Source organism: Labrus bergylta, chromosome 4 (genome assembly GCF_963930695.1).
Source record: "Labrus bergylta chromosome 4, fLabBer1.1, whole genome shotgun sequence".
NCBI classification, from domain to species: Eukaryota; Metazoa; Chordata; class Actinopteri; order Labriformes; family Labridae; genus Labrus; species Labrus bergylta.
The window spans coordinates 17,459,778-17,746,909 of record NC_089198.1 but is presented as its reverse complement, the minus strand read 5'-3'; the positions used below and the strand labels follow the sequence as shown (position 1 = coordinate 17,746,909).

Below are 287,132 nucleotides of genomic sequence, written 5' to 3'. Positions count from 1 at the left end.
GCCAGTGTGTGCATGCTATCTTCATGGGATATTGTTTTTAATGGCTATTGTGTGTTGTTGTTGTTTTTTTTTCAAAGGAACACTAGAAGATATTTATCAATGTAAAGTTTGAGATGTAAGGTGTATTGATACTTTATAATCATTTTGTATCATTATGAGATGACACAACGTCTCTCTAGAAGTTTCTGATACAAAAGATGAAACATAGAAGAATAAAACATGGCCATTCGCAGAAGACAGCTAAGATGAGGGCGAGTCTACAAAGAGACCTGTGTCACATCTAGTGTGTCAATGCAACACGGCCCTACGTTAAGGCAACTGCGTGAAGAAGAGAGGATGACACAGGTCTGTTGAAAAGAAGAAGAGAAGGACAAAAAGAGGAAGTAGAAGGAAGTGCGTCTATGGCGTGTACTCACGAGGGAGGGGCAAAGCTCCTCCAGCTCCTCCCCGCTGCAGCTAGAAGCCTGCAGATATGGGGGGCTCAGATGGCGGGGGTCTCCCACCCAATCACGCAGGGGTGAAAGCTTTACAGTAAAGCCCTAAAATAGACACAGGCTTTTCTGTACCACAGTCACACACAAGCAGCAGTCACATCCACCCCAAACCCCACCAACCTCCCACCCAAACCCACTGGTACTGCACAGCAAGGTGAAGAAAAGAGTGGAGGAGAAGGATTGACCTCCTCCTCCATCTTTCCCCAACTCTATTCCAACCCTAGATCCATCCCCTCGAATTTGAAATGTTGAATTTAACATTTCTTTTTCATTAACTTTATTGAGATGTATCCCTCCCTTTACTTATTTATGCAACTTGGATTAAGTAAATGTTGGCTTAACAGAAAAAACCAACCCAATCAAAAACTGCAGCTCTGCCTCACTAGTGCAAGTAACAGTACAAGTAAAAACAAAAATCTAAACTGAGGTTTACTTCATAATCATTGGAAGTGTCTAAGGTTACATAGATAAAAAGGCAGGAGGAAATGCTAACCTTGTCGTTTGGTGTAACCAACACTCGACAATGGAGATGAATGAGATGTGTGATGTCATGAGGATGAAGTGATCAATAAAGTGAAGTGACTCAATGAAGTAAATAGTTTTACTAAATAGTAATACCTGTCTCTCGACCAAGCTTTTTGTCCAATAACAGTACAGAGGAAATGAAGCCCTATTTTGACAGTTTTTTTTTTATTGTTTTTATTGCTAATGCTTCAAATTTGGATTCTAAATGTTTGTTTTAAAACAATAAAAAGATCCTTATAGCTCAGTGACCATGTGCCAACAAATAACTGTTATGTGTTATCATAACAGCACACGATACATCCATCATGTTGACATAAAAATGTCCTCATGCCGATTTTTCACAGGACTCCATGACATTAAAGCAAATGAGAAGTATTTCTCATACTTGATGCTAGCCACAAATGCCTGTTTGGTAATAAAGCCAATAGGAACATAAATATGCCGCACATACAGACTAACGTACTAGTCACACCGGCTTGTAAGTAATTGAGACGAACCTCTGAGGAGCTGCATCTACCTATGGACTTGCTGCTTTATTTAGTTTATCGTAAACGCCTCAATAGACACAAGACACCCGTGCAATTCCTCCAGAGGAGCTTGACCTACATTCAGAAAAGACAAGCATGCTTTAGATTAACTGCTGGAGGAGAGCACCTCCCCTCCAGTGAAGGGAAACCCACAGTTCCCAGAAGGGAGGCCATGAGAGGCAATGGTTCCACAAAGTTACTCTACAAATCTGGAAGTAATTATCCAGACGTCCATTCAAATTTTGGTGTTGCGTCACTAAGGCTGTGAATATGCATGGTTTACTCCCCCTCATCCTGATGTTGTTGATGGATGAGAACAAATGACAAAATGAAGCACATTGATGACAATCTTCTGTAGCAGTGACAAGGTTAGCATTTCTTTAGTGCAGACAACAGAAATCCCTCAGTAGTATGTGTCACTACTTTACCTTTACTGTGTGGATTAAACCAGACAACAGGCTAAGGGGAGGGAGGGGTGTGTCAAGACTGAACAATAAACAAAACCTTAAAACCACCAGCAGGAAACACACACTGCCATAAGCAATGGTATTATCATTACAAATGAATAACCAATATGAACTATGTAGTATTTCAAAAAAAATCACCATGGTTTTTAATCATACCAGTGTAAAGAAATGGGGTGCTACCTGACGTGTCCGCCTGAGTGCCAGTGGCCCCGGTTGACCTTTGGGGGCCGTGCTCTCTCCTCTATACACACAGAGCAAAGAAGGGGGCCCAGACCACACTGTTTAAGTGACAACTGGGATGTTAAACCATTTACAAAGTCCTCAGGAGAGGCCTCAAAATGAAAGCATTAAAAAGGAAACAAAGGGGGCGAGAATGAGAAATAAAATAGAGGGCATGGAGGAAAAAGGGATTCAGAGAGGAGGAAAGCACAACCTTAACTCTGAGGACCATGTTGCTTTTCTTCTTTGTAAAGCTGCATGCATGTACAGCACAGTTATAGTGTAAACACCACCAGTGGCATATTTGACCTCATGAAAGAGCACAAATGCTATGTCTCATTGGGTTAAGGTGCAATAAAGTCTTAGACTGCTCATATAAATTCATTTTTCCTGAATGGTAGGTTGGCTGGAAAACCACTGTGAAGAGACTGCATATGTGAGTACATGGCTTTTATTACAGAAAGTCGATGCTCATAAAAAAAAAAAAAAAGAGAGCAAGTAGCAGTAGAAGTTGTGACTGGCATACTCTCAGGCATTTAACACCTTCAAATGCCAGATACTGAAATCTTTAATTTGCAATTATTTGTAGTAGAAATAACAGCAAAAAACAACTCAGAACATTTTATTGTTCAAGTCCTGGTTGTACAGCATATTAGGTGAGGCAGTTTTCACCACAGTCATCAAGGTCAGTTTGATCCTGAGAGTCTCCAATTGTGCTTTCTGACAAACCCCCTATGTTTTCTGTTCATTTCTATACATGAAACAGCCACTAAATATCTTCTAACAGATACTATAAGTTAGCGTTAGCATGCTTTGAAAATTAAATATTTTTTAAAATTTGAAGCTATCCCACACATGTATAAGGAAAGGAAGGGGGATAAAGGGGGAGTGAAGTGAAACTCTGGGGATATTCTTAAATGGTGACAAAGAATGAATAAAGATTAAAAAAAATGTGTCTTATGAAGACAAACTGAATAATTATTTAAAAAACATTTTTAAATCAAACCCATCAGTGATTTACACTGCTCAGACAGACAGACAGACAGACAGACAGACAGACATGACAGTCTGCGACAGACAATGACAGAAAGACAAAGGGAGGGGGGGAGGAGCCATCTTTACCTGCCAGCCCAGCCGACACCATGTGCACCTGGGTGGAGTCCGGCTCCAGCACCCCATTGAGTTTCTCCTTGGCTGTCGAATAGGCCGCAAAGTAGATCGCCCTGTGGCCAAAACACCATGAAGCAAAAAAAGAGCACGGTTGGTTAGAAATTCATGGCACCAATTCAGTTGACTAATGATTAACTACAACAGCACAAACCAGAAGAGAAGCATTAAGAGCTTTGTAGTTTATTAAGGTAGAACATGTGTTCCACTGTTTAAACAGAAGATACTTCAAACTAAAAGTTGTGATGAACACAAGAATATCTCTGAAAAATGATTCTTAACTTGAACTTTAGGTTTGTGAACTATACACAAAAGACAGAAAAGTCATAATATTAAATTTTTTACACATGTATAAGTACTAATTTAACTGTAATATCTAATAAAAATGTACAGTTCTTTGTCCACACATTAGAGCTAAGCAAAGCTAATATGCAGACTAAAAGCAGGCGACTGACATGTTGTCTGTGCCTCTGTGTACCTGGTCACTTATAAATGCATGCATGCGACAGTGTCTGTGTCTTCATGTGTGTCTTAATCTCATAGAAAGCTTTAGTAGCAGCTTTATCTCCCATGAATTTATTTAATTTCCTCACTAACTAAACTCACAGGATTTAGTCAACATTTCAGCTGAATGGAATTAAACCCCTGACCTTCACTCCCTGCACTCAGTCCACGCCCTGAGATCATGCACACATTACACAATCGTTCTGCAGATGGGGATGAATTATGTGTGTGTGTGGGTCTGAAAGTGTATGTTTATGATATGTTATGAATGATGCTGGTGCAAGTGCTATTCTGTATGCACATGTAATGTATGTGTGTTGCTAATCGGAAGCTTGCCAAGCGGACCGAGCTCTCATTAGCATTTTTTGGCTTCCCAGTTGCTGTTTCCTAATTATAATTGTCACCTAGCAACCCAGACTTTACCTGGTGAATTGAGTAAAAAAAAAAAAAAAAAAAGCTGTGATTTCACTGAGCTTGACCAAATGGCGCCAAACCGTGTCGCGTTAGTTACATTTTTGAGGAGGTGCACGTCCTACATAGCTAGGCTTCGGCATAACTACAGGGCTACGTGAACCTCCTGCCTATGCTATGGTGTAGAGTAGACGCAGAAGTATAAAACAGGCTTTAAGCTACACCTGTATAACCTGAACCTTATGCACTCTTCTTTTGTTTTTGAACGGCTGTTAGAAAACAGTTTTCAGCAATCGTACTGCCACTGTCTGGCGGCAGTAGTGCATTACAACCAGGGGCAAGTAACAATGATGGAAAAAATGTTCTTTAAAGATAAAAGCTGCTGCATGAAAACCTGTATTTTTTTATAAGTTAATGACAATTAGAGTATTTAAAAACCATGACATATCCCAGTTATATACAGCCACATAGATCATCAGGTTCACCTCTTATGTCATCATATCTTCTTATAGCACAGTCTGCTATAGCTTTTGTGACCAGGAAACAAGCTACCGTACAAGCAGCTGTACAACTAGCCCACAGGATACACTCAAGGGCATATTTGCCCTACTCTGAACAGACTGAGATAGCACAGACAGCGAAGGACCCAGGGGACAATCATGAATTAATATTGGTTAAAAAAAAAAAGACAAATATAGCAAGAGAGAGGGGGACAGATGATAAGAGTGTGGAATGGATGAGTCAGATAGAGGGACAGAGACCACAACGAACCAACAGGAAGAGGATGACGGTAGTCATGTGATGCACATGTAACTAGGGAGATCTAGACAGCGCAGGGAGGGAGGTTAGACACGATCTCAACTGTCTCTATAAAGGAACTCCATTGTGTTAATACATAAAAACATAAACAGTCACATGACACTGTGTCACATCTGGCCAGGGCCAGCTGTTGTTGCTGTTTCATGCGTCCTTTAATTGACTCAGCTTAGGCTGTTGTGCAATCCCACCCAGCCAAGCAAAGAAAGAGGCAAACCTCTCATTTCCTCTTGGATTTAAAACACAGGTTTCAATTGCATTTCTGTGAGATTTTAACTCCATTCATGTCTGTGTAAGCGGCCTGCTATTATTGCTGCCAACATAAGCTCTGAATGAGCCGGAAGCATGGGGGGAAAAAAGCTTAGAAGATCTAGCAGAAGCAAAAAAAAAAACGTATGCTCAGATTTGATGTGACGCAGAAATTCCTTTTTTCTCAGATAACAAGTCAAGCTAACCCTGATAACAGTGGTTCATTCTAAAGTCTTACAAGGTATCAAAGATTGTGCTGACATACTCCATTCTGCTTGTTATGTGATATGCAGGAATAGGGTCATGTTTTTCCTCCTCCTCTTGGCTTCATTAAATACACTGCGTAGTATAACTCCATGAATCGTAAAGGTTTCAATGATATGAAACACACCCGGAGTACTGAAGGCAATACTATGTTAGAAATACTAAACATACCTGGAAGGTGCCACACCCACAAGGTTGGGTCCAAGTCCTCTGAAGAGTGAACGAGGTCCCTCTCTCTCAAGTATCAACCTGCAAATTGACATAAAAGAAATTCATGTTATTTTCCTTCATGCTACAAGTGTACAGTCAATTTTGTATCAATGGCTTATCGTTATATCACGGTTGAACACGATATCACAAATGACAAAACAACGGGAAGATTCTGCAAAAAGCTGTCCTGGCTGAGTGTGGGTATTTTAGAAAGTTAATGAAAACAATGCAACACTTTTAATTCAAAATACTTTTGTACACACCATTAAGTATAAAATTGCATATCATGTAGTATTATTACAAAAAAGGGGAACATCTATGTTACTAGACACCAAAGTAAAATAACCAAAAAAACACAAATCATAAAAAAGGGTCAAACCCCAAAAGACCACATTTTATTGGACCAACATCTTTCTAACGCTAAATGAATATCCTCTGTGCGCTCCCTTCACTGATGGACTAGAAGAAAAATTACATTTTGGGCGACCTGCCCTGACCTGATACTCAATACGGTGTGACATTATAAACAGGGTCACTGTAGGAATGCTTAGACCTAAAATACTCTTTATGGCAGGTGTCCTCGCTCCGGTGGTGTTTATGGTGGTGAAGTAATGCTGGCTCATGCGTCTATTTTCCGCTGTCATCGGGGCTGAAAGATTGTTCACGTGGCTCCAACCTCACCCAGTAACCTCCTTAAGTATGTGCATGGTCTAAAGTTAAACTTTAGATAATGTACAGCATGATTTCACTAAATCTCCGATGCAAACTATCTTCAATCAAAACAAGAAACTGAACCTTTGGGTCCGATAATAAACTGCTTCTTAAGTCTGTCCCCCGATTAAAAACAGACATGGCCCAGATATTTCTTTTAGCAGACGTGTAGCTGTAATTTGCTCAGCTTGTGCTTGTGTGGGTTGTGAAGTTTATAGCCTTGCAGTGAGATTTAAACTTCAGTACACAAAGATGATTTACTTTATACCAATTTTTTTCATGAATAGGGAGTTGCTGCCTAAACACACATTACAACACTCTCCACACAAACCTCAAATCATGACTAAACACATACTCTGCTCAAAACTAGGTCACTGCAAGTTGACCTACTTTTGACTGTGAGTTTTTTCCCCTCTCGAAACATACAGCTGTTCCCTCTTCTGCACTGCTCCAGTATGTATCACGTAACAGTGGTGTGCAGTATCTGCTAAAGCTTTGTGTCTCAAGGAGAACAAAAAGCTGGTTTTAATATCTGCACAAGACCAGTATTGAGCTCAAAACAATGCACTGATTAACTGCAATCCAAAGAGGGCTTTGCTACGATGTTATTGAACTAAAACCCAAAGACAGTACTGTTAATAAGCCTAGTTAAGGCAGGCCAAGACAACATTCCAAGTTATTGCTGCAGCAAGGGAGAACAAATAAAAAAACGTAGCCAAACAAATGTAAGAAAACCCATGATGGCTAACCAGCGCACAGACAGGTCAGGCAATCATTTAACTGTGCCAATGTAGAATCCTCATTACCCTTTCCCTGGCAAATCTGCTATCATGTTTAAAAGTATTCATTTGTCTTGTAATGCATTACTGAAGAAGAACTTTGTGGGAAATTCCAAATTTGCAACACAATCGATGCATTTTGCAGATGAAAATTCTTCCAAAGCAGCTCGTGCCTTATTATGTTCAACACTGTGCAAGTGATGCCAGAGAACAGAAGCAAAGTACAGCAGCCTACACTTACTTTGGGAAACATTGGGAAATGCCATTTGATAATTTAAATTTTTTTCAACATAGGTCTAAATAAACACTTTCACTTCTCATTTCTCTGATAAATGTCCACTGTCTATAGAGAAGAGGAAAGATGAATCACATTGCAAAAAATAAACACTTCATGTTGAATGTCTTACATTGTTTTTACACCTTTAGATAGCAATTGTCTTAAAACTATCAGAGTTTTAAGTTTGTAGTGAGGCTTCAATGATCTTTTTTGGTCCAACAATGACACTAGAAATAACAACAACAAATACTGTATTGAATAGATTTCAGACTGGAGTTTGTATTTGTTACAATGCTTGGGAATAGATTCTGCTGGTTTCTAAACAACCACACAACACAGCTACACCATGTTGCATAGAGAAAATACACCAACAATCCAAACAAATTAAAAACCTGTTCCTGACGGTTGTTTAGTGCAAACAATTTCCCAGCTTGCAGCGTTTAGTGGACTTGCTTCACATATCTTTAGCACATACACCAAACAGGTTGGGAAATAGGATAAAAATCCAATGTAGAGGCTATGAAGTAGGCTAACTCTTTCTACAGGGAGCTTTATTTTGTCATGTTTTGAGACAAATATCCATTTTGTATTATGCTTTTGTCATTTTTATTCTCACAAGAGAACTAAAAGGGTGACATTGATCAAGATAAGTATCCTCTAAAAGTGACTTAGGTGGATGTTGTGACACCAAACAGATTCAGTGTCACAGCTTTGACAGTAGAGCTGGGTATTGTCCACAACCTCCCAATACAATTAGATTTAAATTATTTGGGTCGCGATTCGATATTGAGTCGATACATCATAACAAAACATAACAGTACTGTAATGGCATGGACAAAAACTATATGTAAAGTGCACAATTGTGCCTGACCTGAATTCACAGCACCCACAGTGCCCCCTTCAGCAGCTCATGGTGACTGCATATGGAGACAGAGCTAGCTCCCACAAAAAACGACTCCTGCATTGTGTTTTGTCTGCCGTCGTCAGGCAAAAAAGTAGCACTGTTAACATCATACTGCTAGCAGCCTACTGCCAATTATTTTGTGCATTCTACGCACGCGCAAGAGGCAATAACTGCCTCTGACAAGCCACTAGCTGCATCACCACCACTGTTCACACCATGCTGACCATCTCTGACGTCCCTGACCCCAACGTTTACCTAGCTTTAAACTATTTCCAATTTGTTAGCCTCTATCTATGACCTTAAGTATAACATTGGTCATATCAAGAACACCTTAAGGCTGACACATGAGCCAACCCTACCCTAACCAGTTTTAGTTACACACAAACTTTTCGGAAAAGAGTAACTACCAGTTTGGAGATCATAGCATTATCACTCATACTTCATTTAAAGCAGCGCATCCTTACTTGAGACAGTGCAGAGGTCCTGGTTGAGCGACACGGGCCACACTGGCCCCGTTGACGGTGCTGAGCTGGACTTCGGAGATGTACAGACTGATGGAGGAGGACTGCAGTCTGGTCTTCACAACCTCAAGAGGACAAGTCAAAATAGCGCCCACCGTGCCACCACATCTAGAAGGAAATGATCAAAAAAGAAAAAAAATATTCATCATTGGAACAACTCTACCACAGTGTAAACTACAATGCTACTTGACTCCAAAAATAAACTACACATTGGGAGATTACCTGTAAAACAAATCAAGCACAGTTTGGCTGTAGAGACGGGTTGCTACAAAAAGAAATGGCTCCCAGAGGAGGACAGATTCTGTTATGATTACTATTCTTGTTATATCATTATTGATAATTATTATTGTTACGGGTGAACAAAAATATATAATTACTATTAATTATTACTATTATTGTATTGCTCGTTATTATAGGCTGTGGTAATATTATCACACTCATGCCAATAAGTCTGACTGAATTTAAATTTAAGTGGGTCTTTATTTCACTCATTTCTGTGAGTTTTCTTTAAAACACCAATATATAACACTGAGTTCTTGTATTCTGTGCACGCACACGTGTGAGCATGCAACGTGTGAGCTGTCAGTTAACTGTTTATGGTGTCAAGGTGCAGTTCAGTAGAACATGACCGTGACCGTGAACTACAATTTATGAAATCCATCACAAAATAACCACAGAAACGGATAATGATTACACCTTAGACCTCAACTCAGACAAATCCTCCATCATCATGTTAACAAAATAAAAACAAGCCATTAAATCAAACTTTCTAAACTATTAAAAAGACAACGTATTGATCGCCGTATTATCCCTCTCAGTGATGTTTCGTAAGCTCAAGGCAACAGGGCGTGATCCAAGAACAACGCTATGTCCATGTGCCACACGTGCACCTTTTCTGATCCTCTCTGCCTCCGCCCAATGCATCATACAGTAAGACTTGTGTACACAAAGCTTCACAATCAAGCCACCACAAAGCTGGAAAGTGCTTTGTTGTAATTAACCATGTGAATGCACGAAAGTTTTTGGTCAAGTTAATACTAGGTGTGAACCCTATAGTGGTCTATGTTGACATCAAGCCATTCTACCAATAATTCCTCTTGCGACAGCCTCTTTTGACTTGCACCGGCTATATTTACCTTTCAAAAGGCCGACTCACATTCATGCAGCAGTGACCCTTGGCCTACTTTTAGTCCTATGCCGTCTGCTGTACGTATCTAACGCTCTCTGTCAGAGGAAGCATGTGTACAGTGCAGAGAGAGGCCTGCAGCTCAGGGTTTATGGGTAGCACAAATCAGATTTTTCTTACTCAAGAAAGCAAATTGACTCCCTGATCACAGTGATAACAGGAGAGCTGTGGTGTGATGCCACTGTCATATTTAAAGGTCAATTGTTTGTTGCAGAGATTAAAGCAGACTTAAAAACACAGGTCAATGGAATAAAAACAAGACAGACCACACATTGTGGGAAAAACCTGCATTGATTTACACCTCGGCTTACATCTTCTTTGATGAATAAGTTGCTGAGCCGGTCTACATTGTTGTGAATGAGAATCGCTGAACACCTTTTGTATGGGTAACGACTTAAACTGAAAGCAGTCTCACTTTAAGTCCCTTACTTTCTGGCCTCGTTGTATAAGTTTGAATTGTTAAGTGACAAATCGACACCTGTACCTTGCCAGAATTTTTAAACCCTACAATAACCTCCCACCTACTAGGCTGTCAATGTGTGACAACCCATCACCCTGGAAATTAAAAAGGCATGAGGAGCTGGGATTTCAACAGTTATTATTATTATTAGTCAATAAATACAAAAAGGTGTTCATGAAATTAAACTCATATAAACACATATATAATCCACGTGATTCCATCTCACCCAGGTATGCTAATCGTTTTGGCCGTTGCAGGACTTTATCAAGTTACGAGAGACAGCAGCAAAGGGCCCGGATGTGAAGTAAACGTGCCTTCGAAGTAAAACTCGTTTATGTCAAAGTGAATTAAGCAAAAGTTAATGTCTGAGTTATTAAAGAAATACAAATACGTTTTCACTCACACTTACACCCTTGAAGCTACACCTAAGCGGGAAAAACTCGATTTGAGTCGCATCTACGTAAATACTGTACAGTTGATATTTACATTTTGAAAGGTAGAGCGGAAGTTCAGACAGCTGAGTGGGGTTCTGGCACGTGCACGCGCTGCATATAAATCTAACATTGGTAGCAAGAAAGAAGAAATGGACGACGGGAATGTTAAAACAGTCACTTCATAAGCACAAATCTGACTTACCCCCCCGCCAACAAATGAACCAGTGTGTCCCTTTGGCTCATTATTTAGCATGCTCTGCCAAACAGCGCACCTCTGGGCTGCGGCAGAGGATCAAACACGGGCTCGGTTCCCGTCCTTTTCCCCCCCCGTTGCTTTCTGTCCCGTGAGGATGTGCACGTCGATGGTTAAAAAACAGTTGGATGATCAACCAGCGGTGAGGCGAGTCTCCGGTGATTCACGCTGCAGTGGGCCAACAATCCCCCCCCCACGACTTCCCTCCTCAGTCGCGTTCAGGTTGCTCAGGTTTTCTAAAAGAAAAGCTACTTGTTTTCGACTACACCACCGCAAAACTTTCACAAAGGTAACAACTGTGAGGGAGTATATGTCAGCTCGAGTGAAGGTTATTGTGGGCACATCCAACGGGTTCTCTCGATTCATTCCTGTCTTCTCATCGCTGCAGTCAGAGCGAAGGAGGCAGAGCTCATAGTATTTACTGTACAATCATAGGCTGGAAAGACACGCTGCTATTGGTCGGCCTGGCGCATGACGTCACGTAATCTCCGCCCTGATCATGCACTGTTCACATGCTCATCACTTAATGAATCAGTTGCGTTATGTCGCCTGTATAGGATTTGGCAAACCTTTCTCTCGTGTCTCTGTGGATGATATTAACATTAATGGTATGACAGAGTTTGGTTTGAATTGACTGCTGCTTGTTTTTGTGTTGAATCGATCACGTCAACATTTTAACACATTTTAAAATAAACAGCTGTGGAAAAATAAAATGAATGAACAACGGCGACCTTTTAAGTCAGTCTATTAGTTTATTTCTGTTTAAAAAACACTGAGCGTAATATTGTATCCAGGATCTTCAGCACTGTGTAATTACAATATTGCATAGGCTTCATCAGTTTTGCATCGAAATGACAAGGTAGGCCTGTGGTTGTCCCATGATGATAGGATTTATGTTTTTTGTTTAGATGTTTGATACAGAAAGTATAAGCCTACAAGACCCATGGCAAAAATAGTCATCCAATGCATTGTATGGCAATATAGAGAATATAAAAAACATTGTCTTTTTCACAGTTTGTTCAATGTTATAACTTATACAGTAAGTGCAAGCTACTTATCTATCTATCTATCATCTATCTATGTATCTATCTATCTATCTATCTATCTATCTATCATCTATCTATCTATCTATCTATCTATCTATCATTAGAACCATTGATTAATTCAATCATTGATTTCAATCCAGACTGATTCACAATGGCATCCAACTGTACACGGCAGGGAACACAGTTTTCTCATATGAAAACCTGATAGTTTCTCCCGGAAGATGCATTAGGATCACCAGACTAAACACTCTAAATAGTCAGTTGTTGATTTAATAACAGAGCTGATCAAATCTGCTCAGTGTTGTAATTGGGATCACATTATGTCACGTACAAGTCATGTGCATCGTTTTACTGTTCACATTTGTAAAGTCAAAACCAATAGTGTCATGTCCTGAATTAGAAAGATTGTTTTGGTCTCATGACTTTGAATTGAGGCTGATAGAGTTATACCAGGTCAGATGAAAGGCAATGGTGTACCTCTAATTATCAACAAAAATAGATGATATAAATGTGGATGCATTAATGAAGGATTTCAAATGAATTGTGCTTAAAGATCTTCTTATATTTAAAGTGAGCAGTTTTCTGTTCAAAGTAAACATCAATAAGTAGGCTATTTAATATTTACAAGCTAGTCCTCCTCTCAAGTTTTTTACATTTCCTGTACGAAAAGAGAACAAAAAGAATTAATGAACTGAGATCACTTTTTCAGAAAAAATCGATTAGTTTCTTTCAATTGTCACATTTCAGTAACTTTGCTTTATATCATCAGTTCAGTTCATAAAATGCTCTAATACATTTGGATCTTCAAATCAGTATGTTCATGACCAGGTAAAAGTCCAAAACATCTAAAAATAAATACTCTGACAGTACTTTGACTCTTACAGGGTTATCTTCAGGGCTCAAAATACAGTCCACAATGAAATTCTATTAATGTATTTTGGATTGTAAGTTAAAAGCATTATCACAATGGAGCGTTTTTTAGTTGCGTATTTCCAAGAGATTTAAGATGATTTCATTCTGAAATGTTCCCAAGACTAAATATCAACTAAATACTGCTGAAATGTAGACAAAGCATACAGAACATTAGGGTTAAGTACTCGTGAATAGTTGAATATAATTGTAATATTCATACAACAAAAATTGTTCACTGGAAAATGAAAGAAACTGAATTACAGTATTTCCTTCCACTGGAGCTCATGAGGACGCTAACTGATAGCTCAAAGGATCACGGGACAGAACTGTAGCAATCAAGTTACACTCTTATTGAAAGCCAAACGTTTTGGATAACTTATGCAATCTGTCTGTCTTCACATATCTGTCTTCCTTTTTCTCTATAAGTCAGTGACTTTCTCACACTCTCAAGTTCTTTCTACTACAGAATAACTACTGAATACAATGCACTATATTCAAGTCATTATTAAGTGGGACAATCAGACTTTTTTAGCTGCCCATGCAAAACGTCTAATTTTTACCTGACAAGAACTTTCTACCAATAAGAATTTACTTTTTATTTATGTCTTATTCTACTTTACTTGTCTTCAGTGATTTAATTTCAAATTTGCGACACACACTGAACATTAAATTTTCAATGTTAAGAATGAGAATAATATGTTATATTATGTGCATTTGTGCACATAATATTTGCAGTCAGTACAGGTCAGGCAGGTTTCCAACAAAGCTGAGTGAGGTCATTTTCATGTATCATGAAAAGTTGCTTAGGCTATAAATGCTGTAATATGTCGTTTTTCTTTTTACATACTACATGCTTGTACTAAAACAAATATATTTATATTGCATTTGAGACATGCAGACGCCTGGTGCAGCATACAGAAGTCACACATGACGCACTCATGAAGTGAAACAATGCCACTACTATTGTGACAACCACATTGTCACAACTTTAGGAATGTCTGCTTCGTCATTCACACAACTTCAGGCCTCGTATATCAGCCTCATTCACTCCTTTCTCCTTTCGAGCAAGAATGGATCATGAATCCAGTGACCATTACTAAAACAACAGGCAAAGTAAAACAATTATTTCAAGCAACCAAGAAAACTTTTTCTACATGGTCAATGAAGTGTCACATATCGTATTTTGTCGTGTTGTATCATATTGTCCCATATCGTTATTTGTATCGTACCATATTGTATTGTATCATAAATGCTGTATTGTATTGTAATACAATACAACGTTAAGTAATGAAAGAGTAACGTAACGTAACGTAACGTAACGTAACGTAACGTAACGTAACGTAACGTAACGTAACGTAAAGTAACGTAACATAGCGTAGTTTTGCGTAACGTAGCGTAGTGTAGCGTATCATGTTTTGTCGTGTCATTCCGTCTCATATCCTATTGTATGCTAGTGTATATCATTTGGTATCTTATTGTTTTGTATCCTATCCTATCCCACCATACCATACATTATCATATCATATTGTATGTTGTAATCCTCTTATATTTTATATAGGCTACCTTCATATTTTAGTCTACCGTTATTCATTTAAATTGTATTGTACAGATGCTACTGCTAAATATTTCAGAAACGCTTTATCATTTAAATGTTATTGCTTTTCTTTTCCTAATAGTGGCTAGATGCTCAAACATCCAAAACGTGTGATGGGTAAATGAACAACTGGCACATTTGTGTATCTGTCAGTGTTAAAGTCCACTAACACATCTCATGATATCCCACATGCGGAAAGGTAGTGACTCATGATTTCTTTTGGACTTTGACCAAAGTGTTGGGATAGCTTACAAAAAACTTGCTTTGAGTTATGTGTGTGCGTATGTGTGAAGATCCCTGTTCTCACTAATATACTCAGATTACACTGACTATGACGGGACCTTCTCTTTTTTTAAATCCAAAGGGGGCCAAAGGTTATAAGAAGAGGTTGAGGGAGAGGGAGAGAGAGAGTCTAGCTGTTGTTTAACTAATGATTAAAAAAATGACCTGTGGAGGTTAATATTTTACATCAGACTATAGACACATTTCAGAATTCACAACGAGGTACATCTTACAAAATCTACAAATTATCATATCTTGTATTTAAGATGCAAGATTAAATTTAACTGTTACTTGTTATAGAACTATTCACTTAGGCCCCCAAAGACCGAAAGATCTATGACCAAGGGCTGACCAAAACTAGATCAGTGGGAGCACTGTATTCCTTGGTTGAAGTGTGCGGTTGTGTTTGCTTTCAGGCTTTGACTTTGCTTTTTGGTGGGTGATCACTAAAAATAATTTATTTTTACCAAAGACTATGAGGTTCATCAAAATCAAATTCAATGAACTCTACAAACAACTCTGCAACTGTTATTGGCTGTAAGTCAATAGGAATTAAGCTTTTTAAAACATATTTTTGGAGGATTGTTACATTTTCTGATCATCACTTTTGTTAAAAAGTGAAAGTAAATAACAACAAAATTAACTATGTATGGTCAAGGGAAGTTTCATGATGCAGCATACTAGTGAATCAGTTAAAAAATACCTTGATAAATTAACATGGCAGTTTTGTAGCCTAAACCTGACTTTTAAAAATGGTATCACTGGTCTGAGAATTGACTTTAGTACCTTGTGTACCTAGTGAATGTGTATGAATGGGATTAGTTATAATAATACTGATGGACAGATGTACACTTAGCCTACATGGCAAACTCTGGCACCAGTGTGTGAATTGGTAGGTGTGACCCAAAAATAATACTTCATCTCAGAAAAGATCATAGTGTTGTGTGTGATCAACCAAAATCCATTAATTTTATGTACAAATGCATTTATATCAAACTTAATGCAGCAAACAGGGTGTCATGCATTACCAACTGATTTCACTGATTTTAACCACTGTTGTAGCTTAGGCCTACTGTTGTTGCTCAAAATGCCATACAAAAAGAACAGCAGATTGCAGTAATAGCAGAATACCTTTTCCATAAAATATCTAAACATCTATCGTTTCATCGTTTGAACAACCCTACCAACTCAATTCTGCAACACCCTGAGAGGGTAAACTATATGCTGCCACCTAGCGCTTTTATCTTGACATAACTTACTTATTATGTTTTTAGATAAAGAACAACGAGTGTCAAAATAAACCAACATTGACGTACAGGAGAGAGGCTGAAAAAAAATCAGGCCAAATATCTCGTAAACAGGCATTACTTCACGTTTTATTGCTGTTGTTTGTGCTTTGTGATGCGTTCACGAATACTCGTAAACTGACGTTCTAACGCTTCGAGACGGTCTTACTGTACTTATGTCCCCTATGATATATTATAGCGTTAGGAGTTGGAACAGTAATGCTATAATAAAATTTCTGTTTTTTCTTGAGGGCTGATTCGTTAGCGTTATTTTATGCTCCCCAGCTTAATGTTGTTAAACATTAAAATCGCTTTACAAATCAAATAATAACATTGATTACTTTTATAATTGGTTTGACTGGACTTCCATCTTAACAAAAAAATCTGAAAACACAGACTCACCAGTAGTCCTTACATGCGTACTGATCGAATTACACTCCTTGATAACTGGTTTAATTTTTCTTGTTTTTTAAGTTTCCCTTGATATTATTTTACTAACGACATTGAAGGCAGCATTGAGTCACATGACCAGTGCACAGCTGAGGGATGCTGAAGTAGGCTTGCCTGCTGCTTGCTTGGCTTGTTAGCCACCTTAGCTGCGCTGGTAATCCTGGCAGACACAGCCGTTTTCTTCTCATCCTTTCAAGCAGAATTAACCGAGGGAGATACACTACACACAATGGAGAGGACGCCGCGCATGTGGTTGTCGTTTGTATTCCCTGTTGTCGCCAGCTTTTGGTTGGATGTCAATGTTATAGTTTATAGCTAGAGCTGTCCGGTTAGCTCATCGAGCCCGCGTCTGGTTAGCGCAGGGCCAAAGCCAAGGCCAAGCGAGACAAGGGAGGCCGTCGTCAGGTGAGTAAATTCATGCTATCGGCTGTCTTTCACCTTGTTCACCAGCTTTTTATTCACCTACATCACATATCGACTCGTTAGTGGACCACTGTTCACCCACTTCACCGTGGTTATAGATCACTGCTGGCTTCGTTAGTGGTGTTGTTATAACGACACAGTGTCAATAATGTGTAGATATGCCAACAAAGGCTGTCAGATCTCAGCTGCTCATCTTCGAAACACCGTAATGGAAACAGTAGTAGACGATGTGACTTCAGATTAGACATACACACCTACACATGACAGTACGATGAATTATTATTATTCTAGTGTGCATGATTAAACATTGTTAAACTCCCCGATTACAAAAACAATAATAACATAGGCTCCCCGTGGTCTGGCTCTAAACGCACCAAGATGTTTCAATACTTGTGAATTCTTATAATGTTTTATATATGTTGATATAAGTGTCAAATGGGGAAAGTCTGAAGGGCATTCTGTGTCCCCCCCCCCCCCCCCCCCCAACACTGTAAATTCAAGCCCTATTAAAGTCATTTAATCAATTAATTCTATTGAAGAAAATACTTTAAAACATTAAATTAAATCCTAAATTGCTTCATTATTACCCCAAGGTTAAGTCCTACATGTCTTGTGCCTGTGATAAACATTTATCTGCGGCAAAACATATTTGGCATTCTTAGCAGCTGTGACATCTCAATTTTTAACTAATAGCTGGAGGGGTTGAGCTTCACAACATGCCTTTGTACTGATTGACCCATTTGGTTGATTTGAAATTTTCCCTGCTTTTTTTCTGAAGGTTTTTGATGTTGTTTATTTCCAAAAGACTAACTGTCCACCCCCTTTTTGAGACTTACAGTTTGATCTCACTTGGTTCTCCCCGTTAGGATATCACCTTCTCCTGTATTAACATGGTGTCACTGAGGAGCGCAAAGAATTTTTTATTGTCACTTCAATTAATCATCGACATCTGTTCGTGTTCTTGTTATAATCCGCTTTGCTTTGTTCTGTAGGTGGGCAGAGGAGGGAAGAAGAAAAGTGGAACATCAGATTTTGTTACAGACCCTTCTTTGAAGACGCCTCCACCATCATCTTAAGTCACTGTCACCCTCCGCTGAGACATGTCTTCATCAGGATGCTGCCACCTACCCGGCTCCCTTTGTGATTACTCGGGGAACGCTGAATCCGATGCCTCCAAGGATTTGGAGGAGTCTGATTCTAACACACAAGCCCAATATGTTGCCAAGGTGACGGCGAAAGACGGCCGCCCACTCTCCACCGTCGTCAAAGCGGTGAGCCTGCAGAGGTAAGAGGGGGAGGAACTCGCATTGGACTCGTGAATATACCCTAATTGCGTTGTTCTTCGGTTGATCATTATGTCTATTCTTTGCTCCACAGCGATGTGGGCATGTGTCGGATTTGTCATGAGGGAGCTGGAGGGGAGACTCTGCTCTCACCCTGTGACTGCACCGGCACGCTGGGAAAAGTGCACAAGAGCTGCTTGGAGAAGTGGCTGTCCTCCTCCAACACTAGCTACTGTGAACTCTGTCACACAGAATTCACTATTGAACGACGACCACAACCACTCACACAGGTTAGAGGGTTTTGTAATCTTGAGAAAAATGCTTTAACTGATTTGCTAACATTGATAAGGTATGGTCATTCATATTACTTATTCTAGATGGTCACAACTTTCTGAGTCTGTTTCAGTTGGCAGAATCATGTTGTTATAGCCTTTACAAAATAAAATACACCAGTTAGACAAATACAAAATGAACAAGGTTATTAGTATACAGCAAAATCTCTATAAACAGGTTCTCCATATGAGTACAGAATCTTTATGTGAGGGACGAGATTTTAAGTGTGTTCCTGTGTACATTTGTAGTTTGAAGTATCATCCACTTGTCTTTCATCTATGGTTGTACGCAGTGAAACATTGTGGAAGCAAAAGAAGTGAAGCACATCGACTGTAATGCAATCTTGGATCCAGTCAGAGAGCATCTGGCAATAGATTAGCTTGTGTTATTCTCCACAAACAGACATCTGCATAAACTGTAGGTGCAGCTATCAATCAGGTGGTCTCTACACTAACAGATCTTTTCTCTCCTCAAGTTGCTTGAAAGACTGTAAATAATGATCAGTCTAGTAGTTGAACGCACATAAAAAAGCACAAATTCCTCGTCGCTCTCATGGGCTCAAGTGTTGACAAATGATAGCAGAATGATTCTGCGGTTGGTGTAAACCTAATGTTCTGTTGGATCAACAACCTCTTCCGTGTCTCAGTGGCTGAAGGACCCGGGCCCTCGCAGTGAGAAGCGCACCTTGCTCTGTGACATGGCCTGCTTCCTGCTCATCACCCCACTGGCCGCCATCTCTGGCTGGCTGTGTCTGAGGGGCGCCCAGGACCACCTGCAGCTGAAGAGCAGACTGGAGGCTGTGGGCCTCATTGCGCTCACCATCGCCCTCTTCACCATCTACATCCTCTGGACACTGGTGATTACTGCATTGCTTTAGATATTGGCCTGTAACGGCTGAGAGAACTGTATACAAAACTCCTGTTTATTGTACATAAGGTGCTGGCACAGATTGAAGGTTTTCTTTTCTCACACCCACACATTGGTTTGAATATCTCAGTGTCCCATAGAGAGCTTAAAACAAATGTAAACTGACACAGATGCAATAGATAGACAACCATATACATTGATTAATTATCTTCCGTTTATATCTACAACCAGAGTTACTATTTGGTTATAATATGACCTCGAGTAGCCTCTGATTAAAGTCAAAGAAAACAAAGGTAGGGGAACGTGCTACATGATAATCTCATGTATAGAGCAGTTATTTGTTTGAAATGTATGCTGACAGCTCATGCATGCATACACATAACTCAATAAGCTGGCTTTACTCTTAAATAAGAGACTAAGCCTCTTTTCTCCAACTTGATGATATTGTTTTAAAATTGGATTTATTGTAAGGCTGACACCTTGTACAGAAACTTAATAATTTAATCTCCAGCCAAGGAAACCTTCAAAAAGACAAATTGTGAAAGTTTAGCCCGTTGGCTTATAGCTCGTGAGCAGCCGTGCTGTAACTCGTGTCCTGTAGTCAGACTACTCTGTCTCAAATGTCTTGCTGTCAGTTGTATTATCCTCTGGTCTCACCTCCCGTCCTATCTCCCCCCCACTCTTCTTTCATCCTAATCTCAGGTGTCATTTCGGTATCACTGTCAGTTGTACTCGGAGTGGAGGAGGACCAATCAGAAAGTGCGCCTGCTCATGCCCGACATGAAAGGAGCGCACACCACCCAACGATCTGTGCCGACCAAGTCGACCAAGAAAATGACTGACGAGACCATCGTATGAGTGCGGAGCAGTGCCGAGAGGAATATTTAAAATAACGCCCACTGAAGCACTCTCTAAAAAAAAAACAAAATTAATCATATTAATGAACTTTTGCACTTCATATGGACCATTCTGAGAGGAGAGAGCTGCTCTCTTCTCCTGTTTTCTTTTATCGAAGCACTTGATGTAAAATATGATGGTATTTGCCGACCACAAAGAGTGGTTTTGGGAGGAACTCATTCCGGAGTCACAGCTGATGTTGAAACACAGAGTTGTCGGCAGACAGCGAGTGCTGGGATGTGAGAGCGACTGAACACATGGATAATGGACTAACCAGCCCAACCGTGTGTCTGTGACACAGACTTAAGAAGAAATACTAAGACACAAGCTAATGTAGCAGGATATAACTGATTCAGCATGCTACTACAGTATAATAGGAAACATATTCACTACCTATAATTCCCCCATGCCCCTTCACAATGTATTTAGCCGTTTTTGAACAAAGGGCAGCCATGAGCCTGGCAGAGGATTATAATCTTAAAAACATGATAGACAAAGTCTATCTGTGAATATTCTTTATTGACAAGCAGAGAGGGCAACAGTTGCTCGTACCAACCATCTTGTCTTTAATCTGAAACCTTTAAAGTTCCCGGGTGAGGCTTTATCATTGCAGTCCTTATGGTGGAAATAAAATAATTTCCCTGTTTGGACATTAGCTAAGGCGTCACGTATTTATCACACTTGTAACGGGGTCAGTGAAGACTGAAGTATACTGAATAACACCAGCTGCAGCCGTTTAAACAGCAGAACAGCAATGTTGGTAGAATTGGAGGTATGGAAAGTGTTAACAATTGGATGATGTCTCTACTATTGCATTAAAAGTGCATTACAGCCCTGCTCCACTTGTAAATGCACCATTCATTGATGAGCTGCCTAGTATTGACCAGTAGTTTTAACGTGCGTGACAACGAGACACGACTTCTAACAGAAGACATCCGGCGGTTGAAATAGCGAGATTACAGATTGTTGTCCAATAGAAAAACACTGAGCGGTATCAGAGCAGGCTGGTACTCTGTTAAGGTGCGAAAGACAAATGTGTTCTGAGATGTCAATCAATGTATGCAGCGTATGCTAAACAAAGTATTTTGTGTCATTGTAGTCTTCCTGATGCATCCCCTGAAAAGTTGGGTTATTGTGCAATAAAACACGAGGGACTCCTGGACTAATTCAATGTGAATCGTGATGTGTCCGGTGGTTTGAGGTCATTCTGCTTCTAATGAGCCTCATGTGGTCTTGGGGAATAACACTTTATCTAATAATCAAGGACTTTGGGAATCATGCCCTGACAATACTTTTTGTTATTGTTTAAATACTTTGATATTGAATAGGCATTATCAGGAGGACAGTTAAAAGTCTGTATAAATAACAGTTCAACTGAAGGGGACAGTTTCACTATTTGTACTTTACTTCAGTATTTCCGTTTGAATCTGTTGAATCTGTTGTTTCTTTCTCATCAATAGTCACTATTTCATTTTCAGATTACTCACATAGAATATTTAAATGTGCAAGTTTTCCAATCCTCTGAGGCCCTTTACGAACGAGCAGCCGTCACCAGCTCCATCCAGGACCAGTTTGCCCTTTAAGCTTCTGTGATGTTTTCATGACGTGAACGATTCTTCATATAAATAGATACAGCTATCCAATTTTCACACTGAAAGATTCTGTGATGTGTCAAAATAGTCTGTGGCTCAACATTCTTCCCAACTCAACTAAATAATGTTGATTGACCTGGAGAACAAACAATAGCCCAGAGTACGACGTCATGCTGTCATTGTCCACACCAATGAGGTAATTTAAGCCCATTTCTGAACTGTATAGATGCGTATAGACCCAGGGAGTCCGTACCATATCGACCTGGAACAACAATAAACTACAGCTTCTGCATTGAACAAGCAAGTTGGTGAGTTTAGTGTGCAGACACAGAGGGCATTTCATTTTTTTATTGTGGTTTTTATTACTAGAAAAAAAGGACACAGCAACATAATACTGTAAAATTTAATTTCATGGCATTAATATAATGTATGTGAGCAGACGAGCTATCAAAATCAAAACAACAAAAAAAAAGAATATTTTTTTTTACACAAAATGAATTAAGCATCAGCAGCGTCACAACCACTTTTGAGATGATGACTGAAGGAGGAGGAGGAGAGCCCAAAAACAGGACGGCTGGTACTACGAGAAAAGGCGGAATACAAAGCCAGGCCTCCAACACGTGGCAATAACTGTCTACTATGGACATGTCTATGCTTACAAAGCTACTCTGCTACTCTTTCATGGGTAACTGCAGTGCCATCAGTCCTGTTTTTGCACTGTTGTACCTGGGTCAAGATTATCATTTGAAATCTATTCAAACTTTGTGGAATTGATCGACAACAGTATTGACCCCACTTCTCCAAAAAGTGCAGGTTCAGAAAAAAAATCTGCACCTCAGGCAGACAGAAGCATAGCAACACTGGATTTCAATTAATAATCGACCCAGGTGGAGGAGGGATGGTTGCTGAGGGTTACAGGTTCTGACAGCACTGCAGTTTGCTCCCCCTCTGGCCGTCTGTGGTGGGGGGCACGCTGATGTCCACCACGTTGTTTCCCGGGGACTCGTCGTGTGCAGACCGCTCAGCGATCTGTTTCTGTGAGACGATGCGGTAGATTTCTGTTTTTGAAAAGAAGAGTTGTTTTAGAGGAAATCCAAAATAGCTATAACATTAAAAGGCTGGGTTTGTTACAGGCTGCAGCAGCTGTCTTAATTGTATAGAAATGTTAGAGGAACAATCCAAGTGCAACTGAAAACACGGATAGATATCAAACAGGTAAGTACTTCAGTTACACTTTTCCACAAGACAAATAAACTTCCCACACTAAGAGGAAGTTACACAAGAGAAGTTCAGTTTAGTCACCAGAAATAACTGATTTTTAGTTTATGCTGTGGTTTTGATGTTGGATATAATATCTATCTGTTAATACCAATAGTTTCATAAAAGTCTAAAGGTCAGTGTTTTAAGATTTCATATCGGTCAAAGGTTAAATACGAGAACATGTTTTAAGGCTTAAACAGCAAAATATAATACAAAAACTTCTCATTCTAATTACACACATGGTGGTGGTTTTCTTACATTATAATACAATGAGTTTTATTTCTCTTTATTTAAGTTTATAGTTTACACAACATGGCTCTGTCGTAAGTTCTATTTTGAAACCATACCTGTGAGGATATTCTTAAAGGCTTCTTCAACGTTTGTTGAGTCCAAGGCTGAAGTTTCTATGAATGACAGACTGTTCTTCTCTGAGGATGAAGAAACCAAAAATACAATTAACAGAAAAAGAAGCAAAATATTCATTATAAACACACAGCAAAATCATCTTTATGTCAGCAGTTACAGTAAGAGAATAAAGAAGGAATTTTACTTTTTGAAAAAATCTGGTTAAAGTGGAGTTATTGCATAGAATGTCATATGAATTAAATATATTTAAAAACATTGATAAAAATAAATGTATTTATAGTCATGAGAGTCTGTACCTGCGAAGGCCCGGGCCTCGTCTGTGGGCACGGCCCTGAGGTGGCGCAGGTCGCTCTTGTTTCCCACCAGCATGATGACGATGTTGTTGTCGGCGTGGTCCCTCAGCTCCTTCAGCCAGCGCTCCACATTCTCATAAGTCAAGTGTTTGGCTATGTCATACACTAAGAGCGCCCCCACCGCTCCTCTGTAGTATCTGTGACACAGAGAGAAAAGGTAGGTTAATGCAAGATCCCTTCAAAGTCTGTTTCTTTTTTAGTTTTAAGAATACTTCATGCCTAATGTCTTTCCGGGGATCTCTTAAACACAGAGTATTCAGTAGTTTGTGAAATCTGTTCTCCATTTCACCTTGTTTAATATAATGTTACCTTATTTACAAAAAAGGCACAAGTTTCATCTTACCTGCAGACACAAAGCTGTGAAAAAAAATCAGATTTAAGAGAGGTCGAAGGAAGGGTTAAGTTTCTAAACTTCACATTTAAAGTCATGTTTGACATTTAGCAGATACACAAATCTTTTTACTCATTGATGAAAAGTCTTGCTTAGTAGTACTAAGGCTATTCATAAATCAAAAGCTGCATCAACATCTAACACCTAATCTGATAGTACATATCTAACAATCTGCCTCATTCAAACTGGCGTAAAGGATAAGACTGCAGCGCTGACAGTGTTTCCCCACACTGAGGTTTGAACTCTGGACTCACGCTGAGGTGATGGCTCTGTAGCGCTCCTGTCCGGCTGTATCCCAGATCTGAGCCTTTATCGTCTTGCCGTCCACCTGGATGCTGCGCGTGGCGAACTCCACCCCGATGGTGCTCTTGCTCTCTAGGTTGAACTCATTCCGTGTGAATCGAGAGAGCAGGTTGCTCTTCCCTACGCCTGAGTCCCCGATTAACACAACTGTGGAGGGAAAGAGAGGGAGACGAAAAGATGAGGTGAGTTTGTTCATAAGGGTGATGGGAGAGGAACGGGATGAACTGTATGTATCAATAGATTCCAGATATGCTTATGTTGCAGTTCACCTAAACACTGAATTCAACTAAACTAATGAGACTTCATATGGGAGACAAAAAACTACTTCTCTGTAAGTAGGAATGTAAAACAACAAAACACAAGTCTGAAAATGATAACTTTTTTATAATCTCATTTTAAATAATATGTCAGGTTTAAACTAAACGAAGAGGATTTGTTTTTGTCTTTGTAACGAAACAAAAGATTATTTTTTCTGATCCATCAAAACAGTTTCTCCGCACCATCTATCAAAAAGATAAAAGAATGGATTCACAACAGATCAATAAATAATGGGTGAAAGCACACTGTGTTGAATAGTATAATAATGCTTGTGTTTTGTATAGAACAATATGCTGCTTGAATTGTCAACTGCTATTGACCATACCTTCTCACTGACTCAATTAATTATGATTTTAGTAGTTTTCTGGATGAACTTTGTTTTGGTTGTCACTGCAGAGGGAAAAAAAAACAGCAACTCAAAAAGCCATCCCCCTAAGTCCATGAATAGGATCTGTTATTTAATTTATTCCGTCGAATATGCCTGAAGGATAAACCACTAAATAAAGAAATGCTATAGTCTGTAATGGCTCTCTGCCAGGCTTTTGAAGAACCATTTTCAGTATGTGCAATTGAATAAATCAAAAACTTGACCTTTCAACACAAGTTTAGCTCGACAAAAACACACTGAAAATGGTTCAATTCAGTCACAAAAGATTAAATCTTCTATCTGATGTCAGTTTAGCGTCATTTTAAACTTTGAGTCTACCCCTGTGATAACAAAAAGAAGTACAGTAGTTTTACACCAACACTGCCTGTGTTGGAGCTTTATATTGAGACTTTCTATTGAGACATCTGGAAGAATAATTAACTTCACTGTTGGGTTTGAAAACGCTGTTAAGCATTGATTAATAACAAGCTTTGTTTCAGATGAGACATCAGAGGAAGATGATTGATTAGGCTCCTCATTGACCGGTCAAGTTAGTGTCAGGAGGAGCAGGCTGCTGTTCTCAGCACAGCAGCAGAGGTGGAGGCCTTTTGTTTTACCCCTCCCTCCGCGAAAGGAAATAGACCCGAACTCTGTCCCCTGTCGACATCGCCCCGGTCCGGGCTGCAGGAAGCTGATAACAGGCTTCATCAAAACCTGAATCGACAGTTTTAGACCGCCTTGCCCTTCCTGTTTCTGCCGGGTACACAGACGATGGCTCGTCCAGAGAGGGAGACAGTTAGGGAGGGAGGGTGAGAGAGGGAGCCCTCGCCTCCGGCAGATGCCCCATTCATCCCACAGAGGATACTTTGTTACATCTAAATGGCCCTTTGGCTTCTGCAGGCCCAGGATGTTAATTTGCCACAGGGGCTGATATCAGGATCAAAGGGAGCCATTCTGGATCCAAATGAAGATAAACAAGTCTACCTAAGTCTGGTTTCCATCTTAACTGAGCAGGCCCATTGATTGTGCCTTTATAAAGATATTACACAAAGTTATAAGTATGACCAATATTATAGCAACAGGCAAAGAAAGAACCCTGATGTGAGGAAGAAGATGATTGATGAGGAGAGGAAGAGGCTAACAGGCCTTTAACCTCATGAGGTGGGATGAGCAGAAAACATCAGATGTCAATCAATAGATAAACAAACTAACAATCCAGCTCTATGAGTTGACGAAAGTTGCACACAAAGGCTGAGCGCGGACAGGGTGTTGCATCCTTCACCTATAAATATATCTGTACAGGCGTTGTAATGTTACAATGACAGCATTATGTTGTAATAACATTAACCGATTATCATCCGGGCAGTTTCCAACAAAACATTAGTCAGAAAATTGAGACATTTGCCCTGAGAATATGACACAATAACAGATTAGGAGCTATTATTAAAGCATATATTCGTCGGTGAGTAAAGGAGGGGGATGCAGTCATCTTTTTCCTTTTTTTTTTTTTTTTTTTTTACCTTTGAACAAGAAATCGTATTCATCGTCTCGGTTCCCCATTCTGGACGAGGCCGCTCCAGCGCTTGTCTCCGGAAGAGGATGTGTGAAAAGTATGAGAATGAATTCGTTATAAGGCAGAAAAAGAATAAAGGTTCAGGTTTGAGCTGAGACTCTGCGCCAGTTTAGGCTGTCAAGGCGAGCTGCTGCTGGCCGCAGAAGAGCAGAGCTTCAAACTCTGCAGAGGGAGGGGAGGAGTCCCTGCGCTGCACATAGCTGCCACACGGGGGCGCTCTTTACTGACATGCCTGTAGACGGCGTCCCCCTGTCAGGCACACATTCAAGTCATTTAAATCTGATCTGATGATTGAAGTTCGTTTTAATGTAAAATTGCTCGCAAATGTGTAATAAAAGTTTACATAAGATATAGAGGTGTTTAGTTTTATTTAAATTAACTCAATGGATTCTCGACCTACTGAACCACATATTAGTAGACTTTTTTTTTTTTTAAGTAGAAAATTAAATGATGGATCTAATTTTCTCAGGACAGACTGACTTTAAGATTCACAAAGTGCTTAAGAATCCAACCCTAAAAATATGTTATAGCCTAGTATATTAAGTCGATGACAAACCACTTACATAATGCAAATTATTCACAATAATATAAAGTCTCGTCACCTGTGTAAAGAGGCAGGGAAGTCCATAGATGACAGCACTAGTATTATAAAATCTGTCTCTTTTTTTGGGGGGGGGGGGGAGGGGGGGCGTGTTCTCGCTTTAAGTCGTGCTGACAGCTGACCCCGCCCCCCAGCCTTCACGCTCTGCTCCTATTGGTCGAGCGGAGGCTGAACTGCGCCAGCAGGAATACACGTGCTGCTCCGCGTATTTCAAGATCAAGATGGCAGCCTCCGTGTGTCGGTGCTACGAGGTAAGTCAATCATTCATGTCCTTCGTTACACATATGAAGTCTACAGCACACAATTAAGAGAGGAGAGTATGGATGTGCGAATGAATTATTGGTTTTTTTCTTGTCCGGTTTTTTTTTTTTTTTGTTGCAGGGCTCGTTTTGTTTTGTACAGCTGAGATGTCCGCTGTTAAGAGGCCTTGTGTCATCAGACGGGCTGCAGGGATCTCTCTGTGTTCTTGTTTGCTTGAGGTCGAATTAGATAAGGTTTTTTGTTACAGCTGTTTGAGGCTCACAACTTGAAGATGTTGGTTGTTAAAGTGAATCGCTACAATGGGCATGTCGGTACTGAGCATGATGCAACGGGTTCAACATCGATGAGATCATCTTTTTATTGTCTGTAAAAAAAAAAGAGTTACTACGCCTTATTCTGTGACCTGCCTTGATTTATAACCCGACTGGAGCTCTCACTTGGATCATTTCAGTGCATATGATCTTGTTATAGTTCATCACTTATTGTGACAGCTGTTAACTAAACATGGCGAGCAGTCTTTGGCACACTGTGGGGACTCTGATCTTGATAGTAAGGCCTTTAGATTCACTTCACTGGGATCCCTCAGATTCTAATTAGAAAAAAAAGGACAAGGGTATTATCAAATGTTGTCAGATTTGGGGTTTACCTAGTGCTACTGATCTAACACTTGTTATGAGTTGACGCTTTACAAATAAAAATGGATTGGTCTATGTGCCTGTCATTTATCGTGATTCATTATGTGCAACTTTTTAGGAGACTGTTGTTGTTTGTTTTTTTTGCAAATCAAAGTAACTGTATGATCTTGGCTCTGTGTGGATCTAAGTTCGTGGGGGGAAAAAAATCATCCCCCATCCAGAGCATATGTAGTAACATAAGTGAACCCTGTGGTGAGTCTGATCTTAGATCCTTCTTAAATAAAGCATGATTTTTTTAGCCAAAACAAGTCTACAGGGTTCTTTAATAATGGCTTAACAGATTGTACTGTTTTACATCCTTGGTCATTTCTCTGTGGGAAATCAACCATTTGTCCCTCATTCTACGTCCACTGCAGTGTTGGCAGAGTTTGTGTTTGTTACTGACAGTGACAATTTCTCCACTGCAGCTGGTGGGCAGACGCGCCTTGGCCCTTTGCTCTCGGCCTCTGGTGTCTTCAGTTTGGAGAGGAGATGCCTACAGGATACATGGCAGCCCAGCTGCAGCCGTGCAGGTACACACTGACAGCTTGCACTCAGCTTTTAATGGCACACACTCATTGTAGATTACTTCAAGGAATTTGTTTTCATATTTTAGTGCTTTGTTGTATTATCTTATTTTCTTCCAAATAGTGCATGGGCTCGATGTCGAAGACAGATTAAATAAGGACTCAACTGAAGAAATGAATGAAACGTCTTTCTGTGGTGAACTCTAACTGATCCTTCGTTATGCTGGTCAAATTAGGTGCGATATTCTTCAGGACGCAAAGGTTTCCTGGGAGAGTTTGTGGACAGCCTGCGCCAGGAGTTCAGTAAGAATCAGGAGATGAAAGAGAACATTAAGAAGTTCAGAGAAGAGGCCAAGAGACTCGAGGAGTCTGATGCTCTCCAACAAGCCCGCAAGAAATATGTACGAGCAAATACTTTGTTTGTTGCCACAGGGATTTTATATAAGACAACATCTCTTCGATTCATATGTTTTGTTGTTGTTGTGAAAGTGCTGTTTATCTGTATATAGTTTTCTAGTGACATCCCTGAATGCATTTATTTGAATGTCCTTCATTAGAAAACCATAGAGGCTGAGACAGTGAAGACCTCAGAGGTGTTTAAGAAGACATTTGGCTCCCTGTCAGACACCGTCAAGGAGGTAATGTATCAGCACTTCCCCTCGTTTAACAGTAAAAGTAAAGCGTAGTCTCTATGGTGTTTAAATTAACCAAATTAAGACATACTCTGTATTTCTCTTTCTGTGCGGTTGTGGTTCTGTCCATAGGGTCTGGAGGAGGTGAGTCGTACTGACATCGGAAAGAAGATAAAGGAAGGCGTGGAGGAGGCAGCAAGGACAGCCATGCACTCTGCTGAGTCTGTGTCTAAAGGAGGAGAGAAACTGGGCAAAACTGGTGCATTCAGGGCCATCTCACAGGTCAGAAGAAAACATATTACCTGGAACGTATTCAACTGTCTTCATTTAATTTGTTGATGCTTTACAAATCAAATGACCTTACTGTCCCTTTTATTGTGAGTGTCTTCTATGTATAGGTCCTTTTTTACTATGAATGTCTTGTATTTCCAATGCATATTGTCCCTTGCTTTGTATCACATGACCTGTCAGGTGACCTCAGGGGTTATATATGTGGAGGTGTGTCACCTGACTTGTTCATGTCTGATGAAGGGCTCGGGGCCTGAAAACGTCATATGTGGTCATCATTTCCATTAAATGTTAATTGGAGCCTCATCTTGCGCTGACTTGGTCCTCCTTCTGACTTCATTATGAGCGAACAGCAATGGAGCTATTTCCAGGGAAATGCAACTAACTGTGAAACCACTGCATCTCTTACTTGCAGTTATGTACGCCTCTTCAGCATAGTCAACGATTGTCATACTAAAACATACGGAACTGTTAACGGGTGGTTGTGCCCCAGTAATAATACAGCTGTGTGTCCTTGCTGTAGAGTGTGGAGACCATGAAGAAGGAGATAGATGATGGGGATGCCGGCCCTTACAGAGCTCCCTCTCAGCTGAGAAAAAGAAGTGACTACTCTTCAAAAGGAGCCCAAAGTGACTCCAGAGTATTCGAGGCCAACGAGTGAGTAACTTTTGGAGCTGTTACCTTTTTTAAAAAGTCATCATATTATAGTTGTGCGTTTTCCATATTAATGTCTCTAACATCTGTTGTTATAACCCCTCTCTAAATGATGTCAATTGACTTTTGTGCTACAGAGAGGATATGGGTGTCGTTCTCCATAAGGATTCCAAGTGGTCCCAGCAGTGGAAGGACTTCAAGGACAATAACATGGTCTTTAACAGTAAGAGAATCCTATAAACTGTGGAATTATATGATCTAATTAATAGATCACCTACTGTACAGAATGCATACTTGTAATTTACTTTACAGGCACCAGGGGGCACCAGATTATTTGCAGTTGTTTGTTTATTATTAAGCGAAAACAAATCAGTCCAGTGTCTATTTTTAGTGAGGCACATGTGCTCTTAGTAATTCATAGTCATTTCCTGAATTATGATGCAAAACACTCATAATTGAGTTAATCTTTCCTGACTACAGTTGTCCCGTATTGTTTCCTGCAGGGTTCTTTGAGATGAAGATGAAGTATGATGAAAGCGACAATGCCCTCATCAAGGCGTCCAGAGCTATGACTGACAGAGTCACCGACTTCCTGGGTAATATGACATCATATGTGGAATCCATTTAGCCTCATTATCTGATTGGTCCCTCATTCTGAAAGGATGATTTTTAAGAGCTTAGAATAATAAGAGAAAATAATCAACACAGTAAACAGGACTGTGTTGGTAACCAAGAAAGTAGTGATTATAACACAACATGAATTAACCTCAAACTTGTCATTATTTCACTCTTGCGTCACGTTTTGGCTATAGTCTGTTTAATTGATAAATGGAGTTAATGGAAAATTATAGATGCAAATAAAAAAAAAACATGCGTGCCATTTAGGCCTTGACTGATCTCTTTGTAATCGCTACTCTTGTGTCCTTGCTTTGCAGGTGGTCTTTTTTCCAAGACAGAAATGTCTGAGGTGCTTACAGAGATCGTGAAGGCAGACCCCAACTTTGACAAAGACTCCTTTCTCAAACAGTGTGAAAAAGACATCATCCCTAACATCCTGGAGGTAAAAACACTCCTTAACCAGTTTCTTCGACTCTCTCTCCTCACCTCTAAATGCTTGATTCATCACTCTGCTCAATACCTGAGGGTGTTTCACTGAGGAGGCTAAGAAATGACTTATTGATAAATAAGTATTTATTATTTATTTATTTATTTTTAAATCCAATCTAGTTCAGAGTCAGTAACTGAACTTTAGACTACTCCTGTTTGGGGCGCAGATAGCGAATTGGTTAGTGGCCCCATGTACAGAGGCTGTGGTCCTCCACGCAGGCCTCCCAGGTTCGAATCTTACATGCAGCGCCTTTCCCGCATGTCATTTCCCACTCACTCTCTCTCCTTGATTTCTGACTCCATCCACTGTCCTACCTCTACAATAAAGGCGCAAAAAAGCCCAAAAATAAACGTTAATAAAAGAACTACTCCTGTTAGGATCACTAAATTCTGGCTCCCCCTGCCACACTTTGATACAAGTTCATAGTAAATTAGTGCTGGCTGGATACATCTGACATTGCCTTGTGTCTTTTTTGGTTATAAATCCAGATCTGATAACGTAGTTTTACTACAATTTAAAGCATGTTATGCAAAAAGATGCCACTTTGTCTTACTTGGTTACATTGGTTTAGTGAATGAAGATTTGTCTTGATGAAGGCTTTCTGGTAAAATGGTTTCTGTTCACAAAACTGTCTGTGACATGTTTAACAGAAGCCAAAGGCCTCCTTTGTAATCCTAAGTCACTTGTTGATCACTCCTTCGTTGTAGGCATTTATCTATAACAACTGTCCCTGTCCTCTCTGCAGGCTATGATCCGTGGAGAGCTGGATGTTTTAAAGGACTGGTGCTATGAAGCTGTAAGTTCAAGCTGCTGCAAATAACTTTGATACATAATCAGTTAAATATATATTGAGCAAAGTAGAACGATTGTTTATTATCATCTTCCTGTATGCTTAAAGGAGAAATATGTAATTCGGTCATGTAGTGTGTAAAATTAGTACTGCAGTCCAAATTCAAAACATTTGAGAGAGCTGTCTCCCGCCTGCCCCTCTCCTCCCCAGAAACAATCTGCACGTGGGTTTCAATGTCATGGACACTGATGCTTCAGTGTTTAGCCAGCTCTGCATCGGTCTTGAAACCTTTCTGCAATCTAACCCTGTCTCCATTTTTCAAAAGCATGTCCAGAAATTCTCTTAGTTTTACCACGTTTCTGGTCGTGGAGCTTATTGGAAACATGCAGAGGTTTTTTAGGTCAGGTAGAATCAGTTACATCTGAGCCAGTTCTCTTGCAGCTTCCATCACTGTAACACCTGTTGGTTTGCCGTGATAACTAGTCTCATATCTGGCAAACAGAGAGGCTGTCCAAAACGGCCGTGTGGGGGTGCCTTAAAACCGCCTACCTTCTCTGGTCAAAACAAATACAGACCATTCAGGACAAGAAATGAAACTTAGGAGGAAATCTTGCTGCTTCATTGTTGACAGAGACGCCAACATTTCAACAGAGCATGTTCCCTTAATTTCTGATGATATAGTAAAGTCATTTCAGGTTTTAATTCAGTAGATATCTTTAATATTGCTCCTTTCAACAATTTGTTATATAATTTCTGATGATCACATGAACATGGTTTAGCATTTTTTCTTGTCTTTTTTTATGCATTACCAAACAATATGGCTACATTTTCTGTCAACTTACATTTTTATTCAGTATTTGTGAAGCATAATTTTCATGTCATTTGTGTGTTCATTGTCCTCAGACCTACAGTCAGCTGGCTCACCCCATCCAGCAAGCCAGAGCGCTCGGGCTCCTCTTCCAGTCCAAAATCCTTGACATTGATAACATCGATGTGAGTGAAATTACACTGCAACACCAGCGATCACATGCAAAATGTTACATACTACTGTGTTAGGAAATTCAGAACGTAAAATCTGCAGTTCGTCTCTTTTACACTTCCCTTTCTCTTTAAATGTTTTCCCCTTCTTAACCAACATTAATTTAATTTTGATGCACGGAAGCATTCTTAATTAATTGTTTACTCGCCATTTGAGGATCTGGTTGCTGCAGAAAGTGACATCAACCTTCTTTAATTGCCTTCTTCTAATTGATTTTATTTGTCTGTTTTCTCTTCCTGTGTTGAAGCTCGCAATGGGTAAGATGATGGACCAGGGCCCTGTGCTCATCATCACCTTCCAGGCTCAGGTTGTCATGGTGATCCGCAGCCCAAAAGGAGACATAGTGGAGGGAGATCCGGTCAGTAAAGTCGTAATCACTGCACCAGCATAGTGAATGTGATTTAATCAGAGTTATTTTTCAAGAAAGTCAACAACTCAAATGGTTTAAATTAGATCAGCAGCCGTGCCCCTTGTCATCTTTATTTCTTTGAATGCTACAGGTTTGATGTATCAACATTCAGATCCTCATTATAAGCTATAGCAACAACCTTGTATAAAGACTTCCATTTTTAGTTAACCTTCTCCGTACTCTCTCCCTGGGATGACCCCTCTTCTCTTCTCTTCCTACATCAGGGTAAGGTGATGAGGATGATGTATGTTTGGGCGTTGTGTCGTGACCAGGAGGAGCTGAACCCCAACGCAGCCTGGAGACTTTTGGACATCTCGGCCTCCAGCACGGAGCAGGTTCTCTAGGTGAAGGAGGAGGGATGCATGTGGAATGGACAGGGCTCACAAACTGTGAAGAAGAGCAGAATGTAGGAGGCTGTGCCTGGATCACCTTCACGTACGGACTTACACATGTACACATTAACATCTGAGGGCAGAGTGCACACATGCTATGTGTTATCCCAGAGACTGTATTCACACACTAAGACCTATGTGCACACGTGTGTGTAGGTCTGCATATATACATAAACACGAGGTGAACTACAACTATATGATATACTGATAGAAAACTGTTCATCTGCCTATATGAGTGTGTCGTCTCTTGCATTGGTTAGCTCAGTGTTTCCTGAACATTTACATTATTTTGGAATGGATGGAGCCTGGAGTGTCCAAAGAGGAGCCTGTACCATTTCCCTACCTGTTTCTGAGAATTGTACAATCCATCCATGCAAAACCTGTGGCACGATGCAAGAAAGTGAAAGGGAAACAATGGACTTGGAGGTGTGACTTTCCCTGTCAGTCTACTTGGGACATATGAAGCTTGAAATTGGGGTACCTTGTATCACTGTCATATAATGTAAACACAACATTTTCATGGAGTTAGGAACTATCAACACAGCTGAGTGGGACAGCATGAGCGATTCTTTAAATCAAGCGAAACAGGTCCAATGCTTCAAGATAAAGTGTCTGTTTATCAATATATCACACATAGATTATTATATTTGTCACAAGAATTGGACTCAGCCCATCAAACAATTTAATAACATCATCTGTGGCTCTGAAGGAAACTTTCTTAAAGCTCCTTTGAGGAGTTTAAGGCTGGTTATGAATGGACTGAAATTAAGACCAAATTGAGGATTTGTTTTTTGTACTGGGATTTTTTTTTTGTAATGCTTGTCATCAGGTCGGTGTCAGACAAAGTGAGTCCACAGCAAGTTTTGTTGGGAGTGAAATAATTGCACATGTACAGAGCATACTGTACATAAGAGATTAGCCACAAAGGATGCTAAAATCAATGCAAACTGACAGTTCCTCACAGGAGCTTTAATGATGGTATTGACTTTTTTTGGGGGGTGGGGGGGGGGACAACAACGACTGGATTTTGACATTTCTCAACCAGAGTAATGTTGAGTCAGTCCCTCCAAACACATGAATATTTCTGCCTCTCTCACTCTGTGTCGTTATCTTTGGATTGTAGAAGCCTTCACTTAGAGATAGAGGTAGAATGCACACAGGCAAGCAGGTAGATGGTGACGTAGGTCGCAAAGCCAGTTATACAATATTTTAATTTGGTCTGGTTGAAATGATTGGACATGTTACTTTCTTGTAATAGCCACAAACATTCAATTTCACTTCTTTTTTGGAGCATTTCATTAATTTGTTTCTGTCTGAAGTTGAAGAGTATATAAAAAAAAATGCTAACTAAATATGACCTTGATACTACGTTGAAAGTGACCCATTAGACTTGAGACTCAGGACAACAGTCAGCTGTGGTGGTAGCTGCTTGGTTTCTGCTGGCTTCTGGAAACTGAGATTCATTTTAAATAATGTAATATAGGGTGTAACAATCTGTGTGATCAGTATCCATGCTGTCATATATAATGTAGCTGAGATCTGCAAATGCCCCACAGCATGAGAAATTACAAAAAAAAAACCTGGAGAGGACATACCCGTGTTTGTTGGTGCAGTACATTTTCAAAGGCTTACTGAAGAGTCATTGAGCTTCCAGTTACTGTACAGAAAAAATATAATGTATCTTCATTTTTTGTAAATATGTCAAGTACTGCTAACATACTGCTTATTTATAAGCTTGGACGGGACCATGTTCAAATATGTCATCGTAGCAGCTTTTTAAAATTATTTGTCTGCCAGATCATGTTGTACTCAAATGTTTGTTTACTTTCTTGTATGTTGCTTTACAAGGACTAAATGCAGAGGATGGAAACTTGAATAATTGAGTAAATAACTGTCAACGTTGTGTTGAGTTTTATTGACATTTGTACAATAAGACTATGCGAATACTCTGACGTCACGTAAGATTGAACACATGATTGTTTTGTAACTGTCTTTCAGTGTTGTACTCTCCATACTGGTGCAGGGAAGTTGAGTCACAGGAAAATCCAAACCACTCAAACCTGGATTCAGAATTTATACACACATGTTCTAGAAAATAATAAATCTGAAATGTCTGTGGTGAGAAAAAAGTGGAAATTACAGATGGGGGTGTGCTGTCCTGAAATATTTTTGTATCATAACATGTAATTGGAGTTTGTCTGTCACTGACCAGAGTTCATGACTACCCCTTATAGTCTCACCCTGGCCATGTGTTCAGGGATGATGAAAACTAATAATACTGTATTTTCAGAAATGGTATTCTCCTGTGCTTCAATATTTTCCTACTGAAAGTTTATTGTCCATCATGAACATTTAGAATAGCCTTCATTTCCATCTGTTAGATTTAATCTTTCCTCCAACCCCGCTCAGACAAGTAACTTCATATTTCCTCTACTGCTGCTATGACTCATACGGTCTCCACTATGGTTGTTCAATACATCTCTTTAAAATCGCATGCACTAATGATGCCTACAGCCTTAAGCACGACTAAAACATTTTGTATTTATGCCTTTGCCCGTACAGTAAATTGAGGAATTGAGTAAAGAACTAGTCATTGAGCTCTAAGAATAATATTTGAACAGATCTTATCTATCTGTGAATGTGCTGGGTTGTTTGATTCAATATAAAGATATTTTAATACAGCCATTCAGACCAGAGGTTATATGGGAAACAGACCCGGCTTCTTAACTTGTTGGTATTTCTAAAAATAAACTCTGAAAACTGGATCAGAGAACATTTGCTTCAAAGTTTGCCTGATAAATGATCCAATTGTTGGCACATTTTTTCCAAATGTTATGATCAATTTCCCACAATACTTTCTTGAGTATCCCATCGAGATTTAAACATCACTTCATCCTTCAACTTTTCCTTCATAATTTTAACTGTGTTGACTAAAGAGCGTTGTATTCATGCGTTCTCCTTTTTTTTTCAACCAGCAATCTATATCTATGGGCGGAATAAAGAGAGCAGTTTTATGAGTTGTATCACCCAGACTTCCTTGGAGTCAGCAGCTTTGTGTGTGCACAGAGTGTGTTTCTGCTCACAAGGGGAAATTAAACTGCACGTTGTATGTTTATGTGTGTCTGTGTGTGTGTGTGTGTGTGTGTCCTTTGTTTTCTCATTTCAAAGCTGACATGCTTTGATAGATGTCCATGGATCTTGCCATTGACACTGGTTGATAAACCTATGGATTTGGTGGTATAGGGATGATAGATCAGGCTTTAAATAAAACATGCCTGTAGATTCACACACAGGGCCAATAAATAGAGGACCTCATCCCGCAGCTGTCTGTTGTGATGAATGACTGGGGACGTCCTTTAACTAACAAACCTTCACTCCTCTGAAGTCCAGATGCTTATCTAAACTGCGTCTGAAGCCAGCTCAGAGGCTGTGTGAACAAACATAAGCTCTTAAAACATAGAAAAAAGCTCCTACTTCCCAATTAATAATTGTATTCCTAGGTTTCTGCATATTTCATTCCTGCAGCACAAGTTGACTGACATACATTTATTTTACCAGGTATTTTAAAAGCATCCTTTTGCAAAAGGTCCATGTTTTGCCCCTTGAGCAATGAGAGCTCTTATTGTACTTGAATAAAAGGGGTCCAATGCATCAACCCAACAGACTGGAAGCAGAAAAAAGCCTCAGAGGCAGTGCAGTTCTTTCCTTTATGTATTTCTCCAGTTATTACAGTATGTTCTTGGGGACACACTACACAAGCTGTGCTCTAACCTACATGATAATAAAAAGGCTTTTATTGTATGCATTAACATCAGAACATTACGTAAGCAGACATTATGCTGTGTTTTAATGTCATTTAAATCATATTTTCCTTATTTATGTTAACTTTGTTGTGGGTTTTGTCTCTTGAGAAAGACAGTACTTTAAGAATGCAGTTTGTGTGAATTCAGAGTACATATCATTCTGACGTTGTCCGGCAAACACTAAAAGCCTGCAGAAATTCTCAGTAACTGGACATTCGGTTGTTCCACATGTAAACCCCTGCAAAAAAATGTGTTACTTTCAGACTTCAGTTTTTGTTTTTTAACACTGAGCTGGACAAACTTTTGGACAAATTAAAGTTAGATGTTTCACTCTGTTTACAGTCTTTACACTAAGCTAGGCTGTGCTAACTAAGTTTAGCTAAATTAAGCTAAATTAAGCTATGATATTCCAGGCATTGTGACAAACTTTTGGACTAAGTAAGGTTAGATCTTTCTCTCTAATTCCCGCCTTTATTCTAAACTAAGCTCGGCTATGTTCAGTCGTAATAACTAAACTAAGTTAAAGGAAGTTGTGGTATTATAAACTCTTGTGAACACACTTTTGGATTTACAGCTTGGTGTTTCACTCTGAGGTGTTTTACACTTAGCGTTAGCGTTTTCATTGAGTAAATAAGATCAGAACTCATTTGCCTGCAGACGCCTGTACTTCATTTCTGTTTGAAAAGACTGAAGGAATAGTCGATTACACCCGGCGAGAGGCAATATTGTTGTCCCAGTTGAGGGGCGGTCCATAAAGCTAGCCGGATGCTGGCTGAAGCTTTGTTCTAACTCTCTGTAATAAATTGAATTAAATATTTAACAAAATCTCAAATTATCCCTTCTGACATAAATATCATCTGTTCATTAACAACAACAGGACAATTATGAACAAAAGGTTGTTATATAGGCTATGTGTTCTGCCACTTGTTTCATCTCGTCTCCTGTTGAAACTCTTTCTTGGGCCATTCCTCAGACATATGTAACTAAATGTATTTATGCTACCACTTTGACATCATAATCAAGGTATTCTTCTCTTGATAAGATTTGACCAATCCTTTTGAAGGAGGTGGGATATGTCTAGTCTTGTATGCCTAAAGGAAAGGTCTCAAACACAGGCTCAAGTACCACACAACCAGAATTTATATGACTCAACCTACCTGTCTGACAGGGTCCAGATACCCTGTAGCCATGACCTACTCTTGCTTCCCTGGGCCACAGCTTGACCCCCCCCCCCCCGAACCATTTGTAACCATACAGAAAACAACGGAAATGTTGACTTTCATAACCTTGCAGGTTGGAAAGCTTTACCAATTATAAGCGTATAGTGGGCGGACTGCAGGAGCTCTTCTGGCTGTGATTTGATAATGAGCCCCTGTAGACCACTGTTACAATGCTGACTATTAATTAAACCCACTGAGAGATCCCAGGGCGGTCCCAGGTAGGGGAGATGTGAATGTGTATGGACAGCAATCATTCCCAGTGTTTATACACCTTTTAATTGTTTCAATTAATTTACTTCTAACAGTGAGTGTTTGAGCCTTAGCTGCAGGCGCAAATCAGGTCGCTCCACTTGATTTGTTCCACATCTTGATCACGTAATTCAGCAAAACTTACATTGAAGGCTCAATTAAGATGAAACAGTATAATCAAGCTGTTTGTCCCCGAGCATTTATAATCTGGAGTTTCTTTTTCAACTTTATTAATTCATAAACTCAACAGATTTAGTTTAGACCCGCTTATTCTAAACAAGTTCCAAACATTAGTTTGTTATGTATTATGTCAATCATGCTGATTTTCACTAGAGTAAAGTAAAAATAATGCCATGGGCCTTTTGACTTAAAAAAAATAATTGTTCAGATGTAGTATATACTATCTATCAATGTGGGGCAACAATTGTAAAATGTTGTCTAAGTTTCAGAACATTGTTTATTTATATTTAATATTTAATATCAAATAAATCATGTCAGTAGATTACATTGGTCGTTCAAGGATACTTTCTAAGAAATTATGGACTCTAAGAAATGATGGACCCTAAAAAAATAATTACTGATCAGTTTCTATTGTCCCAAAGGGATAAGAGTACTACAGTGTACTTTACACCCCTTATAATGTGGTTATTCTTCATTGCATAACACTGCTACTGAATGCCTCAATGTCATTGATCACAATACAATCTATAACACAACAGTAACCTCTCCACATTTTCCACATCACTTATGGGAAAAAAGTATGTTTCTATAAGAGGAATAAAGTCAAATCCTAGCAGAAATGTATAAAACTGTTAATGATGGCCTTGATATTTGTACAACACATGACACCCTAAAAAAGAGGGTGACAGAGTACAAGGAGGGTCTGGACAGAGGACAGTTTGATTATGTGCTGGTGTGAAGACGAGATCAGGAGATGAAAATGATGGATGGATGAATGGTTCTTTGTAGGGACTTAGATTGATGATGGTTGTTGTATGTTCTGTTAAAAGATTCCTTTTCCGAAGTATTCATCTTCATGAAAGTTTTTTTTTTATCTTCACACCTGTCAACCATTAACAAATATGTTTCTTTATACGAAAGTTGATGAAAATGTGCATAGAAAAACTGTTAGAAAATGAGAGAGTTATATGCTTTAGTAAACATCAATAAAAGTGATATAAACTCATGAGCACTATGTGTGCCATACTGGCTGCCCCACGCAGTCCTCTTACATAATGCAGAAGCCACATGCAGCTCTTTGGGCTTCACTCATCCAAAGGAAAAGATTATGTGTTCAGTCCATACAGGGACAGTCAGAAGTGGAGATAGACGGGGGTAGGGGGTGGAGATCGGGGAGGTGGGGCAGATCCGTCCACTGAGCGGACTTAAAGTCCTGACAAAGCGGAGGAGGTGCTGCAGGATGTGACAGAGTTCAGACCTGCAGCTCTGCGTGCAGCTGAGCAAGCCCAGAGCTGTCCGAGGTGCTGAACAGCTGCTGCTGCTGGATCATCGTCATCTTCATCATCCCGGCATGTATCTGATTACACGTCCTCACCTGTGACTTCAGCTGGAAAGTGAGTTCTCTAATCTGACCATCCACATGTTTGTTTATCCCTGCAGTGTTTGTTGTATTCGAACTTTAGTGTGTAGAAGTCTGTGTGTGGAACCGTGGAGGTCATTCTGTGTGTGGTTTCTTTATCAGTCACACGTTTACAGGTTGCATTGTGCTGGCTATAACTTTGTGCTTTAGTATAACTTAATGTCACATTGGAATCGTGTAAATTGCCTTTATTTGAAAAGTGCAATGTTTTATAAGACAGAAATAAATAAAATGTATCACTTGTTTAAAAAGGGCTTAGCCAGTTCATTTTTTCTTCATCACATTTAGAGAGACATGATTGAAGTTAAATCATATTTCAGGTTTTAAGCTTTCTTTGATAATCAGCTGACATTTTCATTTCGAGAGAAGATGTTCTTAAAGATGTTCAACATGTTCTCAAGTCTTCACATTATAAAGGCGGACTCACACAGAGATCACACATACTGTAGCTGTTGCTGCATTGTACTTCAGAATCAGAATCTGCTTCATTGGCCAGGTGTGTGTTAACACACTGTATAGGGTATTTGACTTTGGCTGAACTTTTCTCTTCATGTACCAACATTGCACTAATGCAAACATGTCTAAGTGAGACGTTAGGTCATTCATGTGCGTCTTATGTCCTGCGTTAGAAGGGGACTGAAAAAGAGATTGAAAAACATTAAATTGTATCATCTTTGTTTTAAAAGCAGTTTATAAATATTTGAAATGTGCTTTAAATGTAAGGACTATTTTTTTTCTTATTATTTGTTCTTTGAGTTTAGAAATGAAATCGCTTTTTGTTAGATGAGTGAAATATTGAGGGAGATTTGTTCTGGTTCTGGACCTGCAGAGATAAAAGAAATATGGAGGAACCAAACAGTTTTGTCTCTTACGGTTATTGATCAAACATTTTTAAATATTATTTAACATAAGATTTCAATGACATAGAGCTCCTTGCTTCATATGTACTGTTACTGTTATAGTTAGATATTTAGGAATTTCAGTGTTGACTCTCTACGATATGATTTCCTCACTTTTTTATTCAGAGAAGTCCTTGACATTTTCAAAGCTACTGTCATAATCCACAGGTATAAACGGGAGGTATTACAGGCATTACAGCCACGAGGAACGCCATATGTCGCTGCATGTGCTCTGTCCTGAGAACTCACCTGCATGGCTGCTTGAGGCTTTTGTAAATCTCTTTTTTAACTTATTATACTGTTTGTTTTTGAAAGAACTGTGTGTCTGTGACATTTGTCAACATTTTCCTCCAGTCTGAGTTGAAAGACAGTTAATTGTTTTCACTGTAAATGTAAATCAGATGTGTTCAGGCACCACAGTGTGATTTATCTGCTGCTTAGGAACCAAAGCAGATCTTTCAGTGAGGATCGATGAGCTGTGAAATTGATGATGCTTGTTTTTTTTTTTTCTTAAAACAGTGTTTGTTTTGGGATTTCCATTCCTGTCTTTTTTTTGCATTAGTATAACCTTGGATAAGTATACCTTATCTTCAAACCCCCATCTCCAATTGACTTAAATATCTACTGAGTGTGCTTGCTGTTTAAAAACAAACAAACAAGTTTGTCGTGTTAAAAATGTTCTTGCTGCACTTCCTGTCTTGTGGAGAAAGTGAGTCAGTGGGGAAAAAATGGAGGATGGAGTTTAATTTATACAACCCTCTCTTACCACTGAATATTCTGCAAATGTTGCATAAAGTAAACTGTCAAGTAAAGTTGCAGTGCCTAGCAAAATTTTGGTTCGTGATGCAGAATTCCCAGTATATGTTGACTGGGCAGAAAGGATTAAAGATGAAAAAAGGAAGTCAGATAACATTAAAATCAAGTCTTGTATCGTTTTCTTTCAAGTTTTCAGGCAGCTGATTAAAGAAATCAATCCTTAAAAAAAGTCTACTGTGCAAATAAATATGATACAAATAGTTGTGTGAGTAATTAAATAACATAAAACAACCCATCTGCTGTTTTCTCTCATTCATTTGCAGCCTCGTTGAAGTGGTTTGCACTCTGACTGATGTGTGCTGCCTGTTCTGTTGTGTAAACTTCATGTCTTCTTTAAGACTCTTCATTTACTATCGACTGTTTTCATTTAGTTTACTTCTACCTGAACCAGCGAGGCCATTTGATAATTGAATCTGTTGCAGGCAGTTTCTTTCATTACTTCTTCAAGTCCCCCATTAAATGGTCGCTCGGCCCTTCAGCCCCATCATCTCGAGAGCAGGGGGACTATCAGCTCGTGTTTGCGAGGGGTCTGCACGGTTTGTGAGGAGGGAGACGAAGCCTCCTGGAATAGATTCTGCTGACGGGGGAGTGAACCTACAGTGCAGCAGGAAATGTCTCTCTTCTCCTCAGCCCATTAAAGAGGCTATGGAGAGTGTTTCTGTGCAAGAGTGCAGCAACTCTCCAAGGGGCTTCACCACATTCTTTTTCCTCTGCCCTCATCAGTGTCTGATTTATTTATCCTGTATGAGGATGTACCTGAGTTCAAGAGAGGGCTAGTGCTTGTGCTAAGTCTCTGTCATTTTTTTTTTTTAACCTATTTTTAATTTAAATTATGGACTTTTTTTTTTTTGTACATTTGTGTGTTTTTTATGTTACCGTCTTGGAGAATACAGATGTGAATTAGCGTTCTTACACTTTGTAATTTTGAACTGATGCTCATGTTGTGTACCCATCAAAGAAATGAATAAATAAAATCTTACAGATTGGGTTAAAGGATTGTATCTGCTATGTATTAACAGTTGGGATGGGATATTTAATTTTTCCATATTGAATGCCTGGGGTTCAGTTGTTCTGCATGGTTTGGGGTCCGTGAAAACACCTCCCTCGTGGAAGTAAGAATCTATAATCCTTGACAGGTTCTAAGGCTACTGTCAAGCTCTGAACCCCCTGAATCAATCAGACTTTTCCTTCAATTCAGCACCTTTCAATGCTGGAAACTAACTCATGTTTTAACCTATCTTTGCTCTTTCCTCCTAGGTACATTGATGAGTGAATTACCCAATAAAGATGTTCCTGGTGACTCAGGATGGAGATGAAGGTTCAAAAATAGAAGCTACAACTCACTGCCGTATGGTCAAACGGGTTGACTGCAAACACATTCTCTGAAGAACCACAGCAGGGATCATTTATAGCCTCTGATTGATCTATGGACTATCTTCAGTCGCTCATTTGAGATTTATTCTTCACTTTGTAATCACAAGAAATGCCCCTCTAGGGCAGCTATTGGATGACACTTAGAGTATTGAAGGATGCGTTGAGGATGGTGAAGACGATTGGAAGTTGAAGTCTTGACCTCAAGCTTGTATTGACAGCGCGTGCTTCTGTGTGGCAGAAGCCAAAACCCCAGCCGCTTAAATCTAATAACTGAGCGTGCCTCGGCTTGCTGCTTGTTCACCAGAGGGCTTATTAATTCTCACCACTGATTTGTCCTGTGTTATGTCTCCTGGAACAGTTTTTTTTCCCCTGCGGCTGGTAGGAAAATTGTGGGTTGAGTGTAATTAGTTGACATCTGCCAGCTGTCACTATGTGACCTCTCTCTGAGTTAAGAAATCATACTCAATAACAAAGAGCCATGCAAAATATCTTCTGATTGCTTAATACAATTTACCCCAGAAAACATTTACGCTTCAAAATATCCTTTTATTCCAACATGAGCGACACAAACTACTGGGTGGTGGACTATGAGCTCTCCTCTCCTGCTCCACCCGGGTTCCCCCGGGGTCCGACGGTGCTGCAGCCCATGACAGGGCACCCCGAGCAGGGAACGGCCCTTTGCTTCGTCGGCCTCCTTGTGCTGCTGCTGCTCTTTCTCGTTGTTCGCTGCGTCCGGATCTTGTTGGATCCCTACAGCAGCATGCCGGCATCGTCGTGGACGGACCACAAGGAGGGTCTGGACAGAGGACAGTTTGATTATGCGCTGGTGTGAAGACGAGATCAGGAGATGAAAATGATGGGTGAATGAATGGTTCTTTGTAGGGACTTGATGATGGTTTTTGTATGTTCTGTTCAAAGATTCCTTTTCCGAAGTTTGAGATAATCAAAAATGAAAGAAACTGCTGTTTTTTTTTTTTACAGTATGTTCGGTTGAGGTAATAGAAATAAAGGACAAAAAAAAAAAGTCAATCGCATTTTAAACATTAATTCATATTTATCTCAGACTTCCACTGCAGCTTTTAGAGTGACAAACACCACAGGGAGACGACGATCTGTATCACAGCATAACTTACATCATGTTATTAATATTAATCCCACAATGTTTTTACAAAACCCAGGGCTGAATCATAAAAACAGAACAGAAGTTCTGCTGCTGTAGAGGTCCTGACTGAATAAAAGAGAAATGAAACGAGTTATGTTTAGGCATTGAAATCATTAAGACAGATCTGATGTGTACATTTATTAAATATTTTGATATAGCACTGTCAACTCTAAGTGTTGATTTAGGGTTTAAACGTCCATGCAGCATTTAGTTGGAGCCTTCTTTTTAAAAAAATCAGCTCAACCAAAATGTGGACGATGTCATTTTTTTTTAAAAAGTGAACCATGCTGGATATTTTAAGGCTTTTAAATAACCTCTAAGATGATCCTCAGGTAACGACGATTTCTAACTTACCAAAGCTTCACTTTAAATGAATAGTTTTTAAATCTCTGACATTGAGCATGAGCAGCACTATTGGTATCTATTTTCTTTTTAATATTTTCTAGTTTCAAAGCTGTAGTTGATAAAACATACTGGTTATTACAGTATATTTTATTCTGGGGTTGTTCTATTCAAAGTCGCCATCCCTTTAAGAGGCTTATGAGGCTCAGTGCGGGGTCACAGCCCCGGCTGAATATGTGTCATATAAAGTTATGATTATGAAATGCATGTACACTAAATTCCTCCGCCTAATCCTTCTTGCCTTTAGGCCCCTTTCAGTGCACCAGCCAAAACTGTTCAACAGTGCCTATAGGAATACGAGAAGAAGCTATACTATCTGTTTCATACTAATGATCTTACTGCTCCTCTTGCCACTTGTTTTGTAACTTTGTTTCTGACCTTGATATACAGTGAAGTCTTTTAAAATGTGTTAATGAAAGGCTCTTTATATATAAAGTTTAGTATTGATATTTTACTGGTTAGTTCAAAAGTTGATTTGTTTCCTTGATGACGACCAGAAGACTGTATATAAATATCAAACTATTGTATATAGTCGAACTTCCTGGATGTAGACACTCGCTTCAAATTAGATATTTTCCTAATGTTTCTTTGAAGTGGGATCGTTTATGTTTTTTTTTTAACAAATAAAGCTTTTGTCTTGTCTTTATTTTAGAAAGAGTCATTCATTTACAACACTACGGAGCCCCTGAAGTCCCTGAAAGTAAAAAAAAAAGTACTATCTTGTGCCCGCAAGATAATTATATCGTGCGTTCAAGATATTATGTTGTGCGTACAACAAGTTAGATGACATCTTGTGTGCACTATAATGAAAATATAATCCAATTATATTGTGCGCAAAACACAATATCTTGTGCGAAAAATATAATTATCTTGATTATTATTATTATTATTATTGATTATGTTTTTCTTCTCCAACTTTTGGGGACTTCAGGGTTCTCGTATCAATACACACACATGCACACACAAACACACCAAAATTTACAAACACAAAACCTTTTCTTGCACAAAGGCTGTCCTCACTGCTTCCCTCAGATCAATATAAATAAGATTTAGAGCAAATGAAATCAATCGAACAATCAATTGGAGGCTCGTAAAGAGACACAGTCAGTTGATTTACAAGGATCCAGAGTCAGATCACCCCACCCTGATGAATTATATCCCAACGCTAAGTGTCTTAGACCCTCAGCATTCTGCCGGTGTGGATGACAGACATACATATGTGAGAGCAAACTTCACTTTAATGTCTAAAACAAGAGTCTAGGCTAGTTCAATGGATTTAGTTTTGAATGACAAGTACCAAAAACAGTGGCAGTCATTCCTAATAATTTAAAAAAAAGATTTCCCTTTAACTCCCCTTATTCTCCCTGGTAGCTCAAAGTTCCTCTTGCGAGCCACATGACCTGCTGACAAGCTGTGACCTCCTCTGGATGTTTTGAGAACTACAAGTGAGAGTCCAATGATTTCTATGAGATTAAACTGTGATTGAGCCAGAAATGTTCACGTGTTTTTAAGTTAAACCTGGCTGGTGAGAGGATTGTGGGTAAAATGTTCGGACTTGTTTCAAACTTTCAGTCAGAATTTTAGTATTTTCACCTGTACATCATTCATTTATCAAAAGACATTACACTGGGAGTATGGTAAATTACAGAGACAGTTCGTACAGCAACTTATAGTTGTTCTTCTCTTCCCACAGATTCTGCAGAGTTATGTATTTTAGTACTTAAAATGAAACAGACACCTTTTCAAACATGGTAACGGCATGGCTCTGGGAGGGGGAATGTCCCTCTGTCAGTATCCCCTGACATTTTGGCCAACAGAAGCTTAGAGGTTTAACTCATTCAGGTAAATCTCTAAATTTATTATCTATGATTTGGTAGAAGATTCGGTAGACGTCCATAATCCAGAGAATGAATCCTGTTTGGGATCCCCTGACTGTTCTTGTAGCATGATCATGATATAAGATAATAATTAATGGGGATCATAACATTTGGTTGAGACATTTTTGTTGCTGTCATGTTTGTAATGCTCACCAAGGGAAGTGTCCACATTACACATGTCCTTGCTTCTTTAAATGGCTACCTTTGAGTTTTAGAATTGACTTTTAAGGTTTTTATTGCTTGTTTTGAAAGCCTTAAATGACCAGGCCCTACCCACCCTATGAGCTGTATTGTACCTGAGATCCTCTTCCAGGGCTTCATAGCAGTTCCTAAACTCAACTGGTCACAAAAGGTGACCGAGCCTTTGCAGTTTGGGCCCCACAGCTGTTGGACTCCCTGCATGGAGATGTCAAGCAGTAAACTTAGTGCCCTCTTATGAAATCATTTCTTTAAACTCACTTTTTTTAGTTGGCTTTTTCTTAACCACTGGCATTGTTTTGCGCTTATTTACCAGTTTTTTTGTTATATTTATGGTGAATTTATGTTTGGGTTTTGTTCACCATAGAGAAATAAGAGCACAGAACATACATCCTAACCCGACGGGGGTGAGATCTAGTCTAAACAGGCTTCTTTCCCTGGCTCTGCCTGCTCTGTCCTCCTTCTAACATTCTCTCTGCAGACTCTCTTGACTGTTTCCCCTTCTCTCTTTTCATGGTTCGGAGATTGTATCTTGTTTTTAATTTCAAATACATGTTTATTTGCCTGAGTTTTTGTTTAATTATTCGTCGATTTGTGTTTTACCATTTTTGCTCGTTTTAATTGTAAAGCACAATTGAATTAAAACAACTTAACTAGCTGCTGTTTGACAACTGTGAATGCTAGCACAAATAAACACTTCCTAGCTGATTTAATAAAGGCTAGGAAGTGGTTTTGAAATCCTTTAAAACACAACATTAGCTTGGAAGTAAATTCCAGCCAGAGTCACATTAGCTATATACATCGTTTCTATTGTATTGTGTAACACTATCAAACAGTAACAATACCTTTAAGCCACCTTTAACATGAAGCTCCTGTGAGGAACTTTCTGACCCCCTAGGTCAGAGCAGTAAGTCGTGCCTCTTTTTGATCTAGTCCTGTACATTTGTAAGGTTTTTATGATCATAAAAGTCTTCTCCTGCTCTCTTTTAAAAGTCAATCATTTCACTCGCTGTGAACATTTTCTGTAAATGTAAATAAAGGCTGTTTCGGCTACACTCTGTTCATCTCCTCGTCTGACTCCTCTGTGGAAGGAGTTGTTTCAAGCTTAAACAATTACTATATTACTATATTACGTTTTCTGAGGGGATACAGTTCACAGTCAGACTTTGGTAACTCGGACCAACCCTCCACAGAATTCAGTTTATCAGGCTCCAACAGATGGTTAGTAACAGAGAAACGACCCCCACCTCATTAGTCAGGCAATCAACAGGACAGATTCTGCTTCGGTGGGCTCTGACAATTTACCTCCTTGATGAAACAACAAAGGCACTCAGTTCCCATCATCCATTTCAGGATCATAATTGGTATGTTATATTGTAAAGAGAAATATTGTATATATTGTATATATGTATATATTGTCACATGCAGAAGCAATATATATATCTGTCATGGTCATACTGGCTAGGCAAACAGGTGCAAACTGTATGCAAATATCTTCCTGAATGTGCATCAACTAATATTCTGTAATATAACGTGTCTCCTGGGAGTGCACATCTCAGAGGACCTGAGCTGGAGCCTGAACACAGCACACCTGATGAAGAAGGCACAGCAACCCTGAAGACCCTGAGGCGCAACAGACTTCCTCGCGATCTGCTGAAGAACTCTTACTGCTGCACAATCGAGAGCATCCTGACGTACGGCTGTCCTGTCTGGTACTCGAGCTGCACTGCAGCAGAAGAGAAGGATCTTCAGCGGATCGCCAAAACAGCTCAGTGGATTGTTGGCTCCCCTCTCCCACCCCTCAGAGACACCCACTCGCGCCGTCTCCACAAGCGAGCCTCAAACATCTGGAACGACACATCTCACCCTGTACACTGCATGTTCACCACCCTTCCCTTAGGCAGACTCAGGACCATTCGCACACGGACAAACAGACTAAAAAACAGCTTCTATCCCAGAGCTGTGGACAAACTCCTCAACCCATAAACCCCCCCCCCCAACAACACGGGAATACAATGTGCAATAATTACCTAACCACTGATAACTGTTCAATATTACTTGTGCAATAACTTTGTAATTCACTGCTTTATAATTGTCTATTTATTTACTCAGTCACTGCACTTTAACTGTCTATTTATTTATTTATTTATTTATTCATTCATTGCACTAAAACTGTTTATTTACTCATCCAGTCACTGCACAATAATAACTGTATATACTCTTTCACTGCACTATAACGTCACTTATTTGCACTCTATCTCTCTATATACATTTGTTTAATTAATCAGTCACTGCAAAATAATAACTGTATATATTCTTTCAGTCACCACAACTGTCTATTTATTTATCATTATTATCATTCATTCACTGAACAGCAATTGCTCTGGCCACGTTTTGCATATTTCTCTTTCATATCACCACAAATATATTTTTGTTGTTGTTGTTTTTGTAAACACTGCTGTTTAGGATTGCTGCTAACGAAGTTTTGTTGTGTCCTGGTATACAATGATAATAAAGACTCTATCTATTCTGGTAATATGACTCCATCTCTAAACCCCCCCCCCCCCTTTCCCCTTATAACCACAGAAACACCTACACTTTTACTCACACACAAACACACAACCGAAGGACATTTACATGACTATAATGCACGTGTACTTTAGTCAAATACAGCTCTTGACTGATGTGTCAATAAACAAAGTTAAACTGAATAACAATGGGGATGCTTACGTATCTCCATGACAATAACATGAGCTACAAGTGTTGTTTCAAGCAGAGGACTGTGTGAGAAGGCCTGGAGTCTGTGTTTACAAAATGGCATTGGTTTGGAAAAAAAAAAAGAAGTGTGTCTGTGTGTTAAGGGTGTGTGTGTGTGTGTGTGTGTGTGTGTGTGTGTGTGTTTGTCATTACCACAGTTTGTATAACAGCAGTCAAACACAGAGCTCTCTGCCACAGCACATGACATAGTTCAGGGTAAAGTGTGTAGGCTCCACAGCCACTCCAAGCACACTCCATTAGAGGTGTGTTTACCTTCAAACTAGGGAGTCCTGGAAGCGTCCGGGATTGTCGCTGTGGGTGTCAGCTGCTGCTTTCCTGGAGAACAGTAAACTAGGATAAGTGAGTTTAACCTACAATGGAGCACAAGGAAATGTAATAAAATATACTCTGTATTTCCTATCAGAGATCTGTCATGAAATGTTTCTTACTAAAGTTAAAAAAAAACTTGTGGTAGCATAGGCTTTAAGGAAATGTAATGAGATACAACGCATAATGCATTATAACAAATTCAGCCAGGGTTTTGTCAAGCACGCACTAGAGTAATACAAACTTAACTTCATGTGAACTGAAGTTTGTATACTATACATTGGGGCTCAAAAGCTGATGTTGTCATGACTCGTAGATTAGTCTAATGTTTAATGGCTAGAATTAGAAAAACAGCAGAAGTACATAAATAGTCATAAAGTCACTAACCGTGTCCAAAAACAAATGACAAAGCAATATTTAAAGTAGTTTGCCACCTTATCTAGCATGAGCCAAGACCTGCTCCAACAAACATAAAACAAGCTAATGGTTCACTTTTTGTGAGGTTAAATAAAAAAAAAAACCTTTAAAAAAACCTTTTATTTGTTCAAATGGTTAGATAATATCACTTTAATGTCAACAGAGACATAGCATGTTAAAAAGGTCACAGTTTTAATCTGCATCAGAAAATCTAACCTGAGGATATGTTGAACAAATGTAGGCCATGGCTCTGCTGTTGTCCGGTGATAACACTTAATTTTCACGACTGAATGTTGGAAGATGTTTCACTGTTTGACTTTGAGCTTTTAAAAGCTTAGGCTACCCAACATGTTTAAGGTATGTTACAGGGGTAATATAACACCATTTCAGCCAAAAACATTACAGATGCTTGTGATTTTAGGTAATGACTGTATAATAGGATAAGCTATAATAGGCTTGTACCAGCTTTGTTACCCTGGCTTTGTGACCATCGCTTCAACAGCAGGAGACGCCCCAGGTGTTTCAATATCAAGTTACATCCTGTACCGGAAACCTTCAGAATAAGAGCACGCCAGAATGATCTGTATCGCCAATGATGGAAGTTTGGATGAAGAATTGTGTGAAAAGATGATTTGAATATTTTTTTATTTTTTTTGGGAAGAAATGTTTCGTCCTCAAGAGTAGTGGGGGCACCGTTCACAACACGAGTTTCAATTTGTAATAGGTAGGCGTTTCTAATCCGTATCATGTCTAACTTTACACCTGAGCCGTGATGACGGTCCACCTCCTGCCTGCTGAAGCCTAGTTGAAGGGATAAAGCGGTGCCGATAACCAGGGAAAGCTCAAACAAAACAGAGTTTTCAGTGGATTTTATCTTCTGTATCCAGGACTGACCGATTCACCTACAACACAGAGCAGCCTCGAGGTGAGTTTTTGTTCTGCAGACTAGTTCTTATTATACAATGTCGTTTATTTCACGTTGAAATACCCTTCTTACTTACGATCGGGTTTTCATCGGGAAAACCTTGTTGAGATTAAAAATGTCATTTTCAAGTGTCCTAGACAAAAAAAGTCATCAGCACATAAAGTTTCTGACAACAGACAAATAGTCATAGCCTACATAAGATAGGTTACATAATTAGAATACATTATAGCAAATAGGATTTGTCTAGATCACCTACAAATACGATATCAGGCAGAATATCTAGAGCCAGATGGGACTGTCCCCAGTCATTTCACATACCCTTACAAGCATCCCATGAGACCAGCTCATTAAGTTTCAGGTGTTTTTGTAAAGCAAAGGGAGCAGCAAACTTTTTCCAAGTTCAGTTCTAAACTTTGGAGCAGAGGGTAAGAAAAGTCGAGGCTTGTGAGTTCCTGTACACATATAAGTCTCCTTTTGGACTCAAACAAAAGGTAGCGTTTTTACTAGCAGCTGAATGTGAGGAGTAAAAGAGAGAGATTCATTAGGTCGAAAACAGACTTGATCTGTGTACCCTGAGAAGTGGAGATTGAAGGCTGTTTCAGTGGCTTCGCTGTTTTCTAATGGTTAGAGAGCTAGATAAGAGTATTCTGAAAAAGTCTCATCAGCATATAAATAAACATGTGCAATAGAAACATTTTGATTAATATTAATGATATAAAGAATGAATAGGAGTGGCCCCAGGTGTGCCAGGGGTCAGTCCTGGGGCCACTCCTATTTATTCAGGTAAACACTTGTATGGTTATCTATGTTTGTGGTGTTTTTGGTTTCGCTTATGTTTTTATTTTATTATGGCATTTATTATTATAAATATTTTGAGGTGAGTTTTCAACAGTTCAGAAGATTCTTGTGTGGATTTTACATAGGGTTAATGATGGACTGAGTTATATTCTACTATTATTTTATTTTATTTTATTTTATATTATTATTTTATTGCATTCTAACCTGAGGTAGGGATACACACACACACACACACACACACACACACACACACACACACACACACACACACGCAAACACACACAAAGGGTTACCGACTGCTGTCTTGTATCAAATCAAATCAAGTCCCAGTACAAATATCTCCACAACCTTAGTTTACCTGAATGACATCACATTTACATGAAGACCAGGGTTTTAACATTTTCACAGTGTTCCCCACCTTTTTTCTTCAACTCCACCTGTTCATCAATAACAGAATGGACCTGCTGCCTGATGTCTGGAGACAGGATTTCTGGCTTCCTTCAGGTGTGACCTGGATGGACATGGACCAGCTGGCAGATGCTGACCGGCCGCGACCCCTGGACCTCCTCATAGCTCTGCCACTTGCACTGGGTTTTGTCGCACTACGTTACCTGTTTGACAGGTAAAAATACAACTGCCCTCTTTGTTCTTTATAGATAGGGGGGGGGGGCATGTTTGGGATGTTGTCAGCTTGATGGTAAGAGCCATAGTTATCACTGCAGTAGTTTAGCTCAACAATATAAAAATGATTTGGTCTGACCTGAATTAAAATCTAGATTTTTCTTTAAAGAAACATGATCATCTGAAAAATAAATGCATGGATGACTTTTTCTTAGTCGGCAGGAGAAAGTAATGACCAGATTTTGCTTAATGGTCTCCGTTAAGCAAAGCAGAACTGCTTATTTAGTCAGCTGTGTTTTATAAGAGATCTGATTCAAAGCTGTGGACCTTTTTACTAACATTGTTAGACAGGGCACCCAAAACGGGGGAGATATTTTAAAAGTACTGGAGGCAGAGTAATAATGAGCATGTCAGGTTTGGAGTAATGAAGCTGTAGAACATCTTTGAAGAATCCAATTTTTAATTCTGCTAGATAGGCCATGGTATTTGAAAGTGTAGTGATGCCACTTTTTAACTGTACAGTACATACAGTTGAGGGTCCTCAGTGTAACAGTGAAAGTCTATGCTGTGCCTATATTGGATTTGCCACAGGGGTAGCATGAAAACAGTGAATAAGAGGGGAACCAAAATGGACCTCTGGGGGACCCCAAAAGAAAGAGGAGCACAAGAGGATGAAGCATCGCCCGCATTACAAAAAAAAAAAAACCTCATTGATAGATATGAGATGAACCAGTCACCTCACCACGGATGCCAACAATCATTGAAAATCGTGACCCGAGCTGTCTCTTTGCTGTGTTAGGAGCTGAACCCAGATTTAAATTGAGATCTGATTGTCATTCATAAAACATATCAAGATTTTAGATAAAAATGGCAGCTTGGAGATGGGTCTAAGATTACTTTAAAAAGGGGGATCAAGACAGGGTTTCTTCAAATGGTTGTGAGCTTTGGCATGTTTAAAAACGTAGCAGCTTATAATAGTTAAAATATCTTGACCAACCGACTGCAACACAGCTTTTAAAAACCAAATAGGAATGAAATCTGAAAGGCAGGTGGATGATTTGGAAATTGTGGCAGTGTGTTCTAGGGTTGCCGGAGAGATTTCACTGAGTGGTATTACTAATAAGCATAAACAAAAAAAACTGTCTTTGCCACCTACTGTAATGCATGCATTGTATTTTCAGTGTAACCCTCAGTTATATCTCTTCTACTGTATCGTTTGTTGTTTACAGTGAATGTGACTATACGATCAGAGGTCTGCTGTCCCACAGTGGGTGTATCATTATTTATTTTAGCTTTCTTTTTGTTTGCCTTCCCCCCAGGTATTTGGCCCCACCCATGGGCAGATGTTTGGGGGTAAAGAAAAGATTACAAGTTACTCCAGCCCCCTCCCCAAAGCTGGAGTCGTTTTACACCCAGAGGAGCAGACAGCCTACACAGGTTAGTCTGAAAAGTCTTCAGTCATTGCAACTCAGCTACATTTAAAGAACATTGTTATTTATTTCACATGAAGTTACCTGAGCACACTGAGGGTCTGAGTTCTGTGATGGTCACACATTCTTGTCCATTAAATACCTACAGCCCGGGGGGAAATACACCACCCTATGTACCTCTCATTATCCTGTTTATGCTTTTGGAAAAACAAGAAATGGTCCCAGAAAATTATGCACAGTTGCCTTCTTCTTCAGGTTAGAGCAAAATGATAAGGATAAATATGGAAAAAGCTAGAGTACATCATGTGACCCTTTAATTAATCCCATTGGGTCTATTTATCGTAATCTGTTTTGGAATACCCACAAACACCAGTAGATCCAAAGAAAACCTTACTATTACACTTTCAACCCTTTCAATTTTGCTACTGCATAGTTGCATAGTACCTGTCAGTTTTAATTTTATTTGCCTCTATCTTAAACTCTAATATAATAGATTATTACAGAAACACCTCCTGCTCCTCATCCTTCTCCATCTCTCTAACTTGAGCCTTCCGGGGTTTATTTTTTTCAGAGTGAAATTGTAAGTTTGATGTCACTGTGTGGTAAAACTCAAAGGCAGATCGAGACCTGGTTCAGACTTCGTAGGAACCAAGACAGACCATGTCAAACTAAGAAGTTTGGTGAGGCTGCGTAAGTGTTCTCTCCTTCAATTACCCTCCACAGTTCAGGTTTTAGATGGCTTCACTCAAGAGCACTTCCTTCACCACCCACTGAAAATGTCCATACTCAGCAGGAGAAGTATACTGACACCTTTCCTATTTATGCTTATTAATCTGTAGGCTTGTTTTTTATTGGTCTTTGTTTAAATTAGTTTTTTGTTTTTTTACAGTTGGAGGTTCTTTTTCTACCTCACAGCCTTCACTGCTGGTCTCGTCTGTTTGATTGATGTGAGTACTTTGAAAAGTTTGACAGCAAAAGCATTGTCACGAAACATAGCTTTTGTTTCTTATAACAATACTTCTCTGTGAATTAAGAGTGTATTGAAATAATTCAGTAGTTCATGTTTTTTTTTTGTTGAAATACAGGTTCAGATTTATTCTTAAAACTTTGTTATATTTCTCCACAGACGCCATGGTTCTGGGACCGCAGGGAATGTTGGAGGGGATACCCAGTTCAGGTGAAAACATGAATTCTTGTTGTAGCCTATACTGCTGTGTCAGCTTTTAAGGGTAGTCTTAGTCAGTTACAAACACAGGAACAGAACTGGCAGAGGGTTGTTTTAGGAAGCTAGATTAATGAGACTCAACAGACACATAGCAGACTCTCTTTAAATTAGGCTAGATCCACATGTCAACTTTCTATGCACTCCTTACCTGGGAGAGACAGCTATGTTCAGAGTTCATTAAATTCATTTTCATTATTTCTTTCCAAACTTTTTCTGAGTTGAAGGAATACATTTTTGAAAAGTTTTATCCAAATGTCACATTAGCAGTGCCTCAGAACAAGGCCATGCTGTTAAAATGACACAATGCATTCAGTAGCAGAAAATCAATTTTTGAGACTTGGGCTGAAGTGGAAAAGTCCAGTCCTTCTTTTTCTTTTCCTAAACAGTTTATTGACATTAATGGTCAGAAAGAAAAGTGTGAAGGAGAAGTCATTTAGACTTTGGGAAAAAAAACAACTGTGGCACTCAGAGAATATGTCTACACATCAGACTGACATAAGTCTGTGTTGGTTAGACCTCAATATTCCGTAGAGAAACTGCAAAAAGTGCACTTTTTTTCACCTAGTGCCCTTTTAGCTTGTTGTTCATGAAAACATAGAGAGCATGTTTTAATAAAGCATGTAAACTGTATAGTTGGAGAAGGTTTTATGAATTACCAAAACTGAAACAAAAAGTTTTTCACCACATTAGAATAGATTGTTGCTCATCATCCCCGCTCTCAGTTTATATTGATTCACATGGATCATTTGAAATGTTGATGCAGCAAACTTTTGAATGTTGTTTCACTAATGGGAGCCTTCTTATGCTAAAAAAAAGAAGTTTTGCCAGCAGCCTATAGAACTAGATTTGGTCTTGAAGTATAACCACTGATGCAATGAACCAATAATAAGTCTGCTCCTGCATGAAGAGCCAAGTATTTGTACTGCAGGCTGATGTACTAATGAGAGCAGGTGTGCAGACTAGGAGCTGAGAGTGAGCTGATTAACAGCTCTGCTCATCTTACACAGATGGGAAAAAATGGGAACAAGGAGGGTGGACCACACCCAGGACAGTGCACACACACACACACACACACACACACACACACACACACACACATACACACACACAGATACAGACAGGGACCTACAAGGCAACACTTTGAATCCTAAAAGGAGAATAGCCGCGTCTGTAACATAATCTTGCAGAAATCTGGGTGTGAAGGAAACAGATTCTATTTTTTTGGAAGGGAAATTTTTCAACAACAACAAAAACAGGAATTTATCTATTTCCTCTTTACACACTCATGCCAAAGAGAACAATGAATCTTAGCTTTGTTTCAACCTGATATCGAGTTGAGTCAATAGTTGATGGTTAGTAGTGCAGAACGGAACAATCTGGTTTGTGTAAATGTCCTCCTGGCATTTCCATAGTTTTCTTTTAAACTATGGAAATGGTTTCTTTATCTTTTCAGTCATATTCAACTTAGTCTGCTGCTACTTTTAGGGAAAATATTTTTTATTTTAAAGCAAAGAATTAGCTTGTGGGCTTGCAAGTAAGGTTTTTTTTTTTTAAATAAGAAAACCGTTTACCAGTTATTTAGAAACAATCCAACAGGAAACAACTTTTCTACAACTTTGGATAAAGGTTTTTATATCTCTTATTATGCCAGAGCTACTCTCAGAGGTTGGATTATTGTAAAGTGTAAAAAAAAATATGTTTCTTTAGTTGAAGTGATGTCATAGCAGCAGATAGTTGCCAGTACATCGACAGTACACTGATAGTAACACTGATGTCAGAATCATTTTGAAACGTTTACAAGGATGCTGGTCTATGTGTGAAGTATCAGAGAATTATAAACATGTGCAGGGTTTTTCCTAATGTTTCCTTGTGTTTCATTCACAGCCCATGGAGACAACTCATTACTGGTACTACATGTTAGAGCTGGGCTTTTATGGCTCTTTACTCCTCCGGATCTCTGTGGACATCAAGAGGAAGGCGAGGACCTGAGTATTCATTTCTAATTTCTCCTCTTAGTTTGTAACCAACATTGTAATTTAGAGGACATAAGTCTTCTGTTTGCTTCAGCCTGCTCATATTTTGCGTTGATGTTTCCCATTGCTGCTCTCGTGAGAAACTCAACTGCACACAAAGTTGATAAGTGCAGGAATATCACGTCTTCTATTGACATACGGAGGTCTTTCTGTTTTACTGGCTTGATTTGCAAATGTTTTATCTTCCAGGATTTTAAAGAACAGGTGATTCATCATCTGGCCACCATCTTCCTGCTCAGCTTCTCCTACTGTGTCAACTACATTCGTATTGGGACCTTGGTCATGCTGCTCCATGACTCCTCTGACATCCTGCTGGAGGTAACATTAGATCTTACTTACTCTGTGCTAATGAGGTCAATTCAAATTATTTTCAAAAAAGATTTGTAGGCAGACTCCTGCAGCTGTTATGTGACCATGGTGGGATCCAAAAGAACAACTTGCACATTGAGAGTCGCATGTCATCTATTCAGCCTCCGGAGCCTTAGCCACATGGGACATTACAAATGTAATTAATTCCTTCGGGGCATTTAACCATAGTTTCGCCTCTCAGTTGCCATTTTCTGCCTCTGAGTATCTGTAACACGGTAAGAAAGACGTCTAAACTTGAGTCAGTGGTGCATGCTGGGCTGTTCTTAGAACTATCTGCTCTGAGATCTCTGCATGAGCCTGCAGGACGTTTCTTTCAGCATGCAGATCCTGTTACTGAGTCTTAACAGCTAGAGGCCACTTTGGTTGAAGTGTACACACACAACAAAAGTGTGTATGTGAGAAACCAATTAAAAAGCCAAATATGCTGTTCTATTGCAGTCAGTGAGATGTCTATCAGGGGAAAAAAAAGCAAAGACAAGAACAAAGACGTACAAATCATGCCAACTGCTGGGAAGCTGACCCTCATCCTGAACAAAGCTGACATTGGGTCAAGACAGGTCAAATCACCCTTTATTTACAGCAAGCTAAAGAAGCAACAGGAGCTGACCCAAAGTGTTTACGCTCAATGCAGGCAGTTTAAAATCAGCCTCAGTAAATGTACAGAGGAGAAATGCAATAAAATCAGTTCTAGATAATGCAATGAAATTGTGATAATAGTTTTTAAAACTATCATTATAAAATAAGGAACAAAGAAATATAACCCGAAGAAGAGAACAATTAATAGAACCAACAACAGAGTGAAGAGAAAGAGGAAATCACTGGAATAAAACCGATTTAATTCAAATCAAGGGAATAGGTTAGTCTTTGTGGTTATTATGAGATAATAGGTTTGATATGGTTATCAGCTAATAAAATAAAATAAGTGTAAGGCTTTAGCTGGTGACAGAACAAGGATGGCCAACATGGTTCAATTCAATTTCTTCATCCTAGGCAGAAGGAACTCCCTTGCCATACAGCAATTGGTGTTGTATTCACAGATTGAGGTTGTTAAGTGAGCAGATTCTGTCAGATTGTGCAGCCTAGCATTGATACTAGAGGTTGTAGTTCTTTGGGAAAAACCTTATCTAACCTTAAAGACAGACATTATAGAATGACAATACAGGAGGCCCTAAAATTTAGCTTTAGGGGAAATCTTGTGAAAGCAGATGAGGACAAGCAGTTTCCAATGTTATCTGAAAAGAAAAGGTTCTTTCTCTATAGTAGGAGAAAGCAGGGCCCTGGACCAACCTTGTATTCCAGATTTTCAAAATAATTAAAAGGTCGTTGAAAGCACAAATGGTCCTGCAAATCTTCCTGTTTACTATCATCCTAACCTCCTGCCTTGGCTCATTCACTTTTAAAATATTGTGTCATAAAGCTTTGAATGTGGTTTGTATTTGTTTGATCCATTAATTCACTCTCATGTTTGCAGTCGGCCAAGATGTTTAACTACGGCTCTGGCTGGAGAAGAACGTGTGACACACTGTTTATTGTGTTCGCTGTTGTCTTCCTTGTGACTCGACTGGTAGTTTTCCCCAGCAAGTAAGGTCTACTCTTAAGATGTTTTCTGTGCTTGCTGATTCAATATTAGACTTTACTACAGTCATTCGTAAATAGTAATTCTTTTGTCTGAAACACTTTTTTAACAAGTTATTTGATCATTTACAGAATCATCCATACCACCCTGGTGCTGTCCATGGAGGTGTTTGAACCTTTTGTTGGCTACTATTTTTTCAATGTCCTGCTGATGGTGCTGCAGGCTCTTCACATCTTCTGGGCTGGTTTGATCTTACGCATGGTCTACAAGTTCCTGAAAGGCAAGGTAAGAATCACTGATGAAGCTAAAATCACAGGGTATCTCTGACTGTCAAATCATAAATACATTCTGATGTAGTAGCTTTCATACGGGAATATATACTGTACATTAAGTCAATTCCTTTGATTATATTAGACCACTTTCTTTGTGTTTAACCCATAATCTGCTTCTGTCTCCAGCTGGAAAAAGATGAGCGCAGCGATGAAGAGAGTGAGGACGTTGAGGATGAAGAGGACAGTAAAGGAGAAGAAGTAAATAAGGATCAAGGAGGCGATTACTGTTGGGAGAAAAGTAAAGACACCCTGAACTCAAAACTGTCTGTGCTGACCAACAGTTGTGTCCTAAATAACTTAACCAACCACAGGGCGTCTATAGCTGACAGAATGCGGAAAGCTCAATAAAGTCTACAGTATTCTGATAACAGGAAGTTGAACTATCTCACTGTTTCAGTGATGCCTTACACATTGCATGGATGATATCTTTTACGCTCTCTACAGTTCCTGAATCAGATCATATTTCATTTTTACTGAGAGCAAAGCTAAGCGAGTAAAGCTGCGAGAGTCTACTCATTAGTCCTTGTAAAATGCTCACACAGGAGAGGAGAAATGTAATCCATTGATCTCTGGGTTATGGGTCCAGCATGCTTCCAATGCACAACTCTTCTAGTCACCCCTGAAGGGACTTGAACCCACAACCTCTGGCTTGCGGGGCCAGTGAAACTGGGGCTGGTGAATATAAACTGAGGCCTTAGTATAAAATTAGCAACACTGACATTTTAGATAGATAGATAGATTGACTCTTTATTATCATTGTATACAAGGACACAACGTTTATGGGTTGAGGAGTTTGTCCACAGCTCTGGGATAGAAGCTGTTTTTCAGTCTGTTTGTCCGTGTGCGAATGGTCCTGAGTCTGCCTGAGGGAACATGCAGTGTACAGGGTGAGATGTGTCGTTCCGGATGTTTGAGGCTCGCTTGTGGAGACGGCGCGAGTGGGTGTCTCTGAGGGATGGGAGAAGGGAGCCAACAATCCACTGAGCTGTTTTGACGATCCGCTGAAGATCCTTCTTTTCTGCTTTGATATTTTTAAGGTCACAATTTTATGGAGGTGGACAGTAGTCTGTGTATGAAGTGAAATTATGGAATCTTAAAAGCATCTAGTGCCTTGTTTGAAAAACAATATAAAAACAAATATATATGTGTAGATACAATTGTTGGATAGGTGATTAGGTGATGACAGGTAATTTCCTATTGTAAAATAATGCAGTTATGTTAAATAAGTTATTTTATATACGACGGAGGATTAGGGCCACGTTTTTTTTTTTTTTTTAATTTCGAGATTAAACTCCTAAATTTTGGAGAATAAAGCCGTAAATTTACGAGAATAAAGTTGTAAATTTACTAGATTAAACTCCTAAATTTACAAGTTTAAAGTCATAAATTAAGGAGTTAGAGACCAGCCTGCGCAAAATGATGAAAGTGGAACTCTTGAAAGTATTTTCCTCTGCAAACAACTTCCTCCAAGTCAGATGTGTGGTCTTGCAAGACCTGGTTTATTCTTATTACGACTTTATTCTCGTAAATTTACGACTTTAATCTCGAATTTTATTTATTTTTATTTTTATTTTTTTTAACGTGGCCCTAATCCTCCGTCGTAATTTTAAATATAGGGAAAATCCTCTTTTTACTTTTCTCTGTCTGTTTTTTGTGAAAATTTGAGTCATTACTTTGGATTCTGTATAATTATCCTAGTGTTTAAATAACTACTCTTTTAAATGATATGTTCATATTCATTCCTGCCAAACGTTTTTGTAAGCAGCCAGTTTACTGGTCTGTGAAATGCCATCTTTTGCTTCAGAACTATAATGATTTAAGTTTGACTTTTTAGCTGTTTTGACATGAAGAGCAGGTTTTTCACAACAGATAGCCTACACACGTGGTAGCAGATGAAAGACAAGTTATGGGCAAAGGTGGTTGTTAGAAATACAAAGTAATTCAATTGTTTGTAACATCCATTTAATATTTAAATGTTAGAAATAAATGCAAAACATTACTCTTTCTGTCTCTTGTAACTATTTTTCATTTTGACATTGTAATTTAGTGACACTGTACTCATGCACTCACCTCTCTTTGAACAATACTTTACCGTATCTTTGTGTTGGCTTTTTATAATATGTAGCAGAGAAGGTTTTGAATATGTTTAATCAATCTTTAATTTAATAAAATAAACATAGGTTATAATCGTGGTCGTCATGGTGATATTTTGCTGAATTACACTGCCATCTGGGGGCGTGAAAAAGTGTGACACTGGCACCCTGTTGGCCTACCTGTAAAACAGATAGAACATTCTAGTTTAATGTTACAGTGGTAACTATGAATAAACAAGGTGGGTCAGTTTGGTGCAGTGTTTACCTGTTTAAATACCTAATAACATGAAGGATGTGGGGGCCGAAGCTTCTCGATCAAGCACGTGATCGGTTTTGTACACTACGTCACCCACTTCCCTCACTTCTCCGCAATCAATTCAGACGGAGCAATTAGGGAGAGGCCCTCTTTTCTTTAAATCAAAGGTGAGTGTTAGCCTACCCTACTTTGTTTTTATCAATCATTTTAGTTTGTCTTTTTTTTGCGCTACTTCACAATTTGCGTTTTTGTAAAACTTTTCAACAATTGTACAAGTGTCAAAAAATATAGGCTAGTTATCGGAAACTATTAAGTTGAAGCGTCGTCTTTCTCATCTTTAATGTTGACCCCCGAGTGTTATTGTTTCCCACACTTTGTTAGTCATTGAATGGTTCATAATAACTTTTGGTTAAGTGCATTGAAGGAATCAGCGGAGTCAGCTTTTGTGCAACTGTATTCGACATTAAACATGCACTGTTTATAATCGTTGCCTCTTTAAATGAGGTTTTAATCGTTTTTACTTTACAACAATACCACCCCTCCCCCAAGCGGTTGAAATTGGTATTACACGTGTGCTAAATCGGTATCTGTTAATGACAGAAGGGAGCGCTCCTTCACTGGTGATTTACATTATCATAAAACAATGGGAAACCCGCTGTACTGTACTATAATGTATTGTTATTTATATGTGTCTTTGCATGGTTGTCTTGGCGCTAGTTTAGTCAGTGTATGTAGGCCTAGTGTGTTTTTCATTCATTTTTTTCATCTTAAATGAAAACTGTGTAGTCCTTTATGGTTCGTTCACTCTTGAACAAAACATTCAGAAACATAATCTTTGTTTTCATGATCTTTCTATGGGTTAAAGTAAGCGCCTCAATTAATGCTGAAATATTTACATACACAAAAGCCCCTTACTGGTGAAAGCAGACTTTTTAAAGTTGTCACCAAATAAAAATGTAATATAGAATATGAGTGTTTTGTGTATTTTTTCAACAGGTCCTATGAAGCAGCATCATAGAGCCCTCTCATGAGACTGTGAAAAGACTGTTTGCTGCAAACCCTGGTTTACATACTAGCCTGCGTGTGTGTCCCCAGTATGGCTGCACTATCCCCAGCAGCAGGACATGGGCATCAAGGATAAGACTGTGACGTCACCGTCATACGGAAGTACATCGTGCAATTAGAAAAACATGACGAACGGCGTCTACTCAACCTTAACAGTTTGATTCAGGGACGCGAAAGAGCACTCAGCTGGGCCTCAACACTGTTGTAGGGAAAACGTAGCTTGTTTGGATATCACTGCACTACTTGATCAATAAATCAGCTAAGCTACTGAAAAGCTTTGTGAGTCAGAAAACAGTGATGCTACCACAACGCTACTGCAAAAATGTAACTACAGTAAACTACTAATGCTGCTATTGGCAAAGAGTCATTGAAGGTTTGACGCACGCAGCCGTGGGGGAAAATTAGGATTCTTATCGCTTAAGGTCTGGTTCCCCAAAAAATAGATTGCAGCTGCTAATAGCTCCAAAATTTCCGCCTAGTTTGCTCCTGTTACCTGCTCGGTCTAACAGTCTGCCTCTGAAAGCATGTATGCATGGTTGGACTTAGTACTTCCTAGACTACATGCACAAGTAATATAAAGTACTTTTACTGTGTACTTTTTGAGAAATCCATTGTCAAAGTCCATAATAAATCACTATAGAGAGTCTTTTTTATGACTTTGATGTCTTGTAAAAAAAATAATTCTTCCATAAGTAGAAAATGATTCTGATATGGTTGGACTTAGTACTTCCTAGACTACATGCACAAGTAATATAAAGTACTTTTACTGTGTACTTTTTGAGAAATCCATTGACAAAGTCCCTTATAAAGCTGCTGACAGCCCTGGACTGATTTAACCTCTGGTTTTATTCATAATAGTGATATCAAAGTAATATTTACAGATCATTTATTTTGCGGTAATACGGACATTTAATTGTTTTCCTGATCGCTGGAAAGTTGTCTTTTAAATACTGCGGTGCAGTTACCACCTACTCTCAACAGACGGTCACCTTTTCACTCTTCACTGTACGTTGGTTTTAGTGCTGGTGTGCACAAAAGCGACTCAATCTTTTCCTGAATCACTCCCTCAGGGTAGCAGAGAAGCAGTGGTTGAAGAAGATTTCAGAACTTTACACAAATGATTGGAATAAATAAACCTAAAACTCTGCAATGCTTGTAAGAGTAATGGCATCCAAACAATACAAAAAGAATAAGCACTTTTGACCCATTTGGCAGGCCGAGTATTGTCTATGTGTGGGAAACACTGAGATAGCAAAGAGAAAAAAGACTGAAAAATACTAGAATTAAAAACACACCCATTAGTGACTGCATTTGTTTTTATTTCCAACCAATCGTGACGACAGCTCCCAAGATTTTTTTGACACAGAGCTGACACGAAGATCAACAACCAAGGCTCAACAATAAGGCTCGGAACATAAATAAATACAGCTTCATATACTCCTTTAAATAATACAGTCAGCATGGTAACAGGTTCTGAAGGCGTTTGGCATATTGTCCACAGCTAAAGGTAACGTGCTGAGAAATGACAGAAGGCAGAAATGTGTGAGTTCCTTAAATGAATCATAAGTTCTTAAGTCCGTGGTGATCACCAAGACTTCAATACAACTTATCTGTAACACTAAGTGATGACTTATTCACTTCATAACTTTGAACATTACTTATCTATGTCATGTCAAAAGACTTATTTGTTCTAAGTGTCATTACTTGATGTATCTTATCTACGTACGTTTACATACAGGTTACAGCAACTTATCTTAATTTAAATGTTTCCTACTAGTGTTAGTACAGATGTGATGAGGGCATTATGACTCAACACTTTTTAATATATTTTTCTAATATTATTGTAAATATTCAGATCTTATGTTTTAAGCCATGTCCATGCCAGAGTGAACTATGAAACACTGTTTGTGTTAAATTTATAATTATAGCTTTTTCAAAGTAATTGTATGCAGACTGTAAGTTTGTCTTGTGCAGCGTTTTATTTGTTTCACTGTTCTCTGAATATTTTGTCAATGTTCCTGTTAGCTTTGACTCATTTTGTTGTAATGATGTGTACCTGTCAGTTGAATAAAAAATAAACAAGGCCTCTTATCAGTAATATTAACTCTGCACTGTTATTTTGTGTACAAAAGTCATACCTATGAAATACTACAAGCACCCTTACTACTGCCTAGCACTGTGAAGCACTTACCTTAGAGTTGGTTTATTGCATTGAACATTACCCTTTAAAGCATCATGAAGCGTTACATTAGACTGGACAAGCATGTGTATGCTGCTTATGCCAACACCTTGCTGAGAACAGCACATTGGGACACCTTCCCACAGCCTGCAGAGGTGGCTCTTGTGCTTGAAGAGGACAGGGACCAGCACCATCTTGACTAACCCTGTCATCAGTATGTCTCTGTCTCTTGAGTCAGGTTTCCTCCATGTGTCTTATTTATCTATGAGTTTGACCAGACTCTGGCGGAGGTCATTGAGGTCAAAGATCTTGATGTCCAGAATTTCAATGGCCCTCTGGATTTCAGAGTCCATGCGATCCCGGTCTTCCAAAGAGTTATTCAGGTTCTGCTCTGAGTTCTGGATTCGGCGCTCCAACTCTGAGTTACGCATCTCCATCTCCTGTAGAGAAGAGGAGGACAGGAAAATTAGAAACACTTAATCTGATACTTCTATTTCTTCAAAAAGGTTCCATAATTTTGATGTTGTTGAATAATCTATCTTTAACCCGTAATCTGCGAATGGCCTCATCTCTATCGTGCTCCATCTCGTGGTACTCTGCTTTCTTGTTCTGCAAAATATGGATTTCCTGAAAGAGAATGAAAGTTTCACTTGAGTTTGAGTGGATCCATTTTTTATCATGAAGGGTCACATTAAACCATAGACTATTGCAGCTTTCCCTACTTTAACACCAGCTAATTGAAAACTGGTACAACAAGTACCTACCTCATCTTTGGCCTTCAGCAGGGACTCCAACTCCTCCAGGGACTGAGTCAGCTCATCCTTCAGAAGGTCACTAGGGCCGTGGCCTCCATGGGCCTCTAATTCAGCCACCTTACAACACACAAACACACACACACACACACACACACACACACACACACTGAATTAAAACATTTTCCACTGGTGGGGTCTCTGACATCCCCACAGAATTCAGTACCTTTACAAATGACACTATGAGTCATGAGTACCTATCACATAATTAACAGATAACCCCCATGTCCTTTTTTGAACTGGGGTGCCCATAAAGTATCTTCAGCATCAGGGGCAGCTGTGGCTTAGTTGGTAAAGTCGGTCGTCTGTTAGCCGGAAGGTTGGGGGTTTGATCCTCTGCTCCTGCAGCAACATGTCCGATGTGACAAGACACTTAACCCCCGATTTGCTCCCGCTGCTTCGAGTAAACATGTGTACACAATCAAATCATTTGGACTATGGATTAAAGTTGCTTTAAAAAGCTACAATAACACGGGGCGCTGGTGGCGCAGTGGTTAGTGTGCGTATGTATGGAGGCTGTAGCCTTCTAAGCAGGCGGACCAGGTTCGCATCCCGCCTGTGGCTCCTTTCCTGCATGTCATTCCCCACTCTATCCACTGTACTATCTCTCCATTAAAGGCACAAAAAGCCCAAAAATAAATCTTAAACAAACAAAAAAAAAAGCTACAATAATGCAACACATATGTAAGCTTTCGGATAACTTGTCCAAAAAGTCTTCAGCTAAACACAGCTTATTTTAATTTTTATCTGCATGTTTTTCTTTCTTAACTGCAACTGCAAATGAAAACATTGTATAACATCATCTTCAGAGTGATGAACAAGCACATAAGCAGGTCATGTCGTCACTCTCAGGTAAACAGGACTGAGGTGCTCTCTGCGTTGTCATGTCTGCCCCATGAATCAGAAAAAAAGGACACCTTTAAAAATGCTCCTGGGTCAGTCTGTGACAGGCTGGTTTATTTCAAACCATGTATGGTTGAGACTTTGAGGAACAGTAGAACAGAAGAAGCAGAAAAAATAGGCAGAAACTAGTGGATGCCAGCTCCCTCTGGTGATTTTTCATTTCTTTCTAACTGGGGCAATGAAAGTAGGATATAGCTGTCCTACAAACCCCTCTCCCTCTCACTCCACCCGAGAGACGTGAACCATTTTCAACCACCTGGTCCCCTTCCTCAGATAGAGGGGACACACTCAGTCCAAAGGAAATAGAGACTTTTATACATTTTTTGTGATGTGGACCAAAACTGTGAAATGTGCTTCTTAATACCAGATGAGTAGTGGAGAGTTAAAAAGCAGAGATCAATGCTGTAAGGCCGGGCTATAATGGAATGGGATCAAGGTGTTAAAGCGTAGAATCAGGGAGGTTTGTAATTGTCGGCCCGAGGCGAGGTGGCTCCCGGAGGAATCAGCCAACAGCAAATGCCTTTTATTGATGAGTGACAAGAGAGGGTGAGGACCAGAGGCCTCTGCAGCCTCTGGAACCTGAGAGCTTACTCAAGTGTAAAACCCTCCTGAGGCTCTGCATATTTACACCAAACTGTGACATTGGCATGAACAAGGTGAAGGGGCTCAATTATGTTCCATATTTTTATAACTACTAAAGACTATGCTGCTGAGCTAATCGTCACTAATGAAATTTTCATGTATACAATAACGAAAAAGTATCCTATCTCCTTTTGTTCTAGTTATCATGTTCCTAAATCCAAGAAAAGCCTCTTCCTGGATCTTATGAAGGAAAGAAATTAAAGACTGATCTTTTTATCAAGATCGACTGCTATATCTTTATTTTATCTTTTTATATAAATAAAGTTATTATTTTTATTTCCTTTTTAAGTACTTTTTTTTTTAAATTGAAGGACATTAAGCATCTGAAAACAACAAGCCAATCAAAGCGTGTGTTTGTTAACTCCATTAAAAAGCATCAACTCTCATTGCTGGTTAGTTCAAAATGTTTCATAGGTTTCTTTGTTACGCTAGCAGAAAGCAGAAATCACATTTTGCTGGAGACTGAGGCAAAGTGTTGGATGCTAAACACCGTCATATAATTTGGTAGTTTCCAGTGTGAAGACCTCTTTTGGTAAAGTTTCATGAGGCCTTCACTGACCTAGTCTGCTACTGACCACATTATTCTAACGTAGATTTTCCGGCAAAGCCTGCTGATGAATGCATGGGTGGCATTTTTATTATAGCTTGTAAAAAAAGCACTTACTAGATTCCTGATTGATACAGTTATTTTATTTTTATTGGAGGAATACATTCCTTTTCTGTGTGTCCTCATGAGGATGTGTTGCTAAACTCAAAAACAGGTGTGTCAAACACGTAAGCCCTTCTGAGTCAGATTTTATAAAGGTATCAATAAATGACCCTGTTAAGCTTCTCTTCTAAGCAAACTTCATTCAGTTTTGTTATACTTTCTCTCTATTCTATACTTCCATGGCTCCAAAATGTTAAAATCTGAGGACGGCTGAGGAGTTGAAACTGTTGTTGTCTTAATATGTGCTTTTTATACAAACTGCTGAGCAAAAAAAAAGCAGCATGACTTTCAACAGAGAAAGACTGTCCTGTAACCAGCAGGGTTTCGTCACCTTGATTGAGATAAAAAAAAAAAAAAAAAACAATCTGCTCGTCATAGCTTGACAGCTCAAGAATTGATAATAAGTTGTGACCTTAATCATCCGCCTCTCCTCTGCAGGGTACAACAAACAATCAGAATGTGGCTGCACAAGAAGACCAACACACGTTTAGAGAACTACTCGTTAATGTTTGACTCAATGATGCATTAAGGTCTTTTAGATCTCTACAATCTTATGTTGATTGTTGTACAGTGTCCTTGTGTGTCCTGAAAGGCGCTTATAAATAAAATGTATTATTATTACTATTATTATTAGGTTGATGTAACTTTGTATTTACCTAGTGTGTCACATCTGTCAAAAAATCAACTGTATCACTAGAAACAAAGTAAAGACGACTCTGTAACACATAAATACATAGATTTGACGTCTTCCCAAATAAGCTTGTCATGTAACAGATAATTCATCCATCTTCACTGATAATCCAGTGCAGTAGGAGTTTGAGGCAGGTTACATGCTGGATGCAAAATTATGAATCCTACCATAGTGAAGACTCATGAATATTACCCACTATTTCTCCTCTGATTGGCAAGAGATCATTACTTTGATTGCTGGGGTTGGTAAGGTTCAGCCAGTAATATTAGTTAATCAAAGAAATTCACTGTAAGCCAATCAGAGGCAGAGAATTAAAAAAAAAAAAACAAAAAAAAAAACTTTGCTTCCTGGACAGGTCACCTGTTTCTGACTAGTTTTAGACAGACTAGTAGGAAATGTGGAGTTCAAAGTTCAGGTCTTCTCATATCACTTCATACCAGTCAAAATGGAACATATCAGTAAAATAAACTGGTATAGATTTGGATTTGTAAAAACCTAAATTTGGCTTACCTTAAATTTGCAGACATGTTAAAATGTTTACTTTGTTACATTGAAGATAATAAAAGTTTTATATTTAACCTGTGGATGCACGTAGTGTTACTATATAATGATAATTTCATGTTTGATGTGATATATGATAATAACTTGTTTTCTTAATTATTTTGTTAATTCTTTCATATGGAAGGTTTTTTCCAGGAAAAGCTTTTTATGTAGGACAATGAAAATAATCCTGGAGAGAAAATAAATCTCCTTGATGGAATCCCCGTTCTTTTCTGTTCAACTAAAAAATATCTTGAAATAATGTTTGATTAAGAATATTACCTAATATCTATGATAACCAGGCACTTATTAGATACGCTTTTAGATAGCCAACACAAAATAAATCTCTACAAAATGATTCAAATGGTATTTAATCATTGAAAATGTCAACTTCATTCTGCTGTTCTGACAAAAAGAAGCTCTAAACTACCGTTTTCATTTTAATGACACTTCAGACATATTGTCTATTTATTTATTTTTCAAAGTAAAGCAGAATTTTTTTTTATGAAATTAGGTCCTTTACATGTTAAGTGTAAGCACCATGAAATAAAACCCCTTCATGTCCTTTGTACCTGAGTGTCAGGCTAAACCCATCTGAGTCTCATCTGAGTCTCACCTGGTCTCGGAGTCTCTCCGTCTCCTCCTGATAGGCTGTCAGCTGTTTCTTCCACTGCTCCACATTAGCGTTAGCCTCATGCAGAGCTGCCACCAGTTTGGAGTTACTGTCCTGCAGAGTGAAGAGCTCTGCCTCGAGGTTCATCTCACAAATAGATCTGAAAGACACAAACACAACTTAACCAAGGAAGGACACTTTATTTATGTTATGTGTAGTAAGCACAGAATGATTATTAAGTATAATCAGGTAAGAAAGTTGAGGCCAACATAAATGACAATCTCAGAAAAAGAAGTAAACTAAAACATTTGTTTTAACCATAACTTGACAAACTACATGAACTGATGAATATTTGATAAGTTAGAAAGCTCCAGAACAGTTATTACATTAACATTCAGCAGTGATGTGTTTCAAGCATAGATTCAACTGCTAACTTATAATGCAAGTGTTTTCTGTTGAATTAACACACTTTACAGTATATTTTATGTTTTGTACAAAAACATGGTATTGCCTAATGACAAATACAAATATTTTATTAATGTTTAAATCAGAAGAATTTGAAGACAAAGCAGAGAGAATGAAGACATCAGTCATGATCTGTGCTAAATTAGATACAGCAAAGGCGCAGGTGGCCTGTGGTTAGTTCGAGTGCCCCACGTACAGAGGCTAGAGTCCTCAAAGCAGGCAGCCCGATTCAAATTCAGACCTGTGACTCCTTTGCCGCATGTCATTCATCACTCTCTCTCTCCCTGATTTCTGACTCTATCCACTGTCCTGTCTCTGTAATAAAGCCCAGAAATAAATCTTAAAAAAAACTAACAAAAGTTTGACAGTCTGAATATTACAAAGTAAAAGTGGTGGTTCCTATCGAGCTACAAGTAATAGCATACTGATGTAAATGCTTCCCTTAAAGGTCACATATTATCCTCCTTTTAAACCAGTTTAAATTAGTCTCAGAGGTTCCCAAAACATGTCTGAAGTTTCTTGTTAAAAATCCACTCTGATCCTTTATTAAAGCATGCATATAAACCCCTCTATTTCAGAACAGACTGTTCAACCATGCCCCTCTCTAGAAGGGACTCAAAGAGCAGAGCTAACACCTGGCTGTGGGAGTGTCACCCACCTGGGGGAGGGGTTACTGCCCTATGTGATGTCATGAAGGGAAAATCTCCAAACGGCCTGTTTGAGCACACATTTTCTGAAAAGTGGAGCAGGCAAAAGAAGGACAGGATGGACTTTTCTCATGGGGGGGGTTTATAGACAGGCCATATTAGTGTTTGAAAAACATGGTAAAGCTTTGGTTTTTGCATAATATTTGACCTTTAAATTTGGCCTTTGATATCACAGTCTTTTTTTCTTTCTGCTGCCTTGACCATTTGCAATATTTAACATGTGTGTAACATTGTGATGAACTGTACCAGAGTTAGCTCAACGCTAATTTTCATCAGCAACTGAGTTCATGCCTTGTAAAACCACATCTTACTCCACAGATGACGAAACATGTTTGGCCTGGTTAACAGCAACAGTGAGACACTAAAGCATGGTGTAGGGCTACAGCAAGGACTTCAGCCTGCTGCACAACACATGCTGCCCAGAGTGAAGATCATCTCAGAGGTTCATTACAAAGCAAAGGTAAACTTATTAACACGCCAAGAGAGCAAACAACAAGACCAAGCTGTTCCAACAAATATCCTACACACCTGGAGGGCTTGTATCTGATCATCAAACAACTTGTTGAGAAAATGTTAGTACATGTTCAAACTATTATTTACTCAAATACAAGTTACAGTGCTGATTTTCCTTCAACTTTGGCATTATTTATTTATTTTTTTTAAGATTTATTTTGGGCTTTTTGTGCCTTTAATGCAGAGAGAGGACAGTGGATAGAGTCGGAAACCAGGGACAGAGAGCGGGGAATGACATGCGGAAAGGGGCCATAGGTGGAAGCAAAACCTGGGCCTACCGCTCTAGAAACGAGAGTCTCACTACATGGGACGCGCGCCCTAACCATTGCGCCACCAATAAGTGGAGTTTTCATATATTATTCATAACGCTCTTTCCCTTCATAAAACATCATCTTTGTGGCTGAATCTGAATCTTACCTGGTACAGTATATGGCCTACAATGTATTTAGTCTGAAAATACATTCCGTGTTTACACTCACAAGTAAATGAGGCTTTGGTTGCACCTGCATGTCACCTGATTCCACAAATTACAAAATAAACATGTGAAATCAGTCAATATTATCTATTTCTGTTTGGTGATGATCTGCAGAAAAGATCATCCAGCCTCATCTCTTCACAATGTTTCTTTACATCCAGACAGCTTGAGGTTGTTCCATGGCAACAGTTTACCATGGCAACCATTTAGCAGCAGCTTTCTGTCATAGCAATGGGACTGCAGGATATAAAAGCTCAAAGGACTGAATGTGGCTTAGTTTGATGTTAGTTATGAGGCAACACCTCATCAATGACCTCTTCATTGTCAAGAAAGCTTAACAAATCGAATGATGGCAAAATGTAATGAACCCAACAAATAAAAACCATGTTAATACTCAGTGAACCCTGTGAAAGTGAATGGATTACCTGCTGGAGGGCAATCAATAACCTGCATTCAATGAAATGTGTAACAGCCTCATGAAGCTTAGCTAGTGTTAGATTTACAGGTACTATGTCCCAAAATCAAAAGATCACCACAAGGATGATTTGTTAGTTAGGAAGCCAACTGGTACAAACTTACATTTTTGTAACAATGTTGTACATATTAGTATTATTCTTTCATAAGGGGATAGTTGTGTTTTTTTTTTTTTTAAGTGGGGTTGTATGAGGTACTCATCAACATTATCACGAGAGCGGGGTCATGAGTACTGTGTTCACTAACCACTTTTAAAAGTCCTACATATAAAAAAACATTTCAGTTTACGCTGTATTTTGGGATATTCTTCAAACCTTCCCTCAGCACTATGTCTTGAACCACACCACAGCTCTGTATTCTTCTGCACGCATTAGAAGAGACAATAAGAGACTGACGATACTGGCTGACAGACAGTTGAACTTATGTGTTAGGTTAGGTAACTCAGTTGTTAATATTTTTATTTACCACTAACTGTCCTGATGGTTGGGTCCATCGTGGACATTGGATTTTTTAAGTTGTAATCTATGTGGTGACTAGAACACTCTTTTTTTTTTAACAGTCTAGAAAAACATAAGCCTGCACCAACTGTGAGCAACTAAGGGTAAGCATAAAGGCCATGTCAAAACCAGCAGCATATTTGAATACCACAAAATGTCAATCTAAGCTCTCTTCTTTCCTATTAATTAATTTTTCAAGACGTACAGTGTGCACTGCTGAGTGTAAGAACTGCTGATAGCTGGATTTAGGAAAGAGCCATGCCAGCTGTATGCTGCTTTCTAATGTTGATGCTAAGCTTAGCTAACCAGCTGCTCCTGGTAGCCTCTTGAGCAGACATGAGATTGATATCGCTCTCTTCAGCCTGGTCTACACAATTAGTTCCCACAATTTAGACTCAATTCTTTGGTGACATTACGCAATTACCCAATCTTTTTAAATGTAATACTTATTAATTAAATACATGGTTTGATAAACTGAATGTTTTTCAGATCTTTGAAGGTAATGTGAGTTTGTTCAAACCTTTTATCATCACTGAAAATCCTAACATAACCTGATAACAAGCCTGTCCACTAATGGACTTCATGAGATATGATCAAAAGCTTCCCACAACTCCAAAAATGTTGTGATGAAATACCAATGGACCTTTTAAGACGCACTTTTGTCAGGCCACTATTTGAATGGTCCCACTAGACAGACACCCAGATATGCAGACTTTAAATAAGGTAAACACTGCAGCACCCTATGACGTGCAAATGTGCATCCAGCATGTGTGTGTGTGTGGGTATGACAAGAGAGGGAGTAATATTGTACTGAATGTCAGCACTGCTGTGATTCGTTCATAGGCCCAAGGCCACTGTGCTGAAGATGATCAAAGCTGTGCTTATATGAAATAGTTACATTTTGACCTCAAATATTGTATTGTTTCAGACAATAGTTAAACGCACAGCACACAGATTAAACAGCAACAAACAACAACAACAAATTATAATCTTTTGCCCCAATTCAACAAGTTCCACATTTTAACTGAAACTGACCTGTTGCCTAGCAACCCAAACACTCTCCTGCCCTCTTTCAACTTTGTGTCCATGGTTACCACAGACCAGCTGCTTTACTCAATTTAGGTTTAGTTAGTTTAGTACTCTTTAATGTATCATGCAGTGAGTTGTTTTGGGATTCGGAGGTGCCAGTTGGATTGAATCAGGACAAACTCTGTCACTCTGCAGAACACCTGGCTCACCTGGAGTGATGACCATTGTAGGCTACATGCTGTACTCTATCTATAACAACACTCATGGAATGCCTCTCGTCCAATCAGAATACTCTGTCGTAACTACCTGTTATTATTAAGTATATGAACTGAGTGTGGTCAATAATACTGCACGGTGGTAAAACATAACCCTGTGCTCAACATGTAAGCTCAGATCAATACATGTTCGTTTGCACTGGATTACATGAACTTTGCAATGTTTCATTGTGTTTCAAATGAGTCATCAAGTTTGTGTCCAGCGGAGCAGAAAAGAGAGAAACCTGGAGTGTACAATGCAGGAATTTTAAAGAGAAGGTGGACACACAAACATTAATTTGAAACCTATTCTTCACACCTCCACAGAACACAAAGGGATTCTTATCAAACTGTCTCTTTGAACAGAAGGTGAGATTGAACTTGGAAAAAGAAAGGAGAAGAAATTGTTCAGTCTTTTCAATTACCATTTTGGGGTGTGTGTGTGTGCGAGTGTGCATGTGTGTGCGTGTATGTGTGTGTTTGTGCATAACTCAGTTACCCTTCAGAGAGCATCTTTTTAATGCGCTCCTTCTCAGAGGAAAGCGTGATGTCGGCGCTCTGGCTGCGGAACAGCTTATCTTCTGGACCGTTCACACACATCACAGGTGGAGACTGGAGTTCATCCGAGAGGTCCTGAGAAACACATCAGTAAATGGACTCTCCTAACAACACACACTGCAACTCAACATTCGAGCTTGATTTAGAGGAATAAGATCCCATTCACTTTAGAGTCCTGAAAAAGGCTGCTTTTTAATTAAAAAAACCAAAAAGAATTGTTGCAGAGAGAAAAATAATGATCAGACTCGTGTTGATGTGAGTTGCATCCTAGAGATCAGCTATTCTTCCTGGGATCCACAATAATCTAAAATGTGATGTCTGTTTTGGTCTGGCAGAATAAGAGTACCGCCCATCAAAGCAGATATAAATAGGTTCAAACTTTAGTTCCCATGTAAGAGGGAAATTAAACATTTTCAGCGTGTGTTTGCACACAAATTGCTCTCTGAGATAGTTTGTGTTTTGGGGTACAAAATAATACATGGATTGCTCTCAGAAAAAAAGAAAAGAAAAAACAAGAAAAGACTCACCTGTGAGAACTACAGAGGAAATCCATGAGGTGAAACAAAACAGACAAAGACACATGTCATCACAATGCTTCTTATACATGAGGACATTTCCAAAAATATCACCAGCACTCTGAGCTGGGTGATCAGTTATGCAGCACAGCACTACTTAGCAGGAATCAAGTACAATTTATTGACGCAGTTGGCAATTTTCTGGAGCTTTGGCTCCTCTGATGTGTTCATTAAATCGATAAAGACGTGGAGTGAGTGACATCACTTGGAATCTGTTCAGCCGTGGAATTAAAAAGGAAATGGGCATGTTCCTCATGGCCAAGCAGATGTAACCGATGGGTAATTATTCTCTATTGGTCACAAAAATCCCTGAGCTGACTGCATTTTCATCATTACAGAATCAAAGTCAGACACAACTCCATAGGAGGAGGTAGAAAATGTGGATGTGGTTCACTGCTGAGCTGAGGATCACAGGATAAATTTACCACCGTCCTACTTTTCCTCTCTTCTCTTCCCTCGGAGACGAGTGACCCAGCTCCTCTTTCTTTTGCCTTTCTTTTCTCTCTTTTCATCCCTCCTTTGATTTAATCACAGCGGCCCTGTCTAATAGCTGAGCTGCTGCAAAGACACAGGTGAGTTCAACTAACCTTGTCCTGTGCTCACAGTCTCTCTCCTCATTCCTAAAATGCCATAAATGCATCACTGGACATTTGTCTGTCCTTCCTGAAATTATTTGGTTATTTTTGCATCGACACTTTCTTGATACATTTTCCTCTAAATCTCACCTGAGGAGCAGCTATGGTTAGCGCTGTGTTGGCCAGTTCTTTATCCTGCGACTTTTCTCTTGCCAGGCGAGCAGCATCTTTCACCTCCTTAAACTTCTCTGCAAACTTTTTTTTTAAGGAGGACAAGGGATGAAATGTTTCAGGTGAATAACGCAGTGTTAAAAGCCTCCATTGATGTACAATAAGTGAGAAGTTAAGAGTTTACAGATGCTTAAACTTTAGTAGACTCGGTTAGTTTACCTGATGCAGCTGTTGCTCTGTAGCAAAACCAAGACCATACACAGTGTTGGCTCTACTGTCTGCCCACTGTCCAAACTTCTGAGACGTCTTGGTAAACGTCATGCTGGGTGTAACACTGCAGTTGATGATCGCCTGCAAATTCAGAGATAACAAAGATTATCTACCTTCAGGCTGGTGTGTGTGACATTTTAACAATGCAGAAAATTGAGTGAAATGTGGTTAAGAAGCTGATCCAAAAATCCAGACCAAACTAATCGCATTAAAAGATTAGTCCTCCATGAGGTATTTTGTATCACTTTCCTATGAGCCTATGTCTTCTTAACAACAACAGTTTGTAAAGGTGATTTGAGTCAATGACATCATCGTAAGGGTTAGTCTGTCACACTGGTTCATTTTCCTTGCAAAGATCTTAGTATTATATTTTGTCCTTGAATTTCTTATTTTTGCTTAATGTTATATTTCTATATTTTTTACATACTTTGATATATTTAATCTTCTCTGTGATAGTTAATGGTTTAGTGATTTCTAAGTGTCTTTATTTAATGTTTCTTTTGTCTTGATGCTTTTGATGTCTTGTGTGAAGCACTTTGAATTGCCTTTTTGCAATGTGCTATATAATTTTACTTGCCTTGCCTTATGCAACTTATTAAAAAAAAAGGAGAAACCCTCGCTTAAAGTAAACTCATCTTAATGAATGAATCAACAATCTTTTTTCTGTTTGTTTTTTTTTAAACACTGTGTATGAATATTTGCATTTTGCTCAAATGTTGGATTTGATCCTGCAGTTGTTTGCAGCAGTAAATATCAAAACCATTCTTAAGAAGTTACATTATTTATTTTTTAAGGGTGTGTTTTTCTTTCTTTCTTTCTGTGTATGTGTTTTTTTTAAACAGATCTTGCATAAATGTTGCCAAGCCTTGATAACTCGACTTTTTAAATCTTTTCTGAGGATCTTTTTTTTTTTTTTTTTTTACATTTTTTAAGCTTTTACTAAGCTTTTTTTTTTTTTTTAAATCAGCTATTTTCAGTCACTCTTTCTCTTGAGGCAATTTTGTTGCTTCGAAAATTATATTTTTTTTGAACATGATCAAAAAGCAAATCCCAGCCGAGACTGATTTAAATCATAGTATTCTCAAAGATTGGGGCGGCCGTGAAGACAGAAAAACACAGGACATACACAAGGTTTAGAACCCCTCTTAGACAGAACCACATCTTTCACCTTGAGAATATGAGAAAAGAAATATTAGACCAGATCTATTTATAAACCTTTTTACGTCATCTCCGGCCTTACAATAATGCAACCGATTTTAAATCCCGGCATTGTGGGGCAAAGGCAGCTTAGCGGCAAGCTTTTTGGACCTTTTCTCCCATCCAACAAATGAGTACATGAACTCCGAGTTCTGCATTCCTGCATCTACATGTTTGACATAACATGTTGGACGGTGAAAGCAGTAGTGATGATTAGTCGGGAGCCGGACACCAGCCATGGCAGGATCGGGCTGCCGACTGACCAACTGCCACCTCGCACAGCCTTCTGGGACACAGAAATGTGGGTCAGACCAGAGGTGCTAAGAGGAGATCAAGTAGACCCCCTGCCCCCTCCCCCTCTCCACTGATGGATGTGGTCTCTTCCTCATAATCTAAATCCACGAGCCTGAAAAAAACATGCTCTGGTTGTTTTATTGTTGACTCCTTCTGTGGCTTTGTTTGATACATGAAGTGGAACAACAGAGAACAATCAGAGCAATACATCCTCTTTTGATCCTCACCCTCACCTTCGTCCCACCGACACTGATGATGCGGTACACATTACGATTGGCATCATAGAAAAAGGACACAGTGACGGCATGTTTGCTGGCTGGGATCCAGTTCCTCTTGGTGGCGGGGTCGATCTGGAAAACATGGGCACGAGCGCTAAAGATTGGCTGCTCCCTGGAGGAGGAAACACAGTATGTTGAGTTGAGATAGTGCAGGAAGATTGCCTTACTTTATAAAGTTAATCTAAGAGTTAACTCTGTCTCAGACTTCTGGTCCACCAACAGTGGTTTAGAAGAAACTTAGTTATCTTTCATTGAAGAGAAACCAATACAAGGCAAAATGTTTCCCTTTATGATTTGAGCATAAAAAGTCCCCCATTGTCACTTGCTCTATTTTATCATTTGCTCTAAAAGGAAACCATTAATTTCTCAATGGTACATCTACACTTATCACTCTGCCATCTAGGGAACAGATGTTTGAATCATCCTTTGGCTTTCTCCCTCACTTCTTCCTGCGTCACACAGTCAGCAGCCATACAGGGCTGTGATTTTGCTGGCAAACCATGTTGACTAAAAACTCTCTGAACCCTCTCCGCCCTCTGGTCTGATCCTGCCAGTATTTGCACACTTGTATCCTGGATACAAGGTAAATATATCATAGCAACAAAGTCACCGTGGTGTGAAGTTGGTTTAGCCACTGTCATGCGGTACGGATGACAGGACTGCTAAAGGACTTTCCCCAATCTACTTTTCCAATAGCTCGTGTCCAGTTAGTGGGTTTATAGCCTTTTGGGCTCTCAGGCTTTGGTAGAAAACCAAATACAGTTAAAAATATACAGTATATATATATAAAACTGAACACTGTCACTCTGCAAATAATTTTCTGTGGACACTTGGTATCCCATTAAACTGAGGTTTCTCCTTAGTAATAGTTCTTATTCAAACATATTTCAGAGGAAAAACTCAACTCTACAGCGAGGCTAGCAACCCTCTGAGGCTGTAGTGTTGCTATGAGGTCAATGCTTAAATCAGCATGCTAATCTGCTCACACTGACAATACTCATAGGTCCATATGTATGAGGTATATCAACCAATTTCACCATTGGGTGAATTCTGACAGCATTAATTGATCAGCACTAAAATCAAAAATACATCTGAAGCTAATGGTAATATTTTGTGAATATTTGGTCAAAGACAAATCAAAAATGTTGACCTTCTGGTAGCGCTAGAGGGCACCTCGAGTAGCATGGTCGACCAATGTGTTGGGGGAATTAGTTGAATGCAGGAAAACAGTGTAGACAACAAAACAAGCTGAACTCACTCTTACCTTTATGCAATCCCCGAAACAAACAGCTGCATACAAGTACTGCTAACCCTATCTCACTTCTTAAGCTAATAGTTGAACTGCAAAAAACAGCAACTCACAGTAAATCAAGTTTTGTCCTGAATCTTTATATTTCTAATATATTTATATTCCCCTGATAAGTCCCTAAAAGCCAAACCGCTAACAATGCTAACAGCCTGAATGACTCACCAAAGAATAAATCACTCACAAGGTCAGAGATCAATATCGATGAGATGGCTCGATAATCTTTCTGAAAGATTTGTCACTGTTCATCCCAAATATCATATCAAATGTGGCACACAGGGTGCTCCAGAAACAGGACTGAGGTGTTCACTGGGAACATTTTCTCTATGAAATGTCTTTACAGTAAATCATGGCTGACAGATACACCCAGTGGCAATGTCTTTCTCAGTAGGCTACAGTCAATTCCAACACTGATTAGATAATAAAAAGTATAACAAAAAGATGTTTCTGTTCATCGGTCTTTTGCTTAGCTGACCATCTCCTCATCATTAAAAGAATGTTAAAAAAAGAGCAGCCGAGTTAAAGAATTCAAAAGGTAAAAACTGGGACAGTTCTTCCGCGCAGTATTGTAAATTGCAGCGGCAGTCCCCAATAGATTTATTTAATTTTGGATTTATTTCATTGTCCATTTATGTCTGACCCCATTAGTGACACACAGATCCAGTAATGGTCTCTCTGTTTTATCGTAGAAAAGAAAAATTATATGGATTCCTACATACACTGGGTTTCAAAGACAGTCTGTAAAGACGTTGATATGAACAGTGGCATTTAGACGGCTGACCTTCTCCAGTCTGATAATAACCCGGGCTGTAATTCTGCTTCTCATCTCACAGTAATCCTCCCTGTTGTCATTGGATCTCATGCTGCAAACACTGATACACTTTCTGAGGACAGGAGTCTAGCTGGAAGTGAGATATGTGCTCTGGCTTTCTAGTGATGTGTACTCAGCTCTCATATAAGAAGATTCTGATGAGGAGTTTTGGTCATCTAGCTATCCTCAGCTTATGTAGGAATTTGACTAGTTTGTGATGCTATTAAAGAAGATTGCAAGGTGATATACAAGTCCTACCGTAGGCCATTAGAAGGAACTTAAAGCCACCTAAACCTTTCTTTAAAACAGCACTCATTTAACACATTTAGTCTCAGTTCATTTTCAATTTCTAAATGTCATTAATTGTCATTAAGCCTACGACCAAACAAAGCCTCTGATGGAGCACAACGCTGCCAGGATATGAGAAAACCAAACATCCAATTGGAATGGTGTCCTCTGATTCAGACAATTACAAATCAGTGGCAGTCATCTTTTCTTACAAAAAATGCTTCAACGGTCTAATATCTGTAAAATGTTTGAGATTGTAACACCCAAATGAGTCCTAAAAAATGTGTTATCTATTTGAAGCAGCAGGGGTTGAGATATCCTGACGTTAACTCACAATTTCAAGTCAATCTTTGAATTTCCTACAGTTCCCATGGTATCATTCAACAGCCTCTTTCTTGACCTTAATCCCCTCCTCTTATAAACTCCATGACCCTGGGTTCAAACAAGGTTTTCTATCAACCATTTGAAGCCGACATCAAAACCCTAAGATGACATTAACAGGGTACTTTATCACAACTCCCTCCGCAGCCACTCAATGAGTTGTGCTCCATGTTTTCACTGTATGAGTGTAAGTTTTTCTTTTAAATAAACCATTTCATGATTAATTAAGTTTTGAGATTTACCAAAAAATAATAACATTTATGCAAAAAACATTCTTTAAAATGTATTGGATAGCCATTGTTGTATATCTCTAGAGCTTTACTTGTACAGTATGAGGTCATGTTAATGTAATGGGACGAATATATAACTATACCTGCATCGCATTAAGAGACACAAGTTGAGCTGCAAATAACTATCTCGTCATCAATAGCTGTACTTTTTATTTCTTTATTTGCTCAGACTAAATATAATATCTGATCACAACCTCCAACAACAAGGTGCTGTCTAAAGATTGCTTCACTTGCTCGACCAGCCCTTCGAAAAACCTTAAGATATCTAGTTTACTACTAAATATGAAGAGCAACAAAAGTGTTAGATGGTTAAGGTGCTAAAATATCGCTTGGAAAATATGAATGATTAGTGTGTCATGCACATACTTAAAAAAGAAAGTTTTGATTCCAGCTACATTTGTAATAATGCCAATTATTTGAGCATCTCTCACATTTATGATGGCCAATACTGAAATTGAAGAAGTCAGACATATGAGGTTGAACTACCCATTATATATAAAAAAAAAGTCATCACCCTCTTCATCAAGCAGTCCCAGAGAGCAGTGGAGAAGGGTTCCATTTTAAAGTAAACCTGTGACTGTATGACCTTGCCTGAGGTTTATAACTGTGTGTTGTATCTGATGCACCAGAACTAAGTGGTCAGCCTCACAGCTAGTCTGAAAAAACTGCAGCTTGCAATGGCCTGGTTACGTCATGCGTTTTTCAAAACCCACTTTCATGCTATTTAGTTTGTCAAAAAAATTAGTTAGTATGTCCCAATACATGAATGACAAACACATCATTCCAAAAACTTTTTTTTTTTTACATCTGGTTGCATTTTACAGAATATAAACCATATTTTCTAAACTGTTCTGGCCTACAATGGCTGCACCACAGACTGCAACGGGTGTATCGTCATATATGTATTAATGGTCAAGGTGCAATGTCTAATGATGTGAGTCATCCAAGTATCCATACTGTTTGCAAAGTTTATATTTTGTAAGCCAGCTGCAGTAAAATAAATGACAAAGTACAGGATTTGAAACACAAAGTAGCCTACATGTTTGAACAAAGCTACAAGCATCTATGTGTGGCTGTGTGTGTGTGTGTGTGTGGTTGAGGAACTGAGGAATGCATTATGTCAATGAGGATCCTCACAAGTATTTAAGAACAAGTAGGTGTGTGTGTTTAAGACAATATTAAGGTGTTTCTGTGTGTAAAAACTGATGTTGAGACACGCTGGTAGAGAGAAAAACGCATGTATATTCATGTATGCTGGTCCCTCTTCTGAAGGATGTTCAGCTAACCTTCATCCACAGCAGATGGATGTGGCCTACAGGGTTTAAGGAGGGGGGGGGGGGCTCCACGCATTATGACGCCTGGAAGTTGTTGGATGGAGGTCTTGGTTGCACCTCGCAACGGATAACCTCACTAATTCCTACCACAATCTAACAGCATCCACAATCTGCTTCATTGAGTTTCTCCTGTGTGCCTCTGGATCTAAATCAACAGATGTTCCACATTAGAGAGACAGTTCTCTGAATGAATGCAATGAAACCTTGGTCAGAAAGACCTAATCTCCCCTTTGCTATTATTGCAATTAACAAGTCTAATAAAAGTTTGAACAATAATTGAAAAGAAATGAATAGTTTCATATCTGCCTGCTGTTGTCCTCTTTAATAAGGCTCCTGGGTCCTTTTTTAATTGTAACGGCAGTAAAAGCATCCTGAGCAGAGTCATTACTGAGAAATATGGGTCAAATAATACGAGACTCTGCCGGGCCACAAACACAAGACAAACATAATAGAAGAATATCGCCTTCATTTCACAGATTTATCAAGACTGAAATGCTCCTGCTGAACCAAACTACCTGATTCCAGATATGCTTTGTAAAAAAATAACCTAACGCTCCTTTAGCAAAGACAGACTTTTCCATACGTTTTACTTAAAGCATTTAAGAGTGGTCATAATCTAAGCCAATTTCTGTCAGTGAAATGAAAACATAAATTATTAGAATAAAAACCTAGCCTTGCTGATAAAATATCCCATGGTAGGCTACATGTATGACAGGCTATATGAAGTCGAAGTCATGAGATGACTTTGTGTGATAAATCTGACCAATCCCTGACTTGCATCTCGAGTGTGACTGTATTATTTAGAATTTCATCTCATAATTATTGGACCTTTTTTTTTTTTAATTCTCCCGGGTTTCAAGTTTTCTTCTATTTGTTGTCTTTACTTGAGAAAAATAGCTTTAACAGAATATGTCACATGTTAAAGAAACGAAACTCCTTATGCAAAATGAACAAGAGGCTACTCATGGCTCCACATGTTCTTACCTTTCTCTGTGGTGAGGATACATCTTACAAGATGACTGTAGCTCTTCTTCTACAAGAAGAGGAGACAGTGTTGTTGTAGCAGTGTACAAACCCAACAAGAAATTGTTTCTGGATTAAGCAGTTAAATTTGACTTTTACCTAAAGTAAAATCTAATATCACAGCCAGGCAGCCACACTTACCCCATGTCGGTGTGAACCCTTTGTGAGTTTGAACTGTTATTCGGCGCTGTAGCTGCTGTTGCTCTCCTCCCTTGTCTTCCTGTCGAAGCGTACAGATGCTTTACTCCTGATGGTTAACTCTCCAGGGGAGGGGGGAAGGTTACACTGCAAGGTGCCGAGACAGCCTGCTGCAAGCAGCCTACTAAAGAGACCGCCCGGTCCGGTCTGGTCCGGTGCTGTCCTTTACCAGCGATCACCTGTGGGGAGCCCGGAGAGTCACAGCCCGGTGGAGGCTGCACTGTTGACCTCGGGGACTGAAGTGAGCGCTGTCCAGTGTGTGTCCAGCATCCGAGAAAAAGAAGCCGACGCTTTATATTTCCTTTATCTCTTTGTTGCAACCTCGTCCTGCCTGGTGGTCAGAGATCTGTTGTTCTAACCCAGCCGGCTACTCGTGTTCAACAGTCGGACAAAGCCGACAGTAGAGTACCACCTGCTGGCTACAAATTCCCCTAACAACCGCTACAGCTGCACGATGCAGTGAGGCAGAGAAACTGTGTCAGCCTGCATGTGTGCATACTGCAAACTGGATCGTATAGTTCTGCTGTGCGCTGCCAGTTTTAAGGCTTACTGAAATATCGTCCCCGAGGGAAAAGTCGTGACCTAAAAATACTTTGTAAGAGTCATGCTACAGAACATTAAGGACTAGAGCTGCAATAAAAAGGGTGTCATCATTAGATAAGTACTTCTGTTCCGTCCTCATGTCAGTGTTATTGCATACAAAAATGACTCCGTCTGCCAAACATTCTGCAAGATGACTGAAAAGAGGAAAAGCACAGCAGTAAAATCCTGCTGAAGGAGGGAAAGAGGAATCAAACTTTAATTTGACAGTATTACCAACAGGAGAATCTTGTGTGAGAAAATATTTTTTTAACATCAATCAGTGGGCAGGTAAAGAAAACATTACAGCCATGAGGGTTAATTTTCAGTGGGTTTCAAAACATCAGTAAGCCAAACAAAGACTATTATAGCAAGAGTATATCAGAGAAACATATCCAACTCAGAACTAACCTTCTAGTCACTTGACATGCAAATATGATATACGTGTAGGTGTGTTGGTAAGGGATGAGGGGTTATAAATTAGATGTTAAAATGTTAAATATTGGGTGCATCTATCTAGCAACATTGATGGAACAACTTAAGAGAACAGCTAAGCTACTGAGCACACTACACAATGAACAGAGAAGTCATACACACAGGGGGTTTACATGTGATGCAAGTAGAAAGTAACACCTGTAGTTTTCAAGTTGGTGAAATAACTGACCTCTAATTGTTCTTATTTTGATTATTGGGGAAATATGAAGTAGCTAAAGTTACTTGTTGCTCATTTCTCAGAAACATATCCCTAATGCTGTGTTCCAGCGAATGCTCAAACAAGCATGGACGACGGGACATTAGGCATATCCAACCAGCCTCAGGTCAGAGCTGGAGATTAATAGTGTTTGGTTTTGACCTATAAACCTTTTTTTATTTTATTTACAGTGTTGTGTGGTTTGTAGACATACAAACAAAAATAAGTTATTAATAAATTAAAATGAACAACACATGCAGAGCACTAAAACTAAGACGTCTATAAATGTTTGCCAAACTTCTTATCAAGCTTAAAGATGGTCCATGGGTCATCATGTCTAAATAATTTATGGCAAAGTTCATAGTTCACGTTATATATAATGTCTCATTTGTAATGAGCGAATGAATGAATTAAAAAGCTCTTTCCAAATTCTAACAGAGTGAAATTTTAGATCAATGTTCACTAAAACACATTTATGTTTTAAGACGGGGCAGAAGAAGTGTTCATCATCCTCTGTACTGAGTACCCGTGTAAGAGCATGAAAACTATCATGTCTACCATTATATATTTTTTTTAATTAAATAGCTCAAATCCTTCATGTATAATTTCACTATGCATGTTTTTTAAACATGTCTGTGGGCAAGGGTCTTTGGGAGTTAGTGCTCTATTCATTTGGCTCACTTGATGCATTTAGCAGTATAAGCTCAAATGATCCGTCTGCTATCATTAGTGGATCATTAAGAGTCACCAGGAAACAATGAGCACTTCCTTCAGTTGAAAGCTGGTCATAGTGTTCACTTTCACGACTAAAACAAAACTAAATTGTCTCACTATGTCAAGATCTTTGGAGTGTACCTCCTCAGATCAGGAGACAAAGATGTTTTCTCTTTAATGTTTTCAGAATGTCCACCACTTGTTCTTTCTGAAAAAACCTCAATGAAAACAGCTTTCATTTTGAAATGTTCCAACTCAAAGCTGAGAAAGAAAAGTGAATGATCTGTGGCTAAATGAATCCTCAAATTTCATTTGAACCCCTCGAGGCACAACAACACAAGCACTTTAGAGTTCACTTGAGTAGCCAAACAGCGTTTCTCACTCTTCTCTCCTGGATGCTTAAATGTGACCAAACGCAGAGTCTCAATTCAAGCTTTGAGTTTAAAAAAGTTGCCATAGCAACTGCATCACGAGTTGTGTCCCCTTTTGTTTTCTCTCCATCTCTCTCCAAGTCACAGACGATGTCCTGCTGAGTTAGCTTGGAGGACATTTTTGTGAGAGACGCCCATCTTCTCCATCTTTCTTTTGGAGCAAGTTTTCCAACCCCACCACGTGGAGGTCCCCGAGGGTTCAGGGACACACAAGGGACAAGATGACACAGTCGCCCCCTCTCCAGAATCGTTCGGACCTTCCACCCCCCTTGACCTGTCCAAGGTCTCGCCTCTCAGACTGTGCTGCTCCGACAATCACGGCTTTCTCCTTCGCCATGTCTTCGCCTGTGAGCAGCAGTGCCTTCTCTCTCTCTCGTCTCTTACTCGCTTCCTGTCCAGCTCTACTCCCTTTCTTTGCTCTCACTCTTGTGACTGGTTGGTTTCTCACGGTCTCTCTCCTGTTACTTTCACACAGTGGTGCTTCGGTTGTAGCAGTGGAAAACGGGTATCCTTGTTTGTTCTTTTTTGTTATTACCCAGATTAAAATACCAATGAACTAAGCTTTTCACGGGCCTAGCTCCTTTCCAGCATCCTGCACAGAAATACAAATATATAAACACACATTAATACTTATTTGAGGTCACATTCAACAGTCTGTTCAACATATAAGAGTCTGCATTCCCGTACTTGTTAAGCTGACTAAACATATAACATCAGATATCGTTAATCTCTTTTTTTTGTCAGAAGCAGTGATGTCCATGATGCTGCCAACAACCAAAGGAAACTATTGGAAGCAGCTGCACTCAGCTAAGACATAGTCCGGCATGTTACCACTCATAAAACAGTTACATTTGTCTTAAATGAACGAGATCAAATGTGTTAACTAGTGAGCTTCAGAGGCTCTAGTAGGCAGAGTTTCCAAAGTTAATGCTATGCCAAACACTACTTCTTTCCTAAAAACAACAAAGGGAAACTTTAATGTTAGAGCTGCCCAATAACAAATCACTATTTATTTTCTTAAGCACATAAAAAGCTCCATTCATATATTGGTCGCACTATTCCCTTCATTTCAGACCTAGTGTTGGTCCACAGTGGAATTACTTACAATCTAGTACTGGGACAGTCCAGTCAGACCACCGTGTTGGTAGGCCCGCTCCCCCTGGTAGGTGGAGTCCTGGGACAGAGCCACATCAATCTGGGACTTGAACTCGTCACCAAGGTAACTGTCCTATAACAGGAAAATAACAAAAAGTTAAAGAAGTCGGTTGACAGTCATCCTCTCATTTCATTCTGGGCAGAGTGAATTAGGTGCTCTTAGAAAACATGAAGTCTTCACTTGAAGAAGAAAGCTGGACAAACAACTTGATATATATGTGCTTACAACCCCGGCTCTGGGTAGCTAGTTATGAACAAATTACTTACATTATTAAGTGTGCCTTTTTTTTTTTTTTTTTTTACAAAATAATGATTAAGGTTTATTCAAAAAGGTCGAGAACTGGGTGAACAGACCTGTGAGAGTTCAGGCTGGGAGAGCCCCGGCTGGCTCATCTGTGACGGCTGGCTCATGTTGATGTAGCCCTGCGTCAGAGGCCCCTGAGAGAACGGTTGAGAGCCCAGGTCCTGACTGGCCTGGCTGCCACTCATGTGGCCTCCGTGCTGCCCGCGCTCTCCTCCTCCTCCATGGTTACCCATGTTTCCCCGGTTTCTTTGGCGGCCACCTCGAGCCCCGCCACCTCCTCCACCACCTGCTTTGCCTTTCATCCCTCCTCCACGACCTGGAGTGAAACAATGTGTCACAAAGCTTTCACTGAACATGTAGGCCTTAAAAGAACTCCACACTTGGGATCTATACGAGGTTTGTATCTTACTCACCTCCTGTGGGTCCATTGACCTGTCCCATGTACCCTGGAGGAGGTATGGGGGGCATCACCAGGTTGAAGGGGATGGGAATGTTCATGGATGTCATGGGATTACTTCCTGTGCCAATCATGCCAATCTGGTCATGGGTCTGGAAATACATATTGGATGCCCTTCCTGCATTGGAAAGAGCAGGTCAAGAGTTACAGCTCTTTTTCTTATTAATTATATGGCAGTTGTCATGGGATTTATAAGTGAGATACTACCAAACAATTCAAAATAAAATTAAGTGCGATGAAAGTATCTCACCGTTGCTGCTGCGGTCATAAACAGATCCAGGAATGAGAGCCTCCCTTGCATCATACATGGCAGTGCTCATGAATCGACCTCCCTGCAAAACAAGACATGATATTTTTAGCATTTTAAAGACATCCCTCAATAATTCTGGCACGTACACTGAAATTTTACCCTGCCGACTTAAGGCGACTTGTCCTAAATACCCCAGCCAAAATCCCTCACGTGCCTCAGATGAACACAACATATTCATGCCCCAGTTAAGAAACCTAATTTCAGCGCTCTGTGTATGTTGTACACACAGAACTCACAGGGTTGATGGTGTTGACCAGCTTTCGGGGCTTGCTAAATTGCATGAGGCTCTCCCTCAGGTTGTTGAGGGGCCCTTCCACAAGGACCTTCTGCTCCTTATAGTAGTTCAACAGGTGGTTCCACAGAGGCTGCTTCGACAGGGCCTTTGGATTTCCCACAATGATCACACCATACCTAAGAGACAAAAGCAAAACATGACTAAATGATGAAAAGTTAAAGTTTGACCAGCAGCTAATGTTAATGTTGTGATGACATCAACAGATCAAAAGTGCAAAATGTCTCAGGTACAAAGGGGGCATCTATGGAAATGGACACAGGGGGCTTGAGATGCCAAAGAAATAGGACTGGTGTTGTTATAATTGATGCAGATTTACCTTGCCCTAGTGAGCGCCACATTGAGACGTCGGGGATCGTTGAGAAAGCCGATGCCCTGATGCTCATTGGCCCTGACACAGGAGAGGATGATGAAGTCCTTCTCTCTGCCTTGAAAGGCATCCACACTGGCTATTTCCACCTCCTGTAGAAGTAATTAAGAAAGAAAAAAAGAGGAAGAAAGTCTGACACCATTCAGACAATATCTTACAGTTAGAAATAACTTGATCATGCTTTGTTCACCTGCTGTGTGTTTTGTTTTTAAACAGCTAGAGACACAGTTTTAGAGATATTTCATCCTCAGGTTACTCAAGACCTAAGGTTACATATGTCACAGTCCACTAAATAGTAGCACCATGTATGCAGTGCTGATAAATATGTATCTAGCACACCGTAAAACAGCTGCTGCCTACCAAATTTGGCTTCTCCAGCTACTTTATCCGTGTATGGAAGGTCCGATCTTAAACATAGAGTTGATAGCCTTTAATTATTAATATGATATTAATTAATATTTAACTGGGTTAACGATACTTCTGAAATTGACAGGATTTAAATCCATAGGGAGAGAGCCACCAACAGGCAATTTACATTTCAACCCACATTTGTTTCCAATAAAGCGCTACAGCTGTGACATCATCATTTTAACCAAGTGATGGTTAGTGCAGACTAAAATATGAAGCTCCTTCCTGAATGTTTTCAGAAAGCTCCAACAATGCTCATTTTTCAACGATCAATCTTTCCAATTATTAAAGCTCAGAATGTAGACTTGCAGCGCTGTACTTCAATATTTTGCACTTTCGCATACTTTAATTTTAGTAGCCATATAGAGCCAAGTGTGAACACTGTCGAGTCTGCTGGCTGTCATTAACCAGAGCAGTGCTGTGGCACTTGATGGATGAGGAGGACAGAACAAAGTCAAGTTGAGTAAAAAAATAAAAAGATCTGAATTTGTTTCTTTATGCAGCTAATACCCATCCTTAAAAGTATCCCTGGATCAGCAGATTGATCATCTTGACATGTTATTGGTTTTCAGTTTGAATAGTCGTGATACTCTGTCTACACAGTGAAACATCACCAAACATGTAGCTGTACCTGGTAGAGTTTGGTGTGGAGGGAGCCACTAAACTGCATGTACTGGACCAGGTAGGACCTCTGTCCCTCATAGGGAGTGATGATGCCAATCTGATCTGGTTTTGCTCCAGCCTTCAGCAACCTGGTGGTGATTTTCTCTACATTGGCGGCCTCAGTTCTGCATGGACAAGTACAGATTATGTTACGAAACAAATTTGACAGCACACTTAAATGACAATTACACTTTTCTGAAAATGTTCATTAGTGAATCGATGTAATATCGCTCGAGACGTATACATCTAATGAACACATGTAAAAATATTAAAGGGATACTTCACCCGTTGAAACATGAATCTGGTAGTAGTAGTAGAATCGTCTATATGTAGTAGAAATGTGAAATAAAAACACAGGCAGGCCTTATGTCGCGGCTGCTGAGCTGGCAGCGGCATCCAGCAATATAGCGGCGAGATGGTTGCTGCCGACAGGCTGGTTTTGTTTCACGCCTGCTGAGGCCAGCGACGGCCCCGCGGCCAGTGGCCACAGCAGCCAAGACACAAGACCGGTCTGTCGACAGCAGCTGTCTCGCCGCTATATTTATATTTTTTAAGCCATTATCAGCTTTTTCCATAGAGCCTGTTGGCATAGCTTCCAAGAAATATGGCGAACGTTAAGTTTGGATTCTGGGAGTGAGTTCCCACCCACTGATCTGTGATTGGTCTGTAGCTTCAGTGGTGGAAAATATGAGGAACTAGCGTTGTAGTTTTACTCCGCTAACCATAACAGCTTCCAATGACGCAAAATTACGATTTTTGTGTCACTGGAAGCTCCTTTTCAGACTTACAAAAAAATACCAAGATTTCCCATCTCAGGGGAAAATGAGGGAGGGATGCACGACCATTCAAAAATACTACCAGGTTTCTAATGATAAAAAGTTTAATGCAAATAGGTGAAGTATCCCTTTAATTGCCATGTGTGCTCGACATTTTGATAAAAGCCAGACTGGAACCTGTTGAGATAGGATGTTCCAGAGCTGGCAATTTCCTCTTGGCCTTGAGTAACATAAAAGAACATCGGCTTGTCGGGCTGCGGCCACTGGAAGTCAAAGCCTTTCTTTACACGGTCAGCTGCAGAAGAGTGAAACAAACATGTTGGCCTCAGAGCTAGTTCAGAATGTAAGCAAAGTGAAAGTAAGTGAAAGTACATATGCACAGCTTAGAAATTCAACTTTGATGGTTAAAAACAAGAAATAAAACATCTAAATGCTATGCTGCATGCAAGTGGCCTGCCAACACATGTAAGGTAAATCTATATCTTCAGACATATCATATAAGCAAAATGTTTGAGAATAGTTTTAACTCCATAGGTGAGGTTCAAAAGATTCATATGTCTGAAAAGAGATTACGCTAAGGACAAAAAAATGTGTTTTCTCTAATCTTACCGGCTGTGACCCCGTTCTGCAGAGAGCCCTCATAGAAGATGTTGGAGGGGAAGGCGCTGAGGGCTGGGTGCATGCGGTACTGGACCTGCAGACGGATCGGCCGGATCCCCAAAACCACCAGACGCTCAAACAGAGACTGAGACAAACCAGCTTTAGCTGCCTTCTTACACATCACCACAGGGCCCAGCTGGCAGTGATCACCCACCAGAATCAACTGCAAGTAAAAAAAACAATTGCACAGTCAAAAAGTGTCAAAATGAAGCATTGTGAACACCTTAGAGCCAATAACAGGGACTACGCGCTCGAAGAGCATTTTGAGCAGGTAGTTGAAACCAAAATGAACAAGATATATTTCTGCCTACAAAGCTCTTACCTGTTTAGCCCCCAGAACTACAGGAACCATGCACTCTGGTTCAGTGGCCTGGGTGCTCTCATCAATCAGGATTGAGCGGAACTGCATCTTAGCCAGACGAGGATCTCCAGCACCGACACAGGTGCAGCAGATCACATCGGCATTCTAGGAAAAGGTATAAGAATAAAGTAGAAAAGTTTATAACTATGAAATTTCCCTCCCTTTTTTCTAACCAGTACTGTGACACATATTCTGTTCAGTGGCCTTCATGAAATAAAATAAAAACCATTATGTACTTGAACATACTTAGCAGCACTCTAAGTTCAGTAAGATGAGTCCTTCGTACCATTAACAGCTCCCTCTCAGCAGTGCGTCTCAAAGCTCTGTAGCGCTTCTCATCAGAGGAGGACAGCTCTCCAGTCTCGTCCTTCAGCTGTTGGAGCTTTTGAAGTTCAGGCATACTGCAGGTACGAATCATTTTAATACAGCGTGAGTGCAACATTATCCCATCACTGTAATCAATTATTAAAAGGGACTTACTGACATCTCCTTATTTTTCAAAGAAACATTTTCTGGATATTTGATGTGTTTAAGAGTAAAAGCATTTCTACTTATCCTAGAACTCAACACTAAACTGACACACACAAAAGTATGTTTCTTGTAAATATTATGTTTAATGTGTTTTTATGTAATACCTGTCCATGTTACGGGTCTGGTTGTGCAGAGCCAGGAAGGACACAGGTGAATCGATGGCCTCCCTGCTCTTTGCACACAGCCTCACCACCTTTAGTCCAGTCTGATGGATCTTCTCTGTCAGCTGGTCCACGGCTATGTTACTGGGAGCACACACCAGCACCGGCCTAGAGAGACACAAATTTAAATATTTCAAGAGGGACAATAAAACAATTCAAAGGCCTTGTTTTTAAGTCTGCTTCAGTTTTAAATATATTATAACAAATAAGATACATATCAATACAAAAATACGTAAAAGCTATAATCAGATGTTCATATCAAAGATAACAGTCCATTTCAAACCTGTCCAACTAAACATTATAGCAGCAGCCTATTCATACAATGACAGACAGGTCAACAAAAGGAGTAAAAACAAAAGAATGCATCTCACCCATTGCCCTGTCGAGCCAGGTGGTAGACGATGGTGGCAGATGTGACAGTCTTCCCTGTGCCAGGAGGACCCTGGATCAGACTGAGGGGACGCTGAAGCACGGTTTTTACAGCATACACCTGCATCACAAAAAAAACACACATTAATTTAAGATCTGAGGGTACAGGACCTAAAACTTTTCATGCAGTCATTTCATAGCAAAAACACATTCCTGGGTCACTGGTGGCCTAGCAGTTAGTTTGTGCACCCCATGTACACAGGTTGTTGTCTGCTAAGCATGGGGCCAGGGTTCAGGTGTAACCTGTGGCTCCTTTCCCGCTTGTCATTCCCCACTCTCTCTCTCTCCTCAGTAACTGACTCTATCCACTGTCTTTTTTTAATGGAGGCTTAAAACGCCAAAAAAATCAATCTTAAAGAAAAAACAAAAAAAACACTCCCACTGGACAAAGATGCCACTAGAGTGAAGTGTTTCAGTGTTTTTCAGATATGAGTGAACACTTAAATAACAAAATGATCGTTTTTTTTTTTTTACATATTTAAAAAGTCAGTCATTGACACTAGTTCCCCCTCCCCTTGCATTTCTCTAGCTCACCTGAGAGTGGTTAAGGTCAGGCAGGCCCTGAGCAGTGAAGCGTTTTGGCAGTTGGCACTTGATGACCACATCCTCTACCTCGTGTCCCAGCAGTTTGTGGTAGATGTAACCAGACACTGAAGTCTCATCCACAGCAAAGGTCTTCAGGGCGCTCTGCATCCTGGATAATGAAGACAGAAATATTTACAGAGGGTATTTAACCAGGGCTTAAAATAGTCGAACATTGAGTGGAAAACTTTGCATGATATTGCTCTGATGAGGAGGGTACTGACAACTTTAATGTTTTCATTTTCTTTTAGAGGGGTTTTGCTCAGATATCATACTGTACATGTACATATGACTTAGCTTCAGATATGGAAACTTTTACTTTACAACTAAAGGTGAGCTTATTGTACCTCACACATAAAGCTGAGTTACATCATTTGATTACAAATATCGCAGCAAGAGACAAAACAAGTGAGTGGCCTTAAGTGTGGCCACTGCGGTCTATCAAGACCAAAACCTCTCACCAAAAGAACAGTCTCTTCCCCTCTGCTGTCAGCCTCATGAACAATGTCCCTGCCCTCCCCCCACATAAGAACAGACTCTCATCAGCCCCACAGTCAGAAAACATCACAGCAATGTAGAGGCTAGAATTGTTTTTGTGTTACATTAACACACACAGAAAAAATTATTTTCTTTATATGCACTCTGTGAGTAGATTTATATACACTATAAGACTTGTTTCATTGTCAACTGCAAAGATCCTTCATTGTACATTTTGCGTTTCTTATATTTTTACATTTTTAAATTGTATATTATACACTGTAATTGCTTCTATGTTTTATTATTTAAGTTCTTGCTATTTTTGCTTTATTTTCTGTTTTTTGCACCAATGCAAATACCTTGTATGTGTGATTCTGATTGTGAATACCTGTCAAAGGAAGTGGATTTCCACACAAAGTCGACCTGAAAGTTGTGAGGGATCTCCACTGGAGCCCCCGCACTGCTCCTCAGCTCTATGGCGATCTCATCACCATAGTCTGGTACAGAAAGTCAAGGAGGCGGTACAACCTTTGATCACATACTGCAGTTTATCACAGAGTTTTCAATCATATCCGGGTACATTTTTGAAAATTCTCAGTTATATCGCCAATGACGCATTAACCCTAGTAATGTACTGATGTTATCATATCTAATCTCTTAACAATTGTAGAAACTGTAAAAACTAAATCAAAAATATAAAATGTGTTTCCAAAAGCCAATGCAGATTTCAGATAAAGACACAAGTATACAGATGTAGTTTCTTACAGCTGCCACTAGAGGTTATTGTGGACTAAGTTTACTGACACTATGTCTAAGGGAAGCCTAACTTTTTCCAAATGATGGAGGTAAAATAAATCCTTATAATGAATACTGCGTCCATACAATGCAATGATAAGGATACTATCAGGGACTTTGATGACATGTCCAATGCCTTTCCATGGAGGGGCCAGGTCTCCTTTGTACCTCAGGCAAATTTCATCTCCCTGCATCAGTCGCATGTCTGGTGAAAAGCAGGAAAGATTGACAAAAAAATATCACTGTTAATTAAGGGGACAACAAGAGGAACCCATACAAACATAGTAATAGATAATAAAAACCCAATTTTTAACCTCAATGCAAGTTCAAAGTCACATAAAATAGTTACATGACAATTGAATGTTAATAAAATATGTAATGTCTCTCAGTGTGATCAGGACAACATCAAATGATCACTTACAGAAAAAGCATGATAATGATACAAGTGAGGAAGAACTAAGAGTAAATACCAGAATCCGTCTTGGGAATAGTAAAATAAGCAATCCTCTTTTTATTCAGGCCCAAATCCCATCTGACTGTAATGTTGTCTTGAGTCTGTTAGGAAGCAACGTTTAAAGATCAAAAGAGAAAACAAAAGTTAAAATCGAAATATTACCAGAGACAAAATGAAGTGAAACGCACACTTAATGGTCACAGCTTCCATTTCTTTTTCTTTTTTTATTAAGCAAAACATAAAATTACTCAATAAACATTTTGACAGCCTTGTTAGTTGCAACATGATCACATCATATCTTTACCTGGGACTCTTTGAGTTTCTTATCATAGTCAGCCTCCAGCTTGACCAGAGGACCAAAGATGTTCTGGTACTGGTAGGCATCCTCGTAGCGAAGCAGCACATGTTGGGGCTCTTCGTCCACACCGGGCTTCTCCAGGTCCTCCAAAGTGGCAGTGGGATTTTCCTACCAAGATGAAATAAAAATACAAACAATCACGCAGGAGGATGGGATGCGTTTCAAATATGTATAGAGAATAAAACTAAAGTGCTTTAAGTCATTTCCATTTATTTGCTCAAATCTAGCACTTGGAGAAACTCAGACATTAGGCCTTCTTCACAAACGACATTTAGCAGGTAAAGGTGTAAATTATAAGGTCACACAGTTATTACATCATTCATGTGACTGGTAATAATCAGTTTCCTCTTATATGACAAGTCAAAATGTTTGCTTTAAAAAGTTATCTGAGAACAATGTCAGGCAAGTACTCAGATTAACTGCCGAGCACAGTCAATGTGGCCTGGCATATGACAAGAAACTGAAACAATGTGAAACCCAGGCCTGAATGAAGAAGTGAAATTGATAGTGAAGAGAAAAAATAGCTGAGGAGAATAGCTATCAACCCACTGTACAAATAATATCTTACCTTCATAGATAAGCCCTACCCTTGTTCCAGTTCCTGTTATGTGGGTTTGGAATATTTACATAGAACAATGATGGGAGTGTGCATGGAGAGTTGCATTGACAGTACCTTCCAGAGCTCCTCCAGCTTGTTGATCTGCTGGGCGGTGATTTGACGAGCCCGGAGCTGCTCCTGCTCTGAAGGGATTTTGACAAGCCATGACAGGAAGCAGCGGTCTTGGATAAGCGGCTGCCACTGTGAGCTGTCCCAGTTGATGTCCTTCAGGCTGCTCTGGCTGGCACATGGCTGCCTAAGTTACAACAAAAACAAATATGGCCAAAATTAACTGTCAAGTTCAGGATTTACTCCTCTTTGCAGGAAGGTCGGACAGCATGGCGAGCTACTTAAAGCCCCCTTTACCTGCACAGTAACACCACTACTGAGTCAGCTTTGGCAGGGATGAAGCCCAGGAGGAAGACGTTGCGACAGCCGCAGTTGTAGCACTCAAGTACCGTTTCCCCCAGAGGGCCATCTTTATGCAGGGTCACCTCCTTGGACTTCGCTCTCACCAGGTGGTTTACAATATGGCTGAAAGGGAAGACAATGACATTTTAAGCAAAAGAATTCAAGACTAATACAGTCTGGATTAACTGAGAAATTATTTAAACTGATGATCCAAAAGAAAATGCAGTCATCAGCTGCACTTGTAAAGCAAATAGGGATGGGGTTTTGATATTTTTTCCAAAAAAGTGTTTCTGATACAGCTTTAAATTAAGAAAGAAAAGGCCTATCATATAGCGAATGAAAGTTAAGCAGAGTGTCACGTCGTAACTTAAGGTTCATATCATAAAAGTACAAAGACAAAAATATATAATGTAAATTATGATAAGCAGTGTTCCCTTTAGGTTCAGTTTTAATACATTATAGAGCATCTTGTCAATTTTTTTGGGATTTATTAGAGTGTCAGTTTTCAAAAATATATGTTAAAGAAACACAAGACGTTATTAAAAACTAAACATTCTTCATACAAAATTGCTTAAACCACATAATTCTGGCATTATTGGCCCTTTAAAGTAAGTGAACGTTATTCTTTTATATTGTGTTTCTAACTCCATAAGCACACACCATTTACGTACGTCAGAGTCTTCTGAGCACAACAAACAATCATTATTACAGTCTCTGAATAATGCATTCCTGCTATCATGAAATTGATCCAGGTCAATGATTCTCTCTTAGGTCCTTCAGCTCAGTACTTTAACTCGGTGGGTCAATAAAAAAACTGGTAAGTCCCTGCATCTTACCTGCCGGATGTGTTTCCACGGCCATTACAAAACCACTTTTTGCTGGTGTTGCAGTAAACCACGCAGGCTGGATCATGAATCCCACAGTAACTAAAACAGAAAAAAAGACAGAAAATGAGGGTGAAAAACATAAGACTACATTTATATTTGTTTGACACAAATGTATTTCTGGCTGTACTAATGCTTGCTTTACTAATTATGCCACTAAAATAAAAACTTTTAATAAAAAGTTGTCTTTACGAGTATGTCAATAAGAAAGTTTCATTATCTTTATCATCCAGCTTTAATAACCTTTCCATGTTCTATTATTCTAGAAAAATGAGTATTATCAAAATTGTTTATTCATGTTACAGGTTGTATAAAGAAGATTAGAACTTAGAATAATGGGCAATATTTTTAAAGTATATATACTCAACACTAGGATGCACCTCGTAAATCTTACTTAGTTAAGTCTTTGACGTTAAAGTAAGCTGTTCACCAATCTGACAGTCTTGTGACAATATGACAGCTTCTGAACAAAATTTTATTTCTTAAGAAAATAATCTTCTCTACCCAGATTCTTTTTTTAAATAAGCTTCTTCCTTGATCCCAAAGCTCGTCAAAATATAATGAATCTTTCTTCATACCTAAAAATGGGAAAAGCATTTGAAATGTTACTGAGTTGCTACTGAACTGCTGAAATTGCGGAACACTTTTTGGCTCAGCTTAAGTTGTACCTGATGACTAACTTGTTGGTCAGAAAGCAAACAAGCTGTGAGTGAGACAAGAGTAATGAAAAAAAGCAAGTGATTAACCATTGCTGGCATTAGATATGACACAAAATATTCTGATGATTTGGCATATATAACAATTTATCAGAATCGTGTGAGTGTCAGTGGAGAGGAAGGTGTTGCCCAAAAAGGGGGAGCTGGTGGTGCAGTGGTTAGTGCGTGCACCCCATGTATGGAGGCTATAGTCTTCCAAGCGAGCGGCCCGGGTTCGAATCCAGCCTGTGGCTCCTTTCTCGCATTTCATTCCCCCCTCTCTCTCTCCCTAATTTCCGACTCTATCCACTGTCCTATCTCTCAAGGCACAAAAAACACAAAAAATAATCTTTAAAAAAAAAAGAAATTTGGAAAAAGTATCTGCTTTTATCTTGTATAATTCTAACAATTTTTATGGTATGGCTTTTAAGAAGTAGTAAATTAGTTGTAATTTTTTTAACAGCTAAGCACCAGTTATATAGCCTACTATAAATTATTTTTAAAAACAATTTCAAAAATAAAGGTCAACAAAAATACACATAGAAGTAATTTCACTGAGACTTGAGTGTAAAGAAAATAGCATTTGATAGTTATATCAAAATTAAGGTTTAAACACTGCAAACAGACACTAGCAGTAAACAAATATAAACCTTTTTAAGCCTTTTTGATTAACAAAACAGTCCAGTCGTTTACCTGCAGGCATGTAAAGGTAGATCCTTTGTGTAATAGGTGTCCTCTTCATCCTCTTCAAAATTCAGCTCAGCCAGCAGCTGACTGGCTTTAAGCATCGGGTCGTCTCCATTCTGAAGCAGGCCGTCAGGACCATTGACCTGAGGAGTGTAAACAATCAACATGTCAACAATGTGTTTTATTTAAGGACCACAGAGAGTGAATCAATATTAAAAAAAACCTGGACTAACAACCAAATCAGGTCTTTTATTTTAATTGCTGACTATCACGTCAACAAAAGATTTGCTGACAGCTATAGGCTGACTGTATCTGACTATATCTATCTGTATCTGACTATATCCATCTGTATCTGACTATATCTATCTGTATCTGACTATATCTATCTGTATCTGACTGTATCTGACTATATCTATCTGTATCTGACTATATCTATCTGTATCTATCTGTATCTGACTATATCTATTTGTATCTGACTATATCTATCTGTATCTGACTATATCTATCTGTATCTATCTGTTTCTGACTGTATCCATCTGTATCTGACTGTATCTGACTATATCTATCTGTATCTGACTATATCCATCTGTATCTGACTATATCCATCTGTATCTGACTGTATCCATCTGTATCTGACTATATCCATCTGTATCTGACTGTATCCATCTGTATCTGACTATATCCATCTGTATCTGACTATATCTATTTGTATCTGACTGTATCTATCTGTATCTGACTGTATCTGACTATATCCATCTGTATCTGACTGTATCTATCTGTATCTGACTATATCTATCTGTATCTATCTGTATCTGACTATATCCATCTGTATCTGACTGTATCTGACTATAGCCATCTGTATCTGACTGTATCTGACTATATCTATCTATATCTATCTGTATCTATCTGTATCTGACTATATCTATTTGTATCCATCTGTATATATCTGTATCCATCTGTATCTCCTGAACGCTGTGACTGCTGTCACTATACGGTATATACGCGGTTTAAAACCTCATTTTAGACCAGTTTTGCCACACCACCATTCCCTTTCACTCTTGTTTTGAATGGCAATAAGCTCCTGTACTGACAGGCCAGCTCGCATTACCAGGGAGCTAACAGAGCTGTCACGGTGTGAACTAGCATGCTAATCAGCGGGATGATAAACGCGTGGTAACGGATGGAGGGCGTCATCATGCTAACCGGAGGTAGCCAGTGGTGTTGTTGTTGGCTAACCTCAGCTAGCACATTCATATTATGTCAACACGGAACAAGCGACATTGTTGACACCGAGCTGTGTCAGGTAACCACACGTACCTGGTGTTCCAGCTGGCTCTGGGTTTGGCCTTGTGTCTGGGTCTGGCTCGGCAGTGTAAAGTCAGTGAAGTCGTACTCGGAGCCCTGGGTGTCCGCTCCCAGCAGCTCAGTCTCCTCCGTGTCGAGGAACGTCAGAGTCTGTGAGCTCGGCCCGTACGCCTCGACACTCATGTTTTTGTCCTCTTATAACCGGTTTACACCAGCTCCGATGATTATCCCACAAACAGTTGCTATTAAGAAGGGAAAAAATGAATTACGGCGACCGAGTATTGATGACAAAATGACAAACACTGGTGGTGAGAGGGAGATAGAAATATCCTCAGCTGTGGCTGCATTCCGCTATTTTTCTCCCCCCCACCAGCTCGTTTCCTTCGCTCCCTCACTACCACTTGTCTCCTACAGCGATGGTAGGGAAGGAGGCAAGGCGATAATATTTTTAAAGTAAGAAACTTCTGAGGCGAGGGTGTTCCATTAAAACTCACAGAGGTTTATAATGCAACAAGGTCACATACAATGTAATAAATCTTATTCTCTAATCAAAATAGTTTGGAACAGAATATGTTAGGCTTAGTCACAGATAGCACAAGTTTGCTTCCCATCCCCACACATTTAGAATATTTTTTCTAATTTTATTAAGCAGCGCAAAGGCTCAGTGATCATAAGAAAAATGGGCCTATAGGTGTAAAAATGGAATGCACCTGTAATTTTGCATCCTATGGAGTTAGATTGTGGCATTTAAGTTTTTCCTTATACACCTGCGCTCTCTAGAAAGTTCAACCCCCCCCTGAAAAAAAAGTCCTTGCAACAGCAATCAAAAACATATGTAAGTAATTCATAACATTACAAGTTTACAGAGTTAGTTATCTCCAAGGGCTTCATAATCTCAGAGTTTATGGTAAAAGATACTGCTCTTTCAGACCATCATGATGTTTCCTAGGCCTTTATACCCCATACCAGCTCTGCCTACTGCCTCTGTTGATGATCTTGTTAATAATTTCTGTTTCAATGTTCTGAATGTCATTCAGAATGCTGTGCTGTTAAATTCCCCCAAAAAGAGAAAGGTGGAGGGGAGGTTGCGAAAAAAAAAAAAACTCCAGAGCCCTATGAGATCTAAAAGGAAAGTCTTAATTGTATAACCTTGAACGTGAAAACGAGAGCCTTTTGTTGTCTGAAACTATTAATAGCAGTGCAACAATGCATGTAACTTGTTTGCAGCCAGGAAAATCCCCCTGAACCCGTGTCTCTCCTGAACTGCATTCCAAAAAGACATGTTATGACTCTGCATCCTTTTTCAATGACAAAGTTCAGAAAATCAGACAAATAACCTGGAACCTAATGCAGAGTGAAATAACTGTGTCACCCAAGCCTCCCACAGCTCTATAGCCAAGCTAGTTTTATTTCCATCCAGTTGATTGAGCAACTATAGAAGAAATTGTATGCAGACTTGGGCCTACTACCTGATATCTTGACATTTTGCCCAAAGGCTTTTTAAAAGAGGATTTTAACTGCATACTACCAGAGCTTTGCAAATTGTGAAGGCTCTCTCCAGTTTGGCTTTTTTTCAACTGCTTTACGGACAGTTGTCAAACCCCTTTTAAAAAAGACAAATCTGGATGTTTCTGTAATAAAAAAAAAAACACACCACATTGAACATTAACAACTTTCCCTTTGTATGCTGTGAGAACCTTTACAATGTATGTATAGTAAGCATGTAGACCTTATTATTATGAAGTGGAAATCGGCATATTTCAAGAAGAATTTGATTATTCTGCTGAGAATTCAGTCTATGCATTTAAGGGACATTGTTCTTGTAAATTAAAAGTTGAATTTAAATATATTTCATTTAGTAGTTTTATTTTTATTTGACTTGTAAATACAACGTAGGATCCAACTTCTGACATTAGATAAATGCAGTCCTTGATATTTAGTGTAAAAGCAGCAGTTGTACCTTTTTATTGTTGTGGCTACATCATGATCAGTTCACTCTGTCCTGCACAGATCAGTCAGGTCAGAACAAGTTCAGCAGATCTGTTGAATCATGATGTATTACAGAGTGTTTCTGTCACTCATTCTGCATCATAAAAAATGTGAAAGTTAATCAACTTTGATTGAATTCACTGAAACTTCACATTTTGACAGAGCAGTGAGTTCGCAAGCAGGTTACATGCAGCGTTTAACTGTCTCAGGTAAGAACATTGAATTTAAATCTTATTACCTTTTAAATGTATATTTTACCAATCCAAATAATGAAAATACACAGACCTCAGGTGTACTATACTGTATACTCAGACCTGAAGGTGTGTAAAGACATGCATGTGTATTATTAATCCAGACTACATATGTGACAGATGGGCTCTAAACATTTAATCTAGGAAAGTCAGACCTTTGTAAGATGAGGCTGATGAATAATATTGAAGATGCACAGATAGCACATTGTGTTCTCTCAGAGCCTTCAGGGGACAGAGATACAAAATGTGTCTCAACATGAAGATAAGACAGCACACACACACGATTTGGGAGGGACAATCCACCGGGTTGATGCACATTATTACAGTTTTTTTGTCCCAGATGAGTTCAGAATTAAGTTTCTATTTTATTTGATTAAAATTGTAAAAAGTCTTAAAGAGAAATTAGTATGAGACACATTGTGTTATATATGAAACATTCAAATAACTTTATACAGTCATGGGAAACAAATGGAAGTAGAAAAAAGAATGTCAGTGATGATGCAACTCGTGCCGATTGAGAAACCTCAATTATATAGCATTCATCCTTTTGGCACCAGCACACGATAAAAAACAGTTAAAAGTAATTTATATTTTATCTACAATTAACTCAAGACAAGGAAAAAAAAAAAGTATTACATTGTTTTTTAATTACACACAGCTTAGCAAAGCTGCAATTCACACAGAGGACAGACACATTAAATTCATCACATTACTAAATATTGATTTCATGTGCAATATATTCCCTGAGATGAACACAATAATTGTATGTGTAAATATTTAAATTTCTTCAGGATATGCTCAATTGTACATTTATCTCCAGTGCAAATACAATAAACAACAACAAATGACAGTTACAGGACAACAATCAATTCATACTTAAAGGATTTAAGAGACTCATTATAAGAGGAGTTCTTGAAAGCAGTCAGAGATTAGTGTCATCATTAATCACCTGTAGTTTCCTTGTTAGTGTGTTGATATAGACACATAAATCCCTGTTTCCACATGATACAACATTAAAAGGTGAATCGTTGTTAAGATGACATCTGTTTTCACACTCTTCTGGAAGATCAGAGGCAGAGATGTAGAGATGTGACTAACAAGCACCGATGCATTTACTCCTGCACACACATTCAAACCCACACATGCAAAGACATAAACCGTGACTATGAGGAACAGATGCAGTAGTCAGGGTCCTGTTTTAAACACAAACCTTGTAAAAGCTTCAATATGTTTGAGATACAACAGATGGCTTGTTATTGGCACTGTTATCACAGTGTAGAGCACCATAGTGTTCTCAGGTGGTGAGTCAGTTGTTAGTGGTCGTGCTGCTGTCGATGTGCGTGATTGCAGACTTCTTCATGTTTGGGATCTTCTTCCATAAGTTTCAGCATCTCCTGTACGACGGCCTGAAGAGCTCTGCCCAGCTCCTGACTGCTGTACGGTTTACCCAGTGGAGGCACATGGATAAAGGCAGAGCGACCCTGGCCCAGGTGCAGAGAGGTGTAGTAGGTGTAGTCGCACAGATACCTGCAAACCAAAGGATGGATAGTCGACTTATTTATGTTGTTTGTATCACATTCAAAATCCTTTCAGTACTTAACCAAACAGACAAGAACAAAAACAAAACTCTGCAAATTATTATTAATTCTTCAGAATTATCTAAATTCTCTTTCACATTCTCAATTATTCAATAATAAAAAAAGGAGAGATGAAACATTGGTCAGACAGTTTCATTCACTGACTAATAAATCTTAAAACCTAGTTACACCGCAAAAACAAAAAGCATGAGATTATAATAAAAATGATATTGCAAATAAGATGAACAGACCGATACGTATTAAGTCCATGTCAGACCTGGTCTTGTGTTTTATTCAGAACAGTGCATGAGAGTGAGGTTTAGATGCCTGGCTGTAGATAATATGAGAATGTTGGTCATGAAGAGAGTTTGTGTATATGTGAGTATTCCTCCACCTTTTTTATATATCTCCTCTTACCTTCCTGCATCCTTGGATACAGAAAAAGTGATGCCAAGGCCCGTGTTGTTGACCCTTTTGCAGACTGCCTCCATGTCCAGCACTGAGTGTATACAGTCTGGGCCGTCCTCCATGCAGCACTGTGAAGTCGGGCTGAAGCAGCAGTTGTCGCGCCGTTTGTAGCCCTTGTTGTGTCCGCACTGCTCCAGAGTAACAGTGGTGGCTAAGCCAGAGACCCCGACATGGACCACCAACTGCTCGCAAGACCCAGAAAAGAAAGAAGAGGCAGAGGTAAGAGTAGTCCTTTTTTATTCACTGATGGACTGTAGTACAGTTTTATGTGCAGTATAATGCAAAAACTGGTAATGTGACACTGAACCATGATACAGGCATAACGATTCTAAATATTGCATACTAAATCCAATTAAATATCTATATATTAAAGATCACTTTTTGTTTTAATCACCGTTTATCTAACATCCAACTTCATGGCCCTACTTTCTGTTCATTTTAAGGAAAAAATAAGTTATCAGTGAAAACACAGCTATCTGTAGAAAGAAGGTTAATCTATTTACTGTTTTTAAGAATCAGTGCAGTATCTAAATACATATTTTAGAAATATTTGTGTCAGTATTTTCTCACGCCCCAAGTAAATATCTGACTATATTCACACAATTGTGTTCTTTTCTCATACCTGTGGCTGGTGTTTGCTCCACAGAGATGGCAGCAGGCTCTGGACAGCTTGGTATTCAACAGGAACCTCACAAACATGAAGGTCCACTGCTCCACCCAGACCTAATTTTTCCAGTTCCTAAAAGCAAATAAAACAAACATGTAACTCTTATTTGTGGTCTAAGAGAGCTAAACCACCCCGTAATAAACAATAACAAGGAAAAAAAAATGCATGAAAACTACAACAATGCAAATTACAAGACACTCGATTTTTGCCACATTTAGTTAACGCCTTGAGAACACAAGCATGTAACCAACACATTAGGTGAAAATGTACACCCAGGGTCATGATCACCTGCACTGCCACCCAGCTGGAGTTCACTGCATGCTCACCAAAAGGCTCAAACCCTGCAGAGAAAGGAGACACGCAAAATATTTATCAGTCTTCATCACTGCAGCAACTATACACAGAACAGAAAAGCACATTAATAGGCCCATGAGGACGCTTATCTGTCATGGAGAACAGTGATAAGAGTGAATGTTAAAGAGGACTGTTAATTCAGAGTCTAAAGGTTGCATCAAGTTAAACATTAATGACGGTAGTATCACATGGTACTCAATGAAGACACTAAATGTTTTTTTCCACTCAGTTGAGCGGTTGAGGAGTATTTAGGTACACAAAAAATACATTCTGGTGTCATTCAATCTCTTCATCATGCTTTTGTTAAATCAAAACAAGCAGACAGAAACATTGCTCTCGTCACATTGCACATTTAAATATAAACACAACCATTTACTAATGTAACCTAGAAAACTGTGCAGCTCAGATGCATCTAGAAAGGCATGGGCTTTAACAACACTGTAGTGACAACAATAAAACCCTTTAAGACACACTCTTCTCCCTCCAGTCCTCAAGCCAATACTAATATCTCACCTGTTACTATCACTTTCTTCTTACTGGCCATTCTCCTCTGCTGGTATGAGAAAAATGATCATAGGTTTATAACAAAAAAAAAAAAGGGGGGGACCAAATATCCCAAACAAGAATCCAAGGCTTGTCAGCGCTACTGCTTGTTTCTTCTTTTGGCTTAGAGCTGAAAGGAAATGAAACAACCAATCTGAATGGATCACACTGCCATCTGCTGTCTGGGCATGCGTCCCTTAACAGCGTTCCCTCTTACAATAATGGATTGGGAGTACATTAGAAGAGAAACAGAAACAAAAGGCAACGCATGGGTTTGTTTTATCTAACCAAAACAAGACAGTTTGGGAAGGGGGTAAAGAGGGAACAAAAAGGGATCATTTGAATCAAATAGTTTGAATGCAGCCGACGGTGATTTAAATAATGTGAGAAACTGAAACCAAACATCTGCTCTGCATTCTCAGATGAAAGGTTAAGGCAGCATTCTTATGAACCTCACCTCTGTCACTATGAACTGTTGAGTCTTCTCATGAATGAATGCTTAACCCCGACCAGCTGCACCAGTGATCCTAATGGGCAGCTCCCAGGTGTGAATGTGTGCACTGTAGCACAAGTGAGTGTGACACAGGGCGTAGCTGAAAACATGCTTGCCCAGTTAGCTTCTCCCAGGAGAGTTCGAGTCAAAGGACACTTCTCAGAGACTGGAATCTTACACAACCTCTGACACAATCACACACACACACTCATTACCTGAGGTTAAAGGCACAAACCTTTTTCCAGAGTTTGTTTAAATGAAGGCAGAGCTAATCTAATATTGTGTAACATAAAGAGATCTTTTTTTCCCCTTATTCTCAGTGTGCTCTCTCTCTCTCTCTCTCTCTCTCTCTGCTGTCCACACCCTCGGGTTAAGAAATGACTCACACATTCTGGACACTGCACCCTGTGTGGCTCCAAACTGGCACACTGAAGATAATATGCTCTTCATAGGGTGGAGATTGTTTTTTTTTTTTTTTTCTTGGAACAAAAGGTAGTGCATCCACGGTTACAGAATACACATTGATTTCTGCCTCCACAAAAACACTCACACATACACGTGTACACATGCACTGTAACACCTCCACCGACCACCTACACAACCTGCACTGCAGTTGCTAGCAGCACCTTCTCCTCCCTCAACCCATTCACCTTTCTCTCTCTCTCTCTCTCTCTCTCTCTCTCTCTGTCTCGCCTGCGTCACTAGCTATGTCAGTGTTGCCATGGAAACTAATGATGCCCTCTCTTCTGTGTGGTGCTGATGCAGACAGTCTGCTGACGTCGTCTCCGTGTATGGGTGGAATAATAATGTTCTACTGTAGCTTACACCACTGAGCCAAACTCAATGGCTGTGTATACTGATATCTACTGTATGTGTCTCCTTTTCAATTCAGTTCTGCAAGCTTTATTGGCATGAATGTTACAGTTACAATATCTGCAACGCCTCAAATAATAGAAAAAAAATCTGTCGGAAGCGATATTATTTTGTAATAGCAGTAAGTACAGCAACATGACAATAACATCAATAATATAGTACAGTACAAAAAATATTTTATTCTACTCTCTTCTAGTTTGCTTCTATATTCAAGAATGTCTGCTCTAGTCAAAATGTTTATCTATACCCTCTAATGTTGTATTAGTTTATCTTCTCTATCTTCTTCTTGGGTATATGTTATTTTATGTTATTTTATTCTAATGAATCTCCTCTGATCTATATGATAATCTATTATAGCCAACTGTTTTGTACTCTATTTTATTATTTGTGGTTCAGTTGAATTCTATAACAAACTCCTTCTACTAATTTCTGTTCTAGTTTAATGTATTCTATAATGTTTTAATCTATGATCTTTTGTTTCCTCTTTTCTATTTTGTTTGATCATAATCAGTTCTAATCTTCTGTGCCATGTTATTCTATCCTAATTCTATAATGTTGTACTCCATTCTTTATTTTTCTAAATCAATTCCATTGGTCCATTCTGGTCTGTCTTATTTCCATTTTATCATGAACATCTAGTCATTTCATCTATTCAAGATTTGAAAAGCTGTTATAAACTTTCCTATGAATGTTCTTGTTTGAAAGTGCATAACTACGATGGCAGTAACCCCTAAAACCATGAAAGCACAGAGTGTTTGAATTTCAGCAGCAGACATTTCATTATGTTAACCTTTCCACATAACACTTTTAATCACAAAAAAACACATGGTTTCCTCATTCGACAGTCACTGTTTCCTTCCCTTTTCCCTTTTACACTACATTTCCCCAAAACACTTTCAGAACTCATTTGAACACATCACTTCAAGTATTGCAAGAGTGTTGAAAGTGGCCATTGATGTTCAAAGAGCTGGAACAAGCTCTGTTGCTGTGGTTAGGGTTGGGAATTCAATTTGAATTCTGTTTGAATTTAACCCATATTTTACTTAAATCCTAATCAGGATTTTGTTTGTCTTTTTTTTATCCTATTCTATCAATCCCAGTTTGAGAATTTTCAGGGGCCATTAAAGTATTTTGACATAAAATAGTCTACACCGATCTGTACATTAAAATACATGCAGATATATGTTCAATCGAATCAGTTCTTCTCTTGAAGTCTGTTACTGAAACACGTCAGTCCGAGTTAAAGGAGTGTTTTCTGTAAAGCCTGTTCTTCTGTTTCTCCTTTCCTTGGCCCTCGCCTCTTACACCTTCCCCGCCCAGTCTCTGCTCTCTTTTGGCGACCCTGAGCTTTTTTATGCTATGACATCAAACCACAATGCATTGCACTGTTTGTAGTTTACCTAGAGTCTCCATGGCAATAAAGACCGGCTCGGCCCCTTATTTAAATTGAACCGGAAATCAACGTCATTTTGGGCCAATCTCCGCGCTCTGGAGTGACATAATGGAATTTTTAGGGCTAGAAAGCGAGCGAGGTCTGGCGCTGCGCATAGCAGTCGTGCCATCGGGAAAAGACAATCTCACCCGCGCGTAGGAGAGACTCATTAGAGACCTTAAGGCAGTACAGCTGAAGTGGTCGTCTGTCTTACCGAAGAGGGGAAGGAATCAGGATCATACAGAAATAAGGAACAGCTGATTTCCTCATGTTTGGATGTTACGTCTCGATTGTCTTCAATGCGTAACGCTCAGCACTCCCTCATGTGAGGGTGTAGAATGGAAACAACCCTCTACCCAGGCACCGTGCTGAACACTCCGAGGGTCTCCCGCATATACCAGAGCACGATGATGAAGAAGGAGATTAATCTGAACCTGGACGACCAGAACCCCGAGCTCAAATCGAACCCGCTCCGAGACACAGACGGACTTCTAAACTCACCGGACTTGGGACTCTTGAAACTAACCACCCCGGACCTGGAGCGCCTTATCATCCAGTCCAACGGTCTGGTCACCTCCGCCAGCACCAACCCGACCACCCAGTTCCTGTATCCGAAGTCGGCAAGTGACGAGCAGGAATTCGCCGAGGGTTTCGTGAAGGCGTTGGAGGATCTTCACAAGCAGAACCAGCTGAGCGAGGCCGGGTGCGTCTCCGTGGACAGACTGGAGCTCCTCGGATCATCCAACGCGGTCGGGTCCTCGGGGCTCCAGACATCAGACCTCCCCGTGTACACGACTTTGAACGGGTATGCTGCTAGCCCGCTTGGAGGCACCACCATAAACTACGCCACGGACACCATTCCCTTCCCGCCGCCACCGTCTCATCTGGCCGGGGCGCAGCAACAGGCGGCGGCGGCTGCGCTGTCACGACTTCAGGCTGCGAGCGCGATGAAGGACGAGCCGCAGACCGTGCCCGACATGCAGAGCTTCGGGGACAGCCCCCCTCTGTCTCCCATCGACATGGACAACCAGGAACGCATCAAGGCGGAGAGGAAAAAGCTGCGGAATAGGATAGCCGCCTCCAAATGTCGCAAAAGAAAACTGGAGCGGATTTCTCGGCTGGAGGACAAGGTCAAGAGCCTTAAAACGCAGAACACCGAGCTGGCGTCCACAGCCAGCGTCCTCAGGGAGCAAGTGGCCCAGCTGAAGCAGAAGGTGATGAACCATGTCAGCAGTGGGTGCCAGCTTTTACCAAACCAAGTCCAAGCTTACTAAGACGCCAGTAATGGATGTGTTTACAGCTTTTAATATGCTCTGAGGATGAGGCCTGTGCTTTCAGGAACATTTGTAACCTTTAATCCTTGCCAGAGACTTGATATGAGGCCATTGTAAATGTACCATGGAGATTAAGCCTGTAACTGAGGAAGAAAAACAGATAACTCCTCTGTATAGATGAACTGGCCTAAGTGAGAGCAAAGTGTACTGGAAATTTAGCAGCAGCAGGTATATGTGCTGCAGCCTCTTCTGATCATTCATGAAAATGTGGCAGTGGTGTGCAGCAAACAGACTCATTTTGTTGCTCTTATTTGTTTTGGTAAGCCATGTAGCAAACAGCTATCCATTGGACATTTCGTAAAGGATAGCGGTTATCAGTGTGAGTTTAAGCTGGACAATCTCAACCAAGAGTGCAACCAAACCCCAGGGTGTCACTAAGTGCTGTCATCCACCATGTAATATAATGCCTTACTTGTTTACAAGCACTTAGCGATGACAAATATATTTTATTTACTGAAACATTTCTTATTTGACATATGGTCTTACTTGTTCTTGTTTTCCTAAATTGAACACTGCATGTCTCTTCGCTCTTATGTACAGTAACGGTGTATTTGTTTTATGTTGGCTACGGTGTAGTTGCCACTTCCATGAATGTTTGTGTAGGTGCTGACACCCTATGTATCCACGAGTAATGGACTTTAAAGTCTCTACCTGACTTTTATTAAATAACTCACTACATTACTAAACCTCACGTGTATCTTACTTCTTGCTTTATTATATAAGAAGGAACTTTAGCAGGAATAACTGCAGTCATACCTTTACATGTATCTTCTCTTTAGGAGACATTAGAGGTTCTGAACCAAACCATAGATGGTCAAACAACTGTAAAGGGAAGAAAACAAGACATATTGAGGTATTATGCCCTCTGCTGGGCACAAGACTCAGAACATTTCTCAAAGATCACATGAGCACTTCTTGTAAATCACTGGGCTTTAGTGAGAAATATTAAACCAAAACCAAAATTCAGCTTTCCAAATTTGGTCATTTATTCCTTCTTTTAGCAAATCTGGCATTACACAAGTACAGCACAATTCAATTCACACAACTAAACACCTGATGGGGAGGTAAATTCCTATTTACAAGGATTGTTTCTGACAGGGAAAGGATGGGGAAGAGGAGGAGGGTTGAACAGGATGCATGTTTCTAAGTCACAGGAAAGTTTACAGCTGTAGCAAAACACAATAAATTAACAAAAATTCAAACAACAAATCAAAAATGAACCAATGCATTAAGAATCACTATTTTTAGAGTGTTCAGAATTTTCAGTGTACTTACTAAACATTTTTTTCCCCTCCATGAAGCGTCTGAGCAGAGTAGGAAATCTCTACCAGACAGGTTTTCTAGTGCAATGCAAGCAAACGTCGAGAAGAACAAGCGCTTTTTTTGGCTCTAAATTTATCGTCAGTATATCTTTGGAAAGACAAATTAATGATACAGCCTTTCAACAAACTGTACATTCACACACACAGTGTCAGAACTTGCATTAAAAACCAGCAGAGTTGTACGTTGCTGATTTTTGGGTGTGGAGAAGAATCTGCTATTGCTCTGTGAGAACAGTCCTACCAAGTCTTAAAAGCGACACAGCTGATATCAAAAGACAAACAAAGTTCTCGCCAAAGCCGGGTTGACATGATAAGAGATTCGTACACTGGAATGTTCAACTTTCCTCTTAAGGAAGAATCTTAAGCTTTATATTTACTGTAAACACAAACACATTTGTATTTTAAAAGCTGAGACGGTTTAAGCAATTGAACACTATAGAACAGCTCTTCAAAAAGCAGAGTACTGATTGTAATGCATCATCTAGGAAGAACATTTTCTCAAAAATAAATAAAGTTATAAGTGATACAAAATAAATACAATTCTATTTTTGAATAACTTAGGAGATGAAAGTATTGTTGCATGCATCAGCTGATCTGTGAATGCAAGACAGGAGGTTTGGTACTGTACACACAAGCAGACAAATCTTTAGCATCAGATAGAAATAAAGTCACAATTTGACATTTAACATGCTTACAAAAATTATGTCCCCCAAAAGATGTAAATATGCAAATATTTTCTACCATGACATAAGAGGCTATCTGTAGAGTGTGGGTCTGTGTATACATGTGCCTACACATGCCTATCTTGCGAGTGCATGTTTGACATTGTAAACAGTGAATGAGAGTTAATTCAATGAGAAGGGGCGACGGGCTTCATTTGTGAAACCTTCAGCTCCATCGGGTAAACCTCTGAGAGGTGAAACTGCCAGACCAATGGGTTTTCAATCCAGACAACAGCTCACACAAATAACCATCCAGTCAACCAGAATCATTTAAAAACATCAACATGCATTTCCCACCAAAGCACAGGCAGGAATCCCAACAATTTAAATCTTTATTATTGTATATGTATATATTATATATGCACCTTAAAATGCATATCTATCTTTAGACATTTATACACTCCTCTTCTTTTTATTTTGTCTTTAAAAAAGTTAACAAAACACATAAAAAAAACTAAAGTTGGAATTTAAAATTGAGCAACTTACATATGCTGTGCAGCTCTTTACACTTGACCAACTAAGTGACAGAATTTGCCTCTCGAATACACTAAATGAAGTAAAAAATTATTCAGATCTGGTAAAGGGCCAATTTGACTATCAAACTGATATGCATGATTTTCTTTTATTTATATTAAAAGGATTACAAAACTGAAATGACCCCTGTGACATCAAGCTTGGATCGCAAATATCTGAAGGTCAAACACACCCCTCAGTAATGACCGGTGATTCAACATCCTCAAAACAACACGCAACCATTTCAAAAACGTAAAAAAAACAAAACAGCACCTCTATGCACAGCAACAAACATGTAGTATATTTAGAATGGGACCTTTGAAAACAAATGGAAGTGATTTGTATCTATTAAGGGTTTGGAGCATTTCATTGTAAAAGGGAGGTTAGGAAAGGAGAATGAATTCAATATCCCTCTTTTACAGCAATTAATAATAAAACCTGCAGACATGTCAATGATAAATGATTGACTCTAAGTGTTAACTGGTCTTTATTACGATTATGATACAGTATAGTGTTGGTTTACCAAAAAAGATAACTTGGGATAGTTCCTCGGTTAAATTCATTACCTCTCTGACCATATTACTGCAATCAAGAAAACTTCAGTAATATCTCTGAAAACACCAAATCCCATACAGAGGCTGCAGTCCTCAAAGAAGGCAGCCCGGGTTCAAATCCGAACTGTGGCTCCTTAACCACATGTCATTCCCCACTTGCTCTCTCTCCCTGATTTCTGACTCCACTGTCCGGTCTCTCTAATAAAAGGCATAAAAAGCCCCCCAAAAATACATCTTTGAAAACACAAAATCTTTGGGGTGTAGATCTTTTGGTTCAGTGAGATGATGGAGAATCTAAGCAGCCAGGCTGTGTGTCACTGTATGGCAGTGCTTGGGTTGTGATATATTGATATATTTGATTGTAATTGTAAATGAGAAAGGAAAGGTGAGTACCAGACAGAAGAAAATGTAAACTTGTGTGTGGTTTTCTGGCAAACAGTGTGTGCATGAGTGTGTGTGTGTGGTCATGTTTAGCAAGCGCAATCCTGACTGGACCTCTGAGGCTGCTCGGTGAGCTGTGGCCCCTGCTTGGCTCCGGTGACGGTCGGGTCGTTGTTGTCCAGACTCTCAGTCATCCTCTCGCAGATTATGTCCACCAGCCGCTCGAAGGTCTGCTTCACATTAATGTTATCCTTAGCGCTCGTCTCAAAGTACTCGAAGCCTGCCAGGACAGATGACAGAGTCAGAGACAGACCTCGGGTACACTCATTGTTCTTAAGCGAAGCTTATCCAGCTAATCCACTTATACCATCATGTCAGGGCACATCGAGACTATAGAGAGACAGGGAGCTCAAACCTCATTCACTTTCACCTCTGTATCAGATGTGTGTACCTGGTAATGATCTATTTATAGGTCTTAAAACAGCTTAGTCTGTATTTTCAGATTACAATGAAACTTGCTTTGAAACAAACGGTCATTACATCTGATAATGACTACGCAGATCACTCCCCAAACAGGGTTTTTGTGTGACATAAGAGCAGAAAACAACACCTTATTGAATAAAGCAAGGATAGGACTTAGACTATTTACGTTTCTGAATGAGGCCTGAAGCACTGAAGCTCAGACCTCTGTTCAAACTAACACATGTTCCTATGTTAGACCTTAGCAAACCTCGACCAACAACTACTTCAGCCTGATTGGTTGTTACATCATTTTTAAACATAATGAAATTATCTATTGTTGCTCAGTGTGGCAAGTACAGAATAAAGGAGAAACTTTATACATTTCAATATACAACACACAGCCATTTTGTCAGGTAAAAACAAAGACTTCTGTGTAGGATCTTTCATGATTTCTTTTATTTATTTTTTACACCAACGCTGCTAATAATGTGCAGGTGGCTGCAAAATGGCGGTGATATATCTTTTTGCATAATCCTTTATGAATACATTTAAAGTAAAAACCACAAGAGTAGAAGCCTTCACTCTCTTTGTAACAGAAAAGGTAGGTTTACATATGTTTTGTCATTATGTTGTCTTTTCATTGAAGACATCATGTTAGGTGCGGTGTCAAACATGGTGAATACTTGCAGCAACCTGTCCACCTGTCCAGGAATGTTGCTTTAATTTATCTTAATTAGGAAACTTAAAAGCTTGAGCACAACTTTCAAAACTAAAAATCTTTTTTTAAGATTGAAGGGGTATGAAGATCAGTATATTTTGTACTATGTTTTAAATGTTTACTAAACATAACTGAGTTTTGTATGTACCATGTATGTCATTATTTCAATACTTAAGCTAATACTAGAGAGACAAAACACCAAAACAAGCAAAAATAGCAAACTAGACACTGGTGCACTCATTCCTTCAAAGTGTTAAGCAACTTATTGATGATTATATACTAAATTTTACTAAAGCTCTCAAGAAAATAAGATTATCCAAAATATTGAAGAACAAGAGACACATTAGATCTAGTTGATTTCAGACCTTTACACTTACCGAGTTGATCTGAGAGTTGCCGGCCTCTCTCTGCAGCCACCACTCGTTCATCCTCCATATCACACTTGTTCCCCACCAGGAGGACCTGGGCATTGTCCCATGAGTATGTCTTGATCTGAGTAGACCTGTCAGCAGATACAGTCAAGTATGTTCTGCTTACTTAAACTGATTAAATCTTGCTTTTGTATTTATTTACAGCTTCACAAGAGTGATATAATAAACCATTTACAATAATCAAAAACAAAGAGAACGTTAGCCTCAACCTCAACTACTTGATATAAACATCTATTTTGCCTACAGATTACTTTTTTACCCTATATTATTTCCAGTTGTGGTAGAAAACTGATTTTTTGCAACGCATTTGGACAATACAGAGCAACATCAGCTGATTGGTACACTGTTGTCAACAAACAACAGGAAGGGTGAATTAATATAGGTGAAAAGAAATGAGATTGTGGGCTGGTAAATTGCCACCTTCATACACAGGCGTGCATACTCAGATATCGCTCACCAGTCTTGAACAGCGTTGAAGGAGTCCTCGTTTGTGATGTCATACATGAGGATGAAACCCATGGCCCCCCTGTAGTAAGCTGTGGTGATGGTCCTGTAACGCTCCTGGCCAGCAGTGTCCTACACAAACACAAACACCAAGAGGAAACATTTAAAAAGTAAGATGGATAGATCCATCCATGGATAGTCTTTCCAAAGCTGTGGTCCCAAAAATCTTATGTCAATGAAGGATTTAATTGGCCCTGCACACGAGACGCAAGTGTTGCAATTCTTTTGTGTGTATGTGCAGATGATCGCTGCCCTGCACCTGCAAATAATTCACGACTGTGAACGTGCCTCTTGATGATTGCAGAGGTTTAACATTCAGACAAAGCCCTATGAGCATTAGGTATTCCTGTGGTGTCATGTGTAATAAGTGATTGGTCCCAGGGTCGGGCTTTATGGCTGATGTTAAGAACACTTCAAGGGTATTGCCATTACACTGCAGATGAAGTGATTGTGACGACTGGAGGGGCTAGTGGAACAGCTGCTAATCATTAAAGATACATAATAATAGAGACCACTTTAGTCACAGATGTGGATCAGCTGCATGGAAAACAGGCACTCATATTACATTTGTCTTGATTCTAATCAATCAGACCTACTTCTTGCAAGAAAGTGCTTTAGATCAAGAAGAATTAAATGATAGGCAGACAAACAACAAATTCTCTGTGGAGAAGCTTCAACTTTTTACGTTATTGCTTAAAAGGTGATTCAAACATTGAATTAGACAAGTTGTAGATTTATTTTCAGAGATTTCTCTGTTTACTGAGTGTCTCTGGCTTTTGTTTACAGCTGACATTAAAAGGCATTTGGAGAAGCCCTTTTGGACTATGGGATACTTAAATCGAGGTTCTCTGACATTTTACAGTTATCAGAATACAAGATAATTTAAAATAATCATTCCAAGCTGCCTTATAAAAAGGCATTATCATGGATGGCTTAAAGGCCTTTGCACACGTTTCTTTGTCCTAAATTGACGAGCGTTAAAAAAAAGCGTCATGTTTGCACACCGACTCTGAAACTTTAGTCCACAATTTTATTCGGAACTTGTTCTGAATTTACGTAAGCTAATTTATGTGCGGTCGTTTAATTTCTACAGAGCATGAGCGTCTATAAGTGTTCTCTCTCCTGATCAATGTCCCTGCTCTGCTCTTGTGTTCCTACCGACTGAGTTTTCATCTTTGACACACGCACACTGACTGACAATTATCCTTTATTGTTTGTCTCAGATGCAGTGCCAGGATTTGAATTTTGACTGACCATTAAGAAGTTTGAATTATGTGTTTTGTTAATTAATGTCATGTGAAAGAGGGGCAGATTATACACAAGATTACTCTTCTTTCTGCTCCTTTTCGTTCAGGATTTGAGATGTTACAGAAAAAGTTGAGATAGGCATCAATAAAGAACAATAGTTATAAAAAACAAATGTGTAAAAAAATAGAAAACATGCTCAAAAAGGAAAACTACGTTGGTTGTTTATTTAAACGACCTGTCTTGTTTTCTCTTTTGTATATTTCTGTTGCTCTTGAATAATGCTACTTATCTAATTGGAAAATAACTTGCTAACTATGCAATATTTCTTATCTGATTGCTCGATTAATTGCCAGAATAATCGATAGATTTCTCGATCTCGGGCTGTATGTGATGGTGTTCATGATGATCAGACGTCGGCAAGCTTGAATAGTTTTTTGATAAAAACCCTGACGACCTGAAACTTTGGTTTTCGCTAACCAGACAAGACTAAAGGGGACTAAATGGTTAGAGGTGGGCTGTCAGACATTCAAAACAAAGGGGACTTTTTAACAACTCAGTGAAGCGTTGGCTACTGTCAAGTAGTCCTGTGGTCATATCTGCATGTATGTTGTGTTCACTTCCTCACCCATATCTGCAGCTTTATCCTCTTGTCGTTCCTGTAGATGGTCTTGACCTTAAAGTCGATGCCTACTGTGCTGACAAAGGCTGGCGTGAAGGAGTCGTCTGCATAGCGGAAAAGGAAGGATGTCTTTCCTACGCTGCTGTTCCCAATGATGAGGATTTTAAACATGTAATCAAAGTTCTGGTCTGAAGACTCCTTCTGTCCGTATGTTGCATTTGCAGACGCCATCTAAGCAAGAATTGAGATCCAGTGTTAAACATTCACAAGGATTAATAAACCTTAACAAAACACAATAAAACATCACAAACTACTGTGTTGAAGTAAAGCATCTCTGACAGTTCCTGCAAAAATAGATGCTATACAGTATAAATTTAAAGTAAGCCAGGGCTGTAATATTTGATTCCATCAGATTGTGCAGGTACTGTACTCAAGAAACTGTCCATTCCCTTTTAGTACGCAATTCGTCAGCCAATGGATGAATCATTTCATGTTTTATGCAGATGAATTGCAAAAATCTATTGGGACAATTTATATTCTTGCCTCTGGCCTGAGTTACATAAACAAGTCATCATCACACATCGCACAGAGATCATATAAATGACCAATAATAATTTATTATTAATAATAATTTAATGCAAACATGCTATCATAGAGCTGAATGAATTTTCTGTTGATGGTGGATGGTGGGTTGGACAAAAGTAGCTGATCGAAGACAAAAAAACAAATGGCAGAAATGTATTTAGAGGCAAAGCATGCATCAAGACCTCCTTGGCAGTTGTCATTTGCCAGATTTCATTTTTACTGGCCTGCTTCCAAAAACTCACATATGGGAACTATTGAATCTCATCAAAACAAATTTATTGGTAACACCTGTGAAGGATAATTGTGCATAAAATGGTAGGTAGTTTATATTCAGGCCTCCAAAAGACAACAGAAAATCAGCTGAACTTATAGGTCATTGTTAAACAGCCTTAGATAAACAATGTAACACGTGATGAAGGCAAATAATGTCAGTATTGTCAGCTGTTTGAGGTTAGGTTACACACCATATGGTTCCCATGCAGTCTTATGGTTTATTAGGGAATAAAATACTTCATCCCATCCACCAAGAGGCTGTGTAAATACAATCAGCCAATACCTGCACACACACTCAGCCTGGAGTGATTCCACTAAATGTCAATAACAGGAGTGCACACCTCCAGATAACAGGGCGGAAGTACCAGAGCTTAGCAGGCTAAGCATCAGCTAAACTGACTATCCTTTCCCATCCAGGAGGGCAGGGAGCCTCCACTAGCCTGCCAATTATGAATGACCATATGGTAAGACAGGATATGCCTTGTAGTAAATTGGAGGTTTAAAAAAAAAAAAAAAAGGAAATAGTCGTCATCACCTGAAGTGCCCCCTGACTGTTTCTAACACCATGATCACGATTTAAAGGGCCTGAACAACAAGCTGTCCACAGCTTATCTGTCGTTAGCCTGCTAGTGGACAGGCTGCTTCACAGTCAGGAAAAAAAACATTAAAATCATGCACAAGACGTTTACATTTTAAAATATTGAATGCCACATAACATAAAGTTGAGGCTTTTGTTAAAATGATGGAAAAACACGAAGATTAAATATTACAAAGCTGGTGAAAATGCATTAAATTAGGCTAGCAGCGCTACCTTTAATGCTAACACAGAGTACCGTTACCAGTGGTTTAAAGTGGCATCGGAAGCTAGCTAAGCATCGCAGCCATGTCAAATGAAGGTTACTCTTACTTATTTACGGCTAATATTTCAGCCTTTTTCAATGATGTGACACATGGCAAACTAACCACAGACTATGTGTTGCCACTGCTAGAGTTACCGCGGTCCCACAAAGACAAATAAGCGTAAGGTTTACCATGAAATGTGTGTTTTCTCCTCAGCTTCTCAGCAGCAGCGTCGATGCCCAGCTTTGCACCTGCAGTAGCTCGTGCGCCTCTTGATTGACAGCTCCGGCATAAGCGGGTACGCGCGCACGCACGCACACACACACACACACACACACACACACACACACACACACACACACACACACACACACACACACACACACACACACACACACACACAGAGAGTGTAAGGATGATTGGCAGGACGACTGGCCAATCAGAGAAGAGGGTCCATTCATTCCCGAAAAGCTCCTCCTCCAATGTCCAGAGATGTTATTTCAGCATTACTGATGAAAAACTATGGAAGCCCGTTTCCGCCAGTAAAAATAAAATAAAAATGAAAATAATGAAGTCTCATAATTTCAACTTTTTATCTCATTATTTTGACTTATCTCATTATTCTGACTTTATAGCTCATAATTTCGACTTTTTATCTCATTATGACTTTATTATTTCCATTTTTACTTTTTTAACTGGCGGAAATGGGCTTCCACAAAAAAAAAAAAAAAAATTACTAATGGATAATAAATAAAAGATACAGGATAAAAATATAAACAGCTAAATGTGCCCCTAAATGTGTCGCTTTTTACATGATTATAACTGGCCTAATTCTGTTTTTTATTTTATTTTACCTTTATTTTACCAGGCAAGAATTGCTTGAAATCAAATGACCTCTTTTTTGAGCAAGGCCTGGCCAAAATGGCAGCAGCAAAAAAGAAATATAAGACAAACTTAAAAAGAAAGCACAGACATGAGAAAAAGAGACAAATACAGTCCAGAAGGTGAAGAAGAAGGAGGAAGAGGAGGACGACGAGATCATGTTCAACAAAAACAAAACACAACACCACAATACACACTAAAAGAACAATTATGTGATGATGATAAAATACTATGCAGTGAAACATTTACACACTCCAAAATTAGCCATTATAAAACTTGTGAGCCAAGTTTTAAAATCATTAATAGTGATGAGTTCTTGTAATTTGAGTGTTTTTTGATGACTGTTCCATGCGGAGGGAGCAGAGTACATGAAGGCCCTCTTCCCAAACTCAGTACGAGTTCTGGGGACTGACGTAGAATTTTAATAATATTATTTCAGATGCATAAATGTAGCCTATTAGAAGCTGTTTTGGCAGAAATCGGGTGGAGAGAGAGTGGGTAATGACATGCTGGAAAGGAGCCACTGGTGGGACTCGAACCAGGGCCCTCTGCCTGGAGTACCATCAACTACAGGGAAGGAGCATAAAGCACAAGATGCCCCTCTGAATTGCAGTGGCATAGAAGTATTAAGTATTTTACTTCTACATTTTCCACTTAAAAGGACTACCCGATGAAATGTCCGTGTTTACCACTTCTGAAATCCAAATATAACTTTTTCTTTACCTTTAAGTGGCGTATTAAAAGAACCTTAGCACCTCATAAGTATTAGTTTCTTTAAAAATCATAGGGTCTTGTTCCAACTCTAAATCTTAAATGTTTACTCATTGCTCCAAAATTTATCGTTACAAATGTGTCTTTGGAAGATTTTAAGTTATAAGGGATTGAACAATAGTAGCTTTATAGTATGAGTTTTTTAAGACCGACCCATTGGGTTGGCTGCTTGTGACTCGATGCCATCCATTTTGGATTGTCCTCTTCTTGTTTTTAATACGCTTCATCTTTTAGATTCCTTTCAAAGCAAAGACGAGGACACAAACAGTAAAGAGTTTCTCTTTTATTGGCAAGGCATACAGTTCTAGTTGGAGAGAGGGCAAACACACCCGCAGTTAAACAGCAGAGTTTGGATTGTCGAAGCTGCAGTCTTAGTTCATGACACATAATCATAAAATCTTGAAGAACTGAAATACTGATCTAGGATGACATGAGGCTGACTATTATCTATCACTGTGAATCAAAGTGTCAGTGCAGCACAAAAACTGCAAGACCCTTCATGAATATGTGATCCAGACAGATTATTGGAAACAGAGGAAGACATGAGAGGAGGGATGTTTCAGATAACCCAGAGTGAAATCTGTTAATCAACTACTTTTAAACCACGAAAAACATGTGAGTATTTTTGCTTCTGGTTAACGTTATTTGAAGACATTAAAAAATGAAAAGAGAGGGGAATATCTGAGTAATAGTTTTAAACTGTCCTGTTTGACTTTCTCACACATCAAGCTACAAATAAACTCGGACTAAAAAAAAGTCTATTGTTCCATCTTTTCTGACAGACAATACAGAAATAATAAATAACCTGTACATAAAGTACTCTGAGGAAAATAAACAAAACCAAACAATAAGTGACATGCAGAGAAACAGACATTTGTGCTGGTTGAGCTGTTGTTAAATAATCCTTAGTGTTGAAGGCATCCTTGAGTGTTGGTCTGTTAGGTGATGTTTATGGCTACAGAAAGGATTGCACATGTACGACTCCAGCATGTCAGTGACCAGAAAAGCATTAAGTTTGAAAATAAGGCATCAAAAAAAAGGAAAAAAAAGTTCAGTTCCTTAATACGTTAAAAGAAGTTTCTCCAAAGGCTGAGTGTTTTAAAGTACTCTATATCCCCTCCATATTTCTTTGAATCCTGCAGCCCATATCATGCATTTCAACAGTACACATGTGTTGTACAGTCATATATAAAAATAAGAAGAAACAAATCAGTCCCTCCATCATCCATCCTTTAGGAGTTGTAGTGGTCCAGCCTGTGCAATTCAACTTTCCAACAGAAAAAACAGTGAAACAGTCACGTTATACATGTTCAACTGTACTGGAAGTGCAGAACTGTAAAATTACCATTCAAAGTGCTTTGGTTTTTCTTAGCAAATACATCAAAAAAGTCATTCATACACTCACACACACAAGACACATTACTGTTTTAAGACAATATCAGTTTCAGTTACTGTTTAAACAGGAGTAAAAAAAAAAAAAAAAATGGGTCAGATTGGCACGCAGTGCGCTACAATCAACCAACTTTATCAGTCACTGATGGAAAGTAGCCAGTGGCAAAATGGAAATTACAGTACGGGTTGTGTCATGCTTGCTTGGCACTTGTTCTGTCATTGACTTTGTCCCTGTGAAGAGCGAAATATTGATCAATGAGAAAAAAAAAGAAAACAATCTGGCACAGGAAACTGTTGCTTAGTAGCCTCCTAGATTTTCTTTTTTTTTTACATTTACAATGATGCTCACATTCTATATGTAACCACACTGCCATTTTCAGTCTCTGCAAGTGTGATGCTGCTGTGTTAGAGAAATTTTGTAGTAATTATAGTGGAATCTATAAGGATCGTTTAAAGCTATTTAGCTGTCGCGTTTTTAGTCATTGCGTGATGTACGTGCTTTTTTTGAGAGCCACTGACAAAGTTTAAGCCCTTAAAAGCCACAACGAGGGCTGGCTATGAACTAAACAGTAAAGTGCGAAACTTGAAGGCAAACTAGAAAGAAAAACAAATCTAATAAATCAAAAAGATACAAAACTTGAGCAGTTCTGATATTTGGGGTAGTCCTACACTTTAATATGTTTAATGTATTATAAATATAGTCCAATGAAATAACCTTGCAAAAAGTTTGCCTTCAATGCTAGAACTGCAGTACCACTTACCAACACTGGGAGGCACCATGTGCACAGCCCGCACTGCTTTGGATGCTTTCTCTTGACCAAACAGCACTCTTCTGATGCTGGCTCAGTTTTGTCGCTGACATAATGAAGTAGTTTTTGGAACACAAAATGTAAAATAGTAAGCCTGAAACAACTGTAATCCTCCAAGTATATGCAATGCCAGCCACTTCATTATAACTATATGTTCTTCCAAAACAATTGCCTGCCAGACACAATGAAATGGGAGGTGCTACATATATAATCATAATTAAAGTCACTCAATATGTTTGCAACATTAAAAATGTCCTGCATACAATCATGCATAGTTACTCTCTGCCATTACTTTGCTGCTTTAAACTGTGCTTTTTGCTCTCATCTTCATTTACTCTATTTCACTCTGTATGGAGCTTAAAAAAAGACAGCAGAATATATGAACCAACAAAAATAAACAAAAAATAAAATATCAGAAAGGCAGGCAAAACATCATTGTCCATGTAAATTGCTAGTTTGGCAATACATCTTACAAGATGTTTTTGTGTTTTCACAGCCATTCATCACTTCCTCACTTTCTTCAAAAGAGGAGGACAGTACTGTTTTTAGACCTTGGTTCGGCTGGTAAAAGGAAGTTTTCTTTTTAAAACTTCTTGTTGTCTCTGTAGAACTTTATCAACAGTTTGTTTAAGAGATAAAAGGGACCGCTGAGAAACTTGGTTACCTGTCCTCTGCTGGAACAGTGACACAGTCTGATACCCTCTCTCCAGTGCAAGTGACTGCTGAGTTAAACTGCAGACTTCATACAACCCCTACACCTACTTGCATTCCTGAACTCCCAACACAGAGGCTTTCTGTCACCCTGTCTGTGGAACCCAGACGTGGTTGTGTTCAGGTTGGAGTGGGAGATGGGAGTGACAGAGGATGAGGCCCAGAAAAAAAAAGAAAAATAAACAAAAACGACCAAAAGGAACCTACATTTTGGTTGGTGCTATGTGCCAAGTCGGAAGCGAGGAACACCAGAGATGCCTTCCTGGTCCGCTTCTTTGTCTTCTGCTATGTCTTTCTCAGAGTCTAAAGAAAAAGTCCTGCCAGAATCAGGGCTGAGTTTTGTGGGGAGCAGGTGAGTTGCAGCATCAAATCCGCTGCCAGAATCAGTTCTGGAGAGTTCAGACCCCCTGCCCTCTTCCTCAGGGGGACTGTCTGTACCGGACTCTCCCTCTTCTTCCAAGGTCAGCTCAAACTGAAACTTGTCTGCCGAAGTGGAGCCTCCGCCCCCAATGAGTGCTGAGGCTTCCCCGACAAGGTTTCTCTCCTCCTCCTCCTCCTCCTCCTCCTCCTCCTGGCACTGGTCTGGTGAGGGGCTGTGTGGGATCATGCTCTGGTACCACTCCCTGTTGTCCTCTAGTGTGTCCAAGATCTCCTGAGCATCTGGATGGACCAGGTCGGCCCAGGTCTCCCACAGAGGATGAACTATGTAGTCGATGAAACCCACCTGAAACAAAGAGGCAATGTGTTTTAGATTTCTAAGGAGGGATTTCTCATTTTGTCTCATTTCATTTTATACTTTCACATTTCAGTTTAACACTTTATAAAAACACAAGGTTTTTAAGTCGTTTTTTCAGCTTCTACTCTGTACCTGGCTTTTCTCTATTGACGCATTCTGTTTGTCACACATGGGGCTGATCTCCATGCCCTTGTCTCTCTCCCTGTCTCCCTGGGTGAAAAACTCCACCATGATGCGGTCCGTCCACGCCCGGTACAGCTCAAGAGGCTTTGTGGGGTTACTCAGGTCTGCACAGTGCACCATGTTCTGAAGGACCTGTGGAGACAAAAGATGAGTTTGTTAACATGCAATGAAAAAAACACAGATTATTATTTTCATTTTTTTTTTAAATAGTTTTGTTTCCCCTTTAAAGCGACTTTAATGTATAGTGAAGTAATGGTATGTAATTGTTGTGTATTTAGGGACAGTTGAAAAGCTGTAGATGCACAATTTACGTTTTTTAAATAATTCAATTGATAAACATGCCTCTTACTAAAGACAGGAAGTGTTCTCACCTGTATGCGATCTGAATAGTTGTCTAGCAGCAGGACTCCTAGACTGGTGACTTTCTTAGTCTCCACCATGGTTTTCAGGTCTGCCAGGAGGTTCATGTGCTTAGACATATCCGTGGCCAACACCTGCAGATTGAAGAATGCACCACCTCAGTTAGAAATTGCTCTGTCTTCAAGGCAGACATCAATTTATGATCACAAATTTAAGGGTTCCACTGGGTTGTCTTACCATATCAATGACCATTTTTCTTAGTGACTGTCTCTGCTTTTTGCTGAGGTTTTCAAAGATATCACAGTTGTCTTCCTGCAGGAGCTTAAAGCCGACAGCCAGGTGGTGATTCTCCAGCACCGACGAGTCGTTGTACATCAAGGCCAGCTCTGAGTCTAAAGGCAGACAAGATACAACTTTACAGTCAGCTCTGCAAACCACCAGAAACACAGACATGTGCATACAGGCCTCACATCAGCATAGTGAAACACAGTCTGCACCCACACACGATCACATAATCCCTGTGGAGCTATGCAAACTCACTGGTGTTGATGAGAAACTGATTGGAAACTCCAGGATGATCCACATCATGGATGGCACTGGCAAACAGAGCGGCAAGGATCTCCAGATCAGTAAATACAGCCTTGAATGACACAAAGAGCAGGGACAGTGAACATGCCAGGACATGATCAGATACAATGCTTGGATTTAAAAGGAAAACTTTTTTAACTGGTCTGACGATTAATTAGAATTAATTAGAGGGACTTTTTACCTCCAGAGCAGGGGTGGAGAGTAAGACATGTGTGGACTGGACAACGTCTGCAGCATGGATGTTGTTGTGATAGGCTACATCAGCACGATAATGATCCTCCAGTGTCATGGTGAATGTAATGAAAGTGTCGATGGGGATCTTAAAGGACTTTAGCAAATCCCGTTCCTACAAACAAAAAACATATGAGTCAGGTGGGGTTCAACAATTGTGTGTTAGTTGATTGCATCATTCTTTCGCTGACTGCTTCAGTCATTGACCTAAACCTGATATTTGAGTTTATACAGTAAAAGCAGAGTACTTTATTACCTGGAAGATAGTGTACATGGTGACTGTCAATGGGCGATTTCCAGAATACTCAGCGACCTTAAAGATGTCAATACCCCATCTGTTAACGTCTTCTAACTCCTGCCATCAAACGTTAAAGAAAAAGAGGTATGTTAGCAAAGCATACAGAATATATCAAAAAAAACTATTCAAAACTGATCTGCATGAATTTGGCTAGTCTTAGTACCCTTGCTAGGAGACCCTCCTGGCTGGCGTTGACCCCAAAGCGAGGGATGGTGGAGGGAGCGAGGCTGGGGCTGTGTGTGGCCTTCTTCACACCACTGATCTGGGACATGGGCCGCTTCTTCTTGTCCTTCTCCTTTGTTGGGGGGGACATGATGTCCATGTCGTGTTGCTTTTCTGTCAGATGTAGTGAGAAAAAGTATTAACACTGCACACTGTCTTTTTTTTTAAGCTTTGTACAAAGTGTAGGTATTTTACCTAGGAAGGTGCTGGAGATGAACTCAGACACCTGGTTCCCTGATCGGCTGGTTTCTGACAGCTGGGTGAGCTCTCGGTTCAGCATCCTTTTGAACTGAGGAACACACAAAAACACAGGTATCCATAAGTTTGATCACACACACACAATACTTGCTATTAAAGCAACTTAACTTTGACAGTGTCCATCAAAGAAAAAAAAAAGTCAGATTCTCATATCAACCACCAGTTACCCGCTCGCTCACACTCATTCACAAACAAGCAACATGTGAGTCTCCAGCTGTCTAATCCCCTCCCATCCAGCTCATCCCTCAGCTCTGCTTACCTGAATGGACTTCCACGACACAGTGATGAAATTATTCACTTCTGGCATTTCAGCGCAAAGTCAAGCATGAGGGCAGAAACAAAAATTTGCGGAAAAATTTTGTCCTCTGACTCTCGCAAGAGAACCAGACAGCAGGGACACTTTGTGCTCCTATACTGCTTTCCTGTGCAAAATCCACTGCAAGCAGACAGTCCACTGGTTAGTGCTCTGATCGGTAAGCGCTGCACAGATGGATGAAAGAACTGCTAAAGGGTCCAGGGGAGAAGAGGAGAGAGGAGCTCAGATGTGGAAATGCTGTGGGATGCGAGGATGCGAGGCAGAGGAGCCAGACTGCATCGCTCCATCTGACTCTCCCTCATTCACTCAGTTACTGCCTGCACTCGTACGTGTGTGTAAACACAGGGAGAACGAGGTACTCTAATCCACGCCTCCCTCCAAAAAAGCCTAAAAATAGCAGCCAATCAGGTGCCTGCTGCAGCAGCGGTTTGGAGAGCAGAGGGACCTCATTGGTTGGGAGATGAACAAAGTAGGCGGAGCTGAGCGTGTTAGGAGGCGGAGGTTGTGAGACAGACCATGTGCACCAAGTTTGAAGAAGATATGAAGGAAAAGCTTTAATGGATAGAGAAGGGGGATTTCATTCATGCAGCCAAAAATAAAAAAAGAACACAACGTACCACAAAGATGACGGCACATCGACCATTATCATAAACACACGATAAGAAAACATTTCCCCACAGAATTATACCTAAATAAGGCTGCAATAGCATATTTAAGATATTTTTTTAATGTGTGGAAATAAGCTCAATTTGAATGAAATAATTTACACACCCAAAATGTGCTGCACTTATCCTGACCCAACTGTATATTTGTTGGACACAGTTGAACCATGATATAAAGCTGATATTACATTTTATAATAAGACAATTATGGAACTTTTGTGTTAATACAATCATTGATTTGATGGAACAGTTTTCCCTCATTTCCGATGAAATCAGTGTTGTCGACTGTAAACTTGTATTTTAAACATTCCTAGTGGGGTTACATTTCTTAAACTGAGCCACACAATCCTCAATGCTTGAATTGTGATGTTGCTCCCTCTACCTCAGAGACACTTCTCAGGGGTCATTAATGATGTTCCTTGAACCAAACTATTCGATAAGTTTGCCCGCCATGCAGAAACAGTGCTCGCTTCGGCCTCCCATGTGCCTGCCTTTGTTCCCGGGTGCCAGCATGAATAATTCTCCCCCCCCCACTGACTGAAGCTGCTCATTGACTGATCTGCAGGAACGGGGGGTGGTCTGCCTCCCACGAAACCTCCGCCACGTGAGGGTGTGTAGCGGCAAATGTATCCAAGCAGGCATTGTATTAGAGGAAGTACAATGTACATAGATTTGACGGGATCAAGTGTGTACATGCGACGTGTGTATGTGTGTGCCTGATACTATGAAGAGCATGTGTATGTTGTGTGTGGGCGGGGTAATCATGGAATCACATGAGTGAAAGGCTCAAGTCTAAGGAGAGGAGGAGAGGAGGAGAGGAGAAGGGTACAGGGAGGAAGAGTAGAAGAGGGGGGATGCCGTTTCATCTTCAGCTCCCACTACCTTATTCACATTTTTCTACACGAGTGGGGGGATGGGAGATTCTGTGTCTAGTCTCTGTTTGCACGCATGAAACCACCCTGCCCATTCATGGAATAAGCCCCTCTTCAATTGGCTGATGGAGGGGAGATCCTATTCATATTTCAGTGATGGATTCTCTGTATTCTAGAGCATATTTGTTAAGAGATCAGTGAAAGCTAACTGCACTTAGAGCACACCACGTCAAATCCTCAGGCAAAGTGATGAAACTGATGAATAGTCATGTAGCATCTGTCATAACAGGTTTAACTACTTCAATGTGATAAGCATTAAAGTATGCTCATGATACTTTTATTTGGAAATGTATTCCTCAATATCCAATCTGGATGACTTCAGGGTCAACTTATGTCTCACTACCTTGAAAAATGGCAACAAAAAGCACATGACTACTTAAGATCCCTCAGGGAGGCAATTCAGGGGCCGCACTGCAACCTTACCCTGAACCCTGCTGCATTAAATGTTAACCTAAACAGTGTGGCAGTGTGAGGTGTGTACCTGGTGTGTATGTTCAGTAAATCAGGCTGACGATTATATGTTAGAGCAGTGTATGATGTCTAAGTACCTTGTTGGAAGCCATCTCGCTGACAGAGTGTCGAGTTTTCAGAGTCTCCAGTTGTTCCAGACACCAGTCCAGCTCATCCAGAGTCTCTATGGCCAGCTGCTGGTGCGGCTCCTCTGTACCAGACGAACACAGCAAGGCATTACGGGATTGATTCAACTCGTAAAAAGCATTCACTCGCTAACCAAATTACATACAATTAAGTATTTTATAAATATTGAAGAAGGAAAAAGTCAAGAAAGAAGTCATAACAGAATACGACATTAGAGGCATGATAATACAAGAAAACAAATCAAAGTTTTCTTCTTCAATGCGGCCCCTAAAACTCCTTATTAGAATCGAAATGGTCCGTCAACCCTCTTCTCATGTTGTCTGACATCAACTAGTTACAAACAAAAGTCATCAGTGGTGCAATGTAACTTCATATTTCTACTTAACTACATATAACACTGACGCAATGTCACTAATTGTTTTAAAGCTGTAGGGACTTTAATGTAATATATTAAAATATGTCAGACAAAGCAGAACTAAAAATGTGGTAATAGAATAAATTGGCACTGTTAGTAATGCACAAGAGTATGTAATGTAGACAATTAGCTCTAACTTGAGCAGCTACAACAGTGCCTACAAATGATTGCATTTGTCATATTATTATAATACCAGCAGGCCATTTTAATTACACATTGTTGTACATATAAACATTCCAATTTTGAGGGACGGATACTTGACTAAGTATGAATGAAGTGTACACCTCCTCCACTAATGGACTTCATTTATTTGTGATTGACGTCATTTCCTAATTCACTGGTTACTTTCCAGTAACCTGGATTACACAATTCACAGTTTTCAATCATAAGGTCCTTGCTTTCTCTCTGTCTGAACAAGGTCAGTGACACTATTGGGATATTGATTAGTAAAAAAAAAAAAAAAAAACCCTTTTCTAATACCAGAACCAACCTGCCAGGCTGGTCTTGCACATGGATGGTGGGTTGCTGCCTGATGATCGTGTCCTGCAGAGACAGAGACCATCCAGAGTCATCAAAGACCAAAGAATTACACTCTATTGTCAGTATGATTTGAACTGTCAAGTGTGGTGGTGAGATTTTCTAAAAACCTACTTGCTGGCTGTGCGATCTTGCTGGTTGGTTATGACGGCAAAGTTACTTCGGACTGTCCTCAGGCTGGCGAGGACCTGTAAGGTAGCAGCAACAGATTGAATGTACAAGATCATAGAATGTGACGTACATAACATTTGTGACTTAATGACGGTACAGATGTCTTGTCATTTGAAGCCTTAAAGTGATGTACATGCCTTCGCTAAAATCCCTCTTGATCTAGATCTAGTGCTGACGAGCCTTTGAAATCAAACACTTTGGCCTTCATCCTCAATACTAAAGAGTTACGCAGAGGCACTCCCCTGTCTCTCTCTGTCTGATTTTTGATGGCATCACTGACACCCCTCTATGTCATGTCTGTCACCTTATCTGTGGCCAAACACTGACTCCGCACACCGAGAGCCCACAGAGTATCCTGTATCCAGGCCTGACCGGTGCAGCAGACTTATCAGCCACTGCATACGAATTTAAACAGCATGATCCAGCAGTATTGGATTCAGTGCTTATTTCCCTGTGTAAAGTGAGCACAAGTGTGACGCACATCCCACGCAAGAGATGGGCACTGCCAGCGGGATGCCTCGTCCTGTCGCAGGGCCAACATGACACTCAAGGGGCTGTTCCGATGTGGTAGTAAAGCCCGGTCTAGTACCATCTGGAGTTTATTATAGCCTTATTTTTTAAAGTCCTGCTGTGTTAAGCTAACAAGTGAACACGTTTTCTTTTTTATAATAACCACCTGGCCAAAAAGGACATTTATATCAGTGGACCCACCTGTGCAAATGGAGTGACTATCATGTCTTCTGTGTGTCTGCAATACAGAGGAGAAAACACAAGAGGAAAACGCATTAAACAATTTCCAGAGGAACAATCTGCACAGTCCTAAATGTGAATACATCGTATTATTGACATAAAAGGCTAAACAACATTTCGGAAGACAAAATAAGTTTAACCAAACTGCAGCTTAGACTGAGGTCCCTTTTTTTAGTCTACGTAACATTGTCTGTGCCTCCAGATGACATTATTAGGTATCACATTTATTATAAGTCATCGTCATTCATCACTCGCTTTGCCATCTTTCTGTTAAAATGTAGCTATGGCAGAAAACAAATATGTCATGCACTGCACGTTACAAGGTTGTGGTAGGTGAGGGGGTGGGTCATTTCAGTAAGCTCTAGTAAATACTCACAAGTATATAAAAACAGAAAATGTGTTGTTATACTTGGTTATCGCGCTCTTAACATTACATGCAAGAACAAACAAAATAGATGTGGGTGATTGAGGGGTGGGGGAACTAGCGAGGGTCACAGGTGAAGTATAATTTGTAAGGAGGGAGAAGGGATGTGGCTTTAGAACTATGTAAAGGGATTGAAAGGAAGGGGGGTGGGGCTTCAATATTTTAATTTATTTTATCATGTTCTCCTCACCGAGATGACAACCAGTTGACCTCCCAGTGCTTCAAGCTTTCTTCCCTTTAAAAACAGATAGGCGAGAGTGGATTGAGAGACCTGCGGCTGCTGACTTTGCAAACTGAAAGCTCTGTAGACAGTCTGAACTGTGGAGGGGACTTTTATGGGGCATTTTGGACACAGACAGAAGGTTCAAAGAATAATAGTTTAAAAAAAAGAAAAAAAAAAAAAAAAGAAAGTCCCTTTACCCAATTACTTAAAACTCGAAGAGAAGCAGATTTCACATGCAAGCATTTGTGATGGAATAACAGCTGGTTGTGCTGATGTCGGCTTTAGAGACTATACATTTGACTGTGGTTATGGACACGCAGACAGCAGAGTCTGCAGAGTGTAACCTTGGGTAGGACTTTTTTTTAGTGTTCTTTATCTTTAGTTTCAAATATATACAGATCACTACTAGTAAATATAAAAACACATAATAGATAAAGAATGGGTGAAGCAGGAACTATTGAGAGATGAGGGGGTTTTCTATGGGGCGTAAAGGTTGGGTGGAGATGATCTTAAATAAATGAAGGAAAACTCATTTTGGATATAACCAATTCCTTTCAAATGAAACAAAAAGAAAAGAAGAAAAACATGGCTTGTCACCCGTTCACAACAATGTGTCATACAAAAGCATCGGTTAGAAATGAACTCACAGGTCACTGGCCCCGGAGGAGTTTCTGGAGGGACCTTTGGGTGAAAGGTCAAACTCAGAGTCAGAGCGGTACAGGAAGGATTCCCGCCGCTGGCTGTGAGGAAAGTTGGCCTGTATGACCATACCAGAGCCAGGGCTAGCCTGAGGGTCCAGAGGGCTTCGTCCCACTGACAATCCATTCTCCACATCAAAACTGAGAAGAGAGGGAGAGGGAGAGAAAGATCCTTTAGAAAGGTTGGCTCAAGAAACACTTGGGGAAAAAAAAAACCAACAACAAAAAAAAAGAAGGAAGCATCAATCCATCCAGAAAGTTTTCAAGTAACTCTTTTCCTGTTAATCAATAAAACTCTGATAAAGACACGACTAGCTTCAATATGCCTCCAATAGAGCGCATGCCTACATAAGAGGGCATCTTTTCCTGTAATATGTTTCAGCTCCTTTTAGTTACAAAAACACTTGTTTATTTTTTCACATATTCACAACCGGTAAATATATTTTAGTCTTGGTTTTCATTAGTACTAGCGTCTTTGTTTATGTGGGCAGTTGTTTGCTTCTATTTTCTTATGTATTGATTCTACTGTGGAGGCAGCTATATGTGTGCAGCATTGGAGTCCAAGACAAATCTCCCTAAAGGGACAATAAAGTGTATCGTACTGTACCATACCTTGGAGTATGGTAAGCTGCCACTATGGTGTCCTTTAAGAAAAAAAAAGAAGCTTATAGCAAAAAGAAAATGGAGGCTTTATAGACTTGTGATCATACCTTCTAGTGACGTACTTTATGAACTCATGAAATTGTAGACAAAAATCCAAGTAGCTACTCTGGGGCTGCTTGATTAACAATGAAATAGCACAATACATGCTAATATTAGACTGATCAGTGTATTATCATACTTAGCTGTTACTGCTGATACTGCACATACTTCTACCATTATTAATGACATTGTAGCTATAAATGTATCTTGTTCATTGTTATTGTTGCTGTTTGTCGCTTTCTTTCTGCATCTCCATCAATCCTACTTTCCAAGCCCAACAGTATCTGCAGAAGACTGTTCAACATGAGTCTGGTTCTACTCAAGCCTCTTAGTTTTTCTTTGCTGCTGTAACTTCGCTAAATGTTGCTTTGTGCTTGTGATGGACTAATGTTGGGTGTTTGTGGGTAAAAAACAAAGATAAAGGTATTTTACTTGCTCTTTTATAAAGTGTGTTAGGATAACATTTGTTATGAATTGTCGCTATACAAATACAGATTGATTGACTGATTGATGATATACAAAACAATACTCCATCACTGAGTAACAACATTCAGCTGTTTTGAACCCTTTTACAGGAAATTGTGTAATTTAGAAGTGTGTGAAGTGAAGCCATTTAAACTCAGTAATGGCCTCACTAAGAGCTAAAAATTACAAATGAATTATGTTGAGAACATACTGATATACACTATTTCATTAGGTGGACTTAAATCAGTACTGCACTAGCAAAATGAGTGGGTGTATGTAGCTACAGATTGTGAATTGCTTCTGATTGTGATATCTGCATGTTGATCATTCTGCTATTCTGACTTCTGTCACTAAAGGAGAATTATCATAATCCAGTTAGCTATTCACATTATCAGACATAAATCATTATAACAGCCTCTAAAGCTATTAATCGAATCAAAAATGGACACCCTCACAGGTTCCACCACTTCCAGCAAGCCATGACTGCATACGCTTCCCTGGGAGTAAAAAACAGGACTACGTGTTGAGCACTTCATTAAAGGTGTGAAGCCTGAGAGGCTAATGTCATGCAGGTGAGGAACCACCGTGTGTGTGTGTGTGTGTGTGTGTGTGTGTGTGTGTGTGTGTGTGTGTGTGTGTGTGTGTGTGTGTGTGTGTGTGTGTGTGTGTGTGTGTGTGTGTGTGTGTGTGTGTGTGTGCAGAGGCTGTGTGGTGAAAGAATGTGAGTGAACAGCGGATATAAAATTAGCATCAGAGTAATGACGTGGGGTCATGTGAGTGTGAGTCTATAAATAGCCGAGCGTACAGGTGAGGAGGAGTTCCTCCTGATCAAACATGATCCGACTACGAATAGAAAAACAGCAAATAACAGCCGGCAGGCTGTCTTTTCGCTATCTCTATTTTCCCACAGCCCCTCTGCTGACACGCAAACCTGGAGAGACTCTGACAGCGAGAAGTCTGAGGAACTCCGGAGCTGGAACACAGGATTTATCAAAATAAGCGTCTGCTGGACGTGGAGGATTTCAGACGGTGGTGAGATGCTCAGATACACATCTGATATTTTTAAAATAAATAATAAGAAATATCTCTGGGGGCGCGCTGGTGGCTCAATGGTATGGTCCCATGTATTGAGACTCTCGTCTCGAGTGGGAGGCCCGGGTTCGCTTCCACCCGTGGCCCCTCTCCACATGTCATTCCCCGCTCTCTCTCCCTGGTTTCCGACTCTATCCACTGTCCTCTCTCTGCATTAAAGGCACGAAAAGCCCAAAAAATAAATCATTAAAAAAAAAAGAAATATCTCTGAAGCCAAAGACAAACAAAGACTGAAGCTTTGATTGATACGTGTGTGTGGAATGTAAAACAAAACTGGAGAACATCATTAGACAAATATCAATGTCATGCTGGTGCTAGAGGAATAGCAGAGTACTCATCAAAGTCATTGTTGTTCAACATCTGGGACCATGAATGATACCTAAAAACAGACACAAGATTATGACAGAACTTTGGATACACTTCACATATAGATGTAGCCTGCATGATTCCCAATTGACAACCAAAATGACCTCCTGAAGGTAACATGAGGTAAACAAAAAGATTTAATTTTTCACACCAAACAAAGTGACAAACAAAACAAAAAAACAAAGCAAAAAAAAAAATTGCCTTTCTAGATACATTATTCCAATAATAACAATGATGAGGATACTATATGACATTTTTGATATACGTTTGTCCAGAAGGGGGGCATGAATGTTTTAACCAAATCTTTGGCCAAGCCACTACACAAATAGTTGTGTAGTGATCCATTTCAAAATCACAAATATCAACCCCATGGTGGGATAGCTAGAGGAACCAAAGTCAACTTGACTGATTGGGGACCCTTCATGTTTGAAATCCATCCCATATTCTAGATTAATTTGGTGCATGTCCCTAATGCAATTTAGTTAAACATAATGAATTGCTTTAATTGCATTTGCTTTATTCTCTTATAATACATGTGCAACTACTGCAGCATGAAAACATCCCATTCAACCCTTTTTCTACTCCTTTCTTCAACCCCCTCCCTCCCCTCAAAACTCCTAGGATACAGCGTGAGGACAAGATGTTGGTGTGTTACTGACTATTACATAACAGCAGCAGCCGAACAGAAACCCCCATCCTTCCATTCATGTGACTGCTTCAGACACTGACTGTGCTATACATAGACATTGAGAGGATTCAGAGGGAAAGCGGGAAAGACAGCAGACTGAGGGGCAAAAAAGGGCAAAGAAAGAGGGAAGTTCAATCAAATATCAAAGATTGTACAGCTTGTTCATCATTGTTTACATCATAAAACAATGGATTAAAGCTGTGTTAGGCGTATAAATAATGCCTTTAACGGCGATGCAATGTGCCGTCTAACAAACCTAGCATGGGGTTTTGATCATTGCACGCACACATCATGTCTGTTCAGCTACTAACGCCTGTATCTTGCAGCTTCACACACGATGTTTCATATTCCTCCAAATCTTAATGATGCTGCACCCCCGGTTGTTGTCCTGAAAACCCTAACCATAGACTTGTTTCAATTTTTGTTTCTGCATCACACTTCTGCCTCTATGTGGCTAAGTTTAGCTTTCCCCTGGCAGGGGGAATATACCGAAAGAGGCAGCACTGATGCTAAAAATAGAGTTTCAGGTAGAATACAGAGCCTGTCCTCCCTCCGCTCTCTTCTCCCTCTGCATCTCAGAGGAGCAGATTCTTCCCTCCGTTCATGAATATGTATGAGCAAGTTTCTATTTGAAGCCGATGCCGAGCTAAAAATAGATCTCAGGTCAAAAATATCTCCCACATCTTTCTCTCACTGCTTCTTCACTTTCATTTCTCTTTCCTCTTTCTCAGGGGAGTGAACACTGAGTCCTGACTTACAAATGATACTGAACTATTTACCTTTTGCTTAAAAGGAGAAATACAATAGAATGATATCTTAGCATGCTCTGCAGATACTAGATTACGTGTTAGATGCATAGTGAAAAAAAACGACGCAGGAGCAATTGTTTATATTTTTTTTAACGCGTGGAAAAGTGACAGAGAGTGTGAAACAAAACGGCTTCCATTGTGTTTAGTCCTTAAGCCAATACTTTTCAAAATGTGTACTAAATATGTCAACCGAGCCATTTTGTGTTTTCCAGAGGTCAGAGGTCAGTGCTCAGGCTCAGTGTGCACGCTGTCCAAACAGGAAGCTCCCACAGTAGCACTGACACGGGATTTTTCATATGCAACTCTATTGTCTTTGTGTCTTCTCATGCCAGCCAGTCGCACACACACACCCACCTCATCTCTCCCCCCTCCTCACTTTCTCAGGCGCAGCCACATGTGATATCAATAACCAGAGAAAAATGAGGCTTTTCTGAAATAATCCTGTTGAGTGGGAGGTTGTTGCGTTAATAATATAGCTGATAAACTTGTTGGTAAGTGATGTCTGATGTGTGTAGTTTCTATGTATTAGTGACGCTCTATGATCAGGGTCCCTCTACTGGGCTGTGGGGCAATGACAAGAGTCGGCAAGTGTGGATAAAGACCAATGAATCTTTTTGAGACGGTAAAACAACTGCAGTACTGACGCTTTGAGAAGAATTCAACCTTTTGTTGATATTTGATAATGAGCAATTGAATGAGTAATAGCTAATGAAAAATAACAGAAAAACACTGTGGTCCAGCCTCTAAAATGTAAACTTTTACTTTCTTTTCTGAGTCTTTTTTGATGGCAAAACAAACATCTTTGAATGAAGCCTTGTTTTTTTCAGGAAAAGTCTCGGACTATGGAAACCCTTAATGGTCATTAAATAACTCTTTTCTGACTATTTACCAGCTAAAGATTTATCAATTTTAGACAAAATAATTGACTGAATTACCAAATATAAAACAGACATAATGCACTCTTCTTATGCTTTCACTACGGTACATTTGTAAGTAGGTTTTGATGAAGAACAGAAATATATATTTTACACATAAAAAATACATCACAATATGGAATCATCAGTACATCACACAAGTAATGAGTGAGACCGCCAAAAAGATGTTTCTTCTGGAGAGGAGGAAATATTTTATTATGAATCATGACGAGTAGTGGTGTTAAGATTTGTGTTCTAAAAAGGGGATCGTTATACGCACATCACGTACAGTAGGTGCAGGGCGGAGGAAAAACAGACTGAGGAAGAAGATGTGCCTGCACACTTGTGAAAGGGTGTGATTGATTAGGATTTGTTCAAATAAATGCCAATTTGGAACCTGCAGTCACACGCAGAACTTCATTCTAACCTGCACGAAGGCATCCATACATACACACACACACACACACACACACACACACACACACCACCTGATTATGTTCTCTAGTCTAAAGACCAAACCAGAGTCAACATTCCTGAGCATCATAAAGCCTAACAACAGCTCTAACAACAAAAAAAGTGTAAAGAGAGAGGTGTGTTACAGCGTTTGTTACTTAAGTGGCTGCCTGGTAAGTCGAGTGATTGATGGTAACCTGTCAGTGGCCCTGATACTCGACACCCCGCCTGCGTCACCGCCTGTCATGGCAACGTCAATCCCATCTGGGGAGCATTAAAATACAGGAGCTACAGGGCAGAGAGGGAGAGACAGAGGGAGGGAGAGAGATAGGCCTGTAAACCAGGGCAAGCTGTCATCTGAACCTTCATTCATCATTCCCAGGCCTCTGCTGTGACACAACCAGAGAAAGAGTTTGTTACACCAGAGCCAACCCACAGGACCGACTCAGCCATTAATTCAAAAGTCATCTAAAAGAAGCCAGGCTGAATTTATGACACATTAGACAGACCTCATCTGGTGTCAAACGTTCAAAGACAATTAAAGACGATCCCAAGTAACTGACAATGCGTGTGTTTAAGGATGTTCAAAGTAAACGAAAACTTCCAGAAAAAGAAGAAGAGAAGGGTTCAACTCCAACTTTTTGCCTGGCATGATAAAGCATTACAATATAAGCTGTTATGTATCAGTGGGACATCTGCTCATGATTCATGAAAGGTGTCCCGGAGCAAACAAGGATCAGGATTGGCTTAGAAAGACCACAAAGTTCACACTATAGCAGCAGCTGAGCGTCCACACCCTCAAGCTCAACAAACAGAACAAAGTGAACCAGGGATGAACCACGAAGGTGGTTAATCTGGCCACATTAGAAGAAAGACTTTACGCACATTTGGTATGTGTGATTTGGGGTGTTGCACAAGCGTGTGTGTTCTGGGATGAAATGTGTCTGGTTGTTTTTGCTGTGGTGGCCCCTCACACAGAAGAACCACCCTGTTTGTTTGTGCTACCCTTCCTCTCCTTTCCTTTGACATCACATGATTCAGCCATGTGATGAACCTGATGGAGGTTGTGTGTTTTATTGTGTAGTCAGTATCACTTTATTAATACACAAAATCTGAACTCAATGCCCTCTGTCTGCGATCATTATTGTTCATAATTGTTCTGTTTGTCCTTGACTTGTTGTTTATAAGGATTAATTTCATTTTTAGAATGGGAAATATACATTTATTTGATGACTTTGAAGCCAACATAAATATATACAGTGTTATTTAAATCCTGTAAGTCAACATTAAAAACAGGAGACACATAGCTCTCTATTCTGTTGAGCATTTGATGTAAGGTCAACAACAATCCTGGACATGTTTAGCTTTTAGTTGTTTTTTTTTTTAAACCAGAATCAAACAAATACAAATACATTTAAAAAATATGTGAACTACTCTTTTTTAGGGAGGAGTTCTGTGTCTTTGGTAAGAAAAATAACTTCATGGAGTTTCTAAAGGTTCTAAATGTTGTCTCGCTAGCTGCTCAGTATTTTGCTTAGAATGACATTTTTACAGTCAGGTCTTTGTATGGATTAAACGTACGCTCTTTACTGTGTGACATAATGAGCTTCAGAGCTCCTGTCAGATTTTGTTACCGTGAGATGGATTCATGCTATGTGTTTCTTCCCATTTTCCTGTCTTTATGTTAAGCTTAGAAAATCATTTGGATAGCTACTTTTTTGGTAAACTTTTTCAATGATTACTATAAGTTCATAGGGCCGAAAATAAATCATGTAAAGCTACGTGGATTATTGTTTCCAAGGCTTTACCTGATTTTAGTGGTATAACATGTCCATGGGCAGCAGCATGCAGCAAAACATGAGCTCTCACTCTGAGCGCTCCCTGTTAGTCTCCCATTTCTCTGTTACTGGCTTACCCCCCTTGTTAAAACAACATGAGGGAAAGGGACAGTACTGCACATATATATAGTAGCTGTTTAGCTGCTCTTTAAAGTAATACAAACAATCAAGTTTTAGGCACTGTATCATGTCACACCTAACAAAAACAGAGTCCATATGTCACCCTCAGATGATCGCTAAGTTTAGACATTATGCAACTGTGATATCCATGTATGTCTATTGTTCAGAATCATGCCATGAACAAAATAGATTCAACAGAATGTGAGCAAATGAAGTGTTACATGACATAACAGACAGGCAGGAACAACAAATCACTTCACTGACCTTTTTGCAACACAACTCAGAGCTAAATAGAGTCATGAGACGGACTGTATAACCGAGCACATTTGTATAGAACCAGTGACGGTAAAAAATACTGCATTGTCTTCTGATGACTGATTTGTTGGCAAAGAAAATGATTCCCTTGATTAAGTCAAAGATTGTTTGTTTAATTCAACTAAAAAAGTATGTGACTGATATTTTCCCTGACGACAATAAGATCAAACGTATTATTGTGTAAATTATAGTGAGAAAAAATGATCCATGCAAATAAAAAAAACACACTTTTTTTAAAGTAGCTAAGGCTGGCTTCTGTGGGTGTGTGTGTGTGGCTGTGTGTGTGTGTGTGTATGTGTGTGTGTGTGGCTGTGTGTGTGTCTGCGTGTGTGTCTGCGTGTGTGTGTGCGTGTGTGTGTGTGTGTGGTCATTTTCTTATTGTATTTAAATATATCCACAATGATTCAGTCTGAACAATAATTTGCTCTTTGTTCGTACTTAGAAAAGCATCAAGCACAAAAAGGGTGTATGTGTGTGGGGTTACGTGCCATTTGTGTGTGTGTGTGTGTGTGTGTGTGTGTGTGTGTGTGTGTGTGTGTAGTTATCATATCTGAACTGTATTGTCAGAGCTCCTTATCTTACAGCTGTAATCACTGGCTCTTCCTGAGATCTTTCCTTTAGAAAACAACACAATACCTTCCTGACGCCTGCAATGACGGACATTGAGCACTCCCTGACCTCTGATGCACTTAACAGTGTGAAGTGACTTTTAAGGAAGACCTCACTGTCAATCATCATTACATTGGTAAAGTGACAGATTGGTAAAGTATTATGATAATACTCCAAGGTCACAAACTGTGCAAAGTCCCCCTGATATATGTCACGTGCAAAAACTGCCTAAGACTGTCTAACAAATGCTGAACAATACCCACCAGGTCTGTAAACAAGATTATTGACTACGATGATGTTTTATATAAACATGCATCTTCTCAATGCATTTAATCTTTGGATACTGTGTACCATGGAGCACTGACCTCAAGACACTAACTCATCATATTTTTTATGCTGGAGTTGGCTGGCCCTTCATTGTCTTCGCGTAGACCAAATCACTGGCATGTTCTCTTTTATAAGGCAATCCTTAACTGTCATCATTCCACTTATTTAAACATGTTTTGTTTTCTCATCTTCAAACTGATCGCGTATGTTTTCAGTAACGTCAACACTGTTTCTTTCTTTCTTTCTGTGTATAGACTGAATCTCTCTCCTCTAAGGTGTCTAGTCTAGAGTTGTAATTGTTGTTGTATTTGTTCTGTGTTGTCCCTTGTTGTTGTTGTTGCTGTTGTTTTTTTGCTGTATGTATTACTTAGTTTGTTTCGTCTGCAGTGTGTCATGTTTTGGTTTTGTATTGCTGTGTTGTACCTGTGTCTTTGTAAATATATGTTTGGGACCCCCTTGAAAACGAGGTGATACACCTCAAGGGGCTTATCCAAATATAATGCATTTCTCAACGTGCTTTCCCCACACTTGTGTAATTTTATTAATTTGGAAATTGTTGGAAGCCACCGTCTTGGCTCTGGGGTCCAGTCACAAAACATATTCTAGTTTTCCATTCCCAAAGTGCATCTTGAAATGAAATGGGGAAAAGGATTTTCAGGTACACTGCTCCTGCAACCTTGGACTCTACTGCAGGAGGATTTGGCTCTTTGGGAGCTGGTCTCTTAGTTTAAATCATTTTAAAAGTAGGTTGAAGGGGTTGGAGGATGAGGCATCAGGTTGTAGATGCTTTGACTAAAGACTTTCTGCTCTATGACCATAGATACTTTTGACCTGTGTTTTGCAATTTTCACATGATGTATCTCTGTAACTTTGTTAAAACGTGCTGCTGCCTATCTGGGCCAGGTAAAAAGGAAATTCTTATTATCAACTTAAATATATATTTCGATTTGTATGGACACAGATGTTATCATTTAAATAACACCTTCCTTATCTCACATTAATCTGTGCACACTGTTTGAATGTAAATAATGTAAAAACTATCTACCTCCTATAAATCAATCCATCTGTTACATAATTATTCTCATAATGCTATTTCAGCATCCTAGGCACTCCATGTCATTATTGCCTTACGTAGGCTTGTATATATTACAGTAGTTTAATATTTGTAAAAACCGAGTGAAGTTAACTGGAGACATATTGCTTGTTCACACAAACCTGGTCTATCAAGCTGATTCTGATGATAAGGAAGAAAAAGATACCAGAATGCCTGCAGAAGGAAGCTGTCTTGGTTTTTACGTCGTCCCAGAAAGCAAGAGAACGATTTTTTTTTGTCATTTTAAATATTTCACTTGTTTTTCTTTCTATCCTCAAAATATTCAGAGTGCTTTAAAGTTTCACACGTTCTCATCAGCTGCAAAACTAAATAAAAATTAAATGCAGTGCACAATGTTCTTGCATCCTTTGTGCCTGGTCTTTAAAACTGGCCTTTGTTAACTATTCATTCAGTTTAAATACAGGTTTGAGTACTGCTTAAGTGAACTATGAAAGTTGGCTTTCTCGTTGGCAGACTGCAGAGTGATGTTTGGATAGAAAGTTAAGGACATCCTAACATATTGTACATACTGTGCTCTTTTACAGTGGACCATTGTTTAAACATAAAGTGAACCATAGGTCGGATATACACAATAGAATAAACCTTAAATAGACATGTCAACTCAGACAAAAACACAGATCAGGACTACGTGCACAGTGCTAAAACTGTACAGTAATGATGTTGTGTTAAATAATAACAGTTCAAGATACTGGCAGCGGTTATTTTAATAAACCTGAGTGAGATGGAGACCAGAAGAGAGTCTCACACACACACACACACACACACACACACACACACACACACACACACACACACACACACACACACACACACAGTTTATGTTATCCTCCAGGATCGCATGGCAAAGAAAACAGAGAAGTGTAAAGAGAAGAATTGGAGGGAAATGAATAAAAGTGGTGGTCTGAAGGTAAGAATACTCATGCAGAGAGGAAGTGCGAGGAGGAGAGAGAAAAGGTTCATAAAAGTTCAGAAGCTGGTCTATTAAAGTGCTGTAACATGAGCAGCATAAGGTATTAACAGTAAAGGTTCCTGCTGTGAGACGATACCTTAGAAAAACATCATACATCATGTGGGAAAAGACGAGGGAATAAATGAGGGATGACGACATCACTTAAATATGCTGAGGCCTTGTGCGCAGATTTATCAAGACAGCTTGAATTCACATGAGCCGTTTGAATTTAGACGGTAATTAGATGCTTCTGGGGGTGTCGGTAAGGCTGGTGGCTGGTGCGTGCCCCCCATGTAAAGAAGCTGTGATCCTCCAGGCGGGCTGTCTGGGTTTGAATCTGACCTGTGGCTCCTTTCCTGCATGTCACCCCCCCACCCCCACCCCCACCTCTCTCTCTCTCTCTCTCTCTCTCCATGATTTCTGACTCTATCCACTGTACTGTTTCTAAATTAAACCATTAAAAAGCCCCAAAATAAACCTTTAGTAATTAGACGCTTCTTTGTTCTAAGTTTTTTAGGATGGACTTAGAAACATGAATTTACACAACACTGAAAGAAGACGCAAAGACAACAGCATCTAATATTTAACAAAATGAAAAAGTTCCTCATGCTCATGCTTTTTTGATGATACACTCCAGCAAAATGAGAAAAGAAAAATGTAATGTAATGAGCAGTCAGAGGTATTTCTTTACTTACTTCATACTTTATTTCAGACCCATAGGTCCATATCATTATTTGAGAATGAGGATCTGATTATGAATGTTATTTTATTAGTCTGAGTCTAGGGGCATTTTAACATTTATATCCTTTTCTCAAAAGCACAAAACTTTTTCACAAAAGACTTTTTCCAGCAAGCACCTAATTAGAAATTCCTCAGAGTGCAGGGATGTGTGAATGTGTTCAAATTCACGATGAGCGAGCAGGTGTGAAAGAGCAACTCAGGAAGATTTCAGGTTCAATCGCTGCTAAAAGCTTTTCAAGACATTTTCAGAATTGCATGGGTGAAAAGGGCTTTTAGTCTCTTTTTGAACATTCCTGAATCTGTTTCTACCTGATTAAAGTTATCATTTTTAACGAAGCACACAAGTTGTCTAAAACAGTTTATCAATGCAGAATTTGGAAATTTAGCATCAAATCAATGTTCATTTACTCCAAATACCCTCAGATGTAACAGGGAAATGCTTGACCTTCTCTTTTGAGATAAACACAGGCAGACAATTGCACAATTATTCTATTATTCTGTGTTTGGAAGTCTCGTTACAGGACGGTAAAGTTAAAGGGTTTGAGCAGAGCGTTCAGTCCATTAAGCCTGTCACACTTCAAACACTCAGGCCCGACTCACCGCTGAGTGAGCGAAGGTTACAGATGACCTACAACCAGAAACTGTTGGTACATGCTCCTGTTCATGTCCATGCACTAACACTAAGGTACGAGCCTGAATAATATCCCACATTATTCCTGGTATCCAACAACAGAGGTCCTGTTCCTCCTGAATGTGAGGCATACCAATGAGGGTCCACGCTGTGCCTGTCGGCCAGAACACCATAAGAAGCCACTGACAATTTATGAAATACTTGAAACACTTCCAGACACATTTATTATGATAAAATGCCTTTTGGCTGTGACGCCTACAACGCTGTGCGAGCACCATGCAAGAGTAATGCTCTTTGGATGGCACAGGGTGACTTTATAACTTCAGCATTAATTCCTAACAGCCACATTACCGTGGCACAATTTACACAGTAACTGACCTCTGGCACATGAGGTGTGAAACCATTGCAAAGACAAGAGTTTACGCAAACAAACGTATCTGTTACATGAAAAATACAAAGCTACGTGATAAGATTTGGAGGCCTAAAACATCCTCCAACATGAACACTTTAAGACTTAAATAAATCAAGAAGGAAAAAATTGATCGCCCTCTTCTCATCTCAGGCTGCACTGACAGGAGAGAGAGTTTTAGGTTTCTATTAAATGAATCCTCAAAGCTCAGACTCAGTGACCTCATTTACATGCATCCTGCCAAAACTGTCAACTTTGTAAGACCCTTAATTCATAATAAATGACTCTGTGCATTAATCAAGCTAGCTCACTCCCAAACACCCAACAAACGCTTACATTTGTTTTTGCTGTCAGAGGTTCGTCTAGAAATAATCCTTCAGGACTTTCCAGGCCTTTCTTGGTTGTCATTGCTGAAAAAATGGTTTGTGTCGCTGCTGGTTCTGTAATCTGCCCTCTTCACAAAGTGTTGAGAGAAATTAGATCAACAGCCTGTGGATACAGAGCAGGCTATAAATGGTTGGAGAGCAGAGGAGAAAACATAGCTCAGGCTGAGGGAGATAATTAACTGGCTTTTTATTTGACAATATGACATCGGATGACAGCTTCTTGGTCTGCTGCTGTGATGCAAATAAAAGTGCTTTCAAACTTTAATTTGAAATGATTCATTTTTTACTTTTGCATAAAGAGTCTTCAGCCTAGCTGCTCTGTGAGTGTGAACTTAAATATTCACTCAAAACTTAACTAAAGTTCACACTGATTGTTTTGCTAGATGAAAAATCAGAGGATTATGAAACTCATCGACCAATGTTCAGGTTCAGGAACCCCTGTACCAAATTCATGATCCTTCAGTCTTAGCTGTCAGCTCAGACTCCATCCTTTTCAGACTCAGAATCAGCAATAGTTTTGGTAGAAATTCGGTAATCGGTATCGATCAATCTTTATTTGTATGGCCTCCAATTCATAGCAACTGTTATCTCAAGAAACGTTACAAACAGCAGGTGAAAGACCTCACTCATTGTTATCACTAGAGCCGCAGCGCTGCTGCCTGGAGTTTTATCATGTTCATCTTAGCTGGCAAACACTGAAAGTCAAATGTGCCTTACAGAAAGCTTTCATAGCCTGAAGCCAATTTCAGGTTCATAAAAGTGAAATGAAAGGATAAACGAATGCAGCCCACCACCTCAAAGACACTAAGCTGTTACTGTTCTGGGCGTGTAGAGAGAATCCTCTTATCTGCCTTCTTTTAGGAAAAGCAGGTGTTACACTTACAGTTGAAATTTGAAAAGAGAAACCAATAACCGCTTCGCCCCTGGGCAAAATAATCCTCTCATTGCTTATCTTAGAATATGGAATCAAGAACAGATGTATTAACACTTTTTTGTATGGAACCTGTTGTACTCACATAACACTTGAAAAAAACATGTAATCCCATGCCAAATATCTAACCAAGGAGAAAGAGCGGCTGTTATCTGGCTGTCGTTGTCTGCGCTTAACTCAGATAATTGGGCTTCAAATTACACACCAAAGGCACGCGAGCTCTGGGTTTGTCGCTTGATGTCAGATTTATGTCCTTTCTACAACCTCAGGTTCTTTTTGTCTGACTTGTATGTTTCATATATACTCCTGCTCAACATGTCTGGGTGCCTTCAAAATGGGAATTACAAGCATGGTGCTCGACTTTATGCAGATGTCAGGATGCCACGAACAAAGAGGAAAGAGAGGATGGACTTCAGATGATTTTAGGTTTACAATTTGAACACCATTTTAACATTACTGTTTTCGATGTATTGTCTATGCAGCAATTTCCCAGCATCCAAGACAAATTTCTCCCTAGGGAGATGAAAAAACGTATCATCCTATACTCATACATATAGATTCTACAAGTGCTGACATGTAAAATATTTGAAATGAATAGATCCCCGAAATGGGCAATGATGAGGTGTCTCTGTCCGTGTGTTCCTTTAGAAAATATAATGGTGGTGGGACAGTGTTTGCCCTTTCATCAAAAACTCAACAGGAAGATCGATAACCCAACCCAAATAAAGCATTACTGTTTCTGCCTCCAAGTCAGTGACTCTCCTCTCTTACTGATCGTCTCCAACAAAGGCAGCTACTCTTACTGTTACTACTATTAAAATGGTGAGAATTTCTCGACCACTTTTTAGATCCAGATTTGGAAGCAATGTGAGCAGCAGTCTGATATTTCCACACTTTTGTACCAACCCTTGTTTTTTACCGAAGAGGATGTTTTTTTTGCTTCTTTGAGAGCAGATGTTAATAAATTAAATTAGTTTGGTTCTTTAGGGGAATAAAAATGGAAAGGACAACTGCCCTAAGAAAAAAGGACAGAGGACCACAATGTAAACAAGACTTTATATCGGAGCCCTCCTTCATAGCCTCCCCTGCTGGCACTGAGGATTATGTGTGAAGCTACAAAATTTATGGTGAGCTTTTCCTGTGAGAATATTTCTGTAATGGACAGAGGATTTACAGGAGAGAGATTTTTTGGCATGCCATGGCTGACTGCAAAGTGTCAGCGCAGAGAGTTGAGAAGTGGCTGTTTGGAGACGCAAAAGACACCACCCTGTGAAATCTATGTAGCCTGATTCAATGTTCCTTTTTCTACAGGACAACTGATAATCCAGTCGTCCTCAAAAGTTAAAGTAAAAACATTGTTTTTGAAAAGTTTCAAGTTAGTGACGTGACTCTGATGTGTGTCTGCTAAACTTCACTGCCTTTAAAAGACACTTTCAGACTCTGCACAATGGCCTGCGTTTCTGTCCAGCACACATTTAAACTTAGAATCACTCTACTGTACGGCTTGCTACATCGTTTTCAAACATTGGTTGAGCTTCATATTTTGGTAAAACCACAGTAAGTTGTACAACAGACGGCTGCTTTCTAACCTCGATATAAAACACAATTCTCTCTCCTCAAGCTATTACTCTCATATAATTCCTTTTAGGCCAGTTCTGTTCAAAGTGGCATCAAAAGTTAAACACATTTGAAACCTATTGCATACCATAAAAAAAAGAATCACTCCCTGACGCAGTGACCAGTCCAACAAAAGAGGAGATTACACCAGTGCTCGAGAGGAAATATGATAAAAAGATATTTTGGGAAATGCTGATATGAAGCGAAAACAGCTGATAAGAACAAAGAATGTTTTTGTAAATACTGCAGCTGTTCAAACACTGCAGGCTTTAGATTTCAGATACAGAAATGAAAGAGTTTCATAAAAGAAGTCGATCGCAGTGCATTAAGTATCCAGCATCCTGTAGATCAAACTGAAAGAAGAAATGATTATGAATGATGCACATGGTAAGCTGAATTCCAGGTACATTAAGTGCAAGCTACTTCAACTTTAGTAAATAACAGAAACACGCTACTGACTTCATGATCAGTAAGCTGTGACACATGCTGTGTGTACGTGTCTGTGTACGCATTGAAAGACAACAGGAGAAGGAGACAAAGACAAAAGGACTGAGTGAGAGTAAATGAGATGGCATTTAATTACCGCCTGCGTTTCTGTATGATGTCAATAGGCCTGTTGACAGCGCACGGCGATCCCCATATGTTCCCACTCCGCACAGTGATACTCCGCTCCATGGAGTAACAGAACCCACAGTTGGTCGGCACACTCATCTTTCTTTCGTCTACTCTCGTAACTCGTCCTCACCCTCCTCGTCTTGGTCGCGCCGCTGCTCTCCCTCTCTTGGTTCTCTTCAGCTTGTGGCTGCTGTCATCCCTGTAAAACCTGGCCCGCTTCCTTGTCTGTGTTGCTCTGTCGGGCTGTCCGGCTCTCCACTGCTTCCCAGGAGTTCTCATTACCTCTGGCAGGAGTGGACGCCCGTTCTAGGACCAGAGGCTCCTGTGCAAGATGACTCTGGCGATGCAGTCCATGCTTGCACCTCGTGCTGGTGAAAATCTTTTCCTTCTTTCTATTAAAGAAATGTAAAAAAAAAAATTCTACCTGAGCACCCGAATTCCTCCTGTCACAGCTGGAACCTCCTTGCTTCTGGGCAGTCTGCCTTTCAGGCTGTAGATAGTGCTTTTCATCACTCAGCAGAGCTCCATTTATCGGTCCCCCACGTACATCTTGTCTGTGCTCTGGGTCTAAATGTGGCTCAACACCGCTGCCCTCTTCCCCTCTACGTTTCTGTCTGTCTGCTCGCTCTCTCTCTTTTGCTCTCCTTCTCTCTTCTCTCCGCTTCCTCCTCTCCCCTCTGGCGTGCTGCTACACCTTTAATCACAGAGTAAACAGAGACATTTCCTTTCCCTGGGCAAACTTGCTCTTCTGCTCCAGTCTGTCTTAGTTGCCCTGTGCTGTGTATGTCTGTTTTTCTGTAGAGGGCGCCCCACAGAATCTGTATGATGTGTGTGTATGCGTCTGCTGCCGAGCGTGTGCGTCAGCAAGCAAGAGTGTGTGTAGGCATGTGACTGAGCAAGTGTGTGTGTGTGTGTGTGTGTGTGTGTGTGTGTGTGTGTGTGTGTGTGTGTGTGTGTGTGTGTGTGTGTGTGTGTGTGTGTGTGTGAATTACACACAAGGGGGAACAAGTTTCAGAGTGAGGTCAGAGCTGAGAAAGGGGGTGGGATCAGAGCCAGCATGGTTCCTGCCTTCCCCAAATGTTGAGCCCTTTTAACCCCTTCTTCTCTATCTCTATCTCTAGCTCTCTCTCTCTCTCTCTCTCTCACTCACACTCACACGAATCAGAGCACACACACATCAGCGCACACACACAGACACACACAAACACAAACATGCACACACAGACACACACACTGATTCAATCACAAGACAGAACTCCCCCTTTGGCCACCTACTATTATCCTTTCCAGATGGGAGTATATTCATGTGTGTGTGTGTGTGTGTGGGGCAGGTATGTCCTGTCAGTGTTAGGTAAAGAGCTTGATGGGAGGATGGTTATTGTAGGGTATTATAGTAAGTAGCTCATGGGACACAGCTTGCTTAGAACAAAGAACATACTGCAAACTTACTATGTGTTCCCCCAGGCTTAAAGGGATACTTCACCCATTTGCATTAAGCGTTGTATCATTAGAAACCTGGTAGTATTTTTGAAAGGTCATGCATCCCGCCCTCATTTTCCCGAGATGGGAAATCTCAGGGGAACACAAATTATCAGCCAAGAGATCGTTAAAATGAGTCTGCAGATGCAATGTGCCGTATAGGCAAGAGTAAAATGAGGAGCAGAGAAGGCTTTCTGACCACACAGCAGAGTCTGACAAATGGTGTATATTTGTAATTCGGCATTTGACAATACCAATTAGACCAATTTACAATTATCTGAAGCCCTCCCCTAACCAAAGTTGACTATAAAACGTTGATATGATGACTGTAATGTCATCCATTGGAAGGTTACTATTGTTTCGAAGCCTCATGTCATAGCCATGTTGTTCTTTTTTGAGACAGAAGGTAACAGTCCCTGCCTTAAATCAGTACTTTTATTATCTACCTCTGTCTGAAAAGACGAGCCCACCGTTTCAAAAGAACTAAGAATTAGAGGACACAACTTGCCACCACTGTGAAGTGCATTGTATCTTAAAAGAACAGAAAGTTGGCGCTCTTATCAGGGCTTGACGAACATTTGATTGCGATCCAGTTAGCTGGATCACAATCATGAAAACATTGCCTAAAAACATTTCCATAAATGGACGTCCACTTTTAGCTCCATTCTGCAGTTTGACATGGTTCAGTTAAATTGGCAAAATCCATCAACAGTAACACCTCATCATCACCAAGCTCACAAATGTAGAGACAAAGAGGGACATCAGAAGGTGAGAATGATAAAGGTTAACTAGGTATCTTTAACATGAACAAGAAACCTTTCTTGAGGCAAAATAATTTAATGTACAAAAGGAATACTGCTTTATTACCGATGTATGTGGAAAAGTTAGCTTACAACTTTTTGGTTTGCCATTGGTTCATTTTTTTACTTTACAGATTATGTCCGTTATGACATACAGCAGTTTACCATCGTGTTGTTTGATCTCTGAAGGCATTGTTGTATAGATCTTTAATATGACAAAGTTTCTGTGTCTTACATACTCAAGTGAAAACTGCCATTTAAGGAAATCCTATGAGATGCACACTCAAATAGGGCCAGTCATAATAACTACAATCTTAACAGAGCTACAACACTGTTGTACATTAAGGCCTTAATTCAACAGCAACAATTAAATCAAATCGCAAACCGGCAATAAATAAAACTGCAGATAAGTGATCAGAAGAGTGTCCTAATGCAAACAGGATGGATGTGTCAATACGATTTAGGGTCATGTACATTTCACACATTTTTATGACTGGAAAATTGTTCTCATGTGTTGGATGTGAATAATAAAGTGCTGAAATAACACAGTTCAAGAGTCTCATGCTTGTTATCTGGAGTGGACATGCACACACACAGGCATACACACACATCGGTTGGCAGTATACCAGAGGATTTCACAGTGTTCATGTATCTGCGTCAGCGTGGTGGAAGAGAGGGGCTGTTTGAGGAAAAGCAGACTTTAAATGTTTAGTTCTGCTCAAAATCTTCACATCTCGTTCACTAGACAAACGCGCCGAGCGGCGAAGCCAAGACAATGTGGCGAGTTGATCTATAAACTCATAAAAAAGTGAGGCATCTTAAATCCTCGCTGACCCCTCAGTTTGTGAGTTTAATCGTCCATTATTTGCAAAGGGGCCTCATGACATCATGTGTTGGCTGCATGGACGCATGGTGAGCATTCCTGGATAACGAGCTGTTTTGAAGTCAGCGAGGGCGCTGTGTGTCCGAGTTGTTGCCTGTCAATGGACATACTGTCTGTTGGTGATTTGTTTGTAAAGTTGACACTGATTAATTTCCTTTGTCATTTTGTCCACCGACAACCAATTATGTTTGATGTAAGTACCAGAAAATAAATACACAATAAAATCAATCTTGTTACAGCTTAGTCAAAAGGAGATTTAAGTTATTGAGTTTGCGTAGTTTTACTTTGTATTAAATCGAGCCCAACCGATAAATCGTACTTTCCAGTTGAGTGACCATCTTGTCTTCATTATATATCTTTACCACAAGTGTTTGACAACTACATTTGAGGGATCAACGCTATAAATGTGCATATTTATATCTATCTATCTCTACAGACGGAACACAGATCCAAGAAAGATATCGGCCAATATATCAGTATCAGATTTTCTCTCCCCCTAATATCGATATCAGTATCAGAGCCAAAAATTCATTGTCGGTCGGGCCCTAGCATAAACCGTTTTATGTGTTCCTTATATAATGGGAAAGGACAGCTTTAACTCCATAATGTGAGTAATGTGAGTATGTATGATATACAGTTCTGAGTTTTCGCTCCTTTAATACTGGCTAAGCCTGAGGGCAGATAAATAATCCTTTCTCAAATCGCTCTCAGGGTCACAATGGTTTAATTAGCTCAATTTAATTGAAGTATACTACCAGTGATGATGAAACGTGACGCTCTAGTGCATTTCAATGTAACTAAGTGTTTTCTATTCTGAACTGTGACCAAGTGCAGGAAAAAAGACGGTTGAGAGCACACACATAAGAAAACTACCCAAAGCCTGACAGGCAATTCTGAATAACTTCTCATATGATATTAGTCTATGAGCCACTATTGAACCTTTGATCTACTGCATCTTTTCTGTTTTTGAGTTTGGATCATAATTTCTCTTTTAGGCTCTATTGTGTCCACTGAGCTGGAGATAATGAATTGAGAAGTCGTTTAGAATTGCCTCTTAGGCTTGTAGTGGTTTCTTTGTGTGTTTGTGCTCTCATCCGGGAAGCTGATGTTTATTTGTTTGGCAATTAGTTGATTCAGAGCTAACGTCATAATGATAATTGGTTGCAGGCTTGTAACCACTTCCTATGTAAGATGTCCTGCCCCTTTTAACAAACTGTTTGTCGGAAACGTTTTCAATAAATGTTTGTTTGCAAGGAGTTTACCTTGTATGTTTTGATAGTCACCTGTCTTATGAAATGGATGTGCAATGGGAAATGTTTTATTTCTGTTAAGAAGCATATGGTCAAAAAAAATTATCCTACGAACACACACATATAGTTATTACATTTTGAATTTCCCTCAGGATCAATAAAGTATCTATCTATCTATCTATCTATTAGGAGTGTGTGCTGTGGCCACAGACAAAGTTATGATTCAAAATACAAATTCACCTGCACGCCGACTGAAAACATCAGAAACCTGTCACTCAACCTCAAAGGGTTATGCTGCATTACTTCATCATTTGGAAACATTCTACATGGATTGTGCTGTTGTACACATAAACACGCACACACACGCACACACGCACACACACGCACACACGCACATTTCTTTCATCAAGCATGTTATGCTGCTTTCTTTTGGACATTCTGGGATCTCCACTAGAATTGAAATGAACTGGTGAGTTTGTGATGGACTAAGTGTTTGGTACAGCAGAGTTCAAAGCGTTCAAAACAGTACAAAGACCCATCAGCGCACATGCTTGCAGGCATATTCACATGAACAAATCCCATTCATGGTTATGTTTTCTGCAGCGGTAACAGGATCTCCATGAAGAATTACTCCTGAAAATAACTGCTTCCTCACTTAAAAAGTAACTTTTTGTTTCCAGTTATAATCATGAAGCTAAATTAAACAATATCTACATTTGAAATAATAGAAGTGTTATACTTACTTAAAAGCCCATTACAGGTTATCACTGCAGCACGGTAGGAAAGCAATGTAATCTTAAACTCTGTGTTTGTAACAAAGCAGTAGCACCAGGTGTGAGCATGTGGCTGTTGCTAGCAACCTATATTTAACCAAGTCTCTGTGATGTCAAACGTCATGTAACAGCATGTACCATAGTAAAGGCTATCAGTGTGTCGCCTCATGATTCATTAGGCTGCCATCTGCTAGCACGATGGCTGGTTTGGGGATCGTCTGATTTGGGGACTGGTTGGATGAAAGCTTTGAGCACACACGTTCAAACAAACACCCTCTTACACACAAACACACGGCCCGAATAGGACAGGACATGTGCGTATAGAAGGTCTTTGATGCATTCACATGACAGACATGGGCGTGCACTTTAAAGTATACACTAAATGTACACCCAAATTACAGGTGGCCACTCCTTCAGCAGGGAAACAACAGCAAAGAAATGTTCAATCACAGCGGCCACATCACCTTCTATCTCTGAGCAAACCTACTGTGCAATCTGCAGAGAATGTGCTGTCTGTTCTTTTATTTACAGGGGTCCTGAATGAATACCCTAAGGTGTACGTTAGCTTTGCTATACTGTACATGCAAAATACTAATACTAACTCTTCAAGATAATATAACAGAGTGTAAATCCGAATTTCCCTCAGGGATTAATAAAGGATATAAAAAAAATTGAAAACATTTCATTCTGTATTTAGGGATCATGTCGTAATAAAATGCTGATCAATGTCGATTTTTATTAAAGATTTATTTTTTGGGCTTTTTGCCTTTATTTAGATAAACAGGACAGTGGATAGAGTAAGAAATCGGGCGAGAGAGTGGGCTATGACATGTGGGAAAGGAGCCGCAGGTCGGACTTGTTAGTATGAGTCACACTAAATAGTCATATGAACTTAAACTGGTTATGTTGCTCTTTATTAAATCAGCGCCATGTTTGTTATTAAGTGTTATTTGCAAATTATTTTGTTTGTGCTTGCATTTCCTTTTTTAGAAGGTTTTTGTGACAAACCCTTCAAGCAGCAGCAATGGGTGTCAAGTCAAGTCGAGTATTATCAACTGTGTATGTTCCTGAATCACCAATTTATGTAATGCTTAGGTTAGGAATACAAAAATGTACAACAACCTGTAAAACCACGGCTTCAAATTTCTAGAATTCTACAAGTCATTCAGCAGACGCTTTTGTTCAGAGTGATGTACACCAGAGAGTAAGTACAACACAAGCAAGGATCCAAAGAGGAAACGACATCAGTGTAAACAAACCCCAGCATTAAGACATGGGTGCTGACAGAGAGTGAACGGAGGCAGAATAAACAAATGTGCTAAGGTGTTAAAGAGAGATAGATGATGTAATAGTCTGATAAAATGAATATATAGACCTATATAATTAAGTAAATAGAAAGCACTAGCATAGTTTTAAGTATTTGTCCACCCTTAGCTACTATACTGGTGTAAGAAAAATGAGAACAATGGTTCATTCTGCAATATTAAGTTTTGCAATATAAATGTACAATTGAACTTCTTCAAACGCCAACCATCATATCACCACAAACCCCCCTACAACACTATAAAGGTTTAATTAAGGACGCATCACTCCTGTCCAGCTGCCTTGAAAAAATAATTGAAGTCATAACAAACCAGCTCTACTCCACCGCTGTCTGCACGAGGTCGCTGCTCTCCAACAGTCTTTAGGTATAACTTAGTTTGTTTCTCCCTCTAGTGGTTACAATGAACAATCATCCTGACACATTGGACTATCAGCACCAATGTCTGATACAAAGGTACTTTTTAAAATTGAATGCTTTATTTAACCAGAAATACAGGTCAAACAAATGTGCAGATTTGACTTGTGAACATTTATTAAAGGATTATTTTATATAAATCTAAGGAAACATCTGGAATTCTTTTTGTATTAATGTCAAAAGTAGCAGCACTGCTGATCATTTAAGAACTATACAATTTTGGTAAAAAATGTTGTTTTTACAGTCTCTCTGAACTTTGATAAAATAAAAAAAATTAGTAAAATCTACTGTAGAGTTGCTGGTTGTGAATTTCAGCAATGTTAGTGCTGCTGCCTCAGAAATCAATGAGGCTCTAGAGGCGATTGGGGAAATCAGTCATGCCGAAAATATGGAGTACAGCCGTGACGCACACAGCAGCCAGCCTGCCACAGCCACACAGGCCCTATTGACTAATCTGTGTGTGTGTTTGAGGGAGGGGGCTGGCAGCTATATTGGGACCTCTGACATTGACACTCTTGCCCTTTGGTAGGTTGGCCTTACTTGACACTTTTTTTAATGTTTTCCTCATGATTGTGTCAGTCACTTTAGGTTTCTTTATTTTTTTTTGCTAACTAAAACTTTTATGAACCCCCCCCCTCCCCCTCAGTCCAACCCTCTCCTTCCTGTCACTATCTCTGTGCAGAAAGCAGTGCTATCTCGTCCAACGTCCTCTTTATCACTTCTGTACTGCCCCCTCGTCTGTGTCAAACTATCTTTGTCTAATTTATCTCTATTTCCCAGTCCATCAACCGTTGCGCTAGTGCACATCTCACTCACCCTCGTCTCTTCCTGTCCTTCTCTCCTTTTGATAAATGGAACCTTATCAAACTGGACTGGAACTGCACACATGCAGTAATAAATATGTAAGCATGATACTGAGGAAGAGCTCTCCAGTCTGGCTTAATTCAGATGTGAAATACACGTTGATGGAGAAGCCATAAAAAACATTGTTGAGAATTTTACCAGGAGTGTGTAACTGTTTTTCTTTTTGCTGTGTGTGTGTGTGTGTGTGTGTGTGTGTGTGTGTGTGTGTGTGTGTAATAGTCAGAGGACAGGATGAATAGTGCCCTGGTACTGTTAGTACAAGTGGGGATAAGAGGTCTCTCTATTGTGGGGGACACATCTGGACTACAAGAGACAGCTTTGTCTTAGTGTGTGTGTGTGTGTGTGTGTGTGTGTGTGTGTGTGTGTGTGTGTGTGTGTGTGTGTGTGTGTGTGTGTGTGTGTGTGTGTGTGTGTGTGTGTGTCTGTTTATCACAAAAGCATTGTAAATAAGTTACTTATGAAAGAATTTAGTTACTACTTGCTTACTTATTTACTACTGCTGTGATGCACCCACAGTGTTCATGGTCTATCACAGACACTATGAATATATTTCTATCTTTACAGGAGCATAAAATAAAAACAAGTTGTTGTTTTTTTTCCAACTTGCTTGATCTGACCCTCGCAGCAAGAACTCCATAGTTCTTTATTTCCAGCTGGGGAGCTCAATGCAAAAGTCAGGTAAAGAGAATAGATGCTTGTTCTGTTCCCCTCTGCACTTCTGTGGTCTAAAATCTGCTGCTTTGATCTCCTCATATGATCCAAACAGGCTCACTGCTGGAGGAGTTCGGATGACACTCGCGAGGCACATGCCTTATGCCCAGAGTTCAGAAAAGATTCCCCTACTGCACATTGAACTAAAAAAGGGTTCTACTATATATCTGATGTTTGAAAAGAAGAAAAGGTTTATTATTTATGAATCCGTGCAGCACGCAACCTTATTCAAAAGATGCATCTGTGGCTGTGAGTTACATTTGCCTTCAGTTTACTTTGTGTTCATGTGAGTATATGTATTAATATTTACATGACTCTCAGTTTCAAGTCTCTGTAAACCTACATAATGGGAATGTCCTGCAGCAATCTCTTGACATCTGCAGTAGATTTTTCTGTTTGTCCTGCACAAGCATCAAGCTTTAGCTCCTATTAAGTGGATCAGGCTTATCTTGTGGACGAGGTAGAGAGCTACATGAAGAAGGTTCATTTGACACATCATCTGATTCCTGTGTGTTTGGTTTCCTAGAGGATAAGACACAAAACAGAGATGAAATCTGCTTCATCTGCTGCTCTTATGGACAATTGAGTGCTGCAATACTTCTTCAGTCCTCTTATGGAACTCAGGTCCAGCACCAAATGACGTCCGTGCAGTGCCTAACACGGAAGCCCCGGCTTGGCTCGGGTCCAAGGACCACAAGGAGGTCCATCAGTGGACTGAGCCATCGATTCAAAATGCCACCCTGAGGCCTGAAAAACACCAACCAAAGCACCCAGCACACCAACATAAACACCCACCGCCTTCAGTGCTGCTTGCATAGAATCATCTGGCAGAAGTTTTAAGCCAGTGTTTCAAATAGATACAGGTACAGACTCATCATGAGAGTAAAAGTTTGTTTTTGTGCATTTTGATAGGCCAGAGAGTCACAAAGCAATCATCTTCTATGGCTAAACTTTTTCTACTGTAATTAACTGTGTTATTTATGTAACCTAAATGGCACTCTAGCAATTGGGCTCAAAAAATCTGAGCTAAAGAACAGAGAAAAACTCATCATCACCAATACTACATACGAATACTGTAAACATAGTGACAGCACAGCAGTGGAAAAACAAATCCCCATCAGCTGATTTAATGGCCTGTTTTGTCTTCTACTATAAAGACAAAACACACATGCTACTCACCAGTAACTGAAAACCAGATAAAGTGACTTCCCATCCCTTCCTTACCATCTCCACATGTTTATTTTGTTGCCTGTTGTGCACCAGCAACGGTATTCACAAAACTTTCAGAACACGTACCCAATACACGAGTGTCTGCGGTTGGAGAAGCTGCCTTGCATCTTCCTTGGAAAGCGAGAGTCTTTGTTCATCATTTTATCACAGGGTTCAAAAAGAGTTGAATTGAATTCGGAGACGCATCAAAAGAGCTGCTTTGGGAAGCAAGGGATAAAACAAAAGAAGTTCTGTGGCATGTCCAATACCCCCATGTTGTCATATATCAGAGGGTGTAGCTGTCCAAAAGGTTGTCTTTGGTCTCAAGCTATGAAAAGAGACAGGTCCCTCTGAGAGGATGTTGAAGGAAAAACAGGTCCGAGAACTTTAAATGTAAAGCGAGGCCAAGATGCAAAACAGAAAAACCCAAGGGGGTCATCGGCTTCACCTGGCAAGAGCGAAGAGTGAAAGTGAACGTGGCAGAGTATCAGGCCTGCTGAGCTGCCCCTTCTCTATTTATTTGATGAGAATCGAATTAGCTAGATGCTGTTCACTTCCAGGTCAGTGCAGAAACAACTCAAACTCCAAAGAAACTCAATTTGCAGTTCAGTTTTCGGTTCCGGCGTTAAAGATATGTCCTTTTGTTTTAGTGGACAAAAGAAGAATCAAAAAGGTTCAGCTCAGTGTGTGTGTGTGTGTGTGTGTGTGTGTGTGTGGTTGTGTGTGCGCGTGCGGACATCCTAAAAAGGCAAAAAAAGTCTTGGCTGTTAGAGACCAATCACAGAGGGAGTCAGCATATCATCTCTCTGACTTTGGAAGTATGGGGCCGAATCAGATCAAGTGAAATTGAGGATGGTGTCAGCTGTCAGGGCTCATCTGGGACTACTTCCTCGCTTGTTCTTCTTTCAGCTCATCACAGATGTTGCCAAGATAAACTCTTCTCTTGTTCTTTTTCTCTCTCCTCGTACTCCTTAATAGGAAAAAGCAAACCTGAATTCTTCCAAATGAGTTACCTCAAGGACGCCCCCCCAGGTACTTTTGGTTCAAAATTAAATCCAGCAAGATTGACAAAAATATTGTTCATCTAAAGACAGTGCTGCCTCTGTGATGCTGCATCAACAACACACTGAAGTTAGGCTTAGCGGAGGACAAAAAGAAAAGTGAGCTGGAAAGAGTGTTATAATCCCATCAGATGCTCCCTGGAGTGGGCCGTCCCAAGTCGTCCCGTCAACGGGCCATATCAGACTTCTGCTCTCTCTTCCCTTCTCTCCTGAGAGTGGTGGGACCAAACTCTGGCTTAAAACAACAAACAACGACACTATCTCCCCTGAGAGTGAGAGATACTGTGCAGGGGGGGAGGGAAGGGGAGGGGTGATGAGCTGTTGAGAGAGAGGGAGAGAGATAGAGAGAGAGAAGGGGGCAGAGCGAGAGCAAATAGCACAACGAGACAGGGAAAGATTGTGAGACACTAACTCAGTGTGGACAGTGCAGGAGTTCAAGTGGGTTGAGTACATGTGGAGGTTATTAAAGACAAAAAAAGCAAAATACTCATGTATTGTGTACATTTATTTCTACATGAGTTGTGTGTTCTGTCCCTTTTTTCGTGCAACTGTCCGGCCTCCATGCCAGCAACAACAATAGTTCACCGCTCAATCAATACTTCAATACTGTGTGTGTGTGCTATTTTTTTTTAAAAAGGGGATTCCATTTTCCTCTTGAATATTGAGTTCTCTTCTTGTGCCGCGATACAATCCTGATTGGCACATTATCCTTCTCACGGTGAAACAAACATTTGATGTCATCAAATGGGAAAATACTGCAGAGGGTTCACAATGAGTAGAGGATGAATACATCTCATTTGTCGTAATGTGAGAGAGGAGTGGACAGAAAGTGTCCGCTACATCACATTAGACGTATGTAAGTGTCCATTATTTTACCATGTTTAAATGAACAGTGACAGTATTGTTGCTTTGAGAGCCGCACTTCTTTCTAATTTAAAAAAGAATAAACCAAATGCAAACACATTTATTATTAAGTTACATCAGGATAAACTATGGGTAGTATTTAAAGGTACACCCAACTAGTATAATGTAAATGGGTTCTTGTATAATAATTAAGATAGTCTTAAAATGCTATTGGGGATTGGCATACGTATTTCAAATAGCAGTCTATAGTTTCTGAATGACAAATTATAAATGTAACTTTCCTTTATAAAAACAGAAAATTCTGCTTTCTGACTGAAATACCAACATTCTCATCAATAGCCTTCAGAATATCTCTGCACCCTTACAATCCATCTAAACTATTACATCCAGCCACACACCATCTAAGAGATCATTCTTTCCTCTACTCAACCATCTCGAGCTTCACGTCTACATTGCACAACACAGCAGCCTCTAGTGGGAAGACGAAGAAGTGCAACAATAATATTTATCTGTACTGAACTGTAACATATGACTGAGGTAAAGCTAATCCACAATTCCTTGTATAAAAATTACAAATTAATTCAGAATTACAGAATTGATTCAGGCTATCAACTTTAACCTTCAAAAGCTGATTGAAGAAACGTGATCGTTACTACATCTTGAACCTCTGTAGACTATATTATATTCATTAAAGGGATACTTCACCCATTGAAACATGTATCTGTATTGACATTGGGTCATATGTAGTAGAAATGTGAAATCAATTTTGAAGTTGCTGCTATTTTGGCCGAGAAAAGGCAGAAAGTGTCTTTTTGGCTCATGTGGATGAAATCCCAGAATGCACAGCACCGCAGGCCACTACCACTAAGGTCAGGTTTACAGACATATTTACTTCAACACATAAGGCCGTTTACTCAACTGATTCCGAGATTTCTTCCAGAAGGAATTAGTATCTTGGAAATTCCTGACAGAAAACAGACTCTATGTCTGTGTCCATAGACAAACAGTGAGAGCAACAACACTACCAGTCTACCCCAGCTCAAGCCGTCCCCAGGCAGGCCTTATGTCTCTGCTGCTGAGCTGGCAGCGGCGGCCAGCAATATAGCCGCGAGACGGTTGCTAACGACAGGCCTGTGTTGTGTCTTGGCTGCTGCGGCCAGCGGTGGCCTCAGGGGTCAGCAGCCAGGGGTCAGCAGCCAGGGGTCAGCAGCCAGCCCCTAACCGCAACAGCTTCCAATGACGCAAAATGACGATTTTGATAACAAAGTGCAATACTGAAACAAACAGTGCAATAATCTTGAAAATGTGTGTATAAATTCCATCTGACCCTTATTCGTGTAAATGATTCTTGTACCTATTATTGATATCCTACTTACATTCATATTCTATTTGATTAATATTTTTATTACGATATTTCTACTGCTATGTTGTATATTTTGGAGCAACTGTAACGATCAAATTTCCCTCTGGGATTAATAAAGTATTTCTGATTCTGATTCTGATATCAAATAAAGAGACGACTGTTGTGTTTGTTTATGTTCAAGCAGGCCAGAACATTTCTAAATTCATTCATATAAAAACATTACAGAAACAACACAAACTGTTCCTTAAACAACTTACTTGAAAATTCAATTTTCATGAAATGTGTTTTACAAAAAAGTATTTTTGAAATGCTGTCACTGGAGTGGAAAAAGAGATTAAATCATCTTTAACACTTAGTGAAAACGCTTTGCAGCCGGGTATGTTCTATATTTGAGCCGTCTGCGACATTTATTTTCCGCTGGACCCCCAGTTTGTTTAATTCCTCCTTCTTACCAGCCATCCTGCAATAACTCTTCTCCATCCATTTATTTCAGCTCTGACAGTATGGGACACTACACATACCACAAAGAGGGACACTTCCAATGGCCTGACCTGGGATCTGTGTAATATAAAAACTCTGACATGTTGAATATCTGAGCTAGATTGTGAACCTCTGACTTCCAGTTTGAGCCTTGAAATCCTCTTCACTGGACTCTTACCCTCTAATATTTAGATTTTCAAGACACGGTGAAATTAATGAAACCCTTTGGCTCAAGACGTTCAGTAAACCTTGGAAAAGAAACTTCTCTGCCAATCCAAGACCATTAAACGCCTGGAGTAAAACGATCCCCACCACTATATGTTTATGAAGGTGAATGAACTTGTAAACACTATTTGAGTTTTCGAGTAGACACTGGCTTCTTTGGAAAGGTTTAATACAGAATTATTGCCAATAAAAGTAAGGCAGCACTTTACAACACCAGCTAGGGTTTCTTCCAGGCATTTTATCTTATTTCACAGAGGTAGATGTCATCTAACATCACTGCAACAATTTGAAGACGCCTAGTAACAGCCTAGAATTGCTTTGTGCCTACAGCCGAGTGTGTATATGTCAAGGAGAGAAGGGTAAACACTGATTAAGAGATAGCAGGCATGTGCGTAAAAATCGGTTTTACAATACTTTTTCCACAACAGTGTCTTTCCATTGAAGAAACCTACAGGCACACCAACCAGGAGAAAAACACTTGCCTTTAAAACAAAAAAACAGACATTTGTTTATATTTCCATCCACTCAAATGTGTAAAACCTTTATCTCTCAAGAAGTTCAAGTATGGTTTTGATCCTACGGTTCCAACCTTGACTTTGTTAGCTGAGTAAATGTTTGATTTGCACTGAAATTGTGGGGCCATACCTGATGCTATCAACAGGTACCAGAACAGAGTTCCTGTCTGCAGGACAGCTGCACTCTTCCCAAACTAGATTTATGACTTCCATCATGTGTGAAGAATTAACATGAATTCAATATGTTCTTAGCAGATCATGAAATACTACTCTTACGGTGCTTTAAGAAAAGAAAGTTAAATCAGTGACAGATTAACGCACTGGCTTGACAAAGAAGTGGAACAACAAACTGCTGATGCAGTGTTAGAGGGGATGTCGTTGAACCGTGTGTTTACTGAGTTGATGCCGCTCACAAGCAAACAAAAGCTTAGGAAAAACACCTGTAGCTTATGAGCTCTAAACCAAGCAGTTTTCGTCATCATTATCTAACTTTATATTGTAGATTTTTACCATGTGAGTCAAATGTGTTTTTCAGCCATTTAAGTTATTACCACACAAAATACCTGCAAGTAGTCCAATTACAGAGGCAGTAATCTTTAAAATCTCATCATCATAAAAATGTAATATTTAGAAATTCCCTGCAAACAACGGCTGACACAGTCCGTCAGCATCTTGTGGTCAGAATCCATTTTACAACAAAAGTTTCACGGCAACCATTTTTGCAGTGTGAGAAGCTGCTGGCATATTGGCAATATTTAACACTAGAGAAGACAACTATAGTTTGTTTCAACATTGGTAAGTGCTAAGAAAACTGTCTCAGCATCAGCAAGCCTGTGGGTGGTAATATACCCAGGTTGTTTTTATATTGGTCTGAGAAACATTAAAACCAAGAAGCTTTGGCATGTTTCTAACACTGTGTAGCATCTGTGCTTCTTTAAAAAGCTCTGATGATTATACTGAACACTCCTCACATATACCAGTGAGAATGATGAAGCTTGAATATTAAAATATAAATACAAGTAATGGTGCTCATCCACAACAGCTGTTAGCAGCATTTAAAGTATTCACCTAAGCAGGTCAGAGCATGCTCAGAGTCGACAGAAATTGTCAACAGAACAAAGCTTCTATGGTGGCTTTTTTTCCATAGATGTCAAAGCACAGCCATTTCTGCTCTGCTTCAGAGTTACTGACTCTACCTGGGTGTGTGGGCCAGAGTGAAGCGGCGTCTCTGGAGGTTGATGCTGCGGTTCATCAGAAGCTTTCTGAAGAGCAGCGGCGAGTTCCTAGGAGACCCACGTGGGGAATTTTTGGGCGAGTTTTTCGGAGATCCTGTAGGAGAGCCAGCTTTGGACCGTGGTATAAGCTGAATGACAGGCGGCCTATTCATTCTTTGTGCCTGTGTTCTCTCCTCAACTTCAGCCTGCTCTTCTTCAGAGCTCTCGAGAGAATTGAACTCACTCATGGTGAGAACCAGAGGATGGTCAGCAGTAAGGTAGTTTGTTCCTTCGTTTGCTCTAACTGTCTCAGGAGCTTCCCTCAATATTTTGCTCTCTGTTCTTTTTTTTTTTTTTAAATATACTTTGTAGGACTTCTTCGAGACGATTTAAATTGCAGTGGTCCTTTGGTTCCTGTGGACATCCGTCTTGATTTCTTATGTGCAGGTAGAGCATGGGCCTGTAGTCCAATCATTGCCTTCTAATATTTTAGAAAAATATGGGCCTTTTCAGGATTGCTCCAAAGATTTCTGGTTAAAACTCTCAAAAACTGTCTTTCAAAATTCAAAAAGAGCACCAAGAACCCCCCTCAAAAAGGCCAACTCTGGAACTTATCAGCATCTTTCTGGTTTCCTCCTAACGGTCATGCAGACTGCCTGCCGAGATAGACTGAAATGTTAGTGTTGATGTACTCTCCCTGCCTCCCTCCCACTACTGGGCTTTGTTTACATTACTGCTAGGCCTTCCCTCTCTCCAACTAAATATGGACGTCTGATTTACAGGGAAGAGAGGCATGACAGATCACCTCCTTCTGTTTCTCTCTCCCTCTCTCTAAATGTCTGCCTCCCCTCTTCCCTCACTCCTAATCGTACGGAGCAAATTGTTCATCAACGTCAAACAGTGCTCCATAATCACTTCCTCTGGTGTATAAACATTAAGCCTTTGTCTGGCTCTGGCCTCAATTTTGCTTTTCTTACCCTATCTCCAACTGACTTTGCATACTCAGGCTTTTGCTGTGCTCCCAGAGGTGCTTTTTATTGTGGAGTTGACTATTCCCTCAGAGATGGCCTCTGCCTTTCACATGCTCTGAGTGTACCAGGAGGAGTCACATGAAGGACCTCTGACTATAAAAAGCAGAGGTAGATAGAAGCTATAGAGCGCATGGGTGCTGTCACGATGGCGCTCTCTATCTGTGACCAGAGGCAACATCATCTTCACCCCCCAACCCAATCGCATCTTTTATCGCTGCAAAGTGTGGGAAGGTCCTCCTGTGATTAGGGACTCACATGTTAACACAGGTGCTGTCTAGAGAAACTGAAATAACTTAGAACATCTGACGCAGGCCTGAACTGATGATCAACAAATGGTAGGGGGAGCGGGGGTGAAAGATGCTTTGGTTAATGGCTTTTAATAATGGGTGTCCAAACATAGCTCCTGAACTGTGCATGTAGACAGAGACATTTTTTCTCATCCAAATGTAGCACTGCACATGTGAACTCCTCATTTCAGGGTCAAATGCATGCCAAGATTTTTAGATCCTACGTAATCACCAAAACATGTCTCGAAGGACTTTCAAAGCATGAGTTCATATTAACAGATGTGACTTTTGGTCCATCTTGAAACTTCCGTGACACTCTAACACCATGTTCAGCAATTCAGCGTCACCACTACGTCCATAATGCATCATATTGTCCTTAGAGGACCAAAATGGTCATTGACCTACTGTGCAGCGTAGTCAAAAAGTCCCGATTTGTAGCAAGAGCTGGTGAACATGGTCAAGCACATAATTTCTTCTCATGATTTGGTGGAGACTTACATTATCAGGCTGACACATACACATCGCACAAAAAGTAAGAGAAGCTCAAAACAATAGTCAATAGCAACAGCAGAATAGGCTGTTTGGCATTGGCAGAGAAGATTTGGCAAGAATTTCATGACCGCAACCCACATATTCAGCTTTGCTCCTTATCCCACAAATGCATGTTCCTAACAGATATGGCAACATTTAAAAGGGAAACAAACAGGCTTTCCAACGGTATAAGATTTATTGCCAGGAAGCATTGTTACAACAAAGAAATATCAACCAAACACAATTTTCCTTAATTTTGTGAGATGTTTATATGAATCTGAATCAGTGTAAATGTTGTTCCATGTCTGCAACAACTGTTAGCCATGAAAACAGAGAAATTATGTCAATGTTTGTGAATTTTGTTCTGCTGCCAACAAGTGGCCACAGAAATTTAATTATTGCTTTAATTGTCTGTATGTATGGTATGGTATGGTATGGTATGGTATGGTATGGCATGGTATGGTATGGTATAGCATGGTATGGTATGGTATGGTATAATATGGAATGGAATGGGATTCTATGGTATGGTATGGTATGTTATGGAATGGAATGAAATTCTATGGTATGGTATGGTATGGTATGGTATGGAATGGAATGGAATTCTATGGTATGGTATGGTATGGTATGGTATGGAATGGAATGGAATTCTATGGTATGGTATGCTATGTTATGGAATGGAATGGAATTCTATGGTATGGTATGGTATGGTATGGTATGGTATGGAATTCTATGGTATGGTATGGAATGGAATGAAATTCTATGGTATGGTATGGTATGGTATGGTATGGAATGGAATGGAATTCTATGGTATGGTATGGTATGGTATGGTATGGTATGGAATGGAATTAAATTCTATGGTATGGTATGGTATGGTATGGTATGGTATGGAATTCTATGGTTTGGTATGTATGGTATGGTATGGTATGGTATGGTATGGCATGGTATGGTATGGTATAGTATGGTATGGTTTGGTATGGTATGGTATGGTATGGTATGGTATAATATGGAATGGAATGGAATGGAATGGGATTCTATGGTATGGTATGCTTTGGTATGGTATGGTATGGTATGGTATGGAATGGAATGGAATTCTATGGTATGGTATGGTATGTTATGGAATGGAATGGAATTCTATGGTATGGTATGGTATGGTATGGTATGGTATGGAATGGAATGAAATTCTATGGTATGGTATGGTATGGTATGGTATGGAATGGAATGAAATTCTATGGTATGGTATGGAATGGAATGGAATTCTATGGTATGGTATGGTATGGAATTCTATGGTATGGTATGCTTTGGTATGGTATGGTATGGTATGGTATGGTATGGTATGGTTTGGTATGTATGGTATGGTATGGAATGATATTTATTTCATATAGATTTGCCTTATTTTGATGCACAAATAGCAAAGAGTCTGTTAAAAACATCATAAGGATAGTCTTGAGCCCAAACAATTTCTGGCCCTGAAGTGTATCATTGTTGAAGTCATGGGACGACTGAGTCTGAGGTGAAGGCCTACTCATTCCCAGTTTGAATAAAAAAAAGTCAAGAACAAAGTCACATTCCTTTAGTGGCACTTTCACAAGTCCTGGAGAGGGTTGATCAAGTTCATCTAGAGTCTAGTCTAGTCTAGTCTGTTTGGTTGGTAATTTGAGGCAGCGTCCACGTATATGTAACGTCAGGTTAAACATTGCACTTCAAAACATTACGACAGAATCCTAATAGTCTGCTGTGTCAACTAGATCACTTATGCAACAGCTGTGTGATAAAGTCTACTTTCCTGTTCATTATAATGCTTATATACCTCTCTTTGCAGGGTGACTATGTCAGAGGTAGTTAATAAAAGTTTATCATGAAGCTTAACGATATTACATGAGTGATATTATAGACTTCTTTAGTTCAACTTCGATTGTTGTCATTTTCTGAAACACCCTGCAGCTTGAATTGCTACTCCATCAAAATGTCTGGTGTTCTATCACAGTTGCACAACCAGCTGAAAAACAGAGAAGCACATGATCCGCCTTACACAAAGAAGGAACCCAATGAAGGTCTCTTAGTGGATAAACATCATGGTCTGTCAAATACATGGCAGTGTTGCCAAAAATCCTATAGTTGTGATGAGTGTAGACATTTTTCATTAGTCAGATGCTGTGACCAATTTTAGTCAACTTTAACTAAGCATGTGTGGCTGTGTTGCTTCCAACACTCAGGGAGATTTAAAACCACAATGAGGTTTGTCAGCTATAAAAAAAACAGTATCAACAATACAAATGTGTCTTTGTTTAAAGAACAGCCATATCTGATCACACCTGCCATGCCTGCATAATCAAACAGGTCTGTCTGCATTCCTTTAACCTTCTTTAACACAAGAGAACAAAGGTGCAGCACATACACACAAACGCAGGGTAAAGTAGCAAAAATGCTACACGTGTGATTGCAGCATCAGCATGAATGTTGTTGTGGAAAAACAATCACAAGAGCCTTGTTTGTCGGATTTTTTCGAGACAGCTAATCAGCATGGCTCAAAGAGGAGTACAACGCTTTAAGCATGGACACTTCTTTAGATCACATGCTGAGGAGGCAAATACAAGTTCTGTACCAAAAATCAAGTTATTACGCAACAATTCAATATTCACCAGGCTCAATATTTTAAAAGAGGAAGGTGCAGCAGAGTTATCCTCAATCTGCATTGACTTACAAGACTGAATATTGCTAGAGTCACAGGAACTGGCTATTGATTGATCAAATATAAATATAATCATAAATCTGTAAAAAAAAACATGCCAAACTGTTTGGAGCTAGTAAAACACTCTCCACTGTTCACACAGCCCACACATGCATGTTTATGAGGTCTGGTATTCATACACATCTGTCTGAAGGAGGAAGAGATCATTGGTAGTTTTATTTATGGAGATTCAGTCCCTACAACAGATGCAAATAAGCTATTAGCTAACTCTGGTGCAATTACATTTAATTGTGCGCTGCCCCTGAAAAAAAAAAGAATGTGGGGGGAGTTACAAAAAAATAAGAAATCCCCAAAAAGAAACCTGAAGAAAGACAACAGAACACAGCCTCATTTACTCACAATACTTTGGAGATGTAACTGGTCAGGGTCCCCAGGCTCCTGGAGGGCTTGATGCTGCCAACTGAGGGGCTGGACTGGTAGCCATCTTCGGGTCTTTCCTGTGCAGAGGGTCTGCAGGACAGCCTGGGCAGCTGCAGGGTCCCTGAGAAGACCCTCTTCACAACACATGTGATGTAGGGGTTCTGGAGAAAGTCGACATAGGAGGGCTGCTCCGAGGAGTCCCACTTTCTCTGGGTGTTAAAAAATAAATATATTTATAATCAATCAAAGAACAGCATGTGACAGAGCTTATATGAGCATTGAAAGGAAACAGCAGCCTTTTTTCCATTCAACTCGACACTCTGAAGTAAAAATGTGTCTTTAATTGGGAGCTTAGTATATTTTCGGCAGTAATAGCTTTGATAAACTAGTGGAGTGATTTATCATTAAGGACTTTAGATACAAAAACAATTCACAAAAATAAAAAAAGCTACTTTTATGTTTGTCTTGGACCTTATTGCCAATGGAACAAGAATGAAGACATTATTTTTTTATATCTGAAACTAGAAGATTCTGAAATACGAGAGAACAGATCAAAGTTTGAACTTGCCAAACTTCTGAGATAGAAAGAAAAAAAGTCATTGGGATCTTAAGGTACGTCTCAGACAGGGTAGTTTTTGTGCTGTTAATGGAAATATGATGAGCCTCACACAAAGACCACTCAGGTTTTATTTTAGGAAGGTTTATCAGATTTCAGGTCCTGAGACTCAAACACTTTCACCTTTGACACACAATAGACGGTACTCAGAGTGAGGATGTGTTTGGGAGTTAGCTCTTGGGGCATCTCTTTTTTAGCGTCAGAACAGATAACAGGCCATTGTATTCCGTTTCATCCCGTGACATTTTCTCTGTAGCTGCTTGGGACACCTTTACACAAACAATCATCAACACTCTCTGATATGATTATGGAACATTTCTGACCAGGCTGAACCAGAATAAGAGCACACTGAATCTCCTTTTTCAATAAATCAGCAACAAAAATACTCAATTGCTGGTAAGTTGTGTTCGACAATATAAATGTCCTGTTAAGGGGTTCCCAAACCTCATTTGTTTAATCGAATAAACACACACTATCGCTGATAACCTGAAATTGCATTGGGCTGAGCTAATCTTAACACACAAGGCCCCATTAATCCTCACCACACGAGTTCAGAGAAAAAAAAGCTCAGAACAATACCAGTGTTATTACATAATCTGAACATGCAGATCAATCACATGACAATAATCTAATAATAATTATCGCCAATGTGAAACCACTTCACAGTTTTCATTTCACTTTTGAAATATAAATATTTTACAATTAAATTACGTTTAAATTATAGCACAATTAAGATTCCTTTTTCAACCTTACCTCAGTGAAGCTGAACAATTTAGATGAGCTATTTCTCCTCATGGTCATACTGCTACTACTTCATACTACTACTGGATCATGGGAACAAGACTTGTGTGAAGGAAATACCACAGAGGACAAAGTTTCCACATTTAAGATCAGATATGAACTACTGTGTGCAGCACCAATACTTACATAGACTAGATAAACAACTATTTCCCCACCCCTTCATAAACTCTGGGCAGTCATTAGCACACTATTAAGATTCATCTGCTGATTCATCACATCAGCATACATACACTTTAAAGTAACTTCACTAAAAGGGGATTCATGTACATCTCCAGAACTAGCCAGTTAAAATGGGGAGAGGGGGTATTGAGTCTGCAGATGTTAACTGGTGCTGAGACTGGGGTGGTAGAGCTGCCTGCATGACAGGTCATTATTCATGTGTGTCTATCTGACTGAAGAATCAGTGGTAATCACATTTCCAGACCTTCAAGATCAGCCAGACTCTGGCTTTAATCAAGCTGCTGCCTACAATCTTTAATAGCAACAGCTTTTTACAGTGTAAACAGAGCTTAGATTGATTCAGTATTTTTGACTGGATGATGGCCATAATAAACATAGAGAATGATGATACAGAGATGTTAATGTGAATTTCTGTAGCATTATTTGGAACTTGTTTGCTTATTTAGACATGTATGGTGTGATGTGTTGTATACCTTATGTTATTGAAGGTTATACTGAAAGTGTACAACATTCCTCAGAATGATTTGGATGACCATACAGGGCTCAGATTAATAAATTAATGATCATATACATTTGAATACAGTGTGACCTCATCAGCAGTTATTTCTACAACTTTAATGTACTGGTACATGAAATGTGATATTTGTTCCTCTTTCGTTTCAACGAAGAACAGGAGACTCAGTGTGGTTATGAAAAATGGCGCCATCTAAAGGACAAAAGGAGCATTTTCTTTGACCTATCTAAAAAAAAAAGTCACTACTACAAACTACATCAGTGATTCAAAAGGATCTGAAAAAGCATTCATGGTTTCAGTGGGTGAGGTTTCAATAATGACACGTTTTTTTTTTTAAAAAGAAAACTGTATTTTCATGTTGTGTATTTTAAAGTGAGGTGATTGCTTTCCCTTTATAAAAAAAAACAAGTTTGTAAAATCACAGTTACAAAAATGTTTCAGAACATTATTCAGTGTTCCTTATTTAGTGGCCACACCTGGAACAGAGCAAGCATATATGTGCAGAGCTGCTCCTTCACTTATTGTGGCAGTAGGTCTTGTAGCTTGTCTTCTGGGGCCCTCCACAGGCTGCAGGCTTGGTGCCCTGGAGACATGAAGAGTAGAGGTCAGGGGAGAAAGCAAACTGGAAATCACTTTCACAATTACAAAAGGAAAATCATATTAAAAAAGGACGAGATGCAGAACACAGAATCAATGAATAACTTAGGAGTGAATCACACTAGCTGTACCTTGTACATGCTGCAGACCAGAGTGAAGAGGGAAGTCATAGCCTTATCCTGCAGATCTTCTGTATGCGCCTGCAAATTTATAAAATTAGAATAAAAAGTAGTAATTAGTAAAAGACAGAGGTACATAAGCTGACTTTACCCCCCCCAACAGCAGATCTACCAGCGTGGATAAAAATTACGAAAACAACAAAAAAGGGAAGTCTTTTGGAATAACCGTATCAGTGAAATTGGAGTTGGCAGCATCCGCCAACTTTAACCAAATGTATAACTTTACTTAGTTTAAAGATTACAAACAGTTTGAAAAAAGTATCATTGTTGGGTACTGACTTGCAGGTTGACTGCCTAAAACATCATGCTGTGTATAATGGATAGAGATACAGGTTAAAAAAAAAAAAGAGTCAAACAGACAAAAAATGATTGTTACTGAAAATCACAAACCTTTGGCTTAAAAACTAAATCAGCAAGTTTGTTAAAAAGCTAAATATGAGTGAGCTTTGCAAAGGTGACATTTAACGTGTTAAGTGTTGGCTCTTAAGCTGATTTTAAAGTCATTAAAAAGTAATGTGATGTCATGAGCTGTCTGTCACACCATCTGGAGGGAGCCGAGGTTTGATTTTATGGCAGTTGTTTTTGGTAGTAGTAGATACGGTCTAGATAGAGACTACTTTTTTCTTCATGGTGATGTAAAAATTAAGACATTTCAGACCACTTACCAAGGAAGTGTCCTCTTCAGCAAAGACTGCTACTTCTGATTTTCTCACAGTCCAACATGATAACTCCCTTCACAAATGCTTATTAGCAAATGTAGGATTATTTTAAGAATGCCAGATAAAAAAAAAAAAAAAAGTACAACAGGGGACCAAATAACAAAATCCCAGTTCAGATATTTTATTACATTTTCATGATGAATTCATTGTAACATATTGTGAGGTCTTCTCCCCTTATCTTGCCATGTGCTCACAACAACTGTTGGTGAATGATTTAAATATTAAGTTTCTACATGGAGCATTTATATTCTTTTTATGACCAATGTTAATTTTCTGTTTAAGTCTTCAATGTCTACTCAAGCACACTTGGTCCCTTATGAACTTTGCTCAGTCTACCAGACCTGTGTTCTTATATGTCTGTCAAGTGTGACAGAAGAGAGATACGCCATGCTCTGTTCGGTACAATTAGGATTATTCCAGGGTTTAACAGGTGATGTTTGTGTTTGATGATTACTCCAAGTTTGTTCAGAGCAAATGAGAATTTGAGTTTAATTAAGAATGGTTAAAATTGTTCAGATTCCAAATGGAACAGACATCTTGTATTATACATCTCTGTCTGTGTAATTTTAAAAAGATCCCCCACTTGACGACTTAAAGGTGCAACTGTTGTGATCCGCTCATCTCTGGCGCCTGCTTCACACTATTGACAGGATGAGTTGTTTGTCTTTGTTTAGTGTGGAGCACTGAGAGGGAACTCCAGTTTCAAGTTATCATTCCATTGATCTTAGGTTGCAAAGTAGCAGCTGTCGTGCTTTGCTTTAGTGTTACTTTGAGAGAGCCACACACACACACACACATCAGTCACAGCTCTCCGTTAGTTACAGGTTTAAGATTTGAGGCAGATTCAGATCACAACATCCCCAAACATATCACTAGAACATGATGTTCATCAACACACAAGAGCCTTACCCCGTTGATGGTAATCCATGGCACATAATTGTGAGGAGGGTTCAGGGCCTCAGTCATCAAGGCGTTCTGGTGCATCAGCTGGTTTCCCACATCCCCTTTCACACAGCCCATGACCTTATCCCAGTTCAACTGAGGACTATAGAGTGCAGCACACTAAAAAAAAAAAAACAATGGAGGGAAATAAACACAACTTCAGTAGTGGAATAATATAGTGTTGGCAGCCAGGAGAGGGACAGACATGCCAAATAAACTCAAGTTTCTTACGCTCTGTGCTGACTTAATCACATCAGTGGAGGACTCCATACAGAAGATAATTGGGAATGCCATTCGTGTCATGTTCAGTAAACAAGTCTGCAAGGAAAGTATAGATGACAACAATTAACACTGACATTGCAACAAGAAAAGGCACACTCCACTATGGGCCAGATTTACTAAGCTCCCAATTAAAGAGTACTAAATTGCGTGTTCACTCCAAAGATTTGCACGTTTGGTTGGTGGGCGTTTTGCAAAATTTGCGTGAATGAACATAGGCGGTAGTATTTAATCTCAGAGCTGGGGGAGAGACGCGCGACCCGAGAAAAAGGAAATCCCCAGTTTAAAATGTAATGTTGGCGAAAAGAGGGAAATAGGAAGACATAAATGTCAATATTGAAATTCTATAGAATTCAGAGGCTGTGAATGTTCAGTTTTGTTTGGATATATGGCAACAATAGCCTGTAGTTTAATCATGGTGTCTCTCTTAACAATTAGAATATTGAATCAAATTAAAAAATAAATGCATGCCATTTATTTTTCTGTCATTTGAAACATGTAAACACAAACGCAATCTTTATGCCTTGTTTTGTTGTGCCTATGTCTCCTCCTAACTTCAATAACAGCAGCCTGCTGTGTGTAACGCTGGTCTCTTGGATTAGCACGTTCCTTTCAAATTCAGACACCGTTACAATCACCGCATTTTTTGTCAGGCTTGGTAAATCGCAATGCGTGTACTAACTTAACTTGTTTGAATTTTCTCCTCCCAGTATCTTGCACGTTAGGGCAGAAACGCCCCATGTTGCATATTCATTAAGGCAAACGTACTAAAAGGACAATGCGTGTTGTTTTTCTTATTTGAAAGACGCAATCCTCATTGCACGCCGTTAGTAGATCAGATAGCACTTTTTTTTTTTACTGGTGGCATCAAGTTTGCACACGTTTTAAGACATGCAAACCTTTAGTAAATCTGTCCCTAAATGTATAACAATTTATTTTATATACTTAGTATTTTCTCTGAGAAATTATTATGCTTTCATAACACCCAGATTTGCAAGAATCCACAGTGTGTGCTCTAGATTTTGTGCTACTATACTAAAGCAGATTACCTGGTTACAAATTTTAGTTACAGTATTACTCAGAAACATTCTTATTGCATGCATTTGGGCTGTGACTGTACCTCAATCATGTTGCCCAAACATTCCTGTTCTCCATGCTGGCACTCATAAACATACTTCTGTCCATCGGGTGTCTCCTGGAGTGGGTAAATGCAATAGATTCACGAGTAAAAATAAAATTATAACCAAGATTTTTACAAACGTCATATTATTATCTTTTTTCTAGCCAGATAAGCCACTACTATCCCGTTGTATCCCGATGCTTGGTTCACCTCTTACCTTTGCATTGCCATAGGGCACCAGAGAAACAGACATGATTTCATTCAGCAAGAGCCAGGTGGGGAAGAGCATCTCAGCGAGAAAAAGTCTGCATCCTGGACACAGACTCTCATAGTAAAGCCCCACTTCGACTGCATTTTCAGTCTGATGGGACCGAGTGACGTTTGATAGAAGGCAATGCTTTAAAACCTGCACAGAGGGGCAAAAGTGAAGAGATTAACTCGTAAAAAAACAACAGAGAGCATCAAACATGAGTAGGTGCATAGAATGCACGGTCAGGATATTTTCCCTTTAAGAGGCAACACTAGAAAAGCTCCTGTTGTGTTATCATATAAATGTATAATTCAGTTGAAAGATGGCCTGCATTTAGTTTTGCATATCTGGGTTTCTGTTGTGTTGTGGCTGTAAAGCTACATTCACGGTACGTTGGTAAAACCGGAAAAAAATTATTCACACTGGGAAACCCCAAATTTAAGTGCCCACAAGTCAGTTATCACTTGCATCCTGTAAAACTTGGCACCAGACATGCTGAGCTGACAGACTTGTCTTTCTAGTATAAAGACACATGACGGATAAACTTATAAATTGCCTTGATGGCCAAATTTTGTGTCGAGTCATGTGTTGCCAATTTATTTGGTTAATTATTTTCCACGTAGAATGGCCTAAATTATACTTAAGCTATTAATCACACTAGATAATAAATGAAGCGTACATTTGAATCAAACTCGGTAAAACGACTTTCCAAACTGGGAAAAAAGACCATCCGAGGAGCACTTGAACGCAGCATAACTGTTAAGGCAGGAACACTTCTTAGGTTTGGACTTCCTGAAGGAAATATGTCTTGCCCAGTGTTTTAAGTTTAAAAAATAATAATAACTTTAATTAGAAAAAAACATTTTATTTTACGGTTTATAATCCGTTTCGTGTGAAACTTAAAAAAGGATACAGAAAGCGATGGAGCTAACGACAACTTGCTCTTTTTGACAACTCTTAGTTATTTTACAATTACCATTAATGATTAAAACAGTCTAAAGGACAAACTGTGTTAAGGATGTCAGTCGCAAGACGAAGTGTGAATTTATTACAGTATATTTTAAATAGTTAGCTGAGTCAGCTCTTGAGTTGACAAATGACGTCGCGTCAGGCTGCCCACTGTTGCTATAGTTTCCTCCAGTCATACTAGCGTAACGTTAGTGATTTAAAATGGTGCTTTATTAGACAGAACACGTATCTTCGAGGTTTTGTGATTGGTTTAAAACACCTGGCAAGTTTCACATTTTCAAGTTAAGCCAATAATTAAAGATTTTTTTCCCTATTACATCAATATACTTACCCCGCATTGGATAGCTGTGTCCATAGACGAGCACCACTCAGACGGAGGAGCGGGACATGAAGAGGAGAGAGCGTTACCGCCGCACTGACTGCCGAACCAAACAGTCAACACCAACAGCACAGCACAATTCATCTTAAATTGCAGCAATAAAAACAACTTCACAAAGTCTGAAGCAACACAAACTGACTCACTACTTGTCTGGGCCGTGCAACTTTAAATATAAGTACCGGTGCTTCCTCGTGCAGATAACCTCATTTTTGATTGGCTCCCGATCATATGATCAAGACAGCGTCATTTGTTACTAGGTGACAGAGTCCACTGCTTCTGCTTCTGCTGCTGTCAAGAAGAAACGCAACTACACAAAGAATATAGCAAATGTGCCGAGTTTTATGGTCTTTCATCTTGGCAGTTTTTCCAATTATAAGTAGGTGGCAAATAGTCTACATTTTAACAGTAATGTCTCTTTTTATACGGATATAATGTGCTATATAGACATGAATGATGTGTTATTCGAAGAACTAGGTAATTGATTAACTAATTATATCATCAGAGCTTTATAAACAGTTTATACAAGGGTTTTTTTTTCCAGGAAACACATGTTTTAAAAACACACAGTCCAAAATTAGGGATAGTAGTCATGGCATCATATGCTTGTCATGAAAGCATGTCATAGCAGCAGTTCTTCAGTCCATAGGTCTTGCTTAAGAGTCATAAGAAACACAAACTTCATCAAAACATCACAGACCCTTGTCCTCTAGAAAAAGGTTTTAACCTGGTGATTTTCACATGATCTCTATGAGATTCTCTAAAACAAGGACTGCCATAGAAGCAGACAAGACACAACAAAACCCTGCATGACTCACACCGCTTCCTGTCAGTGTTTTAGCTTTTAAGATTTACAAATTGAAATAAACCATCATAATGAAAATCAATATGTTTTTCAATGTGTTAGATTGTTTTTGCACAGTGCAGATATGATTCAGTGCATAATTTACATATCATGTTGTGTTCCTTTGCCATTCTCAGAAAGTTTCATCACATCATTTCTCACTTCCCTATCCAGACAGTCTGATGGTTGTGGCTTGAATTGCCTGAGTTTTACCATCTATGAGGGGTATGTATCCATGCTACATTAAAGCAAGTTAATGTTTCATTAGTGGTTATACAAAATATTAAAAGCTTTTTTTTTTTTAAACAAATACATCTCTGTGTTCTCTATAGAAAATATTTCCTCATAATGAACCACAGTCTACCTAAAAAAAGTGTCTTTGAAAACTTTAGAAAGATTCTCACTAAAAAGTGAGTGAGATTTCTAAATGTTGCTAAGTGAACTTTTGAAGGTGCACTATGGAGTTCTGGTAGAGAAATGTGAAAGTTGGAAAAGTGTACAGATTTTGTGGTTTATGTTCATAACATATCCACACAGTGTTTTATCTATGAATAAAGTTGTGTATTTAGTTCAAAAAATATAGCTAATAATTGTTTAATTTCTCCAACTTTCACTACCAAACCTACATTCTATTAAACATTGTGACCCTGAATGTGTGTTAAATGCATTGCTTTCTTCATAAAAAAAACATGTGAAGATGACCCAAAGAAATATTTCAAATCTTGCATTGTCTATTACGTTTGTATTTTCCAGCTTAAAGTCTTCTTCTTCACTGCTTTTGTAGTTTATTGCCATGCGTTTGCTGCTTGAGTTTACATAAAGAACACACGCATACTTTATTGTGTAGATGATGATACAATCAAGGGAGGACTACATACCAACTACAAGTGAGGGATGCTATGAAGTTAAAGGCCATTACAGTCAGCGGGAGTATAAGTTGGTCATGACAATTTCAAATAGTGACAAGCTGATGGCAAGCTCATCATAAAGCAAAGGTCAAAGAAAGAGACAGCAGTGAACTTCAGTTCATATATCTTTTATTGTCTTTTAAAATCATTGCATCAGCCTAAAGAAAGAACCGTACAGATCAACGAGTACCTGTCTGAGAACAAACACAACTCTGAAGCAAGCTGTACACGAGAGAGAAAGAAAGAAGTGTGGCATCTGAATTAAGATAGAGCACAAAGGAAGGACAACACAAGAGTAGAGAAGAGGAACCATCTTTTTTGTGCATAGGGGGGTTGGGCCAATACCTCAACCGATACGCCTCTACTGGCTGAAACAACAGTGCTCCCTCAGAGTTCAATTGCATTTTGGTGTAGAGTAGCTTTAACTGACTGATTCACTGTTTTTGAGAGAAATTAACCACATCATTATCTATCATGTATTAAGAAAAAAATACTGTTGCCGCTGCTGCTGAGTCAGTGATTCATTGAGACTTACTGAGCAATGTAACAGAGCAGAAGAATATGTACTACTGTACATAAGTGAAATTACTACAAAAATACGGTACTACAATGGCATCCGTTCAGTGATGATACGACAATATTGAATTAAGGCAAAAAAAGGACATGAAAGTGAAGGGTTGCTGACGTCAACTACATTAAAAAGGGAAATGACACAAAGTGAGACTACAGTGGAAATGTTTTGGTTTTCCACTTAAGTTCAACAATCTAAAAAGCTACTGATGACTATTTTTTTAGTTTTATTTTCTCTGTAGTGCAAAATCAAGACAAGGATGCCTCTTGATAGTTTTCCTGAAGTTCCAAGTGTGTTAATGTATTAAATCTGTACTCAAGCATGTTCACCAAGGGGCGTGTTGTAAGTCACACCGTGTGAGTACCACCTGCTATAAATTCTTTCTGTGATTCAGTCCTGCATGTTTAAGGCTCAGTGTAAGGTGAAGTAGTCAGCAGGGGAAGATTGACAAAGACTGAAGAATATCAACAGGGTTAAACTAGTTGGGTTATTTTGAAATTGAGGGAGCACTGTTCTAAAAGGAAAAAAACAAAAGGAAAAAAAGACAAACACAACAAGCAGTCATAACATTTTCAAGTTTAAAATAACAGGAAATAATGAAATATAAATCAATCTATCACGGCCACTTTGAGGGACAAACAGACTGATCCTCAAACGCATATTTACTATTTGGTTAATTACATATTGTAAACATTTGTATTTCTTTTTTTTTCTGTATGGAGGAAAACATTTCAAGCTAGCTTATTTTTTTCTTTATAGGCTCTGTAAGGTTATCATGAACAGATATGAACAAACAAACAAAAAGAAATCAACACTGGGACAGACAAATCTATGAGCTTTTTGAAAAAGCCAAAAAATACAAACAACAAAAAAAAAAACACGAAATATACTCAGGCACCATAAAAGAACACTTTCTAATGCCATCATTGTTCTGCGTACAAAGATCTGCCTGAAGGAGTGATCATGAACCGTTTCATCGTGTACCTTGTCTTCTCTTTAAACAACCCTTCAGCGACCAAAGAGATCCACAAAAGAAAAAAAAGAAACAGTGGTAAGATGGTTCACTCTGTTACAGCATCAGTGTCCAATTTGTGTGGGATCTCTGTGGCAGCATCCTAAGTGTCTTTTTTTGGTGCAACTTTAACACTCCGTCTACTCACACAAACAAAATCTTCAAAATGACAAATCAAGATTCTTACGTACAATAAAACAAAATACAAACAAACAAACAAACAAAACTCCTCTCTAGTATTTCATAAATGCAAAGCAGCCAAGACTGCATTGAACATATAGACTTAGCTCTGTAAATATTAACACATGTACATAAGCTTGCTTCATCCTCTGAATGCACCTGATAATCATGCGGATAGATTACACGTATGTCGATTGACTGTAACCACAAAGTTTTGATGAAGCTCACTGCAGCTGATTAGTAAAAATGCTTGCGTTTTCAATAACTGCTCGAACACAAAGCAGCCGTGGAGCAAGTCTAAAGATCATGTTCACATCGAAGCCTCCTTCTGATTTGTTTCAAGCACAATCCAAATAAGAGCGACATCATCCAAAAATATAGAATTCTAAGTATATATTTCAAAATATTTATTCTCTATTGTGTCTCTCATTCTTCAAACCTTAATAAACGTGTTTTTTTCTTGGTGAGAGATGTGCTTTGTGTGTGAGGCTGCTTCAAGAAATATCATTTACAGTGTACCAAAGCTGATGAAAGATATTGGATTTCTTGAATGATCATTAGTCAAATAGAAAACGGTTTTCCACCAAGCTCCAACACAAATGTATATCTAATAGATGAGCAGGATGAAAGCTTTGAGATTCAGAGCAACATCTACCACACACAGGACTAAAGTCTGAACTCGAAGTCAAAGCGCAATAAAGTCTTCATCCCGTCTCACTGCCTGACCAGGTCTCATTGCTACTGAAGTTGCATTGCTTCTAGCGATTGAACATCTATTAATAACATGGTATATATGGCATATGGAAGTGTGTGCCTACACTGCAATAGTGTCCATCTTAACAAGTAAATAAGAAGTAAGTGCAGGAAGGTCTTCATTTCTAAAAGCTCTGATAAAAATCACTTAAATGAAAGCAGAACCAACTGGACCGTGAACTGGTCTGAACAGCTGATGTGGGAAAATCTGAAGTTATCTCGCTCCATTGGTGTTAATTTACAAAGAAACATTTTCCTATTCATGTTTGTAACTGTAATGTTAAGCTAAATGTACAGCAGAAACAATGGCCGACTTTTAAACTGAAATATCCAATTTCCCAAAGATCGGTAGCCACAGTTGGGACCAATTTGTTGTATGTTGATAAAAGCGTTTAAAAAAATACTTTTTAATGGACAATGTTCCTCAGATCAAAATGAGGTCCAAGGAAAATTCTTAAGATTGAAATCTCAGAATTTTAACTTCCCACATGGTTTAGATACCATTAACTGTGAGTGAACAACATCTTCCTGTGATGAGGGGAGCTCAACCCTTTTGAGATATAATCTTGTTAAATTGGACAGTCTTTGCTGTGTGGACACAGATTGCATAATGAGCCAGCAGCTCTCCTTAGACACGCTTTAAAAGTAATACAGTTTTTACAGCCCATAAAGTCAAAGCAACTCTACACTGAAAACATTTCAATCAGTCAAAAGCATCAGAATTACATGACAGTTGTTGACCGTAAAAAAAAAGAAGCATATACTGTACACAAGATACTCAAAGAAATATGTCAATCCCTCTCATGTACGGAAAGATCAACTAAAAAAACACTATTGACAACTGAGCTTGACCACTGTCTGTGAGTTTATGGTTGTTGGGCGTTAGACACACTACTTTAAGTGTGTGGAACAGAAATAAAAGTGCAGTCACAGAAGTGTTGGTCCAACAAACTGGATAATAGATGTGTCAGCAGCGGCAACTGACCCAACCAGAAGAAAAAGAAAACACTGAGAAATGCTGCATGCATCATCATCTTGAGAGCTTATCAAATGAGCTTCAACCAACTGGGCTGGGCTACGGATGTGTTACGGTTCACATTTCTATCTTATCTGAGTTTTATTCAAAATATAAATCAGACAAATAATTATTTTTAAAAAAACACCAAAGAAATGTAGCTTTGGTGCAAAGTGAGAGAGAGCACCAAGCTACTGTACAGCCCCCACCATAACAAGAAGGAATATGTAACAACTATAGATGTAACAACAAAGAGGCACACCTCAAATCTGTCACTCTCTTATCTACAACATGCCAAGATCTGCTCTAACACACACATGAACACAAACACACACAACAACAACGCTGCCAGATATCCTATAGTCTTTGATAAATGGCAAATGTGTGAAGCATGGGGCACAGCATGTGGTCGTGGTGGCACCGTCTCAAAGAGCAACACTCCATAGATGAGAAGCTCGACACAATGACTGAAGGCACTTCTAATCTCTCTCAGTTACACATTTTTTTTTATAGCCCTCTGATCAGAAGCAGCGCCGTCACTTCTGCTTTAATCCTTGGGATTTCTACTTTCCAAGAACTGTGCAAAGTATAGAACAACAGATTCATCCTGACAGATACCAAACCCAGGTCTTGATTTAAAGACTTCCGATGGAGTTAGGTTTGATAATGGGATGGTACGACCGGGAGAACGTTGCAACCTGAAGTTTGTCCATTTTTAAAAGTTTGTTGGGAGGTTTGAAAAGAAGATTAGATTTTTAAACTGACTGATTGCATAATGAGCCAGAGAAGTTGAAAACTTCATCAAAAATGAATCCAAAGTATCAAATGTGCAACCTTTTAAAAAACAGTGCACTTCTTTTCTAAAACGTCCTGTTCACAATTTATTTCAACTCTTGCATACCTTTCTACAAAAATACTATTTTTTTATTTTTGGCAATCGGAGTCTACTATAAGAAAACTGAGTCTCATGTTCATTCATTCTCAAGAAATCAGTTATGTGATTCTAATTTAAAAGACGCATCATGTGGCGCCTGTTTCCAAATTTAAAAAACGTACAAGAACAGAACAAATGAACTGTGCTTTGAAAGTGAGGAGAAAAAAGATGGTACAATCTTTACCTCAAGCCAAATGTACATGAGGGAAACGAGAGAAAAATTCACAGCCACGGCACAGAGAAGAGGGAGGAGGTGACTCGGGAACTCTAAAAACAAAATCACATGCGACTGCGTTGTGGATAGTACTGTATTACCATCATACAGTATATGTACTACAACAAAAAAAAAACACAATTATCAACCACTGGTGCCTAGCAAAAACAGAAAAACAACCCAAATGAAGGTCTCCATGCATACTGTACTAGATAATCTCTCAGACCACAGAGGCCACGCTATATATGGCGAAAGGACAGGTTCTTTTTTTTCTTTTCTTTCTTGCTACATGAAAAGACATCCTTCATTTGGCTCACATTAGCTGGATACTTTGCATCCTTAAACTGAATCTAAGAGCATAGCAAATGTTAAATAAAAACAAAAGAAATCACAGAGTTGAAAATGTATAATTACATACACTGACTGCATGTGTGTCTGAAATATACTGTACACGTGTTATATTACTGCTTTCTTTTTTTTGTTTGTACAACTATGTTCTACAGCTCCGTGAGTCAAGCTTGTGATGAAATGAAAAGTCGAGCGTGAGTGCGGGTAGCAGGAAGTACCGAGAGTAAAATCTGCATTAAAAAAAAACAATAAACATCTGCGAGGACAAAGTACCGCTAAAACAGTCTAATCTAAAAAGAGACAAGGCAAATACAGTACCGAAGATACAATAATGACATAGATTGATGCTCTGCAAGTGTCTTTACCATTTTAAAACAAGACACATGAGAGAAGCATTAACAGTTATGCCTTAAGTCAATGGCTACAGGTGCTACAGTATTGAAGAGGATGAGAAAAGAAGGAAGTTTGAAACACAGGGACGTTTGACGCAGGAGTCTTTCCTCTATTTCATCAAGAAGAAATGACATGGAACTGCATTATCAATGTACCTCTCTGTCTGGTGTAGAGTGATTAGGAGCTGATTCTCTATTCACAATATACCAAATCTGTACCATGCAGATTTGTCCTGTCACACAGTATTTACTGAACCATGTACCTCGTCGATTCAAGAAGAGGCTCGCTGAGAGAAAGCCACATGCCAAAGCAGTTGGAAATAAAGATAATTTCATACAATAGACCAACATGTGTGTATGTTTTAAAGCTTTGTCTACGTCGAGAGCTATTCATTCCCTCCTTTCTTTCAACCTCGGCATGCAAACTCCTTGTTCCAGAGACACAGGCTTGTGGTCATTCAAAATCATTACTATGGCACTTAAGCAAGCTTTAAACTCAATCTTTAAAAAAAAGAAGAAAAAAACCCACTAGAAGCATCCACCCAAATCCTGCCCCCAGCTTCAGTGACATCAGCCGACTGGTCCATGTTTGCTCTGCCACCTGCAGATGTAAAGCGAGCAGCCAGGTTTAGCCACTCTGGTACTGTCAATGGATGACAGCTCAGGCTTTTGTCGACAGAGAGTTTGCAGGTTGGGCCTTTGTCAATGGACAGTTATCATATGTTCATGGCAAGAAACAAAAATAAAAAGTGCCTCCTGTAAGTTTTCCCCTCATCCTGCCATCTGGTTTCTCTCCTCTTCGCCATGATCTTAAAAAAACAAACAGGATTTTGTGTGTTCATAGTCTTCTTTAAACACATTTAATCTGGGGGTTTCTCTCTGTATCAAGGGGTTTATTCTTGTTTTTCATTTCTCACACTGTACAGTCATGGCTGGCTTACGTGACACACTCTTACATTAAAACTCACTCCATCAGCCAGGCTAACTGTACAGTCATTTGTTTCTGGTAGTAGTGTGCTTATTTTGAAGCCATGCTGTTAGCAAGGAGTGCTCTTTGTTGGATGGGGTCTGTGCAGGACAGATGCACCAGCCTCCAGCCAAAAAAAACAAAAACGTATGAATTGTAAATTGTGGTGGTTGTGTCTACTTTGAATCGCCACTTAAACAAGAATAAGCATTGTTCAGAGGTTCATTTTGTCCCCAATGCATATGAGCGTAGACTTTGTTTCCCGGCCCTGGTTGGCATCCCAAACTGCTGGAGAGAAATTCATCTGGGGTGCTGGTTCTGGTTCTGGGAGCGGGCCAGGACTGGGTAGGCTAGATTTACATTCAGCTGGTCGTTGTGTTGGACTAAGGAGACATTTTTGTAGTGGAGTACCAGGTCTTTGAGGGACGAGTAAAGGTTGTAGGGCTCAGCAAATCCATAACCCGTGGCGGTCTTGTAGATGACGCAGTGCTTGGTGTCGCCCTCAACACTGGAGAGAAGAACAAAAATTAATTTTCACAGATTATCTTCATTGTACAATTGTCATTATCGTTCCATTTCAATAGATGTTTTAAATGTCATGTTTCTTTCAGCAGGTCTGGCCTAATTTGCCTTTGAACTGCTCATGCATTAAAGCTAGTTATGAAACACACAGTAACAATTAATGCTGAATGTGATAGCGTTTGTTCCAGTTTACACATATAAGTCTTATAAGTCTTCATTCGGTCAGTAATTAAAGTAAAAGAAAAAAAACATTTTACTCAGATTTTTACAAACAAGCATAAAAAAATAAATAAAAAAAACAGACACAAAAAAAGCACACAAAAATACATACACAACAGAACAGGCGTAGGAGCCCTTCTGTGATTGGCTCTCTCGGATGAGGAAGGTGCCGTCACATTTTCCTCTCAGCATCTCCTCTGCCTGGGTGCGTTTAATGTCACCCACATACCAGGTGCACTCATCGTGGTGGGGCGAACCCTCGTCCTCCTCCAGCGAGTAGGAGCTGGAAACACAGAAAGACAAGACAGCGGCACATTCTCAATTACACTTCTTTGTCATGTACCAAGAAAAATGAACTACTAGATTACAGTTGGAGATTCTGAAGTAGGATCTCAAACACTCACTCATCAGCGTCATTCTTTATGCCCAGCCATTCATTGATCTTTTTCTGCCTCGTCCCCTTCTGTGTCAGCCAACTACAAAGCCAGAACAGATTAAATACAGACAATAGATTCTATAGACATCACTCTTTTTATAGTTCAGGCACTGAGTACATATTTATTTGTTTCTCCTTACATCAAGTACTGGTCTCTGATTTTGCGGAGTTGCATGAGATCGGGCTTGAGGCTGTTCATCTTCTTATCGATCTCTCGGTTATCAGACACCTGCTCTCTCAGGTCCTGCTCCAACTTACACTTACTGTCATGGATCTCCTTCACACGGGACTTCAACCGCTCCGAGTTGCTCTGAATCCTGATTTGGGAGAAAGACAAAACAATAGTCAGATTTGTGATCTTCAAACGCGTTACCAGATATGTAATGCATCTGACTGCTGTTGCAATAAATTACGATTTTTAAGGATCTCGTGCACATAAACATGAATTCACTTTTGGATCTCTTTCTCGTTGCCCTCGCGTTGAAATCGCTCCAAAGACTCTCTGCTGTAGCGCTCCTGAGTCTCAAACTGCTCCTCAAAGATCTTGATGGTCTCATTGAAAGCTTCTATGGCGGTGCGCTTCATCTGCAGCTCCTGTGTGGAAAAAAAAGAATCAAGATTCATATCTAATCTTCAGCTTCTGACATAACAACTGTTCACTGCAGTCTTCACATTCTCATTTTATTTTGGTGTTGTTTATTTCATTGTTTGTCTTTCACTCAGATTTTATCGTTATTAGTCAGATCGGTTTTCTGCACAGATTCTGTGTGTGTGTGTGTGTGTGTGTGTGTGTGTGTGTGTGTGCGCGTGTGGCTGGTGTGTGTTGGCCTCATACCTGTGAGGTACGTGTGTATTCCTCGTACAGTGAGTCATACTCCCGACTCTTGTCCTGGTACTGCTCGTGATAGACCTTCAGTTGCTCCCCCACCTCCTCTATGCTGTTCTCCTTCACCAACTGAGATGACGGAAAATAAGGAGAAAGCAAAATCACCACCAAAGGAAATATAATTTAAAGTTTAGGCTGACCAATTGGCTTTCAAAGAGATCTTGACGAAAGGAGGTTGAGAAAAAAAATGAGTACATAGACAGCAGCCTGACCAACCTGCTGGTATTTGGTGACCGGGTACAGCAGCTTGGTGTCCAGTTTGGCGTTGTATTGAGCCAGGGACTCGTGGCGGTAGTGATTGATGAGCTCCACAACAGACAGAAAGGTAAGAGGCTCTGAGAAGCCGTACCTCCCGTCTCTGTGGTATATCTTTATTAGCTTGTTGTTCCCTCCTTTCCTGCAGGGGGAGACAAACAAAAAAGAAAAAAGGTGATGAGCTATATGGCATTAGGAGATACATGTACAAGTACATATTGATTGTATGTTTAACGTGGGAGACAAAGTGTGAGTAATGAAGATGTTCTACAAAAGTTATGCTTTACCTGAGAGTGAGTGTGTACTCCCCCTCCAGTTTACTGGAAGCATCCCGGACCAGAAAGGTGCCATCAGGAGTGTCTCGCAGCTTTTCATTCACCTCCTCTCTGCGAATAAGACGACACACAGATTTAAACTATTGAACGTTGGGCTGTGATCAGATGCAGTTTAGCATCAGAATAACAACATTTCTAAAGGTTCACCAAGAAAAAATGATCCAGAATTCTATTTCATGTATATCTGAAAGGTATTATCCATATTACTCAAAATACTAAACAAGACAAGTCCAAGAAACTAGGGATCTCTTGGGTCAGTGATTCTTTTAGTCAGTTTCTTAAAGACAGTTATGAAAAGTTAATATGAACACCACTCAAAAAATAAACAAGATGTAACTATCTTAACATCATCATTACCTGGAGATTTCTCCCCAGTACCACTCAGCATCTGTCAGCATGCTGCTAGTGTCCGTCATGGCTGATGAAGCCAATTTTGACTTGACTGGCTTTGCTGGAAGAACTGCAAACCGACACAAACACATAAACACACAGAGATCATCACCAATGAAAGCATTGCATACTGATGCAGTGGTAAGTAACTTAAACACAATCACTTCTTGGAAACTAAAATATAATGAAAACAATTTGCATCTTGGAAGTACAACACAAAGAAAACTTTATTTGTTTTCATAGCAAACACAATATCTGACCACATCTAAAGACACATTCTTAGTGCTCAATTATAACAAACACAGCCTTTCAAAAAGAACAAACCTGGAGGAGTTAGGTCTTGCTCTGCAGTTCTCTCTATCAGCAGCCTCTCCACCACAAGAGCAGGTAACTCATCATCCAATGACAACCTGATCAATCAATAGACAGATTAGCAATAAACCAATGACATGTTTGTTAGAAATGTTAATTCTATTTTGGGAATGTCTTGCTTCACACAACACAAATCACATCCAGGATACACTATTGTGTGTCCATTCCTCCTCCAAATAGCAATATTGTCCTAAACAAACTCGTCCAAAACGTACCAAGGAGTAGACGGGCCTGTCCGCATCAGCAGCGGCCCAAAGACCTTCCCTAGCGTGTATGTATCCAGTCCATTACTGGCCTGTGCCTGAGTGACCTTGGACAGGTGTGTTAGGAGGTACTGCAGGGTGAGACGGTGATGGAGAGGGACGGTGGTGGCGCTCTCGAGGACGAAGCTGACCTCCCTGTCATGGCTCCCAGCGACTGCACCATCTGCAAGAAATCAACATAGCAAACATGAGACATTTCTGTGAAATGTGGCCTTTATAAATACTGTGCTTTGCTTTAATCCTGATTAAGTTTTTATAAGTTAAAATAAAAAATGGTTAACAGGGTCAACCCATGTCTCTGTAAATTTGCCATGTAATTATGTGAACTGAAATGAAGTTGTGTTTTTTGCAGAGGAGAATCAGCAGCAGCATTTCTAACATGCCTTAGTGATCTCATCCTCTCCCAACACTCGACTCTGTTTTCTCAACGCTGGCATGAGACTGACCTCGATCAGCTGCTTGTGAGGCTCACCCTGAGCCTCGTGGACTTCTTCCAAATTACAGTAACTAAAGCTATGAAAGGTGTCTTTCTCCTGACTGAAACATTAGCAGCACACAGCTTCATTTTTAGGCTTGTACTATTGTATTACACAAATCGCCTTTTTGTCTAAACTCAATAAAATGTCCCTCACATTTTTATCTTATTGATCCCTTAATTATTTTCATATCCATCACAAAGAAGACATTTTAAGAAGTTTCTAGAATAAAGTTGTATTTTAATAGGAGTAGAGGAAAATGCCATCTAACTTCAGCAGGTGCGTCTTTCAATGACTTGTTTGTAAATCTATTGACTTAAATGTTTGTACAGGGACAAGTTTCTAGCTTAAACCAATGTAAAAACACCATAGACTTTACAGCATTGGCTAATTTTGCATTCCCTGTCCCTAGACAGGCTTTTCAAAAAAATCAAACTCAACAACATGACACACATGCCACGTACTGGTTGGTTGCTTTGCATGTTTAAGTCCATTAACTGCAAGATGTGCAGGACATTTTCAAAATGTATTTGACTTTACTGTAGACTATTTATCAGCTTTGACCTTTATTTTATTTTTTTTAGAACAGTTCCTAAAGATGCAAGAAGGCACTGGTTTCAGTTGGTCAACAATGTAAGAATGTGTCGCCTGTTTTACTTTTTTTTGTTACAAAAGTTAAGTCACAGCTGAAAGGAAATGAATGTGTTGTCTTTATTAATTATCAGACATTCATACATCCATCTCTAGGTTTCGGCATCCAACAATATAGATATTCAGCTCAATGCTTTCTGGCAGCTGATTTCTACATGTCATGTGCTGACACTTTTCACAAGCTTTTTAAGTTCCCATCGGCAATAATTTGTGACAATAATCTTACTTGAAAATTAATCAATCAACAAAACAATGACAAGAAAAAAAAGGAAGATGCCTGCCTTTCTCAAGAAAGGTTCAATTCTCCAAAGTTGCTTTTCATTGTGTCAAGGGTACCAAAAAAAGGCCTACTCAGAGTCAGTGAAAAAAAGGATAATATTCCTTCACAAGCCATCATCTTAATGAGCTACATAAAAAAAGAGACTTTTACTTATTTGAAAATGGTAGTTGAGTCTTTTAAGCATTGTGTAGCCATTGATCAAGGGACGTACCTGCTGACTGCTGTTGGAGCTGCTGCTGCTGCAGTGTGATAGCAGTTTGAAGGTTGGGATAGATACAGTCTGGGATGACAGGTGACGGAAGGTCTCTCAAGTAGCGAAGGACACACTCGCACAGGTCAGCCACATCTTTCTGACCCATTTCACACTCTGTAGCCCAAAGACAAAATTATAATGAGATAAAAAAAAATCTACCAGACTATCAATCACAGAGAAACCTAAATCTGAACTCTCAATTGACGGTTGTGGTAAAAAAAAAAACATTTTACCACTTTATCAGAGAAAGGTTTGTTGAACAGTGCATGGTATGAAATATAGTAGTGCAATTAAAAATTAAAAAAAGCAGTAACACTCAGACCCATCGTCAGCAGCATCAACACAGTCATACAATATTTCCAAACACCTGGCTAACATCCTAGCTCCCACAGTTGGAAATACTCCTCGTCACATCAAAAACTCCCAGGAATTTACCAACAAGGTAAGGGATCTAAAGTTACATCCAGAGGAAACAAAATTTTCCTATGATGTCACCTCTTTTTTCACATGCATCCCAACCATTGAGGCTATCAATGCCATCGGAACAAGGCTTCTTCAGGACAACACCCTATCCCTCAGGACTTCTCTCTCACCTGACCCCATTTGCGCAATGCTGGACCTCTGCTTGAACACTACCTACTTTCAGTACAACGGAGGCTTCTACAGACAGAAACATGGCTGTGCCAAAGGCTAACCAGTATCTCAAATAGTGGCCAATCTCTACGTGGAGGAGGTAGAGAATAGGGCTCTAACTACCTACACACAGCCACTGGCTTAGATATATGGATGACACCTGGGTCCAAATTCGTCTAGATGAAGTTGAAGCTTTCAGGGGTCACCTCAACAAGAAAGACAACATTAGGTTTACCAGAGAGGATGTCAGAGGACACTGCTTGGCCTTCTCTGACTGCAAGGTGTGCATTGAAACGGACCAGTATTTACTTTTTGAGTCCCACCATCCACGACAACACAAGCTAGGTGTCATCAGAACCCTACCTACACCATAGTGTACCTACAGTAGCAGAAGGAATAGAAACTCCTAAGAGAGGCACAATGTGGTCACCTGAACTGGGCCTTAGTCACCAACAAAGAAGAGGAAAAAAACAAACGTCTCAACATTGTAATTCCTTACTTGTCTTAGGATATTCCACAGACACAACATCCCAGTACAATTTAAACCATTCAACACCTTGAGGTAGAAGTTGCTCCACCCGAAGGAGGAAACTCACAGGCATAGACAAAGCTGCAGTAAAATGCAGTTTATGCTAGTCCAATTAGGAATGCAGACATTTATACATTAGATAGACTAAACAACCACTACACAAACGCAAGGCACAGCATAGGAGAGCTAGCTCCTCAGGACAGGATTCAGCTGTCCACCTAAATCTGAAGGACAAAGGACACTCCTTCAAGATAACTAAGTGCACATCCTGGCAAGGGAAGATGGCTGGTTTGAAACAGGTGTTAAAGGAGTTATTTATGTTAAAGTTGAAAAAAAACCATCCCTTAACGAAGGTAGTGGTCTGAGACACCATCTTTCACCAACCTACAAAGTTGTGTTGAATTATCTGTCAAAACAACTGAAGCCCAATGTCCTACCTCGGAAAATGTGACCCTAATGACCCAAACGACTGGAAGCGTTAACAACTCCTGGCGAAACTAGGTCAATGACTCAGCTAACGACTGTCATGTGAGTCATCCCTGATCATTATTATGCTAATGATTCCCAGAGGATTATATTTCTAGCTCTGTCCACCAGTTGATTTAGTTCTGAAGACACTTTTCAGACAGAGGTGAAACGTCTTCAACCAAGTCCAATAGCCTTTGGATCAAGCTTTGAACAGTGCAATAAAGGTAAATGTACTCACCATTTATTAGCTGCTCACAAGAATTCACATTTTTTGCACATGAAATATTTGTTATTTAAAGCATCAAATAATGTCTGTTACAACATGTTATTAATCACAACTACTAGGCCATTACTTAAGAGTTGTCTTTCAGTACTGACTGTAAAATGACAATTAGTTACTTTGTTGAGGAGCCACTACTGTTGATATGCATAATAAGAATACTAATAAGCAACTAGTAAATGGTTGAAATGGGTACCTCAAATCTCTGTTGAGAAATGTTATGTTTGTGTCACTTTTGGCTCCCTTAAGGACAAAGCAGTACCTCATCTCATTGCTGATTTTTTGTGTGAGTAGTGTTTTCTGTCAATAATATAATCCTGCTTTCTTTAAAAATCTCGCTTATTAAATCTTTGCTGTGTAAAATGTAAACAAGGGATGTTTTGGCAGTACCCCTTCTGACACTCACCCCATGGGTATGGTCTTATTTGCTTTTGAAGGTCATAAAAAGGATCTCTGTTCATTTTAGTCCTTTTTATAATCAGTCAAAAAACCCTTAACAAGGGCTTTAATATGAGGCGTAATCATTATCTTAAACCTAGTTTGGCATGCCTGTACTATCATTTTTCTTCAACAATAGAATAAATCTATTATAATTGTATACGACCAAATATATTGGAAGCACTAATGAATTGTAAAATTATGTTGTTTTTTAAATGTATTTGCAACAAATCAACTGATTCGGGATAACTCACCTGTGCTCAGGCTGTACACTGGGCTGTCTGCACCTGAGGATCCTGAAGTTGACCTGTACAAAGTTACACAGTCCAGACCTGACAAACACAAAATGAGCAGTTGAGTAAAGGCTCAAATATTCGAGCTGACAAGAAAATACAGTAAAACATGGAAACGGTTAAGCAGCACTGAGTAAAAAGGAAATAGTAGAAATAGTAGAAATACAAAATTTTGCAAACAAAAACAAAGACTCCTACAGCAGAACAGCTAGAAGATCATTAAGTCTGAGTGAGCTGATGGGAGAACGCAAGATATCCGGAGAATTCACCTCGAGCGAATGGGAGAGGGTGTCAACATTTACATCCTGTGCACAGTGCATAGAGTGTATGCACTCCTGACACAGGTCAGGAGAATTTCAGGAGCAGTCCTCCTGAAATTATCTAGATATTTTCAGGAGTGCATAATTGAGAACAGCTTTAGATTAACTCCAGCTATGTAAAAGACATATTATGAAGCACTGAACAGAGATGGTTATATATTGGGCTAGATAATGTCTCTTTGGAAGAAACAACTTACATTGTTAAAGATTTATATAAACATTTGTAAAAACATTTTAGAATTACTTCAATAAAATGTGAATAAACTTTGGCTGTGTGTTGTTTTAATTGGTACAGTTAATGAAAATATCCCTGAAGAGAACATTTGAACTCTGAATGACCCTATCTCTTATTTGGACCCTGGGCATTAAAAGCATTTCGGACCACTGGATCCAGACAACTTGCATCTAGGAGGCAATTCCTCGTGACCCGGCAGTCTCTCAGATAGTTGTGAAAACCTCACCAAACAGTCAGTGTGCGTGTGCGTGTGTGTGCATCCAGCGTAGAGAAATAATTCAATATCCCTGTTACGTATATTATTTACATTCAGAGACAGACCTTCTGTCGCCCTGCTTGTAAACATCAATATTGAAATATTTTCCAGTGCCTGCATGAGAAGAATCTCTCTCAGGTATAAAACTGAACGCCTGAACTGTCAAATCTACTTCCTATAATGAATCAGCTTCTCTTTGACTCCATTTCTTGACACAGTCTCTCAACACATTTTATAATTTCAGTGTCATCATTTAGGTACAAAGACTAGCAGACCTTATCACAGTTTAGAAAAAACATTCCAATAATAAAGCTCTTTCTTGTAAGTTTAGAGTATGTCATTTGTTCACACTAGAAAAGTATTAAATTAGGGATGCCGAAAAAAGTAAAAGTAGGAGAAAAAATCAATACAGCATAGTATCGTGATATTTTGCATGGCGGTATTATATCGTCTCATGGCGGCCAAGTATCAATATTTTTATTATATTAATAGCAAATGTGCTTTTCACATTTGTAATTGCTGAAAAGGTTGCACAATTAATTCTGAACAAGTTGCGTTGTTTTCAGTTAAGACTGTAATACAAACAGTTCAGACTGTGAGGTGCATGCAGCCTTTTACAGGGTTTTACTTTGATCATAGTGTTGGTCAGCTTGACTCCCAGTGTATAGAATAAAAAGACTGAAGCGAGATTAAGAGACTGAGAATCTTTTCTAATTTCACAAAACAGTTTTTTATTTAGTTTAATTTTGTGGAAATAGGGTAATATTAAGTTAAAATGCAATATATTGTATCACAATTCTCAGCATATCGCAAAATGTTTAAAATCGCAATAATACCGAATCGTGACTCAAGGATTGTGATGATATTGTACGGTGGGGCCTCTGGTGATTCCCACTCCTACCAAATTGTCACAATTTAATGTTAACTACAATTCCAGTTGTTTAAGGTCTGTTTTTTAGTTTGGCATGCATCAAAGCTAAATACTTTTTAAAAGCTGTCCCAGGCTTCAAAATAAATAAGTAATGTAATTTCAAAAATCTGCAAAACATTTGCGAACATGCCAAAAAATTGGTCACTGCTTCATAGAAATAAATGGTTTTAGTAATCTTTCAGGCAAAAATGCCAAAAGTTCACTTGAGACTGATCTTCATTTGTGAGGATTTGCTACTTTTCTCTTTCTAACATTAATGTAGAAGTACGCAACTTTTAGTTATAGCTGGTCCTTAATGTGTTTATGTGTGTGTGTGTGTGTGTGTGTGTGTGTGTGTGTGTGTGTGTGTGTGTGTGTGTGTGTGTGTGTGTGTGTGTGTGTGTGTGTGTGTGTGTGTGTGTGTGACAAACAAGCATTGAGAGAAAAAAAATGGAGGACAGAAAAATTGAGCCAAAACTGTGAATGGTCTCCCACTGAGTACTATTTGTTAATAACATGGTGTGAATCAAACCCACTGTGCAGGACTCTCACAGGCGTTCAAAAGAACTGTTCTGCAGAATGTATAAAATCTATACCAGGCTAATAATGTTCTGAGGAGGTTCTGTGTGTGTACATGAACTTGTGTGTGCACTTCTAACTGGATCCACATATCTATACATCTACACTTCTGCAAACGCAGGCGTGAGAGCAGGAGGCAAATGGCGAGAGGCAGACAGTCACACGTAGACGGAGAGACTGGCAGTCGAGACAGACAACAGACGAATGTGTTGGCCGGTTGACATGTCTATACCTCTTTTCTCTATGGCTTGAATCAAGCTGACGAGGGCTGGGGGAGCCGTCTCTGGCGGTGTGAACTGCTCGCTCAGGTCCGGCACAGAAACAGCTGAAACAACAACACAAATCACTGTTACACTTCTGGCACAAAGCCTCTGAAAGGCCACAGGGGGGCTGCAGCACCAACAAGGGCACCGTTAACTCAGAGCTGTTTGAGATATAGAGCATGTATAATGTTGAGAGTATATCAAATATGTGAGGAAAACTATAAAGTATGATGAGGCGGGATTTAAGAGCCAATTTTGCAAGGAGCACACTCCTGTTTTTAAACCCGCAGCAGTGGTTACAAGTCTGTGTAGAATGTTTTTCAGAATCTTTTTAAAACAAGGACATATGTTAAAACTTGCGTTGAATGTCCCTGTGGTGGCTTTTATTTCGAAAGGTCTAGCTGATGAGATATATGATAATAGCAAAACAATTTGATAAATGTACAAAAGAATAAAAAGAGACTTTATTCAGAGTTGTGAAAAAATACCCCCTCCCCCTAAAGAAAAACAAGAGTGCTGATGGCGAGCAAAAACTTTATCTACTTTACAACTCCCCATAGACGAAATCAAACATCTTTTCAGTCCAAGAGAAAGAGAAAGGGAGAAAGCGAGATGGGGAAAAAAGAGAAAGATCCCATTTCCCTCCCTCCCCCCCCCCCCCCCCTTTTTTTTTTTATCCCTTTTCTTTTCTCCCCTCTCACTTTTCTCCTCCCCTCTGCTCCGCTATGTCCTGCTCGGTGTTTCGCCTTAGCTCTTTGCGTGAGTGGAGCACAATAAAGGATTTAATCAAAACTCCTGAACAAGCAAAAGCCCTGTGGCAGTGTGCCAGGCCCGGCTCGGCCCGGACAGGCAGCGCCTCCTATTCAGCCCCAGAGCAGGGCTGGGAGCTGTGTGTGTGTGGGGTGGGGTGAGGGGTGGCAGGGAGGGCCTGGCCCAACCGGGGGCTTGGCAGTAGGCTCCTGTTCCTGGCACGGCTCAGCTTAACCACTGCTGATTATTAATTTGGGGAGTTCAGACAAGAAACGCAGCGTCAGCACATTCCGTTCCCCTCGCTCTCTCTCTCTGGTTCTTGTTCTCAGTTCCTTTCGATGTCTCTCGCCCTCACTCGCTCTTTCCCTCTATCCTCTCGCACTCTGGCATTCTTGCGCTTGCTGGACTTTATCTATTACTTGTTCTCTCTCCTTTTTCTACATTTCCTGTCTTACACATTTTAGTTTAAACTCAATATTTCCTTTTTGATTTCCCTCTCCGTCTCTCCCTCTCTGTGTCTCCATGCCGGCCAGTTAAACATGGAAACTTTGCCTGGCAGAGTCTCCAGCTCTCTAGCATGCACACAGACAGTTCTCTGGCTCTTCTTTATCCCTGTAGGCCATTTTGGATGGCAGGCCCCTCCCCCATCTTCTCTCATCACAGAGACTCTCTCTTCAATGTCTGCTACAGTTTAAACATGCATTAACAAACTTAAACCAAACATTAGAACAAATCTTTAGTCATGATGTAGCACCTGGCTTAAAACTATCGTTAGAAAAAAGAGACTTTGGAGCAATTTTTGATCTGCTGACAAAAGTTGAAAAAACAATAATATAAAATGACTTTTTTTATAGCCACAATCGTTTAAGCATTATCAGTACAGTTTTCTAATGCAAAAATATATTTCATTTTTTTAATGATTATTTCTTTTGCTGCTAAACAAGTTTTATATATAAGTACTTTGTGCTACATTTTTTGTGTTCAACTCTGTAAAGCACTTGAATTGCTTTAAGTATGATTGGTGCTCCATTTATAATTTGCATTGCTTCGTTCACAACACAGGAGCACTTTTTAAAAAAATCCAATCCTCACAAATGACACAAATAAACTTTATTTTAGCTTCTCATCCCAAAGCTGAAGCAAAAATGCAAATCATATTGTTTAAGAAAACAGGTTTTATTGCTTAGTTAAAAACTGCGACTGCCAATTCTCATGGAACTCGTAAACAGGTGTGTTTAGGCAGGTTGCATGCAATGAAACAGGGAAATCACATAAAAGAGGGAAATAAGTACAAATTAAGGCTATAAACCAATAGTTTGGAACGAAAGTAGGAAGGAAAAATGGTCTGCCATATTTTCCCCTAGAGGAAGGAACTTCCTTTCCCCTTCATTCAGTCAAACATAAACACTTCATTTATTCCTCCGTACTTCAGAGAGAAAAAAATGCATTCAACTTTGACTTTCATGTAAAGGAGATTTTTCTTTTTTTTTTCTTTGCTAAAGCAGCTGTAGCCCTGGAGTCTTCTTTTGGTTTTGTATAGATATGGAAAAGAGGGGGAGGGAGGGAGAGATAAAGTAAAAGCAACTTGATTGTCAATGAGAACCACTTCTTTTGCAGACTGCAAAAAAAATAAAAAAAAAGACTGCAAGCTGAGGGACAGGCATGTGAATTGACTGAGCTGAGCAAATGGGATAGATAAAGAGAAAACAGAAACAGGACAGAAAGTGTAGGTTTGCACACTTTCGCTTTAACAAGTATGTCCTGTTCAAGAAGGCTTTCATCATTACATACAGGATCTTAAGACAGTTTTTCACTTTTATCCAGATAAGTTCAAAAATCAACACAGCATGTACAGTATATCTTCATTCAACATCTTTTGTGTCAGTGAGAAAACGATAGTCATGTGAGATGTGAGCTGTGAGCTGTGAGCTATCTAGACATGAAGCAATAATGGTCTGGTGAAAGAATCAGATACCGTCTCTGTCTGTTTGAACTGACCGGCTCACTCAATCCAAAGTGAGTCCGGACAAAGCAAAGCTATGCAATGCAAAATATTTGTTTTGTATCTTCTGCATCAGCATGCTTATGTAATGCTGCTTGAAGCTGCTCTGTAACATTCTCCTTTTAGTACATATTATACATAATATTTTTTAAATGTTCTATAAAAAATGGTAAGAGTAAAATAGAGCTTGCAAAATGTTAAAATCTGTTAGAGTAAAGCATGTACGTAATAGTGTTTTCTCACCAACTTGCAAATGATGTCATTGCTTTGTGTTGTATATTGTAGGGCCCTATGAAATCACTTATTTTCCTCTAAAATCCACGTTTTCCATTTTAATTCTTCTGAATTCTGTGTTCTAGGTCATGGATCATTTTGTCAGATAAGGAAATTGAGAAATGATTAAAAAAATACATTTGCTCGCCATTATATTTTAAAAAAGGTTGTAGTGCCCAGGCGACCCCTGCTCCCTTCTGGAACCGCGCCTGCATATAAGTGAACAAGGCAGCGTGCATTTAGCATGCATTATATCTTCAATGTTCGGATATAACGCAGCGCTGTTTAACAGAGTCTGTTTGGAGAAGTTCACAGACTACAAAAGGCTGTGGGAAGATGTTCCAATCGATCATTAAGTTACTGCTTGTTGATAAATGCAGGAGCAGTGACAGATGGACAAAAGTCGAGCAGGCACTTTGACAACTTAACGTGCATTCCCACCCATAAAGACTTGGTCCGTACAGACCACAAACTGTGTCCGGTTGTACAAAAGTAAACAGATGCACGTGATGGCCGGCTTTCCTGTGTGTGTGTCAGCACACTCCTGCGATGTTTTCCGACATGCAGACAGAATACGAGCAGTTTCCACAAATTCCATTTTCTAAAGTTGATTTTGTTTTCATAGTCAAATTCCGTGATTCTGTCTGTTGTCTGCATCACGGAAAATATAGGGCCCAAATATTGTTCAAAAACACAGCCAAGTTATTTGTTTTTATTTCGTTTTAAGAAGACACAGTTCGGTCAACCTAACTTTGATTTGCTTGTTACATTTTAGATGCATTCGGCGGCTTCTTTTGGGTCACCTTCAAGACTGTCCGATTAATTATGAAGTGTTCATTAATAAATTAATAACTTTGACTGCTGATTTTTCTTCTCTTTCTCTCACAGCATAGGGACACATGCTGTCTTTTTTACATTGACTGTATAAAACATGGATGCAGACTCAGTGATGTCAACCACTGGTTCCTGAATGGAGTTTTAAAGCCCAACAATGGCGGTCCTCAGATTGAAAATTCTGTCTCAACCTAACTTTTGGTCATAAAGGAACAGGCAAAGCTGTCAAGCTGAGGCGGGCCGTAAGCCTCCTGGCAATCAGCTACATCCTGCCTACCTGTCAGTCAACTCAACCACACCTGTAAGTATGAATAACTCTTATCTCTCAAACAATTAAACGAATGATTAAACAGTTCAGTGTATGCTGATGAAGACATTAAATATACAGACCAAAATTTTAATAGCCCAAAAAATAAAGATCCATCTGTACTAGGATATCACAGACTAACATAGAAAGGCAATGCCATTAAACCAAATTATAATTCTGCTTTATTTCACCAAATTGAACCGCCAGGAATTCGCTGCCCTCTGTCCACTTAATTAAAAGTAAACTTCTTTATCAACAAAATAGGATTACATTTGCCCAAAATTTCTAACCACACCAGTTTCTCAAGTATGTGTTTCTTGTGCAGAGTGTTGACAAGGCCAGTTGGTGTCTGGCTCATACATGGTGTGAATGTTGCTGGTCAGGTTTCACTGCTAAACGTCCTCGCTGCATCCAACCATGTAGACAGGCCAAGTATCATGACTGGGCACACTATCCATTCCTCTATCACAACATACTTCAAAGACTCATATGTACAAGTGAGGCGCTGCAATCATGTAAAGACTGAGTAATGCATCTGGTTTTATGAGCCTATGAGGAGAGACATATTAATGCAGGGAGGTGATATAAAACCTGTAATTGCAGGCTGATTGAGGCATGTTTCATACAGCATGACTAGAGACCAATTTATCCTAAAATATCTCTAGAGTATCACGAAGCCTTCTGAAGGATAAGTTGATCTTTAAGTGAAGTGTGGTGTTAGACTGATGTTAACATAATTTTGTCCACACTGGACAAAGGGAATCCAAGTGGATGAAGGGTGAACTCACACTAAGCAATCCATACCATGCCCAAGCACGTTTGACCCCCCATAGTCCAGTAGTTTTGACGAGTATGAGTTTTCTAATTCTCAAGCCCAGTACACTTCCTTGGCCCTGGCATGGATGTTATAGGTGGGCTTCAGCATGGTACAGTTGCTCATGCACTCAACATGGACATGAAGTATAATCCATCCCTGTCTTCCATTATCCAGAAATCCTAGAGTGTTATCTGATTCAAAATAAGCCACAAAGTCAGTAAAGTTGCAGTTTTCTGTGTTGTTTTCTGATATGTGGACGTCGTGGACCCTTTTATTTTTTGTGTCATGCATTCGTTGTATTACGACATTATGTACAAGAGGTAACCGTGCTCAGGCCCGGTTAGTGCTGGAGCAATGTGAGTGCAGGCCAGCGGGTTATCGTATCATCTCTAAAAAGTAATAGGGTCCAGTTTAATAATTAGTGTATGTCAGATTTCATTCAACATTGATGCCAACTTCTCAAAGTGACAACAAATTCTCAAAGTGACAAGACAAACTTTCTTTTTACAACTTTGTTTTTTTTTATGTAGAAACAAGTACAACACCATTAAAGCCATTGAGGACAAACAGTACCAGGGGTGTACTATCACAACCAAAGCAACCTCCTCTTTGAAACTTTTAGTTTTCTACCTTTGAGGGTACCTATTTTTACGATTGAATTAATAATCTTTTTAGCATCAACAACCAACCCAAGCTCACTCTAGATGCTTCCATCATTCAGCAAAAACAAACTCAGACTGTTACTTTTTTTCACTCCAGCCTAGAGTTAGCGACTGTACGTTATTCATTCAGTTTCTGGTTTGCTAAAGCCATTAATCTCTTAGGAAGATGACTTCACACCTGAATTAGTTTTCATTGAAAAATCCAAGGATTTTATTATTTTCAGCTCTTCAAACTGTAAGATGCAAAGTTTCCTAAAATCAAGGAGAATAGAACAACATTTAGGAAGAAACCAAATACAGCTGGTTCTTATATTTGCAGTTGGATTGGGTGACCTTGGCTTACAATGTAGCCTTCATCTCCCTCCCTCTCCAGCCTCTCCATATCGCTTCCCATTCACATTCTCCCCTGTCTCAGCCCCTCACCCCCACACCCCCTTCATGTGTGCTTTGAAAGTGTTTTCCTGGTAAGGCACAGGGAGCGGAGAACGAGTGGAGGCCTCTCCTTTCTGCGAACTGGCCCTGCTAACATGGTTTATAGCCGCCCAGAGACAGTATCAGACGTGTATGTGAATCAGGGAGAGAGGCTCCAAAAAAAGAGGGTGAGAGGGGGGAGGGAGTGCGCGAAGGGAGGACTTTTGCAAAAATGCCAAGCCATGGTTCACTTCAGCAGGCAGTTAAAGTGAGGCCAGGGAGAGGAGAAAGAGAAAGAAGGGAAGAGGAAAAAAACTCTCTCTGGGTTTGTTGAATTGTTTCTCCTGCAAGTTGAGAAATGTTCTGCCTCAAAAGTCTGGGGAATGAAACTAGTTTCAAGCCACTATTTGTCTTAAAAAGTGCACTTATACCTCTCACCCCAAGCAGCACTATGTGCTAGTTGTGCTAACTAAGTGTTAGTTGACCAGCCAAAATCTTTTACAACTACTATCATTTATCAATGTGGAATCCAAACACGGCCTTTTTCCAACTTAATTAAAGCAAACTAAAAGACATCGTGACATACACATCTTCTGTCATTAATAAACAATCTATAAGCACAACAATACAACAACATTGACATGTGCTCAAGTATCATGCATGTTGTGGACTCTATACAATAACCTGAATTCTTTCAATCAAATGTGAGTCCTGGTTTTCTTAATCTGGGTAGGGGGGGGTTTATATAAACCCAGTAATATTTCTTCCAAGGACAGCTGATTTTTTTGGCAAGATTTACACTTGTACATGTTTCAAAAGTAAGATTAACATGTATGGCTGACTGACAAAAAGGACGTATTCATTGTAGAATTATTCAAAACAACTAAATCAGCATGTGTGACTCAAAACTAAACTAAATGAAGTCTGAGTTATTTTGCACAAATGAAACAATAAGAAACTCTCTCTCATTAGAAAGCTGGTTCTTGTAGTGCAAAAAAAAAAGAAAAAGAAAAAAGGATAACCTACAACTCAACTTTATTTGTCACTGAAGGGCGATTTGTTTGAATATAAGTGTGGGGTTTAATAGTAACAATGTTACAAAGTAGATGACAGATTTCCTTTCCTTTTTTCTGTCATTAATACAGTTATTGATTGCACATGAACTTAATGCTGCAAACAGAAGAAATTACACTTTTACTTTGAACCTTCTCATAAGAGCACAGAAAGTTGAAACCTTAGATTAATTAATTACTGCTTATTTTTAAGAGTTTAGCTACTGGATAAAAGGATGGATTAAACTATCTTTCCTAACCACTAAACCATTGTGCTGCCCTGGGATGCCAAATGTTACAATCCATGGGAATAGTAAACTGGCCACAGTAACAATCGCTCTATTCACACAACATGGAGGGCCTCTTTGCCTTTGGGGAGATAAAGATGATATTTTTTTTTAAAATTGGGGCTTGAACATTTCTTATCTACAGTGCACTTTTGGTGCTAAGCCAAGTTATCCTTCTTTCAGGCACTGCTGAAAGTTCAAAACTCCCCTTCCTAACCCCCCCCCCCACCTCCCGTCATGGTTACACTACTGCCCCTGTCACTCCGTATCACAGACACAAACGCCTCCTGCCCAACTGGTTTGTCTCACTGTCTGTCAAAGGACAAGGATACTGTTCCCTTCACCTGGCTCTGCTGCACAAAGTGAGGAACTGAAGAGTACTTGTTCACTCTCAGGTTATTCCTTTATCACAACATGCAGAAACTCCAGCTTATAAGAACTCTGCAGTCTTTTGATCACAGTTATGTTTATACCCTGTTTTTAGGACATTCTTAAAAAATATAAAGAGAAAAGAACTCAATACATTTGAATGAGGCTCAGTATACTTTGGTGTACTCTATGAATTGCCAATTGGCTCGATCAGAGGTAATTCAGAGTTAACAGCCTACGTGCACAAAGTGGTACTTATCCCATCCGTCATAAAACACACAAGGGAATCAGACAAGAATACAGCTTTTGACAGAGAATGAAGGTTTCATATGTGAAATGATGTAAAAACTTTGAATGATCTATTTTGGCCCTGTACCTATTTTTCTCTGGCATCTCATAAAAGGAAGCGATACATTTACCAGCTGCAGCCAAAAGCTATGCAGTGCAAATTATAAAAATCTTGGGGGTGTGGAAGAACTTGGGTAGCAAATCAAAGTTTTGACTTGAAGTTGTGCTCGTGAAGGTCGTCTAATCCATGCCAAGTGTTTGTTTGAATTGGACGCTGTTGCAGCTGAAGCAAGACCATCATGAATAGATATTAGGTGTGTCTCTTTTTTCAAATTCAACCAAGCAAATAGAGGTGTAAAAGAACAGGGCACTTTATCGCTACCATTGTAATCCCTGAACTGTTAAATCATTTTGCACAAAATACAGACACAGATACTAAAAATATTGTAAGTGTTTCTCTGAACACGAGTGCTAAAAAAAATCCCTCGAATATCTAAAAAAACAAACCACATCTAAAATGGTCAAAACAGCACCCCCTCGTTCTTGTGCTATCCGCTCCCAAATTTGAGAAGGGTCAATAAGAAGTCATTGTGAAGGAGAGGCAAGCATTTTTGTAGCACAGACGCAGCTTGGATGCCGCAGACACATGTTAATATGGAATGAAAAGGGGACCACACAGACAGAAAGAATCAATGGCAGACATGTACAGGAGAGTCCAGTAAGTAGACAGATTAGCCCTTTATTATTCAGCAGAGAGAGTTTGGTTAGCAATGCTTCCAAGAGGTGAGGCTTATGACGTGTTTTAAGTGTAGATTAAAGGGTCAGCTCGAGGTCACTGCCAAATGTGAGAGAACTATCAAAAATACCAAGGAGGCTGACAAAGACACACACCAACAACACAAACTGCTGTTTTCAGATTTGATTGATTGTTTTAGATGATTTTTCATTGAGCATTCGTCAGCAGTCTGCTCCTGTGTGTAAAAACGGTATCAAAAACAACAAAAGAAAACAAAAAAAATGAAAACATGCTATGGTTTTGTTCAACAAGCTTGTTCTATGAATTATCCTCTAAAATAAAAAAAAAAAGCAGGTACAGTGACACAGTTGCGAATAATTATGTGACAATGTTTAGGAAAACGCTCTCACCTTGAAACTCCTCTGGTCTTGGGGCAGCGGGAAGGGGTCTCTGGGACCTGGGTTGACTCGATGGGAGAACCATCTTGACGGAGCCCACATACTTAACGTACGTCCCTGGAAAGTCTCCTCTCTGTTTGGTGCGCTCATTGTACCCGAGGAGCCAGCCGAGGCCTTCGGGCTGCTCCTCACAGCCCTCCACATAGTTCTCAATGGACAACAGAGATGCCTTGCTGACTGTAAGAAGGTCCCCAGGCTGCAGATCCAAGTCCTCCTCCTGGTCCTTCATAAATGCATAGAGGGCAAGGTACTGAAAACCATCGACCGCCATTTTGTCAGGAAGGCAAGAATCAAAATGGCCACTGAATAGAGGATTAAGTAGTGCAGCCTGTGTCCCACTGCGACAACAGGGTTTAGCTAAACAGAAATCCTCCGCAAAAACCAAAGAGGCTGTAGAGTCACTAAACTCTTGTGGTGGACAGGGGGAAGGTGTGGGGAGGACAGAGAGTCACCCGAAGCTTAGAAGCATATTAAAAAGTTGATAAAGTAGCGTTCTTCTTCGGGTTATGTCTGTGTCTGCAGCGGTTTCAGACCTGACCAGTGTTGATGGACTGGTGCACTTTCCGCAGCTTGATACCCCGGTTGAGCCAGATGATTGAGCAGAGGGAGAGTGTTGGCAACATGCTCCTTCAAGCAGTGGAAACCTTCTGGCTGGGTGCTAGTGGAGCAGCCTGGTAAATAATTTTTCGCCAGCCACGGGCCCTGCGTCGTCGGCTCCCCGCGGTTAAAAGAAGCGGTCTGATTGGACGACGTGGGGCAGAGTAGGATGGTCCTTAATCCTCTCCGGTTCTCTCAGACTACCACATCATCCAGACAGAGATCATGACCGACCTGCATGACATAAAGCCCCCTAAAAAAAAAAAAAAACAAGGAAAGAGGGGAACATTTTTTTAAAATTTGGGTCAAAAATCAAATGTACCATCATGAAAAATAGAAAATAATGTCAATAACTTCTGCTTCCATACAAAAAAAAAAAACGTATAAATTAAGCACTAAACAGAGTACGTATGTAAAGCTTAAAGCGGTGCATTAAAATGGCGAACTGCAGCAGCTCCATGCATTTGTGCAATGTTCGGTTAGAACGGAGAGATCGGATGATGCTGCTGCGTCATGACCAACAGCAGACGAAGTCCCTGGACAGGAGCCTCCATTCCCTCCATTCTACATTCACACACTCACAGCCTTCAATGACGAATCACACTTTCCACAGGAGCAAGAAGTTTCACTCTGAAATAAATGTCCCCTTCCAACTTACACAACATCATGTGCGATTAGCAGGATCCGAAGAGACTCACGCGTAATGGCGAAGAAAACATTTTTTCGCGTATCGTGCATGCAAAGGAAAGTAGGACCTGCACCACGGCTGTAGGGCAACCAGAATGTTCTGAAACATGCAGAAACCTTTGCAACAGTTCCCCTCGGTAGGAGAGAAAAAAAGAAAAGAGAGCTCCGTGTTGCCTGAGAAATATTTTTGGCTTCATTCTGTCAAAATAGCAAAATCAGTACAAAGTCGACCACCAGATAAATTATCGAATGGATGATCAACTGAGTATCCAAAGCTTGGCACAATATGAGAAAAAAGCTAATGTTCCTTTGCATTATTTCACACTCCTTCCTGTCAACGGTTTTAAAGTACCAATCTATAGAGCAAAAAGGTAATCAGGGACTGATATCAAATATTCTCTCGTAGAGATGATTGAAAGGCCCAATAAAATGCAATGCACAAGTGGGCAGAAATCCTCGTATAACAGCAACATAACGGTTTGAAAAGGCTGGCTTAAACCACAGCAATTATATCCTTAAGAAACTCATTTTGGGGGGAAAAAATAATAATTTCAGGGGGTTAAAATAAAAGACATTTTAGATTATTATTTTAATATTCACCACCAAATATGGTGAAATTATACTTCTATGGTTGATTGATGTTTGAGCGGCGGAAAATAATAATGCTACAAAGTTCAAATTGAAAATCTTAACATCACTGAGAGATCAGACTGCGAGTGAGGAGGAGAGAGAGATTATGGTTTCCAGATTAAGAATGACATCGGTGGTTTGTGGACCAACCAAGGACGATGGTCCAGTTAAACTCTCATGACATGTTGAGGAGATGCCAGAGAGGAGATGAAGCAGGTGGAGAGGCAGGGTGAGAGGGACGCGAAGGTGGGTGGAAGTTGTGGTCCTGTATGTCAGAAAGTATTTGGGGCAATTTCCCGAAACATCCGAATCCAAATAACCAAAGGCCTGGTTTTTCGAGGCCCGATGTTGTGCAATCATTTCATAAACGTTCCTGAATGGACAATGATTTGAGTGATGCATTGCAGACGCTTAAATAAAACAAGGTGAGAGCTTTGTAAATAAACCCTAAAACCTCTTGTTTTGCATCTTTGAATGCCAAAGTGCATGCTTTTGAAACCTTAGTCTAGATTATCCCCTCTCCCCGCACGACATTCGTAAAGCGAACGCGCATTCAAACGTTCGTGAGTAAGAATATCTTCTTTATAAATAAAAAAGGAGTTATGGTGATAACAGGAAGCAGCAGAGTCCAACACTCACCCCACTTTTGGTTCAGAGAGAAGCCGGACAGGCTCAGCCAGACTCTCGGTCCAACATCCTTCGAGTCGAGAAGCAAGAGGTGCCAGGCTAGACACGTGGCACTGGCATACCCAACCACAGCCCGCAATCCTCACACCACCATAACCCCCCCCCCCCCCAACCCTAAAACCCCCCTCCCTCCTCTCTCCACCTGCTCTACCCCCCCTCTCCAACTCCAAACACACACAGTGTTGCCTCCAACTGACAACTCCCCCCATCTTCAACCAGCGAAAAAGTCCAGTCGTTTTTCCAGTTGCCGTGTTTTGTTTATAGTCAGAGCGCTGCAGCAGAAAAGAGGAAAAAAGTAGACGAAGTGAAAGATAAAGCAGTGTGAAGGGAGTCCTCGCATGCTGTAATCCTCTTTCATTATTCAGTTCCGGAGCTGAAAAAGTCATACGAGGTGAGAGAATAGTCATCTGTGTCTCAGTCCTGGTCTGATAGTGTTGTAGTAGCTCAGCAGCAGAAACAGCTGTCAGGCTCAGCGTCACTGGATCCATTTCCCTTTTTGAAAATGACTTTTTATTCAGTCAGAGAACAGAGCGACAGAAAGCAGTAAGAAACTAGAGTGAGACTGAGAGACGGAGCACTTTGCTATCAGCAGAGTCCACACGGCTGAGGGAGACCACAGGAAAATAATTAATGAATAGGCAGCAAGTAACTCGCTGTTGCTAGAGAGAGGGAAAGCTAATCCTGCACTCTGATTGGCTGCTGCTCGGGCCATGTGCTCAGCAGTCACCAGAGAAGCCAGGCAAATCAAGGAAATGTTCTAATATTAGAAAATGTATCTAGGCAGTGATCAAACATCTGACCCAAACAACTCCAGCGTGTCACACACACTTGACTTTTTTCATCTCTGCAGCTGGGATGATGGCTCGGTTTTTTGATGAAATTATGATTTAAAGCAAATGAAACTGCAGCAGGATGATGATGAAGAGCATAACATGGATAAACTGCAAGTTGCTCCTGATTGGAGGGTATTTCATGAGTCATGTTGGAGATGTGCAATGGGATGAGAGGGGGAGATTTATGTTTTCTTAGTTGACAGGGAGATAAATGTGATGGTTACATGAAGAAAAAGTTTTTAAAAAAATCACTCTGGCATTCAAAAAACAGAAATCATGTGAAAAAGCAAGCTACAGACACATTTTCGATTATTCAGTGAAACAGTATCTGCTTCACAAATGTGCAATTAAAAAAGTGATCTAAAAATATGTCAATATAGATATTCATATTTCGTAATTCTTAGTTTAACTGTGGGGGAAAGTGAGACCTAGATTAAACTCAAAATGGCATCAAGACGGTCCTTTGCAGTCGTCAAATGAGTCGTGATGCGTTTAGTCAGCCAGTAGAGCTCTGACCTGTTCATTATACACCAGCATGCATAATGTAAAATGGCAAATAAGCTATTCAGAGCATCACTAACACAGTTGACCGATACAAGAGCTCCTGACACCACAACCAAAATACCGTACATGTTTATGTATATTTCAAGAGAATGATTTTCAACCGTTGTTGTTGAAAAGAAAAAATAAGGTTTGGTCATTTGAAGTACCAAAAGGGGAACTTGAGACTGCTGAAATGTTGTGATCATTCGCTGCGCTTTCATGTTTTAGGTCAGTGCAAAATAGACATCAGTTTGAGATTAGATTGTTGGTTAAGCAAAATATCTGAGGATATTATTTGATTTTTAAATTTGACACTTTGCTCTATTTCTTGATGATTAAAGCCGCTAAGAGAATAACTGGTGGATCTTTAAACTGTTGCAGCATATTTAATGAACAGACTAGATTTGACTAGTATTTGGTAATATAGATAAAATCTTCTGTCACATAAAATATAACTTCATCATGTAATATTGATATGTTGGTGTATCATTTTATAGTACATTTTAACAAAAATGATGTACTACGCTTTGTCATATAGACTAACTCTACATAAACATCAAATAATTACCTTGTGACATAAACTCTCAAAAGGCATCTGCCACATTTGTTTGAGTCAATGAACTTGTCAGTGGTCTCTAGTAAATAAAGGATATTCTTAAGCAGTAATCCTGTCATCTGTGTTCATTTTGATTTATGTTGCCTTTAAGTAAAGCTCCCATAAAGTGAATCCAGGGTCTGTTATAAGGTTGTTGTGAGTAAAGATATATATATATATATATATATATATATATAAAATGCATTGCCTGTGTCAATACAGATACAACACTTCTTATTTCACATTTCATTCTGCCAACATCTTCAATTGAGATTCAATAACAGTGATATCTATGTGGATCAGTGTAAAATAAATATGCCAATAATCTTTCTACTGAATCTTCTTGAGTTTGACTGTAAACGTGCCGTTCTCCTATAAATTGAAAAAAAGAAGTGAACTGAACCAATGTGATTTTGACCATTGGATGGTAAGGAAACCTCTTTTAAATATACAATATGTAGCATTTTATGACAATGTTTAGATAAAAATATCTAAATTGATTAAAAAAAATTGACTAAACCTTAAATATATTTTACTTTACCTCAAATATTTTCCAACAGGCGGCCGTCATGATGAACCGCCATGACAGACAGAATGTTTATTGTTGCCGTGGAAACACCAGATGTTAGACCGCTACATTAGGAAGCGGGAACTGTTACTGAAAGCTGCTGTACTGTTGTTGTATGTGCTGCTTTGATAAAAACGTCATGTAAATTATCTTAGATACGTCATCATAACTTATTAATAAACATATTCTCTTCCTCAGGTCTGTTTCGCCTGTTTGTCTTCACGAGCTCAACGCGGAGTTCGTTTTTCACCCTATAATGACCAGCTTCACATCTGAAAGCAGAGTTTGTGTCCACCTCATATATACGGTCTGTACTTATATATACACATACAACTGTAGGTTTAGAGAGAACTGATGTGCTACAGATCTGGCATTGTGGTCTTATTATTTTTACACTGTTGAAAGGAAGAATGTGCAAAATTTTACACATTAATACAGCAGAAATCAAGTATATCCTATGTAAATGTCTCTCTGAGTCATGACTGTCTACAATGATGGAGAAGCGTGATGGCAGCGAGTCTTGCCAGCTGTACTGTTGTCGGAGCCGCGTTTACATCATGTTTACGTCATGGACAGGACGGCCTATAAAGCTGTTTTAGTCAAGGACACGTCAATCGATGTGCAATATGAAGCTACGTGTTAACCGAAGTGTGCTAACATTAGCCTGCTAACACAACAATGCAGGCCAAAGGCAATTGCTTGAGCAAAGGCACAATGTTGTGTCTTAGGGCGCGGTCACACTGGCAATCTGTACCATGCCTAAGCACACTTCACCACTACAGCTCGTTTGACCAGTGTGACCGCTACATACCCTGCTCAAGCACGGTACACTTCGTTGGCCCTGGCACGCTTCGGAGAGGTGTGCTTTGGCACGGTACGGTTCATGCACAAGCACGAGCACGTGGGTAAACAACGTTAACAGCCTTTATTATGAAGATATCTGGACTGTTCTGGCTGTATTTGACTAAAATGACTCAAAGTAAAGACACAAAGTAGCCGTCATGTTCTCCGATGTCTGGACGCAGACTCAACCGCGCGTCTCTTTTATCTTTTTCATTTATTTATCGCTGTATCTGTACAGGACAACATTGCCAGTGTGACCGCGCTCTTAAAGACAGTTTCTAGATTTCACTCTCAGATTATAAATTCCAACTCAGTGGTTAAAAAATGTATTTTGTATTTATTTTGGTATCAGCAGAAACCCAGGTGTTGTGTAAAACATGAAGGACAGAAGTTTAACAGAAAAATGAGTAAAACCGAATCTAACAATATCAAAACGTTTATTGCACATTATATTTCTCTCATACTATGCTGCTGGCCTAATTCCATGCATCAACAATGCTGCACTTTTCTCTTGTTCTTAAATGTTAGCAACTGTGACAGATAAATGCACTGCCCAATATTTATACATTTAGGTGGACACACAGTTATTGCTTTAAAGTCTGTGTATGTGTTGGCCCTCTGTTGCCCTGCGGGTGAGGAGCTGACTACAGAGACACCACGCATGCAGCCTGGCCTCAGGCCATCTGTCCACATGGAACTGAAAAATCTACTGCGCCACAGGGAGGACAGGCAAACTACAAGGCAGCTTGTGACGACTTATTTTTCATCCTAAAATGGGAGCTCTGGCACTTTATGATTTGAGTAATGTTCACCTGAACTCTATCTGTCCTTAATGAGGCTGAAAAGCTCACTTCACTAAATAGAAACATCTGCTGGGAAGATTATGTAGCACTGAGACGGTACTTTTCAGAAAGTCGAGTACACCACAAGGCTCTGCAGTTAGAGAGAACCTACTGTAATAATCAGGAGTTACAAAACAGTGGCAACTTGAAAGTTAAGTTGGTGTAAAATGCAATCTTAAGTGGCTACGTTGACAAATATGAACATTTTCAGTTCAGCGAAGGAAGGAAATCTGTGAAATATGAAAAGTTGGCACCGTCACAAGCTCTTTTAACTGCGTAGTTAGCGTGTAGTGAGGGTAAGTAAGACTCATCCTTATTTCTTTAACCTATCTAAAAACAGTCTGTTAGTTATCCAAACAAATTGCGTATTTTCCCCACACAATCAACCTATTAATAACACAGCATTGGCAAAGCTCATCAAGTTCATATAACTGAGTTGAAAAGAGAAACCAGTTTTTCTAGATTAGTGATGAAGCAAAATATGTAAGTGCCACTTTTATCAAATCAAACATCATTAATGTGTGCATTTGACAGGTTTTCAGTCTGTTACTTGACAGTGTTACTTCAAAAATACTAATGATCTAAATATTATTGCAGGATGTGTAGAGGTAAAACAGTGGTTACCTATCAGCGTTCATATTAGCAATCGATCACATACAAGACAAAGGTTTCCAACAATTGGATTCCTTTATATATATATATATATTTCAAACTATCACATGCTTTTCTTGGGAAAGTATCCAAGCTCAGACCCTTCAGGGTTTTAACGGAGCAACACTAAACTGTCCTTAAAGCTGTACTTTGTTGCTATTTTGATCAAATACCAACATTCATGTTTAACTATATCCTCAAGCTATAAGGACGTATTAAAAAAATAACCACCACTGTGCTGCTGTTTAGTTGCTGCGTGTTGTTTAGTTGATTAAGCCCCACTGACATATGACTCTTAGATGTAAGATCCACTGTTAGTGGAAGTTTAAATTCAAAAGAGCCATGCGAGTCATTCTGAACACTTTTAAAGACATTGAGAAGAGTGGGAAAGTCTTTACCACAAGTCATGCGTTATATTGATAAAGCAATGTAATGAAGGAGTGACATTTGGTTGCATAATGCTCGATTCAGCAATTACAAAGGGGGAGGGTGGTGGTGGGGGGCTTCACACAGTCGAGTGGCTTGTTTTATCATGCAAGTGGCCAAATTTTCATTAACTCCTTAAATCCTCAAAACCAGATATGAGATGTTATAGACACAAACACACATCATGTCAGGCCTTCAGCTATATGAGGCCTCCACACTGCATGGCCTCCTGTGGTCTGCAGTCAATGTAAAGGCACTATTATAGTATAACATACACTGCCAATGTGAAAGTCAGGGAGCACACTGCACAGTGAGCTGTGTTCAACTCAGGCAGTACAATTTGTCAACATTTTTATCATGAAAAACATTTTGGATTTGAGCATTACATCCTTAAACATGTAGGTTTAAATTCGGTATAAATCCACAGCTTTAACTCTAATTTATAAGATAGTTTAAAAGTCCTCTTTACCATAATCTCTAGGCATATCAAGCCTAAACAAAACACACACAACATAACATCAGTATTATTATTATTATAACGTTAGAAGTTAAAATCCACATTAATGTTTCACTAACGTAACGGGCTCTGCGTTACACGTCAACTGGTGAGTAGCGCGAGCAACGTGCTGCAAAACTACAAAAGTTGCATTTTAGCGCAAGTTGTAAAGTTTAAATAAATAAAACCAACAGGACCATTGAAGGTAAAACTTATTGAAGTAGATTAAAAGTCAACAGCGTGAAGTTGCGTGCGCTGAGCACACTTGCAGCCTCCATTTTCCAGTACAGTGTTTGCTGTACTGGAAATGTGCAATAACTTGGAAAAACTCACCCGCGGATATTTCTTGACTCTCCTCACTTTTTGTCTGCGGCGCTTTAACACTTCAAAGTGGACGACAAAGTCCGCGTGGTGTCTTTTCTGAGGACGCAAGCTTCGCCAAGTGCATTAAACTTCAAGCAAACCCTTTGCTCGTTAATTGCTTCGCCTTCTTTCTCTCGCTCTTTCTTTCTTTTCCCGTTCATGACTCCCTGCTCCCCTACACAGCCATTTTCCAGCTCAGCACGGCGCAGGGAAGGGAGAGTGCGTGGGAACTAATATGAAGAGCGCGGAAAGGGACGAAGCCGAGCGGAAAAGCCCGAGCGATTAGTGAGGGGTCACCGAATGGCCTCGGCTTACAAATTACATTTTGAGGCTGACAATTTTGAGCCTTTTGAGACTGTACATTTCTCCTCCTTTGAAATAAAACTATTGTTTGTTTAAATAAAATGCGTTTTTATTTCATATCGAAAGGACATCGTATTTTATTAGCTTACCATTAATATCTTGTCTCCCAAAGATTGAATAGGCCTACGTATTAAACTCATTTACTTCTTCAGACATTTCTAGCTCTGTGAGTGGTTAAGGTTTAAAACAGCTAAGCCTTGAAGGGGTAAAAAAAATATCTGATTACTTAAACCATAGAAAAAAAAAAAGGAACATTTATTTTAAAGGACAGACTTGGTCTACCATAAAAGTTGTAATAAAAAAAACATGAATCATGTATGGTGTATATACAATACCTATCTTTACACCGAATCTACATCTATTTTTTTGCATATCAGACTTGTCAAGATAGTAAGTTAAATGTGTGGACAGAGCACATGGACCTACCTTTGGACCCTGGATTTTTAAATTGTGTTGTTTAATGGACAAATTACAAGCACACATGATTTGTATTTCTGGACATTGTAGTCCCTTTGCAATTTATTCAAGCACTGTTAAGACAATAAAAAAACAGACAGTCACACCAATCTGCATCAGATACCCACATGGTAAGAGTTTCACAAAGGCCAGCTTGTCATCAGGGGAGCAAAATATTTTTTACAAACACACATACACACACACTAAAACAAGTGACATTTGAGCACCTGTGTTAAGAGTGAAGACATGGATTTCATCACACAAAGACACACATTTACACAATGGGGAAAAAAAAAGAAATTAAGAAATTGTGGTGATTTATTTTAAAGAATGATGCCAATCTACACTTATCAAAGTCTCAATTTTATAATATTAATAACATGATGGGTTTGGTGGGGGTATAACGATCAGATCCTTAGAACAGACAAGGATGGATATTACATCAGAAATTCAGTGATGATACACAGACACACAGTTCTTCCACCACACGGTACACCAATACAAACTTCTAACCTCTAAATTGAACCCCCACAATCCATAACCACATTTTAAGGCTAAGGTTGTGATAAACTTCCTTTTTAAAGTTTCAACATAAACAGCTCCCAGGACATTTCAAATCACAAATGTTCAAAATTAAATGTGGAAAGAAACAGGACAAAATTATTTTCATTAAAAAAAAAATGTAAATAAAATGAGAGAAACAAGCTTTTTTTCAACTGCTAATCCAAACAGTTTCTAATAGAAAACAAATGACACCAGTTATAAATGGAAAGATGTGGAAAATAAAGAAAACATATCTGAAAACCAAATTACAGCTGTTTACTTCTCATTTTAAATTCAAATTATTGACTGAACATCAGATTTTAGAATTCAACGCCTTAAAAAAAAAAAAAAAAAAAAAAGCTACAAAATGGTGTGTTGTAAAGTAATCATGGGAATATTATAGAGGGATGTGAAGCACGCACAATGCTTTGAGGCCCAGGCTGCCACATTACAGTGAGAGTATACAATTTACGAGTCCATCTACTCTCACAAGGTCACTTTAAAAGAAATCACCACTCACGGCTGTTGTAAGGTCCACCATTGTTTATACGATATACATCAACAGCATTGGCTATTATTAGTACTGCAACACGACTTTTCCATATCAAAATGTACAAAAAGAAATCCCCTCGACTCATTCCTTCATCCATTCAGGGCCTCTGGTTTTACTCCCCTGTCATTCACTTTTCTTCATAATTTAACACAACCATGGAGCCCACTCACAGATTTGCTCTAAAATGTAAACATTCATTCAAAATACCCATTAAAAAAAAACAGCCAAGGGAGCCAGTTTTGTTGGTTGCATCTGTACAATTTTTTGAATCCTGCGGAGAAGGAGATCGTCCTGAAATATAAATGTGCTCTAACTGTTACACGGCTACGATAACTTGTGCAAATACATCAGCTAAACACTAGATTAGTTAGGAGCTGGACGGAGGCATAATTGAACAAGATATTAGAGGACAGAGAGAACAGTGTGGTTTCTGAAGGTAGACACAAAACTTTTTCTACACACTTGAACACTAATCAAGTAAGGAGTTAATCCAGACACATTTTTTTAGAAGACAGACGGCAAGTGGAAGTTGAGCCCATGCATGCATGAAGTTTCTTATGTACAACTACAGTACCTCTTTTTTTTATGGTTAAACCATGCTTTGGCACCACAGCTAGGCTCACAAGTGTTGAGATGTTGATATTTGTGTCTTTACAAAATGTTTATACAAGGCCTGTGCTCAGGTCAGGATCGATGAGTCCAAATGCTCACAACTCACAATCTATAAGATACATTTCTTCTGAGAGGCAGCACATGAGATCATCTGCAATTGCATCATTCATAATATGTTGCAGGACAAACACTGTTGAGTTTGTTCAAAAGACCAAATCTGAACACGAAACAACACCCACTTCTACACGGGCATTGAGGTATAAAAAATATCGATGGAAAAAGTTATCGACTGGTGTTACCTGCCCTCTTTCTGCAGCTACACCTGTAAAACAAACCACACTGTAACTGCTTGGCTTGGCTTTCTTTGTATGTGTGCAGTTCTTGCAATAACAGCTGAAGCATCCAAGGCTTTTTGAGCGACCCAAAAAAAACAAGATGAGCATAAAAAGTCATAAATACGTTTCTTCATTTAAAACCAAAGATATTTACAAAATACATCAGTTACAGGTGCCACAGTGATTTGAGAACCAAAAGAGAAAACAAGCGCCCAGGAAGTAAACATCATTTGGAAGTCATTGTTCTGTTAACAGTGTTGCAGAATGCATATATTACTGAGAAACAACACTGTGAATTTGCTTTCCTGTCCTAAAGAAGTTTGCTTGTGATGATTTGGGACTTGGTCACATTTTTCTGGACACACATGCAAGGCCTTCAAATGTCAGAACAGTGTCAGGTCAAAGACTTCTTCACAAAGTCAGTCTCCTAAGTGAGACTCTTTGTTGACCTTTTCTCCCTGAAAGAGTGACTAAACTAAAGCCGTTCTTTGTCTTTTGACTTGGCATTCAACTGTGTTGTTGTACCCTGTGCTCCTCTTCCTTCCAGCTTCGTGTTTGACTCTGACTGGGTCGAGTTGAGCCAAGACGCCTTGAACACCTTCGATTGTGTGACAGGAAGCGTTGGACTCGGTGTCACTTCTCTCTCCTCCAAATCATCGAAGCTCACTTCCTGCACCGCCTCTTGTTTCTTGAAGGAGTCCCGTCGCTCGGACAGAGCAAGCTTCCTCATCACCACCACCTCTTTGGAGTGGTGATTACTGCCGCGGTGTTGTGGCGAGGCGGTAGAGCGGTGGTGCTCGCTGCCTCCGCCGGCAGAATCATGGTGGCCCCTCTGCCCTCCAATGTACAGCCCATGGCGGCCATGCTCACCAACACAGACAAACCCCGTGGCGGTGTCCCCTTCCATGTCCTCTAGCCCCTCCCCCTCCGACAGAGGCACCTCCATGGTATGGCGGCGGGTGCTGTAGGCCTTCCTGTCTCCATGGTAACCCCCTGTCATTTTGTCTCCTGTCAGTTTCTCTGCCGACTGGACCCTCTTGAGGAGCGGTGACCGTGGCGGTTCGGCACTTCGGGGACGCACAGAGTGGCGTGCAATTGTGGGAGGGGACAAAGTCTTGCCATGGAAACCCTGCAGGGATTTGGTGTGACTTGGGAGGCAGGATGGGGAGCACTGAGGAGAGAGGGGCTGAGGAGGTGGGATGCAGGCAAGTGGAGAAGGAGGGATGCTGCTGGTTGACTTGCAGCGGCCAGCTTTGGTGTAGCGACCCAAAACATGAAGGGAACTGGGACGGGCCTGTGGAACGGGTGAGTTAGGAGAGCTAGAGCAAGGAGAAGAACTGGAATCTGACGGAAAGAGAAAAATGAAAAGCTCAGCATTATCTGGCATTTTTCCCAAGGGAAGATGTCAAATCAAAAAAGGGAAAGAGACAGAAAGCCCCCTGTTCAGGATGCAAGTGGTACGTGACACCTTAACTCACCTCCAGAGTGGTCAGGAGCAGGGGAGCGACAGGGTGTAGAGGGTCCCGGGGAGAGGCTCTGTGTTGGAGATCCGGAAAGGCTGTCGCTTGATGACTGGTGGAAACCTGAAGAGAAGCTACGACTGCTCTGCATGGGCGGAGGAGGTGTATGCTTAGATAACTTCTTCAAGATGCTACGTCGTCGGCTGCACAAGACAAAAGGGGTGTCAAACATGCATTATTAAAAAAAATTTGTTTGATTTAACCATTTCCATGCTTATCCAAAAACATCTCAGTTAAATTGAAAAAAGCACTGGAGGTAAAAAAAAAAAAAAAACAACAACCAATGAACACAACAAGACAAAAGTCCCAGGAAGTAAGATTCAATTTAAATTAATATTTGAGTTTGTGGAGTTTCAGTATTCAATACTAGGCTTCAGAAAGTAATGATGAAGTATTGTAAGGATGACTTCATCCTTCCCTCTTGTACCTGTCCTGTCCGTCCTTCCTCTTGCTCTTCTTGCTGCGCCGGGCCATCTTGGACTTGTAGCTCACTTTTCTGGCAGGGCCAACCTTGATAGATGTGTTCTCCAGTGCAGTCGTCTGCAGGGTCACCCTGTTGCCACTCTGTTTAACACAAAGCGTTTACATTTTCACACAAGAATATAGATGTCAGTCTCTTTATAGGAAGAGCCAGAAAGTGATATGTTATCATCTACAGGAAGGGAAAAAAAACCCTCATCTGTACATTAGTATGTTTCTTTTCTTGGAACACATCATTATAATTTGGCAATAAAAACAATTTGTGTTTAAGTTAATATTATTGAAAGATATTTCTCCAAGTTGTACCTTGAGCAAGAGCTCCACCACCTCAGTGTGCACGAGTCCCTGGACCGACTCCCCATTGACATGAGTGATGAGGTCACCAGCCCTTAATCCTGCCTCGTGTGCTGGACTGCCTTCCTCAACACACTGTGGACACAAAACACATAATGCCTCAAATCAAAATCACAGGTCAACCAGCATCCTAACCAACTGTTACCATGACTAATGGTAATGTTTAAAAACTAAACTCTACATTTGTGGAATATACAGAAGTGTGTTTGATGTTTAACATCAGCAGAAACACCTGCAATGAATACACATACCCAGACCATGTGGTGAACGGTGTACACGTCACTGTCTCCCATGTAGACTCTGATAGCCCGCAGTGCAAAGCCAAACCTTTTCCCAGAGCTGTGGATGACCACAGGAGGCCGGAGGCAGCTGACATTGACAGAAAGGTCCCGGCTTGGGGAGGAGTCTCTTGATGAAGGGTTGGACGACAGGGACAAGGAGGATTTGGGGCTCGTAGGAGGCCCTGCTGAGTCATCTTGACCAGGAGGAGAAGATTAGGTCGTCAGAAGAGAGTGTTTATAAATCGTTTGTTCTTTGTAACTCACAATAAGAAAAGTGACAGTATCATCTTGGCTGCAACATTGGTATTTATCTTTGTTTGGGGAAGATAAGACAGCATCGGGCTGTAGAGGGCACTGTATACACACGAAATGACTGAGAAACAGACATAAAGTCATGCTTCTGACAAGTGAAATAAGACTAAACAACTGAACCACAAGTGCCACAGAGATACAAAACAACATTTTGTAGTGGTTGACATTATAATAATGGCAGTGTCTACCTGGAGTGATGATGAGGGACAGGCCAGAGACAGATGCAGACTTGGGTACTTTCCCAGCTGGGGATCTGGGTTTCTCTGGCGTCTCCAGCTGGTGAGCGATGCGCCTGGATGCTCCTCTACGGAAGGACGGCCTGGTACCTGTGCTGTTGCTCCGGAGCCGGATGCGTCGCAGGTTTGATACCATCCCGTCTAATGATCATGAGGTATCAGGAGTTTTGCATTGGAATTTCATGAAATCAAAACTACAAGAGAAGAAATTTTTTAAAAAAGGTGTCTTTTCGTCAGGCTTACCTTCCTCCTCGGCAGAGATGGCAAAGCGAGGCATGATGTCGAGGCTCTGAGTGCTGTTCATAACCAATGGGCTGGCGCTGCGCTCTGACTGAGAGGAGCTAGATGAAGCACGAGGACGCAGGCTGTAAGGAAAAACACAGCAAGAGTTCAGTCAAATCCTAGATAGGAACCACTTTGGGCAGTGGCCATGTTTATATTGAACACTGTACTTTAAGACCAGAAGATATTTTGTTAAATTTTTTTGCAGGAAACATCACTTTGTAGCCCATATTCATGATTTCAAACTGCTGATTACATCTGCTTAAACTATTTCACAAGAGTTACATCTACTAAGGCCACACGGGGACCAGGAGTCTTTCCTAGTTTGCACTGCATAGAAAGCAGGTAACCTGACACCACCATTCACACCCAAGAACAATGTGAAAGCTTCCACCTGACCTGAATGTTAGATGGAAGGGGGGGCAGAGCATACTGAGAAAACCCACACGTAAAAAAAATCCATATACAAAGACTGATAAAGTTCCCATGTTAAATGTTCAGAATTACATTTATACTTAGTGTTATTCATAAAAGAACAATTGGGCAAGGTAATATTACATTTCAGTCTCACATTTTCATTAAATTTGTAGCGGGCAAAGTGAGAATGATACGCGGTTGCACTTTTTTCCGACCGCTCTCTCACATTTTACGCACTCACCTCCCCCTGTGTCCATCTGCCCTCTTGTCTACGCTAGCCAAGTGTTTGTGTCCATCTCCAGGGGAGAGGACTCCCCTGCCCTCCCATCTCTCCTCCTTCTCTTCACTGTGGCTCCGGTCGGAACCAGACAGGCTCTGGTTGGATGGCGTGGAGGTGGACAGATGCTCCGTGCTGCTGTACACCTGAGGTTTGAGGAGAAAAATTGAGTTACATCCATGTTATATTCAAAATATCTGTAGGTTAAAAGAGTTCACACCGATGTTTTGATGTATAGAGAAGTTATGCATGTTTAGATATATTCCACAGCATAATGGAACACACGACATGATGCAGTAAAAAGTACCTTGCTGAAGCGGTGAGCCACAGAGGAGAACTGTCGGAGCTCCAGAGACGATTCATCATCGTTTGTTTCATCGTCATCGTCTGAGTCCAGGTGACAGTATCGCTCGGATCGCGCTGTAAGAAACACAATAACTGTACATTAAATATTGAAAAACTGGTGTCACTTGAAACCTATTGAAACCCCCACCTTGCATTACTGTAAAAACAGGTCTCTACCCCCTGAAACATCAACAATGTTACAGCCTATTCTCATTGAAGTGTGACATAGTTTGTCTGTGTGCATACAGACAGAGATTCAAAAATGTGTCTTGCAATCTGATGTAAAATCATGAAAATGTATTGTGTGTAATCTGTCCATGAATCAAGCCGCGCTGCCACGTACTGTCAAAATAACTGGTGTCATCCTCGGTCTCTAGTTGAGGGATAAATTCAGCTTTCTGCCTCAGGAGGCCGTTCCAGTCCAGACCTAAGAAGAACACGTGCATCTTCACCTCAGTGGTTCCACCTGGGAAAAAAACAACAAATCAGACATACTGGTTAAATATCTGTGCTGCATATCTGCTTATCTTAGGTCAGGTTAACATCTACTCCTCAGATGATTTATCAAAAGATTCTCTGCAGCTGTTAACAACCTTTGCCACCTATTATCTCTCTCTTTCTCCTTGAAAGAGTGGACAAAAATATTACCAACCGAGCTGGGAGCTATGGCTATGCTTTTTGAAGAAGTTGCTTTTTTCAAGCTTAATGATGAAAACTTTTATGTTAACATAACATGTGATTTTCATGGACAAATTGTATCTCAAACTTCCAGCAGAATTGCAGCAGAGAGTAGCTTTTGATAATTCTCCACAAACAGGTTATCTTTCTTTCACAAAATGATCTATGTCAAGGCTGCCAAAATAAACATGATGAGAAAATTGGTTTGTGCTTCACACAAAGAAAGACAGAGTGCTTTGCAACTTAAAACATAACACACTATTCTGCAAAGGGCTCTTCACACCAACCTGTTCCAAGGCGCTCCAGAGGGCTCTGTCTCAGGAGTCTGGTGATAAAGTCCTGGGCATCAGCTGGCAGAGAGTCCTCCCCGTCTGGCCAGATTATGTCATCTGGACAAAGAAACACATGTCCTTGGTTCAGTGAAAGGTTTAATTACATCTCCACATCTATAACACAGAACAAAAATTGCATTCTGCAAGACTTAAGTCAATAAAATGAAATGAAAGTGATTAATAATATGAAGTGATGGGTTTCATACCATTGACCACTTGACCAAAGAGCTGCTCTGGTGTGTCTCCAAAGAAAGGCACACAACCCACTAAGAACTCATAGAGGATGATGCCCATAGCCCACCAGTCTACTGGCTTCCCATAGCCCTGCCGCAGGATCACCTCTGGAGCAATGTACTCAGGAGTGCCACACACCTGTAGAGAGGAAACGCAGAGAAAAAGTGATGTAAGTCAAGGTCTTAAACATCAAAGACAAGATAGAGAGAGGAGGAGATGAGAAAAGACAAACCTGTTTATCGATGAACTCTCTGGTGTCTTTTTCAATGTGTCCTTCATACAAGTTGGTGGTCATGTTCATTAGGCCAATCTTTGACAGCCCAAAGTCTGTCAGCTTAATGTGTCCCATGGAGGTTATTAACAAACTACAAAAGAAAGAAACAAAGAAATAATTCAAGTTACATCAAATGCTTAGAACAAAGATCTCAGTCTCAGTGAGGAAATATCAAAGGCTTCAGAAGACTCCGCTCCAACTTCAAAAAGACTGTCTCATCTTTAAAAGACTCACAAAGTCTTGTCAGGATGAGGGTTTTATAGTAAGAAGATGCAGTCTGATAGCAGAAATGTGAAATAAGGACTCACTTGTCAGGTTTCAGGTCTCTGTGTACGATGCCGTAGTTGTGAAGGTATTCTAAAGCCAGGACAGTCTCTGCAAAGTACATGCGAGCCATGTCCACAGGCAGAGGACCGATATTCTTCAAAAGATTGGCACAATCCCCTCCTGAAAACACAAACAGTCAGATTTTCTTTTTAGGCTTTTGTCATTTCTGGGGCAACGTGTCTGATACTTTTATAGGTGGTGGGTGTAATGTTAAGTTATCGTGTGCCATATTCTGGCAAATAAACAGTTTATAAAAGGCATATGACTGATAATAATATGCAGTCACAGACAATTTACACCAAACCCACCTTCCACATACTCCATGACCATGCAAAGGTGCCTCCGCGTCTCAAAGGAGCAGAACATAGAAACCACAAATGGGTTTTCAGCAAAGGTGAGGATGTCTCGCTCCACAAACACCTGCTGGATTTGGTTCCTAAGCATCAGGTTCTGCCTGTTGATCTTTTTCATCGCGAAACGTTGACGGGTCTCCTTGTGCCGTACCAGAAATACAGCCCTGTAAGCAGGAGAGGGGAGGGGAGATGGAAAAGGAAAGACAAGGGGAGAAAGGGGATAAACAGGAAAGGGAACGTTTAGAAAAGAATGACAGGAGTAGGAGATAGAAGGAGAGATTATACAAGGAGAGATAAAAGGATGAAACATACAGATCACTTACAGGTAAGCATCCGTTTATACATGAAATATCACCCAGACGAAGTTAAGTTAACACAAACATGTTACCATAAAAAAAATATGCTTGTTCAAGTTTTTTTTCTGCTTTTATAAGGCTCTCTGTGGTGACTGAGTCACTCAAACGCAAAACAAAGAAGTCTGTCATTACTCACCCATAGGCGCCGTTGCTAATGAGCTTGATAGTCTCAAAGTCGCTCTCCAGTGGTTTCCTACGAGGTGGGGTGCAGGCTGCTCGGTTCTGAATCACACAGACAGAAAAAATAAACAGGAACTAAGTTGCTGCATTTAATCTCTGTGACATCAATGCACACAATGATGGACTTTGTGGTGATTTAAAGTTCCTTTGTATCGTCGGAGTAAGCCTGTCCGTGTTTCACTTCTCTTTATGACATTTTATTCTTCATTTCTGCCTTTCATTTGACTTTACCCTCCACTGTTAGTACTCTAAGACCAAAACATTACAATCAATTTTCACTTTTTTTGTATAACAGGTAGATTTGAGTTTGTACCTGTAAGGGTGTGGCCTCTCCAGTGTCATCAGAGTCTCTGCTGGACGCTCTGTGACTCGGACTCGTCTGCTCCAGTTGGACCATGTCTGTTACAGCAGCAGACACACAGATCAAACTCCATTTAGTCCATTTAGTTTTAATTTATGTCAACTGGGACAAAGAGAGCTAGTTCAACTGTCTGTAATGATACTGACTAATTATACTTAAACAGATTACAACTGTCACTGAATCCAAAACCTATTTGTATCAATTTAATTCTGTACAAAGCGTCTTTGAGTATTTAGAAAAGCGCTATATAAACCTAATTTATTTTTATTATTATTATTACATGATTCATTTTTCCAGTTCTGTAGCCTGTTTAAAGATTTCAGTCGCTCTACTTTGCTAAATATCATTATGGAAAGCAATACCATCACATGGTTCTATATTTAATTATAATAAAAAAATGCAGCAGCTGAGTTTGGTAGGATCAACACAAGTTAGAATATAATGTACACAACACTAGGAGTTCTTATTAAAACAGAGAACCTCCTACAAGGACGGTACACTTCATGTGATGGCAAACTGAGTAAACTGAAACAAAGTCACATCACTAAATAAGCATGTGCCTATTCTTCAATCAAAACATTGACATGTTCTTACAAATCAGAATATGTATTAAGAATGACAACTCCTGAATCAATAAAAAAAGAAGATTTTAAAACAGCAGCAGGATTAGTGTCATGAGATTTATTTCTTCTGCATATAATCTAACAGTCACAAAAAGAGATTTAAACGTTCAGTACACAATTTTATTTTGGTAAATAAGAATGTGTATTTGATCCAGTGGAATAAAGAGGACAATAACTCCTTACCCCATGATGCCATGATCAACACTTGAATTAAGTAAATATTCCTAAATACTGATGGAAGTTACACTCTGATTATTTCTGTTTAAAAGTGTCAAGTTTAAAAGTGCATAAAAGCTTCGTTTGAAACAATCTACACTGCCAAAAAAAAAAGTTTAAAAGACATATTAATTCAATCAAAAAAATAAATCCTTACCTTCCAAAGGATCCCTGGTGAGGCCCAGCTGGCTGATGATGTATTTGGGAATATCGGTCTTGATGCCCTGGCCCCCCTTGGCTTGACCCTCTGCAGCCTCCAAACGTTGGTAAAACTCTTCTGGATCAAACTCCTGGAGCGCAGAAAGGCAGGAAGTGTTTTGGTTTCATTGCATTTCAGATATCATTTAGTCAGCCAGTGGGGCGCTGGTGGCACAGTGTTTAGTGCACGTGCCCCATGTAGGGAGGCTGTCGTCTCAAGCGGGCGGCCCGGGTTCACATCCCACCTGTGGCTTCTTTCCTGCATGTCATTCCCTACTCTCTCTCTCTACCTGATTTCCAACTCTATCCACTGACCTATCTCTACAATAAAAGGCACAAAATGGCCAAAAATACATCTTTAAAAAAATAAATAAAAGATAGCATAAGGCCAGAAAGATTGGGACGTAACCCAAGTCAGAGTAGCTGCAACATACTCACTTGAAAGAAAAACACAGACACAGAATTAAGTAGAAAAAAGTAGTTGGTAAGGAGAATATCAAGATTGTTTCTTCATGACCAATAGAACAAATTTGGTTAATATAAATACAAATGTTAATTTTTTTTAAACATAAAAGGATTTAAACTCAAAATATTGTCCTGTCTACCAAAGTAAACTTCAGAGTGGCTTATTCCACCATTCAACATTGGAAAAGCCTGCTTTAGCCCTGGTGTAGCACGGCTAAACCTCTCATTGCTACACTGTATCATTTATAGAAGTCAGTCATCTTTGACATGCACACTGCAGGGACACATAATGTGCTCAGGCCCTGCGCTGGTAAATGTCATGTTGATATCTGGTTATTCCTGTCTGTATGATTATCACTGTGTTTGTGAGGAGTCTTACCAGACACTCCAGCAGCCTGGCCGGCCTCGAGATGATGATGAGAATCTTCTTGACCAGTTTTGTGATGATGGTCACCTCCTCACTCTCTGAGCGCTCATACGCCTGATCAACAAAAGACAAAAGATAATGGGTTCATGAAGGATTAACATGACTTCACCCGGTCGAGGCAGCACAGCTCACACACAGAAGCTGTCTGTTCAGACTCGCCTGGCATGTATTATTTTAAGCATCCATTTCATCTTCTTTATCCGTCGGTGATTTAATGAATCAGGCTGGCATTTCAACATCTTGCATCAATGCTCATTTCTGTTTGCTACGCTGCCAGTGCCAGATATATAAATAATAGAAAACACTTGCAAATGCTCTTTAATCACTACTCTTTGTTTCATATTTTTGTCCAACATTGCCTTGTCCAGGTTAAACAGCAGGTTCTGGGTTTTAGACATAATAAAAGAGTGATGTCAGACAGAGCGGGTTCCATACAGGCTCTATGTGAAACTGTTGTTCTTTGTGTGAAAACCTGATACAAAATGTTTTTTTTTTAACAAGTCAGGGACAAATTCAACTTTTCCACATGTGACAGCAGCCACCACTGGCTTAAAAAAGGCTTTTTCTAAGCTGGACAATTATTTTTCCGGGAATGATGAAGTAATAATTATAGAACTGTGGCTTTAGGCTAATTATAGACCAAGTACTGTCTCTCCCTCTTGAACTTTAGAATACTAGTAAGGGACTAGGAGACTCAATAGACATACGGGAAAGCTGTGCTAACAATGGCATCATTATTAACTTTGTGAGAAATTATCCACCTTCTGAGGATTTAGAGAAAATCAGACAAAGTCTGCAGAGGACAGTGTAATCTGTTTTGCAGCATTTACGGCAGTACAATTGTTGCTTCAAGGTTTATGCAATAAATCATAATATAATCAAACACTTGACCACTGCAGTAATGTATTTAATACAACACCATTACTGTCAATGGACTGCAATCAGCACTGAATGAGAACCAATCAAACAGGATGTTCCATCTCAATGTTCCCAGTGAAGCTAAAGGAAAATGTCCCAGAGGGCAATCTGAGCAACCAATAATCAGACATCCAATGATGACCAACTGAAGAACAAGCATTTGCATTGCTGAGTAATAATCAGGAAAAGGAAACCAAACCATGTGGGTGTGTTTCCAAGAAGCAGATGGAGAAATGTTTCTATAAAGATGATGCTCACCTCGTGCAGCAGTTTCTCCAGCTTCTCCTGCAGCTCCACAAAGTACCTGGAGGTGACCAGGCCATTTTGGGACTTGTCCAGACAGTCTCTGGCGAGCTCCACCAGCTGGTGCTGAATGAATCCCAGCACGCCATCAGCCAGGGGTAGAGCAGTGTCTGGGGAGCACTCTGAAATGATGTCGAGCAGCTGACCCTCCATCTGGGCTGTAGCCTGGGAAACAACCAAGATGGAAGACTTCAATTAAGCCTGTGACCGTGGCGTCGCATCTTCAGAGTCTTTATACTTGTTCTAAAAAGGTGAATTAGTCAAGATTTTGATTTGGGTTTTAAAAATCTCAGGTTCTGGTGTCCACATGTAGAAAAGGGCTAATGCACACAATTGTAGATTGTCTTTTTTTGATGGTTAACAAAGGCAGATAAGAGAGAAGAGAAGGCGAGGAATAAAAAAATGACTATACCTTAGGAAAGCGTTCTTTGTAGACATGATTCATCATGACAATTTCATTGTCAAATATTCCACAGGTCCGTCCAGGGCTGAGGGAGACAGTCACAATCATATCTTATTGTTGCAGAGTAAATACGTTTATGGATGCTAAATTTGAATCATCTTGAAACAATGACCGCAATGTGCAAACTAAGCAGAGGGTTTATGGATAATTGCTCACATGAAAGACGTTTGTTTTGACATCTGTTTTACAAACAAACACTGATATCTTAAAGCTGTACACAAAGAAAAGAGGCCAATCTCAAAAACTGTCATGTGAAAGTTATTCAGAGTAAACAGATTTCTAACAAGAACTTTTGAAATGTTTGACTGAGAGTGTTAACTACCAGCAAGGTCATAAACACAGCATGTTAGGAAAATGATACTAATGTGATTTAGATCATGTTCTCATTGGCCGTATCCATAACTACATCTGCTGTGCATGCAGAGCTTCAGTTACTAGAGGACACTTTTAAAACTGTCTGTACACATTACAAATCAATGCACTGTCATCACTAGTGTCCAAAATACCCCCCGAGGGTGCCCCTTTACATCACATACTACAAATAACAATATCAACACATGGCATACACACTACTATTTCTGGGTCACTACAACAGTTGCAGTTGCACAGCAGTGGTTTTATTTTAGGGCAATAGAAACTGTAAACCACTGGGTAACCATTTTGGGACAATTCCAAAATTCTTAACACACCCTCAGCAGAAATCTTTTACCATATAGACACTTGTCAGTCATTTAGGGTTTAAATACAATTACGAGCATCAACAGCAAGCTGACTTATTGAAGAGTTTTATTGTTCTATAAGATAACAATTCAGCAGAGGTCAAACTTGACAAGCATCTTACAGAAACTGCTTTTTTGCTGAGGGTACATAACTTATATCTTTGTTGTGAAACTTGTTTTTCAGTTAGCGTATTAATAGAAAATCTGAACCTCCTCTGTATGTAAAACACTCCTCCGCCCCCAATTATTATTATTATTAAAGGGATACTTCACCCATTTGCATTAAGCTTTGTATCATTAGAAACCTGGGAGTATTTTTGAATGGTCATGCATCCCACCCTCATTTTCCCCCCCCGAGATGGGAAACCTTTGTTTTTGTAAGTCTGAAAAGGAGCTCCTGATGACACAAAAATAGTCATTTTGCGTCATCGGAAGCTGTTGCGGTTAGCAGGGTGAAACTAAAACGCTAGTTCCTCATATTTCCGACCACTGAAGCTACAGACCAATCACAGATCAGTGGGTGGGAACTCACTCCCAGAATCCAAACTTAACGTTTGCCATATTGCTTGGAAGCTATGCTAACAGGCTCTATGGAGAAAGCTGATAATGGCGAAAAAATATAAATTTAGCGGTGAGTCAGCTGCCGCTGCGGCCGCCGGACTGGTAGTGTTGTTGCTCTCACTGTTTGCCTATGGACACAGACATAGAGTCTGTTTTCTGCCAGGAATTTCCAAGATGCCAATTCCCTCTGGAAGAAATCTCAGAATCATTGAGGAAACGGCCTGATGTGTTGAAGTAAAAAATATGTCTGTTGATAGAGGGCCTAAGTGGGAGTGGCCTGCGGTGCTGTGCATTCTGGGATTTGGTGGTTCATCAACATGAGCCAAAAAGACACTTTCTGCCTTTTCTCGGCCAAGAAGGCACCAACTTCAAAATTTATTTCACATTTCTACTACATATAAGACCCAATGTCAATACAGAATAATGTTTCAACAGGTGAAGTAAACAGAACAATAAAGCTGCTCTTGTTGGTTTGTTGCTGAGCAGCAATCTTCTTAAATGTTCATTTGCGTATTTATATTTCTGTGTACAGATCTGCTGCTGAGCAACTGCTAAGCAAGTGGTTGCAGTGCAGCTAACAGTTCATTTAGTCTCTCATAAAATGGTCTTAAATCCACGTTTGAGCAGGCAGCTGTGTAATAGAAAGAAAATAAACACAAGATAGGCGGTGTGTCACTGCTGCTCGTTGTATGCTTAAACCTCTTGGATTGGTTGTAGCCTTTATATGAGCTCCACAGCTAGCTATTTTGGATTTTCCACAGTGGAGCATTAGAGCATCACATTGGAAGTGCCAAAGGCCTCACGTGTAAACTCTAACTAACAGGAAAATTCTTATAGCAGAGCAGAAACTTCAGTAATGAGAAATACAAACGACTGTCCTTTTACAATGTGTTGTGTGTTCAACACTGGCAAAGCTCATACGAGGACAAAACCAGCATAAAACGATTACTAAAAAAGATTTCTGTAGATTAAAGCAAACTTATTATTCACGGAAACACTTCTACTTTGTGTGTGTAAAGTTGATGTCCCTGTTGGACGTAACAAATCCTGTGATTGAAACGATTCAGATTTTTATATTAGAGTCTGTTGTTAGATTTTCAAAAGGCACTCTCTAAATAAAAAGAAAATGCTCGGAGCTCATTTGTAGTGTAGTCAAAATGCACAGTTTGAGTCATGGCTAGCTGGGGAGTAAAAAAGTTAAGACTTATTCATTTATTTTTTGCTGATCTGAAAAAGCCGTTCCTACTCTATCCACTGTCCTATTGCAATAAAGGCTAAAAGCCCAAGAATAAATCTGATTAATGATTTCATCTCCTAAAATAACATCAGGAACATAAGCAGTGGTGATTTCAGTGCTAGTCCTTGTGAAATTCTTTTCATTTGTATCTTCTCTCCTGACCTCATTAAGGGCTTAATCTTAAAATCAGCCAGGAGAGGTGTGGCTCCTTGTTTCAAAGTAATCTAATGTGATTATGCATTCTCCCGGAGGAGTTCAGTGCTACTGAAATGTTGTGTAACTAAGACAAGCAGTTTTTAAAATGGCAGGTTTCTGCCTGTTTAAAGACGGTTTTTTTAATTGCTACACTGCTACTTTGTTAAACGGTGGATTAATGTTGTGTCTCCGTAAATCAAGTTAAAAAGACTCCGTTCTAGACCTGCTGTTTTTCTTAAGTGGCTTGAGGTGGCAGTTTGTTGTGAATGGGCCCTTCACAAACAAAGATTGATTGATTGATTGATTGATTTTATAAATTGGCAACACTCAGTGTAAGATTCAGATCCAAGTTACCTGAGACTGCGTGAGCGGAGCCTGACAGGGGGCGGGGCGTGAGCTCCTTCTTCGTCCGCCACACTCTCCGTGCTCCGGAAATGTTTGAACAGAAAGTGGAGATCATCTTGAGTGGGCTGGAAGGGCAACTGGTGCAATAACTCCTGGGAAGAAGAGGACTGGGAGGGGAGAGGGGGGGAGGTGGGTGTGAAAAAGAGGGACATTTGGAGGGGAAATAGTTTACAGAAGTTAGTTTACCCAAAAAAATATTAATGGCTGATTATAAGTAATTTCTCACTTTTGTCTGATTATATTTGTACATTTGAATCCATGACAGGTTGTGCTTAAACAGCTTAGATGATATAACATCCTGTGTTAAAAAGGCCACCACTCTGTCAGAATCAAACATTATCCTGTTAATACTCGGAGTCTTAAAGGCTTTCATGTTCCACTATAGATCTGAATTAGATGTAACACTTAGCAAGGACACGCTGAGAAAGGCTGCACTAAATTCAAACATCTTAAGTCTCCTTCCACTGTGCTGCTCTCTTCAATCAAGATTTTGCTTTCCTGCAGCAGCACACCCTGAAACAGCCAGCAAGGGCTGTGCTGTTGGCCATGCATGCATTCATTTTCTCTCTTCCAAGCCAAAATGAGTGACATGCAGCCTGGAATTTATGAGAACCCCCATCTGGCATGGATCCTGTGTTTCACTGGAGGAAGGGAAAAGTGACTCATCTGACTGAAGAAGAGACTAACAGACAAGAAAACAAGAGGGGTAGAAGAAGAAAAAAGAACCAGGAAGAAAGAGAAAATAACAGATAGAATAGAAAAAGAAAGAGAGCGAGACAGACACCCTGAGGAGGAAACTAGAGACATGTCAGAAGAGAGCGAGGGCAGCATAAAGACCTCACTGACAGAGTCTGAAAGGGGCATTGTGCTGGGAGGGCTGACCTCACCGTCTTCAAGCCATGTGGTTGGCCGTACAAAATTACAGCCTTGACATCGAGGACGTGTAATGTTTTTACAGCCAACTGCAGTTTCAGTAATGACTTCACAGAAAAGGTTTTAAGATAATTGACACAGAAACAGCCAGCAAATACCGGGTGGGTGAAGTTGGGTGCCGGTGTTGGAGTTTTCCTGAAAGGAAAACCTGCGCGAGGAAAAGTGAAACTCTGTACATTCCCTACTCGTGTGAAGTATTCCAGGAAAAAGCAAGCACCCATTTCAACAAGGCCGGTGTTATTTTTTGTTATCTTATATGTACTTTCCCTGGAGTCAAAATCACTTAGGCATGAAGTCACAAGGCAACATTCTAACTATAAGACTTATAATAAAAGAAACGCAATCACTAAAAATACAAAGTTTGTTTAACTTGGCCAGAGAAGCTTTGTAGATTTTTACTTGTCAAAAATGTTAAATCTTTAGGGTATAAAATCATTGCAGGAAAATGTTAGGAAAGGAATCTGAGGACTCATTCCTGCTTCCTGTTTGTAGTGGATAGTGTGATAAAAAGCTGATGATGGAGAGATGCATCATCGCTGGACGTATCCTGTTGTGGCTGAGTCATCAAAGGAGAAAAAAATATCCATCTCCAGTCAGCTGTTTGGTATAAATCAACTTGCGGCAGAGAGTGTGGTAAATAAGACTGTTGAGAAACAGTGTTGTGATGGTGTGAAGTCCTCCTAACACTTCTATATTTGCATCGGCAACACTAATAATATTTTTTACTGTATGAAACATTCAGTTTAAAAGTTCCTCGGATGACAGAACACTGTAATCTTGAATAATGGTTGTAGAGAGTAAGCAGCCTGGAGAGCAAGAACAGTGGTGCTGATCAGCTTTGATTAATGGCTAAAACAAATGATTCAAACTTTGTACTCCGCTGAGCAAAAAGGATCAAAATGAACAAAAAATTCAATTAAAAAAAGTCTCAAACATCTGTATTATAATCATCTCTGTTAATAATAACAACAACTTTTAGTGCTTAATAACAACAATAATTCAAGCACTAAAAGTTGTAATTCAGCCAATATTGGGATTTGAAGGTTATAAACCCCTAGGTTACTAAACCCTATTCATCTATTATTCACGTCCTTACGCAAGCTCATGATTATTTGTGTGTGTTCACAGCAGGGTGAGAACTTCAAAGAAAGAGTTTGGGTGTCATATCACTTTAAATATGTACACAAAAAGCTGAATCTGAATCGTATGATCAAGAGTCGACTCAAAAGTTGTCAAATAAACTTTCACAGCTCATCTCAAATATGGTCTTGGTGCAGAACCCTTAAAAAAAAAAAAAAGACCCCCCTCTGACTACAAAGTCCACTCTGAATCAACAACCATTTATAGGCTGATTTATTGCCCACGCTGTGTGTAATCTGATGGGATTTACAGTTCAGTCAGCACCATGAGTTTACAAGACACCACAGCCCCGTAAACTGACTGATACACTGAGCGCAAGTAACACAAGGAGCTAAATGGTCCCATGGCAGTGATCTCGATGAGTGTTTGAATATGTGATGAAGAAAAAGAGACAGAAGGCACTGACGAGAGAAAGAAAGGAAGAGCTTACAGATACTGATGAACTGGGTGCATTGGTGCAGTATCCAGACGAGGGAACTGACGCCACAGACCACCTTCGCCCGTCCGCTCTGCAGAAAACAAAACAGTAATGTACTGCTCAGACGCCGATCCCCATTCTGAATTCATTCTACACAACCAGTTTACTCCTTCCAATCGCCTAAACCTCACATTTTCCCCTCTGAAAAATCACACTTCTTAGGATTTAAGCAAATACTTGTGATGCTTGAAACTAGGCCTCTGTACAGAGAATCTAGTGATGCAACATGTAATGAGATACAGGCTTTACAATCCTATACATTGAGAAGTATTTAAAACATAGAGCAGAAAGAGCACACAACATTATGAAGTTTGAGTAAAAAAGTGTACTTTTGTAATGCAATCCAAAGAGTTGGTGCTGCATCTTTATCTTTAGCATATACAACATAATTCTACATTTTGGGGATTCTGTAAAATACATTTACATCTTCTATATCAGTAAAAACATGAGTCCTTGCACATAAGCTATAAATTAAAAACCTAACAATATGTCGCAAAATCGATACAATTTCATAAAACAAAATACAATAAGTGCATTGGTACTTTCTTACATCCATACTTGAAACTGTGTAGAAAAGAAGATAAAGAAACAACAGATTGTGATTTTCTTACCTTTCAGTGCGGGCCAGTTGGCTACTGATGAAATAGAGGAAGATGGAGAAGAAGACAGAAGAGGAGAGGGAGGGGGGCAGGCAGAGACACAAAGTGAGAAGAGAGGAGAAACACTGTTTAATGACAGTGACAGATTAAGTCTGGTTGTCAGAGTCACAGCTCTGTTTGTCTGTCACAGATCACAGCCATTGGCATTTTGCTGCTGCTGCTGCTGCTGCTGCTGCTGAACACCTGCCAAGTTGTTATCATACTGCAGCAGTGAGAACCACAGACACTTAGCTTATGAATCATTATACACACACACACACACACACACACACACCAACAGAAGAAGGTCATAAACACCGCCTACATCTAAACTGTTAAACACCCACCCTGACCACTACGACAAACAGAAAACGTGAACATCAAAGTGTGATTTTGTTTCCCCATCTCTTCTGATAGTGCCTCGATCTCCACTCTTTCCCCTACTTTTCCATCCAATTTGGCACTCTGAGGACGTGGCCCACTTTCCTTCCCTGAATCAATCTGTGCTGAAAAGGATGCTCAAATGTTTTCCTGCACCAACCAGCACTCGGGGAAGTGTAGCTAAATCAGGGGTGACACAATGCCTGTATGAAATTGGATGGTTCTGATGTGAGAGTGACTGAGAGCTCAGGATTAGTCAGGTTACAGATGCGTGTCTTGTTTTCTCTTCTGGTTTGTATTGAATGTGTATGTCATTAGCTAAACGTCTTTTTACTGACACTAGGTTTCTGTATTAAGGTCCTGCAGGGCTTAAGGGGATTGACGCTAAGATTTAAAACAAGGTTTTAAATCAATGTTAGGATCAATGCCTGGGCTGTTTGGAGAAAAAAAAAACTATTATGTGCCAGGGTGTTGGCTGTCCTCACGCCGTGAAGGTAAAAGAAAAGAAAAAAAAAGCTTTTGAATGTTGAAGAGGGAACTGCAGTGTAATGATTATGCCTGACCCTTTTACATTGGATCCTTAATGGCTTGCAATAAAAAGATTAATTTATTCTTTCACAAATGCCACATTTGGCATGTCCGTCTCTTCAGTGCCAACATGACACAATAATAGCATAAACAGCAGGTCTATACAGCTCGCATGAATAACAAATGAACCCGGTGGAGCCTTGAAAAGTGCAGCCACAGCATCAGTCTCCACCCAGCTGCTTAAAAAGTCTCAATAAATTTAGATGAGTCATGCAAGCTTTTGCAAGGCAATTCTATCAGGAGACGTCCCCTTTGCATCCTTGAGCTTATGGTGCAATATGCGATACTGTACTGCTACATTAAACACTAACTCTAAGCACATGATGTATAATAGAGGGAGAATATACATTTTAAGTGCACATAGCATGGCATAATCAGAAAATAATTTCCTTTCTCTTTACCTCAATTTCTAATTTATAGTCATCATGTATACTAGTATCTACAGCGTTATTTTTAAGCCTCAATCTTACTTTTTGGACCAAATCATCTTTAAAGAAAGTTGTGAAACATACTATTCTCTGTGTTTGGATGAGGATACCAGTACCATGTACATTTCCTCCAAACCGCAGTGACGATGCAGACAGTTGCGTGATCAGTTGGATAGCTTTGCTTGTTTTCGCCCGTAATCACAGCAGCCCTGAGTAATGAGCGTGTGCACCAACTTGCCAGCGTAATTGGCTTGAAAAATGCCAGGACCAGTGTCCAGCAAGCGGCCCTAGGGCCTTTTCAGTTGGTTGGACTTGCTTTTCCATTGCTTTATTCCCACTACAGGGGCAAAAGGGAACAAGCCAGGGCATGCTCATTATTCACCCGACTCCTCCAAAACCTCCAAAAGTTTCTTAGGTTCATCTAGCGTGCCTTGAGATTTATTATGAAACAAGCAGAATACACTAAGTATTGCTTTTGTCTTTTTGCATTAGATTTCTATTGCTGTTGTCTCATGATTTGAACTTGAGCTGTGTGTAGTTTTTAGCTTTGGTGGGAGAAATATGTGGCCACTGGAAAGTAAATTTGTCCTACAAATGCTCGAGCTCTTCAAGAAGTTTCAAATCTGTATTTAAAAACCCTCGACTTCATTCTTACCTGCGGGCAAACTGGAAGTTGGCAGAGGTGCTGGCAGAGACATTTCTTGGGCTTTCTGAAGGGCTGCTGCCAGCTGACAAAAAAAGAAGACATTTTTGAAAATGCTGAAATAAACTGTATGTTGAACAATCTACTGTCTGTCCTCTTTTTTTTTTTATATGATGAGTTTGAATATGCTAATCGGCATGAATCATCGTAACATGAACTAGATTTAATTCACGGTAAACCTAACACAATCAAATCTTTGGTAACAGTCAAACTCCCACAAATGTTGACTGAGCCTCTGTTTCAGCTGAATGTTGTTGACCACACCACATTCTCTTGAAAGGGTCACTGAAGGGTTTTTATGCCAACCCTGGAGGGCAAAGCACTACAACGCCATCAGTCTCTTAAAAAAATTGGAGCAGAGTATGAATGATTCTTAATATCACACTCCAGACAGCTGGATCAAGGAAAGAGTCACCTAGAGGACGCTAAATGAATAATATTACCATGAGGAGGAACACTATTTCATGTCTAATTCACTACACTGTGGGAACACTCTGAACCCATAGCAATGAAAACCAGTGCAAGTCTTGTGACATAGAGCATCAAACGTATGGCTTAAGGCACAAAAAGCTAACTTTTTTGTGTACCCATGTGATCGTGTCTATGTTGTCTATGTCGATGTCCTATGCAACTTCTTTCTAGTATCATCGGCGAACGTTATCACTCAAAAAGCTCACACCAAAATACCAAAACATAAGCACCTGTGGCAAGTGGGAGAGGTGAAAGCGGTCGTGAGAGCGTGGGTGACGGGGTCCCAACTGCCAAACTCCTTCTCTTGTTGTTACGGGAACTGAGAGAGGAGGTAAACAAACACAAGAGAGAAAACATTTGCTTATGCAAGACAATTACAAACACAATCACAGAGCACAAGTTGATGACAATGTGTATTTTATCAGCCCAATGAAACAAAACAAGTTCACCCTATGAGGTGCAGGTACTGATGTTGATAAGTAAACACTGATAACTGATATAATACTGTACATTTTGATTACATGTAAACATAGATGTATAGCTACAAACATATTTATATGTAAACACACACACCAGGGTGTGTAACTTACACCAGGGCTGTGCAGTAAATCCCAATTTCGTTGTTATAATTTTTTGAGCACAGTTAACAAATCGCAAAAGTCTGAATTTATCACAACATGTAAAAAAGCTGTTCTTTCTCAATCAGCATGTGTACATTTTACCCATTTTGATGCATTCGTATGAAGCTTATATCAACTACCCTCAGATTGTGAAGGTGCCAGAACAAATATAAATACACATCAAAATGTGAGTTATAACTAATATAAACTATTTATTTTTTGTATATTTGTTAGCTTCATATTGTTATCAAACAACGTAATTGCACACTGCATATTTTTCTCATGTCGTGCAGGCCCATATTACACTGACGTTTCTATGATGAGGTCTCCTGTGTCTGGAAGTGTTTTCATGTGGGAATTGGGAAATGGGACAATTGGAAACATCTGGAAAGACCACATGAAGCACCTGACTCTAGAAACACAGCCATAGCTGGCTGTTATACAAGATGCAGAGAAATACTTGGACCCAACGACACTCCCATGACATAACTGTGCTCTGCAGGGCATAACGTACTGTCCAAACCATTAAAGATTCATTATGGCTGAACACGATTGTTACGACACAGATTGATCCATAGGTGACAGAATCAACGATCAGATGTTTTTTCCATCACACAGTCAGAGTCTGGTAGGCTTTAATTTGCAACCAGTCCCCTTTGCTGGACGAATATTGTCCAAATTTGGTGTTCATTTTTGTCATTTGGTTATTTTTTTTATGAGTGAGTCATTGAGAGCTCTGGAAGGAATCCCTGCTCTTCACTTAAAGTGATGACTGGCAGACCGGTTTAAAAGCTGGCAGATACAACTGAGAGGAATTACTCTAAAGCACGACTCACCCACATAGATGCCACTGGTGTTATTTTGATGCCGTAACTTTGAAGTTCAAATGTTATTTTCTTAACCTCCTGTATGTTTGTGCATATATAAAGGTGCCTGGAAGCCTGTTTATGTCTGGCGTTCAGTTTATGTGTGCTACCATCTTCATTTGGAGTAGGATTAAGGGATCCTCTTTAGTTTGTTTTTCCGTTCCCCCCCCCCAAAGCTGGATGTAATCCCATCATGCTCTCTGATTCATCATGGTGAGCTCGATGCCATCTCTCTTTCTTACTGGCAATGGCCTAAAATAATTGAGGGCTGAGAAGACATTAACAGAGCTTGACATTTCTGGGTCGGTGCTGAGGCAGGTTTTAAACAGTATATGGCCCCCAACCCCAAAAAGCATCAAACGGGCAGTGGCAGCACAGCAACCGGGAGGAAAGAGAGCCAATAAATGTGTGACTTTTGCTTCAATAATGCACCAAACACAGAATGAACCCTGAGTGTGAACCATTTTGTTCTTATCATGAAATAAATAAACAGACACTTGTTTTTTTTCACACCACAGAGCTTATGCCAAAAAAATGGCATAAAAGCATCACTGTATCACACCGTGACCACGAGAAGGCTGCATCACCAGCTGGCTGTGATAAGGCTACTCATATTTGGGAACAACAGTGGTTTGTAAGGGACCTTGCAGGGCGGGCAGCCATGCAGCATGATAAATGTAGGCCACTGAGATGTAGGCCTGAATGTTCCACATGTCTGCTGCTGATGGTGAAGGGCTGCTTTTACTCACTGGGCTGCATTGAAAGTCATGCTCCTGGGCTGAGAGGCTGAGATGACTGATTCACATTTTCCAAGCTTCATGGAAAAAAGTAGATAGTTTGGTACCCAACCCAAAAGTATTCTAATATGAAGGCAAACACAATGTCACAACATATTAAAGATCAGAGTAGGGTGTTTTTGTTTTTTTTACAGGATTACACTCATTTATCATGGGTGCTGCAGTTTATAATTCTGACAGAAGCTCAGATAGATGCATAGCATGATAGAATAACAGAATAACATTTCACTGCAGACCTATAAGCTCAAAGGACATCAAAAGCCATAAATGAAGATCACTATGGACTAGCTGTTTGCTATTCAGAGTCCTTGATAGGGCATTTCAGCGCTCCACTGTGTGAGTGCAGATTACATTTACCTCACAGATAAAAGGCACATCAACACTACAGCCCCACTAACCAGATCAGTGTATCGATCGGCAGCAAGGGGACTTTGTGTCGCTGCATGCGACAGCTTGTAGCAGACAATGCAGTCTGCCCACATTCACAACACTCCACAATGGCCACGTTTCTCTGTCGGAAACAAAAATTAGGGCGGACGAAACCGACTACACTGAGTGTGGGCTTCCTCAGACACCACATATACCCATTATGAATCTGAGCTGTGCGCTGGTTATGATAGGAGACACTGCGGGGATGTTGCGTTTACGTGCTGTGAATCAAACAGCTCAGCATATACGTTCAACACATTGCTGTTTGTCAGACAGTGAATGACAAAGCTCAGCGGGGAGCTGACGACAACTACAGGCTAGTCAGACGACGTTTCCGCTTTGAGACAGTTTAAGACACAATTACAGCTTTTGCCTGCAAATATAGAGACTCTCTTATAACATGGGTGTTTTGTTTTTACCTTTTTGATCTTTTCATCATGGCCCCAGTCACAAAACTAGTTTTGTAGCTCGGCAGCACTGTCCAATAGTAGTTTTGGTCGGACATGGTGATGGTGGTGATAAATCCAACACAGAAGAGAATTATCCTCAAAGTGGGAGCGTCATGTTCTCCTCTCCTCTGGTGTTATTGGTGGTGGTTAGGCCTGTACGCAATGTCCAGCGCTGGAAACTCTCCACTCGGCTTCGGTACAAAGTGACCCCAGTCCCGCGGCACGGCAGCTCGGTGGTGACGAGAGACTGCAACGGCCATGTCCACTGTGCCCCTTCTATCTGTGAACATCAGGAGCCTAATTTACCAAACAGCGTGTCCTTCACAGGAGGCCACATTGTCGAGTGGTAGCTTCGTCAAAATACGAAGAGTGATACAAACTTTCCAGCAGCAACAGCAACGCCGCAACGCGCAGCCGCGTCAGCTCGCGCCTGAGGGAGGAGGGACTAATGATGCCTTCGTGGACTGTCGGAAAATATTGTTGGAACGATAACAGAACATAAACCTCCCGGCGTAAAATAGAACAAAATACAACTAGAAATATTGTATTAAAAATGTAAATGCTTGCACCCTAATATGTTTTAAACATATGTAATAGATGGTATGCACACAGTTATTTTTTTCCAGGATATAATTAATAATGTTAAAAGTAACGATTGTGATGAATGTTGCATTTTGACATCGAGGAATATACAGTAATATCCTCATGTGATTTTCAAGGTCTGCACAGCACATGCTCAAATAATTAAAATTGTGTTCTAATATTTAACACCCAGCAACTTTTTCATGACAAAATTAAGATTATCAGTCTGCTGTTTCCTGCTGTTTATCTAAAACTGTTAGCAGTGGCAGCAGGCTAAGCAATGTAATCCTCCCTCTTTCCGGCTCCTCCTGATTCACCCTGCTTGAGGCTCACCCAAGCCAGATGAGATATGTAATCTCCCAAGCTGTTGTGGATCTGCCCAGGTTTCTTATCAGTGCAATGCACAGTGTATGGAAAACCTTCAACAGAGGATGCAATGGAGTCTTCCTGATCAGATTACTAAACATTGTGTAGCCTACTGGATTTTTTCAACCCAAAGTAAAGTTGATTGAATTCCTTTCCTTCCTTTTTACTTCAACAGTCCTTCACAACAATAAAACATTACGAGTGACAACAAATTAAAGATAACTTCACACCTTCACAGAAGGCAGCAACTTACTCCATATCAGAGGGAATCCACCATTTCTAGTGGAGAACAATGCATGGCCTCTGACTTCGAAGTGCTGACCATGATCCTGATCACACTTTATGACAGCAAACAGCCCTTGTGTTATGCTGTTGGTTACAGAAGGATTAAATAAACTGAACCACATAATCTTCGAAGAAAAGCAATTCTGAGGTCTCCAAATTAAAAACTGTGACAACTACACCTACAAAAATACTTTTACTTCCTCCTGAGTATGAGGACAAAGCTCTCTCCACATATATAAGACCATGCTGCCTGAGCAAAGGCCCTGGTACTCCTCAGCCTCTCAATGCACACACTGAGACTTCACAGGGCTCATAAACCTTCTCCAAATCCAAGAAAACATGGATACTGGGCAAATTTACATGAACAATCCCACAATCACTTCTCCAGAATCTGAGGTTAAAGTCTGTATCGTTATCCCCCGAGCATAAAGAAGCCTAAATAAAACACTTCAGGTAACTGTTAACAGTAAAATCCTTAGGTCCTCCTACAGCCCCATTCATTTTAGTTGTGCGTCTTCTGATAAAATGTATTTTAAAATGTGTGTCTGACTGACCTGTGCATTTGATTAAAAATGTAAACAGTAGGGGCTTACAGCAAATCTGGACCCTTAGTAAATGAACCCAGACCTGATATACCCGTTGGAAATTCACCATAAAGAAAACTTTGGAAACTCAATTAGATAACTGAAAGAACCCGATGTCACACCACTAATCTCTGCTGAAATATCCAAGTAATTTGCTCTAATAGAGAAACATTTCACTTGTATCATTAAAATAGTAACAGTCAAGCTATATGAAAAAGATTGAAAGGAAAGCTCAGACATAAAGGGTGCAATCACATCAATTATGTTTGTTTCAAATGAATACTGACCCTCATATACTTTCATTTTAATATTTATGTTTCCTTAATGAACTTTTTAAAACAATAAATCAGGTGTCTGATGTTATCCTGTTCCTCGTTCCCTGTGAGTTTTATCTTCCTCTGACTCACAGACAATCAAACTAGTCGGTTTTCATCTCCTCTCAACAGACAGGGGGAAAGTCCCTGAACAGGTTATAGAGTCGGTGCAGAGAGTCATGTTGGTCTGACTTACAAACATCAAGATAGTTTCTGCATGGTGTTCATGTGTCACTCCTCAAAATTCCTTTTAAACTGTTGATTACTTTACCCGGAAAAATATTTAGAATAACAACAACAACACTAAGATATACCTGTGAGAGCTGGCTCTGCTTGTTTGCTCAGTTTGCATATTTAAATGATGACAGTAACACTGCTAGCAAAACTTGGAAAACTGAACATATAATCAATATTTTTCCCAATGGGTTTTCAGCGATAAGATAACATTGACCCATACTGAGCAGATTTTAAGCATATATTGACAGCTCCATTGTTAATATATCTGATTTGTCTGCACCTTATCTCTAGCTCTGCTCTGCCTCTCTTAGTTTACATAAAACCTGTCTAAGCAGTGAGACTGCTCTGACTTTAAGGCGATCCTTGTGAGCAGCTTCAGTATTCTAACTTCTGAGAGGAGGGTCAAGTAAATGTATACAAGTGTGAAGCATGGCATGTGAGAGCAGTAAAGCTGTCGACTGACAAGCTCGGCTGGTTTGAAGAAGAGAGAGTGGGGCAGATAGAGAAGAGTTAATACTTACACATTTCCCCTGCGAGGAAGACTCAGCTCTTTCTAAAAAAAAAAAAAAAATAGAGATGGAGATAAAATTTGCTGTAAGAATACTGAATTAACAATTGGCGCTAAAACACGTCTTTTCTTTGTTTAAACTGATAGCACTGATTTGAAATGTATAGACAAGTCATAGTGTTAAAGCAGAAAAGATTGTTATTGCGCTTATTTTGAATATTTTTGTGTTCCTGCTGTTATGAAGACACACATGGACTCGATCATGAAATAGTTTTGAGAGTGAAGATTTTTTGCCACTTAAAAGCCCATTCACGACATATTAAAAATAACAAGGCTAGATCAGTTTTCAGATGGCTTTCCCCACATGCTAACCCTCCCTCCATATCTTCCTGTCATAGTGTAAATATCATTAGCCTCACTGTGGCCTACTTTCTCTACTGACGAGTGGGTCTCAAGTTGTTTACTGGCGAGGATATAAATCCGTACTTGCCCATGGCTACTGCAATGGAGCTCAGGCGACTGTAAAAGTGCCCCTGCCAATCAGGATTTAGTAGGACAAGAAGAGGTGACTTTCCCGATGGAGCTATAGGGAATTAAATAATGTTACAGCTATGTACATGCACTGATTTCATCCTCTTCATTCATCCAAGCCCTGTTCGTCTCAGAAAGTAACGCTTGTCAAATTTAGAAACACAGTTTGTATTAAACATAATCAGGGATTTTGTCTTTAAGCTCCAATGCTATGGAATATACTTCCATGTATGGTAGCATGCTGGTTAAATACATCAATACAAGAAGCTCAAAACATGTCTTCTCATGCTGTAGACTCTGATACAGGCCTTTGAAGTTTGCTTCTTACGTATGCTGCACTTCTTTTGAAATGTTATATTTCACTTGATTTTATGCATCCTATTGCTAATGTTACCATTGGTGAGTTTAATCATTTATTATATATTCCCATTTGATTTTTTATCTTTATGGAAGTGGGTTGAATGTTTCCAGCTCATGTTGTTATGTTATATTTCAGTTTTGTTGTATTATTAAACGATCAACCTTTCGTTGCTTTCCATCTTATTACTCATTGTCCTTTTTTGAAGTCATTTCTGTTTTAATTCATAGGCTTATGTTCTTCTTTGTAAAGTACTTTGAGCTGAATTTCTTTTATGAAAGGTGCAAAAAAATAACATTATTTAAAGAAGGACATTTTTGCAGATTAAGAACATTTTCATGACTTTACATTTAGAATCACTGATAACCTGTAGCCTACTAATAAATACATAAGACTGATATTAAGCTGTTTTTTTAACACCATAAAATATTTAAGAGATAAACCTGCATTATTCTAAACAAACCTGTCATCACAAATAGCATGCACATTATCAGTCTGCACTGCAAAAAACATCTTAATTGCAGATGTAGGGTGAAAACAGAAACAAAAACTGAATGGGAACACCCAGTTTGCAAGACTTTCATCACAAGCCAAACATCCCTCCTTTAAAATGGAAACATCCCAGCTCTCACTTCTTAATTTACGCAGAAAATATCAACATGAATGTTCAACTGTGGGGGAAGGAACACAAGCCACTTCATTATTCTTATTGTAGACATTTCAAGGTAATAAACATGGCACCAAGGAGGAGAACTGCCAATCGTCCCTCGGGATTTATGCTGCTATCACCAAGGCAACCGGATCCACCAGAGCACCAATGGACAGCCCCAAAATAAACACGAGATCCTCACAGACGTAGCCTATACGGAATTATTACAGAAGGCTATGTGCACTTATTTAAGTCATTTTACTGATGCCAACGCCTTTTTCAATGAATGGTTTCCATGCCAAATAATAACAATCCTTGATATGCTACAGGCTATAAAGGGGAAGAAAAATTAAAAAAAAATATCGATACACACACACACACACACACAAACACACACACACAGCCATTCCGGAAGAAATCCCTCAAACCCTCGCCACGTCGCCAATGGTTTAAAATAACATTTTTTATTGATATTTTCCAGGAAACAATCACATCCTGTTGCTGTCATGGCAGACTCAGTTTACCTGTAGACCACGGCGTCTCAGGATGTTCGGCTCGTCCATCTTTGGAGACAATAGAAAGAACAGATCTCCAGTCAGTCAGCCCATACTGCGCTCAGTCCTCTCACCATGAGCATGCACACAGTCCTCCTCGCTGCTACTGCCACTACTGCTGCTAATGCTCCTACTACTGCTGCACCACCACCACCACCACCACCATCTCCTCCTCCTCCTCCTCCCTGGGGCGAGCTGCACGACCGGCCCCGAAAAGGTAACACTTCAGCCCCGCTGATCACCTGATCTACAAGAGAGGAGAGAGGGAGGGAGGGAGGGGGTGAGGTGGATCGTTACACTTTTAAATGAAGTGAGACAAGAAGTTAGGTCCCCTCCCTGTTGATTAACATTCTGTGCCGACTTGTCAAATGCATAGTAATGCTGTTTAAACAGGATGGAAGGATGAATGGATTGATTGACAGCAGCAGGTTTTCTTGCCAATGAACAGGATCAATACATTTTTAATTGAATTTAAATTGACTCTAGAATGGATAAATATTAGCCATAGTATTAACAAAAAAAGACCATGTCAACACAAACGAAGTATACAATATGAGGTAATATAATTTTGATTCCTCATCAGTTCATGTCCATTCTTTTTCGATCATCTCCAACTGTAAACACATGAGAGACAGTAGTCAGTTTAACCCTAATGCAGTTTACTTTCTTCCGTATGTTGTGCTACATGCATAGTGTCTGCACACCACTTCATCGTTTGTATACACATCATGTAAAATAACAGACACCATGTCTGTGTAACCAGAGAGGATGTGGAACAATTGTGCTTTGAAGTCAGGCTGAATGCAATGATTGATCTGTGTCTGACACCCAGTGAGTGGTACCATGATGGGTTTTTTTTTTTTTCCATCTACAACAATGGTTTGTCTCTTGTCCTGTGATGTCACATGTCCATCGATGTGAGGCAGAAGGATGTGGACCCTCCATTGTTCTCTTGTTTACTTGAGTGAAAAGACAAAATGTTTGTAAACAATGATGGGTCTTCAAGACTTGTTCCGGGGGAAAGAAATTATATGATATGAATTTGACTAAATGTTTAAATTAGATTTTTGTGTAAGTTTAGGAAAATAACTGTAATATTGATGTATTAATAAGAAAATAATTCAGTTTTTTGTTTTTTTTTAAATCATTGTGTCTCCTTATTCATATCTTGGTTTGGGCCATATTGTTTTCATTTTAAAATAGATCCATCAAATACATTTGAATTAAAGTTAATTCATATTATTGTCTTTTTCAATGTATTATAGTTTCTTTGTAGTTGGATCTAGTATCTACTTTCTTTTAAATGTTCACTATAGGCAGTTTCCTTCATACTGGAATAAAACTTCCCTCTGATTGTTGTGATTGCTTTATTTACAGCATGGGTAGGTTTGTTGGATCACTGTAAAAGCTCCACAAAACAATACAGAAAATTGACAGAATTTCCTTTTCTATTAAAATTTCTTCTGATTCAAGTCAGTATGTGTTCAAGTTCTCTTTAATATTCTGTTGGATTTTTTTCCACAAACAACATTTTATTCCTACATTATCTGTTTCTCAATAGAGTACCTAAATCCACAGTGGGTTTGTTGTTGCTTTATCTTTAGTGTATGGCCTGCTCTTTATCTTATCTCATCAATAACCAGGAAACACGCCAACAGTAGAGTTATGATCGGCTTCTTTCAAGGAAGTGGTAAGAAAGGAGTTCAACTCAGGTGACAAAAAAACAACAACATGATTGAGTTGTACCGTGACTGTTGCTGAGTTTGTATGGCTCATTTCACTTTTGACGTGAACATGATCAAAAATTGACATGTGAAAGATCCATGTGTTGTGGAAATTTTATTTATTCAACAGACTTATGATTGGGTTCAGATCTATCAAAAAAGGACAGCCTGTTATGTCACTGTCGTCATGCAGATTAGGTGTTCATATGTTTTGTTCTCATTCGTTAGACTAGCATGGAAGTTAGCACTTCCTCTGTACTCTTTTTACAGTCACACAGTCCTTCATGCTGCCGTTTCCCTGATCTTAACTTCAAAGACCTGCTTCAGATCTTTAGAGCTAGAAAGCTGTCTCAGTTTCCTGACACTGCAAGCACATCATGTTGTTGTTGTTTTTTTTAATACGAAGTATAAAATATGTAACAAAACTTGAATAAAAATAGATTAAATTTAACCAACCCACCTGGGAAATATATCAAGTTTACAAGTTTTTTAGACTATATTTTATCAATGAAGCAGATTCACTTTTTCTTTAGGGTTTAGCTTATGCTGCTTGAAAGAGTTAAAAAGCCATGAAACTACCAAACAGAACCATCAAAAAAACACAACAACAACAACAACAACAACAACAATGACGATGACAACAACAACAACAACAACAACACACTGCCTTCTAATTATGTGGCATTTTTCACAGCTGGAAAAGAACATTTTCAACCTCACTCTCTAAGAAAAAGCCTCCTCTATTAAACAACAAAAACAAAACAAAAACATTTATTTACTTTAACCTGAAGTTCATATAAGCTTAAATTAATGACTGTTAATGCCCCTGACTTCAAATGAAAAAGCAGCAATTTATAGTCTGCACTGTAGCTTTAGAGTCACTAGAGGGCGCAGTGAAGCTATATGTTAATGTCTTGAAAGTTAACCTGTGATGTTAACCATGTGGGCGATCTTTAAAATATCCTTTATTTTTCAAGCTGCACTCTGGAAATTGATCAGTCGCTTCGCCACTCTCAATGTAAATTTGTTTAAAAAAAAGTCTTTGAGTGGATGAATGATGGCTTGTGAAAGATAAAACACACTTCTTTATCTGTTTATTTCCCACAAAGTCTTTCAGTTGGGTTTGCATAAAGTCAAGGATAAACAATATTATTAACCTGCAGCAAGTTACACTGAAAATCCTCAAATTTTTGACCTCTTTAAACAAGGTCATGCTAATTGTTAACACTACAAAGGTAGGTTGCCCAAAAGCAGGGAGAGGGAGAATTATGCAAGACAACTCTTAATTTCTGTAATTAAAGTTGGCAGAAAATAGTTTTTTATTTTTTTATTTTGGACTATAATGTTTCAAAACTTACTTCATTTGTTCTACAATTTCAGATGTTTTTCTTGCACATTTATTATTTCTGGTAATCATCTTGGGGTATAGTTATTTATTTTTTAATTTAGGACTTTAAAGCCCGTGTGATGAATCGTTAGTGTGTTATGAAACAAGCTAAGATACATATTAATGCCTTTTCATGGACTACCAAAGAAATCAAGACCAAGAGCATGTAGACTGACTATTTTCATATCATTTTTTCTAATGCCTGAAACCACTGCAGATAGGTGACAAAGCCATTAACGGCAAACTGTAAAAATAGACTTTTTTTACATTTGCCACAGCAAAGACCCTCAATGGAAGATACATCTTGACTGTTAAAATTAGAGAGAGATTAGAGTTTTGGTTAAGAAAATACTCCTTGCACATGCACAGGAACAGAAATTGGAAAAGCGATGATAAGTACCACTACAGTAGGTCCATGCAGAAAGTTCCTTAAAAGAGCTTTAAACTACAATCCTTATATTCATTCATCGGTTAAAATTAGGGCCCGATGACCAATATGGGATTTTTGGGGCCAGTGCCAACATCAGTACTGATATATCAGCTGATGTCTCTCTTTAAACAATTTTCAATCTGTAGAGATAAATATAGATATACACATTTATTGCATTGATCCCTCAGATGCAGTTATTAAACACTTGTGGAAAAGATATATAATGAAGAAAAGAGGGTCACTCAACTTGAAAGTAACTGCTCATGTACGTGCATCACTCTGGATCATGTTGCAATCCATATAGCGCCCTCTGCTGGTGAAAGAGAACTGCTAGTGTAATACAATGAAACTCAAATGAAATGCTTTTAGACTGCCGAATAAATCTCGTAATATCGGCGCACATCTGCGATAAAATTAGCCGATACCAATAGTCACTGGATACGCTAATATTGGCCGATATTATCGGCCGGCCGATTAATCGGTCGGGCTCTAGTTAAAATATGTTGTTATAAGCTTGTAGTTTAAATCAGGGGTCCTCAACCACCAGGCCTTGGACTGATACTGAGCCTTGGGTTTCAAACCGGTACACGAAAACCTAGTCGGAATGTAATTACCGTAAATGTACTGCATTGTGTTTTGTTGTCTATTTTCCTGGAAATGGAAAACATTTTTATCACATATCACAAAACAAATTATTTAAATAACAAGCTCAAATTAACAATGTTCCTCTTCTTTCACAATTTTCCATCTATCGATAATCTATACCGCTTTTTCCTGTTTGGGGTCGCGGGGGGGGGGGCTGGATTCATCAATTAACCAACAAGCATGGTTTGAAACTGTGGAAGGAAGCCGGAGTACCTGGAGAGAACCCAGGCATGCACAGGGAGAGGCCCTGTCCAACGGGGATTTTGAACCAGGAACTTCCATGCTGTGAGGCAACAGCGCTAACCATGGGATATTGCAGACACTCTCCACTCATTCAGCTCTGACTGCCACCAAAACAAGGCTCCACAGCAGACTGGATGTTAGAAACAAGCTGTGTCTGTCACTCACACACATAATGTCACGCTACAATCACCCGGTCTCCAGAAACAGGTTTTAATTTTCAAGTGTTTTCTGCTGTAGTTCGGGTTGCATTATGCTTTAACTGTACTTCATATCTTAACAAGATGTTACTAGAGAATTGCCATATGGTGTGTAATAATCCCCCCACCCCACTAGTCCATGCAGTCAAAAAGGTTGGGTACTCCTGGTTTAAATCAGGAAATAAAGTAGATTTAAAGGTATTAATTGTTTACAGTTCTATCATCTGCATCATGCATCATTTTGTTGGGGTCACGAACTCTATTTGGGAAAAACCATGTGACTAAAGCTTGATGCCGCCATTTTTGATTTGTATCTGATTTTACAGCTTGCATTACTGTTTTACCAGTAATTATGATGAAATCCACCAACATACTAAGAAACTTGTCTTTGTCATGATGACAATTCAAGTTGAGCCTGTGGTTATTTCCCTTCCTTGCTCTCACTCAAGACAAAAGAGATAAAGAGAAGGAGAGAGTGAGCTTTACATGACAGCTTTAACAACAGTGCCTATCTGCATGAGTCACTTTACACCTTTCACACACTTTCAGCTGGAAAGTGCACATGGTTGTTTCATCACCTCAATGACTCACCACTCAGAAATCCTCATAGTGGTAGAAGATACTTCTCTGACACTATTTGATCGTTGCACCTTCCATTTTAAAAGTTGAATATTTTTCCAATTTGTGAAATTAGAAATGTTAATATGGTAGCTAAAGCTTTGGCCCTCAACCTTTTTGACTCTTGAGTTGTTATAGTCTAGCAGTGGCTAAGAGTGCATGTGTCTATGATGGTGACCGCAAACAAAAGTTCTCTTTCTTTCTTTTTCATTTTTTAAAAGTAGCAGCCAAAAAGAGGAAGTCTCCTACATGACACCAGCATTCTGAAAAAGTCAGTAAAAAACATTTATAATGTTGTGCGGCAGAATTTATTTTCTACCTCTTCTGTTTTTGTGAGTCGTATGACACAACCCTGAAACCCCACAGCCGCAATTTTGATTGAAGAATTATGACATTTAATGTAACTTGACAGTCGCCCTGATGGAACTGATGAAAGACATAATATTTGGAGGAGAGAGTGTGGGGTAACATGCAGCAAATGGTTGAGAGTCAGAATTAAAACCTGGAGCCTTTTACCTCTGTCTAACTTCAGCTCTGTGCTAAAAATGCACCTGTGTCATTTCAGTTTAATAAGCATTGAGTTCATTTTACGGTCCTATTATGCCATTTGTGTGTTGTATCAGGTTTTATGATTTTACGAGTTCTCTTTATGGTCCTTTGTTGCTCTTTTTCAAACGGTTTATGATTCCATGATATCATTATGTAAATATTAGTATTTTTCCTCCACTAAACCTCTGATGACTCAGCAGTTTCACTATCTGCATGCCAGGAGGGTGTGTAACGCTTCCAAGCTCATGATTTGTCAAAAAAGAAAGTCCATAGATGCCCTTTTACGGACATTTTTCATAAAGTGAACTCTTTATCAGCCAGTAATTGCTTTGAGTCGGGAATGCCCTTGATGGGAAGAACGAGGTCAATGACACAGACACGTATTAGGGTAGGGAAGCTACTTTGTAATCATGCAGTGCACTGACCCTGCTTAGTGCAAGAAGTGAGGACTTTCGTCTAATGTGCACTTCTTTGTATTCCCCAACAACTGTAACTCAAAGAATGACACAGAGGCCGGTATAGACAGAATCTAGAGACATTTTCGCTCTATTTTAAGCGAAACCAAAATAGATCATCTTCACAACATCGATCTTCTTCCTCAGGTGTGAACTGTAGAGTTACACTGAGGCTCTTTCCACACAGATAACTTCTTTGTTTGTTTATCTCTTAATCTGACCTTGAGACAGTTCCTCTTTCAACTGCTATAGGGAGGAGTGACACCCTCATAATTAACTCTCTCCACCTTGTTCATAGCTGTATAGTGAGACTGGATTGTTGCCAGTTTCAGCAACTTGTCAGTGAGTGAATCAGAGCTTCAAAAGGTAAGTCAAAAGGGCCGCACACTCGGACAACAGGAGCTGGGAGAGAAAGAGGTGTGTTTTTTGGATTCCTTTGGTTTAATAGTAATAAAAGACTGGATCTAGTTTCCAAACACCTGTTCAGGAGGGAGTTTGTAGCCCGATAGATATTAAGAAAGACAACAGTTAAATGTTGTTTTTTTTTTTTTTCAAGTTTCTGGGTGAGAAGAGCCCAAACCGTATCGTTTCTACATATTACATATTTGCTCTGGTCTGTATCTGATACTGACCTCTGAGCACACTTGGCATAGTTGTTAGGAAAAGTAGGAAGCACAGCCTTGTAGTGATCAATAAACCTTCACACCATTATCATTAACCTTGAGTGAGCTGATGTAATTTCCCATCGTAACCACCCTTACAAATGGTTACTGTAACCAACATGGTCAATCATTTGATTAGGACAAGCGGGAATTTTCTAGTGATGTAGCAAATCATTGCTTTATTCAGAAATCCTGTAATTTTAAACAACTACTATCTCTGCTTTCACCTCTCACTGAGTGGCAAAGGAAAAAGGTTGTATTTCATAGGTCACATGACACATAACACAACGCTGCAAAATTTTTCCACATCATGACATATTGCCATACCTGAGCCCATCACAGGCTCACCTGACATACCAGGGGTGTGGCAACCCAGAAGCTCTATAAATAAAAACCATGTGAAGAATTTCATTCATAACATTCAAAGCAGACCTACCTGACAGCTTCACCATGCTCAGATCACACACCCTCCCCAGACTCATCTTCTGCACGCTGATGATCCTTGCGTTTGTCACAAGCTCAGAGGAGAGCCGGCCTCATGAAGCCCAAGAAGGAGCTCCTGGTGGGGACAGGGAAGACAGTCGGAGGGTCATGATTCTAGAGGCTGTGAAGACGGGGATCCTTGGCTCACTGGGGCTGGAGAGGGAGCCCAGGCCTACACACAAGGCCTCAGAGGAAGAGCTGAGGGGGATGTACCGGCTCTACAGGGAGACACTGAGAGAGATGAGAGGAAATTCCAGCAACACGATGAGGGAAACCATGTATACTGTGCTCTTTCCAGCTACAGGTAAGACATATTTCAGACATCTAGAATACATCTAATGTAGCAATTGACACATTTAAATGACTGTTTTTAAAAAAGCCAAATCAGAAAGTTTGAGTGGGAGTAGGAAAGAATGTCCTTCTGCTGCAGACAAAGGCCGTTGTCGTCTATAAATAACTTGCGTTAGCACAGTTTGTCCTCCAGGTAAAGATCTATCACTGCCTGGACTTTATCTGTTCAGTGTAGGGCAGAAATATAATCTGTAAAACATCAAACAGTGCTGTTCACACAGCGTTCACATTCCAAAAAGTTCTGAGAAATCATAATCATGACAGGCACACCCTGTTTATGATGTTGGGAACATAGCTGTGTTTGCGATCACTCTCTACTCTTTAGTGTGCTATCAAGTGAGTTTATGTTGTATAGCTGTTAGAATGTCTGTCTGTTGAAAATGAACCAAAATTAAAACTGTAAGCATTAGTTTTGAAAATTAACTATTAAGGATTCGTCAAACTTTGGTTCTAATTAATCTTTTATTTTGTTTCTGCATTTTTTTTTTTTTTTAGTGAAGACAAAAAAAGCTCCAGGGCGGACAGAACACCTTCCCTCAGGTCAACATGTGCAGTGGTACAGAGCCGTTTTCCACAAGAACCCCAACATCCAGGCTGAGCTGACACTGGCTCGGGCTCAGATGAAGATTTCCAGGCAGGTTTTAGATGAAGCCACTTTAGTTCAGCCTGCATTAAGACCAGTGATTAAAGTTAAAGTCAACCGGAAGAAGCCGATGAATTCCCCAGACTTTGTGAACGTGTCAAGCACTCGAGATGTGATGCTGGACATCAGGCCTGAGGTGGAGAATTGGATGAGAACTGGTCAAGGTCAGAGGCTGGTTGTGGATGTAGGGATAGTTGTGGGTGAAAACACTCTGAGGGTGAACCCAACCATTTCTCTGGAGTTAGGTCTCAAACCGGCCCGGAAGACGAGGCTGCCTCGTTCCAACAAGGAAGACGACTGCGATGAGCGAGGGTGGTGCTGCAGGAGGTCTGTCACTGTGTCCATTAAAGACATCGGCTGGACGGACTGGGTGGTGGCACCGACTGAGTACACAATGCATTTTTGTGACGGCTCCTGCCCCCACAACTACAAGCCAGCCAGCATGCACACGCAGGTGAAGTCTCGGCTGCACCAGATCACAAAAGGAGGGACCCCTCGGCCCTGCTGCGTGCCGGCCGCCTACGAGCCCATGGTGCTCATGCACTACGACAGCAGGGGAAAACTGAAGCTGACGCCCTTTAATGACCTGATAGTCAGTAAATGTCACTGTGCCTGAAGTTAAAGTGAAAGTGACCTTGGGGAGATCATTGCCACTTGAAATATATGTTACATGATGAAAAAAGCCTGCTGTAATACTTTATTTTGAAGGTGCAAACATGTCAATGTTTTGAAATTCATTGTGGACCAGGCAGTCATTCATGAGTTTGAAACTTATTTATTTGAAGTTGTATTTATGTTCCTAAATTTATATTTGTGTCTTGTTATAGTTTTTTGTTACATCATATGTTAGAACTGCTTAAGATTTTGTTATTTTGTCATTTATTGTTAAAAGTATTTTGTCTTAAACATTTCAAGACCAAAACAATGCTCTGATTTACTGACACTGAGCTGTTGCACTGAATAAATAAATCAAAACAGTTGGAAGTTTCACAATAAACACATGGCCATGATATTGTTTCATATTCACTATTTATACAATGAAATACTATCAGCTAGTGTAGATCATGAAGGCCAGGGCGTGCCAGAGAAATCCGCTATAAAGATATGATCACTGTTATCTCCCATTATCGACCTTGAAGTTCACCGTGGCCTTGACCAGCCAGTAAAGGAACAGAACTAATCATACAGTTTAATTTGACACATAAAAAGGAAATTTACGGGGAATAAAGTGATTAATGCGAGCTCTTTTTTTTACTTGAATCTATTTGTCTTGGCTTAGGGATCACACATACAATATCTAAATTTATTGTTCATTCTTTGTGCAAAAGCATATCTAAAGCATCACTGAAAGCAAACATAACAACAACAAAGCTTTGATATTTTCTAAGTTTGATCATTCAATAGATATGTTATCTGAGCAGTCTGGAGTTTACACACACTAACACTAACACACTACATGTTTGCACAAAGAAGGAACAATAAGATATTCTATGTGTGAACCCTAAAAGCCAAGAAAAATAGTTGAAAATAGAAAAAGTAGAAGAACTTCTCTTTTGACCTTATAAGGTCAATGTTGCTGCACGTCACAGTGACATATTTATTTACAGCCGAGAAGTGACTGTTCCACAAATAAGTAATGCAAAGGGTTGGTCACTTGAGCCTGAGTTGTTTGACAATTAAAAACAGAGAGCCTTTTCAGATTAGCAGCAATCAATAATTTCTTTGTTTTTCCCCCTGCTGTGAGGGATGACAGCCTCAGGTCTTTAGTCTTATCAGAATCAGATGTATATATTTATTAATGGGGGGGCGAGATGTCAACTAGATTACAAGTTTCAGAACAACCCTAAGTACATACAAGCATTAGGGACAGCGTTCATACTGTAAAGCTCCTCTGTTTGTACTCTAATGCAAATAGAATAAACGATGTAGTCTCTAGCTCCTGCCATCCTTCAACACTATTCCAGGTTTACAGGAAAACAAAATCAACTTTAATAGGAACCATAATTTACAATTATCCATACAAGCGCAACATAACCTCAAAGTCTGTCTATTTAGACACAGGTTAGATCTATAAGGGTAAAAGACAGATTTAAAGAGCTAAACTTGACAAAGATTTTTACATCCTCTCCGTCTGCCTCTCCTCAAAAACTGACAAACCACAAACAAGTTAAATGGCACTTACGTGTGCCATTTTTATGCAAGTGTTGCTTTTTAACACATGTTTTCGTGCCATAACTTAGTAGTTTTTTAGCACACTATATTTCAGAAATGAGAATTTTGTTGTCATCATCTTTGTATTTACAGTACTTTATGGAAACTGAACAGGGAACATGTTTTTAATGTTACATTTCTTATCAGAAAAGCTTTAAATACTGTAAGACAGAACAGACACTTTAAGAACGACATAGTTTAAATTAAATAAATCAGCAAAGACTATTTAGTATGTTTAGTTGATATTGTTAATGGCTTATATTTTGTTAAATTATTATTTTTTCATTGTGGCAGCTGATAATGAAATATAGAACAGTCTAATGGTGAACAAAGACAGCAAATACGTTTCAGTGTGCAATCAAAGTTAGTTCAATGAATCATAAGACAGTGATGCATCTGCGGATTGTTAGGCCGACTATCGTTAAAATATTGATTAATCACATAGAGATAATCAATAAATGATCACTTTCGAAGTATTACTATTACTATTAAGAAAACATAAAGACTCCGACACAAACTCTGCATTAGTCCAAATATCCATCTATTCACAGATGTGAAGTACATTTTCATATTTACATACTGTGAGACCCCTTCTAAGGTTTTTTGTTTGTGTGATAAAAACATGTTCTCTTTAAAAAGTTGTTTGCCAGCCCTGATGAAGACCTCTTTGGCTGAAACATGTTGACTTTTTAAATCATTTAGCTATAATAATAAAGGTCTCTCCCCTTTTTGTCTATATAACATCCATCCATATTTACCTATGCCACTTTTTCCCGTTCGGGGGTTGAGTGGGGTTGGTGCCGATAACAGCTGCCATTGGGCGAGAAGCAGCGTACACCCTAGACTGTTCTCCAAGCCGTCAATTGTCAACCAGCCACACTCACATTCTCCGATTTGGAGTCATCATTTAACCAATATGTCTTTGTCACAGTGGGAACCTTCTCGCTGGGAGGCATCAGCTGCTAACACCATGCAACCCTGTTTAAAACATGTTTTCTTTCAATTTATTTTAACCCACACAGGTAATAATAACTTTACATGCTGCAGAAATGTTTCTAGCAGAGGGCCACATGCAAACTTTGTGATTACAAAAACCGGCAGCAGAATGATGACATATTTGGAGTAATAACGCAATGTGCCAAAAGCCATGGCAATGAAAGCTGAAAAACAAACTTAAAAGAACATCTACACCAATAATACTAATCCACTTCACCTAACTGTACATCTAATGTTCAACAATGACATCATAAAACATTGTGTATTGTTGTACTGAAGCCACTAGAGTCACTCCATTATTATAAGGCAACATGGTCACCTTGTTAAAATGTACATTTAATCCTCTCAGTCAACGGAGTGATAGTATTTGAATAGAGATTTGTCCTATAAAGCATCTGGTACAATATACACGTCTTCTTCTGGGGTGTCCGGGAGGAGGGAGAGGTTACAGGCCGGATCGTTGCTGTAGATTACATCATCTGGTACGTCACACTGCAGGTACAAATCCTCCTCGGGCCCTCTGGGCGACCTGCAGAGAAACAATGAGTGTTAATAGAAAATGTTCAGAGGGGAATTGTTTCTGATGCGAAACACGTCGTGAAAAGAGACAAAGATTGTGTAAACTTTGTGGACTTCTAATGTTGCTCAAAGGAGAAAGTCCACACTGAGTCATCAGCTGGCACGTTTTATGAAAACACTTTAATCCCCAGAGAAGAACAGAACGAGAGATCCTCTCCAGATGCCACCCAAATCTGCATGTTTAATACAGCTGAATTGTGCAAAATGGGGAAATTGACAACATAACCACAATGTTTCATCATCTGCTTCCGTCCTGATCTCTTTTCAGCTTCAACATTTGCTCAAATTTCGTCTAAAAATGTAACGCTGCTTGAGAAAGAGATGCTCTTGAAATAAACGCTTACCTTCTCGGTTTTGCTGGCTGCTTGTTGCTTGTAGTCATCAGGTTTTCATAGATCGGGGTCTGTCCTGTCATCTGTTCTGTGCTTACATAGCTATTCGGACGCGGATCAGCTTGTGGTGTCTCAGTATATTCTTCCTTCTTCACACTTCTTCTTTGCCAGGACTGAAACGTATACCTGATTGTGCTCTGGTATTTCCACACGATTAAACAAGCTGCGACCACGAGCAGTAAGAAGAAGATGGTCAGACCTGAAGCCAGACCTGCAGAGGTGCCGCGGGGAGAACATGACGTTGTGCCATTTCCAGTGACACAAGTGTTGTTGACAGACATGATCTGCAAGAAAACCACAGAGTTAAACTTATTACCTACATTCTTTTGTTGAACCTTAAGTACCATTCAATTTGCGGCTACTTATTCAAATAGTTTTCCACTTTTTATAGTTTACTCCTATTTAAAGGGCCTCTACAATAATAAAATGTCCTGTATGCATATCAGTTACAATTCAATGATATATTTAAAGTGTTCAGAAATAAAAACAGAAAAGACAACGTCAATAAAAACAGAAAAGACAACGTCAATAAAAAGATGTAAAAAAATAAATGACACTACATTCCTGGAACAGCAGTAAAATAATATATGAGCCAAATCAAACCCTTTCCTGTCACAGTGAAGGTCAAAAGGAACAGTTGTCTTACCATCAAAGCTCCTGCGATGTGGGTCAAGGTCTGTTTCGTGTATGAAGTCAAGAAGTTCTCTCCAGCACTCGCAACAGTGAACTTCCCTTTTTGTTGAAATCATGGAACTGGCCGACACAAGAGCTGAAACCTGAAGTTTCCTGTAAAAGTGCTTCAAATAAACAACTGCTGATCGAACAGTTAATTTTAACTCTGCGGTGGGAAAATGTTCAGCTTCTCAAGTCAAACTACCACAAGTACTTCAGGCGGGCGAAAGTTCTACTTTTGAGACTCTAAGTTCATGTTAGTTTGATCAGCAAAATATACTTTTAAATACCAGAAGCAAATCCTTTTTTTATGTAGAAAAAAAGGCCGTATTACCTCTACTTACAGTCTGTTTTAATATTACTGCTGCGATAATGTAACAGTTCTATTTTAGTACCGTTCAAGTCACACTCACACACACTTTCGCTGGTTTGGTTTCTTATCGAACAGCATCTTTACCTCCCCCTGCTGTTACTGTCACTCTTATCCTATTTTCAACATAGAAAATAAAACACCTTAATCAAAGTGGAAATAGAAATTTACTATGGACAATAGTCACATTAATGGCTCAAACTTATCAAACAACAGGCTATATGTGTTAAAGGCTTTACACATTAACTCTAACAGGAATACAGCATCTGTTATTATTCCAACAACCTTCTGTCAATCACTTAGTCTTGTGGTCTAGTGGTTCAAAACTGAAAAAGTAGTCATCCAGACTCTCAGATAGAACAGATAAAGTGAAGTGAAATGTTGAGGCCTCTCAAATGTTTCTACTGTAATTGCTGAGTGGCAAATGTTAGTGCAGCATGTTTACATGTAAGACAAACATGACAAATTCCTGATTAAGAACAGCTGCATAAAGGAATCCTGCTCCACAGATGGGGTTCCTTCTTTTTACAGGCCCTTATAAACAAACTCACCTTCAAGGTTTCCCCTCCCTGGAGGCTTATTCAGCAGTAATCCTGTGCACACACTACGTCTCTCCACCTACCCTGTCTCTTCTTTCGCTATGTTACTATGGTAACTTTACAACCAAATTACACTCTCCTTAATAGCAGGTGAAACAGCTCCACTGCGCCTTCATTGCCTGTAGAACAAAAAAAAAAGGACCAATAATGATCTGGTTGGTGTTTGGATTCTCAGCAACACCGACACTCAAGATGCTTCTAATGAATTTGGTGGTGTATGTGGGTTTTTGTTGAGCAGGATCACTATAAATATAGATCATATATGCCTCCTGTTGTTGTTTGTGCAGTTGCTCTTTTAGCTGCTTCAGCAGTAATTGTAAAAGTGAAACGCCCATTGCTGTCAAGAGGCAAGTACGAACAAGCACAAAAGGTCTTTTTTTCCACATTTATAATATAATGCACAAGGGGAAAGGCTTTGCTAACACATGGTGGTAAAACCACCCCATCACTCTCTCTGACTGGCTCATTTGTGAAATCACGAATCAAGTTAAATCTTGACTGCAGTGTGCAGTTCATTCACCTTTTAAGTCCATTGAGCTGGAGTGGAGGGGGGGGGGGGGGGGGGGGGGGTGTACTGTTATGACAGTATTTATCCTCAGTCAGCAGCAGGGGTGCACATACAACTCCAGAGGGGACACACTGCCACTTACCGGCCCAAGGTTTCATGTCATGTACATTTAAGACAGCACAAGCAAGGAGGGAATTTTATTTAAAATTATTTTTAGTGAAAAAAAAAAAAGAGCAAGTAAGCTAGTTTAGGAGTAGCCTATCAACTAGGAAACGATGGACTATTTTTTAAAATTGGGAGTCTATTACGTCAGTGGCCTGCAGAATACTGCTGAATAAAAATAAATGGTTATATTCAGACATATTCCAATTAAAAGGTGAATGTAAAACCCGTATTTTCTTGAAAAGGTAAAACATGAGTTTATTCCGCAGTCCAGATGTGCGCTGCGCCTCCACTACACCCCCGCGCAGCGACGTGAGCACGCACGTCCTCACCGAGGCTGCGTCAAGTCGCCCAACAAATTGTATGTGCATACCAGACACTAGACGATTTTACCTTCAAAATAAAAGCCTTGACGCAACAAATGCTAAAATTTCAGGTGAAGTTACAAGAAATGCTTTTGGCAAGGTGCATTGAAACATATCAGCCACAAATCAAACAAATTTGTTTCGAACCCATTTATAGCTTCACAGATAGGAATAGGCTACTTAGGAGGCTAACTAAAAAAAATAAAAAAAATGATAGGCACTTGTAAATGTGAAATAGTTCAAAGTATCTACATTAAACAGCCTGCATTCAGTTGGGGCCTACTCTGTTGTTTGGTTGTAGCCTATATGCCTTCTAACTCGAAAAGTTAACTGGGACACCTTATGAAATTAGCTTAGCCTGTTTTTCATTTGGTGTGACAGGGCATTACAAAAGGTCCCCTGATCATTTTGTTAACCAAACACAATTCTCACTAGTTTCACAAATCAAACGTAAAATAAATGTATTATGTAATTTCCTGCAAACCAGTTTGTGCAGATCAAGACATGTGTTCTGCAAACAAAAAAGGTAAAAAAAAACCACAATCAAACCAGACAGGTAGACTAACTTGATTGTCGGGAGAAGAGATCGACACAGAACTTTATAGCAAACAAGCCTACCTCCAATGGAGTGTGAATCTTTCTGCTAAATAGCCCAACTCTACTCTACTTTATAGCTCACATAAGGCTACTTTGAACTGCACTTATTCTGAAGGTCATTCCGGGTCTCTAACCGGAAGTCGCTTGTCGTCACTCGGGGTCGCTTTGCTCTGGCCGCTGAGTGAAAAACGGAGCAGAAGAGCGAAACATGGCGACTTCGAACAATCCGCGGAAATTCAGCGAGAAAATCGCTTTACATAACCAGAAGCAGGCGGAGGAGACAGCCGCGTTCGAAGAAGTGATGAAAGACCTCAGCATAACCAGGGCAGCGAGGGTAACCAACCCGTTTTCATGTCTTTTTTTACACCCCACCTCTTCTTCGTTTGTTTTCTGCGAGCTGTCAAATATGCATTAGTAGCGCGCGCGGCAGCTGCAGGAGGTAAACAATAACAAACGACGCGTCCTGCCAGCTGGAGCCTTTTCTCTCCCGCGGTTGTCACCGAGCACATCTTGTGGGATGTAACAGTCCTGTAGTGTAGATATATTAACGACAAGGACCCTCGTCGGAAAAAGTTATTTCCATGTTTTTGTCCCACGCGAGTGAAAGCAAAGGGGCGTGCGCGCGTGTTTGACAGCGCGAGTTCAACTGCAGCGATTATTTTCTCCTCGTCTCGTGCTCTAGAAACACTGCTAAAAAAAAAAGGATAATGTATTTGCCAGTGTTGAAGAATTGGTCATGAGTGTTGTTTGTGTGTTAGTGATTTGTAGCGAGGTGTGTTTGCATCATGGCTCTGTAAACTTGTCTGACTGGTCTTCAGGCCTGTTTGCTCTGCTGCTTAAAAGACATTTACACCAAAGATGAACAGAAGCAGATTATGAGGAATCTAAGCCACACACACACACACACACACAACACAGGCCTCCAAAATAATGCCATAATGCGTGGAAGGACTATGGTTTACTACAAGGTAAACGGGGAGCTAGCTCACTACAGTGTTTGTTGTATTGTATAACTATCTGGAGGCTAGAATCGAAGAGGAACTTGCCTTTAATTATCCTTTTCGATTATATATCCACGTTGTCATCCAGTGGCATCAAGACACTACAGGATTATTCTCAATGTAGCAGTTTGAACTGATTTTTTTTTTTAGATTCAGGGCCAAAAAATAATATTTAAAGAAACTTGAATTATACCTTCCACAGAGTTGTCTACACATTGAGTGACATAAAAGAAAGACACAGGTGTAATCAAATTAATCATGCCTGAATGATATTTTGCCACTTGAATTTCCCTGTCATGTTGTTGTGAATACAATAGATATATCTTTAATGTTATCAGAAACACCTGTGCTTTTGTCTTTGATTACAATTGTACATTTCTGCTGTTAAGCAGGTTTATGAAGATTTAGCAGAGGATAAGATTTTTCCTGCATGATAACTAACTAAAATCTAAAGAAAATCGGATTATTTAGGATTGTTTGCTGGAATTTTCCGAAGAAATAACCATGAAGGCTATACATGTTAGTCTATTTTTCAGCCTGTGGCTTTCTTTTTTTAAAGTGAGGCCTTGTCTTAGCCAAAGTCACTTGGGAAGTGACTTCAGGTTTAGAGTTTCATCCTTTTGGCCCTGTCCCCTCATGGTCCCCTTCAGCGCCTCTCTGCTGTTTCCTCTCTTTGCTCTGCTCAGTTTATCTGTGGCAAAAAAAAAAAAATAGCTTAGACTGACCTCCTGCTGGTCTCGTAATGTTACACTATGGTATGTTATCCTTTGTGAACAGAGTATGCATACGGCATGTATTAAAAAAACAAACTGAGATCAGGCACTTGTCAAAATACAAAAGTGAAACAGACGTAGTCATTGTTGTTATTAGATTTTCTGCCCTGCCATCAGTGAGCAATGGGCTTGAATTAGAAAATGTAATTGACTGGTTACTGGCTCTCTAATGGCAAATGGGACTGGAGGTCGTTCTTAACACTGCCGTGAAGCTTAAGGGAGTTTGCTTTTTCCGAAATCCAACCAGTTAGATCATTTGCTTTTGTTTCCTCCTTCAGTTTCCTACAATCTCTGCACATAAAAATGTTTTTAAACTCTCTGTGCACTGCTCTGATCATGAACTCAAATATAGCGGCCTTCCAAAACAAATGTCTCATTCATATCATGATTAATGTGGTATTGTTCACTTCTGGGATTTCAAATCAGTGAAGGTTTTGTATTTAGCCCGTTAAATGTTTAATAAAGAAAAACTCTATCTGTTGGACGCTTACATTGTAACACTTCATACAGTAGGGGATGGAGTAAGCTTGGATACATACAATAAGTTCATACATTTCCCTTTTCGGATAAATGTCTTTGCAGGAGATGAAACTGAGCTGTTTTCATTTATAATATTATATCATGTTTATTGCCAGGTTGTTGTTGTGATCGTATCTTGTTCAGAGTTGTGAGCAGGACGTTGCTGTGAATGCAAACTTCCATTCAAACCGCCAGTTGTCTTACTTGCTGTGTCGTTTGACTTCCAGCTACAGCTGCAGAAGACTCAGTACTTGCAGCTGGGACAAAACCGTGGACAGTACTATGGAGGATCTTTGCCAAATGTCAACCAGATTGGAAACAGCAGCATGGATATGACTTTTCAGGTGAGGGATTTCAGCAATTCAAAAAGCTTATCTATGGAGTAAAGGACATTTTCACTCAATCTTGGTGATTTAACTTTTATTCATACCAGGATTGATTTTACAGCTGTTTCTTATAGATGAATATATTTGTGCCGTCTCTGTGGCCAAGTAATATCCTGCAATATTGATTCCACCTGTGGCAGATCTATAAAAAGTCACTGTGAAATCCTTGTTTCCTGGGATGAATGCTTTGCTCCACAAGAAGTGACATATAAACTGTTTACATAAGCAAAAAGAGCACACTGTTTACAATAAATAGAGGAAGCAAATATACCAACCCACAGGCTACATGAGTGTGTTTTACTATACTATGTAGAAGCACACTCTCCCATTTAGACCTCAACATGAATACCAGAGCTGTGTCTCAAATACATCTTTCTTAAACAATATTTCCAGAAAGAGAATTAAGCCATACAGTTGAACTGTATTTATTAGGGACACACAGATGTATCAGTTGGACGTTTGTATTGGCTGATATTGGCCCTGCTGAAAGACAATGGCCCTCAGGCAAAAAGATGCCAATCAACGATGTCATTAATTGATCTGTTGTGTCGCATCAATTTAAGTCTGGCAAGCTAGAATACCTAACTGCTTATTCAGATAAAAGTTTTTTATTTGGGCAGAAGAATTCATCTGTCGGACAAACTAAAAGTGTCCGCAGCAGTTTGGGAGTCTTCTGGATAATCTCAGCGACATGCAGTTTGCCAGACATGTTCCAGTGACATCTCAAGAGGAGGGACTGCTGACAACAAGTCTCAGATCATTTGAAAAACAGACATGATGTATCACAAAAAGTTAAATGAAAAAAAAAACATCTGTATTGGAATCTGCAATTGGTTTAATTGTTATTTTAAACATCTGTATCGGCCCTGATTTTCCCAATCATTGCGTCTCTATTTCATATTGCTGTGTATCAACGATATTAACCAGTGTGAATATTAAAAGGGATACTTCACCCGTTGAAACATGAATTTGTATTGACATTGGGTCATATATGTAGTAGAAATGTGAAATCAATTTTGAAGTTGGTGCCTTCTTGGCCGAGAAAAGGCAGAAAGTGTCTTTTTGGCTCATGTGGATGAAAGACACCAAATCCCAGAATGCACAGCATCGCAGGCTACTCCCACTAAGGTCCTTTATTTCAGAATCAGAAATACTTTATTAATCCCAGAGGGAAATTCGATCGTTACAGTTTCTCCAACATATAAAATATAGCAGTAGAAATATAGTAATAAAAACATTTACAGACATATTTACTTCAACACATAAGACCATTTCCTCAATTGATTCAGAGATTTCTTCCAGAAATGATCTTGGAAATTCCTGGCAGAAAACAGACTCTATGTCTGTGTCCATAGGCAAACAGTGAGAGCAACAACACTACCAGTCTGCCCCGACTCGAGCCGGCCCGGGCTCCTCGACCTCACCGCCTGCAATATAGCAATATAGCCTTGAGACGGTTGCTGGCCGTACAATAAGGCCGGAACAGGCCGGTCTTGTGTTGCAGTGGCCCCGGTGGCCAGCGGCCATATTTATATTTTTTCGCCATTATCAGCTTTCTCCATAGAGCCTGTTAGCATAGCATCCAAGCAATATGGCGGACGTTAGGTTTTCGATTCTGGGAATGAGTTCCCACCCACTGATCTGTGATTGGTCTGTAGCTTTAGTGGTCGAAAATATGAGGAACTAGCGTTGTAGTTTCACCCTGCTAACCGCAACAGCTTCCAGTGACGCAAAAATTGTCATTTTGCGTCACTGGAAGGTTCTTTTCAGACTTAGAATACAAAGATTTCCAATCTCAGGGAAAAATGAGGGCTGGATGCACGACCATTCAAAAATACTACCAGGTTTCTAATGATACAAAGCTTAATGCAAATGGGTGAAGTATCCCTTTAATACAACAGCAGAGAAGGCTGTAGTTCAAAAGACAGAAGTTAACAATGGTTTTCAACCGATCTTGTTTCGGAAAACAAATAAGTGAAATTGTGGGGGGAAATTTACTCTTGCAAGGTAATGAATTTTATTAAATGGAGTAAAAATGGAGTGAAGTATTGTGTAATATGTTGAAGTGACATTAATAGGTCCTGTTTTATGAAAATAAGACAACTCTTTTCAAAATATAATCATTGTTGCATTATTCCTGGACTATGTCCTAACTTTAAATGTATTGTCAAAGCCCCTCTTAAAATTGGTTTAAGATAAATTTGGACACTTAATTAAGTGTTTAATACTTGAGTATCTCTTCTTTGGTTAAGTTGTTCATGCCAATTCAGCTTAACGTTGAATTAGAAAATGAATCGCAGAGTTATAAATCTCATGTGTGGGAAAAGAAAAACAACTTAATGAGGAAAAACTGGATCTGTTATGTGATGTCAATAGCTCTATTACACTCTTAGTTCATCTGTGTGAAAAAAACAAAACAAGAATCCGTGGGAAGGAGTTTTGGAGTCAAGACTAAAACCCTCCAATTGACAACCACCCTAACCAGAAGAGTACAGGCAGAAGACTGTGGGAGTTAGCACTGCTGCTTCACCATCAAGAATCAGTTCCCCCAACAAAACAGATACTTTACAGATCGACTACTTTTTGTTTTTTCAGAGGAGCTGATGTCATGTTTGCTCTGAGCCCCTTTAACTTTCATACCTGATAACATACAGGTGATGTTTGTCATTGTAGTCAAAGAACAGTGAAGCTGTGTAGCTAGATCTAGTACAAGATAGATTCATGATAAAATAATGACTATAACATTTTTAAGGTTTTGAGTTTGGTTTGCATCTCAGATTCATGACTGTTAAATATGGGATGCATATCCTTTTCAAAGTTTTATGGATTGGTTACAGACATCCTCAACAAAAACTGACAACAGATTGAGATATTTATGATTCTGTTCTGTCTTGTTTGTCAGACTTCAGGGCTGGACACGAACAGGTCGACGCGACACCACGGCTTGGTGGACAGAGTCTACAGGGACCGGAACCGGATCACATCGCCGCACAGAAAGCCGTTGTCTTTTGACAAACATGGACGCCAGATATCCTTTCAGACTGTTTGTTTTCTGCTCAAGTAGATATTGTTTCATTTTGTGTTTTCAGAGTTTCTCTCTGAAGCCCAGAGTTGACACAGTTTTGCTGTTGTTTGAAAAGTTTTTCTGGAACGACATGTTTGATATATTCAGGAAGCTGCTCTGCAGTTTGTAGTGCTATAGAATTGTTTCTTGTTATTGTGAAATATGGAGATATATGTTCTATCCCCGTAAACACCAGATCAAAAGATCCACAAAATACAGCTTAAAAAAACGTTTATCATAAGAAACTTGATTGTGCAACATTTGACCAAGCAGGATTATGTGGCAAAACAAATTCTCTCGTTATATTAATCTTACATCTATTTTTAGACTATAGTACTTTGGTTACTCAAAGTGGGGGTCCCAGCCCCCTGCAGGGTCCCCAGGGGGGCACTAGGGGATCATGTGAACTTTGAGAGAAGGGGGGGGAGGGTAATTGGAAAACTATTTAAATTATAATAACATTATTTATGACAAAACATAATAATATATGTCTTTGTAGATGTTAGTAATCACTGCATATTAAAATCGATGTGTTCATTTTCTATTCAGATCTTTCAATTTAAACAGACCTTGTGAATGAAATGGATGAATAACAAGATCACTGTTTATAAAAATAAGGAGACATATTAAGAAGTTGTATGTCTGATTTGGTATATGCTATCGTAATGTACAAGGAATTTAAGAAATTATGCAATATGCTGTATGGGGGTCCTTGGCATGGCAAAGTTTGGGAACCCCTGCCTTTATGTGGAGGAACGTGAGGATGTTGCAGATGTTCCTGTAGCTTTAGAATCATTTGTTTGCTTGTTTTTCAGTGTAAAACTACATTGTTAATAGCTTTTGCCTGTAATCAGTCTGATACCCATTTTATATGTTCAGAACATCTAATAATAATAATAATAATAATAATGCATTTTATTTATAAGCGCTTTTAAAAACTCAAAGACACTTTACAATGGTTAAAACATAAAGAATAGCACAGAAGGACAGACTAACGGATCTGCGTAGTGATATGGCAGATTTATTCCTGACAAATGTCAAACTGTAACGTGACGCTTGCAGTTTATTACTTCTCTAAAACACGTTGTTTTTAGAAGAATACAAAGCAAAGAATGCATCAAATCTGCCAAGACGTTCTCTCTCCAGCTGTATTTTCTTAACCTATGTCTCACATTGACAGCTGTCCATATGGCGCGGTTTATCTGTCACCACCACCTGATACTAGCTGGAGGAGGTAAGACATCCTCAGAGGAGGAAACACCAGCTCTGCATGACTGTTTATCTCAATGTTTACTCTCAGTGTTGACGCAGTCCTCAACGAATGATTCTGACTTGTACCCCTCTGCTTTACTCTGCTTGTATTGCGTTATTTTCTGTAAATGAAGAGGCAGTGTCTGATCTGGACAAGAGAAAATCAAGGAACATGACACAATACTTTTTAAACTGACAATGAAAACAGATCAGTCTCAGCGTTTTGGATAACTTTATTTTAAAAAGGCAATTTAGTTTGACAGCGTACCAAGCATATGATAAGGAAACAAATGCAGTCACAGCAGCATTAAGACATTTACATTCGTTTGTCAATGACGACAGTGAGAAGCCTGATCATAGAAATTTAACTCCAAAAAATGTAGTAATAATTAAATAAATGAGTAAATGAAAACACCTTACATTTCAGCTGTCAGCATTTAACAGCATGATAGCTGAAGGAATTACGAAGCTGGAGTATCTTTTTGTGTTTCGAGGAGGGGCATGTAGGCTGTCTTAAGGGCATTGAGGAGAATTGTTTTCTTACACTTTTCTATAAAAGTGTAAGAATGTGTGATTTTCTTTTTTTTTTTTTAATATATCTTACAGGACAAACTCTGACTCAGCACTGCACCAGAGCACATTAATTCCTGCCCAGCAGGCCTCTTTCATTGGAGGGTCACAGGAGCTCCAGCCCAAAAGAGGTATACATTATCTAAATGTTATCTAAAAGTTGTTTGTTCATACTTTTATTAAGCTCAGATCTCAGTAATATAAAAACCATTCAGTACAGAGAGAAGTAAATTGAGATAAGTGTGAAACTGTTTAACAGTAAGCTCATATATTATCTAGTTATTACTTATTGTATAATCCGAGCTGTTAATTGAGTTAAGGCAGCACGGGTGTTTTAATACTTCTTATCTACAGTATATGAGGGTGCCGGTTTGGGCTGTTTTGTCCTAAGCCTCTTTTTTTTTTGTGTTATTTTGCTGCATCTCTTGGCAGCTGAGTCGAGTGCCCTCCAGTGTGTGATGAAAGGGATTTGAATTTGGCTTTGAAGGCAGGGGGGAAAATGACTGCTGGGAAGAAGGAGTGCATCCGAGTGTCTGATGAATGTGACTTCTGACAGCCTCGTGAGGCGGATTATTTTAATTTCAGAAGCGCTTCAGTTGAATTTGAATAATTTCCCTATATTGATAATTAGTGGTTTTGCACTCAATAGTCAGTCAGTTTGTATTTGTTTTTACTTTCTTATCTTTCTTGTCCTGTTTGTTTTTTTCTTCCTAGCTATTACTGGTGATTGTCCTCCTTACGTCTTTTCGCTTGTGATCAAATAAAACAGGGGCATTAAGACTGATTATTAAAAGCTGAAACAGACTGGACATCTGTAAACCAGATAGACTTGTGATTTTTTTTCACTCTTTCTTCATGTCTCTAGTTCTCCTGCTCACTGTACCAGGAGCTGAAGCCATTAAAGGAGAGGTTGATGATGATGGCCAAGAACAGAACTGGGAGTGCAGAAAGGTGCAACTTCTGCAGTCAAACATACATTTTTTTATTTTTTTGTCTTTTTGAAACAGTTCCGACAATTTTTTTTTCCTTTCCCATTTCAGAACATTTCAAGGTCTAAACTCTGCAAAGTTCCAGGGATCAAGTGAGTATTTTACTGGTTTACATGTGTAGAACTGGTCTGAAGTTATCTTCCGGAGGCCTATTTCAGAAAGCAGGTTTACTGCAAACCATGAGTCTGTTAACCCTGAAATGAGGGAAACTCCGGGTTTAAAGTATGAAGACCTCTTTTTGTCACCTGTTGCCATGGTGAATCAGTCATGATGCTGCTCTGAAACCGTTAAAACTCAGAGGATAATTCAACTCTGAGTTCAGGGTTAGAATCAGCATTTGATGAAACTGTTTTCCCCCTGGATGTACAAGAAGATAAAATCTTTTCCACACATCTGGTAAATATATATCATTAAAAAAATATTTAAACTGAAGCCATCTGAAATTGATTGAAATTAGGTAAAATGTTTATTTATTCATTTAGTGGCCTAAGTAAAAAGTCACAAATGGCATGTGCAAAATGCATTAAGTCCAAATATATTTGATTAATTTTGTTTGAAATGAAAAGATGCAAATCCAGAAGTCATCCAGTTTGTTTTTCCTTCTTGTGTACTAGCTCTGTTGTCTCTGTTGAGCTCCCTCCACTGTCTTGTTTCCTGCAGCATCTTCCCATCTCCGGACCAGCAGTTGACAGCTTCACTAAAACCAGCAGTCCACAACACCGGCGGTTCTCTTCCTGATCTGACCAACATCCAGTTTCCTCCTCCTCTGCCCACCCCACTCGACTCAGACGATGCTGTGGTCGCCTCGTTCTGCTCCTCCAACAGCATGCAGAACCTGGCGAACACTCAAGGTTACTCTACAGACGGTGGTTTGTTCAGAACTTGTAACTTTCCTTATAACTGAGTTTTTCCAGGATATTTTTGACTTTAAAATAAACATGTAGCACTCTCTGGTTCCAATTCTTGAAGACACTGTTTTTGCTCTTAAAAAACTCTTCCTCATGCTGTCTTTTGTGTGTGTTTGTGTGCTGGGTAGGAGTGAGCACATCTCAGCCCACAGTAACCATGGAAATGCAGCCAGGGCAGGACAACATGGTCCCTCTCATCCTGAATGCAGGAGACTCCCACCAGCCTCAGAGCTTGCAGCTCTCCCCGACATCTCCTCCTCTTTCTTTGTCTCAGGTACGGCCCCGCTCTCTGCCATGACCTCTGTTGTGTCAGGAAGATCAGACATTCAAGTCTAATGGATTATTGAATTGTTGATTTATTTTTTGAAGGCACATCTCATTAGTTCACATTTTGTTGTGTCAGTTTTATGAGGTTACTGTATGTTTGTGGTGTAAAGAAAGCCCAGAGTGAACAACTTAATATTAATAAGGTCTTAAATAATTAACTCTAATTCATTGAGTATTGAAGTATCTGTTGCTGTGCTTCCCCCAGGCGGCCATCAACGCCATGAACCTCGAGCAACAGCTGTCCCAGTATGCCTTCTTCAACCAGCAGCCGTCGTCCCAGACCCACCAAAACCAGCAAGTGAGTCCTGATTTTTTTTCCCGTTATTAGTCCAGCAGTGAAGCCATGAGACTTCAACTTATCTGTGAATTCAAAACAATATTTGTGCAAAAAAACCAAACAACCTGTAGTAGCTAAATCTTAAGAATAATTTGTTTTATTAGACAAGGAAATGTAATCAAAATAATTTATTCAATTCAAATTCAATATATTAGCTCGTGGCCCTCGAAGTGGATGATTGTTAATACCTTAAGAACTTTATTAAGCCAAATATCTTTTAAAATCTTTTTTCATCATCCTGATGACTATAGATCATCATCTGACTTTATAAACGCACTCTTTTTCTGTTAGTGAAGATGATGTGGTCCTAGACATTTATTTATTTTGTCCTTTTTTTAATTGAGTGTGGTTACTTTTTTCAATTGGCTTAATATATTACTACCAACTGGGCACAGGCCTCGGCCATTTGTCTTTTAGACAGGTTTGTTGTTTAACTACAGTTGAGCCACAGAGATTATACAGGTTTCAGGGTTCCCATCAGAAAAAGGGAAATCCGAAAATATAAAAAAGAAATATATATATATTTTAGCAGCTAAATCCAGTAGTTTGGCCCAGCACACTGAAACTCTCCTCTTGTCTTGCATCGTCACTTCATAATAAAGAAAAAACATTTGATATAGATTTGCTCTGCAGCAGTTCATTCATAATTTAAACCTGATTTTACTACTTTATTAGTAAAACATGAGACCTCTTTCAAGTCTTATTCTGACTAATGATATTTCTTTGTATATTGTTGTTTATATTGAACATATAAGGAAAAAATGACATTGTATATTTATTGCGATATTAAAATGAATTTGGGCAACAAATCTAGACAGGATTCTAAATGTATTTATAAAGGGTTGTGAAAAACACATGCTCAAAATGTGTAGGGTAGCAAACATTCAACAACCACAGCATAATAATAAAATAATGTTGAACTGAATATTTAAAATGATAAAATGTTAATGATATTGTAATTTCCTAATTTACATTCCCAGCCTCTGCCATTTATTCACTGCTCTCTTCTTTTTACATTTCTGCCTACAAACTATTAAAACTGATCCTGATATTCTTAGTCTGTAATGAGACGTTTTAGAATAGTGTTTCTTTTGAACCACATATATCTTTGTTGATTTATGACTCCACTCTGTCTGTTTTCAAGCAGACAGGTCTGGTCCAGCTGTCGTCCTCGGTGAACTCCTGCTCCACATCAGACAATCAGTCCTCGCAAACCAACATGACCATCGACATGAATACGGTAAGCTGGGGACACATCAGTGTATCTAGCTGTGGTGTTGTAACAGTGGTACAGTGATGACATCTCGATCTTTTCTTTCCTGGAAATAGGCTTTTAGATGGTGTCATTCTGTGGCCGCCTGGTTACAGTAGTAACTCCTTTGTTTTGCACATGTTGCTGTGATATGAAGTTGTGAATTACAGTGATTACTAGAACAACAACAAAAATGTCTAGAACCAAACCAAATATCTGTTGGGTGATAAAATCATCAAATAACAGCCTATTACAGATTAATTAGTATAGACGTATATGTTTTCCAATAGTCAATATGAAAACTGCTTTTTGCACATCATAAAAAGCAGAAAATAATGTTTCGGTAAATTAAGATATTTGTTTAAGAAACTTGACTTCTGTGTTATTTTGAATGGTTATTTGCTTGAATTTGAGGTGCGAAAATACTAATAATGATGTCTGGTTTTATTCCACCTCAAATTTACAATAAAACAGCAGCCATATTAGTTATAGGGGAAATTTTCCTCTCTAAAATCAATATCAGGATCTACTTGTAAAATGTCATATCTGTCATCTCTGGTACTGTATAGAAAGTGTGTATGGCCAAACAATTGGACTTGAAATTGAAACTTAGAAACAAATGCTTCACAGAAATGATATTAAATGCCATACATTTCTTTTTTTTTTGTACCGAAATAAGATAAAACATAATGGATGCATGAGATGAAGGTTTCAAAAAAAAATGTGCAAAACTCAGCTCTGGCTGCTCTACTTCTGTTGCAGTGGGAATATGTTTGGATAACTGCACACATGAAGTGGCCTACATTTGCATGGTCTCAGATAGAGACTTTCAGTGTGAGGTCAAGTGAAACATGCTCTGGAGACACAGTTTAGAACTCCCTGTCTGTTAACGGCCAATATAAATCTCATTTATTGCTCTCTAGTATATTTAAAGTTTGTTTTCAGATATGTTTTCAGATATCTGACTAATTTCTGGACATTTCCAATCTGTAAAATTTTGGTTCCAAGCTACAGCTGGTCTTGTGAGTTCTGACGGATCTGTTTGAGAATTAATTATTGAATTCTTTTATATAGCTACCTTGAACTGCTTTATCTAGTCTTTATCATATGTGACCGTTAGTTTGATAACGTATCTGTCTATAGATTGTGATTGAGAAGGTTTGAACTCCTGTTGGCTTTGGGTAATGAGAAGTTAAACACACAACTGTGTCCCCATAGAGTTAGTCTCAATAGAAATATTTGTTCTGTTCTGTACACACATTCCTCCTTTGATGTCTTTGAATAAGTGAATATTAAAGAGCAGATAGAAGAGAACAGAACAAAAGAGAACAGATTGGTTTTCTCTGATCCTCCAGTTTTACAACACTGAGTCGCTCAGCTTAGATTGCTGGCAACATATTTTCTCCTCTAATTAATCCCTTGTTGTTTTCTCTGTTTCTCACATATCTTTTTCAGCCTTTTTAATGCATTGATGTGACATTGCACATAATGTTCATTGCTTTAAATAATTCAATTGTATTCCAGAAATGGAGTACATCCTTCGGTAAATTCTCAGTCCACCAAAGCTTAAATGAATAGTCTTCAATAAGACAAGCGTCAGAAATACACATAACAAAGCTCCATATCTAGGCCCAGAACACACACATTAGTTGGTCTTAGATGTGAATAACTCAAACGTATCCTCTTGTATCAGGCCTCCTCCCTCCAACAGTACCGCAGTAGGGTCGGATCCTCTGCAAATCAGTCTCCAACCTCCCCAGTCTCCAATCAAGGCTTCTCTCCTGGAGGCTCGCCTCAAGTAAGGGCGTGTGAACCAGTGAGCTTCTGGCTAGCTCTGTATAAATATCACCGTCCCCCTGCTCTGTAGTCCTGTGGTTAATGTTGCAGAGTAGGACCCCCCCCCCCCCACCCCCCCACCCCCCCACACGGCTGCTTGTATTGTGTTGATATCAGCAGATCTGGGCAAAGATTTTTAACGTTTTAGCAAGACAAACAATTCATTCACTCATTATTTTTTCACTTCAAGTAAATGTTATAGTTTTTATTCTACCTCTTCATTTAATTTTATTTGCCTCTATATGTATGTGTTGGTAAGGAAAGGGCAAACGACATGCTAATAAGAGGATCTCCTGATGTGAAATAAAGTCAAACTATTCACCGCTAACATTTTAACGCAGCGTGAACTCTACAGGTGTTTGAGTCAGGTCAGAGTTGTGATCCAGACACTACAATCAGTAATCCTAATAAAAGCAGAATGATGTTAAAAATGTAACTTCTGTTAACATTAGCTTAGCTTGTTTGTAGGTTTTTAATTTATTTTATGGTAAGGTTTCATCCAGTGTGACAATGATAGCACTTAATGAATATAGTTATTGATTCACCTGTGAGTTAAAGATTCGCTCTTTCAAGAAGGCTTTTTTTTTAAGAAAACATACTGGGAGAAACCACTTTGTGATACTTACATTTGTCCCTTAACAACCTTTACAAGGTCTCCATATTTCAATAGTTTGTTTCTAAATCGGAATATTCCTGGTAAAGTAAAGGTTTAAAAAAAATTATAACTTGTGTCATCCCACTACAGAATAGAGTGTAATACAATTGGAGGTGCAGTAGTGGTCCTGTTTTGCCCAGATCTGACTACCAGCCTCTTTAAACACTCAGTGTCGTTGATGTGTTTTGTTATGTAGCTGTGTCCCTGACCTTCCCTCACTGCTGCTTTGATGGTTTTTGCGTTGCATCTCAACTGTGTTCCCCAAAAAGCTTTATAAGACTCTGTTCTGGTGGGTTTTTTATGTGTTCATCAGATTTTTGTGTTTCTTGTTGTTTTGCGCAAGCATGGAGATTTGAGGCATTTCTGAATGATTACACACACCGTTGCATCACAACAAGCTGGACCTTAGCTTACAGGGTGACGCTTTAAGAAAAAGGAAACATACCCAAAGTAAACATGGATCAGGGTTGGCAATCTGTAATACTTAGTCTAAGTATTTGAGATTTGAAGCCCTCGTTTAGAAGCAGTTAATCATTTACTGCTTTCATTCCTTGAATCAAACCATAATCACACGTGTAACTGTAGATGATGCAGATAAATATGTTAAGCATTTTCCTAACAGAAGATTTAGGTGGCTTTTTGAATCAGCATTTACTTCTGCTGAAGCGGAAGTGTGATGTTGTTTGTTAAAGACGCAGAGAAAAAGAAATGTGGAAGGTGACAGCAATGATACATGGTGTGTGTGTGTGTGTGTGCGTGTGTGTGTGCGTGCGTTTCCTTTATGTTTGTCCTGCTGTTTGCGGCTACGTTCTCTCCTGAGCTGAAGCTGGCTCACTTTCAGTCCCGAGGTTATCCAAGGGCTAAACCACAACTGACAAGCTGTGTGCTCTCTTCTCCTGCTAGGCCCCGTGGGGACATCTGCAGCACACACAGATAATTTGGTTTTGAATGAGGAGGAGCACAGGCTGAGAATATGATCCAATTACTTATACATTAAGAGGCCATGATGAAACGGGAGAATTTCTGCTGCTGTTCAATGAGAACATCAAAATGAGAAACTTGAAGAGAATTAGCTCGCACTGGACGAGTCGGTGGAGGAGAATAAAGCACAAAGGGGATTCGATTTTCAATGATTCGCTTTATTTCATGTGAATTTCATCCCATTTTGTTGGCATAAATCAGAGGGCAGCAGGGGAGGCTCTTGTTAAACGAGTGTCCCCTTAAAAGTCCCATTTCTTATCTCTAGAACAGTTTTTTTTTTAACATTTGGTGGATGTCCATTTATCATTGTTAGTTAGCACTGACCTTTGGGAGTCAAAACAAAATTGTTCTTATGTGTAACATTGTTACGTCTCTTTTTTTTATTTTAGTTGTTCGACTATTCTTTTATTTAGTCACTTTTATTTAATTAGTTAAAACCCACCAAATATCTTTCTTTATGTTTTTGCAGGCTTCCTATAATTACATGCAATGCAATTCATAATGCTTCAGTGATAGAAACATTCGACTGATGTGGAATTTAAGTGTCCTCAAACTAGCTGACGTATCATATCAATATGATTTGCCATATAGTGCAGGATAGAATTAACACACACACACAAAGCTACAAATTCCTTGCTGGTCCGTCAAATTTTTCATGTCTCCGTTTTGCTATAAAAATCCTGAGAATCGGACCTTTCTTCTGAATTCTGTGTTTTATGACATGATTGCGTACTTGTGTACTGCCATCCTTTGTCAGTGCACAGAACTTTTCTCCTGTCCGCCATATAAATTACATAGAATTATTTTTCATATACAGAAAAAATGCTGGATGTTTAAGTAAATGTGAGCAAATTGGCAAATCACAACATTTCAAGTGATATGAGTCACTTTGTTGTTCCAGTGCTCTGACTGTGTCCTTTTCATAGTTTCAATTTTCTGTTAAATGTAAAGAGACAGGATAACAACTATACATAGTTGGTTGTCCTAACTAGGTTGTTTTTTTTGCCAGAATCTAAATAAACATTTTTGGTCTTTTTGTTGTTGCAGCATAACTCCATACTGGGCAGTGTGTTTGCAGACTTTTACGACCAGCAGCTCCCGTCTATTCAGGCTAGTGTGCTCTCACAACAGGTACTTACTTACTGTCCTATATCAACCTGCTTTTGCTGGAGTGTGACGATATGTGAGATACAGCTGACATACCTGTGTTGTTGTTGTCGTCGTTGTGATTTGCAGTTGGAGCAGTTCAACATGATAGAAACTCCCATCAACTCTGACAGCCTGTATAACCATACCTCCACCCTCAACTACTCCCAGGCGCTCATGATGGGTTTGACTGGTGGCCATTGCGGCCTGCAGGACTCGCAGCAACTGGGCTACAGTAGCCATGGAAACATCCCCAACATCATTCTCACAGGTGCTGTTACGATTAACATGATGCTCGTTTGAGTCCAACAGAGATCGGCTGTAGGAGAATAGTGGCACGCAGACGCTTGTGTGGAAAACCTTTTTTGTGATCATTAAGTGTTTTGAAAGTGCTAATATATCTCACACTTGAGAATTGGGTGCAAATCATGGCTACATTTATAAGCTTCCATCAAATAGATATTTTCCCAACCTTTATGTCTATATGTATATGTTAGGAATGCAACAATACCACCAGCCCACGGTTCAATATGTACCTCGGTTTTTTGGTCACAGTTTTCAGTTCAGTTCTGATGACCCGGCCAGTTGGATTGCTTTTTTTTGGTATTCCATTCTTTTAAATTTAAGACAGATTATACAGGAACAGCAAGGGGTTATGGGAAAACTATTTCTTTATTTTACTTTTAAGCAAAACAACTTCATTACACATACTCCATTAATACACATTCCTGGTTTATGGTGTATAGTCTCAGTTTGTAGAAGGCAGCTCTGTCTTTTGTCTGTCCACTCTCAGGCTGTCTGCATCATGCAGGTTAACAGCTGGTGGCTGTGTGTGACACCAGACAGTAGCTTCATGTTAGTGACATTACAACCTGCTGTGGTCTGTTTGCAGACAGTTAACTTTTTGTTAACTCTATGTGTGTAATCTGACACCAGTGTTGTCAGCTTCCCCCAACTTTAGTGCATAGTGATTGGATATTAGGAAGGGGCTTCCTCATCCCAGCGCATGGACTTAAAGGCACACACAAACTGAGCCAATTCAGAGACAAATAGAATACATGGAAACTAGTTGTATGCAAAACCGCAATTCACAAGCGCTTATTAAACAGTGGATGCTGTACAGAACGGTTCAATATTATATTGGGAATGATTGCATCCCTAATACATGTATGTCCACACAAGAGTAATTTAACAAGGCATTATTAGAAACCTGAGGAGTTTTTAGCTGGTTATAAATGGATTAATAAAGTATTTCTGATTGTGAAAAAGGCAGAAATGAATACTGATGTCTTTATATGACTTACAAAAGCAAACAAGACCTTCAGCAACATGATTGATTATTTCTATCTAGTTACTTTTTATTTCTTTAGCGTTGCCATTAGGATGGCGTCAGATGAATTGATTTGCAGAGTGCTGAACAAAGGTGCCATTGTTTCCATTTTAAATACGTCAGCGATTTAAATAAGTGAAATGTTTGACAATAAAGAAGGCAGGATGATATATTTAGTTGGAAGACCTTTGTTACAGAGATACAGGACAAGATCAGCAAAGTGATAAGAGATACCATTGGTGATTTTTTAATTTAATTAACCTCCTAAGCAAAGGGGGAGTACATTAAGAAAATATATTTTAATATAGAAATCCACACTTAGTGACAACAGCAACACATGATCAAATACTTAACCTAATCCCTGTACATCTATGGATGAGCATGTTGAAATATAATTAAAAGGATGTTAAAGCCTCACAGTCAAAGTCAGCAGTGTCAGTTATTACCTTCCTCTTCACTAAAATATATACAATTAACATGACAAGATGCCAAGCTTCTTACAGCATGCTTTGATCTAATTATAACAGATTTGTCACCTTTTGTCTCTTCCTGCTTCCACTGAGTGCTAATTTAACGAGCAGCTTTCTATCAGCCTGTTGAAACCCTCTCATTGATAATTACCCACGTACTTATGCCTTTAACTGATAATCCTTCTTTAACTGTGTTGCCTTTCTTCTGTTCAGTGAGTGGAGAGTCTCCCCCCAGCCTGCCCAAGGACCTGACCGGCTCTCTGTCCACAGATGTCAGTTTTGATATCGACTCCCAGTTCCCACTGGATGATCTGAAAATAGACCCACTGACTCTTGACGGCCTGCACATGCTTAATGACCCAGACATGGTCCTCGCCGACCCAGCCACAGAGGACGCGTTTCGCCTCGACCGGCTCTAACCAATGATGGTGCACAGGTGTGTGAATGCCGCAGGCCTGGGCGGGAGGGAGAAGGGGAGTTACATTTTAGAGGATGAGTTCAAAAAGAGAGGGATTCCAAAGTGTACTGGTCAAGATCTGGTCAGTGCAGAGTATCATTCCCATTAAACCAACCCAATTAAACCCCACAAGAGAGCTTTCAAAAGAGAAGATTGTAGAAAAACACAATGTGAAGTTGAAGACGTGCCCAGCCTCCCATCTCTTCAGAACCAGAATGATGGTTTACGACTGATTACAATCAAGTTTTGTTTGCAGATCTCTCAGTTTTTAAAAATTACGCTTTTAGTTTTGGTTGAATTTAGATTCCTATTTTTTATGGAAGTAAATATGAGGTTAAATCGAGCCTCAAAGTCTGCAGAGTTAATCCTTTTCAATCAGTAGTGTTTGACACACGTGTTTACATCGCACAGCTGGATGACTCAGAGGAAACACCTGTCAGGTTAGACCTGCTCTATGCCAGGCTGCTTGTACTCTCTGTCAATTTAGTTGTTGTTGATTTAGTGCTAATCCCCATTTGGTTTGATCAAGAAGACAAACTCAGACCTGGTTAGAGTTTTCACACATTTCCTCTGAAGACCCAAAAGACAATAACTTGTTATTTTACCAACTGAGATATTTTAAGAAAATGCTGATTATCGGTTATTACCATGGTAAATAGCAGTCATCGGTTATGCATGAAATTACAAAACACTGTGCATACTTGTTTTGCCTTAATAGCTTAACATTTTGTTTTTTTGTGTGCAAATATGACTATTATGTAAATGAGAAAAAATACATTTCAAATGTTGAGTTACTGTTGAGCAGGTGGTCTGGTCTACATCATTCATGGTTGCATTTTTTGGAGGTGCACTGACCTTTACCCATTACTCCACCCATTGTTACTAACATGCCATTTATCTTTTACATGATCAGCCCATTCTAAATGGTTCACAGAGTGATTCTGTTATGAAATAGATGTTTACAGGCTTGTTTTGTTTTTCTCATGTACAGAATGTGATTAGATTTAGCGTAATGGTGTCTATGCAAAACTACAGCGATTGATTTAGGACTGTAAAGTGAAACACATAAAATGAACCCTTATAAAAGGAAGCCAACATGCAAGACTCTCATAGCGCTGGTGCCATGTTTCATTTCTTGTAATACTTTGAAAACTTCTTTTAGACTAGTTAGTTGTGGAGAAAAAAATTCTCGGTGAGTAGGGCACCCTGTAGAAACTCTCCAGGATTTCTCCCAAAGATGTGACCTCAGTGTAGTCGAAATATATATATTTTTCCAGATAATTAAACTGCCTCTATACTAGAACAGCATTGTTGATGCAATGAGAATGTATTTTGGTCACATCTTTACGGTTGTGTTGTTGCCATCTTGTCATCCTCATTGCCTCTCATATCTGGCCTTTGTGTACTGTAGGACCAAATATCTTGCACCTGATTGTTTTTCTCCCTGCAAAGGAGATTTGTCTTTTTTTTAAAACGTTAAGACTTTATTTGTTTCTTTAGCACTACAGTGACTCTGAATATCTGTTTCCTAGTCATAATGCTGCTTTGTGTACCCTTGGTTGACTTGTTTGATGTATCTCTGGCTCTTTTTGTTCTAAAACTTTTTGGCTTTCTGCTCTAAAACACTCCTCATGAAGCCAGGATCAACAGCTTGACTGCGTCCATATCTCATATTGCACTTTATGCATTTATTTGAAAAAAAGATTTAAAAGATTTTATATACACTCCCCTGTGACTGTTGCGTGCACTGGACCTGTTGTTGCCCTGTCTCTGTTTAAATTGCCTTCTTGTAAAAAAAAAAAAAAAAAAAAAAACAGAAAACAAAAAACAGAGAGAATATGAAAAAACAGAATTAAATTATAGTTATTTTTTAATAGTCATATAAAAAAAATATATTTAAAAGAGCTGTTTGAAGTCAATCAGTAGGTATTTTGTTAGCTGTGTACTGTTCAGGAACACTGTTGTATTTTGGGACAGAAACTAAACTATGAAAATGTGTTACTAATCTCTTATGAGCAAACCAAATGTTTCTTATTGAAATAGCTCAAAATACTGTCATGTTTTTTCGTCATTTCTAAAATGAGCTAACCAGTAATCTGCAGGGCATATTATCACAATGCCATGTTTGATAGGATCGAACAATCACTGAAAAAGAGTGAGTACTAATCAGTCCAGGTATATTAATGTTACAAATACCCATAAGGTGAAGATTGTTTTTTTTTCTAGGACACTAGACACTCGTTTCCCCTCAGTCTACAACACTAAACACGTTATCCTTTGCTACAACATTATTTCTTTTGTCAAGTGTCAAGGTCCTTTTGTGCCAGCATATTTCACCATTATTATTTTTGTCATGATCTAAATCAAAAATGTTCTGAAAAATGTTATGGAATAAGTTGAATTTAAGTTGTTGGGCTTGAAGATTATTTTTCCTCTTGTTTTTGAAAGTACTTTAATGTGTTCGATGCATCATGTGTCTGTATTTTTGCATTTTTTTATGTTATTTAGAAAAAGTTGTGATTGCATGAATATCTGGAAATCTTTTCCCTTTTTACGGCTTTTTTTTTCTCTTGTTCTTTTGAAGGGCTGGGGACAGCTTGTTTGTCTTAAGTGTTCTGTTTTTTGGTGATATATGTGCTTTTAATGTCTTTTTTAACTTCAGCGTCATGTGTAGGCTACAGTATGTATCTGCTAAGTGAAGCCTAAAAGCATCAGAAGTATGGTAATCAGCCGTTTTATGCACATGTACAAGCTGTTGTTTGGTACTATGTTTTACACTGCAATATACAGTATGTGCTTTCTGTGCAACACCTACAGAGTTTGATTATGTCATGGTAAATCTAGACTAGCTTTGTACATTGCTGTGCAGTAGGATCAATGTTTTTCGTGCTTTATGTGCTATGATGTCAAAGTGAGAAAATGCACTGAGAAATACTGTGCTGCAACACGTCCTTGTGGCTCTTATCTTCTCTGCTGGACCTCAGACTTTAAGCGTGAGCCTGACATCTTTTGTAGGTCCATTTTTCTGTTTGAGTGTTTCTTTTGAACTTTTGTGCTCATGTAGATAGCTCTGACTGATGTGTCGCCTGTCAATGTCACCTTTTTAAGCATCAACGTTCAGGTTTCCATTGGTGTTCTTTAAGCCAGTGTTTACAGAGACAAGAGTTTACAACAGAGCAATGTTTGTTTATCTCTTCGAAAATATTTCAGCTTTGTTAAATACTGTTATAACAGACTACATATGAACCACTTGCAGTGTAAAATAGCAAAACATTTTTGCTATTTAATTGTAACAGTGAATCAGTAATGTCATTTGAATTGTATGACAATTATGTCAATATTATGACCTTATTAATATATTCTTTTTCACAAGATTTTAAAAGTTACATGAATTCATTATCTTTTCTCTGGACTTCATCCTTTGGCATTTCCAGGCCCTGATGGCACTTTTTATTTAATTGACAGCTTTTATTTTTCCCCTTATCCCACTCTCCATATGTATTTTTTTAATAAGTCATAATAACAATATAGATTGATTGAGTTAAGTAGTGAATCTGTCAATAACACTGTTTCCCCTTTTTTCTCTTCGTTTTAAATCAACAGTGGAACAGAAAATGCCAAATTTCAGACTAGCCATAAATGAGAGAACTCTTTTTTTTTTTCAAAATATTTTATTAGAAATGACTTTACATAGAAACTATGAACTTATCAATGCATTGTTTACATTGGATATGATAACAACAAATATTGCAGCAGCATATGTAAAGAGATGTGACTCGTGGATCCTTTCTAATGCATGGGAAATCTCTTTTCTGGTATGCTAAATTTCAAAATATCTCGTAAAATACCTTGACATGTTACATTTTACTTTAAATTATTTTGCTTTTTCGTCTTTTATAAATCTTGTCAAACACTTTTTGAAGTGCATTTCACTATATAATACTTGTCTGAGAAATAAGATCAGATGTGGCAGATTCAAATACTGTAAAGTCAGACTGTATACTACTAGATAAATGTTGACTCTGTGATGCAACACATTAAAACACAAACTGAATCAGGAAGATGAAACGGACTCATAGTCCTGTGGGGTTACTCAGTGGGTTTCCTCACATCTCTGAATCCTTTATGTGCATTTTGAGGGCAGCCCACTGCTGGTTCAAGCCTCATACAATGGCAGCTAAATTGTTATATAATGTATTTTGTTTCTAAGTACAGTTACACTATTCCAAACATGCATTTTACTGCCGTGAAGGGGTGCACTATGCTCCTGTTGTTACGCTCACAGCAACAGGAAACATTATGCTCATGGAATATGCAAAATCTAGCATTCTGCAGCACAGCTTGGCAAGTTGGTACTTTTTTGAGGTAACCCTTTAAAAAATGACTGGATCAAACGTTGTTCCTCAAACTGCGTGTTTTCTATCTTGACTGTCAAATCAGACCAAAAGAATCCAAGTTGGCTGTAAATGTGTGCTATATAAAAGAAGAAATATGCTTCTGTTTGAACTGTACCTGATGTATTTTTCTTGTGTGGAGGCTTCTGTCCTTGTAACTTTGCATTATTATTTGTAAAAGAAATGAAAATAAATATATCTGAATAAGCAGAAATGGGCTTTAGTGTATTTTTTTTGTCATCAGGTGGACTTCATAAGCACAAGAAAATAAAGAACTAAAAGAGTAGTTACATGATGATTGCAGCCCACATTACTGGCATAACTTAGGATTTTCTCACCCACTCCACAGCTTCACGCCCAGCATTCACCCTGCCTCTCCCACTCTGTCCACACCTACTCATTTTAAGGAGCTGACACTATGCATGTGGGATGGACATGACAAAAGAAATGACCAAGATGACTGGTGGTTAGATTTCTGTCTTTCTACATCAGGAAAGGTTCATGTTTTTTATTGTGTAAGTGGATGTTTAGCCGACTAAAAAACCTTACAAAAGAAATTAGACTACGCGTGACTGATCCACATCCTTGTAGTCCCTGTAGTGCGGTGGCTCAAGTTTGATTCCCTCAAATGGCTCAACAGTCTCTCCTGCCCAATCGTCTCCAGTGATGCAGCATCCTGATTTTCTCCTCATCTGACCTCCTGTTGTAGAGACAGGCTTAGCTCATGCTTTTCTCTGAAGAACTGCAGGACTCCATCTGCTGGTGGAACACTTCAATGCAAACTTATCAATAACTCGCATTTCATGGTATAAACACATCCATTAATTAAACATGTATTTAAATCTCAGGTTCCAAAGTGAATGACATTAATGTAACAATAGTGATAAATAGTAGTTGTGTGTGTGTGTTTGTGTGGTCATCTGGTTACTGATTCCATATTAGATGGAAAAAGCCAAAGCTGTTCCCCAATCTCACAAAAACCGAACCGGTTTTGTTTTTTAAAACAGGGACTCCCCTCACTGCTAAATGATTGTAAAATAAAAAATAATTGTGGCTTAAAGAGTTTTGTCATCTTTTTTGAGACTTGTTTCAATAATTCCAACATTTCATTTCCTTTCATTTCAAACCGTTATTTATTTTTTAAAATACATTGAGGCTCTCTTTATTTCCAAGGGTGACAGATAACAAGCATATTAGAAAAAAAGAAAAAACAACAAAACACAAAGGCCTTTAATTAAAAGACCCTTGTGGCTAAATATTTATGTATTCCTTTTATATAATTGTTTAAATAATTTATTAAGTATAAATGTAGACGTAAGCTGCAGACAGATTCTCAAATACGAGGATTTCCTACTTTTCCTTTTCATTAATATTTGTAGGCCTACTTGACCCTTCAGGCAAATTAGTTTGCTGAGGCAAAATATCAATCGAAATACTCGTTTTGTTTTCTACGGAAGTGTATTGCATTCATGTGGAGAATTTTTTTTTTGCCTGATTTCTTGTTATTACGAGATAAAGATCTCGTTTTAACGAGAAAAGACCTTGTTATTACGAGTAAATATCTCGTTATAACGAGAAAAGATCTCGTTATTACGAGATAAAGATCTTGTTACGAGAAAAAGATCACATAACAGACTAAAATGATAACGAGAGGGGTAATGAAGTTTGCATTGTGGCAGGCAGAGGAGGGAGGAAGAAAAGGCAACGATGACCAGGGTTATTGATTTGATTGCGTTTTATTTCCATCTTGGGTTAAGACATTGGGAAATATTAGTGTCTTTGAGTAACATAGATGGTATTATCATGAGCATGTCAACTTTGCGCAGGCATCTGAAGGTGTTAAAGTTGTTCAGACGGAAAGAACACTCTGACCTACTTGACATTGCGTTCTTCCTCCAGGATCAGTTGAATATCATTTAATGAGTCTCATTAAATGATAAAAAGCCATTAATAAGATGCCATTCTGGTATAATGTTACACAAACATCGTTATATCGTTATAACGAGATCTTTTCTCGTTATAACTAGATCTTTATCTCGTAATAACAAGATCTTTTCTCAAAATAACGAGATCTTTATCTCGTAATAACAAGAAACCAGGCAAAAAAAAAAATTCTCCACATGAATGCAATACGCTTCCGTAGTTTTCAATAAAATATATTCAAAAATAGACAACAACTTTGTCACACACTGAAGGTTAAAATCAAAGACAGCCAGTACGAGAAAATACAAACGAAGGCACAATAAAAGTTCCTGGTTTATCATACAAATACATATAGGCTACCAGTATTAATATTAAAGTCTTAAAGAGGCGATTGTCTTCACTTCTGTTTTTAATGTAGCCTAGATAAGCAGGCTCCCTAAAAATGCATTAACATACACCTGATCCCCTGGATATAAAAACAGGTCAGTAGGGCTTTAAAAATTAGAAGTTTATTATACAGGGACACATCCATGGGCTTACTTGATAATATCTGTCT

General features: G+C 39.5%; 17 protein-coding genes and 1 long non-coding RNA gene across 36 annotated transcripts in view; 7 read left to right on the top strand and 11 right to left on the bottom strand.

The window, feature by feature from the left end:
• The window catches only part of LOC109991979 (solute carrier family 25 member 36-A), a 16,604-nt gene extending 4,823 nt beyond the window's left edge, over positions 1-11,781 (bottom strand). Inside the window, exons 1-4 of the mRNA XM_065953917.1 lie at positions 11,328-11,781; positions 8,989-9,153; positions 5,815-5,892; positions 3,355-3,455 (exon numbers count right to left, since the gene is read on the bottom strand). Coding sequence (XP_065809989.1) covers positions 3,355-3,455; positions 5,815-5,892; positions 8,989-9,153; positions 11,328-11,368 — 385 coding nt within the window. The 5' untranslated portion in view covers positions 11,369-11,781. The remainder of the gene's footprint in view (positions 1-3,354; positions 3,456-5,814; positions 5,893-8,988; positions 9,154-11,327) is intronic.
• A 5,250-nt stretch (positions 11,782-17,031) lies between these two features.
• LOC109992002 (E3 ubiquitin-protein ligase MARCHF2) lies at positions 17,032-21,917 on the top strand. The gene is made up of 5 exons (XM_020644471.3): positions 17,032-17,353; positions 18,364-18,656; positions 18,749-18,944; positions 19,634-19,843; positions 20,557-21,917. Exons 2-5 carry the CDS (start codon positions 18,472-18,474, stop codon positions 20,710-20,712), a joined length of 747 nt encoding a protein of 248 aa, XP_020500127.1. The 5' UTR covers positions 17,032-17,353; positions 18,364-18,471; the 3' UTR covers positions 20,713-21,917.
• Positions 21,918-22,732: 815 nt separating this feature from the next.
• On the bottom strand, positions 22,733-27,453 carry LOC109992000 (ras-related protein Rab-11B). The gene is made up of 5 exons (XM_020644469.3): positions 27,222-27,453; positions 24,968-25,163; positions 24,266-24,459; positions 23,951-24,031; positions 22,733-23,401 (listed from the first exon to the last, which is right to left on the bottom strand). The coding sequence occupies exons 1-5, from the start codon at positions 27,259-27,261 to the stop codon at positions 23,256-23,258; spliced, it is 657 nt and encodes a 218-aa protein (XP_020500125.1). The 5' UTR covers positions 27,262-27,453; the 3' UTR covers positions 22,733-23,255.
• A 584-nt stretch (positions 27,454-28,037) lies between these two features.
• On the top strand, positions 28,038-36,552 carry LOC109991991 (mitochondrial import inner membrane translocase subunit TIM44). Its single transcript, XM_020644458.3, has 13 exons — positions 28,038-28,126; positions 29,239-29,343; positions 29,574-29,738; positions 29,895-29,975; positions 30,102-30,251; positions 30,781-30,914; positions 31,049-31,134; positions 31,415-31,507; positions 31,847-31,971; positions 32,765-32,815; positions 33,713-33,802; positions 34,096-34,206; positions 34,482-36,552. The coding sequence occupies exons 1-13, from the start codon at positions 28,097-28,099 to the stop codon at positions 34,599-34,601; spliced, it is 1,341 nt and encodes a 446-aa protein (XP_020500114.1). The 5' UTR covers positions 28,038-28,096; the 3' UTR covers positions 34,602-36,552.
• Positions 36,553-41,306: 4,754 nt separating this feature from the next.
• On the top strand, positions 41,307-46,836 carry LOC109991961 (cortexin-1). Its single transcript, XM_065953916.1, has 2 exons — positions 41,307-41,495; positions 44,494-46,836. Exon 2 carries the CDS (start codon positions 45,167-45,169, stop codon positions 45,440-45,442), a length of 276 nt encoding a protein of 91 aa, XP_065809988.1. The 5' UTR covers positions 41,307-41,495; positions 44,494-45,166; the 3' UTR covers positions 45,443-46,836.
• Positions 46,837-51,224: 4,388 nt separating this feature from the next.
• Positions 51,225-63,058, top strand: LOC109991992 (ceramide synthase 2-like). Of its 4 annotated transcripts, none has more exons than XM_065953914.1 (12): positions 51,225-51,366; positions 52,518-52,675; positions 53,882-54,095; positions 55,414-55,531; positions 56,096-56,214; positions 56,414-56,471; positions 56,651-56,701; positions 58,634-58,726; positions 58,972-59,100; positions 60,623-60,732; positions 60,859-61,012; positions 61,186-63,058. In XM_065953914.1, exons 3-12 carry the CDS (start codon positions 53,929-53,931, stop codon positions 61,405-61,407), a joined length of 1,221 nt encoding a protein of 406 aa, XP_065809986.1. In that variant the 5' UTR covers positions 51,225-51,366; positions 52,518-52,675; positions 53,882-53,928; the 3' UTR covers positions 61,408-63,058. The 4 variants fall into 4 exon arrangements, with proteins under 4 accessions (XP_065809986.1, XP_020500115.1, XP_065809987.1 ...); XM_020644459.3 differs by having other exon boundaries at positions 51,230-51,366; positions 52,638-52,675; positions 53,928-54,095; XM_065953915.1 differs by having other exon boundaries at positions 51,230-51,366; positions 52,638-52,675.
• A 2,713-nt stretch (positions 63,059-65,771) lies between these two features.
• Positions 65,772-86,150, bottom strand: LOC109991965 (homer protein homolog 3). Of its 4 annotated transcripts, none has more exons than XM_020644416.3 (10): positions 85,469-86,150; positions 85,289-85,337; positions 79,844-80,006; positions 78,075-78,206; positions 77,835-77,939; positions 76,476-76,609; positions 71,566-71,722; positions 67,417-67,524; positions 67,199-67,279; positions 65,772-67,092 (listed from the first exon to the last, which is right to left on the bottom strand). In XM_020644416.3, the coding sequence occupies exons 2-10, from the start codon at positions 85,309-85,311 to the stop codon at positions 66,907-66,909; spliced, it is 1,089 nt and encodes a 362-aa protein (XP_020500072.1). In that variant the 5' UTR covers positions 85,312-85,337; positions 85,469-86,150; the 3' UTR covers positions 65,772-66,906. The 4 variants fall into 4 exon arrangements, with proteins under 4 accessions (XP_020500072.1, XP_065809983.1, XP_065809982.1 ...); XM_065953911.1 differs by having other exon boundaries at positions 76,476-76,588; XM_065953910.1 differs by having other exon boundaries at positions 79,850-80,006.
• A 147-nt stretch (positions 86,151-86,297) lies between these two features.
• LOC109991964 (regulator of nonsense transcripts 1) lies at positions 86,298-102,435 on the bottom strand. Its single transcript, XM_020644413.3, has 24 exons — positions 102,076-102,435; positions 100,765-100,901; positions 99,329-99,418; positions 98,448-98,615; positions 98,157-98,337; positions 97,430-97,591; positions 97,142-97,226; positions 96,778-96,876; positions 96,265-96,373; positions 95,352-95,511; positions 94,760-94,878; positions 94,332-94,496; positions 93,983-94,097; positions 93,658-93,801; positions 93,285-93,498; positions 92,853-92,970; positions 91,868-92,024; positions 90,778-90,920; positions 90,403-90,577; positions 90,107-90,188; positions 89,813-89,974; positions 89,450-89,715; positions 89,046-89,168; positions 86,298-88,532 (listed from the first exon to the last, which is right to left on the bottom strand). Exons 1-23 carry the CDS (start codon positions 102,244-102,246, stop codon positions 89,049-89,051), a joined length of 3,342 nt encoding a protein of 1,113 aa, XP_020500069.1. The 5' UTR covers positions 102,247-102,435; the 3' UTR covers positions 86,298-88,532; positions 89,046-89,048.
• A 2,495-nt stretch (positions 102,436-104,930) lies between these two features.
• On the bottom strand, positions 104,931-108,628 carry LOC109991960 (pyroglutamyl-peptidase 1-like). 3 transcript variants are annotated; one of them, XM_020644407.3, is made up of 6 exons: positions 108,370-108,628; positions 107,883-107,922; positions 107,304-107,356; positions 106,971-107,087; positions 106,298-106,530; positions 104,931-105,830 (listed from the first exon to the last, which is right to left on the bottom strand). In XM_020644407.3, exons 2-6 carry the CDS (start codon positions 107,911-107,913, stop codon positions 105,617-105,619), a joined length of 648 nt encoding a protein of 215 aa, XP_020500063.1. In that variant the 5' UTR covers positions 107,914-107,922; positions 108,370-108,628; the 3' UTR covers positions 104,931-105,616. The 3 variants fall into 3 exon arrangements, with proteins under 3 accessions (XP_020500063.1, XP_020500065.1, XP_065809981.1); XM_020644409.3 differs by having other exon boundaries at positions 107,883-107,919; XM_065953909.1 differs by lacking the exon at positions 108,370-108,628 and having other exon boundaries at positions 107,883-108,042.
• A 2,155-nt stretch (positions 108,629-110,783) lies between these two features.
• On the top strand, positions 110,784-112,735 carry LOC109991973 (transcription factor JunD-like). The gene has a single exon (XM_020644435.3). It carries the CDS (start codon positions 111,049-111,051, stop codon positions 111,982-111,984), a length of 936 nt encoding a protein of 311 aa, XP_020500091.2. The 5' UTR covers positions 110,784-111,048; the 3' UTR covers positions 111,985-112,735.
• Positions 112,736-113,006: 271 nt separating this feature from the next.
• On the bottom strand, positions 113,007-121,567 carry LOC109991974 (ras-related protein Rab-3A). The gene is made up of 5 exons (XM_020644436.2): positions 121,408-121,567; positions 119,525-119,749; positions 117,605-117,723; positions 117,094-117,218; positions 113,007-115,816 (listed from the first exon to the last, which is right to left on the bottom strand). The coding sequence occupies exons 1-5, from the start codon at positions 121,408-121,410 to the stop codon at positions 115,626-115,628; spliced, it is 663 nt and encodes a 220-aa protein (XP_020500092.1). The 5' UTR covers positions 121,411-121,567; the 3' UTR covers positions 113,007-115,625.
• Positions 121,568-123,136: 1,569 nt separating this feature from the next.
• pde4ca (phosphodiesterase 4C, cAMP-specific a) lies at positions 123,137-166,522 on the bottom strand. 4 transcript variants are annotated; one of them, XM_065953905.1, is made up of 16 exons: positions 165,885-166,522; positions 134,332-134,523; positions 133,652-133,696; positions 132,999-133,035; positions 132,231-132,304; positions 132,070-132,122; positions 131,116-131,228; positions 128,595-128,688; positions 128,341-128,513; positions 128,136-128,234; positions 127,830-127,994; positions 127,601-127,700; positions 127,298-127,452; positions 127,072-127,194; positions 126,650-126,832; positions 123,137-126,505 (listed from the first exon to the last, which is right to left on the bottom strand). In XM_065953905.1, exons 1-16 carry the CDS (start codon positions 166,148-166,150, stop codon positions 126,002-126,004), a joined length of 2,376 nt encoding a protein of 791 aa, XP_065809977.1. In that variant the 5' UTR covers positions 166,151-166,522; the 3' UTR covers positions 123,137-126,001. The 4 variants fall into 4 exon arrangements, with proteins under 4 accessions (XP_065809977.1, XP_065809980.1, XP_065809979.1 ...); XM_065953908.1 differs by lacking the exon at positions 165,885-166,522 and adding an exon at positions 160,268-162,440; XM_065953907.1 differs by lacking the exon at positions 165,885-166,522 and adding an exon at positions 150,442-152,649.
• A 6,530-nt stretch (positions 166,523-173,052) lies between these two features.
• ifi30a (IFI30 lysosomal thiol reductase a) lies at positions 173,053-178,586 on the bottom strand. Its single transcript, XM_020644472.3, has 7 exons — positions 178,358-178,586; positions 177,025-177,213; positions 176,808-176,882; positions 175,640-175,726; positions 175,376-175,528; positions 173,700-173,768; positions 173,053-173,554 (listed from the first exon to the last, which is right to left on the bottom strand). The coding sequence occupies exons 1-7, from the start codon at positions 178,487-178,489 to the stop codon at positions 173,486-173,488; spliced, it is 774 nt and encodes a 257-aa protein (XP_020500128.1). The 5' UTR covers positions 178,490-178,586; the 3' UTR covers positions 173,053-173,485.
• A 1,680-nt stretch (positions 178,587-180,266) lies between these two features.
• Positions 180,267-215,292, bottom strand: pik3r2 (phosphoinositide-3-kinase, regulatory subunit 2 (beta)). Of its 2 annotated transcripts, none has more exons than XM_020644431.3 (16): positions 215,060-215,292; positions 206,281-207,178; positions 197,052-197,144; positions 194,481-194,558; positions 191,837-191,992; positions 190,171-190,381; positions 189,908-189,993; positions 189,551-189,653; positions 189,146-189,244; positions 188,820-189,000; positions 188,553-188,672; positions 188,169-188,311; positions 187,858-188,034; positions 187,686-187,757; positions 187,394-187,564; positions 180,267-187,048 (listed from the first exon to the last, which is right to left on the bottom strand). In XM_020644431.3, the coding sequence occupies exons 2-16, from the start codon at positions 206,597-206,599 to the stop codon at positions 186,841-186,843; spliced, it is 2,217 nt and encodes a 738-aa protein (XP_020500087.1). In that variant the 5' UTR covers positions 206,600-207,178; positions 215,060-215,292; the 3' UTR covers positions 180,267-186,840. The 2 variants fall into 2 exon arrangements, with proteins under 2 accessions (XP_020500087.1, XP_065809976.1); XM_065953904.1 differs by lacking the exon at positions 215,060-215,292 and adding an exon at positions 208,882-209,009.
• A 645-nt stretch (positions 215,293-215,937) lies between these two features.
• On the bottom strand, positions 215,938-246,296 carry mast3a (microtubule associated serine/threonine kinase 3a). 2 transcript variants are annotated; one of them, XM_029279443.2, is made up of 28 exons: positions 246,140-246,296; positions 244,091-244,122; positions 238,271-238,359; positions 237,522-237,594; positions 235,443-235,466; positions 234,784-234,862; positions 232,230-232,387; positions 229,113-229,188; positions 228,656-228,865; positions 227,432-227,533; positions 226,547-226,679; positions 225,503-225,588; positions 225,146-225,231; positions 224,609-224,817; positions 224,282-224,420; positions 223,932-224,064; positions 223,672-223,837; positions 223,421-223,522; positions 222,799-222,921; positions 222,418-222,530; positions 222,075-222,256; positions 221,378-221,499; positions 221,087-221,275; positions 220,557-220,780; positions 220,258-220,380; positions 219,899-220,035; positions 219,430-219,614; positions 215,938-219,295 (listed from the first exon to the last, which is right to left on the bottom strand). In XM_029279443.2, the coding sequence occupies exons 1-28, from the start codon at positions 246,176-246,178 to the stop codon at positions 218,427-218,429; spliced, it is 4,203 nt and encodes a 1,400-aa protein (XP_029135276.1). In that variant the 5' UTR covers positions 246,179-246,296; the 3' UTR covers positions 215,938-218,426. The 2 variants fall into 2 exon arrangements, with proteins under 2 accessions (XP_029135276.1, XP_020500057.1); XM_020644401.3 differs by lacking the exons at positions 244,091-244,122; positions 246,140-246,296 and adding an exon at positions 241,172-241,604.
• A 7,133-nt stretch (positions 246,297-253,429) lies between these two features.
• Positions 253,430-255,566, top strand: LOC109991956 (growth/differentiation factor 8). The gene is made up of 2 exons (XM_020644403.3): positions 253,430-253,866; positions 254,409-255,566. Exons 1-2 carry the CDS (start codon positions 253,530-253,532, stop codon positions 255,170-255,172), a joined length of 1,101 nt encoding a protein of 366 aa, XP_020500059.2. The 5' UTR covers positions 253,430-253,529; the 3' UTR covers positions 255,173-255,566.
• A 1,281-nt stretch (positions 255,567-256,847) lies between these two features.
• Positions 256,848-260,716, bottom strand: LOC114920871 (uncharacterized). 2 transcript variants are annotated; one of them, XR_003809154.2, is made up of 4 exons: positions 260,328-260,716; positions 259,381-259,520; positions 258,687-259,018; positions 256,848-258,292 (listed from the first exon to the last, which is right to left on the bottom strand). It is a non-coding gene; the product is annotated as an uncharacterized lncRNA (long non-coding RNA). The 2 variants fall into 2 exon arrangements; XR_003809153.2 differs by lacking the exon at positions 260,328-260,716 and having other exon boundaries at positions 259,381-259,829.
• A 1,330-nt stretch (positions 260,717-262,046) lies between these two features.
• LOC109991975 (CREB-regulated transcription coactivator 1) lies at positions 262,047-284,867 on the top strand. Of its 5 annotated transcripts, none has more exons than XM_065953901.1 (15): positions 262,047-262,341; positions 264,528-264,644; positions 267,589-267,716; positions 268,925-268,984; positions 269,608-269,702; positions 270,437-270,522; positions 270,612-270,652; positions 271,221-271,411; positions 271,597-271,742; positions 272,001-272,093; positions 273,277-273,372; positions 275,078-275,182; positions 277,904-277,987; positions 278,093-278,273; positions 280,016-284,867. In XM_065953901.1, the coding sequence occupies exons 1-15, from the start codon at positions 262,216-262,218 to the stop codon at positions 280,219-280,221; spliced, it is 1,755 nt and encodes a 584-aa protein (XP_065809973.1). In that variant the 5' UTR covers positions 262,047-262,215; the 3' UTR covers positions 280,222-284,867. The 5 variants fall into 5 exon arrangements, with proteins under 5 accessions (XP_065809973.1, XP_065809971.1, XP_065809972.1 ...); XM_065953899.1 differs by having other exon boundaries at positions 262,052-262,341; positions 271,221-271,429; XM_065953900.1 differs by having other exon boundaries at positions 262,053-262,341; positions 271,221-271,429; positions 273,280-273,372.
• Positions 284,868-287,132: the final 2,265 nt, after the last annotated feature.

Coding starts and splice junctions, on each gene's coding strand:
- LOC109992002 (XM_020644471.3), top strand. CDS start 18,472: ATGTCTTCATCAGGATGCTGCCACCTACCCGGCTCCCTTTGTGATTAC. Junction 18,657..18,748: donor AAAGCGGTGAGCCTGCAGAG/GTAAGAGGGGGA, acceptor TTTGCTCCACAG/CGATGTGGGCATGTGTCGGA. Junction 19,844..20,556: donor TCTACATCCTCTGGACACTG/GTGATTACTGCA, acceptor TCCTAATCTCAG/GTGTCATTTCGGTATCACTG.
- LOC109992000 (XM_020644469.3), bottom strand. CDS start 27,261: ATGGGGAACCGAGACGATGAATACGATTTCTTGTTCAAAG. Junction 24,032..24,265: donor CGAGGCCCGGGCCTTCGCAG/GTACAGACTCTC, acceptor CTTCATCCTCAG/AGAAGAACAGTCTGTCATTC. Junction 23,402..23,950: donor CTTTAAGAATATCCTCACAG/GTATGGTTTCAA, acceptor TTTCAAAAACAG/AAATCTACCGCATCGTCTCA.
- LOC109991991 (XM_020644458.3), top strand. CDS start 28,097: ATGGCAGCCTCCGTGTGTCGGTGCTACGAG. Junction 30,252..30,780: donor CATTCAGGGCCATCTCACAG/GTCAGAAGAAAA, acceptor TCCTTGCTGTAG/AGTGTGGAGACCATGAAGAA. Junction 30,915..31,048: donor AGAGTATTCGAGGCCAACGA/GTGAGTAACTTT, acceptor TTTGTGCTACAG/AGAGGATATGGGTGTCGTTC.
- LOC109991961 (XM_065953916.1), top strand. CDS start 45,167: ATGAGCGACACAAACTACTGGGTGGTGGACTATGAGCTCTCCTCTCCT.
- LOC109991992 (XM_065953914.1), top strand. CDS start 53,929: ATGGACCTGCTGCCTGATGTCTGGAGACAGGATTTCTGGCTTCCTTCA. Junction 56,215..56,413: donor AAGAAGTTTGGTGAGGCTGC/GTAAGTGTTCTC, acceptor GTTTTTTTACAG/TTGGAGGTTCTTTTTCTACC. Junction 59,101..60,622: donor CCTCTGACATCCTGCTGGAG/GTAACATTAGAT, acceptor TCATGTTTGCAG/TCGGCCAAGATGTTTAACTA.
- LOC109991965 (XM_020644416.3), bottom strand. CDS start 85,311: ATGTATCCTCACCACAGAGAAAG. Junction 76,610..77,834: donor TAACCATAGCTGCTCCTCAG/GTGAGATTTAGA, acceptor TGTGTTTCTCAG/GACCTCTCGGATGAACTCCA. Junction 67,280..67,416: donor TGCTGAAGGCCAAAGATGAG/GTAGGTACTTGT, acceptor ATTCTCTTTCAG/GAAATCCATATTTTGCAGAA.
- LOC109991964 (XM_020644413.3), bottom strand. CDS start 102,246: ATGAGTGTCGAGGCGTACGGGCCGAGCTCACAGACTCTGACGTTCCTC. Junction 97,227..97,429: donor AGAAACTCAAAGAGTCCCAG/GTAAAGATATGA, acceptor GCTTCCTAACAG/ACTCAAGACAACATTACAGT. Junction 96,877..97,141: donor TATTCCCAAGACGGATTCTG/GTATTTACTCTT, acceptor GCTTTTCACCAG/ACATGCGACTGATGCAGGGA.
- LOC109991960 (XM_020644407.3), bottom strand. CDS start 107,913: ATGGCCAGTAAGAAGAAAGTGATAGTAACAG. Junction 107,088..107,303: donor CCAGCTGGGTGGCAGTGCAG/GTGATCATGACC, acceptor ATTTGCTTTTAG/GAACTGGAAAAATTAGGTCT. Junction 106,531..106,970: donor GGAGCAAACACCAGCCACAG/GTATGAGAAAAG, acceptor TCTTGCGAGCAG/TTGGTGGTCCATGTCGGGGT.
- LOC109991973 (XM_020644435.3), top strand. CDS start 111,049: ATGGAAACAACCCTCTACCCAGGCACCGTGCTGAACACTCCGAGGGTC.
- LOC109991974 (XM_020644436.2), bottom strand. Junction 117,724..119,524: donor GGATAAAGCTGCAGATATGG/GTGAGGAAGTGA, acceptor GTGTTTGTGTAG/GACACTGCTGGCCAGGAGCG. Junction 117,219..117,604: donor TTCAACGCTGTTCAAGACTG/GTGAGCGATATC, acceptor ATCTGCTGACAG/GTCTACTCAGATCAAGACAT.
- pde4ca (XM_065953905.1), bottom strand. CDS start 166,150: ATGAGTGAGTTCAATTCTCTCGAGAGCTCTGAAGAAGAGCAGGCTGAA. Junction 131,229..132,069: donor GTGCAAGACCAGCCTGGCAG/GTTGGTTCTGGT, acceptor CGTCTGGTACAG/AGGAGCCGCACCAGCAGCTG. Junction 127,701..127,829: donor TCTCCACCCCTGCTCTGGAG/GTAAAAAGTCCC, acceptor GTGTCATTCAAG/GCTGTATTTACTGATCTGGA.
- ifi30a (XM_020644472.3), bottom strand. CDS start 178,489: ATGAATTGTGCTGTGCTGTTGGTGTTGACTGTTTGGTTCGGCAGTCAG. Junction 177,214..178,357: donor ACACAGCTATCCAATGCGGG/GTAAGTATATTG, acceptor CCCTCTGTGCAG/GTTTTAAAGCATTGCCTTCT. Junction 175,727..176,807: donor GTTTGGGCAACATGATTGAG/GTACAGTCACAG, acceptor CTTTCCTTGCAG/ACTTGTTTACTGAACATGAC.
- pik3r2 (XM_020644431.3), bottom strand. CDS start 206,599: ATGGCGGTCGATGGTTTTCAGTACCTTGCCCTCTATGCATTTATGAAG. Junction 191,993..194,480: donor AGTGTACAGCCTGAGCACAG/GTGAGTTATCCC, acceptor TTTGGGCTACAG/AGTGTGAAATGGGTCAGAAA. Junction 189,654..189,907: donor GCAAGACCTAACTCCTCCAG/GTTTGTTCTTTT, acceptor GTCGGTTTGCAG/TTCTTCCAGCAAAGCCAGTC.
- mast3a (XM_020644401.3), bottom strand. CDS start 241,257: ATGTCCGACCAAAACTACTATTGGACAGTGCTGCCGAGCTACAAAACT. Junction 227,534..228,655: donor TGGAGAAACTGCTGCACGAG/GTGAGCATCATC, acceptor TTTGTTGATCAG/GCGTATGAGCGCTCAGAGAG. Junction 226,680..227,431: donor CCAGGCTGCTGGAGTGTCTG/GTAAGACTCCTC, acceptor TCTGCGCTCCAG/GAGTTTGATCCAGAAGAGTT.
- LOC109991956 (XM_020644403.3), top strand. CDS start 253,530: ATGCTCAGATCACACACCCTCCCCAGACTCATCTTCTGCACGCTGATG. Junction 253,867..254,408: donor TGTGCTCTTTCCAGCTACAG/GTAAGACATATT, acceptor TTTTTTTTTTAG/TGAAGACAAAAAAAGCTCCA.
- LOC109991975 (XM_065953899.1), top strand. CDS start 262,216: ATGGCGACTTCGAACAATCCGCGGAAATTCAGCGAGAAAATCGCTTTA. Junction 267,717..268,924: donor GACAAACATGGACGCCAGAT/ATCCTTTCAGAC, acceptor TATGTCTCACAT/TGACAGCTGTCCATATGGCG. Junction 271,743..272,000: donor CTCCTCTTTCTTTGTCTCAG/GTACGGCCCCGC, acceptor TGCTTCCCCCAG/GCGGCCATCAACGCCATGAA.